General features: G+C 40.2%; 10 protein-coding genes across 13 annotated transcripts in view; 6 read left to right on the top strand and 4 right to left on the bottom strand.

Annotated features, from left to right (window-relative positions):
* Positions 1–46,455: 46,455 nt before the first annotated feature.
* Positions 46,456–54,282, bottom strand: hnf4g (hepatocyte nuclear factor 4, gamma; the record flags this gene model as incomplete). Its single annotated transcript, XM_079233926.1, has 11 exons — positions 46,456–46,577; positions 47,117–47,236; positions 48,269–48,455; positions 48,632–48,681; positions 49,423–49,575; positions 50,536–50,623; positions 51,061–51,210; positions 51,331–51,437; positions 52,195–52,289; positions 52,578–52,746; positions 54,153–54,282. 11 exons carry the CDS (start codon positions 54,280–54,282, stop codon positions 46,456–46,458), a joined length of 1,371 nt encoding a protein of 456 aa, XP_079090052.1.
* Positions 54,283–59,066: 4,784 nt separating this feature from the next.
* Positions 59,067–60,020, bottom strand: gpr141 (G protein-coupled receptor 141; the record flags this gene model as incomplete). The annotated part of the gene is made up of 1 exon (XM_079234274.1): positions 59,067–60,020. The coding sequence occupies one exon, from the start codon at positions 60,018–60,020 to the stop codon at positions 59,067–59,069; it is 954 nt and encodes a 317-aa protein (XP_079090400.1).
* Positions 60,021–62,481: 2,461 nt separating this feature from the next.
* On the bottom strand, positions 62,482–72,628 carry pign (phosphatidylinositol glycan anchor biosynthesis, class N; the record flags this gene model as incomplete). Its single annotated transcript, XM_079233974.1, has 28 exons — positions 62,482–63,541; positions 63,738–63,790; positions 63,901–63,943; positions 64,317–64,390; positions 64,535–64,610; positions 64,886–64,941; positions 65,119–65,205; positions 65,632–65,734; positions 65,867–65,969; positions 66,312–66,420; positions 66,503–66,608; positions 67,088–67,179; positions 67,545–67,637; positions 67,834–67,933; positions 68,304–68,443; positions 68,568–68,750; positions 69,083–69,161; positions 69,419–69,474; positions 69,734–69,826; positions 70,034–70,093; positions 70,239–70,279; positions 70,480–70,599; positions 70,702–70,832; positions 70,958–71,082; positions 71,420–71,526; positions 71,755–71,853; positions 72,061–72,182; positions 72,402–72,628. 28 exons carry the CDS (start codon positions 72,626–72,628, stop codon positions 63,421–63,423), a joined length of 2,799 nt encoding a protein of 932 aa, XP_079090100.1. The 3' UTR covers positions 62,482–63,420.
* A 1,111-nt stretch (positions 72,629–73,739) lies between these two features.
* Positions 73,740–104,283, top strand: relch (RAB11 binding and LisH domain, coiled-coil and HEAT repeat containing; the record flags this gene model as incomplete). 3 transcript variants are annotated; one of them, XM_079234555.1, is made up of 31 exons in its annotated part: positions 73,740–74,193; positions 78,886–78,975; positions 81,755–81,826; positions 81,973–82,028; positions 82,166–82,279; positions 82,587–82,775; positions 83,293–83,387; positions 83,976–84,102; positions 84,264–84,415; positions 85,600–85,675; positions 85,752–85,847; positions 86,689–86,712; positions 90,113–90,225; positions 90,367–90,457; positions 90,995–91,066; positions 91,159–91,299; positions 91,493–91,657; positions 92,051–92,198; positions 92,292–92,448; positions 92,560–92,683; positions 93,167–93,215; positions 93,858–93,937; positions 94,444–94,550; positions 95,185–95,284; positions 96,832–96,914; positions 99,234–99,297; positions 99,419–99,557; positions 99,680–99,796; positions 101,275–101,363; positions 101,985–102,055; positions 103,393–104,283. In XM_079234555.1, the coding sequence occupies 31 exons, from the start codon at positions 73,740–73,742 to the stop codon at positions 103,511–103,513; spliced, it is 3,576 nt and encodes a 1,191-aa protein (XP_079090681.1). In that variant the 3' UTR covers positions 103,514–104,283. The 3 variants fall into 3 exon arrangements, with proteins under 3 accessions (XP_079090681.1, XP_079090679.1, XP_079090680.1); XM_079234553.1 differs by having other exon boundaries at positions 83,976–84,108; XM_079234554.1 differs by lacking the exon at positions 86,689–86,712 and having other exon boundaries at positions 83,976–84,108.
* Positions 104,284–107,805: 3,522 nt separating this feature from the next.
* Positions 107,806–119,507, top strand: tnfrsf11a (tumor necrosis factor receptor superfamily, member 11a, NFKB activator; the record flags this gene model as incomplete). Its single annotated transcript, XM_079234569.1, has 10 exons — positions 107,806–107,880; positions 112,250–112,328; positions 112,758–112,883; positions 113,395–113,541; positions 113,633–113,723; positions 114,134–114,210; positions 114,331–114,438; positions 114,739–114,788; positions 115,023–115,971; positions 119,078–119,507. 10 exons carry the CDS (start codon positions 107,806–107,808, stop codon positions 119,359–119,361), a joined length of 1,986 nt encoding a protein of 661 aa, XP_079090695.1. The 3' UTR covers positions 119,362–119,507.
* Positions 119,508–122,855: 3,348 nt separating this feature from the next.
* On the top strand, positions 122,856–126,710 carry LOC306750463 (retinol dehydrogenase 12). The gene is made up of 7 exons (XM_079233888.1): positions 122,856–122,931; positions 123,339–123,454; positions 123,855–124,010; positions 124,107–124,211; positions 124,736–124,945; positions 125,489–125,681; positions 126,395–126,710. The coding sequence occupies exons 1-7, from the start codon at positions 122,918–122,920 to the stop codon at positions 126,495–126,497; spliced, it is 897 nt and encodes a 298-aa protein (XP_079090014.1). The 5' UTR covers positions 122,856–122,917; the 3' UTR covers positions 126,498–126,710.
* Positions 126,711–127,526: 816 nt separating this feature from the next.
* LOC306750799 (retinol dehydrogenase 12) lies at positions 127,527–134,591 on the top strand (the record flags this gene model as incomplete). The annotated part of the gene is made up of 7 exons (XM_079234273.1): positions 127,527–127,537; positions 128,127–128,242; positions 130,522–130,677; positions 130,955–131,059; positions 133,316–133,525; positions 134,109–134,301; positions 134,492–134,591. The coding sequence occupies 7 exons, from the start codon at positions 127,527–127,529 to the stop codon at positions 134,589–134,591; spliced, it is 891 nt and encodes a 296-aa protein (XP_079090399.1).
* A 2,670-nt stretch (positions 134,592–137,261) lies between these two features.
* Positions 137,262–139,145, top strand: sec61g (SEC61 translocon subunit gamma; the record flags this gene model as incomplete). 2 transcript variants are annotated; one of them, XM_079234595.1, is made up of 3 exons in its annotated part: positions 137,262–137,357; positions 137,749–137,851; positions 138,022–138,128. In XM_079234595.1, exons 2-3 carry the CDS (start codon positions 137,758–137,760, stop codon positions 138,126–138,128), a joined length of 201 nt encoding a protein of 66 aa, XP_079090721.1. In that variant the 5' UTR covers positions 137,262–137,357; positions 137,749–137,757. The 2 variants fall into 2 exon arrangements, 1 of the variants encoding a protein (XP_079090721.1); XR_013771207.1 differs by lacking the exon at positions 137,262–137,357 and adding an exon at positions 139,002–139,145 and having other exon boundaries at positions 137,812–137,851; positions 138,022–138,124.
* A 458-nt stretch (positions 139,146–139,603) lies between these two features.
* On the bottom strand, positions 139,604–196,371 carry tpk1 (thiamin pyrophosphokinase 1). Its single transcript, XM_079234596.1, has 8 exons — positions 196,314–196,371; positions 190,903–190,977; positions 183,169–183,238; positions 173,173–173,245; positions 170,540–170,635; positions 165,821–165,967; positions 161,156–161,264; positions 139,604–139,779 (listed from the first exon to the last, which is right to left on the bottom strand). The coding sequence occupies exons 1-8, from the start codon at positions 196,354–196,356 to the stop codon at positions 139,637–139,639; spliced, it is 756 nt and encodes a 251-aa protein (XP_079090722.1). The 5' UTR covers positions 196,357–196,371; the 3' UTR covers positions 139,604–139,636.
* Positions 196,372–252,531: 56,160 nt separating this feature from the next.
* cntnap2a (contactin associated protein 2a) overlaps positions 252,532–288,358 on the top strand; it is a gene marked incomplete at both ends in the record, with an annotated part of 347,422 nt that continues 311,595 nt past the window's right edge. The window contains one exon of the mRNA XM_079234339.1: positions 252,532–252,634. Coding sequence (XP_079090465.1) covers positions 252,532–252,634 — 103 coding nt within the window. The remainder of the gene's footprint in view (positions 252,635–288,358) is intronic.

The raw sequence follows: 288,358 nt of genomic DNA, 5'->3' as shown, positions 1-288,358 counted from the left end.
AGTAAATAGGGTGCAATTTGAATAATAAACACATCAAATGCATGTAAAAGCGATAATATATGATCCAGACATGGCTCCGAGTACCACAGACCGCTTTTCTAAATGCCATGTTAAACTTTGATTTGTACTGCTTATTGACGATGGTGTTTGTAGAAATAATGTTGATTGGTAAATAACAACAGAAGCAAAGCTGTGCCTTGAAAAGAAAAATTGCCAAAACATTCTTTAATAATATGAATCGTTCTATGAGATGTGCATGTGCTCCGAGAGTGGAAATAATATTTTTTTCTTATCTCTCTATTCATTCTCATTGCCTAAAGAAATGACTCTTAAAACCATACATGTAGCTCATAAATGGACAGGATCATAAATGTATTGCCGATTAAAGTAGTTTTTAAAATAAATTATGAATATAGCATTTCTATTGACGGATTGTACACCACTAGCACATTTTTATAGTTACTGTCAGTGGTCTTACTCAGGGTAAAGGTAATACCTTCAATCATAAATAGTGTGTATCTTTAAGATTTATGGAGCTTGGAAGCAAACAGGGGACATATGACAGATTTTGGTGTCTTTTCCCTTCTCTTAATCGGTAAACTGGCCATCAGTCCAATTTTTCAACAAAAAGTGGAAGTGTTCCCTCAAGGAGTAAAGAAAGAGGAAATGGGGAAAATGGAACAGTTAAAGACAGTAGGAAACCTAGAGGGGAAAAAGAGATTACTAGACAATTTCAGGGAGAGGAAAAGAGTTGAGCACAATAGAGAAAGAGGAAAGGAAGTTGTGAAAGAGGGATGCATGGGGTAAGAGGCTGAAAGAACTTTACTGGGGATTTAGGGAGTAAGTTTGGGAACGAAGGGGGGGAGCAGAGTGAAAGATGGATGCACAGGGAGGCCAACAAAGGAATGAAGGGAAGGAGGTGCTGTGTGTGATTTAGAGAGTAGAGAGGTTAAGATGGGAAAAGAGGAGGGAGAGAGTAATGGGACGTTTAGGGAAAGGTGGTGAGATGCGAAGAGAAGTGAAAGGTGAGAGAAGCATGTGAAGGGGAGAATAGGAGAAGGAGGAATGAGGAAGACACTGGAGATTTAGCGAGGGGAAAGATGGGAAAAGAGTAGAATGAGAGAGTAGTGGGAGATTTAAGGTATATATGGAAGAGAGAGTGCCAAAGAAGAGCATATTGTCCTTATCGGTCTGCTCCAGAAAGCCTGCTCCCTAATGGGGCCGGTGTGAAGGGGAAATGAGGACTAGGCCTGATGCTACCTGATTAGCCATCGACTCAAACACACATCAAAGGCAGGTAGGGAGTGCAAGGTGTGTGTGTGTGTGTGTGTGTGTGTGTGTTTGTGTCTGTGGGCTGAAGGTGAGTCACCATCGCCTCATTCAGTGGGACCTCGAATAAAAATCACTCTCACTGTCCCCGCACACACATACACAGACACATGGCCATTTTCTTCAACCTTGAAAGGGAAAGCTGCTCTGAATAAGGAGATCCTCTGAATGGGGGTACGGAGGAGGAGGAGAAAGAGGAGGAGGAGGAGGAGGAGGAGGAGGAAGGGGAGGAGAGAGGAAGGCGGGGTAAATAGACAAAAAGGAGGTGAGAGGCAGGGATACGGTGGAAAGGGGAGGGAGCGGGGAGGAGGAAGAGAAGGAGAGGGAGACATCAAAAAGAGTCATCTTGCGACATATTAGCAAAATAATGAAATTTGCCTTTTAGCTAATGACATCTCGGGACAGCTCTGTTAGTTTTCACATAAATTACAGCGGACCGAACTGCATCTCTCACTTGCTACCTCGGCACAAAGCACACACACACACATACACACACACACACACACACACACCCACAGCGATCAGTGGCAGTGGCGACCGGTCGGTGTCCCTGTTTGAAATTCAACACTCTCAAAGACCTATATCCCTTTCCTGTTCCACACCCTGAATTCATTACTGTCACACACACTTACACACCTATAATCATATTCATCATACTCGCCGGAGCCTCGCCTATACCTCTCTACCTAAATTTCTATCCAAGGGAGCCCCATGATGGCTGCTGATGACCTTCATTAGTCTCCCCCTTTCTCGTCCACGTTCTACCTACTGTATTAATTTTTCATCTCTCACATGTTCAGAGACATTTGTTTTTTTGTTCTCTTTCTCTTATTTCCCTCTGTCACACACATTCAAGCGCTTTGTTTCATGTCGCTCTTTTCCACACGTATTCTTTCATGCACTGTTTCCCGTGCCTCTCCTTTCCTGTCCTGTTTCTCTTTTCTCCCTTACTCTTTTTTTTTCTTCTTCTTTTTTTTGTAATCCCGTCAATCTTTTCTCATTACTCCCTCTCTCTGTTTCATTAGCATACAGAGTAAGAAGATGGCGCTGGGGGTAATCTGCGCGAGTCGGCGGTGACAAAATGGAGGGCGTCATCAGAGGTCGCGGCGCTGTCATCAAGCGCCAAAACCTTCCGCTGATGTCTGCCTGTCACACGCTCACACCCGCGCACGCATCACATATATTTGCAGCGCACGGGGGGAGAAAGAAGGGAACATGTATCCGTAATCAGGTGTGACACATCACAGCGTAAATGCTGCAATCTCACCTGACAGCCACGTACACACGGACACACACACGGCGTTCGCGGCGTGGACCACCGCGACAGAAACAGACATTGACAGGTATCTGAGTAAATTGTGAAATGCACATAACAGCAGCTTTAATAAATACAGCCGCTTTGTTTTCTTTTTTTTCTTTTTTCCGTTGTTGAATTTATTAGGGTTTTTAAAGGACGTAGACGTGGGAGATGTGCAGAGGGAGACGGACTGTGATTTCTTTTAAGCCATTTTTTTCTATCTTCAAGTGACACATCGTTTACAGAGGGTATTTTTTATGGTCGAGACATCTTTTGTGATCAACAATCTATCTTCCTTTAAATGCACATATTTACAAATGCTTTCCTCCTGGCCGCGGAACACGCTGGCAGGTGCATATTAACCTACACTGTAGGTGTGGTATGGCATTTGTATTTGCCTCATAGTTGTAGAGAACTGTGCATCAAATTATCATAACATTAGCGAACAAAAACTCTCTTCTTCGGTCGTCTGGGAATTCTTGCTACTTCAGCTTTGATATTAAACATGAAAGTTAACTTCTGTAGCTTTTGCTGAATAACAGCCACTGCGGAGACACATGACAATAATGGGATAATAATACAAAATGTTAAAATGGTGTGTTACATTGGCACAAGTATGAACGAGTCAGAAAGACAGGAAACTGCGATGTCACACACAGACAAATCTGTCTCAAGTTAGCTACCATGAGCTACGTGCCATACCAGACCAAGTACACTAGCAAGTATCACATTAAGAAATGGTTCAATGTATTGCTTATGAATTCAACTTTTATTTTGCAAGACAAAGACAGTTATTTAACTTTCAGAAGTTACCGCGTCACTTCGAACTTCAGGATTCTCAAAAGCATTAAACAGGCCAACGTAAATGGAACATCATGTCAAAAAATATCTAATATATAAAGTCTGTTTTTCTTTTCTTTTTCTAACAAAACTGATCATTTGTAGCAATGCACTAGTATATCGTATATAGATTTCCACATGGTATTACTTTCAGGATCAGCTTTTACTGTGGATGGGTACCTGTGTGTAGCATGTATTGATAACATTTTATAATAACTACACACTATTTAGCATTAGTTAAGCATGAGTGAACACTTAATTCATCATTTATAAAGCATTGTTCCAACATTAACACTCATTAGTATGTAATTCATAAACACAGTTATACTTGTTTTATTCTTGATTAATAACCCATGTATTACTTGTGTTTGCAAACGATTCCCAAACAACAGTACAGTGAGCAGGAGAAGTGAGGAATTTCTGCATTTCTGTCGTTGACCTGTGTTTGAACTTCAGCACTGCAGAGGTTAAACAAAGACCCATACGATTTTAAGCAGAATAATACACATCCGACTCATTTCCAGTTTTACTGAAAAGCTAATCGATGCATACTTTACATTTTTAACTGATCAAAGCCATCAGAAAGTTAGAGTAAGTAGAAAAAATAGCTAAATTTACCTTCTGACCTTCACTGAATCTTTGATTTTCATTTGCAAATCCTGTCATGTTTTTTTCCATATTTCTTCCTCACCAAGGGAGATACTGCAATGCAATATGACAGCGTAGCAGACCTAAACTCATGGGTGTGTGTTGATCAGTTGATGGCCTCCTACTTGCTTCTTGATTAGGTATTGTACATTACCAATATCTGCGCGTGCTTGACAAGCCAACTGTGTCTCAACAAAGTAAATCGCGAGGGGCTTAGAGAATAAAAGTGTCGGTGTAAAAATAGGATGGAAGAAAAAAGAGGAAAGAGACACTGTGAAAGTGGGGGAATGGTTATAAGTAGTGGTAGCCGAGGAGAGAGAGAAATGGGAAACAAGAGGGGAAAGAGGACAAACAGAGTGAAGTATGAATTCCCAGGAGGCAGAGTTAAGTTGTATTGGTGTGTGAGCTTGTCACTAATAGTGTCCCTGCCATGGTTATGAGAGCTAGAAATACTTTGGTGCTAATAGACAGATTATGGAAAGAAACGAAGCATGTCCTGAAATCCTCTTAGCAAGACTTCACCTTTTTATTTATTTATTTCCTGCCATATTCCTTTCTTTCTCTCTCTCTTCCTCTCTCTACCTCGGTGGCCTTGGCATTGTCTCGCTGAGCGTGTTTCATGTTTTGTCTGACGCTTGGCGGGTAGTGTTGTCTCTCTCTCCCTCTCTATCTATCTTTTTCTGTCTCACACGTTTTCAAAAGGCACTTTATTTATTGTCCCGGGGGAGCACTACATTATGCATTAACCTGTTCAATTATGCATTCATTTATGCAGCCGTTGCCTTATGTAAATGCACTTTATGATTAAACAAATTGTTTCGCTGTTTGGCCGTGTGTTCCCCACATTGAGTGTTTGCCAGTGACATCATGCAGCAGTAGCAAGAGACTCCATGCCTGTAGTGTGTGTGTGTGTGAGTCCTATTTGTGCCCTATTAAACTGGTGAAGGGGCCTCAGAGATTGCAAGAACACTCTGTGGGCTTCTCAAACTGATACCGAACAAGGAAAAAGGCAAGGGTGGCCTCAACTGCTTTGTTTGATGCCCCCTAATCCAGAAGGCCACTTAAGAGGCCAATAGAAAAAAGGGCATCTTTTTGTAAAGTATTTTTTTTCTCCATGAAACTGCATTTGAGTTTGCAGTCACTATCAACATTACGTCAGATTAATGTATGACTTTTGTTTTCTGTAATTGCGAGCACACCTAATCATAAAAACACATCTGAGTTGCTGTGCAGCACTTGCAGCAAAAGTGTCAGAAGTTTTACTTTTCTTGGCTACAGTTTTATGAGAAAGCAAACAGTGAAATCACCATGGGTAGCTCAGCCTGCCAGTATTTGTACTTTCATGAGATCAACTAAGTGGATGTGTGCCAAATAATGAAGTTGTAAACCACAGCGATGTCACTGTCAGAAACATGCACTCTTTTAAGAGTGTAGAGCTCTGAAACAACCGCTAATTTTAAACAAATACCCATAATAGGCAGTGGTATAATGTCTGCAGAGGCCTTGGAAGTCTCCTATTGACTAAAGACTCCGAGAGTTGCTCCAGACATCTTAATCACAGCTATATATAGCCTCGCCCACTATCTGACAAGAGAAATGAGCAGCCATTTAAGACAGATGAACTGTGTCTGGATGGCAGGTAGACTTATCTAAACCGCAGCCACACCTTTGATCTACTCCAGAATCTCACTCTGGTTTCCATCTGATACAGGCTATCTGATTTCCACACGCCACTGACGAATGAGAGGAGAAAAGATGAATGGAATATGCATTAAGACACCTTGACTATGCAGTTACTCTATTATTCCGCCTTGCTTTCCCCCTTTTTTTTACTCCCCATATGCAGCCATTCCTCAATCATGTCGTTGTAACACCGACTGTAACCCCTCCTCCACCACTTTCTTCCTCTTTCTCTCTCTCTTCACCTATATCTCTCTTTCCCTGGGTGCGCCTCGCTCTCGCTCCGTCTCCCGTCTCTGGCGGGGTGTGAGTGAGTGATGGCGTTTTAGTGGACCCTGCAAGCGGTCCTGTTTTTTTTTTTTAGTGCCACACATCAGAGGCAGAGCATTAGCCCTCTGCATGCTTCGGGAGTTTGGCTTGGCAGAGCACCAGGCCCTAACTACCTCCTCCCCAGCACACGCTGCTGCCAGCGCGGGCCAGACAAACTACCTGAGCCCCATTTGCAGTATACATGAAATTAAGCCGATGTGCCACTGTTTATATTTATATCCATTAACCTTTATAAGGACATATGTGTGTTTTTATTACATTAATTTTCGGAGTGTACCCTGACACAGAATGAGTTCAAACAAGTTTATATTGGCTGTTTTGAAGGGAAGTGGGTCCCGATCTGCATAATACACAGTAAATCTTCATTATCCTAACCTAAGAAAGGCTGGCCACTCTGAATGGTTGAAGGAACAAGCATAATGAAAAGAATGTGCATAGCAATGGGAAGTTATAGTCTGATCATTTTGTACATTAATAAAAAAAGCTACGTGGGACTTGTATCTTAGAGCTATAAAATGACATGAGCTTTATGAAAAACCAGGTTCTGGTGGAGACGCTAGACCGAAGAAAGCGTGAGAAGTATAGAGAAAGGATAACGTTCATGTTGGTGTGTGTTTCATGTAGTTTTACGTGTGTGTGTGTGTGTGTGAGAAAGAGAGAAAACTTTTTCCAACCGCCTGCAGCCCCTTGTGCAGTACTTGCAATTTCACGTACAGTCGCTAAAATTAAAGCCGCTGTTGTCATGTGGCTTTTATCTAGCAATTTTTTTGGTAACTTTTCTGGCTGTGGACAAGAGGGCATTTATTCTTGCCCTTGGACCCTCGTTCATTAAAACAAGCTAAAAATCTTCTCACTAGGGGCCCCACACGAAACAAGTCCCTGACATTTTTTTTTGTCCTGAGACACATTTTAGAGCAGCTTTATTGTGAGTGGCGGTCTGACGGTAGTAGGAGGGCGCCGAGAGTCACTACGGTAGACAGATCGCCTCAGGCTGTGCCACACACTGCCTCCCTGTGCCTGTGTGAGTGTGTGTCCGTGTATGTGCATAGCTTTGTGTGGGATTTCACGGATGTACATCATATGCACGTGTCAATACAAAACACATCTTTAAAGCTTGGATTTTAATTATGCTGCTTTATTAAATAGTAATCAGTGAAATGCTACGTTGGCATAATTTATTACATTGCTAATGAAGGACAGAGACATGTGCACATTCCACACATCATGTTCCTGCTAATTCCTGGACATTACATTTGGCTAATACACATTTGAAACAGCTCTCTGGTGGTGTTGCAACAGAATAATTTATCAAAACAAATGCTCCATTTTATTCTGTCCCTGAATTGAATGTGACCAGCACTAAAAGATGCAATACTTTGGCATGCAATATGCATGAAATTATGCTAATGCACAACACTTGCATTCATTTATATCTACACATGGACATATGTGTAATTTTATTACTTAAATCTGGTAAGTGTAGACTGATATTCACAATATATAGAGATATAAGAGCAGACTCCACAACTACCTTTTCTGATTACATTTCACTGCAAGACTAAAAGCGTATTGAAGTGAAAGACTTGTATAAAAGAAACACAAATACATTAGAACTCCAGCAATCCAAATGTGCTGAACGTTTCATATGAGTTGTGTGGTTTAAGAAGGAAGCATATCATTAAAACATACAGCAATGCAAAAGCATATTCAGGAATTATGTGGATTTATTTGCTGCTGCATGATATTGGAACCCCTTAAACTTAAACACGAACTTCACAGAACGATTGAGAATATGTCTGTGTTATTCTTTTGCTGTGTGAATCAATTAAGTAGTGTTTAATATGCAACTGTTCATGTGTAGTGTTCTTATTATTTTATGGCCTCAATCACCTCTGGCAAGATCTTTTGGCAATGACCCTCAAGGTAATTTAAATATTCATAACCATGTACTTGAATCAATCATTTAGGACTGATGCCTCACACTCGTTTTATAATAACAGAAAAATATATATCTGAATAGTAGCACTGATTATTTTTTTCAGGAAAGTTCAGCTCAAGTCAGAGGCTTTAGCTTTGTGCTACTAAATGCTGCCTAAATGGATGTTTAGGGGTCCACACACTCTCCCCACACACACACACACACACACACACACACACATATATATATATATATATATATATTTACAAACATTCAGTATGCTGGGGACACCTCAGTAGTCACATGCTTGGCTATATATCTCTGATAATGGTTACTATGCTGATGATCAAAGCTATTTACTTTAAATGGGTCATTATGAGTGGAAGACTCTACCTTAGGATGGTGATGAGGGCTTTGACAGATATATTGCCAAGCGGGAATAGCTGGTGATGATGAACCACAGAAGTGCCCTACTATTCGGGGCTTTCATTCTCTCCCTGTGTCTTTACACCTCATCGTCGCTTCACCTCTTTGTCCTTTGGTTCAATTTTCGAATCACAAGTCAGGAGCAGTCAAGTGCTGCCATTCCGCCGCACGACGGCGTGTCTCGGAATACTAAAAGAAGGCAGTGGAAATGTATTAGTTACACAAAGTCTGTGCTGTGTTTTTATTGAATTATGAAGAATTTATGACAGCAATTTGATCTGGTGTATCACTTTCAGCAATGCTCTTGTTCTGCATGTTTAAGATATAGTGCAGCACTTGAGTATCTGTCTCTTTGGGGAGTTGGCAGGGAGCAAAGCATGCCGTGTGATGCTCCGCTCATCCCAATCACAGCTTTGAGTCTTCAAAGAAAATATGATGTCTCAAGTTCATATTTGACACGGTAATAATAAAACTGCTTAAAACTATAAAGTCTATCCCAATTCCCCCATTTTCATAAGCCAGTGTTTATCTCCCCATTTTAATTAGTAAGTGGCATTAATTTCTGCTGTTGCTTTTATCGCCAATCATTTACAAGCACAAGGATGATCATGTTAATATTACCGAATTATGGAATACATTCCCTAGGTTAATTAGGTTGTTCTTTTTAATTAGAATGTAATTATGTGAATTGGTGTCTTTTCAAGGGGAAGTACAGGCCATCAGACAGGCGGTGCAGTTTCAATGTGGCTGAGACTGTAGGCAACAGTGCCCTCTATGTGTAGAAAGGATAACTGCATTATTGTTTCTGTGTGCTAAAACTGGCCTTTTCTGGTCTTCGCAGGAGGGTTTGTGTGTGAGGACCCACTGTGTGTGTGTATCCCTGTGTTCGTGCTCAAGTTGAGCTTTTAATAAAGTCTGTTTTTGAGTCATAGGCCAATATGAAAAAACGATATCCTTTGAAAAAGGATCAATGACAGAATGATTCATCAGTGAGTCACAAGTTTATACCGACTCTGATCATTTTTGTTACTAGGATATGCTTATGATGTGTTGAAATCTGCTGAAACACATGTTTGGAATCACAATCGGCATTCCCATCAAACTGAAAGCAGATTTGTTTCATTAATTAAATTAATTTGATCAAAATAAATATGATATCTGCTCTCCATCACAATTAGGTGCCTGTCAGTGCAGAGGGGCTTTGAAAAAATATTTAGATCACAATGTGCGGTATTTAACAAACTAGTGGTAGTTCAGGCAAGCACACAAGTAATTGTGTAGTCATGTTCCATACACTATTTCTCCGCGACCTATCTCTAACAATAGGTGGTCCATACACATATTTGGCACTCATTCAGCCTGCGTTCAACAAGGCTGAGGTCTCTATCCTCGCTGCTATAGTACACTGCTGCCATCTCTCAGAAACACAACCCTCCCCAGCCTCCTCATGTATTAGTTTCACGTGAACTCTGTGTTTCTTTAATATTCGTTGACGTAGTTGTGTATCTCAGGCTCTGCTGTGAGCTCAGGGACAGTGTGTGTCAAGCTGGCTCTGGCATCAGATGAGCAGAAAATAACCGCCAAAGTAAAACACGTATTCTTTTCAGTAAATGGAAATATAATTATAGCGTTAAATGAATACATTAAAGTGAAGTTTTAAAGAGTTTCCGATGGCTCGTCTAAAATATGTTATGTGGGCAGGATTGTGTTGGGAAACTCACAGTCTCAGTACTTCTAAAAATCTGGCTACCACCATGAGTTTATGTGCGTTGACAAGAAAAGGTCATTAATGTTGTCAACCGGAGGCCCTCACAAGTATAATGCCTACCCATGTGTGGACATTATTCTGCACTAGTCTGTATAACTATGGATGCTTGCCCACGACTTACACACATCAACCTCCAACATAATCATTCAGTGCAGTCCCTCTCCCTCCATCACACTCACAAACAGCAAGCATAGCAGGCCAGGTAAACAGCCCTATCTCTAGGCCAATCCTTCACATGGGGTAAGGCAATTACAAACTCTGCATGTCACCCCACCATGCCACATACGTTACACAAACTTACACGCACACACACATCAATGCACACGCTCTGAGACACACCTCTTAGTCTCGAACCACCCTGCACACTTTCTCACTATTTCATCTCTCTCTAGGTCCCTCTCCCTCCCGCTCTACATGTCATTCTCTGTCACTCGCCTTGTGCAAAATTGCAGTGAGGCGAGCTGCCACAGTATTGAGGAATAGTGTCATATACTGGCAATTTCCTCCCTAGGTGTCAGGCATACTTTACCTTAATATGTCTGCAGCGACTCTTAATAAAACAGTCTTGTCTATATACATATCTCTACCGCAGCCCGGCCTGCGCCACACTGCACACGGCACTCAATAGCATGCTGTTAAATATTTACCTCCGCTGAATGTCAATGGAAGAGGAGTAGGTGGAGAGGAGGAGAGGAGACGGAGGAGAGAAATGGAAAAATGTGTCCCCGGTTGGTGTTTTAGCTGTCTGGATCTGTTCCAAAGCAGTCTGGGAGAAATTCCATATCAGCCAGCGGAATGTTTTAGGATATCGTGACGCCATATCAATGTAGTCTGCCTGCTTGAGTGGAAAAAAAAAGAGAAAAAGATGGCGAGAATTGGAAATTGAAAAATAGTTGGGTATTTGTGACTCAGACAGAGAAAAGGGAAGTATTTGGATACACAGAAATGTACAGTCTGCCTTTCGTTCATAATCTTCAAGCCTTGCCCACTGTGTCAGACCGCAATGTACTGACAAGCCTTGGTCCCCTGCAGAGAGTCTGGGCAAACTTTATCGACGATAACCAAGACAGACTATTGTGGGTTAGGATTAAGCCATGCATTGCATGATTTCACTGCTAACCATGCTTCCTCTGGTATGCTTTTTTGGTTTTATTGGTCCATTTCATATTTGCGGAGCTGTATGTTTGTGTGTGTGTATTTTCAGCTGCTATGGATTTGGACATGTTTAGTACTGTAGGGATGGGGAACACAATTTTGACATTTGACACTTGACCTTAACTTTCGAGGTTCTGGCAGGCTCAGACTGGTCTTGGTGTTTTTGCTTGTTTTAGGTTGACTTTTAGGATGCTGTCACATAGACAACTGATAACAATGCAGTGGTATTACTACGCAGGTAGTGATAACACTGGTATGTGTCTTAGCTTTTAGAGCCCCCGGTTAACTGAAATAATCCTGATGTAAATGCAGTAGTTACCCCTACATAATGCTAATATTATATATGAATGATCAACCCATTCAAGTAGAGTATTTACCCTGGGTAGCTACACATTGCAAGCCAACATCTTCTGTCCAGCCCTGCAAACGTTGTCCTTTAGCAGTGGTATTATTTTGAGTGAAAGTTGGAAAAGTATCTGGATGTTAACTATGTGGCAGGTGATCCTGATAATAATCATGAGCTTGAAGGAAGGAAAGCTAAGATCTCCTTTAAGTGCAGATTCTCCAGCTCAGACTTGGAGGCAGAAATATTCTCAGCGAGGGGAAACAGGGAAAGAAGCAAGAAAAAACGACGGCTGGGTTTTTAATGACTTTCTGCACATTAGAATAATCTGTCATTTCAATTAGCGGGATTGTCATCTATGAGATGTCTCCCGCTGCATCCACACATAGACACACCCACGCTTGTGCACGCACACACACACATACCACACATACCTATACCTTGAGGTTGTCATCTGTACCCCTCATGGGAGAGAAGCAGGGTTGTCAAAGCAACCCCCCCCCCCCCACCCCGCACCCACTCACCACCACCACGACACACGCACACACACCACCAACACCAAGCAGCACCACAACTACACACACACACTCCCTAAAAAACAAAGCGAGGTTTCAAGGGAAATTGCTTGACAGCAGCTTAAAAGCCAGTCAGGAATAACTTATCAGGCGAGGGCTGCCATCGTGCCTCGCGGGGTCATTTCATTACGATTACCTTACCCTCCTTAACTCAAAGAGAGTGAAGCAAGAGAATGAGTAAGAGAGAGAGAGGAGGTGGAGGGGGGGTGTGCAGGTGATGGTGGAGGTGGTGGTGGTGATGATGATGATGATGATGATGATGATGATGGCAGGGAGGGGGTAAACTCTTTTCGAGAAAGATAGATAGAAAGGAAGCCGAAGTCTCAGAAAGTGCTTAACTTAACTTTTTAACTTTTCTTCTTTCTCACTCTCTGGTTTTTAAACTTGTCTCAGTAATGAGCTTACATCTTTTTTTTGTCTTTTTCTTTTTTTGGGCTGCTCCCCACCATATATAGTATGTCATTGCTGTTTCCTCTATCCTGCAAGTATTATGGAATGTTTCAAGCTGTATGATAAAAAAAAAAAGAAAAGAATAACATTGTGAACAGTTTATTTGTTTCCTTGTATTGTCTCAGTTTTTTAAGGTCAACATTTATATACAGTGGAACATATTTGACCCAAAACCTTATTTCCCTGGGGGGCTTTTGCTGTTGTGTGTGCAACAACAGGGATTTCAACCAGAGGAACAATAACTTGCCCTCATGTCCAGTGCAGTAACTTCATTAAACTTTTTTTGTTTATTGAGGATTACTTGACCCACTTTCAAGCTGTTATTACTTCTATCTAATTATGTTTTCTAGGGTAAGGAAGCTTGTATTTCTTTTTCTTCTTTTTTCTTTTGTACCTCAAGGCAATTAAGTGGCTTCAAGAAAATAAGACAGTATGGCATGTCGGGATGATGTTATGATTGCTAATTATGCTCTGAGAAATGCTCTGCGCTCTGGCTTTTGTCCGGCCGGCTTTGCCAGCCCAGATAATATTTATGAAATGTAGACATTCTTGGGGCTAAAGCAGAGTCTTTATAATGGGAGACAGATGCGGTCTGCTTCGGATTAAGAACATCGACTCCCCTATCTGTGGGAACACCTTCTCTCCACGTGTGTGTGCACTTAAATGTGTGCACACGTTTGGCTGAGCGCGTTTTGCATTTGTGTGTATGTGCACCTAAATGCTCGCTCATGTGTGTGTGTGTGTGAACGCAATTGTTCTGACAGCCGCAGTGTAGTTATTTTTTAATGCATTTCTGAGTTCTGATAGCCATCGCGCAGTCTGCCCCTTCCAATGGCTTAATATATCTGACAGTGGAAATGGGAATAATTGTACAAAAACGCTTCTCAGTAACAACAAAAAAAAAACCTTACAATTACATAGCTGGAGTTCATTTGGGCCAGAACTTTGTTATTGCCAAAGCTATATTTCCGAGTAAATGTTTCTCCAGTCCTGATTCATCAAAACCAATGAACCTCCAGTGCCTTGTTGAGATGAGGAGATATGCAATACAAAGGCAAATTGCAGACAATATTCCCATGACAATCAACACTATACACTATGGTATATTGTTTACACTGCTAACATGCCATCCTAATAACACACTAATGATAGCGTGATAATTCCAAAAGCACAAATGATCTTCAGGCCGTTTCAGCACGCAACACGCTGCTCTGCCTGTCTATCGTCTGCAGTGATGCAGATTGATTTATGTCGATTAATGCCATTTCCAGAAAGGGTGAGAGCAATTGAAGGCGTCACCATGGTACAAGTGTAGTGTGTGCATTTGATTCCGGAGTAACCTTAGAATCAGATGATGTCTCAGGATTCATAGAGGTGGTTCCTTCTGGCACTGATGTTAATGACACCACGATATCAGCTGCACGACTGCTTTTCACTCTTTCTCCTTCTTTATCTCTCATACCGTCTCTGTCGTTTTTTCAGCTGTTTCCCTCTTTTGCCTGCAGGTTTCCCTCTTTATCGCCTCTCTCTCTCTTTTCTTCTCTTTCTCTTTCCCTTACCGCTACCCCTCTTTCTTCTTATTAGTTCCCTCTTTCTATCTCTCCTTCACAAACACCCCCCCTCCCTCTGGAGCAGGGGTTGACAGGATAAGTAACATGTTTCAATAAGAAAGTCCAGGAAAGGAAGGATTGATAGTGAGACAAAGGGAGGCTTTACTGCAGTGTATGAGCACATGTGTGTATGTGTGCACGTATATGCGTGGCTTTAAGTATTCTGACATGCATGCGATCCTGTCTGAGCTGGATGCTCGGGTCCTTCAGCAGGAAGAGACAGAAATGTAGTAAAACTTGAATGATTGCATTACCATTGAACGAGGGTCAGATTCAACCAGCAAAACACTGCTTCCATGAAATATGTTGGATGGAATTCATAAAGACACTAACACCCCAGACCTGAGCAAAGGGAATCAATATTTAAAAAAAATATTTTCTCCAGTTTGAAGTACTTAGGAGTGCTGGACTTCACTTTTCTCACATTGCAGGATCCTTACATTTTAAAACCTTCTCAGCTAATTTAAATTTAAAACCTTTGTGCTATTTCTTTCAAAGACAGTGTGTCCAATGTCTCTGCTGCAAAGTGCTGTAATATGCATTTTTATGACACAAATCTCCAGCTGACAGTTTCAAAGACAAGAGAAACAAGGTTGAAGTCAAGCCTATTTTGCCCCATATTAATATTTATCCTCTGCCAAATTGAGCAGATGGAAATTAAGTGAATCTATTGAGGCCATATTAGTCCCATTTGGGTAAGTGTCATTGAAAAGATAGTGAACAGAGCTAAGTCGAATGACACTTTCAGCTCAATGAATTAGGCACAGTTAAGGATTAGCCCACAATGGAGGTCAATTGATTAACAGTGTTAAATGCTGTATTAAATGTTGAAGTTTGAATAAAGGAAACACAGGGAAAAGATAATAGGAGGCTTCACATGAAACTTGGAAGCGATCTTATTTGTTTTTCCTCATCTTCCTCAGGTCAGCTTTGCATAATCGTATTTTACCAACTATGTTTTCCCCCCTGTTGAGATTCTGTTTCTGGAGTATCAAAGACATGGATCTTCCTTCTTTCATCCCTCCTTTCCTTCTCTCCTTTCAGCCTTTTATTTATTTCCCCCTCCACCATATATTTCCTGTCACATCCCATCTTTTGTTGTTTGCCTGGTCCCAGCGCCCAACAATGGGGGTGAAAATTACATTTTAGCGAGAACGTTTCATGTTGCAAAGCGCCAGCTGGTGTAATCTTTTTTGCAAAGGTGAAAACATCAGGCTGCATTTGCTGCACTTCATGTATGTAAATCAGAACATTGGCGCACACCTTCTGAGGCCGGCTAGACGATGTGTTTAGACTGCTTAGAGAGACTGATACAATGTAAGCTCTCGGTGTGTGTTTGTGAGTGTGTGGTTTTGACTGTGCATGAGTGACTGTGTGTGTAGGCCTATATTTATACCCTTTAGTGACAGCCTCAACATAATCTGGGCTTGCTCTACAGGCATGGTGGGATGATACTTCAAAGTAAGTACCTGCTAACAGACATTAGTCCATGTAAACAGGGCATACTCTACCTAAGCTGCGTGTGTAGGAGCATGTGTGTGTTTGTATGTGTGTGCACATATATATTGTGTGTGTGTGCACATGTAGGTGCTGTGGCATATTAAGGTAATTACACACTTGTGTGGCATAGTTTTATGTCTGTGTGTGCAGTTGTAATATTATGTCATGCCGTGCCGGACAATTCAGAATGCACGCACAAGTGTGTGTTTGATTGGATGTAGGAGTGTGTGTGTGTGTGTGTGTGTGTGTGTGTGTGTGTGTGTGTGTGTGTGTGTGTGTGTGTGTGTGTGTGCATGAGCGTGTGTGTGGTCTGTTTGCATGTCATATTACCTCTGCGGTGGCAGGTGAGAGAGTCAAACGTAATGAGGCTGTCTCCCTTATGGTTTAAACATGAGCGTGGAAAGATGGAGACAGAAGAGAGCGACTCAGTTTAGCTTCTTGAGGCGCAGAAATAAAGAGGGACTGAGCCTTCAGCTGCGGAACAGTTTGCCACAGCAAGGAAAACGCTGTGGGGGAAAGGAAGCATTTTTATGTCATTGCATGGACTCATGTTACAGATTTTCTTTCATATCGCGTGTGTTGGAGTGCATAAGGCAGAAAATCAATCAGAAAATCAACATTTCAAATTGCATTTTTTTAATTGTGCTGTTAGGATTTGGGTGCTTTTGTGAAGGTTTCAAAACTGTTCCGTTCAGAAGGCATTGCAGAAGCCTGATGACCACACCATATGTCACATTATGCCGTTGTCTCCTGCGTTCCATCGTCAACCGTATCTCCAAAATATATTTAATATCTTACATATTTTCTCTGCCAGGTGCGTTTTGAAGGAAATTCAGTTGCTGGATGACGATCACTGGCAGCATTTTTTTTCCCAATCCAGGAAGTGTGACATTATTATACTGCATATAATTCAAACACATGAGGTTGCTTCGGTGAACAAAGCACAGGATGTTGATGTGAGAGACAGTTGCTTGCATCCTGCAACCCACCGTGGTGTGGAGTGTAGCCTGCTAAAACACTTGGTTACGGTTCTGGAAAGATTGTGGTTTTGGTTAAATATTTAAAAAAGTAATTCTTTAGGTCTGAGTCGGCTTTTAAACAAGACCATGCACTTTCCCCAAACCTGAACCGAGTGCTTTCGGATGGCCATGCACGACCCCTTAAAGGTTGATCACGCTTTAGCGGAGTGGATATTTTAGAGGAAAAAGATTTGTCATCAATGAATATTTTGTAGATGCATCCAGAGAAACATTTTTATAAGTGATTATGCAGTACCTTTGAAACATATTAAAAAAACATAGCCCAGTTGGCATTTTGTTTCTTTTGAAATATATTTGATTGTGAATAAACTTAGCGTTTTAGGAGACTGGGTTTTCAGAACCCAACTGTCCAATGTAGTGCCCAGTCCTGAGAACAATGTTCAAGATTTAAGTAAAACAAGAAACACAATCCTGAAACAAGAGAAGTAATCAAGTGAAACTGGATCGCAGACAAATCAAATGATCTCATGCCTCTGTCATCTATTTTCACTTTTGGTAAGAGAAAATTAGATTTAAAGGACTCAATATGATTCACTGACTTGGATTATCTGTTAAGACAGATAACCCCCAAGTCCATCACCTTTACCCTATACTTCCCAGTGCTGCTGACGGGATATATATCAAGTGCACTTATCAAACACCATTATCGCACCTCTAGATGCATTGATGGTCACCCAACCTGCCTAAACCAGCCAGTTCATCCCTCACCACATCGCCACAGCATATGTTTCTTTTACCACTGATAGAAATGAGAGAGCAGATGAGAAAAAGGTGTAAAAAAAAATCCCCCATGTACACTGTAGATCTTTTTTCTTTATGATTGGCCTTTGTGTGTGTCTTCCATCCAACATACTTTTGCACTTTGAATTGCTCTTCTCTTCTGTCACTTACGTCGCTTCCCTCCATGTCCGGGCTCGTCCCTTATCACTTCATGTTCAACACGGGCTGAGGGACTTCTCTCCCTTTCCCTGTCCTTGCGGCCTCTTTTTCCTCCTCTTTTCTGCCAAGACAATAGGCGGGCAGGATAACCCCTTACTCTAGAATTAATTATCTGGCCCTTTAATTCTGGGCCACGCTGATTAGCTCTGTATGTAAAATGGAGTCCATATTAACATAATATTTGGCTATCTCCTCTAAGCTGAGGTCCCTTGACCTTTTCAGCCTCCTAAGTCTCTCTCTCTCTGCCTCACTCTCTCTCTGTCATCTTTTACTCTCAGGAGATACCTGACAGTCCCAGCCTATGAATGTGATTTGAAGGGGTAAATTAGATTTTGCTTCTCTCTCTCTCTCTTCCGCTCACGTTTCCCATCCCTCCCTCCCCTGTATGTGTATGAAGCTAACGACAGTTCATTTCGAGGCCTGGTAATAATTATGTGTGCTTTTTTTCCTCTATCATTGACTGCTCTGATGGCGAGGCTGATATGCTGTGTTAATATAAACGTTTAGCTGGGTTATTATGAGCCCTGAGAGGCGTAAAGGACAGCCAACCTGTGCGCTGATTGTCTCCCATACAGGACGTCCAACCTTCACTCTCTGCTGCTATTCTTCCCTTTATCTCTGTCCCCCATCACTACTTTGGGGTTTTTTCTGTCTTTGTCTATGCTCAATGTAATGGTCTCTGGCCGAATTACAGAGTGCTTTCAAATCAACTTTCCTGAATGGCCATAACTGGTTCACACACTTAAGATGGCTGCTGTTGGACTTTAGCGTTGGTGTGGTGCCTGAGATCAGGAAAGCTGACATGGCATCGCCATCATAGCAGAATCCTCACATGTATGAGCAATGCAGCCCATGCTGGTAATAAGAAAATCCGAACATCTTCAACTATTAGACAATAATGCATTATGTTAAATGTAAGGCCATAATTATTCTATTAAATCTGGTGATTGCTTTTATATTGAATGGACCAATCATTTCATCTATAACATATCGGAAAATAATGAAAAATGGCAATCACAAGTTCCCACAATAATGACATCAGAAAAGAAATGTGAGACGTTTGCGTCACTGGAAACAGCAAATTATGGGTATTTGGCTTGATAGATAACTTTAAAAATAAATTGATGATGAAAATGACTGTCAACAAATTGTTTCAGCAGCAGTTCAGTAAAGTTTGTTACATTTTGTTGTTGTTTAGGACTTGACCACATCACATGCTGCACAAAGTCACACGTTTTTAGGTTTGGCCTTCAGATAAAGATCTGGATTAGAGAATGGTATGTCAGTATATCATGACGTTTGCTGCTTTGACTTTATTGTAAACGTTATAACATATTAGCTTGTTGAGCTGACAATTCACTCAAGATCCATTCACTCAGTATTAGCTTACCTTTAATACGTTTTTTGAGACAATTTAACATCCCACTAACTGTTGATGCCAAGGCCCACTTTTATCACGTGGGATATGTATGTTACATATCTGAAAATATATTGTTTTTAAACATCATTAATACTTTTGGTAATCCTTTTTCATCATAATACAACAGGTGAATCAGTTTGTCTTAAGTCTACTCCTATGTGTTATTATTATTCTTTTTTTCAGGATTCAACACTCAATGTGGACTTATGTTGTGCTGGATAATAGTTTTTCATTACAGTTGTAAATGGGTAGTCTTAATGGCTCTTTCATCAAAGTGTGCTACACAAATAAACCTCAGGCTTTTCCCACCACCACTCTGTCACACACTCACACAGCAGGAGCAAAGTGTAGAATTAGCAAGATCCACAATATCAGCTTAGGAAAAAGGCCTTTAACTGCCCAGTAATGTGTGTGTGTGTGTGTGTGTGTGTGTGTGTGTGTGTGTGTGTGTGTGTGTGTGTGTGTGTGTGTGTGTGTGTGTGTGTGCGTGTGTGTGTGTGGCTGCACTGTCTTCCTCCACTTCCTCAGGCCATTAGATATGTTGTTTCAGCTCTCAGCAGGTAAACAGCTAGGAGGACCTTCCAATCAGCTAGAAGTTTAATTAATTTCAATCCATAGGGCATGCAGTGCATGGAAAGTCTGCATTCCTAATGTGTGTTTGTTTGTATGTGTCCACTTCCATTTAGCCTCCCTTATAACCCTTTCACGGTCAGGGTGTCTAAAACTGCTTAAAAAGGTCACCACTCTCTTTAGCCTGCCTCACATTTTAATTGACTATCGCCCACGCGCTCCACCCACACACATGTACTGTACATACACACACACACACTCCCCCATCATTACTGCGGGTATGGATCCCAGTATGAATTGATGATCTCCTATCTAAAGCCTAATCACTCTGCAGGACCTTAGAGAGGCTCAGTGATCCGTTTCTCTCTACTACTCCACAGGAAACTCACACTCACATGCTGAGCCTGTTGATGAGTAGAAAATGAGCATTCTACCTGGTTTAATATTGTAGTTCATCACAAAGTCCTGGGTAAAATTGAAACAGACATAAAATGGCACTGGGAGACAGGCATCAAGATTGGTGAGATTGGTGGAAGTGAAGGATTAATAGTAGCATGCAGAGGCAAATTTAGATCAAAACGTCCATGATGATTTCCCATTTATCAGAAAGTAATCACATCCAATGCATATAGAGATCACATCTGTGAAGTGATAGAAAGACAGACGGACGGACAGATATGTAGATAATGAGTTGGCTCTGATCCCTGGTGTCCCTGTTGAAGTACCCGCAAAGGATAGAAGAAGAAAAACATGGTTTTAGACCAATAAATACATTCTATACCAGTTTGCCAACTGCTGCTGTTTAAAATTGTGACTTATGTGGCCAGTGCAGTGTTGGCTGGTTAGGGACTCAAACATGGACCATCGTCATTATACTTTACTGGCAGACGAGAGAGACAATTAGGACAAAAAATAGACAAAAGACACAACAGCAAATGCAAAAACATTTGAGTGTGTATGTGGGCTTTTCAGAAGCACTCTGGATTGACAAAGGACTTTTGAATGACACCAAACTTGCTTGTTTGCTCTTGATAAAATAAATTAATCTTTAACTAGAAAATTAATAATTTCATTACATGCAGTAATCATTAATCTGATAAGGGTCACTAAAACCCAAGAACAGTGTCATATATGTTGGTTATAGAGCAAGAGAGGAAGAAGGAAAGTTAATGTTTAAACTTCTAACAATAACATTATATTCTGTAGCTCTGTTGTGGTCATCGCCAGTTAGTTTGTGAAATAGAATAGTTGTGAATAGTTGTTAGGATAGTCTGAGAGACAGACAGGCACATGTAGAATTATGGAGACCCAGTTATACAGGCAGACCCTGGGTGGCAGCTATTCAAACATCTACATAATGCCCATTGATTCACCAATTCCTGAAGGAGCAAGCCTGGACCTCTACATACACGTATAATCACACAAACATGATGGCAATGACACAGGCCGACTTTTGTCTCAGCCTTTTGTAAGTGGAGAAAAGGGGAGTGTGAAAATGAGTGAGCGAGAGAAAAGAAGCCCAGGATGAGGTGTGTTATTCAGCCTCGCCACAGGGAGTTAGGACGACTAGGAGACTAGGAGAGTCTGCCTATTGTCCACACATGCCACGCACAAACACACATACACACACGCCAGGCAGATAGCAGGCTCTGGCGCAGCAAAACCCAATATGTTGCAACATTTGCCAAAGAAAAGTGTAAATGAGTGTAAATTGAGGTTATTTTCTCCACCTCTCCCTCTCACTTGTTATCCAGTCACCCTCGGCTGTGATGGGAGTTCATTCATTCTCCACCCCTGTCTGTGTCTGGGGTTCAGCCCAGCCGCCATATGCAGGTGCCACCAGAAATGTAAGGAACAGAGAGCTGGAATTACTTTTTGCTCAACCTACTTTTTTTTTTTTTTGAGACAGATTTCTCAAATGAACAAAGGTGATCAACAGCTTTATATCATCCATTTGCATTAGTATGAATCAAAATGTCTGAGGCCTTGTAGACTGCTTTCTGTGACCGCTAGGCAGCACCTCTGCTATGGCACAATACCATTACTTAACTCAACAAGAAAGAAAACAGCACTTATACTGTCAGAGTCTTTTTATCTGTGAGGATGCAACTTTGAAAATCTCAACAAAATAAAATAGAGGCAAGAATTTAAAAACAAATTGCTTTTATTCATCCAGTATAGTCCCAGTGTATTTAAAATCTCTTTTTCATGGGAGGCCGAGCCAAAACAGCAGCATAACTGTTTCACACATAAAAACACAAATAACATTTTACATAAATAAAGACAAATAAGAGACTTAAAACAGCAAATTGTACAATCAAGTCTCATCTTTGAGATTCACTTTCTTTCTTTCTTTCTTTCTTTCTTTCTTTCTTTTTATACTTCTTTATTTATACTGCAGCCCTTAACATCACAGTTACATTAACATCAATCTTCATGTTCAGGAATCATGTACAGTGAACATTTGCATTGCATCTGTACAAGTTAAATAAAAGGCCTCAAACGCTCAGCTTGTCAGCTTGGTGTTAAGTTTGATATCAAACTTGAGACAGTGGAAGAAAAGCCCTCTTGGCAACATACTTCATCATTAAAATGTAGACCAAAATGCAGACCAAATTATATATAGAATAGATTGATTTGTTATGGACAGTGTCCCTGATAATTATTGAAATTCAATGCATTGGTAGTTGCTCAGAAAAATAAAAAGATTAAGGGTTGTTGTCAATTCCTAAACATTATCAAATCTGATAAATGAAGGAAGTACAAATTCCAAGAAAAATATTGTTTTCACATCCTGCTACAGTCACAATTTCATATCTCACTTTTCCTCCCATGGGAACCCAACATTACAACCAAAATATTGCACCTGTTAGTTATGGCAACAAGCAACCACAGCATGACTCATTACAACATTGATCCGTTCTCAAAGTTTTGGTGTACTGTATATATTCCTTTCACACATGTCGTTATGTGATAGCACCACAATAGACAAGCAAGCAACTGTGAATGAGGCCCTTAATGATGAGGATGAGAGTATTGAACTGGAAGAGAGGACCGAATAGGAAGTTTGCTGGACAATATGAAATTATGATACAGATAAGTGTTCAGTGTTCATGCAGAAACAAATGTATGAAAACTGTATTGTCAAACATCTCTAGCCATCAAAGAGTGCATTTCTTCATTATCCAAAAACATGTGAACACTGAGTGGAACTAAACAAAAAGACATCATCACCGTGTGAGAAGCAAAGATGCTGTCTGGTGTTTTGAGAGCAATAAAAATCAACAAATTCCAGTTAATAGATAGGGATATTTATTGTGTCCTGATCTGGCTTCACCAGTAGAAATAGAATAATGCTGCGCTCCATCGCCACTTGAAATCCTGTTTTGCACCTCCAAATAACGATTATTTATATTTTTTTTTTTTTTTGTGCAGAGGTCAGAAAGAATCCAGGCGTAGTTGAAACATAGTTGTTTATGATACGTGGCTATCACATACAGTATATCTAGGATATTCAATAATGTATTAGATGTACTGATTTTTGTGTCATTGATAGTCATATTTTAAGACAGTCTTTAAAACATCCTTTTTGCTCTGCCTTGTCAAAATTGAGTCCAAACTAAGTGTGCAAAATATTGGGAAAATGTTTTGTCACAGAGACGGGCTGATCAAGGGATGATCCACATGAAAAGCTTCGATCTTTCATTGATTTCACCTTTTTAAACTGTGTCTCTCTTGAGGGTGAGCGATTCAGGTTATGAGAAAGACACGGGTTAAAAAAGGATTTGCAAATTGACAGATGGATTGTGAAAAAACAAATGGAACTCATTATTAAAATGCCATTCCTAATATTTTGTAAACTCAGTGTTTATTAGTGATGCTGAGGTCCTAATTTGAACTGTCTTCATGCACACATCATATTACAAGACACAAGCTCACGTTTCCTTTTGGTGTGAGATACCCAGTACAAAGTGGGGACGTGTAACACATCTAGCTGCTTTGAACAAAAAGTTGATAAGGGTTGATAATGATACGGAGCACTACAGTAGAAACTGTCATCATTTGTTCTTTTTTGTAGCACCTTCCAGTCTCACAAATCAAAACTCCAAACCAGAGGCTCTCCATTTGTCTCCAAGCATTTTGATCATCTTGCTTTATCAGTTTCAAAGACAATATTGAAAAAAGAAGAAGAAAAAAAAAGTGTCACAGGAGCTAGGCAATAGTGACACTTGGGAGAGAAAAGATAGAGCTTCGATGAAGGTGTTCATTGTTGTTAAGCACCAAACATGTCTGTTTGTGTTCTCATTCTGTGCTTTGCTGATGCTGTATTCCATCTGGTCCACTGCTTTAAATAGGTGAATGCAATTTGTAAATGTTGACTTCTGTCAGGTAAGTTTTTGTGTGCTTTCACCAAGTAAGGAAAAGAAGCATCTTTGAGTTGTGGCTATGCAAATGCACACCACAAAACAACAATACATTTAGGAGTCTCCCATAGATTATGGAAGTGCAGCAAAGGAAATGTTGCGATTGTTGCACATGACATACTGACAATTATTGTTATTTTACAGTGCACATTAATATAAACTGCATACTTGTGCTATGTTGTCAAATGAATGGATGGGTTATTTTTCATCTATTATTGGATTTAAACAAACAGTTTGTTGGAGAAACACAAAATGGCTCCTGGAGGATAGTCAGACTGGTGAGCTGTGACGTTAAAGGGGGAAAAGAATTGACCACTCTAACCCAAGTCCTCCTCATTTCACATTACGACCATCACTTAAATTGATGCACAGCCATTGACTGGGAAAATGTTCCATAATGTGCTAACCGCCGTGTGTCCATTACAGGTGGATTTGTGAGAGATGGAAATGAAGAGTTCGGACCAAGCAGAGATGCTAAGGAGGAGAAAAAAAGGAAACATGATGACGTCAATCTTTTGTTTAATTGTTATGTATATATACACTCACCTAAAGGAGTATTAGGAACACCATGCTAATACTGTGTTTGACCCCCTTTCGCCTTCAGAACTGCCTTAATTCTACGTGGCATTGATTCAACAAGGTGCTGAAAGCATTCTTTAGAAATGTTGGCACATATTGATAGGATAGCTTCTTGCAGTTGATGGACATTTGTGGGATGCACATCCAGGGCACGAAGCTCCCGTTCCACCACATCCCAAAGATGCTCTATTGGGTTGAGATCTGGTGACTGGGGGGGCCATTTTAGTACAGTGAACTCATCGTCATGTTCAAGAAACCAATTAGAAATGATTGGAGCTTTGTGACATGGTGCATTATCCTGCTGGAAGTAGCGATCAGAGGATGGGTACATGGTGGCCATAAAGGGATGGACATGGTCAGAAACAATGCTCAGGTAGGCCGTGGGATTTAAACGATGCCCAATTGGCACTAAGGGGCCTAAAGTGTGCCAAGAAAACATCCCCCACACCATTACACCACACCACCAGCCTGCACAGTGGTAACAAGGCATGATGGATCCATGTTCTCATTCCGTTTACGCCAAATTCTGACTCTACCATCTGAATGTCTCAACAGAAATCGAGACTCATCAGACCAGGCAACATTTTTCCAGTCTTCAACTGTCCATTTGCTCTTGCAAATTGTAGCCTCTTGTTCCTATTTGTAGTGGAGATGAGTGGTACCCGGTGGGGTCTTCTGCTGTTGTAGCCCATCCGCCTCAAGGTTGTGCGTGTTGTGGCTTCACAAATGCTTTGCTGCATACCTCGGTTGTAACGAGTGGTTATTTCAGTCAAAGTTGCTCTTCTATCAGCTTGAATCAGTCGGCCCATTCTCCTCTGACCTCTAGCATCAACAAGGCATTTTCGCCCACAGGACTGCCGCATACTGGATGTTTTTCCCTTTTCACACCATTCTTTGTAAACCCTAGAAATGGTTGTGCGTGAAAATCCCAGTAACTGAGCAGATTGTGAAATACTCAGACCGGCCCGTCTGGCACCAACAACCATGCCACGCTCAAAATTGCTTAAATCACCTTTCTTTCCCATTCTGACATTCAGTTTGGAGTTCAGGAGATTGTCTTGACCAGGACCACACCCCTAAATGCATTGAAGCAACTGCCATGTGATTGGTTGATTAGATAATTGCATTAATGAAAAATTGAACAGGTGTTCCTAATAATCCTTTAGGTGAGTATATATATATATATATATATATATATATATATATATATATATATATATATATATATATATATATATATATATATATATATAGACATACTCCACCACACAAGGACTATGTGCTGGTATGTTTATGAGCGTAGTATAATGATAGATTCACAAGCTGCTCCCGTTGGACCGTAGCGCCTCTGACCTTTGACCTTGAAATCTCCAGTCAGGTTTAATGATCCAATCCTCTCACACCCCGGAATATGTTACCATGGAAACATAGCCTTTCCCCCCCCCCCCCAACTCATAATGCAGGAGAGTTCTCCATCCGTGTCTAATTCAGTCCCAAGCCAAGTCGGTGACCTCTGAAGAGATGTTTGCAGTCTCATCAGTATATCCACAGATATACTGTTTGTCTCCCTGAGGCTGATGTTAGGATTTCTTCAGGTTAAATTTCTGCAGTTAATATAATTCATAGAGACTGTTACCCCATGCAAAACAGTGTTTTCATTACATGATTTAAAAAAACAATAACGGGCACAGAATAACAATCTTCTGAGTCTATTGTGTAAATGATAGTAAACTGTTGTTTTACTCTTTACACTAAAAGGTTGTTTTACCTTATTGTATATTTATATATTTATGGTTAAATTATTCTAGGCCATATTCTATAAGACGAGATGTAATGTGAGTGAAGTGTTGGCACATTGTTGTTCATACATAGTTAATCAAGTTTGATTAAGTATTTGAGAACATAGCTAATTTGATCATAATCATTAATACTAATGTCCTTTTGCACATGGCTGCACCATGACAAAAAAATCTGCATATTACAAATTCATATTACGTTCAACATAAAATTTGAAGCAATACAAGTCATGGCCAGCTAAATGTTAACCAGATAAAGTTAACGTCGCATGGATTCGGCTGTCCAGCTATTGCAAGGGAAGAAGGAATGGTCCCTTTTAATCAATGTGAGTAATATTTGTGTCTGTGAGCGGGGGACCGGCCACATTATCATGTCAAGTTACAAATTAAAATGCCAAGCTGCAAACAGACTGGGGGATATATCGTGGCCATCTAAGTGTTCTAATGACATTCTTTGCCTGCCGGACAATTAATTCTATCAATCTGCATAACCTTTCCCAAAGCTCAGAAAACAATGGCATTTTCATGGGTCAAAATGAATGGAGTCCAACTGAAAAGTATGCTTAGGCAATCATTACATTATTTAACAAATGTACTTAATTGGATTTTGATGCCTGGGTGTCTGTTTCTGGAGCGTCTGGGCCAATGCGCTGACTCCAGCTTTGGCTAATTCAATAGGCTAAATGGAATCACTGGAAACACTCTGCAATCATCACTGCATTAGGACGCTCATTCCCATCATGTAAACATTGCTTTGAGCTCTTGCCATTTATCTTCTGGTCTCTCTGTCTCTATTTCCCCTTTATTTCCATCACTTCTCAAGACATTCTTTCATCCTCCGTTTAATGAAAGTTGAGGTTGAGTTCCGTTTTGGACTCAAGTGAATTCACAAAAAGCAATTTACCAAAAAGCTAGCACTTCTAGACGCATGAACTGCTTAGCTCCTCACTTTTCATAAATTAGGGGTGGAAGGCTTCCATCAGACAGGGTCTCAAAGGGATTGAGAAGGTGCTAAGCACGTCTGCCTTTAACGGAGGTGAAAAACAGACTAATTCATTAAGCATTGATCACTCCAAATGACAGCAAAGTGCTTCGACATTTAGCGGGCAAATAACTGACAAATTGGCACACAATTTTTGTACATTTCCAACTGTTTAATGGGTAAAGTATGGAGCAAAAAGGCAATAAAAATGTTAGCAGACAACCCGATGAACCCACACCCAGCCCATTACGCTCACCACTCCTTACGGCTAAATGCTCTTAATGTCTTAAACTGTGGGCAAGGGCTGCCCTAATGATGCATTTTGGTGAGTGTTTCTTACTTTTTGATCAAAATTACATGTTTTATTTGATTCTTTTGAATGCAGTTTGTAACAGGAGCCCCATTATGCAGTGGACGAATGGACCCATTATGAAGGGTTAGGCTGAAAGTACCTGAGTATGTATTTGAGTAAATATGCTTAATCTTGGATGGCCTAATATAATTTTGATCAACACCCTGTTCCAGCCAGTGAGACGATCGCTGATATGACCTCATTATTGTGTTATCATCGGTTGGACTGCCCGCCTCGCAGACACACTCATGCACTCCCATTTCCAACTGCAGACTTACAAAGAAAAACACAGACAATTCATGTCTATCAAATGTATTAAATGTATGAAATGTGTTCGTACACACACTGTATGCCTACACATCAACGATCACAGACATTTAACTACTACCGATTCTGTATTTTTAACAGATTTAACCTTTGGCACACCTTCCGCTCAAGGACAATTAAAAGGGGTGAGGCCATGTCAGGCAACACAGGAAGGCTGGCTGCCAGCGCTGAAGCTTTGTGAATGTGTTTGTGAGCGCGTGTGAGGCTGGAGTGCAGCGAGATGAGCAGCGAGCTGACCTGAGCCTCTGCTCGACTTTATTAATCAAGGCAGGAAACGTGTACAACCTCTCAAGCTTGGCCTGAAGACTTTGCTCGGTGTCTTCCTGTGATGTCTGCTTCTCCGTCTCAATGTTCTTTCTCTGTTTGTGTTGTTGGCCTTTTTTTCCTCCTCAGTTCCCTCTCTGCCTACCGTACAATAACTGTCTCTCTCTCGCTCTCTCTGCCTCACATGCTCTGCTTATAAATGTGGTCTCTGAGAAGATCAGATAGCAGCACAGGGATTTCAAAACAATACCTCTTCAAGCAGGGACTCTGAAGGGTGGTAATGATTTACAGCATTGTACCTGTGGAGACCCAAGAACTCCTGTGTCTTCATGATTCATCTCTTTCATCTTTTCATTACATTGCCACAGATGGATTGATGCCTGGTACTGCTACCCTTAAAACCTTGTTGTTGCTGTTAAGCTAAGTTGCGCTCATTTGCAGTATTTTGTGGTTAGTCGTGATTACGTGTTTTCGGCTTCCTGTGGCTGTTTTATTGTTTGGTGCTTATTAGGCTTTCTTTGTGGTATTTTACAACCGTTGTGGTTGTATGTTACATGCTGGCTGCATGTGGTAAAGGCCATGTTTTCCATAAACCTTTGCTTCCCATAACAATTAACTAATTCAACAATTACCTTATCCTAGCATTGCTTTGTGTCTGTGGTGCACAGTAGCAGCATTCATCGTGTTAGGAGGATGTTTCCAGTTAATTTTCTGCAAACTAGTTGCACACAGATTCAGACGAAAAACTAAAGATTGTTGTAGTTCCTTCCAACAGTGGTTTTATTTTGATATCCCGATTATTGTAATTGTCTAGAAATCAATGTATGTATGTATTTCAAGTACAGTTTTACACATGAAACCTTTGAGCTGAAATGTTACCCCTGCTGCTTAGTGCTGGATCCTCAACTATTCCAACTCCTTTTGTTCACAAATAACCTAATTGATAGCCTCAGTAAAGTAGATGAATATAGCCTTGAAAAGTTGCTTTGTTTGAAACTTATGTGGCAGTTATCAATGACTATTGCTCCTGCTGAATATTGCGGACATGATTTGAAAAGTATGCTGTCAAAAAAATATGCAGAACTAGATTTATCTGTGAAGTACATTTCACTTGGGGTCTCCACATTCTTCTACCAAATGACGCAAATAAGGCAGAGAAGAATGATTAATGTGATTGCATGAGTGATTGCAGGACTGATTGATGGTTGGCCTCTTTTAGTACAAAGTTTGTGACAAATAATGTATTTTTCCGTCAAAAGGAAAGGAGCCGAAGTACAGCAGAGTTGGGAGGAAAGTACCCAGACAAGTTGGTGCAATATTGACTGCGCCATCTGTGATGTGTGTGACTTCAAAGCTACAATTACTTTGAGCGGTTTTAAGACTGATACCTGCTCATGTTAAGAAGCAGACTCTCACCTCCGGAGAGCTGCCTGCCAGACGAGAAATAATTCATTTTTAAGAAACTGAGGCAAGGGCAAATTCTGCCGCGCAGCTCTCTTCACATCCATCTTCAAAGAGAACCAAGTTCCTATATGAAACAATGGAATATTTGGCTTCTTATTCATGTCATGGGGCTTTTTGCCAGTGCAGGGTCCTTTAATTCCTCTATTGTTACTGACAGGCCCTACTGGGAAGGCCTAAGAGGCTTTTTGGACCCCACTGGACACTCTTAAACATAGACCAATCAGAATGCACAATAACAAGTTGAACATTCATTCCAGAACTGCAGGGATTTTGGTATCAGGATGATCTCCATCTTTAGAGAGACAATAAAAAGTCCCAAAGACATCCGCGGTGTTTCCACAAGAGGCCATTTTGTTCGCTGCAGCTGTTTCCTCATGTCTCCTAAATGACAGCTTTGCTGCAGCCATTAACATGCATGCCACTGAAACAAGTATTATAGTTTAATTCCTACCATGAAAAGCTTCCAGGGGCATAAAAACGGAGCCACGATATGGAGGGGGGGTGCAAAGACAGACAAGCTCCAGAGGCCTCATTGCTTGTGTGTTGCGTTGACTTAATGGCAAATGGATGTCATTGGAATTTCGAGCGAGGCAGCAAGATCTTATCGCCCAGATAAATGAATTAATATTTTACACTTCAGCTGGATTTTTTTTTCTGCGACAAGAAGGCGAGAGTTGAGGGGGGAGTCAAGTAAATTAAGAAAAAAGAAAAGAGAATGAGAAAGAATAGGAGAGAAATAAGAGCTTGGGATGTGAACTCTTCTAATGTTATTCAGAGGCAGTGAGTCATGTAAGAGAAAAGGATCTTTTCTTGTACCAGTCAAGGACATTATCTGCTCCTGCTAGCAGTTATTAGCATTAGCATTTATATATTCAATGCAATTTTGAGGTCTGGTGATACTCTGAGGGGTCAGGAGAGAAAAACGAAATGAGGGAGTAAGGATAAAAAAGGTCTTTTCTCTGTGTGCAATTGGCGCTAACCAGGACAGAATAACCAATGAGGTAAGACACAAGGACATTTCATGCTGGAATTCAATCTGTGATCAGAGCTCAAATTCTCTCCATCAACAGGAGGAGGCCACACAGAGGAACAAAGCAGAACGAATAATGACAATTTCAGTATGGTCAAGGAATGAATGCAGTAGCCCCGGTATCTCAGATCATCATTTTAAATTTAAGCAATACATTATGCACTTATTTAGTAAAAAATATTCATATTTTATCCATAGTGAGATAACCCATTTAAGATCCACATTCTAGAGATGATACAGCTGTATTTCGAAGGAAATGGTTTGAGTAATTCAGAATTGACCGCTAAATTGTTTTTCCCATGAAAGTAAAGTGGGGGAGGGATGGATAAACACACGCAAAGTGTCTGGACCCCCCCCTGAGAGCTAAAGCACTCAGGATGGTTTGACGCAGTTAAATGCATCATCTGTTCAATCTAAAGACAATAAAGGGCAATCAAAATGGTCTCTACCTCGCAGCATAATTAGGACATTTAAGCCATAATGACGGGGAGGACTTTAAGATTCGTCTTTTGAGAGAAAGCCTTCTTTTTAACTGATTTAACACTCTTTAACATAATATAAAGTTGGATGTATATTAATAATTATACAGAGAATACCAAAAATAAGTATATAGACGTACTATTCTTGTATTCACCCTTCACTTTTTAGCCTTCTGAATTATTCTTCAAAAATACACATTCATTTGTATGATTGGCATTGTTATTTTAGGCAGGCATTGTTTTCTTTAATTAACCCAAGGTAAAATGCTACGCACTTGAACATGCCATTTCAAATGTCTAAGCACCACCATCCTTTGATTTGAAAGACAATAGCTAATCCCACTTCAGCGATAGCTGTGCATTTCATACCCCTATATCATTTTGAATTTGAATTTTCACGGGCAATGTGTATTAAGGAAGCTCTGAAGACAAAATGAGCTTTTTCTGAAGAGACAACAGAGCCGAAAAGAAAGCTTTGTTACTAAACATCGTCCGTTCCTCATTTTTATTGGAGCAGAGACAGCAAGAAAGAGAATAAAGCTTTATATGCTACTATGTGAAATATCCTCGTTACAGTGCATGAATTCATCCCTTAGTGTGCCCACAAAAGTCATCTAATCTCGGATATTATGACTCTCTTTATTCATATCATCTTTGTGTTTGTTCCATGCGTAATTTTGGGGGCCCTAAGTGTCATAATTTGCCCCCCACCCTCCTAACACACACCCACAGCCCACCTTGTCCTAGACAGTCATTGTGCAGTTGTATTAAGTGGTAGGGGGCAGAAGAGGAGGGGATGGGGCAGAGTGTGGGGGGCGGGGGGAGGCACATTCTCTTCTGAGGCTGACTTCGAGATTGTTATTATCATTTTCAAAGCATCAAAGCTTTCTCTCTCGCTTTCTCTCACTCTCTCTCCATCCAAGCTTAAAGAGATGAAAGTTTGCCTTTGTTCCATCCCCTGCTACATTACCTCTATGCATTAGGCCTCCTCTTTATCCGTGAAATTACCTTTTAGCTTTCTCATTCAGCGCAGGCAGTCTGCATGCGACGAGATGGCTCACACTTTTTCACCACATCATATCCCCCCTGCACACCTCTCTCTCTCTCTCTCTCTCTCTCTCTCTCTCTCTCTCGCTCTCTCTCTCTCTCCTTCTTCTAAAAAGGTTGTTGCATTTGCAGTTTGATTTTGTCTACACCTCTCTCTCACTCCCTCCACTTCATATAAGGTCCATCTGTCCCTTCATTATATGGTTAGTGTTGTTCTTTGATCGTTCTGTCTCCAAAGCAAACACAGGGGTCTGTGTTGTTCCCCCATCACGCAGATGGCTCGGATATGATGGCTGAGATACTTCTATTCCCGCTGTTGTTCCGAGAGCCACTTCCACAGCCTCTTAAAGCGCTCTTTGAAGCTGACAGGAAGCTTGATCGTCATGCACCCCTCCCCCCCCCAACACACACACACACACACACACGCACATACACACACACACACACACACACACACACACACACACACACACACACACATTTTTGGTAATGAATGTTTTATCTATCGATCTGTCTATCTATCTATCTATATATCTATCCACCTATCTATTCACTTCGCAATGTATTTAAGCGACACACTCTAAAATCTTGGGACCAGGGGTAATTACTCTATACAGTGATTGTATTTTCTAAAGCCACAATAAAATATAACTCCTAGCTAACATCATTACAAGCAATGGGAGGAAGTATTAGGGTCAACTAAATTAAGTCAATAGATTTAATAAATGCTCTCCTGTCCTTAAAATGCTCACAGGAGTTTTTGCATAGCAAAGCAATACACGTGACTAAAAGTATTCTCCACACTCATGAACTCATCTACAGAATAGCACTTACTGGGCATTGTTTGCCCGCAAGACTTAATATATACAAATGAGCAAAAGTGTAAGGATGGGGAGATACACACACACAGACAGAGATACACACATATATTCTACACAGCTGGAATGACTCTTCGCAGACTAATGTAATTAATAGCTTTTTATCCATGTAGAATTTGAAATGAAGATGTAAATTGTTCGTTTAACATAGCCATAGGACATGGAGGCTTCTGCTGTCAAAGTCAATTACAGACTCAGCATAGTCCCAGACTTTATGAAAACCTAATCAAGATGTGGTCCGTGTGTGTGCGTGTGTGTGTGAGCGAGCGTGCATGTGAGAGAGTGTGTGAGTGTGTCTGGACACAAGATGAGACATGGAGTGTGAGCTTGTACACATGCATTTGTGTGTAGCTTCTGTCTTTGAGAAAGTAGAATGTTTTACACTGATTCAGTTATGCTGATATAAAAATATCTACAAACCAAATCTTATCGACAGAGATAGAAGCTAGTTCTGTTTTAGACACTTTGGTGGAGGAGTGTTATTATCGTATAAAAGTTGCTTTGGTCTGTTTAATGTCAAATATAACTGAAGTGATAGTATTTGTAGTTGTGAATTCACCATATAGTTTTATTAAAATCGACAAAATATGACATCAACAAATGCTTGGACAATTATTACATCTCTGGTAAAAAAAGTTGAAATATACATATTAGTGCATACAATGGTATATGCACGAGTACACTTTCTACAGAACTATGATTAACTCAATGTAACTGATTAGTCAATTAACTGATAGTAAAGCGAATTAATTGGTAACAAGTCATTCATTAAGGAAAAATTAAGAAAGCTTCTCAAATGCGAATATTTGCAAATGTTATAGTCTCCTAGGATAGTAACAATGTATTTGGGTTGGAGACTTGAACTCACAATGCCATTTGAATTCGTAACCTCAGGCTTGGACATTCTGTGATGGACATTTTGAGATATTTTTGTACAGTTCATAGACCAAGCCGTTGATTGGTTTTATCGAGGGAATAACTGATAATGAAAACTATTGTTAGTTGCAGCCTTTGCTGTAGCCTTGTGCCCACCAGGGTCAGTTTTACTAAATGACTTACATTCATCAGTGCATATAGCATAACTTATATATATAACTTATTTTGTTTTTCACCTACTGGTCCTCAACTCTCAACCAATACAACACTATGTATCTCTCAAAAAGTCAAAAACAGTCGTGAAAAATCTTGTCAAACTTTCTAATGCAACTTGTCGTGCCAATGGACAACTGACACAAATTCTGTTGACAGAACTCAAATACCCAAATGAGCTCAGTGGAGTAAGACGTGCAGACGGAGGTTTGTTTGTGTGGAAAGTCATTTATAAACGCCAAGGGTAGCCATTCATGCTCAATGATTTAGGACTTTCAAAACACATTTCTAGCTCATTTGAATAATAATGGTCATAAAAAACATTGCCTGAGGCGCAGCATGCATACATCAAGCAACAACAAATGCCTTCTGAAGTTGTCGAAAGGCCCACATACACGCAAAACAATTAGGACACACAACTTAATTTGCGAAGGCTATGTTTCTGTGTTATGCCGTGCTCATTTTAATGAGTTTGAAGGCAGTAGTGTTCTGTAGTTTGTGCTCCTGATTGATTGACTGTTGCAGGTGTATACAGATACCTATATTAAACCTCACTATGTGTTTGTAGTTGTACACATGTATGTATACTTGCACATGCACACACAAAAACACATTTTCCTTCCTTCGGTTTCTTATGCTGGACTTAATCGCACCAGGTAGATGATGATAAGACATTCAAACACCCACGTGCAGGCACTCACACAAAGCTGGATCAAACAAACCTATCCACTTCAAACAGATGACCTCATGATTGCCTTAGATCAAAACTAGCATGCAATTAAGTCTGAGTAGCGTTCATCAGCCTAGCCTCGCTTTGTCCAGAGGCTTTTCATTGTCCAGCACACTTAGCAGCAAACATCAGTGTAGAGAATCAAAAGATGAGTACAATTACATTGCCAGTCTGTGGGAAAGAAAAACCTCAACCTTTAACTTCTGAATAAAAATAAAATTTGATTTAGCCATAAATTCTTGCCTTGCAGCTGGCTTGACCCAAAAGACATAAAACATGGGAAATAATATCAGAGGGAACTGCAAAAAATAAACTCGTAATGTGATTGAGTGTGATTGAACAGTTCCTTAACACACTGTAAATGCCTTATAATTGCACTTATATAATATAATATTATAATACTATAATGGTACATTTTAATCATTACTTATGTTATACACAATTTACATTGGTACATCTGCCATTTGATGTATTGCTGGAAATATAACACACCTTAACACACTATGTTTTCAAATGAATATACTGCGAGCATCACATATACTATACTATAGTCAACAAGCTCTTTCAAGGATCACCAGTACTAGATGGATTTGGTTGACCTGGCCAGTGTGAATACTGTTGAGTTGGCTTCAAATATTGGATACTTCATCGCAGTATTGCTGAGCTGTTTTCTTCGTGGTAAACCACTTCCATCTGGTCCTGCAAGTGGTTCCAGTAAATGTAACTACAAGTTCAACTCGACTCCCTTTTCCCTTAAGAAAAACGTAGAGTTTTGTCGGGAAACATTGCATTAATCTAAATAGAATAGCCAACTGAGAAAAGTTTATTTTCCTTATAATGAGAAAAGGATTTTTTTTCACCAAGCAAGTCATCTGTTTTACATTGCTTTCATGGAATATACAATTAGGCCTTTGCAGCATTTTACAGCATTGTTAACCAAACCTCGATAGTCCTTATCAACATCTCTGAATAGCAGTCTACAAAGAGCATCTCGAAGAATGTTAAATATGTTAATAACATTTACAAGAGCAATGTTTAATGTATTATTAATACATGCTAAATGTGTATTATGTTTGTGCTACGTGGAATAAAAGCAATGTAACATAATGTGAATAGATCGGGGGAACAAGACCACACAATTGCAACAAGAATCCAGTTTCCACAAGAAAACATGGTAACTTGTTAGCCGGGTGGATGCTGCACATGTTCATAAGGGTTGAGCTTGAAACACAAACAATATGTTCCTCTTCCATAGCTTGTCTTACTCAGTGGCCTCACTGATTAGCTTTTACTGTTTGTGTAACAATGAGAGCCACACATTGTCTGTCTCCGCTGGAGACCATGAACACCAAACACTAGCCGACATGCATGCACACATGAAACAACTTGCAGAGACACACGTACACTCTTTACGCACAGAGGACAATACCCACCGCAGCCTAGGTGGAACTGACACAAACAAACACGCACAGCTCACTGACTAAAAAAGCTCCCAGCAAACAATGCAAAGTGAAAGATATTAATATTTAAATAGATCATTTGCAAGATTGGTATAATTAGCAGCTCATATTCATGTATTCACTTCAGGGATATCACATTGAGACATGTCTACTTATTCAAATAAGATGCAACATGTCACAGGGTGCATATATGCAAATGCACATATGCCGCTAATTACACATTGCCTGTCACAAAAGGAGAAAGGCTTTCAGCAAAAATGTTCAAAGTTTTCTATGAACTGTTCAACCAGGCTGCTCAGGCTGCTCAGGTCTAATTAAAACATGCATGTCCCCAAGGCCTTATCAAACGCTGTAGAAATATGTACATCTCAAATAGAGTAGAATTAGCTAAATAAAGGACCTCCCTGGTGCTTTTGTCCTCACATCCAAGGCTCTGCACTAACAAACTTTATTTCTGATTGATACTGATAGTCCACCGCAGGGATTTGAGAATATTTTGACCTGAGGCGGGAGACTTTTATTTTGACATCTCCTCCCCTGGCACAATTCCAGATTTGATAATGCACTTGACACTTGCTGCATTGAAGGCTATTGTGACGGAGATTGTTATTTCAATGAGGTGGGAGTGAGAGGTAAACCTTCCAGGAAGTGTTTTCTAATTAACCAAAATGATTTGGCCTTAAGGATTGGCTACTGACAAATTGTGCATTTTGGGAGCAGTGTTTTTATTTTTAGGCATCAAAGATAATCAAAACTATTTGACTTTTTACAATTGTCCCATAACTTTTGCCTGATTCTCACTAAGAATATAATTGCATTATAGTTTAATTTGATGTAAAAACTATTGGGAATCATTCATGAAGTAAATATTTAAAGGTGCTAAATACAAGATTGAGAGCATTTCTAGTTCCTCCACATAGCTCTCAACATGGCGACGGCTGAGCCTGGTGGCTCGCAGCTAACAGTGCTAACAGAGTTAATGGTGCTAACAGAGCTAACGGTGCTAACAGAGACAGTTCTAACAGTGCTAATGGGGATAACAGAGACAGTGCTAACGGTGCTAACAGTGCTGACAGAGCTAACCGTGTTAGGGGGGAACTGGATGGTGAGGCTACGCTTCCGTGGCAACGCCGTCGTTCAGGCTGACCATTGCCAGATCACGGTTGTGAGCGAGGCAAGTTCACGTGCAGTAACATGCACTTAAAGGCATGCACTCAGGCAGAAGCGTCGATCACTACACACACAGACGGAGAGTGACTTCATTCTCTGCTCAGGACAACATTACTTTATCAGGGCTCAGGTAAGAGTGACATATCCTCCTCCTCATCCCAACCCCCTCGGCCGCGCCTCCGTGCTTGAGGCGTGCTTGATTCCTCCATGGTGAGGGCAGCGCGACCAGGTAATGTTTGTGCGCTGCGGCACATTCAATAGCCTAGAGTTTTTTTTCAGCGTGAGAAATACGATGTGTGGCGGGAGGGCGTGACTTAAGACCGAAATGCGTGACAGTCACGCTCAATGGGTGACACTTGAGAGCCCTGCTTTATCTTTACAAAGCAAATATATGTTTGTTTGATGTTGCATTAACACTTTTCAAATAAAATTTAGCACCTTTAAGATGATCAGAAGTTATTTTTCTGTTGAAATATTGACAACTACACTTTCCCTTAAACAGCAGCAGTAAGGATGAAGCCCATTTACTTGTCAAAACAGCTACTTAAGCGTTAATTCATGTGCACAAAAGCATGGTTGACGTGGTTATTTCTGAACCAACTGTGGTGAAAACAGCGTCAAATTCTCACCGTTTCTTAACTAACCATTCTGTTTGATCGACATGCACATGAGGCTTTAAAAGGCTTTTTCACATTTTGTGGATAAACGGACAGTTTCAAATTTGCTTTGCTAGCCAATGGAGAAAAAAATGTTGAAAAAAAAAAAGGTATAACAAATGCAATCCGTCAAAAAATATCATTGAAAAGGACATTTAGTGTCTCACTCTCTTGCTTTCAAATACATATGCATACATGTTGACACACATTTGCATGTGCACACACAAACTCAAAGGCTAAAGCACCCATTCTGGAGAGCTCAGAGTGCAAAGCTGTCCAGAAGCATGTCTGTGTGAGGAAAATATATGCAGCTCAAATCAAAGTGATGTTGCCCACAGTAATCTTTCTCTATTAAGGATGTCACATTTTGCAATCTTTTCGCAATTGCGGCCTAATATCCTTTACCACTCCACTGCTGGGCTGGTGAGCTTCTGCAAGCACGCATACACACATACACTCACTGTCTCATCACACACATCCACGGTGCGTAGGCATCCCGTTGAAGGAGTCAGTCATGTGTGTCTTTCAGATAGGAGTTGAGAAAGCCCTTGATTAGGACGGGAAGTCATGTGTGTAAAATTCACACTTTTTTACCACCACTGTCTCCCCGTACATAGCGAAGGTAGTGTGTTTCTGCATGTAGCACACACATCTATAGAGATCATAATTAACTGACGTAAATAGTAATATAAAATTAATCACACGCTAACAGTGATTTCCTTTGTACCTTTTAAAGTGAGCTCAGTTCTAATTTTGGGGTAAAATAATTATATCCGGAGCTGTTTTTGAAATGAAAGGCCTTGCCTCTGTATGAAAGGGAAATTATTTACACTTGGTTTGTTTCTGATCATATAATCCAAAAAGGAGACCCAACAGTCTTGTGAACAGGAGATAAAAGTCTCTATTGTCTAATTCTACTGATCTTCCTCAGGTGAATTTAGATTTTTTTCTTTCTGTTTTATGATTAAAATCCATTAACTCAGCAATGCCCTGATTCCCATTACAAATTCCCTATAGCATGCTAATGTTGACCAGTGGCCACCTCCGCTGAAGCAAGACATTTAGCCTACACATTTTTATATATTCATATATTTTATACATTATTTTGTAATTGCGTTGGGTAGGAAATAAATTAACTTCAAATTAAGAAACGCCCAGACAATCTTCTTCAACTTCTTCCATACAGCTTGAAAGTTGGGTGGAAGGAGCGATGAAAATGGAAAGATCAAGGAAGCTTTTCCAGTTGAGAAAAAGTGAGGGTCACCAATTACTCAAGACACAACATGTCGTGTGACTGCATTATCACATTATGGACTATTGATGTGACTGTCACTGGGGAAATTGCCATCTCTGCCTCTTCTGTGATGGATTGCTCCCTGATTGCTAACATGAAAATGGTCAAAAGCCCTTCCTCCTTGATTCACAGGGATTGAAAACAAACACCTAAGATTTGAAGATGATGTTTTAGATAAAGAGTATTACTCAGCTATCAGCATGATTTAGCCTGCTGGGGACGTCTTTGCGTATCATTATAATATATAATTTCCTTTTTGTTATCTACAGGAATACTAGATGGAATACCAACTCTTTGCTAATGGCCGAATGCAAGGTAGGGTGGTTTTGTTTCCCACATAAACCTCATTTTTACCAATGCTAGTAGCATGACTCTATTGATAGCAATGTTGGTTGAATCAAGATGAATCCCACTGACTTTGGCAAATCATTGACTTGTCCCCAAGTGCCAACATGAGGTTGATATGTTTTTATGACATGTCTCAATAACTATTAATAATATGGGTAACCTCCTGACTTTTCCCGTAGCATCACCAGCAGGTCAAAGTTATATACTGTCTAACAAATGGAGTGGCAGCAAATGTTGTACAATGCCATCATGAAGTTTTGTGGAAAATGTCTAAACAACTATTCTATAAATGTATTTCAATCAGGAGCGACATTGTCAGATGAATAAAAGACTTGGTTATCGTTAACTGATGCTATGTGTCTATGAGTCTATGAGTCTATAAGTCTTTAAGACTTTAAGTATTTGGCGCTTGGACTCTCCAGGGAGATTTGTAATCGAGGGGCGTCTGACCTAAGCAGCAGCAAGATAAATCCTCCCACGGAGTCCAGACACTGGTGGTGGTGGTGGTGGTGGATGATAGAATGATGAGCTGAGGAAGCTGAGGAAGCTGCGAAGACTGGGCAGAGATGGGGAGGTGGAGGGGCACATAACAGCAGCATTAACATACTGAAAGTAGAGAGACAATCATATTTGTAATACACAGCAGCAGGATGATAGGTCAGCAACAATACTCAGGTAGGCCGTGGCGTTTAAATGATGCTCAATTGGTACTAAGGGGCCCAAACTGTGCCAAGAAAATATCCCCCACAGCATTACACCACCACCTAGCCTAAACCGTTGGATCCATGCTTTCATGTTGTTTACGCCAAATTCTGACCCTACCATCTGAATGTTGCAGCTTAAATCGAGACTCATCAGACAAGGCAACGCTTTTATGATCTTTTATTGTCCAATTTCCGTGAGCCTGTGCGAATTGTAGCCTCAGTTTCCTGTTCTTAGCTGACAGGAGTGGCACACGGTGTGGTCTTCTGCTGCTGTAGCCCGTCTGCTCCAATGTTCCACGTGTTGTGCGTTCAGAGATGGTATTCTGCATACCTTGGTTGCAACGCGTGGTTATTTGAGTTAGAAAGTTGCCTTTCTATCATCTCCAAGCAATCTGCCCATCCTCTTCTGCCCTCTGACATCAACAAGGCATTTTCGTCCACACAACTGCCCCTCACTGGATATTTTCTCTTTTTCGGGCCATCTCTGTAAACCCTAGAGATGGTGAAAATCCCAGTAGATCAGATTTAAATACTCACCAGCCCGACTGGCACCAACATCAGTTTCAGCTGTATTTTGTGTTCAGTGAAAAGTATTACATGTTATCATGCTAACACGCAAAAATAAGAATCATTAAAAAATGATACCTGCAAAACATCAACATGTTAGCATTGTCATTAGCATTCATCTCAAAGCACCACAGTGCAGTATGGTGTCGCAGTGCAGCTAGCATGGCTGTATGTTGTTATTTATATGAAGATGTGACCTAACCTGAAGGTCATAGGTTAGCTCGTTTATACAATCTCATCAAACTGAAGCTATTTGGTCTGCAACATGCTCTTATGCAGGGATTCATTTTGAGTAGAAAGGTTGTCATTTAAACCAAACACTTTAGCATTTAATTTAACTGAAAAACACACCTTTAACCAGAAAAGTTGCTTGTTTGGAAAAAGGAAAATCTGCAGACTCGTTGGCCTTCATGTCACATAGTTAAAAACAACTAGAGTGAAGTCATTTCCAAAGAGAGGTATCCACTCAGCTTTGATTCTATGTTGCTTAGTGTATAAATAAGGGCAGCATTCATGCACCCTTATTACTATTTGATATCACCTCTTATGGTGCAGAACATAGCCCACCTACACGCTACAATTTGCAATACATTTAGGGTTATTGACCAAGGTCTATAGGCGCCCTATAATTTAAGGAACCAAGCAAATACTTTTACTACGCATCACGACAGGGTTTCTAATATCCTTTGGATTGAAGGTGATTTTGTTTATGCTGCAATCCTGTGAAACCATTAAAGGGAGGGAAAAGGAAAGCATTTCCTCAATGCAGATGGAGTCATCTGAACTCATGGCTCCAGTATTTAGTCCCTTCTCTCTCTCCTTTTCCCCTCTCTCCTTCTTTACTCTCTGGCCCCTTCTTTCTCAATTGTGTCCCTCGCCTCTAGCAAATGGGAGTCATTTGTTTGTGTGAACTTCCCATAACCCGCAGCGCGTGAGACACTTATCATTCAGAATGGTGCTGCTTCGTCCAGAGTTGTAATACCTCTTCTCTTCTTCCCTTCCTCTCCTCCATTTTTTTCCTTTCACACCAGTACCATGTATGTTCCAGCTGATTCTCTCCATGGTTCATCATCTTTCTCCATTCTTTCACTCACTATGTAATCTCGAGGTACACAGGACCATTTTCATTACGGCACTACTCATCTTATCATCCACCCTGTCATCTCCTCTGTCTGCTGTCTTTTTTATATTCCTTTATTCTAACAAGTCTGCATCTCAGAAGCCATCAGTGGTCCACCCCTCTTCATTTCCCTAATGTACCCCAAACACACACACACACACACACACACACACACACACACACACACACACACACACACACGCAACCACACACACACACACACACACGCAACAACACACACCCTTGCCTGGCCGTAACCCCTAGTTTCATTGCCTTAACCTGGTTCCCATCATCATGATGTAGCGCACACCCCAGACCCGTGCAATTGTGTAAATCACTGTGTGTAGTCAACAGTATAGTGTGCGTTTCTTTAACATTTTTATCTGTACGTGTATTGTCTCTGCAGGCAAAATGAGCAGGAGCAAGACAAAACAGATGACTTAAACATGGAATGTGACAATAAAAGAGGAAGAAAGATTGACACAAAGATGGTTACAAACAGAGGGCTGAGACTGAAAGGGTCAAACAGAGAGAGGAAGAGAGTGATTTTAAGGAGGAGAGCTGTTATTGAAGGCCGAGGTGAGCCTTAACCCTCTTGCTTGCTTTAATCCCTCATTTATGTGAACTCAGCTTTGGAAATGAAGCTGTCACTGTATTTTCCTTCCCTTCACCCATGCTGTGGTATAATCAGAAACCTAGCATGCAACACGCACACGCACACACACACACACACACACACACACACACACACACACACACACACACACACACACACACACACACACACACACACACACAGTTGCAGGACGGGGACACAGAAAATCACTCAGGAGAGGTCTTAAATTCATTCCAGAGTTGGAGGCAGAGATTCAGCCTCACCTTGTCTCCTAGAGGAGGAATCATCGGATATGTTCAAGACAGAGGGGAATTATGGGTAAATGCACTGGTGAGGAATGATAGCCTGCAATCTCCGACTCTAATCTGGGATCGCTGACACATGCCATTCATTTCAGACTTGCCAGTATTTCCCTGCATGGTGTAGACTTGAGCATACGTGTGTGACTTTGCAATCTTTTATGCCTATTTTTGAGACAAAAATCTATTCAAACCGTTTGCAAATGGCAATGTAAAACTAAATTACAAATTGTGGTAACAGACTCATTAAAATCATCTTTGCTAAGAAAACTTAATAAAACATATTTAATAGATTTGGAACTACACTATATTTTTAGAATGTAAAGCTCATTAAAATATGTTTTTTGATTACATATATTTTTTCTATTTGTTATCATTTTTGACATAGTATGACAGAGGAAGGGCAAAGTACATTGATAACAGCCATTAAAGGGCAAATTGTCTATTGTGAAACTACAGACCTGTACTGCCATCTAGTGGTTATGAGACAAAAAGAATGGATGGAGTGATGGATGGATGGATCATTTAATTGATGATTTGATGACCAGAGAAGACGAAATAGCTTTCTTCAATACAGGCCAATTTTTTTTAACTCTCTCTATAATGGTAAATACATATATTGTCTTTTATTTATTTGAAATGTTTTGCACTAAATCAAAAATTCAAAACAAATGTGTGAGAAAAGTACACGATACACGTAATCACCCCGTAGCCTACAGGTGCATTTAGAAAAATAGCCTTGATTATCATGTCAAACATAGATGCAACTATGTAATACAATTTATATTTCATATTCCTGTCCATCTTTTGCTCCCTCTATCTCTTCAGCCCTCTATTTCTCCCTCTCGCTGCCCTCCTCAGGTGGAGCGAGCGTCAGACTGGTGTGTAATAGCCTGCTGTCAGTGTGGGCAGCGGCGAGGTGTGGGGAGGAGAGCGGTGTGTCTCAGATGAGATATGTGACTGGCATGCTAACACACAGTTTTATCTGAGGAAAAAGAAAGAGACCGGGCCCCCACATTTCCTCACTAGAGCCCTTTGATTAAAGCTCCCTGGGTACACACAGATGCACACACTTCCAAAAACACACATACAGTGTACACACATGCACCCGCACAGATTATAAATAAATTGCAGGTAGGAGCATACACACATACAGTATATATGCATGCACACATCCTCCCATTGTGGGTGGTGTTGTTTTGACCTAAGCCCGGTAGCTTGTCCATTATGAAGTTGATAGGAGGATTTGGTCATGTTGATTCTAGACAGCATCATCTCCTCCACCATAAATAACCTGAGTGTTCTCTCTGAGTCACACAACAATATACAGAGAATAAGAGCTCTCAGCTTTATCCCCTGGTCTCATCCACTGCACATAAACGCTCACACATACACAACACAACCCCAAGAAAATGAATGCGCGTGGACGGACGTAAAGAAAATAACAGATTTAAAAGTACAGTTGGTCCCGGCTCAGTTTCAGCTTATATTGTCCCTTTACAATCTAGTTTGGCTTTAGGGTTTGTCTCAAAGTGTGTTTTCTCAGATGGACGGTGGGGGAATATAGTTTGATTTTAGATGAGCAGCATCATCCGGCAGTGCGGTCTCAATAGCTGGCCAATAAAGCTTTGGATACACACTGTATACCCTTAACCAATGGAAATGTTGGGGAGCATGATGACTTCCATGACGGAAGTAATGGACAGGTACGCTCAGTTTTCTTGCATCTGGAGAAACCGTATTGAAATACACCCTGTAAATGTATCATCGTCGGTCTGTCTCTATTGTTTTCCTTTTCCTTTCCATTGAAACAGTTTGCTCTGGCTGTAGTAACGTAAGTATCTCGTTTTTCATCTCACATTTGTCTTTTTCCTTTATAAAAACTAAACAGAACATTTGGTGTACCCTGTTGAATTACCTCTCTGGACCGCTAGAAGGTGCTAATGTGTCATGCAATACTGTGGCTCTCACTAAAAAATGCTCATTCAATCAAATCAATTCAAATAAATAATTTCAAATTGCATTTTAATCAATATGCAGCATAAATTAAGAAATGTGCACAAACCAAAGATGGTCCAAAAATGTAATATAGAAAGACACTTTGATGATCTGATTATTTCTTATCATCATAGTCCCCCATTATATTACGTTTCATAAGGACATACATGTATATTCAGAATATATTGAATCTACTTTTTTTTCTCCACAAACTGTTAAAATAGTTTCTTCCTGTTCATGTGTTTTTAGGTAGCACATCTACATCCTTACAACCAGCATCCTTTTAGAACACAATAACTGATCTCAGACCAGTTTACAGATGTAATAGGTCTCACTGATGCATAATGCATAAACAAAACAGAGCATTCAATTTCTATTTGATGGCCAGCTGTCATTTGTTGACGATAAGCCACAATTTGTTTTGCATTTCTGTTGCCTTTGCCATTTATGATTATATAGTATTTCATGCATTTACACATTATCAGGATTATCACAGTAAAGAAGCATAAGGACAGAGGGAATTTTCTGCACTTCTATGTCCAACAAATAAACTTTTAAACGGACTAATATCTAGTTTACCATTTTCCCTGCCATCATTTCTATGAGTATGTGTCTTACTGACATAACAATGTTGTAAAATCTAGAAACTGCATTGAAAAACAGTACATTGGCTTTAGGTGACCCCAAAAATGCACATGGTGTTTCATTAGTTCACTGACTTTGAAAGTGACAAATTGAAGTTTAAAAGTGCCGCACACAGCAGCTTTAATTACGTCTCCGTTATTGTTGCAACACCACCAGGAGTCACGCGGAGAAGGAGCAGGGTAAAGTCTAACCACAGACCATGAGCTGGGATTGCTTTCATAATCTTATGACTGGGATGATGGATAGGGGACAAGGGAACTGTGCCCGTGTCTGCTTCTTTGACAGAGTGCAGGGAGAAGTCAGAGATCTGTCTGTGTGGAAGGCAAGGGGCTGGCTGGAGGACAAAGAGGATGGGGAAAGTGTTTGTACTTCTCTGGGGCAGGACCCTGAGGGGGCGATGGGATGGGAGTGTCTGGAGAGGCTGCAGAAAGAGAGGGAGAGAGAGAGAGAGAGAGAGAGAGAGAGAGAGAGAGAGAGAGAGAGAGAGGGGGAGGGACAGAGAGACTTTGTTTATTTTTGCAAATTGAAAAGCTTTTGTGTGAATAAAAGCGATGTTGTTTCTATCAAGTCTGTGAAGTGTATCCACTGTCGCCTTTGGGAAACGTTACATCTACAGCTGCTACTTTACAGACACAGACTCCATCAATCCTGCGTGGCCATTAGGTGGTGTAATATTGCCAAATGTATTTTTTATTTTTAAAGGAAATCATACAATAGGGCCAAGACTCATCAATTATTGTAATTGTTACATTTGTATGGAATTTCTTCACATTTATGGTGCCTATTTATTTGTTTCAACTAAGTTAATGGAAACACATCTGGCACACACTTTTGTGAAATTGAATGTGAAGAGATAAATATACATCATTGTCGCTTTGATATTTCCTGTATGTGACAGAAGGTTTGCACTTTGTGTGACTGTGTTGCAAGTCTCAGGGTTGCCGAGTATCTGGCACTTACCTATCGGTGTAGTGTGAGCTACAGACATGGTGCTGATGACCAGTGTGTGTCCAGTTAGAGGGTCCTGGGCCAGCTGGGTGTGTGCTGGGTGGTGCAGGTGTGTGGGCTCTGACGTAAGGCCTGAACACACGACACAATACGTATCAATAATCAATCATCAACGTCAACAGACAGTGCTAGAGTTGTAACCAAGTTTCTGTTATACAGTTATTGATGATGTTTTGCATCTCATTTACAACTATGTTTTATCAGGTGACATTTAAGGGCTGACATACCTAGTGAAATGCTTCAAAACACATGTTTCTTCTTGCACATGGTGGCATGTCACCAAATAAAGTAGTGTAAGTGCTAGAATAAATATCAGTTAAGTTTTTTTCCAAATCGATATAGAGTTTATTTATTTTCTTTCAAAAGTGTTTTGCCATGTGTGCATGTTTTACGTAGTAATCAAGTCAGGCCTAAATATTGTCATATACAAATCTGATTAATCTTTGTACTGTAGAACTGTTGTTGTCGTAGAACATTGCTATGTTTTATCAATTTCACATTACTAAATATAACATTAGCTAAACAACATTTTAATAGCAGTTTTTTTTGTTATGGAAGTTCCATATTCCGACTGGATGCTGGAAAAAACACACACAGCTCTTTCTTTTCACAGTCTTCTAAGTCAGGTTGTCATACTCTGGAGTTGTTTTTAGCATGTATGGAGAAAAAATACATTTTTGGAGATGACTTAGTACTTTATTCCACGCCTCATCTTGTGCTTGAGTTGTCTGTCGTGGCCCTGTTTAGAATATGTTTGATGCATTCTACTTTAACTACAGACTTCCTTATACATAGACATTGTGGTTGCAGATGACACCCAGAGGCACCTCATGTCGCAAGATGTCTTGCAAGATACAGTATGTGTGGATTATATAAAAAGTATACCAACTCTCTGCAAAACTCCTTACTTTTTACCCATTCTATATATCCGGGAAAACTTTGCAGAGTTTGTATGCTTTTCTTTTTCCACATTGCTTCATGTTTGTCCAGTTCTACACATGTATCATTGAATAGCTCCACTCGAGCACATTTGGTGGTCTTGCTGAAGGTCACCCTATTTTTCTTTCTGAAGGTTTACAAGTGCAGACATAGGCCTGGTCTCACCTCCCAGCAGCATCTCATGCAGCAGGTTGTCTATCTTGGCCAAACCACAGAGCTTAATGAACTGAAGCTGTTCGATCATCTGCCAGGTGATGCTCTGCAGGGTGGGCAGCAGGAGTAACAGCTCTCCAAAACGACCCCTGGAGTCATACTGACGGTCATTAATGTAGTCTTCCAGACTCATCTGGACCTGCAGACACACAAGGCCGAGTGTCCATCAGCTTAAGCAACCTGCCCTTGTAGGTTGATCGGTACATTATTTAAGAATGTGTAAAAATGAATAATCAACATATAATTCTGTAAATTCTAAGTATAATCCACGATGGTAATAAACTCTAAACTACAATAGTCAAATGCTCGACCAACCTGCAGACGAATGGCCTTAATCTTTGATGGGTCCCGCAAAGACTTTGCATCTGCAGATTGGGAGGCAACGCGTAGGGGGAGGGGAGGCAGGGGGCAGAAGGGTGAAGAAAAAAACAGAAAGATCAGGAATGGGATTGAGGATATGAGTGGAATTGATGGAATGATTCTGGTCAAACTGGGGATTAAAGGTAAAACAAGGGGATTTAGTGAAGGGGAGATAAAGGGAGACAGGTAACACACGGTGGAGGCATGGATTGTGGTCACACTATGCCAAGGGGAGTTTTTAAAAAAGGGATAGAGGGATTGGGATCTAACTTTGAGGGGAAATGTAACCAGATGGAAGGGATTGGTTGGGAAAAGAGGGATTGGTAAGAAATGGCAATGGGCAATCTCTACCCTTGAAAATAGTTTAGCTATTTTCCATCTTTGACTATTTATGCTATTGTTTTTTCACCTTTTAATTTCTTGTTCCTTGATTTTCTGGCTTTCATGTTCTATTTTTTCTTGTAATATGCCTACTTAGAAACAAACTTCTTTTTTTTTTTCAAATAATGATGAATCTGAAATCTAGCCCAAGTAGTTTCCATAAATTAAAGCAGTATTCAATTGTCCCTTCCTGTAAAAAACAGACAAACATTTACTTTACACATACTGAGAAGCACGGGTGAGCTGGGAAAACAGAGAAACCAGTCATCCAATGGGAGAGTAACTGGTTCCCAGCATGTATTATTAGTGTACCTCACATATCTTCTGATGGCTTGAAGTACTAAATGTTCCTTTTTTTTAATTACCCGGGTCAAAGAAAACAATAGCCTTGAGCGCTGCATACTCGTTGTTGTCTATTTGAATATCCTGGAAGGGCTGGACCAGCTCATCCAGCACTCGGTTGGCTACCTTGAACATCTCTTGTTCCGGACTGTTCCTGTGGATCACACAGCCATTGCCTGAAGACACAGCGAGCACAGGTTAGTGCCAGTGTTGAGGTATGTGGTCGCGTATGGGGCAGAGTGCTGGTGTGTGCTTGTGTGGAAGGCTGAGGGCAATACGTTTAGCTGTGAGAGAAAGAAACGTTAAATCTGACTTGTGTCAAGCCTATTTAAGGGTTCCAGTCAAGGGTCCTAAAACACAGCAATGTGTGTGTCTGGGTGCTTGAGTGTATGGAGTGGACCGGCCTACAGTATGATGTTGGTACACGTCTAGGTAATGAGTAATGCCATTTACGAATACACTTTTGAAGTCACAAAGAAATAGAAACCTTTAGTTAATCATTATCAGCAAACACAACATTTGATCTGTGACACTTTACAATACAGTACACAAAATGTTTATAGTTACTGAGACAGGAGTGAGGAACGACCTGATGATTCATAAACTGTTAAGAAGTAGTTTCTGAATAACTCTGATTATTATTATTATTATTATCTGATAGTAGATAATAATACGTCCGAAACCAGACTTGGAAATTCTTCATTAATGAATCATTAGTTTGATTAGTTCAATAATATTTCTTTATGAGTTGTTCCTCATCAGCCACTGAGCAACACCTCATTCATTATGAATTACTTAATCATTATTTGTTGTGCCTACAAAGTGGTTCATCATACTGAATAGTTGGGAAGTTGTCGCTCATTACTTCATGATTGTCTCATCGTTACGACTCAAACAGTGGTGGTTCATCATGATCTACTATACATATACATATAGTCCTCCTCAGAGTGACTCCACAATACTCATTAAGATGCATTCATTAGCACGTCATTCCTGATTCATTCCTCACTTGTTCTTCAGTAACTACTCAGTAACTTTTATTGTAAAATGTTACCCATTTGATTAGTCTTCACATTGCTGAGCCACCTGATCGCACCACTTATACATAAGATGCCATTCTTCTGGTGTGTCCATACCTAAAAGCAGGAAGTCCTTGAATGGTGTTGACCTTTTGGCGACACCAAGCAAAAGGTGCTCACCTGCATGAGCCCTGAGCAAACTCACCTTGAAAAAAACACACGCATACACAGTTAGACAAAGAACAAAAACAATGTAATAATGCCTCCCCTTTAATCCTCAAATGCCTCCCAGAGGGAACGTACTTTTACCGCAGGATATTAAGTAGTCCGATCTAGAACACTCTACTTAATTATTATTGCTTTTAATGTTCTTTTATCGAAAAGTGCATTTGGTTGATTAAAGATAACCTTTCTTTCATCCCAACTGAAAGTGCTATGACATAATAAGCCATTTGTTCGAGCAGTAAGTACACTCACACAAGCTAAACACGACCAACATAAAAAGACAGCGCTTCAGAATGTTAAACTAAAGTACTGAAGTCTGAGAGGTCTTGGTTTAAACTCTAGGCATGGGATTAAAACTTATTCCAGTGAGCAATAGCATCATTCAAGTTGATCCATCATGCACCAAAGCCCTGTTACCTGGTCATCCAGTGGCAGTTCTCCAAATGCAGGAATGTACTTGGCCCATTCCACCAACACCAATAACTGTTGTCTCATAGAATCACATGCATCTCCGACAGTGGCTGACTTCTGCTCTGCAATGTCTGTTATTCCAAGAGGAGCAATGATCTAGAAGAGGGAGAAAACAATGCTTCCTGAGTCACAATCCCTTGATTTCCATGCACACATAATTTAATCATGCACATGATGTGCTACCTTTATAAAAAGATCATACAAATAAATGATCACCTGTTGGGACAGTGATTCAGCTTGGGCCAAAATAGTAATGGGTGGCATGTCTTGGGTGTCAGGGATACTTCTTCGGGAGCTGATCCGATCCCGCTCGTTCTGGACAGCTAAAATGTAGCAGACAGCTAAAGTTACTGTGTGTGTGAAACAGAAAGAGCAAAGAAACAGCACCTCCTGTACTTTCTTATTCGTAAAAAAAAAAAAAAACTTTCAAACTGGAATATGCTTCTATCTTGGTTTAGGGTTTGTAAGATTTTGCTTAAGTGGCTATTTCTCAGTTTAATTGACGATGACAGCAGCCCTCATGGGGTAAGTTAGTGTTTAGAAAAATAGTCACATAGGCTGGCCTTAGCCATAGGGGTCAAACGTTAACCAGTTGCAATCCAGAACAACATGTTTGAATAACACATGATTAGGTGTCATAAAACTCCTTGCCAAGGTTATACCCCTCATAAATACACACACACACACACACACACACACACACACACACACACACACACACACACACACACACACACACACACACACACACACACACACACACACACACACACTAAGTAATCACTTATTTTATGGCTGAGCCAATTTCCACCATCTTGAAGCAGCTCTGAGATTCTGTGAAGACAGCCTCTCCTTTAGTGCCACTAGTTTATACCAGTCTATACTTTGTCTTCGTGGAAAAAAACAACAAGAAAAAATGTAACTAAACTAAACGCAAATAAACCACATGTAAAATACATTCTAATACTACAGACAATACACCATGAAAATCAGCTGGTGGTTCTAGAAAAACTAACAAGGTTTAATTTAGACTTTGTATTCTGTATCTCTTTGTGTAAACTTTTAGTTTGGATTCCCTACCTTCTTTCTTCATGCCAGCCCTGAAGCATTTGTTGAGTCTGCAGAAACGACATTGGTTTCTCTTGTCTTTATCCACAATGCATTGTCTGCTGAACCTGCATCCAACGATCATGACAAAGTTTACCGTAAGTCAATGTGACATGTCATGACATGTCACATTGACACACGTGAAAAAAAGTTAGCAATGGTTTGAAAGTAATCTTTAGATCTGCACTTGATCATAAGGGTACTCATGTGGTATATCATGTTTATGTATGCACTTTTGAATGCTCATAGTGTTATATTTTCAAATTATATAATACGCATGTAACTGTGGCTGGATTTTAAGTGTGTGGTGTTTTTTACATGTGTGTTTTGGCTCACAACGTTGTTGCACTCTGTACCTGCAGGTGTAGACATGGCTCTTGCGTATGGAGCGTCTGAAGAAGCCTTTACAGCCATCACAGCTGGAGGCTCCATAGTGCTTTCCTGTGGCTTTGTCTCCACAGATGGCACAGTTACTGCTGACCCCGTCTGGACCGATTGACATGCCTGGCTCTATTGGCATGCTGTCTAAAACACACACAAAGACATCACACAGGTAAATACACAGACACATGCTCGTACATTTGTATATTACACACATTGGCATAGACACAAGTAAACTTACAAACATAATCAAAGTATTGCAGTACACATCCAGGAATACTGTAGTTCAGTATGGTCTAATACTGGGATCACAGACAATACACTGCACTATTTCATCCAATCAAAGTGACCGTATATAAAATTTAAAGCACTTTACTACTCTAGCAAATGTATTCAATGTAGTTTCCATAATTGCAGAGGTTATTCAGGGTTCCTATAACTGCATGGACATTTGTTTGGTGTTTGATTTGTACATCAAAATAAACATAAATCAGGGAAAATAATAAATGGCGGTTCAATTGCCAGGCCTTACATTACTGTCGACGTCTTTATTGTTACTGTCACCTTCTCATTACCATCAGCATTGTCATAATCATCATGGCAGTTATTATTATCAGCAGCAGCAGCAGCATCGTCATCATTATGAAAACCATAATCATCATCATTGTCTGCATATTTATCATTCAGTCAAAGAATACCGCATAAAGCACAACACGATCATAGCATATGAGGGTAAAAACTGGAGATGCATCAACACAGACACGCTCGCATCCCCCCACACACTTCTCTCAGTCCCACACCAGGCAGTGCCAAGGCGAGATTAGTCAATGTTCGACTAACTCTGTGTTCACGCACTGAGATGACATCAGTGTATCACTGAGATGCGTGCTCGCTCTTCAATAAAACATCTTTATGACACATGCTAGAATTCCTGCCAACACACTATTATTAACATTCTGATTTCCTACTTTTACAACCCGTACCGAGGCCTTTTTCTGTCCTTCACTACCAGAGATATCCACTCACACACCCATATTTGAGCAACACAGTGGAATTGATTTCTTACAATCAGTGTTAACACACAAGCTGGACAGATGCACTATTAGCTAACATTAAAATGTCATGACTTCCCACGTCGCTTAATTTGTTTGACGTCAAAACCCTTCCTTTTGTGTAAACAGCAACAAGTCTGCCTTCTGCTGGTCCCACTTCACTTCATCATTTACGTTCTTAACTAACAAACTAACACAGTAGTTTAGTCTACCTCTTCACCCAGTTCTGAGGTAGATGGCCCATCCCTTACAACCCCCATTACAAGATGCATTGCGTTAAACAAGGCTACAGATTTATCAGATACAAAAGGCTCCTCTCATTGCTCTGTCCATAATAAGACATGTTGCAGGCCCCACTTCATTCAAACAAAAGTGTGCTATCTGTACACTGTCATACTGTAAGGAGCATGTCCAACTTAACATGCATGCTAAAAATCAGATGTCTTGAGCTTCAATGAGTGTTTGCATATGCATGTGTGGGTAGCTACACACACTTACCTCCTCCTCCACAGAGCACCTCTGCATTCTCAAAGCCCAGTGTGCTGTATGAGGGATCCAGGCCTTCACAATAGTTTGCTACTTCCATATCTAACAGAGATTTACTCTGAGGAGCAGAAGGATACTTCATTCCTGTTTCAACTTGGTCTTCCCCAAACTTCTTCTTCCTCTCTTTGTGTCTCTCCTCTTCTCAGTTCACTCTATAGTCTCTATTTCTCCTTTTCTCTACCTGCTGTTCTGTTCTGTGTTCAGGTAGAAGAGGGGAGGAGCTGTGGCTCAAGACTTCTCACCTTATTGCACATTACTTATCTGTCTTTCTCTCTTACACTTATCACAGGGATGGATAGATAGAGGTGAAGGAGATATTTTACTCCCACTCTGCCTCTTTTTTTTTCACCATAAGAAAGATTTCATCACTTTATGTGCATGTTGGTAAGCTTCTGTGTTTGTGTATTTGCAATGCGTTTACGGGGGGATTTCTTTTTGCAGTCACATATATTTATGAATGTGTGTGTATATGTGTGTTTGTGCATGTGTGTGTGTGTGTGTGTGTGTGTGTGTGTGTGTGTGTGTGTGTGTGAGTGTGTGTGTGTGTGTGTGTGTGTGTGTGTGTGTGTGTGTGTGTGTGTGTGTGTCTGTGTCATTCCCAAGCATTCTAATCTAATCAATAGTGGAGTAATAGCACCACCACCTCAGCAGATATAATCTATACAGACACAAAGTGAAGTGGAAAATACTGATAACTTCCATTAACTTTTCAACCAACACACTCCTTCGTCTTCTTTCTTTTTTACATTCAACCCTCATTCATTAAGTTTATAAAACTTTCTGCTAAATAATTCTGAATGTACTGGTCAGACATAATGACCTTTTATCTCGAATGACATTAACTTCACTGACCAAACTCCCGTTGAAACATTGTTTCATAATGTTTAATGAATATTTAAATTGCCCAGTGGTTAATTTTTTGTGGGTTCGATTTTATTATTATTTATTGCAATTTTGCCGTCTTTATTTATGACTTCATATCAGAAAATATAAACACTTGTGTTTTCAGACTAGGTGATACACTTATAGTGTTTTTGGTCTTTTTCTTTAAGAATTATGAGCCAATCTGCTGTGTAAAAGTATTGAATACTCCCTGAAGAGCCGTATGTAATATTTACACAACTGTATAGTTCTCACACTGCATTTAGCTCTCTTATTGTACAAACAGATCACGTTTACCAAGAACTGCATGTTGAAGAGAGGACATATGAAGTGGACATTAACAATACAAGTGAAACAGTTGCCTCCTCTTTCAGTGAGGAATGCTGTAAAAACACTGTCATTTACTACCATAAACCAGTTAAAATGTCTCAACCCACCCATTTTACATTGAGAGTTTTATTGCACTAAATCTTATTGTGTGGCCTAAAGGTAATCTGTTTGTGACATTGTGCTAGAAAGAGCTGTAAATGATAAGAGACATTATTATGGGAGATTTGATGCCCTACATCAGTAATGAGTGGGCCAGTCAGCAAAGTACCTCCAGTATATGAGCAAGCATGGTGGTTATATAGTGGCAGAGCAATCTGGCCACAGGGTAATAACATACATCTTAGTTAATTAGTTAATACTCACCGCTAAAATAAAGGGGTTGAGAGAGAGAGAGAGAGAGAGAGAGAGAGAGAGAGAGAGAGAGAGAGAGAGAGAGAGAGAGAGAGATTACATTTTAACCAGGTGGTGAGGTCAGGCCTCCTGACTCATTCATTTTGTGGAGAGAGAAGAATAATTGACTCTTTACGTTCACGTTCCCAATCACATTAACAGACAATAGGACCGGCAGAGAGCACTGCAGTGTGTTGGATTTAATTTGTCATCACATCCAATACAAATAACTATGTCCGCATTAAACTAGGATTAGAAGTATAAACCTGTGCTTTGAAGCTTTAAAGGAGAGATACACTATCATATAAAATTGATTGAAAATTAACGAGGTCCTCCTAACGAGGTCCTTCTTGGCAAATCAGACTCTCTTCTTTCTTTGCATCAAGATACAATATCTCAAACATTATAGCTAGTCAGCTGTTTAATACAGCTCGTGTTACTTGGAACGTTAACTTTGTTCACCACACTAATATACTGAAAACTGATTCAGCTTTGGTACAAATATGCATTCCAGTAGATTCAACAACCCACAGGTAGGATCTCCAGCTTACTGATTGGGAAATGTTGTATGTGAATGTAGGTTAAAAACATATCACGCATTCATAACTACTTAAAATCATAAAAACTGTTATGACTTCTTCAGCTGAAAACCAAGCAAGAAACATTGCATCCGCCTAGCAACCAAAAGCTCGTTGAAGCCATAAAACCAAGTGCTAAGAGGCTATCTCTGTGTGAACTGGCCATAATACTGTCGCTTCTATTTAGATTAGAGGTTTTAATATTTAGTGATGATGATCCGCCACCCAACCGACTCTAGTAAACCACTACTTCCTGATACCTGGGCAATAGTAAAAAATACACAGTACAGAAGAATATTGTTCATCAGCTTTTAGTTTGACGAAGTAAACATAACACCTGCTTTTAATTGGTTTGTCATGTTGTTTAGTTCTTAAGCCACTGCTATGATACTGGATTTGTGCAAATGAATAGAAACATGTGAATTAAAGTATCAGTCAACACTTTTACTTACGTGCAACATTTCCTCACATATTTTCTGTAAACTCAGGGTGCCTGAGGCCCTTAAATGAGCATTCCTCTTGTTTGTTCTTCCTACTAATATCACCACTTAGTGACAAGTCTGAAGGCTAGTTTGGTCAATAACATTCACGACCAAAAGTGGATTTTGTTTGTGATAAACGATTTATAAAGCTTAAGTAAAGCCCACGTGTCTTTAGGCTGTAGACAGTATGCATAGGGTGAATGCAATCAGCTGCACTATTTAAGGCAGATCAATACAACTACAGCCTCAAGAATCAATCCACAACTCTGACATAGTCTCAACAAATGTCACCATTGCAACCTTCACCAAGGTAGGTTTCCTGATACATTATAATATTACTGTCATGGTGTCCTGTGCTTATCCCAGGCTTTGACAGATGCTTTCGTCAAACAACTAGATGCCAATTGGATTTATATTTCCAATAACAGTGGCTTACCAAAATACATCTTTTAAAATATTTTAGAAATATGTAAGTTTTGTTTTATTAGACACCAAGTTATTTCTTTGTAGAAAGTGTGGAAGTATCATGTTTGTAGTGCATCACAAAAGAAAGAAAAACAATGTGACTGCATCTTGCTGACAGTAGCAACCTTTTGCTCTGTAACACTGCTCTTGTTCAGGTCCCGTCCTCGTACAGGTGAGATGTGTTATCACATGATCTTTACAGCAAAGCATGCGTGACAAAATTAGTCTATCTTATCTGTTTGGACACAAAATGCTGTCCGCGGACAGAGAGGCGAGAACACTACTCTCATTAAATACAAAGAAATTCAGCAGATTTAAACAACCTCAAACTGTATACTGCAATTCAAAAGTATGCCAGCTTTTGTTCCAGGACACAACAAAGCAATTGAAGTGTGTGTGTGTGAACAGGGAGAATAACCAGTACCATTAAAGTAAAAACCACGTGATTTATCAGAACATGTTACCAAACTTCCTTGAAAAACTGCTAAATGTAAGCTTCACTTCCTCAACAAACGAAACAGCATTGCTCATACCATACCACAGCCGACGTAGATATTTTGAATTTAAATGACAATTTACTCAGCAGGAGGACTTTGACTTACCTGTCTTTCTGTGTCTGCCCGGGATGTGCATTTATCCGGGTGTACTGTTGGACTCTGTAGTGCGCAGTCCTTTCAGCGTGACATTAATCTAAGTGACACTGAGAATAAGAAAATGGTAAAGCTGTTTGACAACATTAAAAAGGAAGGTTTGTAGAGCTGAGCGGTCTATAATTCAAGGAGCAACACGTTGGATGGCGCCACCATAGCCCTGTCATTAGATCGATTTACTAAACAAACTCAAAGCAGGGTGGGGATGTTAAACAGTAACCCAAAGCCATAAAAACCAAAAGGAAAGGATCACCATGGGTGTGTGTTTGTGTGCATGTCAGCCAGGGCCTCTAACACCACCTACGAGGGCAGAAGGTAAGAGATCCAAGAGGTTTGAGGTAATGTTTCACACACTAATGGTAAAAAAGTAACAATTATATTTATTCCACTCCAGCTATGTACACAGGCGTTAAGGGTTAGCAAATAAGGCGTGATATATTTATTTTTCCTTTCCACTCACATGCCTTTCACATGAAGTCACAATTTGGATAAATAAACGAGGGAATTTATAGACCATTGTTATAATCTAGCATTACAAATGTCAAGCTCGAAGCCTTTGTAGTATATGTAATGACCAGCAGATGGCAAGAGATCATTCATTTTGAGTGAAAAGCAAAGCACAGTTTCCAGCCATGACAATTCTTTCAATATAGTCACAGTATGGTAGCCTACTGGTTAAGATACCACAACCGTTGCTGCATGTCATACGTTTTGTTTCTCTCATTGCACTTTCTATGATCAAATAATTGCAAATAATAGTAACAAAAAAAGTTTAATAAGTCACATCACAAAAAGCTGCAGTTGACAAAACAGTCGTCTGTCTGGTTTTGAAGATCATCAACATTAAATAAATGGTGGTGACCAGTTTCAAAGGGGCGATTTAGTGAATATTATTTTTGTATACGTTTCATACATTTAAAATGCACTTTTGAATAAGTTGTAAACCATGCTTTTATTGAGATGCACATACGCAATAAAATACAAATAACAATTGATGTGGCAATAAATAACAGTGAAGTAAAACAAAGTTAGAAAATAAAGCCGCTAAAACATCATGACCCCCTATAACACACATCCAACCAACAGTTGTCAAATAGCCTTTCCCGGTAAGCACATGTAGCAGGTTCTCCGCCCCAGGAAGGTGAGCATGTCCAAACAGTTAAAAGTGGTCAGACTCAGAAACACCTCATTGACATTCTGCAGATAGAGTTGTTCTAAGTAATTCAGCCGGAACATGTGGTAGGGAATGAAGCAGACAACCATGATGAGAGCAAAGCACAGACTCTTCAGCTGAGCCCCAAAGTCCTGCTGAGAGGTGCATCCCTGGTGATGCTTCCTATATAAAACCCTCAGGGCATTGGCTTGGAGGGCTGTCAGCACTGTGGCCACCACTATGATGACTGTGCTTATGATGTAGTTAAGCACCTTGGTAGCAGACAATATGTTTTTGCCGAACTTGAAGCAGTGTGTCACAGTACTGTTGCCCGGGCTCAGAACTTCTGGGTTTTTCCCGTAGGAAAAGTGGATTATGCAAGGGACCACGATAAGCACCACCATCCACACCACAGCACTGGCAAAGAGTGCATGACTCCTCTGGAAGGAGGCCACCTGCTCAGCTTTGTGGTAGAACATCATCAGGCGTGTGATGAGGATGATCACGTAGAAGAGAAAAGACATGTACATGTGGATGTGAATCATGCCGCTGACCACTTTACACCACCCAAGGCCCAGGCTCCAGTCATTAGTGGCGTAGTAGTAAATCCTGAAGGGCACAGTGAGAAGGAAGACGAAGTGGGTGAAGATGAGGTTGAGTACAGCAATGGAGGTGATGGATGTCGTGCTGGACTTCATGATGTGCATCATGAAGCTGAGGCTGATGGTCCCGATGAGCAGAACCACAGAGTAAATGACCACGAGGACTGTGTGGTACTCATCAGGTTTGTTATCGCCATCGGGCGGCTTTGAAGTTCTGAATGAGGAGCTTGTGGTCGTCATCATGCTCATGGCGGTGGACAGAGGGCTTTGGGTCTCCATGGAAGCCATCTTAAGTAGAGAAAGAAAGGAAAGAAGAGAGAGAGGGGACGTATCAGATACGGGAGTATAGTGGAGGAATACATTAGGAAATGGTTGACTTTTTTCCCACTGTTAAATGTTTTTTTTGGAGGGAGTTATTTCCGAATTGAGATTCCATAGATAGAATGTATCGTATGCTACTCTTGTTTTGTGATATTTAACTTTAGAGGCAACATTGACGTGGCTGTTAAAAACAGTAACAGAAATAAGAAAAGACAGAAAAAGAGAAAAGTCATGTCAGTAAAATGTGGTTGTCTGAAATTATTTATGACTGACACAGCAGAATATATTACACTTAGTTTGTAATATAATGTGTTAGCCTACATTTAAACATCTCAATCAACACATAGACCATAGTATTATTTTAGTCCTCCATGTAAGTGGTAAGAACATATCAGTTTACATGAAACGGGACTAAAAGCAATCTAAACTGAAAATATATTTAAACATCATGAGGTTTAGAAACAAATATATTGTTCAGAGTATAGGCTACGCATTACCGAATTTGAAATTGCATTATGCATTAACTTTACAGTAAACAAAGCCGGACTCACATACCTTTTGGTTCCAAGACGAACTGCCTGCTGAGTGCTCTTGTGTGAAAATAAGGAAGTGTTACATTTTCACAAAGTGTGAGCGAGCATGGGAACAGCTTAACGTCGGCGAAAGTACGTTCGTGTTAGGTGTGAGTCTTTGTTTCTGCTTGATTGCATGTGCGGATATGCATGTGTGTGTGCCAACTTATGTGGAAGTTCAGTTTGTGAAAATGAACTGTCTGTGTGGCTGTTGTCAGAAACCATCAGTTTTGCATATTGTGTGTGTGTGTGTGTGTGTGTGTGTGTGTGTGTTTTCTGTCAAAAATAGGAGGTGATTGCACACACACGTTATCACAACCAAAGAGCTGGCTGCTTCCTCCTTCTGTTCACCCCTCTATCTACGTCTGCTATTTTGTGTCTGCAATATTCACTTAAGTACAAACTATTACGGTAGAATGTGATGGAGAACTGTACAGTGATTGGCTTATCTGTCGATTTACAGGCGGAAAGGGAAGAAGTGATTTGGTGCATGGTTGTATATACCTATGCAAAGATAATACGAGAGTACTAAACAGCATAATAAAGAACATCTGCCTGTGGTTTAGAGACAAATAGTTAAACTTACTGTAATTTCTGCAGTGTCTGCCTGGCAAAAAAACAAAACCAAAACCCCTAAACATGGATTTCACAGATGTAAATGCACTGTTCACGCCCAACGCTTCTTCTGCATTTTGTTTTGAAATCCCAAACAGGAGTTCAACTTTTATAACCAAGTTCATTTACTTATGTGCCTATATCTCTTATGTCAATATGTCTATTGTTAGGATCTCATTTAGTATGTATTCCTTAGAAGCATACGTATGTCATAAAACATCATGGTACAGTATGCCATAAAAAATGCATTGTATAGTATGTCATACAAATAGTATATTAAGCAATATAATACAACATATATTCAACCCACATTTGTAGGTGTGCCATCGATTTATGTGTGAGGTTGTATGTACTATATTGTTTTTGTACCACTTTAAAAAAATCTGATGAATAAGCAAATTGGTCTTACAATAAAGTAGTTCAGTACACTGCTAGTCTTGCTGAAGTTTTGACCTCTTCAGACTTTTCTCCTTCTCAATGCACAGCAGGTGAATGTTGTGCCAGAAAGCCCAACTCTGTTTCCACATAAAAAATGTCACATTATAGGAAGTCAGAAATAAGTCATAGCATAAAAATGTACAGAACGTTTACAAAAAATAATCAGGCACATCCGGTCTCCATGCATGTCTTACTTCTTGACTTAGATTATTGCAACCCCTTATTATCAAGCTTCTCCAATAACTCAAGTAAGACTATCTAGTTGATCCATAGTGAAGCAGTTGTACTAATAAGAACTAGGAAAAGAGATCATATTCCACTCGTATTAGCTTCAGATGCCAATCAAATCTTACTTAAATGCCACTCCTAAATGATTGCCTTAACATTAGTGACATCATGTTGCACTACGGAGTCAAAGTATTGAGAGAAGATGTGGTAGCTATGATGTTAACGCATGCACAATGAAGCTGGTATTTATGAATCTATTATTTATAACCATATTCAGAACGCACCAAATGCATTTCCCAACAGAGAAAAGTAGAGGGAAGGCCTTTGCAATTACTCTGACCACAAAGCAAGGTGCAACTTTTCCTCAGTAATAGTTTGGGAATGCATATGTGAGTTTAGTCAGTACATGATAATAATAATAATAATAAATTTAATTTATATAGCACTTTTCAAAATGCTCAAAGACGCTTAACATAGGACAGACATAAACAGAACAAAAAATAAATAAATAAATGCAGCTAATGTTATATTTGTTATCCTCAGTAATGTAAGAAACAAGGTTTTATTTTTATTTATTTTTTTATTAAAACACACTACATTTTGCACCACATCCCAATGTTCTTATTTACAATACAGGCATTTACAAGTTGTACAACCACAATCCCAGTGCTGGCCACTGGCTTCTCCAGCGCTGCTGGCGGCTAAAAGAGTGCATCCGGACTGCAGTGGTTTAAGAACATTAAAAGAGCGTTTTACTTTTTACTTTCCCACCTTAAGTTGCTCTGTACGCTGATGTACAAATAAGGAGCGCATACGTTATACTGCCACCATGTTTACTCCTGTTAATGGTTGCAGTGAATACAACACACAGGTCACCTTATGAAAATTCCAGTTTCCATTCCACTTCCTCAGTTTGCCAAAAATACAGTAATCACAATAAATTAAAATAACTCACTATTCCTTCTCAACAAGGATATGTTATAGGCAGCTTCACTGGAAATAATGTTAATAGTATCAAGTTACCTATCTTTAGTGGGTCATAATTCGGCACCCATGGCAAAGGTTTAATAAATAGTTACATATTCAAGTGGCCTTAGTCAACTCATCAATCATTAATGTAAAAACAATGATGTTGGAACAGGGACTGAGTGTACAAGACAATGCAGTGCAAACAAGTAGTGTGCAAAAGTCTGAGACCACAAGTATTTATTCTATATTAATAGACTTCTGAAATAACTTCTGAAAAGAAGAAGTCAGTATTTCCTCTGAAAATGAAAATCTGAAGTAAAGATCTATGTCATGTAATTATCACAAGTGAGAGGATGTTTTAAAGTGGTGTGGGGCTTTTGCACAGTATTGAGGACTAAAACAATATCCTCTATTTTATACAAACAAACTCTGGCTTAATAGGCAAATGCTACATATAAAAAATCTATACAAATATAAAAATCAAATAAGTAGAATAAATAGTTGGTTTATCCAGAATGTGTGCATGCACACACAAGCACGTCTATTTAGGGGAAGTGCATCTTGGGTCGCCACAGAAAGAGTCTTTGTGAGGTGAGAATGTGTGTGACCACACTGAGCAACATCAGGAAGATGGTCATCGACATCACTATCACATAATGGCTAATGCTGAAAGAGACGGAGAAATAAGTTTAACGTGTTTACGTGGAACTGTATGCATCACAGGTGGCATGAAAGAGATGATGATGATAGAAGGCACAAAGAAGGAAGATTCTAAGTCTTAATTCCTTACTGTGTACATGAGTCTAGTTAATAATTAGTAATGAATTAAGACTTAGAATCGTGTATTTCCAAGTTAACCTACCTTGTGCCAATATCCAACCAGCTGCCGTAGTCCTGCACTAGGAAGAAAAAGTGCTGAGGAGAGACGAGGGAGTTAGACATTATTATACTGTACTTTACAGAAAAAGACCATCCCAGTGCATCTTTCCCCCAACATTCAACTTGAACCTTTCACACAGCCTTACCAGAGCCATCAAGTCGGAGATGACCAGGACAATGAGGAACAAACTGGAAAGGAAGAATAGGAGACAGAACAAAAGGAAAGCATTACACACAATATTTGTCATACTAAAAACATACACAACAGCAAACATACTTCATAGACAGTAGATTGGCATCTTCTTCACACACTACAGAAAAAACTAACACACACATTAAGTTATCCGACTCATGGTTTTAGCTTTCTGAAAACCGCATATAGTGTGGCAAGAGGAAATGCTTCTTTCTGTTGGTAAGTGTTTGAGAGGGTTAGGGTTAGTATTGATATGTATTTGACACCAAGAGCAGATGTGGTTTGTGTACACTGGGTGTCATGTATGTCACCCCCCATCAACCCAAGCAGATCAGATCAATGACAAGTGGAGTATAGTTAAGACGCTACCTTCTCGATGAGAGCTGCGTTGCAACTTGGATGGTCTCAAATGTGCACATTACTATTATGAATGGAATGATAACCTAGAAGAACAAAAGGACAAAAGGACAAAGAGAAATATAATGAATTGAGGTTAAAACATATTTAAGCATATTTTCCAGGCATATACTATATCTAGATTATGACTGATGTGGTTATAATACCATAGAAACAAAGTTTTATGGTACCTTCCACATCATCAGCCCTCCCATGATGAATGGGTTGAAGACGGTGAGGAAACAATAAACAGACGCTGGGTCAAAACTAGAAAAAAAAAGGAGAAATAAATGGAGCAAGTGAGTGCAGATTAAAAAGTAAAAGACTAATATATTCAGAGTACAAATCCGTTTCAGGAATACAGCTGAAAAAATGTAAGTATGATTTTTTACAAATCACATATTTCCTTCCTGTATTCAAATGATGCATTTTTGATACCTAAAAATATCATCAAAACCATGAACCATGTACAACCCCCATTAACACAACTTCCTGCTATTTACCATACACAAATTACATATAAATAAAAAAACAGTACATACCTGTTAATGGAAGCTATGTTCCCTGTGCCGAAAAAAGCTGTTATTATAAAAAATACCTGAAGAAAATATATAGTCAAGGAAAGATTGCACACTTCACACATTAAACAATTTAATTTTAACTTTTCTGCTGACTACTTTGAGACAAAATCACTACTTCCAAATACAATAGTGCCAGAAAGGTATGTTCTTTTTTTTCAGCGCTTGAGCTAAAGTTACTGTTGCAATACGGATACAAAAAAATAAGATCTCCTGATGTCATCCAACTTCAGTTGTCGGATCTTGGTGATGTCAATATTTGCGGAGAAATCAATTGTGGAGAGCTGAAAGAAAATACACACACAAAAGCATGCACATACACATGTGAATACACACAGTCACACACATTCATAGACACACCCAAACATATGTTAACATCGGTCAGTGTACATTGTAGAGATTTATGCATGCTTACTTTACAGATTACATAATGTTATCATGAGTAGGAATGTCCTTGTTTCTTTGATTAAGAAAATGCCAATAAAGTGAGTAAATACTAAGTGTTACCAGAATGCTTCAGACCAGATAAGTAGAGGCTCCAGAATACATATTTGAATAAAATATAGGTGAACATATGTCTATATGGGATCAAACAGACTATTACAGTACATGCCAACAGGAAATGTGGTTGTCGGTGTTGTAAACAGCTGATAACATGTGATGCTAATCTTCAAAATCTAAGTATGGAAGCATACACTTCATGGTTTTACCTCTTGTCTGCCAGAGACACCTTGAGCAAGCATCGCTTCTTGTTCAATGTTGATCCACACAAACATCAACCAAGATAACACAGGAGGGAACAAAGCCTCTGACCTGGGAGGGAGAAAACACACATTAGAAATTGTATAATATTGTAGCTTGGCTGCGATTATAAAACTCTACACGCGGCGTGATTTGACGTGTCAGTGCGGCTGCAGGACGTGTGTGTGGAGTTGCTCGTCTTACCCCGTGCTGAGCAGTAGGTATGTGGCCGTGAGAGAGAGGAATATGCTGAGGAGTCGATGGAAGAGACGCGTTGAGCTCAACAGTGGAACGAGCATTGAAGATGCTGAGGAAAAGACAAGAGACAGGAGAGATGTGTTGGGTGTTACAGCTTGAGGGGCATGTAATACTGCAGATAACCTGTTTGTGTTATAAAGATATTTTTTTGTCCTTTTGTCTTTATTGGTTATTGGTTTATTATTGGGGTTGAGGGGACGAGATACAGTGATGGTGGGCGGGTTGAAATCAAACCTGGATCTAGCCAGGACTAAAATACTTTGAATTGTATCTGATCACCCTTTAAAAAATTTAAATAAAAACAAAATAAACAGGATTTTAATCTCACCATGAAATTCTATGGTGTAAAAAAATGGTTGTAAGTATCCTCTGCTCACTCACACCCACCTACCTAATGTGGTCCAGCTGATGATCTGATTAAAAAGTGGCAGGCCCTGTTTCTGCTGCAGGCTGGAGTGTGTGAGGGATGGAACGTACGCACACACGGCCACAAGGAGCATCTGGGTAGTATAGTTTGACACATAATAGTAATTTTTGGAAAAAGCAATGATACAAACACGACATGATATGGATTGAAGTTACCTGGGTGCCAAACTGCTGCCTGTCACTCAGGTGCAGTGTTGTTCTCCGTCGTGATGACCAGAGGTAACAGGCTGAAGTGAAGAGGGTGAGTACACCTGCACAGGTACTGAGCAAACAAACATCACATATGAAGTTATTATCACAGAAAAATTTTGCACATGGATGTTGAATGTAAATGCTGCTTTTATTTAGCAGTCAATTTGATTGAGATTGTCTGACTCCTCTATTTTACATATCATATTCAGTTTGTATGTAATGGACAGGCCTACTAAGCTTGTGAAAGTAGTTGTATGTCTTGTAGTTATAAGGCTCTTGATGAAGTTTTGTCATCTACTACATTTCTATATACGTATATTGATAAATATTGTGGTATTGATTCAAACTACGTTGCCCATCTTTATAGGATTTCTAGCAAACAAATGTCAACCCTATGTGATGATGTTTAAGTTTTTTAGGTATGAAGGTACACTCTTTTTTTTTTGTTATTTGTAACTGACTGACCTTAATCTGTTTTTTTAATTTAGCCATGGAGCAGCATTGTGGTAAACCTTCTGATAAATGTAAGCAAATAGAGGAAGCACTCACACCAGATGTATATTAGGCTCTCTGCCCACAACAGGCATCAGGGGGAAAGCAGCCACACACAGACAACCCAGACACCAGCTCACCGAACGGAACTACACAGGAAGAGACACAAAGTTCATATAGTTAGAAACTGTATGTGAGCTCATACATTATCAAACTATCTACTATAATTATCTGATAGTAGACTGATGATAATTAAGTGAGACATACATTTTGGATTTCTTAATAAAACACTGATTTATCCATTTGGTAGCTAATACATTCAATAGTCAATACTTCTGGAAGCAGGAAATGCTGCTACTGTGTTCACGCTCCGTTTCTAAGAAGCTGGACTTTGTATTCCCCAAACAGAACACATCCTTTTCTATACCTGTTCAAGTGTGAAATTAGTCAAATACCATGCATTTTTCTTGCATTTAGTACTGTAACTGCTGGAGCGGTGATAGAGCATAGTTACCTTGGCCTTGCCAAAAAGTCCCGACAGGAAGGGCCAGACAGAGAGGACAGCCAGGCCCACAGTGAGCATGGCGCGATGGAAGAAACTCACCACCTGGGGGCAGAAAAGTTAAACTGTGGTCCACGTTACAGAGCAACTTCTACTGTTCACAATGAGCCCAACACATTGTAACCAATTTGTAGTAAGTACTGTATGTGGTGGTCAACTCAAGGCTTATAATAACACAGCACCAGAGTGCTGTGGAAGAAATATGACTGACTATACAGTAGAAGACATTTAAGGTTCCTACCAGCAGCTCGATCCCAAACGACACCAGCACAAAATAGCCAAAACATTTCCACAGCGGCAGAGAGGGAGCTGAGCGAATTAAATCTGTCAGAGTTCCAAACCTAAAATGGATCAGTAATCTGATTATTTTTTCTGTGGTAGAAGGGAGAAAAGAAAGAAAACTGCACGGACTGTGCTTTCATCCCTTTACAGAGGAGAATCATGAATGGATACAACACCACTTCAAAGGATCACATTAACACCTCACTAAAGCTGTGCCAGACATGCACCAACGTGTGTGTGTGTGTGAGGTAAATTACATCCAAGCTGCTATATTTGTTGATTGCTGAGATCTCCATTGATGCGTCTTGTGATTTGCTGACATCCTGTGTTCTCTCAGAGAACAGCATGCAAGGACTTTACACATTTGTTTGATGTGTTAATGCTTCTTTTTTTTTCTAATTTACATTCTCTCAAATGTGCGTTACTCACTCTTTAAGGACAGAGTACCATAAAGGGACCGGCAGCAGGCAGTAAATGTAGTAGGTAGCGGGGCTCCTTTGGATAAGCAGGAACACAGTGATCACCACCGTCACACACACACACAGCCTTACCAAGGCATGGCCGGGAATCTTCACACATAAACAGGAGAAACACCAGGAATGTCATTTCACAAGACATTCACGTTTCAGAAACCTGTCGTGGTGGAAGGAGAGGAGGAGGCAAAGAGAGAGGGATTATAGCATATGCCCTGACCGGTTTGAGGAGACTGGGGCGTCTGTTGAGATTGGCGTGAGTCTTCAGTATGACAAGGACTACATACGAGGTCCAGCCTACAAATCCCAGCACCACACTGCAACCCAGGAAGAACCGATCATAGGTGTGGTAGTAGACGAGGCCCTCCAGAGCATGGGCTATCAGAGACCGGCACAGGGACATCTGACAAGATGAGGGGAAATGAAGGGGAGAACTAAATCAAATATGTCCTGTAGAAGATTATTAGCAAGGAATGTAAAGTAACAAAAAAGAAACTCTGGATGACAAAAATCACAAAAGGTTTACCACACTTTCAACTACAATATCAGCAGCTGAGTATTATTCAACAACATTGGTCACGACATAGTCCTCGAACGCACCATAAGCGTTAAATGTTGTATACGTGAACATTGTGTTACAACACCAGCTTCATGTATTGAAGTAGTTCACTTTGATTCACTTGTGCAAATGTTACACTACCTACAAGCTGAATACTGTCCTTTCCAAATACTCACAGTATCTTCATACTTCTCCAGCTGCTTCAGTATTCTAGCCTTGTGGAAGAATTCAGATTGTTTTGACTCAGTGAGAAGTCTGGAAAACAGTGAGACAAAGCAATAAAGAGTGTGTGGAATTGCATTTAATTGTGGTCTGAAATATGTTGACCGGATAAAGCGTGCTTCATAGACCAGCAATGGAGTACCTCAACATTTGAAAGCTAGTTAATGTTCTTACTGAAAATATTACCAAGCCTTTCACACTGTAAAAAAAAAAAAAAAACTGTTTTTCAAACTTAACACACTAATTAATTCACAGATATTATACATAATTAACTCACTAATTCTACTTACTGGTATGGGGTGAAGAGAAAAGACAAAGTGGTCTCCTTTTTCTGTGTCATTTTTATCTACAAAAAACACAATTATCACAATTTAAACCTTAAAAAGTACATGTTCAAAGCTATCATTTTGAAGTTATTGTTATAAATTAAATTAATAGTAGTGGAGATGTCTAGTAATACCAAGATAGTAGTACAATTTCAACTGATAATATTTGTGTTACTTGAATATCTATTTAAGTTCAACAGTGAAGTGATTGTTTTCTTGGCCTCTGTAACATACCAATGACCCACGTGTCAGTAATAGAAAAGCTGGATGCTTTCATACCTTGTACTGCTCTAGTACTTGAACAGCATTAGTGTACATGCTTTCCGCCTTGAAGTGGTCACTGTTGTTAAGGTAGAGAAGAGGTAACACACCCTGAAGAGACACAAACACATAAAAGGTGAAGATAAAGATGTGTGGACATATCCTTTCAGTTACATCACTGATTGTCACAGGTACTGGAGTGTACTTTCAAAATCAATGTGCGCCAACTTTAATGATTCTGTGAGCACTTACATACAACTTTCTAAGATAATAATCACAAAACTATTTCCCTTGTCCCTAGTTTCTCTCTGCACTTACAACTGAGTTAACAGGAAACGGGACACCAATGAGAGAAGCCATGAGGGGAGCGATGTCTGCCTGCAGAAAACAATTAAAAAATATATATAGTTTACTACCTGTTGTTGTGTTATATCACCATATATATATATATATATATATATATATATATATATATATATATATATATATATATATCTTATCAAAAAGTGTCCATGGGCCTAACCTGATTGACGTCAACTCTACGAAGATGCTCCAGTTTCCAATCTGAGAAAAACAGCAGGCATAAAAACAAGGAAAACAATGTCAATAAAACATATATCGTAGACACTTTACAACATTACTGTTTTTTATATTTATTCAAAAGAAGAAATTCCACCCTGCCTGAAAATAATACTAATTGTTCCTGGTTCCTAAATGTAAGTTAAAAAACACCTGCATGAGTTCCTAGTGCATGAGTTCCGCACCTTGTAGGAAGCCATCCTTGTATGGTTGGGCTACAGTGACTTTGTGGGCATTGTTAACTCCGGCTCCCCACACCACTAAAGGGGTGAGTGTCTCAGAGGGATGACCTGCACCGTGTGACCCTAGAGACACATGCACACACATCGACAGATGATATCACAGACTTGAGTATTTTTCATTGTATACAGTAAAAAGGCCCACACACACAGAAACAATAATCTTACCCCAGTTTGTCATGCCATGATCGGAGGTGAACACATACGCCGTTCTTCCATCATGACCAAAGAAGTCTTCTACCATGGAGACCAGTTCAGCAACACCAGTATCTACGAGGCCAATATTTTCAAGGTACTCCCTAGACAAAAGACAAATAAAATACAAAGATACCACAACTTAAATGAATACTACTTTGTTCATTCAATTTTATGTCATGCAGAGTGAAATCAAAACAACAAGAAATCGTATCAACGTGTCTCTTACTGTGACATGGGTCGGTGAGCATGTCCGTTTGTGTCGATGCCCAGCAGATGCAGGAAGAAGACGTTCTCATCCTGGAGCAGATTGGCCCTCAGGCTGGAGTTAGACTTTGCTGACTGAAAGAATGACTAGAGCAGAAAGAAAAATAAACGCAGTTAGATGTATTCAAGATGGCAATGTGCAATCCTCACAAAAACTATTTTCTAAGAAAGCTCATCGCAGTCTTGCTACAATCCATTGTCATGACTCAACGTGGCATTGCATTTTGCGACATTAAAATGCATTTTGTTTCCACAAATGACATAAACACCTTTCTGCGTTAAGTGACCATTAATACAAAAGTGGAAAATATAAGCTTTACACAAGCAAATTATAAAAAATAAAAAAACATGACTTATTTAGTAGTTATTGTCAACAGATTTATCACGACATGCATCGTTACAGTTAGTAATTCCACTACAATACTTTGACTTGTGTGAACACCCAGGTGTCCAGCCTGGAGGCATCTGTGGAGGCAAAGTCCTCCTCCTCCGCTGGGTATGTGTGAGTATACACATGGTCTCCACTGGCACCTGGAAAAACCACAGCACGGAACAAAATGAGCTTCAATACGAGGAATTTAAAAAAGGCTGTTCAAAAATTATTCAAAACATGCAAGCAGTAATGATGAGGAATAACAGAGATTAGTTGCTTTTCAATTTCAGATCTAAATCCGTGACCTTTTGCTTTTATGCCGATTAGGTTGGTGGTCCTGCTTGAGTAAATTGTTTGCATGTGTGTATGTATGCATGTATGTGTACCTTTAGCAAACATTGGCAGGATATCAGGGCTGCCCCAGCACCAGGTGTTACGGGTCTCATTAAACACAGAGTCAAACTCTACAGGATTCTCCTTCCACCCTGAAGACACACGCACGCACGCATGCACGCACACGCGCGCGCAGACACACACACACACACACACACACACACACACACACACACACACACACACACACACACACACACACACACACACACACTTCAATGACCTTGCAGTCACAAACAGACACAACAGTAGTAGTTAATCTTTCACGCAGCCTTTTCTGCATCAACATAGACACCTACCTTTAGCAATAGCACTAACATCCTCATAGAAGCCAGCGATGAGAGCAACATGACCGGGACGGGACTCAGTGGGCACGCGTGTGTGCGACACACCCCAGGTACCCTTCTCTTCAATCACACTCCTGATATTGGGAAACACACAGAGAAGTGCACAAAGAAACATCACTTACTCAGGAGTTAAAAACAAAGAATGAAAAGAAAAGACCAAGAATTACACACACAAATAAACAAAACAAAAAAACTCACTGCAGATATACACACACTGTTTCCTGTTCTGGACAACATTATACACACAAACACACACCACATCGAAGCTCACTGCTCCATTTCAGTTTCCAAACCTCAAGTACGGGGCCCTGGACGAACCGTTGGGGAGGAGTGTGAAGAAACTGTCTGCTCGGAGACCATCGGCCACCACTAACACGAGCCTGGACGCAGGGGGTGCCAGGGGCGTGGCCTGGGGTGTCATGCCGTGGACCAGGGGAGAGGTGAAGTAGATGTCAAAGATAGAGACGAAGAAGACCACATGGACTATTAGTCCAACCAGGAGGAAGGTGATCATCCTCATTTTTCTCAGCACCGAGCTGAATCAGCAGAGGGAGGGAAAGAAGGTGAAAAAAACAAAAACAAAACATACATATTATATTAGAGTTTAGGATTAAAAGGTTAGTTAAAATGGAGAAGGAGGTATTAGAAAGGTTCACTAGCCGGGTTGAGCCATAGTTTGTGTCATGTAAAGATTGCTTAATGGCTTGAGTAATCCTTTTGTCACCATCTGCTATTAGCCAACGAGCAGAAAGTATGACTAATAGTAACTCTAGTTCATTCCAATAGTAAGTTACCCACTGGGCCAGCAGTTGTTTTTACAACAGTGACTTTAAAAAAGCACTTACATCTTTGGCCATGCAAAGACTATTACCTACTTATGTAACGTCACTGGAATCTGCCCACAAAGACGAGGGACGCTGGCTGAATGAATGAATAGGAGAACTATCTAAACTAAGTAACTACAGCCCATTCACCGGATGTAGAGTCCATTGTATCTTTCGTAGATGTCTGGAGAACGCGACAGACTTGTTGTGCGAAACAAGATCAACGTAATCTTTAAATGCGTCCCAGTACAAAACCAACCGTCCTTCTTTCTAAGAAGATTAGTACAAGCATTTCAGGCACCATGAGCATTCACTTCCTTGTTGTGACTATGACGTTTTACGTTGAAGTGTGTGCGTCGCAGCTTCTTCTTCTTCTTCTCTTTAGGTAGGGTTTATACTTTGCAACTGAATTGTGGGTACTGTAGTGAAATATTTTTCCAGCGAGCTTTCTTTTGTTTAGAAAAAATACGTTGAGTTTATTTATCAAACTAAATGTGTTACAGTGCAGTTTCACTGTAAACATGCTATTATCACAGCGTGTGGTTCTTTGATGACACATTAGCTAGCATAGGCTATCAGCTGTCAAATGTGCCCTGCCCAGTTTTCCTTTCTGTCTCGCCATTGTCCAATCATGTTCCACTATCCCATAAAAGAGGCGGGCTTTGGGTGAAATTTGGCTAATCACAGCGTCGCATTTTTCCCTCTTGTCAAAGCCACCTATGATCGCTAGCCCGATGTCCATTCAGGAAGAAGCGGGGCTGATTAGCTTAGCTAGCTTAGGTTGCTAAAAAACCTTATAGTGCAAAAATGGCGTCGGTCAACCCGTTCAATCTCAGCGACTCCGAGGAAGAGGCTGAACGGCGACCCAATGAAACAGTTGACACAGAGAGAAGTCCCAGTGACGGTGCGCCAGAGCCGTCGCCAGGTAACCCTTTCTCTCCACCTGCGGACGCCGAGCCCCCGACACTCCTGCTGTCCAGCAACCGGACGAGCCCCAGTGGCGGTGAGGGCTCGGTCTCGATCGCGGCCACCTCCGCTATGGCAGGCGCCACCGAGTCACGGATATCTGTGGACGGCATTGCTGCTCAGCTACTACGGGACCAGTACATCATAACGGCCCTGGAGTTTCACACAGAACTGTTGGAAGCAGGCAGAGAGCTGCCGAGGCTGAGGGATTATTTCTCTAACCCGGGCAACTTCGAGCGTCAGAGCGGCACTCCGCCTGCCAAAGATCAGGTACTTGGACCTGGAGGACCACTGAGTAAGTAACGTCGATTGCTCCCGGTGCTCGTAACGTAGCTGTCGGTTGGCTCTGTCTTTAATGCAGTGTTATGCTAACTCGCGTTATCTTAAAAACGCTAGAGTCGGAAGCCCCATAGATCACGAGATATCGCCATCCGCTTGCTGCACCTGTCCTCCTCCTGGTCGAGGGCCCGCGCGCAACAACACCAACAAGCGGGTTTCGAGGGTCAGCTGTGCTGCCTGACATTCAGACTACATCATCACAGCAATGCTATTATGCTCTATCACACTATCCAGCCGGACGAGATGGATGAGTGATGCAATGGCAGTCCTATAATAATGATGAGGAGGCATTGAGCTCTGCAGGGAAATGCCTCGTTCCCTTGTTATTTATGCCAGAGCGATGTCAGAGGTCACAGGGGAGGAAAACAGGCAACTGAAGAAGTGAAAGCTTGTACAACTTGCTTTTGCAATACTGTGTTGCACTATGCCAGTAAAGCACTTCATAATTTGAATTTAAGGCTGCAGCCAGTAGACATTTGGTGTCTCACAGGGCATGTTGGGCTCCATCCTGAACTTAGTTTGAACCTAAATCTTATTGCTTCAAGGAGAAGTGTTTATTTGTGGATGTGTTGCTTTGTAGCAGTTCTATCCTGCCAGGGACATCCTATTGATCAAGGGTGTATATCTGTAGCACCCTCATCCACTTACAGGTCTTCTGTATGGGAATAACCTGCAGTCTTATTTGGTGACAGAAGACTCTGGACACATTAACAAACATGCTATGCAAATTGTAACCATGGTGACAGCCCCAGCCACAAATAGATAAAGCCTGCCGTAAAGCAGCAGGAGTAGTATTACCGTGAACGTCAAGTGTTATTGACTGTTGCGCATGCTATCAGAGTCTATATGCAAAGTGAATTGAAAATGTTGTGTTTCCTGTCACAGTTTTAATATCCATGGTCTTTTTGGTAATTTATTTTGAGGATTTCTTCATCAATTCTAAGATTAAAATCAGGGTTTTAGATTCCGAATGGCTCACAATATTTACATGACACAGTACTGTATTTGTAATTTTTACTCTTTTGGTTCAGGATTAGCAACAAGGCCAGCTGATGCATTTCATTGTATAAACATTTGGCAGTTTTCCAGCAAAGGGAACCACAGCATATAAATAAATGCTGAAAGAGGGGGATCTGGTTTTGTAACTTGAAGATGTATTTTCTTTCATTTAGATGCAATAGCTATGCACTGCTGGTTTCTCAGGAGGCTGTTGTATAGTCCTGAGGTTAGCTTTAGCAGTTGCCAGTGGAAATTTATACTTGAATAGACTGACTTTTACTTTTTTAGAGACCACAGTATCAATCAAATTGTTTGTATGTTAGTTGCAACGGTCTGGTAGTTGTTTTACCATACAAACCATCCAAAAGTTTGGAGAGAAAAAAGTTGGATGATTATGCATGACAGGACTTGACGGCACCCCTGTTGTGTAGACAGAAAAAAAATAAGCAGCTGATGGAAGTTGTTGAGGGAGAAAGTGATGTCACTTTTCTTTCCAGCATAATCTGATATCCAAAGGCCTCACGTGATCACTGGAATGATAATGTTCCTCGTTATTGAAGGATGAGAGGGAGAGTTGTTGAGAAGGGAGGGATACTGATCGAATGCTTTCTGTTGTTGTTCGGCAGCCAATTTCCAATAGGATTTTTCCAACAGTAGCAACACATAGAATGCCTTGACGCCCTGCAAAAGAAACAACTTCTACCTTATATGCACTTATTTTGTCGGAATAAATTTGGCCTGCAGAATGTTCTGCTTTCAGAGGGCGTTGAATGGATGATTTGGGTTGCATATTATTGAATGGACCGTGTAACTCATTGTAAAATAGCATGGCATAATAACCTCACAATTAGGGGTTGAGAGCATGGTACAGAAATGAAGATAGTTTGCTTGGCTTGTTTATGCTTAGCCTGTAGTTCTCAGTGCATTGATAGCATTGTTCCGGTATTTGGTAAGGGTTCCGAGTCTTCTGCTAATCTGAAAGAATCCACACACTCGGGCACGGTTGGCTGTTGTTCATTGCAGTAAGCATGTGAACAAGCAGCATCATATCTGCAACTGTTGCTCTGAGGCACATGACACCGCAAGGCATCTCTCCCCACCTTGCTAATTTGCAAGCAAAGGAGCATGAATGGTTCTCTCTCCGCCCCTCATTGGCTAGTCAGCTCGTTGTTTGCTCTTTTGATACGAGGAGCTTTTGAGCAGGCAAGTCATTTAAATTGCCACGTGCAAGGTTGACGGTAAACTGTCACATTTTAAAAAGTTGGTGATGTTTGTCACGTAAGACAAACATCACCTAGTATGGGATCCCAGAAAGTGGCATGTCAGAACATGCATCCAAAAGTAAAGTAGTAGTTGCAGGCACCTACTATCTGCTACTTCAAAAAGGTAATATTGTAGCTTCACATAAGATGTTCCAGGCGAGGTTGTTTGTAACCACTATTCATGTGTTCTCGCCTGTTGCAAATCTGTGAAGTTGGAACAAAGGCAATCCAGGTCAAACACACCACCGTCAGCCTGTTGACACAATGCACCTCTTCCTTACTAGCACTGCCTATTAGCTCGCCCAATCTGAAATGCACTATTGGTCTGGGGGGGGTGAGAGAAGGCGAATAATGATATTTTTGGAGTGTTCACTTAGCTTCATTCTGGGCCAGCACAGATTGGCTGTCTGCCTTTTTATTAAACTGGTTTTGTGCATGTGAATGCAAGTGTTGTACGTGCATATTTCTTAGCAGGGGAGCAAATCACAATCTGGGTTTATTGTTGTTTGGTGCCTCTTTCATTGGGAATTGGCACAGCCTTCCAAATATTCCACGGAAACTATGTCACTGTGTAGTCACACCAATTTATCACCTGGTCTACTAACTATGGAATTAATATATGTGCAAACTATAGTCCAGTTCATCTACACGTAGGATTAGCTTGGTTTTAAACTAGAACTTTGCTCCAGGTGACAATCATGCCCAGTTTATACACAGGCTTAAACGTCCATATAGGTTTCTGTGGCTGGCTGCCTGTCCATCCTTTCAAATAAAATCCCATTGTTTCCCCCTCATTATATTTTCGAAATAGCTGACAGTCTTTCCAAAACATCCTTTCCATTAAAGGAGCTTGTTGGCCACCCTGTGACCATCCATCTTCTCTTTTTTTAAATGTATCTCTTTGTTCTCAAACTAAACTTTCCCTGCCACCAATTTATCTGCTTATTTATATACTTGCAAAAGTAGAAAAACAATCCTTCATCATGTTTGTATTTTCTCGTCCTTAAGCTGCAGTTAGCCCCCCAATTGTTTTTGTAAGATTAGTATTTTCTGGCTTTTGCCGGTTTAATTGCTGTGGCGATTTATATTCACACTCGTCCTATGAAGCAGCACAACAACAGCTGCAGGGGGAGGAGGTGTTTAGCAAAGCGACACACAGGCCCAGTGGTTAACACTGAGGCCTCACAGTTTCTACCTGCGTCGACGTGGTTTACTCCGGGTACTCCGGTATTCCCACTGTCACCTCACAGTAAGAGAGGCCCAGGTTTGATGCCTGATCCCGGGTTGGGCAGTCCTTCTGTGTGGAGTTTGCACGTTCTCCCCGTGGTATTGTGGGTTCACCTACTTAGGTTGTAGGTGTGAATGTGAGCGTGAATGGTTGTCTGTCTCTATATGTGCCCTGTGAAAAACTGGTGACCTGTCCTGGGTGAACCCTGCCTTTTTTTTTTTTTTTTTACAATTACAAGCCTACTATCTAAAATCAACAAACAATCGTGCGTGTGTGTCCTTCACTTTGAGCATTGTAGGCATGTTTCTCTCACACAGAGACATGCATACAAACACTCTATTATCCACTAATTTACAGTAATGAAAAGTGTGACATACATTTGAACATGTGACACACACACACACACACACACACACACACACACACACACATACACACACACACACACACACACACACACACACACACACACACACACACACACACACAGTGACCTTCCACTGTATCAGAGGTATCGGAGAACAAACAGTCCAATGATGCACTTGTTTCGAGGTGGAGGAAAACTAACACCATTGGCTGAGCTACCAGGCCAGCCTACCTCAGTGAAATAGGAGCACGAGTATGCTTATGCATCAGCTTCATCTGCTCTCCAAGTGAACAATACCTACTCAGGTTGGAGGTGGAATTGGGTGTTTCCATAAAGTAAAGGTCTTTGCAGAGTTAACGTTCCGTGATTGATTTGTTTCCCCACATGTGCAGTGACTCATATGTTTCTTGGCTAAAGTATAACCATCCTACATAGTCTTTGAAAGGTCTCTGCTTTTTGCTGAATTTAACGAAGTTTCCATCTGTTTGGTCGAAGAGTGGCCTATTGGTTAGTCACCATCACTTAACTAGAGCCAAGTGTTAGCATGCTTCCAGCCTGGTGGAGAGTCCTTAAGCAAAATGCTGGATCCCTACCGCAGTGTGGCTACTGTTGTGTAACTGACCCCTGACAGATACACAACAGAGGAGCACATATAAAGGAACATTTCTTCAGCATCAGTGCATTCTTGTCATATGTTTGAGCTCTGCGAGCTGCTTAACCATTGGGCTCGTCTAGTTGTGTGGATTGTATACTTGTCTCACTTATTGTCTCCGTCTATGTGTCTCCGTTCAGATCGAGCAGGCAGCATCAGCACCTTGGACTCTCTGGACTTTGCTCGTTACTCAGATGACGGCAACCGAGAGTCGGACGAGCGAGTGGCAGGTAAGATGAACCGTAGTGACAGAGCTCAGAGCAAGAAACCTGGCTTAACCACAAGGCATACAACAACAACAAAATCCGGAGAATAGGCATTGACAGAATGGGAGGGTGGTGTAGAAACAAAGACCTGCTGCATCAAAGCCTGTATAACGGTGATATCCGGGTAATCCAAGCCACCACACAATTGGAATATGGATTAATTGTGGTGTTGTCACAATGACACGGCTGTATAGGAGCTGCTTTCCCAGTGATAACCAAATAATGAGCACATGTGCTTTAAAACTTTTGATGTTCAAGTCCACATTAAACAAGAGTGTCTGTTTTTAGGGAGACTTAAATTAATTAACGGGCAGTGTTTTTCAAAACCGTAAGTCTTTGTCAACATGTCCCACTTCCAAAGCGCTGCATGTTTTTCTTTCTTGAACTAGGTTGAGGTGTTTCTGCCTCTGCGTCAGCTCACACCATTGAGTCAGCCTGTGGTATTTTTGGTACAGGACCTGTCTCAGAATTGTTTGAAATCACACCCCTCTTTCCCCCCTGCAGCTCTGTCGTGACACACCACTACACAGTTTTTTGCCATATACATTAACAGCTGAGTCTGATGCCGATGGCGCCTCATCACAAAGCGCTGGTTTTAAGAGCAGCTGCTTAGTTACGAGCAGCTTGTAACTTTTAACGTTAATGCAGGGGACACCGCGGTTTTACAGGGACTATTAGTATTCTGTTAACTTAATCCGCCTCCTGTTTCCATCTTTTCTATTATATAATCGGCAACATGAAAACATTACTTTTTTGCCCCCCAACATTATGCCATAGTCCAGGTGGTTAGTAATAATAACATCCTTTACCAGGTTTTTGTAGTCATCCACCCATTTGTTCAATAAGTGGTAGTCAATTAGTCCCGAACAGCCCCAATCCATAACTGCAGTATGGAATTGTGAAAAACTGTGGCATTTTTTATTATTAATGTTTTATTTTCTATTTGTTTTTTTTCCTTCTGTACTGTACATCAGTGCTAAGCATGAACATTAAACTGTCTTCCTGTATTGTAAAATGTTTTTTTTTACTTGTCTATGAATTATAGATGTCAGTAAATGTTATTTAATATGTATTGCATTATTAGAGTAGAAAAAAGGATAACATTTCATTAACAAGTTTATTAGGTGGATACACTTTAACTGTAAATGGGGAACTAGTTTGCTTGTGGTTTGGGGCTTTTAGCAGTCTATGAGAAGATACTGACATACGGTACATTAATGCATACAAAGGGCACATTTAAGACCATGCAGCAGAGATATTGGTTCCATGCTCCCAACTACATAATATGCATCTTTAAAAAAAAGACTATTATTCACCAAATTGGCACCTTCCCCTTCCTCTCGTCCCTCCTCACGACCCCCACTCTAATCCCTTCAAACTGTTCTTCCTGCCAAGATGCCTCCCCCCAGCTGTCTGACTCTGGGTTTTCTGGCTTTCTCCTGACGTTGATCAAACCCCAGTGACCGATACTGGACAAGTCACTCCATCCAGACTAGCTTTTTGCTTCTTTTTTTTTTTTTAAACCTTCTCCCCGTTATTCAGTTCTTGGTTTTCCATTTGTTGCGCTTGCATCCTGTGCACTCTTGATCTGCTGGACAGGTTAGGGATGATGGATTCAGAGTGGGTGAATTTGGCCATAAAAATCCAAATAATGTGTTGCTGGCATTTGTCTTTGCAAAAATATAATATTCTTAAAGTTATGGAAACTTAAAGTTGACTGGCATTAGAGAAAATTACTATTGTTGAGCATTCTTGCCTGCCTTTTGCACTTTTCATTCTGGTATGTTGAGTATGAAACCTGCAATACCTGTTGAGCCGCAATCCTGGACACTAGAGAGAGATTTGGGGACAGGATCACATGAGATGGCAGATTTTCAGTGCACAGCTATGCAACATAGTTTTCCTGCTCCATCGCTTCTTACTTTTTGCGTGTGTTTTTTTTAATCTAACGTGTCTCAGAATATTGTGTGTTCTCTTTCTTTCTTTAGTGTTAGTTTAAGTCCTTTTTTAAATTTCAATGTACAAATCAACAACGTTTTCCAAGTGCTGCCTCTGATTGTATAAGATGTCAGAAACAACTTGCTCAGGTTATTATGAATATGGTTGTTGTTGTTTTTTCTATTTTTATTTATTTATTTAGTATGGAAAACAAGTCTACAACGGTAACATCCCATGTTCTAAATGCCATTTTTATTATTTGGTTTTATACCTTAGATTGTTCATAGTTTGATAGCCTATTTGTAACAACCTGAGCAATGGCTGTCATTCGAGTGGCTTGAAACCAAATTATGAATTACTTGTTAGTAAGGTATTTGCCTGGAAAACATCCTTTGTCAGACAGCTCCTAGATTATCAAGGCTACATTTAAGTAGCTTGACTCGATTTGTTCACCTCAGCTACAATTGAAGTAACTTTGAACTCCCATTTTTGAAGTCGGTCACATCAATGCTGTTAACGGGAGGCAAACAAGGGCAGGAAACCTTCCCATTGAGATGTGTCTCAATGCATTACACACACTTGTTAAACAGACCATCATCGAGCCGGCTTTACCATGATCCTCTGCTGCATGCGTTCCTTAGACCCATGATTTGCATGTACCCTTTTTTGGTTGTTTTGTTTTATGACTCTTACAATCTTTTGTGTGGTTGTTTTGTTTTTCATGCCCATCTTTGTTTTATTTCTTTGTTCCCTGTCTTTGGTTGGATGCATTTCCTGTGTGTGTGTGTTGTCACTTCCTGTCCAGTGCTGGAGTTTGAACTACGGAAAGCAAAGGAGACCATTCAGGCTCTGCGCGCCAACTTGACTTACGCAGCAGGTGTGGCGTACTTTTAACTTCTTCTCCACCTGAACCCTCTTTTGTTACAGCTTTCCCTCTTTTATTTTTTTTTCTAAGAGAATTCCACTAGATGAATAACGCTCAGCATCCTTTCAAACTCATCTAAAATCTTCTCAATTTCTCAGAGAGCGAAGGTCCCTCTCAGGAGAGAAAAAACTTCAAGTCAAGTCCTGAAATCCAGGTGGGAAATCTTTAAGTGTTGAAAATTATGAGATTTATGAATTCCTTTCCTTTTCAAATGAATCAAGAGATGAAATGTGTTCCTTCAAACCCTTTGAGCGAGTCATTTTTACAGCTTCTCTTTCCTCTCTACCTCAGGAGCCTATACGCCCACTGGAGAAAAGAGCCTTAAACTTCCTTGTAAATGAATATTTATTAAAAAATGAACACAAACTCTCATCTATCACCTTCTCTGATGAAAATGATGATCAGGTAAAGATTCTTCTGGCTGAATGACAAATGTCTGAATGGAATAACAATGTTTTCTTGTAATTTATATGTCATTTATTTCTGACTGCTCTTAATACAAAGTATTTGTATGCCTATGGCAACATATGCGGTATCAGACTTGTGAGCATGTGGGCACTGGTCTATGAGCCGTGGTAGGGTCATGTGACCATAAATATATTCAACAACTGGGATCAGCTGTCTGCATGAATTCCTGCTTTGTCCGATGCAGAGGACACACACCCGTCCACCACACATTGTTTAATCATTTAGGTTTTTTATTTATTTGCAGGACTTTGAGTTGTGGGATGATGTCGGACTCAACATCCCAAAACCCCCCGACCTGTTACAACTCTACAGGAACTGTGGTACCCCTCTCCCTCCTCCTCGGGTCGATGTGTCAGTAGGGGTGGATTTTGGCGATCTTCCAGGAAACTGCATCACCCAAGATCCCCCAAAAAAGCCTGACCTCTCCCATCAGGTTGGTGTGTTTGTACATGTATGAGTCTAATTCAGGTGCATACAGTTCTTCATGAGTTGTCCCATCCGGCCATCAATGTAGGATGTTTGGCTTTTCTACAAAGAGTGAATCAGTCAGGTATTTTACCCTTTGGCTGCATCAAGAGCTCTGTGATCACAAAACTGTTGCTCTTCCAAAGCAGAGATAGGCACTTCCATTATCATGGACACACAGCCCTTTTTGTTCTCGTTCTTTAACTGAATATTGGCATGTCTTTGAGAGACATTGGCAGTTTCCCCGAAAGTTCAATTGCTTTGACTCGTAACAGCAAAGTACTGGAGGCTTGAATGATGATGATGATGATGATGATGAGGATGAAAAATGTAATTGTCCCTTCTACATTCACCTTTTTTCAGTAAAAGGATGTGGAACTAAATGAAAAAGTATTTGAATAACGTCTGAGCTATTACCAATTCATGAAGAGTTTTGACTAACTATAGAATGCAATGTCTGTAAAAATCTTGTTTTCCTTCTATAGCAGCAGACCGAAGTTGTCCAAGAGTTGGAATACCAGATAAGCCTCCTCAACAATGAGAAGCAGAGCCTAGCTGAGCAGATCAAGAAACTGCAGAGGTGTGTGCCTCAGTGCATGTTTGTGCTAATAATGTGCTTATATTATATAAAAGTGAATCAGTCAGAATGTAAAAATAAGACCAGGACACTGCAGAGAGTTGTGCTAAATGTCTTATATGTTCAGTGTTAGTATGCTGACACAGTTTCCTCTATATATAACAGTCATATGCTATTACAAGAGGAACATGTACCAATACCACGGTGAAACCACAACAACACCACAGGTGAAAAAAAGCATCCATGAAAATTTGGATATGTATTCAGCACTTCAGTACACATTATTACCGTAACTGTGACCAACACCGGCCATGAGGTAGAACCAGTATGGAAATTTCCCCGAAGCGTTGTACTGAATTACAGAGGAAACACTGTTCTGTTACATTAGTGGAATCTATTTTCATTCCATGTGGAATAAATACGATTCAGAAAGATTTGCTTTACCACAATCCCAAATTGTTGAGGTAACTGTTCTACCACTACTTTTGGATGGAAGACTTTTGTCTTGTTGACTCCCTTCTTCACTTATAAGAGTGATGTGGTGTTTTCTGACTGTCTCCTTTCACGTCTCCTTTCACCTAACCCGCACAGTGAGATTCAGACACTGAAGAGGACTGTCTCCTCCCCGCCTTCGGCCACTCTGGACCTGGGCTCCCAGAATACATCTCACCCTTCCTCGTCATCCACCACCACCACCACATCCTCCACTGACCCTCTCTCTGTGGTAGGTGGTTAATTTGAATATGTTATGAACAGACTTATGTTAATAGTACCAGTGTCCTGGAATGAAATACGTTTTTTTTTTTTTTGTTGCTGTAGTTTGACAGAGGCCCGATTATTTGACCCATTAATTCCAATTTATCCTCGTCTTACCCTCAGCCTCCTACAGATAACGGCCAGTATCTGGACATGCGGGGGGTTTCACAGCCTGAAACTAAACCGGACCTCTCCTCTACTCCTTCACAGCCTCACACACAGTCCCTTAACACGCTTAAGAAGCGGCCTCCTGTCCAGTTTGCTCAACCTAACCGGTGAGTCCTGAAAATCCTGTATATCGACAGATAGACACTAGAAGAACTGACAATTCTTGTGTAATGATGTATTTGTCGGTGTTGCTTGCACCAAAGTAAGAAAGTTAAATTACTTCCTCGAACTCAATCCATACAGGTTTTTCAGGTGGTACTTGAAATAGACTACAGAAAAAGATATTCAGTAGACTCTGCATCTACATGTCGGCTACGGCCTCACGCCCCTTCTCAGTGTAGTTACCCAATGTAACCACTAGACGGAGGTAGTGCTCAGTTTATGCAGCCACAATGGACAATTACAACAGATTGGCAGCCCTCTTGAGCACAAAGCAGCCCTGGTGGGGATTTCACTTTTGACTTTTGGTCAGGTACAAACTGTCCTTACCATAATCCCACCCATGCTGTAGTATATTAAGAGCACCGACATCTAGTGAATCATCTGGTGAATGGACTACTGTGGGGTTTTTTTTTTTATGTACCTTTTTTATATTTTCATATATTTCCCCTTTATCAGATCAATGTAGAGTCCTAAAAACTTAGCAGCAAAATACAGGTCACAGTGTTAACAAATCAATCGCTAAAAACGCCTTAATGTTTAAAGCTCCCACTGATCGGAATAATCTACCGGTAAATATTCGATCCATAGCATCTTTCCGCCTGTTTAAAAAGAAGAAAAAAAATGCTTCTTCCTATTATAGGATCAGTTGTGCATATCCATTACATCTGTATAATGATGTCTTATGGCTTCATTACTTAACGCTATCACTGACAGTAATGCTTTTCTATAACCTGAAAGAATGATCCAGATTGTGTATGTCTTATTATTTCATATTTATAATTATACTTTTTTTTGTTTAATTATCTTGTTGTTATTTAAGTTTTTGTGAAATGTTTTGTCTAATTGTGCTTGTATTGTATAATTGTCATTGAGGACCTCATGAAAACGAGATGGCACATCTCAAGGGGTTATTCCTAATAAAGAATGTCCACACTAATGTCTTCTAGCCAAACTCCATCTATCTTTAGGTTGTATTTGTTTTATTCCACTAAAAAACACAGCAGTGACATGGGAGAGTGGCCCCGCTAAGCTCTCTGGCTGGACGGCCCAGCACTCAATCATTCAGTGGTCAGGCCAGTCTCCATAGCTCAGTGACTGTTTTTTGCTCTTTTTGTTTGTGGTGTCGCAGAAAGTTATCCCCGGCCTTCCAGCAAGCCCTGCTGTCCTTCTGCAGAATGTGCTCCGACAGCCGCCTGGGAGCAGAGGTCAGCCCATTTTCATGCAGAAGAGTAATTGTATGACCTCGTACAGTACAGTACATAATGCCCCTCTCATTTCCAGGTGTCTCGTATAGCAGACAGCGAGGAGAGTGTGATGTTAATGCTGGGCCGCTGCCTCCCTCACATCGTCCCGAACGTCCTCCTTGCTAAACGAGAGGTAACCCAACTTCTGCCGCTGCTCTTCCTCTCCTGCACACCCTTCATTATTGTCATCATATCACAGGCTTCTGCACGATCCAATAGATACACATACTGCAGCAGGGCTAAGTAAGGTGGGAATTTAAGTGAAAGCTGTAGAGAGGACAGTCACCTTCAGCCTGTAAATAAATCCCATTCAAACTATGTCTTCATAGACGAGCAGCAAATCAATTCTTCGTCTTCAGTCAAACACCCTGAGCTTTGGGGATGAACACGGTGAAAGTTATTTTTCCCCCATTTTACCATCTGCTATTGAGAGGAAAATGTAGTGCTGTTTGCTTTGAAAGAACACCACCCTCTCCCTGGTTTGTGCCACAAGGCATTCCCAAAATCCAACTAACAATTGATGTAGTGTTTCAGACCATGGAGAGGCTTCCAGTGTTCTTGGCAGCGGCCTAGAAAGTGTGATTTCTGATTTGTTTATGCCGGTCATACTGAAGTATCAAATTGTATGTGCTAATGCTGCATTGAGCATCTTTCTGCTTGCTAACCCCGGATCTTTCTGTGTCTTTTGCCTGCCAGCTGTATGAATAAAGAGCTCATTCAGACATGTGCAGTGCCAATCATAGACTTTCATAACCTGCAACTACCCAGCTGACTTGTGTCTATCTATTGATTGGGAAATCAATCACCTCCGTTTATGATGGCGTTTGTTTTCACCAGTGTCGTCATCGTTTCTCCTCTGCTGTATTTGTCCCCCACTCATGTTTGCTGTCCTTTTTGCCTTCAATGGTTTTTATTTTTACTCTTCTCTTTTCGTCTCACTCATTCTCTCACTCTCATGCATGCCTCTCTTCTAGAGAATGGTTGCACATCTTTGCCAGGTGAGTCTTTCACGCACTCATCTGCATGGTTCCCACATGACCTATGGATCTAAAACATGTAATTTATGCACCTGCTCCTGTTGGCTACGTCTGCTGCTGCATTAATCTGGCCTGCCATAATATTTTTATTTATAAGCATTGTGCTTGCACTTGTTGTTATGCAGTCTTGCATTGTCTTAAAAAGGTATATGACAATGTAAATATACATTTAAAATATGAACTGATTTGCAAAGATGGCTTAAGGTATGCAGTTGTAGCCTAACAGTGGGCGGGTCAACTGTATGTGTCTTTGCTCCTTTTCTTATTGGTTCCCTGTCTGATTTATTTTGCTGTGGTGTTTGAGATTTTGGAGTGATTTTAATTAATCTTGCAACAATACATAGAACCTTATTAAAAGTAGCTTAATTATTGTGATGTATTTGTTTTCCTTACTAAATGTGAAACATAACTTGTTTTAAATACCTGTCAGGGAACATTTTAGCTTTGTCTGTCAAGAGCAAAATGTGAGTTATTATTTGTTTATGCCGTTAGAAGGAAAGGAGGTTTTAAAATGGATTACTCCCTCCAAGCTGTGATGCAGACACCTGCACAGGTGTTTCATCAAAAAAAAAAAAAAACTGCTTGCATGCAATCTGTGTCTGTGTGTTTCCACGTGTATACAAATGCTATGTGCTTGACTTTTGTGCAGTGTATTGAACCTAGATAAGACACAAAATAGAGTGTTTTGAAAGAGGTAAATCTGGTTGGATTAGTTTCCAGTCGGGCTGCTTTGCATATCACAGTGGTTATGTTGCTTTAGTCAAACTCTGACAGTTGGGGATAACTTAATCTCTTTGCAAAATCAGGATAAACAAACGGGGGGAGAGGATGACAAAGATTAAAACACAGAGCATTTAAGCCTCTGGGTCTGAGTGGTGTGGACTTTGTTCTATATCCGTTAAATTCAGCGACCGTGACATTGAACACACACACACACACACACACACACACACACACACACACACACACACACACACACACACACACACACACACACAGCTGCACACTTCCATCGTGTAACTTGAAGCTTTCCTACCACCACAAGCCTGGAGTGGAGGCACACCTTTAGTCTGAATGTGACACCCACTTAAGAACAAAAGGTGTTTGAGTTGAAACGGTGGAACGATGCATTAAAACTCTGCCTGCCACCTGGCTGTAATATCAGACACTGTAAATCATTAAACATTGTTTTTTCTTCAACATACTGTGTTGTACTGTAGACTAATGCAATATGATTGTATTTTCCTTTCCTTATGGTGGCAAAGGCTTGATTTGGGGTAATTCTTTACAGCACGGCTTTCTTTATCCAATTTAATATACAGTAACGGGTGTGTGTGGTGGTGAAGAGAGTAACTGTATCCTGTCAGGATTGACTTCCTTTTTCTACTGGCCAGATTACGTGTGATCTTTAACAAACTACTGGAAAGACAAAGAACATTGACAGTTTTATCAGGGCTGTTACGAGAATAAACATTAGGAGTTACGTTATAACTCGTGTCTTTGTACTCCAGCTAGGGTTTGTCTGATGATGCGGTAGAAGGTTAGAATGGATCATTGAAAAGAAAAGGCACCTGGAGGGCAGAAGCCGATGTAGGAGGTCACAAATAAAATATTAACGGCGCAACCTGCACAAACATCAGCTTACAATAGTGCATCAACTATCACTCACGAGTGCAATTAGATTGTAGGACTGTTGCAGCTCCAAAGGCTACTCATATAATCGTAATAAGCCCTTCGTGAAGCATACATGGTACAGAAATTGTGTCACCAAAAGGTACAGGCCGTCTTCCTCCTGGCGTTTTTTTAGATTTTTCTGTCGAGTCCTTTCACATAAATCTGTGCATTAAAACAGCAGTGATTGTAAGGCATAGTGATACTGCATATGTATGGACATTTACAAAGAGATGGTTTTCACTGTTTTTGGAAATTTCCTTTATATATATATATATATATTTATATTTTAATGTCAGGTGTTTTTTTTTTATTTGAATGGGAAAATTAATTACATTTTTGTAAGATTTAGAATGTGGAAATGAACAACATTTTGTTGCAGCACATAGTGGTCCTTGGACTGGAATGTGCAGTCGCTCTGCTTTTTGAAGTAAAGCATCAGGCCCCCTGGCCTCAGGGTCCTCTACCTGCCCACAATGTTTATCCAGGACCGGTCAGATGTTTGTCCCCGTGAAGGAGTCTTAACATCAGAAATACAGGAGTTCAAACAGAAATAGAACAGGATCAGCGTGTGCTGAATTTCTTTATTTATTTCTTTTATCAGGCCATGCTGTTAAGTCCTCAAAAATGTCTCTTGTGAAGATGTATGGTATTTTTTTAGAGGCCAGGCCAGGGTATTATTGAACGTGACAGTTCCATTTCTTACTTAGCTGGTTTTTGCCGCTTGAACGGATTTCACCCATATTGAACTTATCATGTAACCACTTAAAATGACCCACTGATACTTTAATGTCATATTTTTACTTTTTAAAAGATAGCCAACATGGCACAGACTTCCGAGGGCTGGTCCTCTATTTAGGGAGTGACTCATCACAGCCTGTCTTTACCCAAGCGTCTCTGTCAGGTCCATATGCCGGTCCAGCCTTGGGGTTTTACTCGTTCTTCTAAAAAATTGAAGTTTGTTGGAAAGAAAATAACGAAAAAAAACATATTTTTAACTCTGTGTGCACTCTCTAATTTGGGTATGTGTGGCTGGAATGTAGGGCTGACCACAATTTTGCCATGGAGGCCCTCTATGAAGGGCAGCTGAGCTCTCTCCCCTCTGGCAAGAAGGTCCTTAAACTCTATCTGAACTCTGGCATAGAACTGTGTTGTAGTGGGGGCAACTCGTGCAATATGTAGAGACCTTTTCATTACCATGCTGTTGCGAGGACAGCTTTGGTCCAAGATTACTTCCTCTCAGCTACTGCATTTAACATTTAACTAGTTTGAAACAGTCTATTTGTGTGTCTGTCTAAATGCAGCTCTGTCTGGGTGTGTGCATGCTCTATTTACGTTTCTACAGTTAATGGCTCTCATTGTACGTACGTGACTCCAAAGCCAAATGAGTCACGGTATAACACCAACAAGGTATTGAAGGTAAGCATGTATTCACTGGTGTTAACGGACTCCTGTTGGTTTCAAAGATGCCCCCCCGTGTTTCTCCCTGTGCCTTTCCCATATTCTCTCCTCTCTTTAATAAATACTGTCTCACCCTTTTCTACTCCCCGTCCTCCATGGACTTCCAGGCCCGCTTGACTGCTATCGACACTCCTTTCACTTTGTGTTTCAGCCGTGCCCTCCCATCAGGAAAGTAATCTAAACTGATGCCACTTCTCTTTCTGTGTCTTTCTCATCTCTTCTCCTTCAGGAGTTGATCCCGCTCATCTTATGTACCGCCTGCCTTCACCCAGAGTCTAAAGAGAGGGACCAGCTCCTCCACATCCTCTTCAACCTAATCAAGAGGCCAGATGATGAGCAGAGGTGCGTACGTTTGTGTTTGTAGACGAAGCAATATGGTCAGTTTATCATGATGGATGATCAACCTCTTACCAATGTACCATTGTTAAGCTCCACGATCGTGAGGCACTACATGACCATATCCTGTTGTTGTGTTCCCAAAAGACAAATGATCTTGACGGGGTGTGTTGCCTTTGCGAGGCACGTGGGTCCCACGCGTGTTGAGGCTGAACTACTTCCTCAGTGCTGGGAACAGGTACAGGACACACACTGCAGGTGGTCTTTGTTATTGAGTGTGCTGTCTCTGGTTTTCTGCAATGTTCTTACAAGAAGCGCTTATCCTCCACCTGTGACACTTAAATGGCACTTTATAAGGGTTTTTTTTCTCTGTTCATGTAAATGTTGTAGTGCAAGTTATTAGAAACAATTCTCAGTTGTGTCTTGTATTTAGTGAGATTACCATTCATTGTTGTTGTAATTGCATATTCTGACTCTGACCACTATCACTACCTCCATGGTGTCCCTGACTTATGTGATAGCTGTCTTGTTTTCATTGCCACCTGTGTCACCTCATGCAACACATTTATGGGAAAAACAGCTTCCAGAAGTTTGGAGGCTGAGAATTTGCCCAGAAAGACCAATAGCGGTTTCCACAGGGTCAGCATGTTGATGATACTCCAGTTGTTTCCATTCCACGGTGGCTGCCCTCCAGTCTACTTCTCTCCCCTTTTCAACTTCTGTTCCTGTATTTCTTTTAAAACATTTTCCTCTAAGTCTGTCTGTTCTTCTGCAGATTAACCACAAATATCCAGAGAGGAGATTGTTGGTGGCTGAGTCCTGTGGAGCCTTAGCACCATACCTGCCCGTAAGAAAACATTGTGCACACAGCAATTATTAATTTTTATATATGTATATATAGGTGAATACAATATGAATGAATTATCTCTGTCTCTGCAGAAGGAGATCCGTAGCTCCTTGGTGCTGTCCATGTTGCAGCAGATGCTCGCTGAGGATAAGGCTGACATGGTCAGAGAGGCTGTGGTCAAGAGTCTGGGTATCATCATGGGTTACATAGATGACTCTGACAAGTACTCCCAGGTAGGTGTGTTACGATAGGAAAGCGTGTCAGAACTTAATATAAAGGGTTCTACTTTCTTTTGGTCATAAAACAGTTATTTTAACATTAATGTGAAAAAAACTAAATGTTAAAACAGCCCTAAAGATTGATTTAGCTGTTTCTGTTAATGTTTGTGGGTAAATCCTTATGCACATCAATGTGTGTGTCCTTCAGGGTGTTGAGCTGATGCTGCTGTCACTTGGGGACCCATCAGAGCGGGTCGTCAGTGCAGTCCACCAGGTCTTCATTCCTGCATTTGCTGCCTGGACCACAGAGCTGGGCACCCTGCAAACTGCCCTCATCCCTTCTCTATTGGCGCGTATAGAGAAACTACTTATGGTAAGTGCCTGTGCGTTTAAAACCTGAGAGCCTTTCTCACCCCCTCGTGAGTTTGTTGAGTCAAAGACATACAAATGATACACACAAATACGGTTTGTTCAAGATGTGTAATGTGCAGTAAACTAGAGGAAAAGCAAATGTTTCAGAGTATAGCAATATGCTGTAAATATGTACAAGAAAATCATCATTAACATTGAAAGGAACTATCCAATACTACAGATATGTGCATTTTGAATATGTGTACTGTTGTAGCCTACCCTATAGGGAAATTTAAATGGAAACATCATATGGATAGCCTCCATGATTCTTCTCATCGCTGCACAGAAAGATAATACATTGCACTTCAGCCCTCTTGCTTTCTCTTTTCTCTTCTGTACCTCCCTCTTTCTGTAGCAAGGAGAACATGGTCTGGATGAACACAAGCTACACATGTTCCTGTCGGCCCTGCAGTCTCTCATCCCTCCTCTGTTTGCTGTGGTGCTGCAGAACGCACCCTTCACCAGCAGAGCCAAACTCACCGGAGACATACCTGCAATAGAGGGTAGGACAACTACACAAACACACACAGGGCAGATGTAGAAGTATTCTTGAAGCAGTTAATTTCCATTCTGTTCCTGTGCCTTTGGTCTTGTAGTGACACGGTTCCCAAGGCCAGCTTCTCCCCTCCAGGACGTGGCAACCATCATCGGCAGTAGAGAGATGCTGAGTGCCCTGCTGCTACTCTACGACTACCAGCTAGAGCAGGAAGGAACCACTGGCTGGGACAGCCTGCTCTGGGTGGTCAACCAACTGTGAGACACACACACACACACACACACACACGTAAAGTCTTTGTACATGGTATCACCAAAGCGTACACAAACGATCCCGCACACTGATTTCCATTTGTCTGCTGTCTCCAGCCTTCCGCAGCTCATAGAGATCGTTGGTCGCATCAATGTGACGTCATCGACCTGCGTACATGAGTTCTCTCGCTTCTTCTGGAGGCTTTGTCGCACCTTCGGCAAGATTTTTACCAACACTAAGGTAAAACCTAGGGAAGTTTGAGTAGTCTCCTTCAATTCACCTTATCTCAACTCTGCCTCTCCACTTAAAAATCCCAAAAGAGCCCACAAATGTTCAATTCCTTCATACATTGACTATATATTTATTCTCAGCCATTTCGAGTGTCTAAATTCTAAGTTTTAAATGTATGCACTAGTAAGAAATCTAGTGTCCTAGCATTCACATGAGGTATCTACAATATGTGTTTACTACACCATCTATTCATCTGGAGAATAATGAATGAGCATCTGATTTAGAACACAGCTGTAGTGAGCTGCATTTAGGAGCGGATAGTGAACATGTTATTTATCAGGGGTTGACTATGAGTCACTGTTAGTCCAGTAGTTGTACCTGTTAAGTCTTTCTCTGAACTCTGTGAGGTAATGAGAACCGTACAACTGTGAAATAGTACTGAAAAGTAAATGTCAATTATATTTATGAATGGCATTTTGTTTCCACGTTCAGGTCAAACCACAGTTTCAAGAGATCCTCCGACTATCTGAAGAGAATGTTGGTGAGTGCAGATTAGACCTACACAAACATTTGTTGTAAGATTTCCTCAGCTCTCTCAAGAGACTGTTTGTAGGTGGAGTTCGGGCGCAGACACTGTTGATGTAAACAAGCTATTTGGGGCCCGTTATGGGTGTTCCCCTCTTTCTTTTTTTCAATTCCGGACATGTTTCTGTAGTTATGAGGTGCTTGGTCTCAGTTGTCTGCCAAGTGATTTAGCTTTGGTATTGTGGCCATTTATGAAATGTGTTTTGGACTGGGTCCCAGTTTGCGTTTAGGCCATTGTGACCCTTACATTGCAACTGTCCTTTTCAGTAGTTTTTTTTATTTATTTTTTTAAACCCAAAACAATGTAATGCATGCTGTAGACACATTGTGACACAAACAGTCATGTTACCAAATGCCATTTAGTAACATGACTGTTTATGACTGTTTATGTCACAATGTGACAGACTGTAACTGACTGCTATCATATTAGAATGTACTGCGTATTTTTAATTTCCCCTGATTAATTGGGCAAAAACAGATGATGAATAGCTGTTTGAGTAAATATGTGTCAAACTTGATTCACAATTGTGTACACGGGGAAATGTCTATCTCTGGATTATTTTTCCTACTTCATTCTATTTTGTTTTCCTCTTGTCAGAATCTTCAGCCGGGAACGATATTCTCACCAAAGCCACAGTCCCCATCTATGCCACTGGAGTGCTGACTTGTTATAACCAGGTATGCAAATAGCAGACCACAGCCGAATAGCAGGCGACTTGAAGTCCATTCATTTCAGGAGTCACCTTGTGGTGTTGCAATATAAATCAGTCAATACGTCAATAATTTTTTCCTGGTAGTCAGTTGACATGTGGAGTATTTTAGCCCCTATTCTTTTTGTGTATGTTATTTTATATTATGTGAACCACGTTACATTTTGGGTAATTATTCTTTTGTTACAAGGGAAAATCCACACATCAAGCCGCCATTTTAGGGATTTTAGGTTCACTAAATTATGCAGCATTTGCAAATCCCTGTGGACAACACTTTCTCTACAACACATCAATAAAACCTGTTCAGAAGCCCTTTTCAACTTGTGTTGAAAGTGTCAAAAGATCTTTGCTGTGCCAAAATACTCTTACTGATCTGGAGAACTTTGCACACATGTGTGCATATTAAAAGGTAGAGGTTAATATTTGTGTTGCCTCCATGATGCAACTGATAAACATTCTATTATTTCTGTGAAGGACGAAGATCGCAAGTTGTTGGTGGGTTTCCTGGAGGATGTTATGACGACGCTATCTCTGTCCCAGGCACCTCTCGACAGCCTGAAGGCCTCCTTTGTAGAGCTGGGGTGAGACACACACACACACACACACACACACACACACACACACACACACACACACACACACACACACACACACACACACACACACACACACACACACACACACACACACTGGACCACTGTTTCTGCTCATCGAGAACATAAAAATGTAAATGAAAAATAACAATTTTATTTTAAGGTCCCCTTTTATAATGTAATATTACCACACAAATATGTGTACGACATCATCGCAATATAAACAATGCTGACCCTCATAAAAGTTGGTTAATTCTAGTGGCTGATACGTTAACTCTGTCAGCGAAGGAAGTTTCAAAAAGAGCATTGATTTAATGAAAACTATCACATGCTGGAGTACTGTAACTGCTCTTCAAATCTGAATTAATGCAGTATGAGGGAGAAAGAAACTTGATTTAATTCCAAACTTTCACAATGGTCCAGGTAATGAAAATGTCATCACATCAGCAGATTCACTCGGTTGCATTTGTATTTACTTTGCTTGTGTTTCTTTCTTTTCATAAAACAGAAATCTCTTGCATCGACACACTTTCTTCTGTATATAATCTAATTGATTTGCAGCGCAGTTGTTCAGCGTGTGTAAAAATTATTACCCAGTATTTATCTCATTTTCTCTTTTCAGTGCCAACCCGGTATACCATGAATTGCTGCTCACTGTTCTGTGGTATGGGGTAGTCCATACCTCTGCACTGGTCCGTTGTACTGCAGCACGGATGTTTGAGGTAGAAAAGACACACACACATACACACACCACATAATGTCAGATTTTTGGATTTTTTATATATATTATATATATATGATAACTCTACTACAAATCGTATACCAGTAGATTAAAACATGGCTTCACAATTATGGATAAAATGGTCATTCACATTAATTTGTTGACTGTATGTTATTATCCTGTTAAAGTTTTGTTTTTTTCTATTATAATAAACAATACATTTTAAATTAAATCATAAGTACTGTATTATTAAGCTAAAATTCAGTCATAAACAAATTTTGCAGTGCTACATTATATATATATATATATATATATATATATATAATGTGTCTGCTTATATTTTTGCTGTACATGTGCTAGCTCTGCTTGCTGTTGCTGCTGTTTAACATGCTTTTAATATTTAGCTACCCTATCTTATGAGTGTGAACTATGACTTCTCTAACTTATAAGCGCCCTGGTTCCAACTGTATACCTCGACCCTCCCAGAGTTAACAGACCCGTCACTGTGCACTGGTCTCACAACAGACTACAAAAATATCTGCTGCATGTCAGAGAAGAAGTCAGCAACCTGAAAGTAAAGTCGAAAGAGTTCAAGGTCTGTTCCTTTTCAATGTTGTTGGAAAGAGTAATTTAATCAGAAATGTTTTCTCATGAATATTTTTGTACTTCTTTGGTATTTCAAGTCTTATTGAAATATAATACTTTGACTATGTTTTAGGGAAGTCGATTGTTTCCCTGTTTTTGACCTGGCCAGGTTCCCAAGGCAAATGTCCAGGCCTGAACAACCATAACAAATCACATCTCCCAGTCCTTTGAGATCTGTGCACACTTTAGGTCAAATATTGGAATGAGGGTCTAGGTATGGCAGTAGATCCGGCCTGTGTTGATTCTAAACGTGGGGAGGAGGAGTGGGAGGCTGTATTCATGTCCCCCCCCCCCCCCCCCCCAACCCCCCCTCTTGCTGTTTTGTGAGTTACTTGCCCTTTCCCAACACACCCTACTGTCACCATTCCATAGTGACTAGCTGTCCACCATTGCCAAAACTATGGGTTGCTATTTGGACCTTTACCACAGATCCCAGATCAGATTAGTTTACTTTCATCTGTTTTATCAATTTGAACTGAATTAAATAACAATCTGACCTGGAGTCTGTGAAAAATGCCCACAGCTTTATGCTCACCATACTGTAAAAGTATTTGTGCAGTTTAGTTATGTTGGCTTTGCCATTCCTTCTGCATACATGCGTGTGCATGTATGTATGTATGTATGTGTGAGTGTCTGTGTGTGTGTGTGTTTGCGTATGTGTGATTGTGTGCTTGATATATGCAGTGCCGTTCCGTGCCTCGCAGCTATGGTTCTTGTCATAGTATATCACTTTCTTCCTATCTTTTTGTGTTTCTTTTACTTTTTCCCTCCCCTTTTCTGTTTTGCTTCTTTTTTTCTTTCTTTTTTTTTTCCTCTCTATCTATTGGCGGTGTTGCTCGCTCTTGTCCCAATGCCCCCGCCCACCTCTGTGACATCACGGCTGGTTCTATCCAATCCGATCAGCTGCTGGTGAAGGGGGTGAATGAGACGCTGGTAGCTCAGAGAGTGGTGCCGGCTCTCATCACACTGTCCTCCGACCCTGAAATGTAAGTGGAACAACAACAACAATAAACCGCGCCGCGTCTCTCCCCCCTTCTCTTTGCCGCCTGAGAACTATCGCACTGAAACAAGTCTGTACCTGCCAGGAGCAAATCCAGTACACAAACAATTTCTCGAGACACCTCATTTAATAAATACTTTACTCCATTCGATGTAAATTTTACAATTTCAGATTCCACTGGTCCCTATTTTTAATTTTCCTTTTGAATGGCATATTTTTGTTGTTGTGTGGAGTTTCTCCTGTGTTGGTTCAGGCTCAGACCAACCGCTGTTTACACTAACACTGCATGTGCACATCATTAATCTGCAACTCGTACCCACGGCAGCTCTCACCAAGTCATCAGTCTGCAACGCTAACCTGTCCAGATGTGAGTGCACATTGTCTGCATGCGGCAATAGCACAGTTCCAGCATGCTCATCTGTAACCCCCCCCATCTTCCTCCCCACCGTACTCCGTTTAAGCAGGGCCCCTCCTCCCGACCAATCTGCCAGCTACTGGTTGGTTATCTTCGCCCCGTCTTTTGCAGTTTTATTCTCTCTCTCTCTCTCTCTATCTATCTATCTCTCTCTCTCTATATCTCTCTCTCTATCTCTCTCTCTCTATATCTCTCTCTCTATATATTCAATATCATCCCTTCTATCTTTCCTTTACCTCTCTCCTCCTACCCTCTATCTTTCCCTCCCTCCCTCCCTCCTGTCTCTGTCTCCTCCCACCCTGCCTCTCCCTCTCTCATCATGCTGTGTGGTGGGTTTGCAGTTGGTTCTCCGAGGCATGAGTGAAGCATTAGTAGATCGTCGTGCGGCTCCGGCCCTTATAACTCTGTGCAGTGGGCCTGAATTGTGAGTCAATCGACACAAGAAAACCTCTCTGTAAACGTTGTCATTTTGTGGGCTGCATCCTTACAGTGTAGCAGTGTCCTCCCTTTGTTTTCGCTGAGCTTGAATGGGCACTTAAAAAAAAAAAAGAACCCTTCAGGACATCTGAAGTACACTAGTGGCATATTATTTAACCACCACAAACATTCAATGGAAGAGGATGTTGAAGCCTGAAGTAAATTGTTTCTCTTCCTGCATCCCGTCTTCAATGATCGCCTGATCTAGAGTCACAATGATTACTTAAATCTCTCCAAGTTCAATCTTGTGGCACATATGTGTCCTTGTCATTGCTGTGTAAGCATGCCATGCCTTGACAGTTATTCAAAGATCAGCTCTCCTACAAGCAAAACATTTTTTTGGGGCTGCCAGCGTGTCTTTAGCTCACATGTTTGTGATTATCCAAGATAATGGAATTAGTGGCGACACTGTTGGAATGCAGCCCATCTCATCATTCTCTGTATTGAAATGCACATGCTAATGGGTGCACACTTGACCCAACTTGTAGATTTAACATATATTTATTTTTAAAATCTTCATATTTTTGGCACAATGTCTTTCTCATATCTTCCGAGTCCAAGATGGCTCAAGTGTATCTCTTTCCAGCTCCTGCTGACAGTGGTATGATTATCTAACATCACCCTAACAGCACCCCATTAATCTTGCTTTTCACAGTCCATTATAATCATTGAATATTTTCAGATATTATTATTCTGCATTATGTTTTCTCATATTTGTTTAATTGTTTTGAATTGAATGATGCCCTAAAAAAAAAGTAGCTGCATATTTTCCTGATGTATTTAATCTAGTGTTCATAGGGGTCAAATATTATAAGCAATGTTTAGCAAGTTTCATGTTATTCAATACAAGGAAGGTTTTTAAACATGTATAAAGAAAATAACTTATCTCAATAGTAGCAGATGGTCATCGTTAAAACTGCCCAGTCAAATACAGACTTACTAGATCAACAAAGCTTTTAGCTGTTAAACTGGCAATCAACTCCGTGAGCAAACACCTGAGCTTACTAGCGAGCTACTCGTGGTCATTACTAAGTAATCACTATAGTTGCATAATCCTAGAATATGTCAAAACTAAAGCAGTCACACTTCTTTGTGGTTTTAGAACAAATTCCTACTGGGCCAAATATGCAGAGAAATAATAATTCCAGTACATTTAACTCCATTAGTAGCATTATTTGGAAAATCACAAAATAGCTACAAATGACATGACCTGAGGCCGTCTAAGTTGTGGTTAATGTGGTTAAAACCCAATGATCTGATGATTTAAATGTTGTTTCATGAATGTGCAAACTATTGGCACGAAATATTGGATTCATGCTAAAAAGCGTGTTGAGAAATGGGAGAATACCTAAAACAGTGATTCCAGTGACTATGAATGGTAAAACCATTGTCTTGCCCTCCTGGTGCTTTTAGCTCAGTGAGGATATCAACTATACCTGCCTTTGGTACCATCATGGAGACCGTCACACAAAAAGAGGTAGGAAACTAGCTGCACATTTTCTAATAAGCTGACTATGAATCTGATTGAATAATAATCATAATGAATGCGCAAATCATTATGAAACATGTTTAAACATAGTTTCTGTGCATGCGTGTAGCTGCTGGAGCGTGTAAAAATGCAGCTGGCGTCATTCCTGGAAGACCCTCAGTACCAAGATCAGCACTCTTTGCACATGGAGATCATCAGGACGTTTGGAAGAGTTGGACCGAACGCAGAGCCGCGCTTTAGAGACGAGTGTACGTGAAAGACACAAATACATAACATTTCCAATCGTGAACAATGTCTAATTTGTTTGTTTTGCTTTGACGTTGCGGCTGCTTTTCAAGTGCACTCACTTTATGTCTGTAAATTCCTCTAGTCGTGTTGCCACATCTTCACAAGCTGGCGCTGGCTAACAACAGCCAGACGGCGGAGAGCAAGAGGATCGACATTGCCACCCAGCTGTTTGAGGCCTACAGCGCCCTCTCCTGCTGCTGTATCCTTCCAGAGGTCATACTAGATGGGCCATACACTGGTCCGCTTGGATTTACTTTCATTTATAGTTCTGATAACAGCTATATACTCTACTGAAAAGCGTAACAGCCAGATAACTTGTGAATCTTAAGGGGAACAATGTGCAATTCAGTTCACGTCTTACAAAAGGTCAGCTCACTGCCCTGTATGTATTTCCAAAGGATTTACTCAAAGTCTGTGTCAAGGTTGGCTTGGGTTCAGGGTTCGCTATCGTAACAGTGAGTCAGAGGGAAGGTCGTTAGAATACCGGGCCAAGCGCTAGCTGCACTGTTTAGGTGTGCTCCTAGATGTGCCGGCTGAACTGTGTGGCACTTTTTTGCGTGTGTGTGTGTGTGTGTGTGTGTGTGTGTGTGTGTGTGTGTGTGTTGGCAGAGTCTGCCTGTCATTTGGCAGAAGGAGAAAGGGAAAATAAGCTGCCTCCATTTTGGGGCTCGAGTAATTACAGGGTTGGTTAAGCAAAGGAAAGGATGAGAGAGTGAGAACGCGCGTGAGATGAAGGAAGGGCTGAGCATCAACTCCAATCGTTAGTAACAGTTCCCAGGATAGGACTCACGTTTACTCTACCTCTGCTTAGTCTGTCGCCTTTCTCTTCTGTGATTGTTTCCTCTCTCACTATTTCTCCTTTCATACTCTTTTTTTTTTTCCTTTCTATTTCTCTACTCTACTTTTTCTGTCAACCACACCCTATGCACACACACACACACACACACACACACACACACACACACACACACACACACACACACACACACACACACAGACAGAGTGCAGCTGGTCTGCGGTTCATTCCTGTGGATCTTTGTCAGGCTGTTATTGTGCAGTGCAGTAGTGTCCAGGAGGTATAGCCCTAACCTCTGAGGCTTTACCTCCCACTGCACTTCTTTCTCGTGTAATCAATCTGACGGCTCTGAAATTGTTCATTCCCATCTCTAAAAATATATAAATCTGTTCACTCTGCGTCCCATACAGCTAAACTGGCAATGACAGGTGGCATAACGCACACACACTCCTGGACAAAGTAGTATTGTGCTTAAATCTAGGTTTGTGTCAACATAATGTGGTATAGCAATACATATATTTGTACAATCAAAGGAATATGAATAGTCCTAAGTAAACTCCACACATCTGGAAATGCCTGGAAGCACTATCCAAACAGTGTTTTTAACATCTTGGCTCTGAAAACACTAGCTTTTAAATGTCTATGCCTCTACATGTAGTGAGAAAAACAAGAATGTCTGGACAGGTAAGGGTTGTTTTTGCTGTCCTTTTTTTTTTTTTTCATTCTTTCATTCCCAGATTACTCAATTTTAAAGTGAACACCCACATTTCTGAAACCTGCATGGCCGCCCCGATGTGATTTCTACTGTATGAATAGTAATGCACTCATATATGGTGCCGCAAGGTGCTTTGGATCATTCCCGTCCTTAACTTCCTGTGCAGTCATTTCTGAGGAGGTGATGGTCAACCACTTCCTGCCTGGCCTCAGGTGTCTCCGCGCCGACATGGAGCAGCTCTCTCCTGAGCATGAGGTTAGGAGGCACTCCTGTGGGGTGGGGGTGAGGGGGAGATTTGCATACACATATTCAGACACCGGCTCTTCCACTCACAATGCATGCATGTGTTTAGCAGCTCGTCCCAGTGGACCAGAGAGTCTCCTTCTTTATGTGTGTTTTTCTCAGAACTTCTTACATAGTCTTGGTGAAGACAGACAGTCTGACTCTCCACCTCTTTCTCAGACACACTCATACACACACGTCTGCCATTTTTATTTGTGTCTCAGAATCTCAAGCGTACCATTTCATGTGAGCATTTTCCCAAGGTGACTAATGATCAGCTGATTACATTTTTTTCCTCCATACACATCCGCTCTGTCTGTCAGGTCTGCATACCAGATTCCAGAACAAGAATTATTTTCCAAAGTGGAACTTCCACGCATTAAAACATACAAATGCATAAAAGCTTTTTATTCAGTGATGTTGGAACATAATTAGACTATGCCACCTGTCTTGTACCACTCCAGTGGTTAACAGCATGATGTTTGCAAGTATTGTATCCATGGCGTTGCAAAAATAAATCTTTGATTAAATCATTCCGTTTTTTTCATGACAAAGGTAGTAACATTTCATGTGTCTCTGTTGTGTCGTCCACAGGTTATTCTAAGTTCTATGATCAAAGAGTGTGAAATCAAGGTGGAAAACAGAGGAATGGCTGACGCACAAGGGTGAGAACAAACAATCAGTCCCATTCCCACTATCACTTCTTCTGAAATCATTTGCAAAATATTGGATTTTATTGCCAGCGAGGCAGCAACCGCAACAAGGGATGGCTTTAAAGGGGTAATTAAAAGGTATTTGGAGTGGGAAGAAGTAGTCCAACTGTGAGGGGAGGGGTCACTTAATAGTGTTGGATCTGGGCCTGAATTGCTGGTTTATTACTCAAGAGAGAGAGAACATTTAAGAGTGTTGAACCACACTCATTATGTGGGTATCTTCACACAGAGAGAGAGGGAGCAGACAAATACGAGGAGTTGTTTGGGGAAAGCTAGGAGAGCTGGGAAACCGGCCAAACTGTGGGTGTCTTTTTAAATGATGTTTCCCCCATCTTGTTAACATGTGTTTGGGGCTCATTAAGAGCAGTGTGTGCATATATGGATGAAAGAAGTGTGTATATGTCTGCTTCTCTCTGTGCACATATGCTCAGTTTTGGGTGTGTTCCCCAAAACCCTCTGAGGTTAAAATCTCTATGTCCGTGCCAAGAGATTTTTGCTCCTCTTTCATTTTGGTCTGACAAGTCTTTCTTCGACTTTTCACACTATAATTGATCATTTGGATTCTTGTTTGTGCAGCTTGTGTCTTTCGAGTAGTTTTGACCTTGTAGAACTTCCCTCTCCCCATTTACTTCCTGCTATGAAATATTCCTGATATGTTGGGGCTGTCGCAGCTTAGTGAGCATTCTGTCAAAATTACTTTTTGAAGTGGCATCCCATAACAATGGTTTAATATTCCAGTTTACTACATTTTACATGCTTATGCACATTTATTCTGAAAGGTATATTCAATGTATAAAATATCCAATAAATACGGTATGTAAGACAAGTGAAGTGATGCATCTAACAGTAAACTAACAGTTTGCAGGGAAGTTGAGGCCCTGAGATACGAGCCATTTTGATAACGACTTGTTTAGTTGTTATCTAGAAGTTATGAGGTGGTGTTCACCAGTCAACAGACACCTTACAGTAATTAACTTAAGTTTGGTGCTGGTGTTAAGATATGATGTTTGCCAAGCTGCTGCATTGCTCAACAGAAGGGCAGAGTGTTGTAACTGCTCAATTGTCTGAATCCCAGATAACTCAAAAGAGGAACTTATGGAGCCGTTAGACTGTAAAAATCAGGAGGGGCTGTATTGGCACACCGCATTTCCCGTTTAAAAGTAAATGTTTTTCGGTCCGTATTGTGAAGGCCTCACGGTTGGCGCTGCCTTGTCCAAGCTTGTCACAATATATGTAAATCAATTCCAAATGCCAAATTCAACCTGTATGCCCTTTTTTTCCCCCCATAGCTCCATGTCCATCGCCTCCAGTTTGGTGGGTGAAGATGCTAAGACCAAGTTCCTAAGCAAGATGGGTCAGCTAACCACCTCTGGCGCCATGCTGGCAAACGTCTTCCAGAGAAAGAAGTGATCGAGGACCCATCAATGACTGCAACTCACTGACAATCCCCTGCTGTCTTTTGGAGCGTTTCATTCTACTGGAAAAAGCGATGGTTCAGCTTAAAGTAGAACAAAACCATGTGTAATGTAATTCAGTTTCAAGATATGAAGTTTTGCTGAAAGTCCTATTGATTTAAAGTCTCCAGTGCAGCAGGACTCCATGCTCTTTTAAGGCGAAAAGCAATGTTTTTTTTGCAGTGAAAGCTGAGGTTTTCAAAAGCATTGTCGAGGACAAGGGATTTGCTTTTGTGAATCGGTGTTGTCAACATTGTCATTTGAGAAAGAGGGGAGAGAAGACGACACTGAACGGTGTTGAGATGCACACAAAGTGATAACAAGGGACTTGTTTCTGGACTTAAAAGTATCACAAAATTTCATTTGATTTCAGTGCTGTACTTCTTGTATGAGAAGAGCTTCACTCGTCATTAGGAAACAACACTCTGAGCAGGCCTGCTGGATTTCATTTAGAATTTCAAAACCCACCTTGGAGCAAAGGGTTGAACGTGCATTTATTATAGAATAATTGTACTGAAAGACAACAAACGTCTCTGTTAAGAATGCCTTGTACAGTGTGTCTGTACGGCTCTCAGATGTATTGCATACTTGAAGCTATGATAAAAATGTCTTGCCTTTCTTTAAAGTCTGTCACTGGTTTTTGTTTTGACAGCTTGTATTTTATAACTTATTTATGTCTTAACGAAAAAGAAAAAAATACTATTCCAACTTCCAAAGAAATTTGCACTTCACCTTTCTATTTTGTTCTTTGATAATATATATATATATATATATATATATATATATATATATATATATATATATATATATATATATATATATATATATATATATATATATATATATATCATTTGTTTCTAATTCAGAGTCCTATACATGATAAACATTATCACTACTGGTTTCTTTTTTGTTTATCCGTTTTGGCAATGTGAAGTCGAAGAGAACACTGCTCATAATTATTCCCTCTGTCCGTTGCATCTTGTCTCTGTGTTGCAGTGTCTCAGATAATCTTACTTTTCTTTTTCTAAAGTGGATATTTGTTTCTATTTTTGTTGTTCTTTTTAGATCTGCTCTGAGAAATGACCGTATCATACACTGAACTGAAGAGGATGGTACTCATTATGTATATTTGAAATCGGTGTCATGGTGTAATAAAAGATGGAGAACAGTTGTGTACTTAAATATGCCTCTGGAGACTTCACTGAATGTCGGCATGCTTTTACACTTGTTGGTGTCCTAAGTTTTGATTATGGCTCATGGCTCTGAGTGTCGACAGGTGTTGGAGGCTGTAAAACAAAGTAATTCCACAGACAAACACACACTCCTGCTGTCCCTGCACCTCACATCCAACCCTTTGATGTGGTCTATTGTCTGCTTAGTACAACAAACCAAAGTCCATCTTACGGGACATTCCCAACAACTTACTGCAAATAAGAACAGAAATAAAAGCTCAGATCTGCCGTCTAGATTGCACTATCTCTCAAAAATAACGTGGTTAACTTTGGCCTAGATCATCAAAAACATGCGACTGATCTCAGTCAAAGATGTGTGGACCTCAGAAGGTCGCCATAGGAATTCAACAGGGCCATTAAAGCACAATCCATCTTTTTTTTTTAAAGATTTTTATTAAAATGACATTAAGTAGCAGAAAATGTGGCTGTCATGTCAATGACATTGTTGATAAAGAACACATTTTGGACACTTCTGATTGACAGTGGAAAGTGAAGTGCAGTGCATTATAAATGTTGAAAAAATAAGGTGGGTCAAGCAGGGCATTGTGAAGCAGCACTCATTTAGTGGTTGAACATTACGTGAGTGAATGATAAAGAACAGAATTTGCATTTTCAGGCTAATATTCAACCATCGTCACTGATAAGGTGCCAGGTGGACAAATAATCGATGCACGACAGGGTGGAACTAGAGTGCATGGCATCGTGTGTGTGTGTGTGTGTGTGTGTGTGTGTGTGTGTGTGTGTGTGTGTGTGTGTGCGCGTGCGCGTGCGCGTGCGCGTGCATGCGCTCCCACTTTTTTGTGCGCGTGCCTGTGTGTGTGTCTCTGTCTGTCTGTGTCTGCAGATATGTGAGTGCAGAGTGGTGTGTGATTTGAATTTCTAGTGAGCACCTTTTGTTCTTTGTGTCAAAACAACCCTCCCTGCTTGTCAAGACCCTCTGCTTGGCTTTATCAACGTGGCTATGTGTCGCCATGCAATATGTGTTGTTCTGTGTGTGCATGTGTGCGTCCATGAAAGTTCTCCTGGCACTTTGTTGCTGTAGAAATGGACGTCAGCAGGCAGCTCTTACTCACATTGGTGACTTGGGTGACTCACTGATCACATCTGTTTCCAAAGCAGATCCAACCCAGAACCCACCGGAACATGGTGGCGAAGCCTTCATGTTATTATTCCACTCCGTGCTGTGTGGATGTGAGGGCCACATGCGTGCTTTTTAGCCCTGTGTGCTTCTCAATGCGTTCAAGGGAGACCGTGCCGAACCCTTGAAGCTCCCTCCAATACCATGGTACCAAATCAGGCTGCGGCTGCTTTCTTCTATGGAACAAGTGTGTGTTACTTCCATGGAAACCATTCGACCGGCCCATGGCGTGCATTCATTTTTGTGTATATGAGCTTTCTGGAATATGCATGACCTTTTGACTTGTTGTAAGTGATGCTAAGCAACACAACCCACATACTTGCAGACATAAAGAGTTGCACAGGCTCTGATCCAGGTCATCTGAAGTGTGATGATTATAAACCAGCATGGTGTTTGCCTGCAGTGGATCTACATTTTTATACATCAAAACAACCTAAATTGTAACTTTTATGTTTGAAGTGGAGCCTAACAGCGACTTCTTAATGTTTTTCAGTTTTGATGTTGGGGGTTGACTTTGGTGTGAATGTTTGGGGTGCGTTCAGAGTCAAGCTGAGGTTTCTGATTGCTATGAGAGTCTAATCTGGCTCTTAATTGCTACCGTGCGAGCTGCAGAGGCTCCACCACAAAACAGCTTCACTCAGCATGTTTTGACAGGAAGTGGGGGAGAGGGAGGACAGAGCCCTTTGCCTCCACTGGCTCAGCGTAAAACCCTCATTATTCTTCCTCTTTCTCCCTCAATTTAACTTCTTATGGATTCAACTGTTTGCCTATCTACACACCTCAATTTGACATGAGTCATTGTACCTTTTTATTCATCATTTGTGAAACTTCTGGAAATTCACTTTAACACAGATAACTGATTGATTATTTTAAAATATAAACTTTTTTTCTTCTTCTCTTCTCTCTCCAGTTCCATAACTCTTATCGAGGAATGTAGATTGCTTCATTTCTTTACAGCTCTTTTGTGTTGTTGTTTACCTCTCTTTTCCTCGCGTGTCGATCAACCCTGTCTGATCCATTCAGGGCCTTCACTGCAATTTTAATATTTGCATAACTGTCAACTTGAAGAGAACATTTTCTCCACTCTCTCAAACCTCCCCCTTTTGACTTGCCAAGGTAGGCTTGCCATGCAAATACGTTGCGTTTTCCCTTTTTCTTCCCTGGGGGTTGTGCTTTTGCTTTTCAGACTGTAGAAATGTCCATGGCTGTTCCAGGACCCCTGCTGCCGTGACTATGCTGCCCACTCACCTCTAGAATGACCACATGCCTTTGCTCAAGTGTGTGTGTGTGTGTGTGGTCATCTGTATTGATCTCTTCCATGAGGTCATAATAACATAACTTGTTTGGCCAATCACATGAGAAGTGCTCCTTGGGAAACTTTCAAAATAAGTTGTGCATTTAACATTCAAATTGGTCCTCACAGCAACATGCAGTGACAGTATCTCTAATACCAGTGTGTATGGGTCCAATGATAATCTCCTACATCAGAGAACAATCAGGCACACTTACTTTACCTCCCACATATACGTTCATTCAGAGAAATAGATCTGTGCTCAGAGGTAGAAAAGAAAAGTGGGAGTGAACTTTTTTTGACATACAGTATGGCAACGTGGGAGGAGTTCCCTCCCTCCCTCCCTCAGTCAGCCAGTCCGTTGCTACAAGCTGTTGCATGCAGCTTACTCCACAACGCGTGGGTGATAGCAGAAGGATGAGAAGAAAGGTGGTGACTGCAGCTGCCTAATGAATGAAGGCGCAATAATGCCCTGTGAGATCCCGCGCACAAGAAAAAGAGATTTACTGCGAGTTCATCTGAAGAAGAATTGGATCTTGGCGTTAAGAGTCGTTTGTCTCAAAAGTAGTCTCAATTAACCAGCAGAGATGAGATCGAAAACTTCTACAAGTTGGATAGTCCGAAGCTGGATAACGTGCGTCCTCGTCACCTTTTACGCACAGGTAATAACACACCTATTATATTAAATAGAAGGTTTACAGTTACTTGATAGCACAATTAGGAGTGCATGTAATAGGCAAGAGAGTTGAACATTACTTTATTGTATACTCTGTCTCCTATGCAATACGTTTTAGGACATGGCAATTGACTAAATGCTGAAACTCTTGCGTGAGTAGATGGAGAAGGAGGTGTGGAACAGTAAACCAGAATATGTGTCATCGCATCATATAATTCGTATTAACTGGTCAAAGGGAGAAGGAAGGTGGGGGTGAATTTTGTTACACTGACTGGAAACAGTTGTGTTTGGGTTGAGTCCACCTCGCCTGTTCTGACCGCAAAAACGCCGCTGGCAACTGAGTGCTCTTTCCCCTGAACCAAGCATCCTCTCGCGCGGGCCAAATGGACCATCATGAATCTCATCTCTTCCAGAGGGGAGACTTTCAAAGTGAGAGAAGGGGTGCCACGTTTAACACAGAAATAGCCCTAGGTTTAACAGTCACTGTCGTAAAAGGCTGCAGGCAGTTTACTTTAATACATCATGCAACGCATCATTTTCTTGTTTCCATGTATCTTGACATCATAAGCGCTGCGTAAAGAACCAGCTGTGTCACTGCCACAGTTTAATTTAAGTTTTTTTTTAAGTGAATGGCATGTTGTTGTCTATGCTGTTGTTTAGTCCGGAGCTAACTCTGTCCAGGTGGAAGTAGTTTATAAGATGCGGTCGTAGTGGTGGGACTGCCGGGCACCAGCGACCTGCCACTGCCTGCTGGCCTGTTACCGTAAGTCCGCGTCGCTCCGACTCTGACTGGAACAGACGCTCTTTCTTCCCTGTTTTTCTTCTCTGCTTTTCTCCTCTGCTTCACCGAAATGTATTGCTTGCAAGAGATAGCGGTTCGACAGGGCACTGCTTCTTGTCCATAAATCCAGAGAGGCAAGAAAAATGGTGTCAAATTCAAGCCTCATTTGTTCGAGTAGTGGCAACAAGAGTTTAATAGCTGGAAAAACGAGTCAGTGTGTGGAAGGGAAGACATGTTTTTCATCTATGTTTGAAGGTGACACTGCAAACCTTTGGCTTTGGTTTGTTCTCACCATGGTCTTGCCATTACTGACTCACAGCATCCCCAAAGAATTCCCCTTCATTTTTTGGGTTTTCAACCACTTTATCCAGTCCAAATTCATGTCCAACTGTCTGTGTAACATTAAGCAATCCAAGATTACTTCAAGATGTCGAGAGCTTTAAAAGTCAATGCACTATGAATAAACTGAGGTTTGGTGGATTCATTTATTTGCCTAACCACATGGCTCCTTTACTATTTTTATTAGCAATTCATGCATCTGAGCCTCTTCCATTTGATTATCCAATGGCAATCTCTCACTACCTCTTTCTCAACTCTCCCCATCGAATAGTCAACCAGCAACCCTTCTTCTTTGTAATCATTTAATTGATCAAGAGCTTTTTTCCTAACCCGCTGTAGCTCCATCCATACATCCACCGTCACGTCAGTAATCAGGCTTGAGCAATAACACAACATTGCCTCAGGCGTGCAGATCCAAACTTGGTTTAACTATGCAAACAACAGACACATCCAATTAATGAGGAAAGAAAAGCATTCAGTAGTGTGGGACAGTAGAGCTTTGTGTGGAGACATCGTTAGATTTGAATAGTTTTAACACTTTTAGTATGGAGCTAACACAACCCGTTTGAGCTCTGTCTTCAATCAAAACAATTAGCAGACACTATAGTTTTTGGCGGCATGTTTTGGCCGGCTGTAGTTCAGGGGGATGAGTGGTCGTCCCGCAACCACAAGGTAGCCGGCTCGATCCCCAGTGCCCCCATAGCTTACGTGTCAAAGTGTCCCTGAGCAAGACACTGAACCCCCGGGCGCCTCACAGGGCTGCCCACTGCCCCCCATCCAGGGATGGGTCAAATGCGGAGAAGAATTTCCCCAAGGGGATTAATAAAGTGCATGTTTCTTTTTCCTTTTTCTTTCTAGTTGGGCAGGGACTTATTTTCCAACTGTTTGCAATAGCTGTTCTTCCTTAGAGATTGGGCTGCCTTTGCTGTGCCACTTGATATCCAGCTTTTATTGAAAATCCCAATCAGCCTTCAAGATAAGACATTGCAAACATGTGTTTGATTATTACTCCTGATTTTGCAAGTATGGGAATTCCAAGAATTTGTTTCAATGCCTTTTAATTAGAATGAATCACATTTGCAAATATCGTACTCAGATTCAATCGTGTATCTCACTTTTACATCACCTCGTCATGGATAAGGTGATACGGGATAAAACCACGCTCTGCTTCTCTTGGCTCGATGCCAACGGCTGCCGTGGCCGTTATGCAAATTCTCTTGTATTCTGACTGCTGGTGGAATGCACTCTGCATCACACCCGAGTGTATGTTTGAATCCCAGCAGATAAAGTTAGCTTTGAGGTTGGATATTCTATCTTGACTGTCATCATAACCTATAATCATATAGGGTGGATCAGCTCTTTTCCTCTTACATATATATTTAGTGAGTCGAAACATACTGCCTTGCATAAATGACACCCAATATTTAGATGTGGCGGTACCAAAAATACAATTCCCAGCATTCTTTTGGCTTCCTGTGCACTGTGTTCCAGTTGTATGGATTGACCAACACTGGCGTTTGTGTCTCCACGTCTGTGTCTATCTATTCACCCACCTATAGTACACAAACATGAACCTCTTAGCACAGGAACCGTTCCTACTTGTGTCACTTGTGTCTGCTGCAGCACATGGTCCTTGTTAGCGCTGCAGTCTGAGCTGTGAGCGCTGAGCATCATGATCCCTCTGGTTAGATTTTAAAACGATGACTGGCTGATGTGTGAGAGAATGGAGGTAATTAAATGCCTCTGTGTTCTTGGTGTGCTGTTGAAGCCCGGGGCCGGACAGACAGACACTGAGGCTAAACAGAGTTTAATATGGAGGTGTGAGAAAGAGAGGGAAATAAATAACAACAGAAAGAGGAGGACAATGTTAGAGTCCGATCACATTCGCTTATCTAATCTCATATTATTTTGTCTCTTAAGATTTTAACATGAAACTATTTTTCTTGTAAACTAAGAATGTCATTATTTTGAGGAAGGTTAACATTTGAGTCCAGACAGATGCACTGTTGGAAATAAAAGATAGCCTTTGATGATGAGTATGATGACAGACTGAGTTATGTCGGTCGCCTCTAGAAAAGAGCAGGTTGATCCCATTTCACTTAACTGAACCGCTGCGGCATCAGCATTTCTTTAAAGTACAAATTACAGAATGAATGACTGAATTAGTGTATAATTTCATGGGAAAAATAAGCTTTCAGAAGGGCTGAGTAAGGGAGAAGTAGAAGGTTGATCCAAGGTCAGAGTGCAGTCAGGCATATATGTTGTATTTGTTTTACATTTAAATATAGACACTGTGGCTTTGGCATAGTTGCTGTCATAACAGCCAGATTCTCTAATTCAGCAATGTGGCTCGGAGTTAACCGGCCCCTAATTTAGGTTGGCTGGAGGATGTGTCCAGTATGTGAGAGCCTGCACGGCTTACCTTTGTGGCCTTTCTTTAAATCAGAGTTCCCATTCCCACTGTTAACTTCCATGTTCCTTGCAACTAAAGCGCTGGCACGCCATAGTAATAATATCAAGTATTATCTCAAGTTTGAATAGAATTAATTCACCATTTAGCTTAACTGCTGCCTTAAGATTTGGTTTTGTTCTTACCATTTACTGAATGGGCAAGTTGACCAATTCTGCCAATAACATGGTGAGGGTCTTTTAGCTGCTCACTAGTGGGGATCAGGATAATATATATATATATATATATATATATATATATATATATATATATATATATATATATATATATATATATATATATATATAACTGGAGTGGATTGGATTAAGTTCCAGTTAGTTCTCCTTATGCGACTGGTTGCTATTGGCTTTGGTTTGCTGCTTTGGAGGGTGTGCTGTGCTGTGGTCAGGTGCTTCTGAGAGCATGGAAATAATTCCTGGGCATGTCTTAGAGATATTTAACCATCCTCTTCCTCTCATTACTCACCGCCATCTGAAAATATCACATGTGGATTTGAAAGATGAACTAAAGAAGGAGAAGAATTGGAGTAGAAAAGTGTGGCATGCCTTTAAAAAAAAGCACTGAAGAAAGATCTATGTTTTTGCTCATCTTTAGAAGGAATGATAGTTGAATGAAAAAGAAGATATTGTCTGTCTATTTATATATGTTCTCCAAATAGGTCTTGTTATGTGTTGGTAAAGGATGTACGACTGCTTTGTTTCCTGTGAAAAGCTAAACTTAATCAAAATAACAGAAAACTAATTTTATGTCCTGTTATTTTTTTAGAACGCTGTTTCCAAATCTGTCCAGTGTAATGAAACACATTATTTAAGAGGCTCCAGGTGCTGCAAGAAGTGTCAACCAGGTAATAACACACACACACACACACACACACACACACACACACACACACACACACACACACACACACACACACGGACACAGAAGTAAAACACAAGAAAGTAGCTGGTTTACACAAGGGAAGTAGCATACAATAAAAATAGATTTCCATTCACAAAAATCAAAAGAGGAAGAATGTTTAAAAAAGGAACATCTTGGCCAAAAATGGCTCTGACGTACCATGTGTTTTCACAACCACACACTTTTTGCGTTGACATTTGGTCCACTAGAAGTACTCATTCATTCTAATTTTCTAATTTAATTCCTCTTTTCTCTTCTTCCATTAGGGTTTTTAGTGGTTATGTGATTAAGCATGGGTTGTTAACTCCATCTGTCTTTCTTTATCCCTCTCTCTCATTCTCGCTCACTTTTTTTCCTTCTTCTTTTTGGTTAGGCTTCCGTGTGTTTTCCGACTGCACTGATTCCCAACAGACCATATGTAATAAATGTAATCTGGGTGAATACCAGCCTGGCTGGACTGAAGAGCACCGCTGTCTTCAGCAGAAGCGCTGTGACCCCGGTTAGTACCAGCATCTTAATGAAACATGAAAAGGGTTTTGCTACTAATGCCTTAACAATACAAATGTTAAAATATGATATTCTAGTTTGTATATATTATATCCACTCCTGTTTATTTACATTAGAGAACAAAAACCAAACACCTTTTAATCTAAAGCTCTCCAGTACAACAAAGCCTCATATATTACCACAAGGTTAACACCTCACTCTCCTAACAAAGTTAGGATTAAGTGTTTATTAAAGTATGTATTTATTGTAGTACTATTGTATTGATTCCAGGGTTAAAAACTTTTCTGAACACTAGAGAGAATGTATTTTGATGAACTCCAGCAGTGTCTCTGCGGCTGAGAATGTAAAATTACCAATTTGTGTCTTCATCATTCTTTGTAACAAAGCCAATTCCAAGCTACACAGATAAATAGATCAGCCTGCGGAGTGGAGTTTTAGATGTAACACACATGCTCATTTCTTTCAAGGATTTGCACTAATACACTCTTACCATTGACTAACAGTTAAGGGTTTTACGGAGAGGCCTGAAAACCTTGTGGCAGAGGAGCCGTGCCGCTGCCTCTCCGGCCTCCAATGCTACCCCATCAACTGTGAGTACTGTGAGAAGATACCCACCTGCAGTGCTGGATATGGACTCGAGGTGGACCTCGGTGAGACACGTGAACACAACACACACCTCAAACAATTACAGCAGCTGAGAGTGTCACTGAGAGCAATGCTACAATGTGTTATTCATTCCAGAGTCTACTAATGGAAGGAAGACATGTGCTGCATGTAAGAAGGGCTTCTTCTCGGCTGACAACACTGCAGAACATTGCAAACAATGGACTAAGTGAGTTTAAATGTACACAAACACACACACACACACACACACACACACACAGACAGACACAGGTTTTAGCATGGATTCATGAAGGGAAAATGCAATTGGGTAGTTATCGTATGCCTCACCACCGACCAGCTGTTATGAGTAATACTCACACCACTTCCCCTGGAACCCTGGACCAAATACTAGCTTCCACTGCCGGCCGGATCCGTGATGATGATGATGGTGGAGAGAGGGAGGGCAAATTTTGTTTTTCTCCCCATCTGTTCCTTTTTCTGTAACACTGCAGATTCATCTGTAAAGGCTTTCAGGTTGGCCTGTCAAATGTAGAGGGAAAGAAAAAACAACAACTAGTAAATCCAGTTGTATAAATACTCCCCCTAACTGTGTTTTGGTGATTTCATCCTCTCTTCTAGTTGTAAGGCTGAAGGCCGGAGTGAAACACAGCCGGGCAGCGCTCAGGCTGATGCAGTGTGTGGACCACTTGTCTCTGGTAAGACAGGGAAGACATTGACACATTCACTGCTATTTGTATCAGATATGTATGACTTGTTGTACCTTTTGGCAGACATTATGTAGAGTGGAAAAGCAAGCTCTGAACTCTATCTTGCAGGCGCAGCCCCATCCTGGGTTATAGTGTCCGTGCTGTCAGTCATCACTGTTCTCTGTCTCCTCATCCTGCTCCTCTTCTGCTACAAGGACAAGCTGAAATTACTCTCTGGTAAGTTACAGTCATATTCATCTTGAAGTTCATCTCTAGCTATGATGTTTCAATATTGTTATTTACATGAATTTATGTTTTCAAGGTGTAATACATTGCAGACATCGGTTCAAAAACAGAAATGCATTTACCTACTCAAGTAGTGTGTAAAAGTGACTATGTAACGTCAGACCACATTAAGAATGATCATTTCAGGTGTTCATTAACCTCTTTGCAGTACATCTTCACCAGAAATGACTAAGATGTCTGCCACTGCATTATATTCAGTATTAAGGTAGAATGTGTTGTTTCTTTGTCTAGTAAATCTGCGATCCTGTGTCCAGAATCTGAAGAGGACTAGGATACAACAGGTAAAGTGGAGTTTCATTTTGAACACGATGGAAATACACTGAAGCCAATGTTTTTGCAAGTAATCATAGCTACTTATTAGATTAGATATGATTAAAAGAAACAATCAGGAATAAATCCAGCTCTTATGTCTATTATTACATGGTGTAGGGTCTGGGAAATCACACACTTCTTACTACTCGTGCACAAAATAACAGTAACATACAATGCTCCTTTCTTTGTTTCTGCTGTTCCAGGAGACCTTGGCCCCTCTTTACCACAGTGGAGGAGGATTAGGTGGCCCCAAATACACACCATGTGAGACGACCAAACTCATCTGCCAAGCACCCCACAGCCCCGCCGATGAGCACCCATGCACCTTCCCAACATCCGTTCCCGATGTCAAGGTCTCACTGCCCTTCATGGGGGAAAGGACGGAGGAAGAAGGGACCAAGGGGAAGACAGTGATGGAGGATCAGAGTGAAGGGCCCGGAGAACCGGAGGAAGTGTCAGAAGAAGAGGAGGTTGTGAGTGTGTCTCCTCTTTGGGCAGGTTCTTGTGTGTGTGTCATTCCTGTCCGTGAGCCATTGGAAGTAGGGGAGAATGAGGACTGTAGCCAGGCTGTCAGTGCCGGGACTCCAGGAACCTGCTCATGCAGAGGGTTGGTGGATGGAGATGAAAGTGGGAAAGAAGAGAAAAGTGGGAGTGTAAAGGCAGACGGTAATGGAGAAAATGGTGATGGAAACCCAGAAAAGATAGTTTTGTCCAATAGTCAGACAGGCGTTGCATCTATTGCCCCGCTTTCTCCTCCACTCCTCCACATCTCCTCCGTCATCCCTCCATCCAGTCCACTTCCTGAACTCTGCCTGCCGCTGTCTCAAACTCAGATGAGACCAGAGTTCAAACCTCACTTGACTGACAGGTCACTGGTAAAGCAGGAGGAATTGTACAGACTGGCAAGCACAGACTCCACCTCTACGGAGAACGGTACAACCTCTGCGATGACCTCGGTCAGCCCCTTGACGACTTCCTCATCTGTTGGAGATCTCTACCTGGACAAGCGCCCTGAGGCCTCGAGCCCGGAGCACGGCCAGGCACTTTCCTGGAGGGATAGCAAGGGAATCAAACTCTCTTCTGGAGAGTTAGATCTTGAGTGTTCACCTGAGAGCCTCCACAGTCAGCTGACTGAACCAACTCTTACCTCCGGTAAGTAAAAATGTAACACTTGCATGGTTTAGAATGCTTTCAAAAAGTCACAGTATAGTATGCCATCAAAGGGTATTAGTGTAGCATGTCTTAAGAAAATCATGAAAAGATGTAGTATAAAATATCAATGTATTATGTTTCAAAAACGTCATAGTACGCCATGAACAAATAATACTAAGCGATAACAAGTATTTATATGACATGCCCTAAAAAGTCATACTATAGTTTAAAAATAGTATGATATGAAAACAGTCATAAAGTCATAGTACAGTATGTCATACAAATTCATCCAATAATAAGTCTTTAAAAAGTCATGAGTCATAGTGTAGTATGTCATAAAAAGGAATACAAAATGAATAGTACATTATTACATAAAGAATGCATCATATATTATGCCATTAAAAAGCCATACAAACTACTAGTCATAAACAAGTCATACTTTAGTATGCCATACAATTGAATAGTATAGTGTCATAAAAAGTATAGTGTCATAAAAAGTCAAAATATCAAAATATCGACTTATTATTGCATAATTATGCAAAGTCAATCTCATAATTAGAAAATTGTGATTTAGTAGCTCATAATCTTGACTTTTATTATCACCGAATTTTTCCCAATTTCTTTCTGTGGTAGAAATGGGCTTTTATACGTCTGTTGATTCCCAGAAAGTCAAGCTATTTTTTATTTTTTTACTCTCCTGGGGCATAAAAAAGATGCTGTAGAAATAGATATATTTCCTGAATATTTTAGCTATGACCACTCAACAATGTCAATGCAAAGTGAATGCACCATGGTTGTGTGCTCGATATTGGCTCATTACAAAGACTGCTGGACCACAGTTGTGTTTGCCAGGTGGATTCTTAGTTCTTTGTTTATGTAAGCAGTCGCCACCGCTGTATGGCCACAGTGTCATTCCCATACGTGATTTGAAATGCTACCCAGAAGGCGACCAAGAACAACACAAAGAAATTCATGTTGGTTTTAATGGAAAGTTTTACCGTCACGTGGTTGAACTTGTATTGTTCTCGTAGAGACCTTTACACACTGCCAAAAAGAAAAATCTCTGGAAAACATATTTATGTATTGTGCCTCAAACACTGAGTGGTTATGGTTAGATCTAAAAGTCGTATCATCAAAACGGTCTGATCAGTTCTGGGGTATTATTAGGCGAACATTTTGGTTTCAGCATTTGAATACAGAATTTGTGTGATTGTTTCCAAGAAATACATCTTATGAAAGACAGTATTGATAGCTTGACCCCGGATTTAGAAGGACCACACAGAAAGTAGGAATGAGATATCTGTGTTTGATGAGCTAGTGAACCACCAGAACCACACTCTAACATACTGTGTGTGTGTGTGTGTGTGTGTGTGTGTGTGTGTGTGTGTGTGTGTGTGTGTCAGTCTGAACTATGCCATCTACAAAGCTCCTGTTTACCCAGAGTTCCATAGGGTTGCGCAAAGTGACCACAGCTTTAATTGAAGCAAGATGTGCGCAGCTTGAGTAATACTTTTATAACTCTGCCCACCCAACAAAAAAACACACACAGACACACAAAAAGTTTTTTTGACTCTCACTGATGACTTGGTTCTTTAATTACACCCTGGCTGGCCAGAACACCATTTCCCATAATGCAGTAATCACAGGTGAATAAATGGGTTCCCTGCATGCAATCTATTTCTAAGTGTGAGGCATTTTTTCCCATTTTAGTTGTCTTATATCGTTCACACATAGATGCTAAACAGTATACAACATCAGTCATGTGTTGGACTCTCAGCAGCTTAATGTTTGGGGTTTAAATGCATTTGTTTAAGGAGATATTAACAGTAGTAATGACCCAGATATATTTCACTGCTAGAGGAATTAAACTGGCAGCTGTCCAGGTAAAATGAGCAAGATTTGGCAGAGAACTGTGTACAATTGTGGTTTTCGTTGAGAATGAGCTGGAGAGGGGTACACAAGTTCAACTTTAGTCTTTGGTTTAAAAACCCTGTCAGCACACAATTGTTGGGCATCCAGAAAAAATCCGCTTGACAGAAGAACTCAAGCAGATTCCACAGAGCTTTGTTTTCAAAGTTGTGGTGAATTGACATAGTTTTGAGCTCGACCTCTCAGACTGATATTCCAGGAAAGGCTCTCAGATGGGAAACACGGAGACACACTTACTGTGATTGGGTTTGTCTGCCTTTGCAATGTGTGTGTGTGTGTGTGTGTGTGTGTGTGTGTGTGTGTGTGTGTGTGTGTGTGTGTGTGCACATGTGTGAACTGGCATGAGCTGTGAGTCAGTGAGGGTCGGCTTGTCTTGTCGGCTGGAAACTCAGACAGGAGGCTGGATAAAATAGGAACCAGAGGCTTATTGTGGCGAAAGATGGCTTACAAAACAAAAACGTGCATTTTATTTCCTTATTCACCTGGTTGGCTGAAATCCATATATAAACAGTACATGAACAATAGTAGATCAGTGTAAGTTTGTACGTTTCTTCTTGAAAAACGTGCACAGTACTGGATGAAATAAAGGTTAGAAAGAGTTGAACATCATTATTTTTGCATTTATTCAGCCATGTCTGTAAAACCTTAAACCCAAAAGAGTTGTTTTCAGAGGTCTGGAGCTTCTCACGCTAACAACTGCTGAAACAAATAAGGCAGAAAGGATATGATATGGCGGTATACGTAGCTGTGGCCTCTCTGTGGTCATCCTGCATGGTCATTACGCCCACTGTCCATTTGTCATCTGAGGTTAGCCAAGATATAGTCCCTTCTTCACTGACATCACGCATAGGGAAAGCTCTATCTGAATGTGTGTGGGGGCGAAATTGGAAGGCCATGTCTTGCACAAGTGTACCCTATATACACACAATTTCCCAATAAGGTGTCAATCTACCCATCATTTTTCTGAGTGGGAGATGTTGATTTATTTGTCATGAAACCATGGCTTTTGTCACACCAGCCCACACTAGAAAAAATGTATGTACCAGGCCAATTTGATCCATAAATAGTGTCCCATCTCTTATCCCTTCATCACTCTTATGCCTATATGTTTTCTACTTCTATATGTTTTCTACTCACAATCCCTTCTTTTTCTCCTTCCCACGTTTTTCCCGTACAGGTCAGGTGTCTGGGAGCCACAACACCACCTTCATCTCCAGCGGTCAGGTGATGAACTTCAGCGGCGATGTCATAGTCGTCTATGTTAGCCAGACGTCTCTCGGTAGTGAAGGGGCGGGTCAGGATGATGCCTTCGGGAGCCCTGTTCAGGAAGAGGCCAATGAGACGGCCCCGTTTTTCCAGAGCAGAATGAGGCAGCAAGGGGACTCCATCAGTCAAAGCACCTTGCAAGACGAGACACTGCCAATGCAGGAAGTGATGGAGGAGCGGCCGCCGGGGAAGTGAAAAGGGACTACTGGCTGTTTGTTTGTCAGAAGACGAAGTCTAAGAACATTATTGATCTCCTATACAGCCAAGTACCCACAGACTGTGCTACATCTTTCCATCAGGACAGTACAGTGATCATCTCAGTGACAATCAGTTAGACAATGTAAAAATTACCTCCGATCATTTCTGTTGGTTACTTCACCTTAAATGTCTCCGCTCCCAATTACATGAAAGAAAGCCTGAATAAATATGTTAACCATCCCTTCTTTCTGTCCAAGAAGAAAGAAAGAAAAGGCTTTTATTTCAAATGGAGCGGAGCAGAGAGCAACTTTTAGGGACGTGGAGCTATCGATCTATTCCTACATCATTGATTCGGACACATTTCACACATTAGTCACTGAATCTTGCCTCAGGCATCTCCAAAGTGCCTTTATTCATTTTCCATTGGAAGGCTTCATGCTTTTTCAAATGGAAACTCCCTCCTTTCCAGACAAAGATGGGGAATTTTGTTGGGAATAAGTTGCGGAACTGAGGCTCCGACTGGAAGAACATCATGCTTTTATTGTTGTATGGAAATTGCAGCTGGGTCCTGCTATAACAGCGTTTGTGCATTTTATCATTTCCCACCTTCCACCATTGGCTGACCCAGGTTGAAGTCTGTGCACTCCTGTTTTTAATGGTTTTAAATTTGATATTTGCATGATTTCAAGAGTGTCCTTGCAAAACAAAATATCCACCATGTGGAAATAATTGTGTTTGCTCTCACAAAATCAAGCCATTAAAGTAAATATTTTTATGTGAGAAATTCAATCTACAAGCTACATTACTATCTGGCATTTCACTGAGTGAATGTTCCTTTTTTAGGGTTACAAGGTTTGACAAAAGCTAATTTACAGTAAAGAGACACATCCAGTTTTGGTACGATGCTTATTTATCCCATATTTAGATTTTTTTTTTAATTCTCTACTTATTGCACCACAAGTGCAGTGTGTGTCTAAGAAAAAAAAATGCTATGCATTTGATAAGCTATTTTATTACATGGTTTGTTTTGTTTCATTATGTTTTTAATGCGCAAGCCTTCATGAAGAAAAGTAAAATGTCAGCCTGTTTATATTTTAATTAATTTGACAAAGTAGATTGTTTATGTATTATTTCAGGAGATATGTGATCAATGTCTGTATATATTTCAAAAGAAAAGGATGTATATGTGAATCAAGAATGAACATTCTCTTTGTGCTTATTCTCATTTGATTTGAGATGTGGATGTGTTAAGTGGCGCCATTAACAGCAGGCCAAACGCACACGTCGGAGTTATACGGGACTGTTTGATTACAACCTCGCCATGTGTTTTCAGCCATACGATTATTATGTACATATCAATCAAACCTTTTGCAATGAATGACTGAAAGAATATTTTGATTGAAATTAAATACGTCTGCATCTAATCCTCCCAGGGTTGGCTGCTTTCCTACATTCTGTGGTTTCTCTCTGTCAACTTTCCTATCCTGGTTTTGACAAATTACAATGAACGAGTCATTCCTCCCCTCAAGACGATCTACAATCTTTGCGAAGCAATGCTAATTAGACATGTGGCGAGGCCTCTGTGTCTTTGTGCCCGTGTGGACAGACAGGCAGGCAGACAGGCAGGCAGACAGACAGGCAGAAGACAGACAGGCAGACAGACAGACAGACAGACAGACAGGAAGGCAGACAGACAGACAGACAGGCAGGCAGGCAGACAGACATGCAGACAGACAGACAGGCAGGCAGACAGGCAGGCAGGCAGGAAGGCAGGCAAACAGGAAGACAGACAGGCAGGCAGACAGACAGACAGACAGGCAGACAGACAGACAGACAGGAAGACAGACAGGCAGGCAGACAGACAGGCAGACAGGCAGACAGGCAGGCAGACAGACAGGCAGACAGACAGACAGACAGACAGACAGGCAGGCAGACAGACAGGCAGACAGACAGACAGACAGACAGAAGACAGACAGGCAGGCAGACAGACAGACAGGCAGACAGACAGACAGACAGGCAGAAGACAGACAGACAGACAGGCAGGCAGGCAGGAAGGCAGGCAAACAGGAAGACAGGCAGACAGGCAGGCAGGCAGACAGACAGACAGACAGACAGGCAGAAGACAGACAGACAGACAGACAGACAGGCAGGCAGGCAGGCAGGCAGGCAGGCAGACAGGCAGACAGGCAGCCTTTCATCAGGCCTGTGGATGGCGAGCAGCTGTGAGGGGAAACCAAGACCAGCCAGCGTCACAGAGAGACCACATGAGAGGAACTGGCAGCACTCATTTAGGCCTGGTTTGGGTCAGCAGGAGTATGTTTATATGTGTGTGTAAGTGTGTGTAAGTGTGCATCTCGTCTCGGCCTATTTTATGGTTGTTTGCGAAAACAGGAAATTATGACTAGCTTTCACATGGTTTACATGAGACTCGGCGGCCGGGCAAACACAGAACCTGACTAGATTTAAATGATTTTTTCTTCTTTTTCTCAGCCTTCCATGTGTGAGAAAACAGTCCCTCTTTTGACTGAAGACGTGTAGGAAGTCCTTAACCACTGTTTGTTGCTACAGTCTGCCCCCTAGTGGTGACTGGAAGTCAGAATGACAAAAAGACAAGAAATCATCAATCAAGTATACAAAAAAATCGTGACTTTGAAAAGAAGGGCGAGGCAAGCAATGGCTTTGTTTATCACATTTTATGAAGCATTTCCTACATTGATAAGATATGGTCTCTGGTGTTATTAATGCATTACCAATACAAACCATTTATTACACACACACACACACACACACACACACACACACACACACACACACACACACACACACACACACACACACACACACACAACATTTCATTCATTTTGAAATGCTAATTAAAATATCAGCACCTGAAGAAGGGGGAAATCAAGGATCACATAAGCTGTCATGGTCACCTCAATCAGCAGTTAGAATAACATGCTCACATTCAGGTGATAATGTAGACCTTCCTGTGGAAAGCACCAGAAAATCCACAGTGGTCTAATGCTGACAGGATCACGTGTATGTCCAGGTTTTCAATTTCACCTGAAATGACTTACTTAGGATTTATTTCACCAATGGTCATTTGTCATTCAGCGGATGCAGTTTTTTGTTACCTCACAGGTCATGATTGTGCATGCAGGACATATGAGGAGCTTAAAAGGTCGACTCAAATCAGACCACCAGAAAGAATTTGCAAGATTTTATGCAAGATTTTATGCTGTAACTAAATACACAATAGTTCTCTGTGACTCAGGCTTCTTGAAATATAGCAGCACAGCCCATGTGATTGCTCACCAGGAACCCCATTAAAGGTTCTGACGAATTGATTTGTCAAACTTTTAAAAAGTCATAAGACTTTTGTGTACTTACCCAATGCACTCCTAATTATATGAAACAAGGCTGCCATTTACCCTCTGTGTCATTTATCTGTCGCACTATCATTCACATCTCTGGAGTCTTGGGACAACATCGTCGGAAAGGAAACGTTTTCATTTTGGAGGTATAACACCATTTTGTGTCACCAACTACAGAAATGCAAGCAATCAGGTAAGAAACTTCTCATATCAGAAGATAAACAGGATTCACAAAAAATATATTTTTGCTAATTAAATCAATTTAACCCAATTGAAATGGGTGGAGATGTTGCTTCAGGTCAGTCCAGACAGACACTGGACATGAAGTTGCCAAATCTGCTCAAAGTCTCTGACTTTTAACTTAATTTTGTCAGATGATCGATGTTTATGGCATTCGTTTTGCCTTAGTTGGTAAACCACCTTGTAATTTGATCACTGTAAGTATAAACAATGTGTCACATAAACAATCATTTATACCCTCTATGTGTCTTACAATTTTTTGTATTATTATCTTGATTGTAAAAATTGGTTATAACTGTACTGTTTGGTATCAGGATCTTCCTTAATTTATCATTAATACTTTCATGCCCAACTCCTCAGGTCTCTAATTATTCCCGAGTGGTCCTCAGATGTGCGACTGGAAGGGAAGACCGCTATAATAACGGGGGCCAATGTTGGAATAGGAAAAGAGACAGCGAAAGACCTGGCAGGCAGAGGCAAGCAAGCAGAACCGCACATTTAAAGACAGACAAATGAGTACCATGATGACTGCAGGCTTTTTCTATTATTCTCTCTTGCTGTGTGACTGAGAGTGCCTGTGTGGAAAATGTTTACAGTTTAACAAGCATGCAAGTATAACAAATCTAACGAGGGGGCTCAAGCATTAAACTGCCAAATTACATGAAATAAATAATGCTCACAAACAATTAAATACAGTTCAAAACATGTGAGGCCGGAGCAGAGAACTGGAATCACAACTTGTGGTTGCCATTTATAGATCTATCAACGCTGAGACATGTTTCAAAGAAAGCTCAATGTCACCCTACTTTGTTCAAATTTCGACATGAACGTACGGGCCAGCACACAGTCACCATTAAGATGTGTCAATCTCCGTAGGTGTTCGGGTGATTTTGGCGTGCAGAGACATGGCAAAAGGGGAGCAAGCTGCTCGTGACATCATGAGGGAGGTAAAGGGAGCCAAAGTAGTCGCCAGGCAACTGGATCTGGCCGACACCAAATCTATCTGCCAGTTTGCTGAGAATTTCTACAACAGTGGGTGGCACGCACGCATGCACGCACGCACACACACAACTGGAACACAGTTTTTCATAGACTGTAATGATTGTAACATATATTTTGTTTTTCCAGATGAGAAGGCTCTTCACTTTCTGATCAACAATGCAGGTGTGGCTATGTGCCCTTACGACACCACGGTGGACGGATATGAGATGCAGTTTGGAGTCAATCACTTGGGTATTTTTTTAAGTATATATATTTAAGTATATATATCTTGTCGCAAACATTGTCTGTATTTTATGTCTGTATTTTAGTCTTTAGAAATGTGTTTTTTTGGATCTATTTGCACTTTATTATCTGCATTCACTTCATTTGTTGGACAAGAGAGAAACGTTTTTTCAATTCCTCTGTATGTTTGGTACATGTCGAGAAATTTACTTTGAAACAAAAGGTGCTAAAGCAAATGAGATTAAAACGTAGAGGAAATACACCAGTTTTGGGGAAATTGTCTGTGTGTTGGTAGGCAGGTTTGTTGAAATCTACAAACTTTTTTGTTAAGCAATGAAGTATCATCAACCAGTTCATTTCGTTGCTCGGTTTCCATTACTCAATTGATGACCAGAGAGCCAATCTCTAAATCATTTGTGTATTGTTTTCTATCTCCCCAACTTTCTTTTCTCGCTCATTCTGCGTCTGATTTCCCTCCCGCTGCAAACTCCTCTTTTTGTCTCTCTACTTCCACCCGATTGTTCCCTCTTCAGGTCATTTCTTCTTGACCTTTCTGTTACTGGACTTGCTGAAGCACTCGGCCCCATCCCGGGTCATCAACTTGTCCTCGATAGCTCACACTATGGGAAAGATCCAGTTTGATGACCTGAGCAGTGAGAAAGACTACCACCCCGTCAGGGCCTACGCACAGAGCAAGCTGGCCAACATCCTGTTTACCAGAGAGCTGTCCAAAAGGATTGAGGGTAGGGTGTGTGCGTGCGTGTGTGACAGAGAGAGAGGGCAACATTAAGCACCATGTATGTTTGTCGATCTATCTGTGGCTGTCTGTCTCTTAACCGTGCGGAAAAAATGGATCTCCATCTCACGCCAGTGTGAGAGTCTCATGCCTCAACCACAGCTGCTCTGGGCAAGAAACAGAGCTGGAGAAACTTGTTTATAAGAACACACTGGTCTAAGGGAATGAATTACTGCACCGACCACACCTTGTTTGTGAAGAATGACTTTGTAAATGCATTAGCGTTATTATAATGATGAATGTCTTTTGTCCATATGTAAAGCTTAGAGTTAACATAGCAAGATTCTGATATCAAGCTCACGTGTTTATCATTACGTCCTTGCACCATGTCATTTGTGTCTGACTACGATTAGGTTGTTTTTTAAGGTAATCTTCATTTTAGGTTGACCAAAATACTACAGTGGGATAGAAAGTGGGTTTTGGAAAGGGTTCATCCACATCAACCCATTTGAAATAAATTCTGTCCCTAAATGCATCCCTTCGGTAACAGCTCAAGGCGTGATGGCTTACTCTGTGGACCCCGGCATGGTGAACACTGAGATCACGAGGCACCTGGGGAGCCCTCTCGTGAGCATATCCAAGACGATATCTTTCATGCTCAAGACCCCAGCAGAGGGAGCCTACACCACCATCTACTGTGCCGTCACTCCTGAGCACGAGATGGTCACCGGAGGCTATTACAAGTCAGTGTGAAATTGTGTTACTATCAAGCTATACTTGAGATAGATCAATTCAGCCTAAACAAGCCACTTATTACGACTCCTAAGAGGTGAAAGCAGACATCAGGCAGCCTCACAACTCACAAACACATTCGTTGATGATGCATAATGTTCAATATTGTAGTTGTCATTAACATATTTAGTCAAAACTTTAACAGTGTTTCCTGGATTTGTGGGTCAGCAGGAACCTTTGCAGAACTACTGCACACACCACCGAAAGCCTTATTAAAAGTATGTCAATCAGCTCTATGACAGCTAGCTAAAAGCAATCACAGCCACCAATAGGCCATACGCTGAACGTACAAAATGTAGTTTTCTCATAGGATTTCCCTCCTTAATTATGTAACAGTTACAATGGGCCCTTTTCACAGCAGCCAATTTGAAAAGCCATACTGGAGGAAACACAGGTGTAATTGATCCAATTAATTCGGGTGCCATTCGATTTAGTGTCACAGCCATCCCAGTGATCCAGCAGGCACTATACCAGGACCCCAGCCATCCTAAATGAAACAGGGCTGTCATTAATGTAATTAATTACACGCGTGTTTACCCTGCAATGGCATGTCAAAATGGTTGCCATGTGAAAAGGAGGATTAGATGAAGAGAAGGGTGTTTAAACAGGTATTTTAAAACTTCAAGCGCTGAAAGATGTCCTGACTGTCTTTCCTTTTCTGCAGGGACTGTGCCAGTGCAGAGACCTCCAGGGCCGGTCAGGACGATGGCACTGCCTTAAAGCTGTGGGCTGTGAGCTGCCAACTGCTCGGCATCCGCTGGAGATGAAGCTCCATCTAAACATGCTCTCCTTCATGCTATAAGCCTCTATACACGAGCACATAGTGTTACACTTAAATATCATGCTGAGGCCAGATTTACTGAGCAGAGACACTCATACAAGCCTAATCTGTTTGATTGGTAAAACTCAAGTAATGAAGGCTGAGAATGCTAATAGATTGGAGAAAGCAATGTTCATAATAAAAAATGATCACTGGTATTCAAAACTGACAATTGTTCTTGTGTGTTTTGTTTGAATCATCAAGCTATAGCAGTGGTTCTCAACCTTTTTTCAGTGGAAATATTTTTTCAGGCAAGTAACCCCTAACCAGTGCAAATACTTTTGGGTTGAAAGAAATATGTAATACACAGCACTGTGTCATCAGTGCCTGATTAAATATGGAATATATACAAGTCAGTCTATGAACATACATTCATATTTCATTGAATATTTATGAAATAACTATAACTGTAAATAACGATTTTTTTAATGGATGCAGATTTTTTTTTTTTTACAAATCTCACGTACCATCATTTGAGAACCAGCACTAAGCTATATAATGTCAGCATGCAGCTGAAGCTTATTCTCAAGCTTCACTGTTGCTTCGGGAACTCCTCTTCTTCTGAGTGAGCTATTAAATATCTAACACGATTATACGTGGGTCGTTTTGGGGTGGGGACTGTTTTTTGTTTTGCACTTTCTCGAAGCTTGCTGGTGTCACGTACAGCAGTGGTGGGAAGAAGAAAAAGAAGAGAAAAAACGACTAAATCTTTTGACAGAATATATTCCCTCCCGCTCTCTCGTGACAGCGCAGTCGGTAACCCGAGTCCCTCTGTCAGCGGCCGGCTGTTTCCACAGCCCACTACTTGCTCGTCAATTACGCGTCAGCTCGCTCCTGATTGGTGCAGCCGTGTTATTGTCACGAAGAAACGCGGCGGGGTGGGGAAAGATGACACGATGGGAGGACTGGATTCGGGAGGTAAATTCATTTCTTGCTGAAGTGGTTCACTGGTCCTGAGGTGGGAAGCTGTTGCAGAATGTACTGCAGGTAGGAAAAAGAAACGCATGTTTGGTTGGTGGCTTTGTTAATAGCAGGGACGTTAAGGTCATTAGATTTCACCGTGCCCGCAGGTTTTTATGATTAAACATCTGTTAAATGTGTAATGTGTGTCGATCCAGACCGTATACGTCTTTGCCTGTACGTTATTAGTATTCATTAGCCATTAGTAAATGAAAAAACAGTTGAAGGAAGCAGTCTGGTTGTGTTTTGCTCCTGTGAAACTGTTAGTGAGTTTACACTGAATGTCTTTCTTTTATTCTTATGGGAGTATACAAGCCAGGTGTTTTGATATCATAATCATAATCAGGGGATGTAAATACAGATGGCCTAAACAGGATTTAGAAAAACATACATGTGTTTTTAATCCTCAGTTTATGGACCATGTTTAGCATGCATGATTTTCCTGTGAACAGTCACTTCACTTCCCTCCACTTCACTTTTATGGAAAATTCCACAAAGGATCAAGTTTCTGAATGACTGTGTGACAAAGTAGATTACAGACAGCCATAGCAGCAGCGGGGGTAGGAAATAGTATGTATTATCCTGAAGGTTTCTGTGATTGCTGTGTGTTGTTCAGGAGTGTGTGCTGTTACCGCTGGTCATCTGAGGAGAGGTTAGATGGGAAAACAGTCATCATCACCGGCGCCAACACTGGTATTGGAAAAGAAACGGCCAGGGACCTGGCAAGAAGAGGTAGCCTACAACTCAGTCGTGTCTGTCTCTCCCCATCTGCTTCAGTCTATTTCTGGCTTGCTCACATTAATGTGTACCTGCTTCTCTGGATGTTATCTTCCATTTTCACTGACTACCAAACTGTGATTTACACATTCCACTCTTTCCCCTGGAATTAAGTACCTCTAATGCTTTGGGTTGTTTAAAGCTATACAGCGTGATCTTTGACTGGTGCCCTCGGTCCTCCGACCTCCACCATAGAATCAGGTTTAATCCTACTTGTGTGAATATCCAAAGTGCTTGTGCTGTTTATGTGTTGGTGGGACTATAAGGCTGTATCAAGTGATTTTGTGACCTTAGAATACCCTTACTATTTGCATATTCCAAGACCGAAATGAGGAGCAGATGGAAAAGAGGTTTCCAAATTGAACTTCTTGCTTAACACTTCACCAATCCAAATGAATGAGAAATAGCAGTGATGGAAGACAGACGATGCATTAAGGGGACAGAGGGAGCATTGTGAGGGTCTGCTCCCCTCCGGAGCCAGACAGGAAACAAAGAGAGATTGGAGTGTGCACCCAGCAGTGCACACACACACGCACACACGCACACACATTGAGTAATTAAAAAGTGGTTCTGCATATGTGATTTTGTTTCTTACATTTGTTTGCACTTGGAAGACTCTGCATGGCATCTCCCTCTTTTTTGTTGTTTAAATCTCCGCTGTGCATTCATGTGAATTCATCTGACTGTTTTATTTCTAACCAATAATCTTATTTTTGTACATTAATGCATGTTTATATATTTTTGAAGTGGAATGAAATGAAGATGAACACTGAGTGTGAGAAAAAAACTGAATGACAAAAGAAAGATTGGACAAAAAGAATCATGAGTGCCAGAGGAAAATAATAATACTGTGGTCTTTGCTTTTGGAGAATTCCCTGTCAAATTACTGGATAATTCTTCAGTAAATTGGATTATACAATGACAGTATGACAACATGATTAGATTTGTGAGGATTCATAACAAAAGGTGGGTCCTTGGGGTACTCTATCAGGGCAAGCAGACCACATCCCAACCTTTCTAATCCGTTATGTATTATTCATTCATCATGTAGACAAAGTCAATGTATATATTATTGAATCTGAATATAAAGCATATGATCAGGTTTGACTTAAGTCATTCCTTATTACATATACTGGACATTATTAAGCCTCAATAACCCGTAGTATCATCTGCTGGGTGATCTTTAACTTGACTCAGCATAACCTTCCATTCTCACATTTGTTTACTATTTAATTTAATTGAGTGAACTTGGCTACCAGGGAAACTAGGGAACAATTGGGTTCTCCGACATGGGAACAGCAAGGGGGAACAAAGACGTTGTGATGGGATACAGACGCTACGCTCCAACTGATTAATGGCTCTCCTCTTCCATAATTGGTGGGCACAGCAGCTATTTTGTGTGTGATTGTGTGGTGGGGGAGTTGTCTTTCTATTTGTTAGTTTGTGTGGGCATACATGCATGCATGTTTGTGGGTGACAGTATGTGAGTGTGTGTGTGTGTGTGTGTGTGCCCTCAAAGCTCCTTTTCTCTGCTCATTAAGAGGAATGCCACGTCATTTGCGTCAGAGGCGAATGAGAATGACACAGTTGAGAGGGTCTTGTGTTCATGTGAGTGGAGCACCTGGCTAAATGAGATGCTGAATGAGAGGTTGGAAAACCTTCGAGGATAATCTCAAAGTACAGATTCCCGTACTTCTCCCTCGATTGACGTAGTTATCTTTGTGTGCATGCAAATGAGTAATGCTTTTGTAGATTGGAAACTTTTCAGCATTTAAGCCAGATGTGTGTAGAATATTTGCCTTAATATAACAAGTCAAGTTTATATTGAGGCATTAGTTTATATTGAGGCAACACAGTCCTGCCATGGCCCCTGGCCACATGACATCTATTGCTTCTGTCCATCCGGGGAGAGGGATCCTCCTCTGTTGCTCTCCCTCAGGTTCCTTCCCCTTTTTTCCCTGTGAAAGGGTTTTTACTATCTTTTATTAGGGGAGTTTTTCCTGTTCCGATGTGAGGTCCCGGGACAGGGATGTTATGTGTAGAGATTGTAAAGCCCTCCGAGGCAAACTTGTATTTGTGATGTTGGGCTATATAAAATAAACTGAATTGAACAGTGTGCTGTAAAAATGACAGTGATTTTTTTCATTTTCAGACTGCGGAGCTACAGTCGTGTGGAATGGGGAGAACATTATGCTCATAAGTTGAATAAGTGACCTTGGCCCTTGTTTCATCAGGCGCACGCATCATCATGGCGTGCAGAGACCTGGAGAGGGCAGAGGAGGCCCGAACGGACATTTTGGAAGACACAGGAAATGAGAATGTGGTTATCAGGAAACTGGATCTCTCTGACACCAAGTCCATTAGAGTGTTTGCTGCACTCATCTACAAAGGTAGGAAACTGACCACAGATATATTCACAAATGGCATGGTTTTCTTCCTGTCCACATGTCTGTGAGCAAGAGAGAGACTTTGAATAACACTTGATTGTGCTTTGCATAGCAGCTTAAGAGTCATTGATGCACGTGGGTTAGCAAGAGGCAAACTGTACAAGTGCTAAATGCAGTCCACCAAATATCACTTGTATCTATGCCACTTATATGGTACTCATGGGAAACTATGACTAACTCTCTCCCTTTTCCTTTTGTGTTTGTGCTCGGATCTATTCAGAGGAGAAACAAGTGAATATCCTGATAAACAATGCAGGCGTCATGATGTGTCCCTACTCCAAGACTGTTGACGGGTTTGAATTGCAGTTGGGTGTCAATCATTTGGGTAAGTCATAGTGGAAGGCATCAAATTCAGGCAAGTGGTTTAGTTGGCGGTGGTGTCTAACAGCGAGATAAAAAAGCAAGCGACGGCTCAGTCTTGTTAATTATAAACAAGTTGACAGTCAAATCTTTGAGTCAGAGGGATAGGAGGGCTTTTCCTGCTGAAGAAGGTTACAACTATTTTAACCCATATTAGGTTGTATTAGCAAAGTCCTTGAACACAACCAAGGTGGCAAAGGTCAGCCACGAAAATTAATCAGAGTTGCTGTTTTTCTCAAGCTGTCAGTGTTTTCCCTGTATTGAATCATGCCTTCCTTCCAAATTATCTTTGCCTCGCTGGTATTTTTGTCACAGGCTGACAGCGAGAAGAACAGTCTGTGCTCGAACATGGCCACCCACATGCATATGCCAACACATATGAAGAGACACACGCATATGTATGTGCACATATATAAATACATACCTTAGCATCCACATTCAACATCCTTTACATGTGTACTTTAGTTATCAATAAACTCTGGTTAGGTCAACAGGAAAAAAACAGGAAAAAGAGAACAATAGTAAGGAAAGCAAACATTCTTCGGGCAGTGGCATTGTGTATGTGTACCCTGAACAGAATTCAGCTTTTGCAAACTTTTCCCAGTTTTAGTATGTATACAGAACAAGAGCATACATTTTTTTTATTTCAACATTTGTGAGGACATAGTTCTGAGGAGGATTTTTTAATCAATCACTTCCATTTGAATCATTTCCTTACGTTCTGGTGGAATATGCATCAATTTATGTTGGAAATGTCTTTATTTATGTGAAGGAAAACAAAAGTCAGGCGACTAGTGACAATCCAAAATGTGAGAATATAATGGAATATAATGCAGTAATACTCTCAGGCATTCTGCATTGCTTTCAGATATTTATTGTCATGTATCAACTATTTGCAATTACTGTTATCCCTGATGTTTAACACATGTAGGCATGATTTACTCTCCCATTTTCCTTTGTGTCTTTTGTTTGGGGAATTAACCTCTTTAATGTGCATATGACTTCTATTCACGTCAATGATGAATTAATTCAGTGGTCCCCAAACAGTTTCAGCTTTTGTTGATAAGAATATAGTCAAGAACCATAATGACTATGGTATGCCATTCAATGACATATCATACAAATACTTTATTATGGCACACTGAACTATGATTCTTTGATTGCATACTATACTATGACTTTTTAATACAATACTACACTTTTAATTATAGCGGTTCTCCATAAATAGAAGTCCTCTGCTACTTTTTTATGTTTCAAACAAATTCCCATGTTCTAAATATTTAAAGGGCGTGTGCTCTGTTTCCTGCCCAAGATCCGTGCTCATGATAAAGTAAATCGTTGACCACATACAACTTTCCTGAGATTACCTGAACTTCTGACTTGCAAAACATGGTAATTTCCATTCTTACAGTTTACGATGAGGCTGCAAGAATAACAAATGTAGGCTAAACGTTAACTAGAAGGCAAAGAGATGAAGTGTTTACACTTATTGTACATGACGAGCGTCACTATACACGTTGTTTACGTCAGGGTAGCTATTAAGCTTATTATCAACAACATACGAGCTGCTGTATGTTGATAATGCAAAACAACCAATTGTGATTGCGGCATCACATGGAATCACAAGAACATCACATAGTAAAGTTTCAGCAATAAAAAAAAAAATACAATGTCCGCCCGTAAACTGGAATAGTGAGTGAGTGAGCTCATGGCAAGTGGCTGCAAGAAAGAGAGTCTTACAAGGAGGGACAAAGACCACCCTGCAGGGGAAAGAGACCGGGAGACACCCGGGCTCTTCGTGTCATGATAGCAACAGCACTGTGGAAATAAAATCCCGTCAGTGTTAGTGATAAAGAATATTGCTTCCATTTAAAAGATGTGTTTAAAATACACTTCACATTAAAGGGCACTTCAAAATCACAACACAAGCCAAAAAAAACAGAGAAACACAAGAAAGCCACCAACAGTATGAGGAGTCCAGATAGCATCTAGTTAGCACAGTCAGTGGTGGTAGAGTTATATTACCGCTAGAGCAGCTCCAACTTTCTCTTTAAAGCCTTTCTTAATTAAAAAAAAGGGGATGTTTAGGGTGTTTTATGATTTTCCAAATCGTTGTGATTTTGTCTGGCAGTGCGAGAAGAAAAATCCACCACACACAGTGTGGTGTGGTCTGTTTGGGTATAGCAGAGGAAAATAGTGTGCGTCTCATGACTTTTTGCAGGTCATTTCCTGTTGACTTACCTGCTGCTGGACCTCATCAAGCGCTCTGCTCCCTCCCGTATTGTCGTTGTGGCATCGGTGGCCCACACTTGGACTGGAATTCGACTCGATGACATCAACAGTGAGAGGAGCTACGATACCATGAAGGCCTACGGGCAGAGCAAACTGGCGAACGTCCTCTTTGCGCGCTCACTTGCCAAACGGTTACGAGGTGAGGTGGTGCAAGCATATAAGCACACATCACAAGGGCTGGAAGAAAGAAATAATGAGTTAATTACACATTTGGTTTGACATTTGATTGACAGAGTTCTGTTGTAGCCATGATATATACTTGTACACAATTATGCTAACACATGAGCATTCACATGTGTACGGTCTTGCTGAGAGACTTAAAAAGACTCATGAAGTTTTACTTGGAAAAACTACTTTCTATTTTGTAGTGGGTGGAGAGCGGAATAGCCGTCACAGTTGTTGCTGAGAAAGGTGAATCAGAAAGTAGCATTGTATCTAGCTTTACATAAGAACAGACTGACATAAGCAAGTCCAAACTTGCCATCACTTGCACAGTAATTGTTTTTTCTCATTCGGAGGAAGTGCAGCAATGACATATGATTTTAATCAACATAAAAAAAAATAACATTTTAAAAAGTAGAAAGAAGCATATTTTGCAAAGAAATTGTATGCAAAATCATATGAGTGTGCAAATGACAATAACGTTGACATAATTGTTTGCATGTGTAAACATGGCATTATGCGTGTAGGTGAGTGTGACTGTGTCTGTGTACGTGTTGCAGGCACAGGGGTGAGCGTGTTCTCTCTGCACCCGGGGGTGGTGCAGTCTGACCTGTGGAGACACCAGCACCAATGTATCCAGGTGGCAGTGAAGATCTTCAGGATTTTCACCAAGACAACACTGGAGGGAGCACAGACCACCATCTACTGTGCTGTGGAGCCAGGCCTGGACAGCCAGAGTGGAGGGTACTTCAGGTACACTCAGCACTTCAACAAACCTACAATTGATTATACAAGAGCTTTCAGAGTTCAGACGTAATGTTGCACAGTATTACTACCTGCTGACTAACAAAAGGGTATTATGTTTGTAGCTGGGGTTTAACATGTTGTATTCTTGTATGAGAAACAAACACAGTGTGTAATGGTCATTCTCTGGTCTGGGCAGTGACTGCGCTCCTGCAAGGTGCTCAAGGGCGGCTTCTGATGAAGACTTGGATCAAAAACTGTGGGAGATCAGCTGTACTATGCTGGGCATCACCTGGTAGTGAACAGTTTTAAATGAACGGCGCAGTGAAAGGACATTGTATGCTATGTCACCTGTTAAAGAGCACTTTTACACACTTTTATAGGCATTACTGTTACTGATGTAAAACCGGTTCTTTTTATAACTCAAAGTACAGAACAGTTCAAAAGTCGGAGTTCTTTTATTTTGGATAAATATCAAAAAGACAATTTTTGTCAAATTGTATTCATCAAATGCATGACAAAACTGTCTTTTTACTGTACTTTCACTGACCCATGTGGGCATTTTTTGTTTCGACAGTGTTGTATCTTGAGTGCAGTTGCTGCTTTATCCTGTTAGTTTGTAAAGATGTTAAAAGGTGTTAGCCAGCATGGTCTTGATTTGGATGAAATGTATTCTATACATCCCATTCCACTGTGGTGGCATGATAGTTTTAGGCACTGATGAAAACAATTTAGCTCAAATTTTCTCCCAAATCCCTTTTTTTCAAAGTAACATTTGAAAGAAATACTGTACATCGGCGCACACATTCTGTATATTGGTTGATAGTTAAAGCCCTTGACAGGTGACAGATATGAAGTGGGTTTTGTAGCAATATACATACATATATATATTATACATTTATTGATTGGTGAAACCTAAACCATTGGTCTAAACGTATGCCCTTTTCCGACAGCCTTGTATCATCCGCCTTCCTGTTAACTGAAGAAGGAAAAAACCTAAAATTCTGTTAATGTGACAATATTATTACGGTACATAAAATATGTCACAATCAGAATATTAGAAGTACGACGGACAAATGGCAGTTTTGTGCAAAAACATCATCAATACCGTACGGATCAGAAAACACAGTTCTTCACATCAAACTGGCAGACTATCGTGTGTACAATACTGTATGTAAAAATTAAACTAGACTGGCAAACATATTGCAAAGTAATGCTTGTTTGTGACTTTTACGTAAAGTTGCTGAGTGTGTTGAGTTAGCTGTTAGGTTGATCTTTTCAGGTGCAGTAATGTGACACTGGGATTTAACCTTTGAGAGTTAACAGCGATTAGGTAAGTAGTGTATTAACAATGAGAGAATTAAGGGTCTTAAAGTCTGAGTCATGCCACCCAAACAGATGAAGGAATTTCAATGTGACTCACGCCATGCTCGATTCAATAAACTGACAAATGTACAAAAGTAATGTTGAAATCCTGCTGCCTATTATGCCACTTGATTGACACCCCGGTAATGTACATGTGCATATAAAGCAGTGGACTGCAGCACATCAACTTTTCTATAATATAGTATTACTGTGAGAAAGAGACTTGTTACACTGTAGAATTAGTAGATTAAGAAACAAAGATCAAGAAAAAATACCAGAATTATATTCAGAAAGAGTGTCATAATCCAAATCACATGATGGAGTGTTTAGGACAAAAGGAATTTGGTAGGAGCCAGAGGAGTAGTATCAAGGAGTCAAGGACAAATGCTCCCTCAAAGCAATGTGTGTAGCTTGAAATGGTTTAGATACATAATCACACTCACCAAACAACACTATCCCATACGTCAGCTGCCCAAATACTGTTAATAAAAACATGTCTTACTTTTATTCCAGTAAACTGACAGTAAAATATTCCCACATACCTGACTACAGTATATGGAATTACTGTCCATAGTTTGTTCGTAAAACAGATCCCACAGCTGACCTGCTGTGAGACAAACATACAGCATGAAGTTGCATATGTAGCCTAGGATTGAACAAGAAAATGAAACATATTGTCATCAAATTAAATTATCACAGTTATTAAATTATAAAGTTGACACAGATAAACCACAGTAAATAGTGCTGCGTGTTAACATTCAACAGAAATATAATGTTGGAAAAGATTTGTTGTATCTCTTTGATCTTTTAAGTCTTAAAATAATTCAGGTCTCAAAAGTATTTTATTGTTGGAATAAATCCTGATATCATTGACATAGGCTGTAAGAAAGCGAGTGCCTCTGCTTTAGAGGATGTTCTTCCTGAGGCAGCTGAAGAAGTTCAACCTGCCAAAGACCACAATGGTGCACTTCTACACCATAATTGAGTCCATCCTCTGCTCTTCCATCAGTGTCTGGTAGAGGGTGATTGGTTGCAATCTGCCTTCCCTCAATGATTTGTTCGCCTCCAGGACCCTGAAGCGGGCAGGTAAGATTGAAGCCGACCCCCTCACCCTGGACACAAACTGTTTAAGTCCCTTCCCTCTGGCAGGAGGCTGCGGTGCATCAGGACTAAGACCTCACGCCACAGGAAGTTTCTTTCCAGCCGCAGTCGTCAACAAAGCTTGGGACCCCCACAGACTGACTCTCACATCCCCAGGACATTTCAAACACCCTTGCACATCTTTTCTTAATACAATACACATGACACTTTTATTTTATAATATATACTTGTTCTAAAGTACTGTTAGCTGTTTCTTGTTTACCATTTGTACCTATTATTGGACAATGTTGATTGTTTTTATTATATTTTTATTTGATTGTTTTATTCTATATATGTATATTTATTGTTATGCATCTGTCACAGTCAAATTCCTTGTATGTGCAACATACTTGGCTAATAAATGATTCTAAATTAAACCCTCCGAGCCTGTAGGTGGCAGTGTGGAAAATAACTCGAGCTGAAATAAAAAAGAGAATGAAGACCAGTGCGCATGCGCTTGTGAAGGATACGTCAGCTCTTCTCTATTGCCGAGCAGCCCAAGCGCTACGTGTCCCTCATTTTTCTGACTGTCTTGTCGTCCCATACGACCTCAGAAACAGGTAAGATAACGCCGATTCAATGTTTTTGTGTTTTACATCAAGCTAATCCACTTACTGTTTGGATATTTTTGACTATTTCTGATATTATTGATTAGATTTCCCAGCTAACCGAATGTTACGTCGACTTGATAGCATTTTCTCACGATAACGTTAGCTTACAAAGATGAGTTAACAGCTAACGAAAACAACTAACTTCAAAATACGGTTTTCAGTGAGAAGGGCACTCATCTTAAAACGTACTGGTGAATATTTGATAACGGGAGAGAGAACATAGTGTATATTAACGATTTTAGTGTTATGGGAATCGTGAAAGGGCCAGATTGCTTAAGTCAACGTCAGCAGTCAAACCAGAGCTAGCTTTTACATGGATGTGTCTTTATTCCGTCTGCAGCTTAACACCATGGACCAGGTGATGCAGTTCGTTGAGCCCAGCCGGCAGTTCGTCAAAGACTCCATAAGGCTCGTGAAGAGATGCACTAAACCCGACAGAAAAGGTAGGTTTATATTGATGTGTTGGCAGCAGCGTCCACGTTTACAGTAAGAGACCAATCTGCTCTGATACAAGATTGAGTGATCCAAGGAGCAATAAGTGTTGTTTTTCTTTTCTTAATGAGGTCATTTCATTTTTGTTGTATTTTGACATTGATTTTTTTTCCTCTTTCAGAATTCCAGAAGATTGCCATGGCCACAGCAATTGGGTTTGCCATCATGGGTTTCATCGGTTTCTTCGTCAAGCTCATTCACATCCCCATCAACAACATCATTGTGTAAGTAGCAGTAAAACCCCACTTACCTGCATGGTGATTGTATCGTACACTAGGTTATTATTTTTTATACAGTTGAGAGGTTAATAGAGAGGTGGTGGTCTTGGTAGAGGTTGTGTATGTCGCTGCTCTGGCCAGGGACACACTTTTTATTACACTCCCTTTTCGCAAACAAATGCTGAATCGTCTCGATCTACTCACTGCAAAGCAGTTTTAAATATGTCAAATTGGGTATGCAACACGGTATACAGTATTGCATGTTTAATTAGGATTTAACTCTCCATTTAAAATTCACAATCTGAAGTGTTTGTAGTCTGATACAATTCTGAAAAATGAATCCTTAAATAATTGAAATACCACTTATTTACCAGAGCTGGAGCAGACTCACATCATTGAACCCATTTGAATACCTACATTTTGTTTCACACACACATACACATGATTCCAAAATGGCATTATTCATCATTTAATTTTGTGTATTGTTATACAACCAGCATGGATACTATATGGACTAAACTAAAGCAGGTCTTGGTCTCAACAACAGTCAAGCAGTCACACTGGTAGCATTCATGATTTTATTTTTGGACACAGTAGGATAGAACATAAAAATACTATTAATTTAGGCCGGTATCTTAACAGTCAGAATATACTGTTTACTAGAGTGTGAAGTTGGATTGTCTGTTTTTGGAAGAAAGTTGTGGTACAATGCTAAATGTTAGTGGTAACTGACACATGCATGATAATTGTTTCGGGACTAGTTTTCCTCAGCAGTGATCCAGCCGATTTCTTGGTCACATAACTGGAATATTACAGTAATGTTCATGTCCTGTTTAGTTTTCTCTAATCTTTAACTCTGCCTTTTTGTTTTTCTGTTTTTTAGTGGCGGTTAAGTCCTGGTCAAGAAGAAAAACATGAACTTCAATACCCGGGTGCAGGAGACAGTGGTGCAAAGTGTTATGGGGATTTTTACATTTTGGGCACAACATTTATATTTCGATGTGTAAATAAAACAAATGGAAACACACAGACTAAATTTCTCTCGTCTCTCCAAATAGCTTTTCTATCACTATAGCATGTTTTAAACAGTTTAAAAAATATTGTACAACTGTCATCAAAAGGCACAAATAATTTGAAGCTGGATGTACAATATTTCCTCTCGTACTTGGCAGACGCCCTGACTTCAAAAGGCACATGGTGTATGTAGGCTGTTGTACAAAGCCGATACCTGCACACATTTAAAGGAAGATGTACTTTCAAGTTTAGGGATCGCAATGTCTCTATCTGATGTACTGTCATCTCAGTCCTTCTCAAAAGTTCCCTGCTATCAACATGTTTTAAAGAGAACCAGATTTCTGGTGGTATATATATATTTCTGGTGCTTTCAGCTTCCTCCTTTTACCTCATGCTGTACAAAACATCTAAAACGTGTATGTTTGCCGTAGCCCAGCTGTAGCAAAGTAGTTGCACGTTCTTATTCGTCAAATGTGGCTCGAGAAGAAGGGTACTTCTGTGTCATTACCCATCCTCACAGATGGCCATGCTCCAGAGCAGGGGCTGGTCTGTTGTCACGGTTACAGGCTTTTTGGGGTTTCCAGGTGCCACGGGTTCATAGGCGTTGGAGGTGCTGACCAGCTTCCCAAACTGCAGGACTTGGTTATCTGGACAAGAGGAGACAGACATGTGATTAAATGCAGAAGTAATGAGGTTCTACTGAATGATACTGCACCTAATGGCTACTTTAAATAGTGTAGTTAAATTATTCAATGGGGGAAAGTAGATAATTGTTATTTTCTGTGTGACTAGTTATCTTCTAATCATGCACACTGCAGTCTGTATTTCCTGTTATTTGACTATTAATAATGCAGCTATATGTTAAGGCCTTGTCTGGAGCACCAAGGCGAGGTGCTCCACCTGACTTCGCTTTACGTCTGAGCAAAGACATTTGGGTAGAGAAAAGCGGCCCGAGGCCAAAAGGTTAACAGCCAAAACCGCACACGTTCACAAAGGCTATTATTCTGAGGCCACTGAGCATACTTTATCGTGACTGAAGTGCCAACCAGTCCCCTCACAGAGAATCCCTCAGCTGCCTCTAACAGGAAAGGTGACCACTGAGTCAAATCAGGCTTTTTGTTTGGCATCCTGTGCCAGCAGAGAGTAAAAGAGAGTGAACTCAACTTTCATGTGGAACATTTTTAAACAAAGATGATGAACTATTTGTATACATCTTTCAACCACATGATGAGCACATAAGTAATTTACCAGAATATCTTCCCCTAGAGAATCTCACTGTCAAGACATAATGCTTTAAAGGTTAAACCGTAAAAGTAGTTGATGAGATGTTCTTTAATTTCGTAGTTACATTTTCTGTGTGTTCCATTGGTGCTAAGTGGTGTTTTACTTTATATAAAGCGACAACAACAGCGTGAATGTTCTAAAAGGTGAACTGAAAGATTTTCCTGAACGGACACCGAGCCAACACTGACATCAAGTGGTCAAACCAGGAGGCTCAGTAGCATCTGGAGTGAGGGGATCACAATCACTCAAGAGTTTACCCAAATAAATAAGTAATTATCTTTCACCCTGACACCCTGTGCTTTTAAACTGGTAAAGAAAACTCTCCTAACAACTTAACAAACGAATAGCTCTAACTCACACGTTGTGTACGTGACATTTATTTTGCGAGGAATTTATTCATGCAAAATAATGACTCCTTAAGGAAAGTAACGAAACCATTAAGCCGTGCTTCAACAGGCCCAAATGGCAGAAATAGAAATTTGCGTGTCACTTTTCCCATTAAAAGTTACATCTATTCAGGCTACATTGGCTCTGAATAAGCTGAGCTGACAAACACCCTGAGAGTGGAGCTGTTGGATCGTGGCTAATGTGAAAAGGGCAAACTCCCCTCAGGAGATTCATACCTGGGGCACTCTATTATTCATTCAGTATAATCTGTCACTGTGTTCTTACAATCTGCAGCAAATTAAACAGTGAAATATTCCTACCATACAGGTCAGAAAATTCTGCTTTTATTGTGTTGGCGTTTTGTTTGTGATACAAAAAAAGGTTCTGCTGTGGCTTTTAGTTTCAAGTCAAACAGTGTTTTTTGTTGGAAAATGCTATCTATCACCTGTCTCAGCACGGTCATAAACCAAGAAAACACTGTGGCTTTTTAAATTTTTGGGTCTCTAAAGCACTCAATTGCACAGCTCTCTCAAATTTGACTGCTAAAAGCTTTGACCTTACTTTTTTTTTAAAACAATTTAGAGCACATAGAGCACTTGGTTTCACTGCTTTATGAGCAGAGTGAGTAGCACAAACCACAGCTGGGGAGGGAGGGGAGGGAAGTTTTGTTTCTACCTGTCAATCATCTCCGCGCCATTAATAACTCAATTTTATTTCCATTTAAGGGGCTAGCATTGCCATCTGCACGTATGAATAATTTGTGCCTGGACAAATTACCTTAAAAAGTCACCAATTTGTGACTTCATTAACATTCCAACTATATCAGAGATGACAGAGCATGCATTTATTGTCATATCTGTGGAGTTATTGAATCTGACTGTTGTTGCTGTGCAGTTAAAACTGACCAGGTAATATATCACATATTATTCAGCAAAGTCACATCATATAACAACAGCAATAATAACAATGCAGATTTAATCGGATTTCACCACACCAAAAAGGCGTTGCTTTACTCAGGTGAATGCAGTGCAGTGCAGTGCTACAGGAGTCTGTAGTTTTCGGTAGTAGAGCTAGCTTTCATAAACTTTGACTCATCTCAAAGGCATTACTGCAGTAAAAGTGTAAATCATAAATCTTCAAGTCTAACGACATTAGTTGCCAATGCAACTGTGGCATCAACGTTTTTTGTGGGCCCTGTATATTTCAATTCTGTGTTTTACAGCTTTTACATGTACAATTTAAATCCCATTCTCTTGTGTAGAATAACAAAACTAATTAAGCATACAACCTCAAAAACGCTATGCCTCAAACATCATACTGTACAGTAAATTGCACACTATTAACCCAAACCAATACTCGATGATTGCATTGTTTCAACATCTTTTAGAAGAAACAAAAGAAGGACAAAATAAAGAATTTTATAAATATGCAAAAATAGTTTCGGTGCAATCACTTCATGCAAAGTCAAAAATGTACACAAAGGAACAAAAACTGGAGAGAATGAAGCGAATCATTTGTCCACAGGCGCCTGCACACACATCAAACAGGGACAAAAAAAAAGTAATTCTGCTTCAAAAGACTGCCACACAAGCATGGTATTAGACCAGCTTGACTCAGAATGAAGAGTAAAATAAGCTGTATGTGAAGTTAGGGTACTTAATAATTGAGTGAACACAGAGCCACAGTGTGTAAAAGAATAATTTCCGACTGTGTTAAAGTGCCAGTCTGAAGTTTTCACTCTGCAGGGGAATTTGTTTTCACCAGCATTATACCAGCTCAGCCACAAAGGTTGCCAAATAGCTGCGAAAAACACAGTATAGTCGAGGCAGATATTGTAGTATTCTTTATCATGTGTGTATCATGGTTCTACACAAACATGTGATTTCTGCATTTGATTTTCAGTTGGAACCGTTTTGGTTATTTTTCCCAAACAGATTACTCCATTTATGTTTTTTTCCGTGATCTTCTGGTTCGAAGTGTGCTGGGCTCAGTTGGAAAAGGGTGCTGTTACATACATCTGTGCACCAATTAGATATTAGCAATACTAAGTATAAAAGGTGATAACAGTAGGTTGGTAGATTGTTTATGCTGCCGGGCCCTTATCATATAAATAATAAAAACAACAAACACCACCACAACAAATAATAATAATAATAAGTAAAGACTTAACCAAACTTAGATTTTTGTTTATTTAGCCATGGACATTACACGTCAAAGTTACTATTAGAGGCTTCAAGGTCATTGTGTAAGGTTTGGGATAGGCCTACAATAAATCTTCAGTAAGTCAATGAATTAAATAATAAATTAGTAATGATGTTAATGTAAAACAATAGTTGAAAAAAACAACTATAATGTAGCTAGAAATAGCATCAGTGTGCCATAAATAAGCCTACTAGGTTCCTCAGCAGGCTGCCACGGCTCGATGGCTATAACATTATCAGAAGGTTTCCCCCACAGCACACTGTGATTATATTACAATCAGAAAGGAGAAAACATAAAACACAAAAATGAGGATGTTTTCAGGCGTAAAAAGGGATGGCTGGTGTAAATACCCAGACTACCACCAGGGACAGCAGAGCACTACAATAAGGGAGCATTTGTATTAATGCCCAACAGAATGACACTGTGGCACCTACATTATCCCCTCTGGCTGTCTCTCATTCACACATCCTTTTAAAAATGCACACACACACACATATGTGCGTGCAAACTCTTTACCACACAAAAAGCTTTCAGATGGCTTCATTAGTAATCCCCTCCTCAATGCTGATACCGATCAATAACGGCCCCCGTTGCAAGGGGGACCGAAATGAGCGTCGCACCCTCCAGTGATAACAATGGAGATGTTTGCTGCCTGTAATTGCATTTCCAGCGCCACAGCTGAAAGGGCCCGTCAGCTATAAGTAGACCGTATTTACACAACAAATTACCCAGGAGAGAGGGCAGGAGAGGAGAGACTCACAGACACTTAGACTGCAGTGGACAGGTAGAGAGGGGAATTATGGGCATTTTTGCAATGGAGGGAAGACTCTCACTGCTTTATTTTTTGGCTCTCAATGTTGTATTACAAACAGGTTCTCAAAAGTCATGTTAAATTACCTGGGATATGTTCGTCAACTGGTCTCCTTCTAAAGCTTCTATTTAAGTTAGTGTATTAAGAAATTACCACCGTATTTTTGAATGAAACTCAATTCATTTCTTTTCGCAAAGCTAATGCTGATGTCTTCTCTTTGCTTACTGTACAAGTTGCACCTGTTAGAAGGGATTTTTTATTTATCATTTAGCCGCTATCGTTCTGAGCTGTAAGGCCATCGCTGTAACCGTTTTATCCCATGAAGATGCAGATCCACATGGAGACGACTAAAAGCTGCCCATCATATATTTTCTAATTCTAATTTTACTAATCACTCGTAATGGAGAGGACAGGACAGGAAAATGTGACACATCACACCTTTAAAATAACACTAAGTGAGCCACTGTGATCCCCGCTACTCCAACTTACAACGAGGAGACAATTTTCTCTCCCCATTACATCTGAATGTGTTTAGCATCAAACGCGTGTCCCCTTTTAACGCGACTTGTCATCGAGAGGCAAATTGAACGCATTCAGTCAGATCCTCCACTCCTTTAGACCGGTGTGCTATCCAATTTCATCACGCTTCACAGTTTGAAAGAGAAAATCATTTTCTATAAATCATGTTTGTTCAATGCTGAGCTGTCCAATTACTAAAATGAGGTGAATGTATGACTGTGAATCCTGCCCTTCTCTTGCCACCTTCGGAAAGACGCCGTACATCATTGCAATAAATAGACTGTACGTAATCTATAGTTATTCAAGGTAGACCAAGAGCAATGAGATAAAGTTGAGGCAGCGTTTGATCTAAGGCCTGTTTCACCTCAACAATCCCGGAGAGTATAATGTGTTTATGAAAAAAGACATGAAGTGAATGAATTATGAACAAACAGTTGTCTGTAGTTTGCAGATGGGTGAGGACGAGACGTGTGTCAATGCACAATATTCAGCCAGGTTATATCGAACTTTAATGGAACACAAGAAAAAACTGTGTTTCCTGGTTGAACCATTAAGATGCTAATCTTTATGAGAGCCTAAGGGTTGTTTGTTCAGTTGATTCAAATCCTGTGGAAAACAAGTGGAAGACAATGACCATACTATAGTATAGTAATATAATAAAACAAAAATACATTTTATTATAGTATTGTATATTATAACAATAAAATGAGATTTTGAATATCACTGATCTGAAAAATATGGCTTTTCTATTCAAGAAATCATGCACGGTTCATATTATATCAGCATGTCATTTCAATACGGTGTCCTTCATTTGCTCCACCTGACAGTCTCCTCATATGCGAGGCTATTTATTGGCCCTGACATGTGCCAAGACTTGCACTAGCACTGTTAGCACCATCTGCTGTGCAATGATAGCCACTTCCATTAAATGTTTATGACGGGTTTGTCTAAGAGTGAGGTGACAGACGCTGTTCTGGCTTCAGTTGACCTTCAGATAAGAAAACTCGTCTCCGCCGGGAATGTGGCATCAGTCAGCTGAGCGGCACCAATGCGAACAGACAGCAGAGCAAATTATACATTTTGATGGTCAGGGGTTAATGTGGAGATATGTTTTTTGTTGATAGAGCGGTTAAGTAGATGAGTTGATGTGTTTGTGCAAATTAATATCCTGTTAGGAATACTTGCGTGTATCGTTTACTTGTCTATACATTAGGCCGTAGCTAACTCATGTTCAGTCCAATATATGTGAATGCGTGCACTTCTCCTCTGCCTCCCTGCCAGTCTGCAGCTCCACTGGGGGTACTAGCAATGCTTTGCATCAGGCGGCTCTTCATCCCCCCTCTGCCCCTGTGTGTGATGTGCACAGCGCTAGAAATCTACAGATCCATAAATAAAACCATAAAGCAGCAGTTTCCCCTCCCGCTGCCACACAGCACCGCTACAGAATACATGCTTTTCATTTCCCCTCGCTAGGACCTTGGTGAGCGGGGGCGAAGGAGGGAGGGAGGAAATGAGAGGGGAGAGAAAGAGAGAGAGAGTAAGGAGGAGGAAGAGGGGGGTAAAAGGGCAGAGAGTGGCGTCGTCATTATGCAGAACGGTGTAGCAGAGGAAGAGAGCGAGAGTGAACATGTGTAGAAAGTGATATGAAAGAAAGAGCAAGACAGAGAGATAAAAGGAACAACAGATTCATCCCTTTAGCCTAAATCCCTAAAAAAATTATAGGAGAACACTAAGCGAGGGTGCAGACGGAAAAACACCAGAGAGAAAAGAGAAAGGAGATATGAAAATAATTGGAGAAGGTCAGGGTGTCTGCTTCTGGAGAAACAGACAGAAAAGGAGAGATTTTACAGTGGAGATGTCTGCCTTTGGCAGGGATAAGGGTTAAGACCTCACTGAACCAAGTTTTGTCAGACATTATCTGTTTGACTACAAGATAAAGTACAAAGCTTTACCTTTGAAAACAATCTTTTCCGATCTTTAGAATGCCCTCTGAATGCTGACATCTCAAGCTGCACACACTGCTAACGGCTCGGGACGCGACTCGAAACTTAAAAAAGGTCCCATCAACGTGCCTTGCTTATTTTTCCTTAAAAAAAGGTGACCAAGCATAATTGCACGTGACCAAATCTGTTCAGACAATGAGTAGAGGCGACATGTAACTCACCTACATTTTCAAAATACGGTACATGCGTATCCTCTCAGAGGGTCTTCATGTGCAACAACAAAATATGGAGCATGCCGTGAAGTCCTTATTAAAAATCTATCTCATTTGCATGCCAATGTGTTTGTGAAGGCTTACGTTTCATAAACAGCATGTCCTCATCGTCAGTGAGGGCAAGCTTTCTAATCTTGCCCAAAGTTTACTTTTAATTAAGATTTCTCAATTGCTTCGGCTCTCTATGAGACTCCGCTGCCGAAATCCATCTGTGTTCACGTGTTTGTATTCTATCAAACCCGGCACCTGTTTGTGTTGGACTCGTGCGCGTGTCTATGTGTCTAATGTCCGACTAGTTTGCGTGTGTGTTTCCAGGTGCGGGTGCTTGGAAATATCTTGGGAGAATGAGTTTAGAAATCTCATCTAGTGAGATTTCTCTCTCTTTTTTTTTTTTTTGTGAAGGTCTTTTACCATCCTCATGACATTTTAAGCACTGCGTTTGGAACAGCTTGTGTGTGAGAGGAGCTTGATCTATGCATTCAGTGTAGCATTTGGAAGGGCTGGAGACGGAGCAATGGAGAAGGACAGACGATGCATGTGGTACATTAATGCATGGATGGAAATGTGCACATGCACGTTTGTGTGTTTCTGCCTGCATGTGTCAGACTGTATGTATCAGGAGTGGTACAAACCTATATCATATAGTATGCCATTTTAGATCATGATATAGTTCCTCTGAAAATGATTAGCTGTGATATGGACAAACTCAAATAGTGTAGCATTTCAAATGATATTCATCTCAAAACTTTCAATCTCAACTTTCAAGTCTTTAAAGTGCTCGGGATAAAAAATATATTTTGTATAATTGACGAGTAAACACAACCGTAAGCATATGCTCAATATTCAACTCTATTTTTACATGTGTTTCTACAGTGATTATTAATTGGGCTGTAAGTGCCGCCAAAACACAGAGGGCCTACACTCAAAACTGTGCCTGAACGCATCCTGTGTAGACACAAATGGTAGCCTACAGCTGCTGCGCTGCTTTAACAACACAGGGTGCATAGACATTGTGTAATTCAGAAGTCAGCGTTTGATCAAGAGTCCAGTGTTACCGTGTCATTGACTGGCCTTTGTATTAAAACAACATGACGGGATGAATCCTCTCAGCCTATAGATACAAAGATGCACTTGATCTTCTGGAGCCTTTATGTGATTTGGCATTTCCGTGAGCAATGCCATTGTCATACTTGCAAATCATGCTCTGACATATTCACTTTATTCCAAAATGTCACCCAGTTGCCCCTCTAGGCATGTTTGCGGCCCCAAGTGTATTCAATAGACATGCTATTTGGAAGAGAACTCTGTATTTGTGTTATAAAAACTAATCAATCAGGACCAAAGTCTTATTGATTAAAACTTCAAAAACCTGGAAAAGACAACATGTACGATTTTGTAAGATATAACTTGATATTGCAAAAACAGCCTCAACTCAACCACATGTAATGTCACAATATCAATATTATATTGATTTATTGCCAAACTGTAAAGTACATGTGTGAATGTTTCAGTTTGTGCTTTTGTGTGTGTGTGTGTGTGTGTGTGTGTGTGTGTGTGTGTGTGTGTGTGTGTGTGTGTGTGTGTCTGGAGCTCGTTAGAGCATGGATGTATGAGCCTGATGATACTGAAGTTATGAGGAACAGGCTTGTAACCAGTGTTGTGGAGTACGAGCAGCTTATTTGCATATTAAACTGAATGGAAACCTGAGAGAGGAACGCTTCATCAGCCTTTCTGTCATCAGTGGGCTGACAGCCATTGTTCATGGTCCACAGAAGTCTCTCTTGCCGTTTGTCACATGGATAAAACACATGCGCACGCACGCGCACAAAGAAACTAAGAAGCAATAAAATAATAACAAAGAGCACAATGAAACAAGTGCACACGCACACATGCGTGCCCGCTAATACAAATCGCTAGCATATAAAAGAATAGATTCACACACACACACACACACACACACACACACACACACACACACACACACACACACACGCTATGCAGAGTTGGTTTGTGGATGACAGCTATTCAAATTTGTTGGTCATTATGATCCACGGTAAGCCGAAAACATCATGACGAAGCAGGTTCTAACGCACACAACCACAATCGCCGTGCCGGAGGCCATAACTCTGACTGTGTTGCTGCAGGATGAAGGCTTTTTAATATTAAGCTGTCGTTTGGGAGAAGGCTGAGTCACAAAAATATGACTAAGGAGGTTTTTCCTGCATGCCAGCACATCACACACACACACACACACACACACACACACACACTCACACACTCACACACGCACGCACGCACACGCAGACACACACACACACACACACACACACACACACACACACACACACACACACACACACACACACACACACACACACACACACACACACACACACACAGGATAGTGGTTCTGTCAGTCACAGATGGACCCCAATGGTCTCACTGACCTTCATAACCATAATCATCCATTGAATTTACTTGGTGGAATAAAGTTAAGTGGTGATTTAAGAGTCCTCGAAAAGCACACTTGGAGGAATTTCATCTGCTGACAATAGCTCTTGACGCACATTTACTTCTTAAGGAACGTAACAGATGGCAGCCAATGACAGGCATTATGGGAAATGAGTGTTTTAAGACAAAACATTAAGCCTGAGGCATGTGTTGGTCATTTACACTGTGGCTGCCATGACTTTGACTGTGCTGCACATTATATTACAAAACAAATGGAGTGTTGTGTGGGAGAGTTCAGATTACATTTTTATATTTATTTCAAAGTCCCCAGATTTGATATCAGGTATAATGTAATGCATCATCAGTGGATGAGCTCCAAGTTTAGGTCACAATCAAAATTAAGATAACCGGTTATCCCTAAAATATCAGAAAGTCCTAATAACAAACATTACCATGAAGTCTCATAACAGCTGAAAAAGTGCAAAACATTCAATATGATTCTGAACTTGATCGACTTTGGTCGTTTTGATATTGATTAGAGACATGTGTCTTTTCAATAGTGTCTTGATGACTGCAGTTTTAACTTTATTTGTTTTACAGGCTGTTGGCAAAATATCAAGGCAGGAGAAGCAGATGTTGCATAATGCCCTCCAGGTTTGTATGGCTGATTGGATAACATGTGTTCTGGTGTTTTAATTGATTTTCAGTGGACACAGGAACACATATCATGTCCCTGTTACGGAGGCACTGAGTGCTTGTCTGATATTCTGAAGTTTGTCATTAAAGGAGGAACTCAGACATTTTAGCCCCCTGAACTCAGATGTTGACATTCAGTCTTTCTTAATCTTACCAGTGACATTTCTCCATGGAGATATTTTCTTAGCAGAGACAACCTTCATCTTCGTGGGTGCAATATTATGAATACCGTTTGTAGTATTAGAATCTAAATCATCTACAAGCTTATTGACTAAGAGATGGTGGACGTGGAAGGAAAACCTGAATACACATTTCACTGGTGTTTTCCGCTACATACAGTTTTGTGAACATCTGTTTGCACAGAGATAGTGCTCTCAAAGAAAACATACTACACTTGACACCTAGACACTTGGAGATAATCAAGCCCCGAATTGTTGCCAATTAACGTGCATGAGCTCCTTCACATGCTGAGTCAGTTATCAAGAACACAACACAGTTCAGTAGTTAACAACGCAGATGTTCAAATCATCAACAAGAACTACTCAGTCAAAGTCGATATAGATTAGCAGTTATCTGAAGTCATCAAAAAAAGGTTGCACTGTACTTTAGTGAAGCAAAATATCCATAAGATACATGCTTGCAGAGGGAACACTCCACCTCCCTTATTTCATACTCAAGCCTCAATCATGGAAAGGAACCTTTTTTTTTGTCTGAGATTTTATTTGCCGAAAAAGCAGAATATGTTGTTTAAGCCCGAATGAAGAAGTAACCTCTAATTTTGTAATTAAAGAAAGCGTATTGGAATGTGTTTCCACTGCAGCTGTATTTTTGGGGTCTTATGGTCAGTCACATTATGTGCATGACAGTTATTTTGGTCGGACCAAGTTTCAGTGAAAAACAGAAAATCCAGATTGTGCTCTATAATAAAATAATGTATTACAAATGTTTTCCTGTCCAAGACTAGACGTTTAATGAAGATAGTGTTATTGTGTTAAAAGTTGTTTTTTTGCAACATGCTGTGGATGAAAAGGAATGGATGCTAAATTTGATATCGGTTGAGTGCTTTTTGTTTCTTAGCAGATTCCCCATTCTCTTTCCTATTACTTATCACGACAGAAATTGAGGAATCTATCAGCACACGGGGCCCCGGCTTGCCATGTGCAATGCTAATTCTATAAATTAGGGGAGGAATAAAGTAATGGAAAGCAGCAAAACCATAGTGCCTGGTGCACAGACAAATCTTAGGGTGCTGCTGTGCTGAGACAAAACAAACAACGCTATGTGCAGCGCACCTGTTGCACGTCCTGACATGGCAATGGAGAAAAGCAAACACAAAATATAATTGACCATACTCATTTCAGCGCACAGAACAAATGTCCATTAGCTGTTGGGCTTACACTAATATAGTACAGTAAACTCTGGGCTATTAGGGCTGGACCCAAATATTAGACTACAGCACAGTCCTGAAATATGAATGGCTTTAATTAAACCGAAAGACGCGTGTTGCAGCGACCTGCCGTCCATCTCAGTTTAGAACGCGGAAACCTCTGGCTGTGAGACCTTTCCGAGTCCTGTCATGGAGACGAGCAAAATCATAGCTCTCGCTGCCATTGCCTGTGTTGGAGCAACCCATGTGGGCACAGGGCTGACATGGATGAATGAAACCCCCATATGCTACTTTACAGCTGTTCCAGCTGTGGTGATTATGTCAAAACTGTTGGAGATTGGATGTGAAGGGAGGTGGAGATTCCTTCTCTCTGGTCTGATGTCTCCCATGATCAAAGCTCTCCCAGGTTGGGGGCTGAGGTGGTTCTCCTATAGTGTTTCCACCACGCTGTGTTATGTCTTCCTCCGGTTTTGATTGAGACACAGACTCATTGTTGCAGCTGTTCAATGGTTAAAAATAAAAATAATCATGGAGCCCTCATCCCGCCAGTAAAGGGCTCCAGAATGGGACTTGTGGTTGCCGGTATTGTTCCTCCAAAATAACTGACTACCTCCTTGCTCTTTGTCCCGGAGAGAGCAATTATATTTTGCTTGCTTGGTCTAATTATAGATTTCCATGAAGTAAAAAAAAAAAAATACACAGTTCAGGGCAGAATAGAAGCTTCTCTTTTGTTGTAATGGATGAAGTTATTATTATCTACTTAAAATACTCCTATATGGTTTGGCATTTCCAAATGCAATTAAACAAGCTGCCCTCATGTAAATCACATTTCATACATAAATCGGGTGTATTAGGGTTCATGCGGTGAAATAAAACTGGTGTAATTTCTTTAGTGAGATCTAAACACCAAGTAAGCCTTGTTTGGTCACCGGCCTCATGATGGCTGAGGGTTGACTTTTCTAATGTGTTAAGATTTGGCAGACCTCGAGATATTTTTATCTTTCATACAAAGTTATGTTCCTTAGTTGGAAGTACTTTAAAAAAAAAAAGAGTGCAAAAATTATTTTATCTAAGGCTTTGCACCAAGAGAGTTCCAGGGAGGACTTGACCGTCATGACCTCACAAATGTAATGTTCAGTTGAAATAGACACAGGCCTTGAATAGAAGACAGTTGTACCCAAAGACATCGCCTGTAGCCAGACACAACAGATTCCATTAAAACAATGCGTTGGATATATAAGTCAGTCACCTATTCAAAGTCAGAGTCTCTTTCAAAACCTCTTCTCACAGTGGATGTGTCTGTTTAGCGGGAGCTCTTTTGTACACGGACATTTAATTGTTTTAACAAATCCTTTTCAAGACCATTGTATCTCCCAAAAGTAGCTTCATATTACTAATTAATGGACTGAACAACTCTACAAAAGCAATAGTCATGAAAGCAAAAGATAGGAGAGAAAATTTAAAAAAAACTCTGGATTTTAAAATGTTTGGGAATTTTAAAAGTCCATCAATAGAAAGTTATAACTTGTATTACAATGAAATGCATGTGCAGGCTGTTGCAAACCTGACAACATGTTCTAGATGCAAGTATAATACATACACACAAGCATAATAAATGCGATACCCTTATCAGTCACTGACACCAGCTTCTCTGCTAGACACTGGAGCATCGTCACACAGGGGGAAATGGTCCCGTGTGACAAAATAAATCAGTCATGCTGAGTGACTATATTTCCTCCAAATGCACCCCTCCAAACCCCCTTCCTATATAAAATATTAATAATAGTACAACAAATTTGATCCTGAATACATTGTTTTATTTATTGTGCGACTACCTTCAACATATGCAGGCAAAATAGTGTCTATGGATCCATATTTTCGAGCCGGAACATTATCAAGGCCTAAACCTACATGGAACCCCTTACCTCTCAATCATCCACACACACTTGCTATCTTTTCCTAAAATACAACTTCAGCAGAAAGGCTCACGTTCTATTCATGTCAAGGGATAATGCTAGCTTAATACTTTCACAGGAAATATCATTATGCCTTCTGGGGAGTTTCACAATCTTACACTCTGCATAAACATACAACAATCAGTTTAACCTCTAACAAATTGATCAAGCTCTTAGTGGGTTGAAAACAAGGTCACTTTATGATTCATTTAAATATGTTGTATTATAAATAACAAATAACAAAAGGACTTTAGGGGACTAAATATATAGCGATGTACACGGCAGGCTTTGAATAGTTTTCCCTACAATGCATCTGTGTGTATGTGTGTGCTTGATGTGAGGATAAGGTGTCAATAGTGCAATAGAGGAGCTTCGCTACGTGTTTACTGCACCTATGAATTCTTGCGTCTGGTCTGAAAAACACCCAAAATAATACAGATCATTAACGTCCCAACTACAGTACTTAGTGACTTCAATATGTAATATTTCAACTTCAATAATGTGTTGCTGTGTCAGCACAGTTGGTAGAACATTTCCCTTAGTGCAGCTACTGTGTGTGCGAGGCTGGCAGAGCTGAATATAAAACACCAGCTCTGCGAGATTTAATGACAAACTCTGCTAAACAGTATAATCAGTGCTGTGTAAATAAATCCATAATGCCAGAGAGATTGCAGAGCAAACCCCAACTTCTAAATAAACAGTAATGTGGTTGAAAATGCACATGCATACATAAGCACAGTGTGATCAGAAGGTTGCTGTGCTATGGAGCCGAGCATGCCGATGGTTTCCAGTGGTAACTCCTTTCCCGCTTTCATGACTGTGGAGCCTCAATGACATCCCTTTACGCAAGATTAATGTTACAGTGGTTATTTGCTGTGGGTGGTCCACTGCCACTTATTTTCTGCAGGGTAGAGCGAGGGCGATGGAATGCACAACAGCAAAGAAAATGAGCAAGGGAAAAATAGAGGTTAGGGCTACTTAATGCAAATAAATTGGCAGGGGTCTGAAAGTGCGACTGCTGGCAACACCAATCAACAATCGGAGCCTGGCCGACAAGAGCTTGGTCAGGGTTTATGTTCCCGGGCATGACCAATCAACAGCGCAAAGAACTCACCCTTATTTTGCATAATCATTGGTATCAACGACCCAGTTAGAGCTCCTACAGTAAAGGAAATGAGAAAAAAACAACCTTAGCTGAGTCTGCCATTACTTATGCTAAAACGATTTAAGCTTGCAAAAATGTATTAACGGACCAAATAGGGACCATGTTTATTATGAGATCCAAAATCATGCTCACCATTACTTACCCTGCTTCCCTTGGCATTTTATCTTCATCCCGTCTTAATCCCCAGACTAAAGCAATAATGAACTGCACTTCCACCTTTGCAATTACAACTAAAAACATTGGAAACAGCCTGAGGTAGAAGCCTCAGGGTAAATGAAAAGACCTACACACCTCTAAGGGCTTTTCCACCTCTCATGAAAACTAAACAGTCAGGTTTTCATATGCTTGATCAAGCCAAACAAAGTCTGAGCTCTCTAAAGCAAACCAAACTCACAGCGGTGCTCATTTTGGGGTTTGACTTGGAGTGGGGTACTCTTCATGTTTTTGCATTTACAGTCATACAGATTGAGCCTTAATTCTATGCAGGTGGAACAAGGACACAAAGCTTAAAACAAACACCAGAAAAAGCTTCCTGTATTATTTGGTCCAAGAACGGAACAGATGTACTGCCTGACATTTAGAATCAGGCAAATTTGAACGAATTAAACTTGAGATTTCTGGTGGAAAGAACAATATGGCAACAGATCAGTAGTCTTAAACTGAACAGAGAGAGAATAATTTAAAGAAAACCTATAAATTCCTATTTTTATCAAATGATGGCTCCTGAGAAGTGAACAGAGAAGAAGAATCAGCCACCTCTCGTAAAATAGTAATAATAGAAGAGCCTGCTCAATTGACATGAGTACAAAAGCAAGAAAATGAGAAACTTTATCACGACATTATCACAATACACATTCCCACAGCCACCAGTTACCAAGCCATCAAGTAAGCCGACTAGGAGAGAGGTGGAGAATAAATACAATTTTGCTAATTAAGACTGTGTGGTGTGTACTTAAACTTGAACTATGATTTGCATATTTCCTATTTGAGAAACACACTAGAAGAGAACAATCACTTCTCCAGCAGAGAAGCATCCATCAGAAGAAGAGCACAATCCCCACCTCTAGGCTGACATTATTGGATCAGGGCTCCAAACCATAGCAGAGTCGGTGGAGCCAGAAACAGAAACCCTGAAGCATGTCCCACTCTCAGACAGATGTCACAAGCCGCGAAAAAACTGCTGTCAAAGTTAGACCAGGGCAGGAAGAGCAGCATCAGAGAGAAGCCATCCTCAACCGCGAGTAATCGTCTCATTTGTCTTAATCGTCCCATTCAAAAGAAGGTGAATGCCTGGTTTTGGCAAAGCACGATGACGGTGCAGGGGAAGTAAGGTTTCTCCCAGAATTCTGTTTTGTAATCGTGTCACACTGCAAACACTTAAAGGTACCCTGTGGAGTTTTCTGTTTACAGTGGTTCTCTCCAAAACACATTGTGTGTACCACTGAGGTCTCACAAATGTGTTAAATGCATTTCCTTTTAAATTTGCAAAGCTGATTTGAAACCTGCATTGTTTACTACATCGCAGGCTTCTTTCCCCCCGTTTTTGTTGGCACATTAGTGCGTTTCTTGATAAGTCACTTGTTTGTCACTGGAATAGGATGAAACCATTGGCTGGAATGTGTATTGCATTACCCATGTGTGCTTGCATGTGCCTACTTGTGTGCGTCCACACACACACAAAAACATTTCTCGGTAGCGTTAATAGTGGATAAAAACTCCACAGGGAACCGTTAAATGAGTAGTTTTGGGAAATACACGTATACGCTATCACAGTACAAAAACAAATGCAGTGTAAAAATGGTATATTGTGGTAATACATGGGGTTATGTGCTGGACTATCTCTGGAACTCTCTGGAAACTGACTACATTACAGCCAAGTGTAAATTGTGTGTGTGTGTGTGTGTGTGTGTGTGTGTGTGTGTGTGTGTGTGTGTGTGTGTGTGTGTGTGTGTGTGTGTGTGTGTGTGTGTGTGTGTGTGTGTGTGTGTGTGTGTGTGTGTGTGTGTGTGTGCATGCATACAAGCTCCTGCTAAAAGCTCCCACACAGATATTCTGGACACAACCCTGTCTACTTATTGTGATAAGTAGACAGGTGGGGTAGGTGGGGTGTAATGGCATGTGTGCATGTAACATTAACCTCATTGAAAAACATTCAAATGATGGGAAATTATACCATTATTAGATATTGCTCTGAGCTACTGTCCAAATCCCACAACTCATCTGGAAATACACATATGCATGCATGCATGCAAGCTCACTCATGAATGGACACTTAGACCCAGGACAAGCAATATGTGACTATATTTACTGGCAGTTTCCTCAGGGGACTTTAGAACTGATGATTGAGAATTGATGGAACATACAGAAGGTGATATGGAACTCAGCTGACAGTATCTAATAATGAGAGGGAGGGTAGCAAGAGTGTCAGGCAGAGACTAGATTAGAATGAGAGCAAATTGGAAGATACAAGGGAAGAATAAAGTGAAAAAGGGAAATGACAGAAGCGAAAGAAAGAGTAAATTATTACAGGTTAGCCAGATTCATACCAGCTCAGGAGTCCATCAGTCTTCAACCGGCACAGCTCATCAAATTACATTCAGGGTACTATACACAACATGCACCGCCGTCCAGCATGGATATTAGCACATAGCAGTCACTTCATTGAGCACTTCCCTCCTACATTGTTACCTTTACTACACTGCAGTCACTTCATTATTTAGTAGTACACTCCCTTCCTTTAGTATCATTACCGCAGTGCAGTCCTTTCATTAGACAGCAGTCTCAACAAAGACTCTCTTGAGCCACGGCCATCCTCGGCTTTCTCCACTGCCTTATGATGTTGCAGATTGCTCTTCCTAGTCCCTTTTCTCCCTTCCTGCCCAACAGGCAGAAAGCTCTGAAGGAAGTCCTGGTGCACAAATGTGCACCAGGACTTCCTGGTTAAAATAAAGGCAAAATATATTTATAAAATATATATAAAAACAGTGTAGGCTTGCATTTAAAATCTGCTATAATAATCAGATTTTAAGTATGCTAAATTATTCGGGCATTAGTGCATCAACCTCAAACGCGCCTTTGTTATTAAGATGCAGAATTAATACAAAAAGAGGCATAAACTGAAACTGAAGTGCGGTTAGGGTGATGCGGTTTTATTTATAGGGACAGCAGTGGAAAACATCAACTTACTAGACACACCAATATGAGCAAATCAAGGCTAGTTAGTTAACTCCTCATGTCAGTTTCAAGTCTACTGGTAAACACTTTGTTTTCCAACATTCACTAACTATCCCCTCTTACTTACTTTTCTTTCAAATGTCTGATTAGAATGTATAGTACATGTCACTTGATCTGATTGACAATTACCTGCTAACAGGCTGCAGAAGATTCTGAGCAGATTGCTTCTTCAACGACCTGGTACTGTACCAATAGGCATCAACCCAAATGCTCCAAGGTTCCTGTATAACTGTCACTCTATGCAAACAGCTTCCTAGTACAAAGAGAAGCTCCTAGTGATGGGGAGTCTTAGAATTTTGACGTTACCGAAGAATTTCCCCTTCCAGTTAAGATAAGATCCTTGTAAGGTGGATTTTATAGAGGTTTAGAGTTTCTTAAATGGTGGAAAGACAGAGAGGTAGGAGAAATATTCTTAAAACGCCGAACAACCCATCCAACACAATAACACTATATAATAGCAGAAATGAAAGTGATCACAACACTGCTGGTTTATAGATTTACATGCAGGCCAATGACTAGACTGGCTAGCAGTCAGATACACTGATGTAAGCCGAGCCATTTTTCCTCCATTCGTTTCAAATAGATTAGGCACTAAAATGACCAGCATGGTCAATAAACAGAAGCAACGAAGTAAGTAAATTAACGAATAGCATGTCAACAGACAACTGCGCAAGTAGGCCTGTGTTTTTTAAATATGTTGTAGTCTACTTTTAAAGTCGGCCTATGGCTTAGAATGCATTTCCCCGCTGATGGACTAATTAAGGATTATCTTATATCCAACAGCGATGTTCCTTAAATAAGACAGCATTCCTAAATCACTTTTTCTTTTTGCCCATTATTACTAAGAGTGCAGTTTTCTTTTTTGGATCAACCAATTACATCTTTTTTAAAGAATGCGTCATACCGAGCAACGGGGTGAAGCACTCACAGGAAGGTCAAAATGTCTGTCCCGTGTTTGCGCAGAGTTGCTTTGAGGAGTTTTATAAATCCACTCCTTGCTAAAGGCTAAATTAGGAACCGTCTGAAAGTATTCTCAGAATGTTGGTGAATACCACCTTTGGTGTATCTGCCTTTGCCTTGTGTCTTAAAGGATCAATCAAACAAGCACATTTCCCCAACTGGTATTCACTAAAGTATTTTCTTGAGGTTATGAGATATCCACGGCTAAACCTCTGCCTTTACTATAATACAAGGGAAGTGAATGGAGTTTTGCTCATGGTGTTGGTGGGATATTTTCCCCATTGTTTTTTGTCTAATGCATTTAAGTTATTTTGCTTGCCCCAACTGTGTGCATTGTGTGATACTGTAAATGAGGATCTTATTTGAATGCTTTCATGTTATTGCCAAACCAAGCATGTCTCACTGACTGTTGCAGAGAAAATATAAATGATCGATACTCAAGACAAACTTTGACGAGATAAAATATTGTATCCTCTTCACTGCGAGCTCAAGGGCAGCCTTATCAGCGTACATGTGTCTGAACTAATTTTACAGCAACGGACATAAAAAAAAAAGAATACAATATAATTAACTTAGGCCAAGGGTAGTTCAGCTCATCCTGTACACTCCCTTTGAGTAGAACAAGCAGAAGAAAAAGTTTTCGCAATACGCTTTTGGATAAAAAAAACATGAATCATTGCAGAATTTTGTTCTTTAAAGCAAAAGTTAAAACAAGCTCTGGATGTAAGCAAAAAGCCCCCTTTGGGGGCACCAAGACTGTAATGGCTGACAGCCCAAAACTCTTTCTTCATAGAAAGATCATATATTTTTCATCACAGAAAGGCTTTGAACCCATGTGTGGGGGATCATTTCAATGGACTTCTAAAGAGGCTTAGTGTCACCAGAGAGGGACACAGAGCTGATTTGGGCCCCTGAGCAAGTTGCAGTAAAAACCATGCACAGACACACATTTTAAAAGTTTTTAAAAATGCAGACGAAAGATGGTAGCACAATATGCACTGTTGCTATATGAAGTCGCATACATACTGTCAGATATGTGAGGGAAAAAATACATATTCCTAATTTGTGTTTCATATTCTGGTCCTTCATCCCAACCCCAATGGGAAATCATTAGTTCCAGCCTTCTAAATATGCATATGATTAATTATGCACCTTGTTATCACTGGCTAATCTGCATAGGACTCTCATGTATAAAGTGCCTCTCATTACCACTCAGAAGGCCATCTCACAGGTGTGCTGAGTAAATATACACACACGCACACAAAAACAAGTTAATAAACGGGGCTTGAGGTGCCCACACAAACACACACATAGGCTTGTTGCAACAAGCACGGAGACAACAGCATGCTCCCTCAAGTGTATAGAGTCCCAGAAGCATACGCACAAGCACACACAGACACAGAGTGGACACCGACCAAGAAGCAGACAAACCCACTGACAGAAGGTCCAGGTTTCCTTCGCACTGATGACAGGTTGGTCTGTGCCAACTCATTAACAGCACAGCTGGCCATAAGGCTTAGAGTGGGGTAAGACCACAGCGGTCGTCAGACGGGTGTCTGATTGGATTTCCATACAATGTTCAAGAACATAAAAAGCTCACTGTGGCATGCGTCTCCAATTCATGAAACTTGTCCAAACAACTGGATCGTGTTAATGCGTGTTGAAAATCCAGTGGAAGTCGTTTCCCACTGTGAGCGCAAATGTAAGTTTGCAGTGTTGGCAGCTAGCGGTTATGTGGAGACACTTGATGTTAAAATCCCTCGGTGACGTCCGCAGTGGTCTTCCAATCTTTGCAAGAATGTCTTCTCTTTCAACTATAGACATGAAACACTTATTTTTCAGGCTACATGCCGCCGCCAAGCTTTCTAAAGTATCTTGGCTATTCTGGACCAATTTAACCAGCGGAGGAGGAGGAGAGACAGTGGGTCTAATGAAAGAACCACTAATGCGAACAGAATGGTTCATAAGGGCCACGTAGCATTTAAAACTAAATGTTCTCTGAAGTAGAAACAATATTCCCCAGTGGTTTAGCCTTGTCATTCAGGTCATGTACATAGTTTCTCTCCACAGGTGAAAAACACTTTGACTTAAGAATCATAAAAACTTTCATCTGAATTATTTTAAATATGATATACAAATGAGCTAAATGAAATATGTGAAGATAGAAACTTAATGCAAAATTGAAATTATGTTCACCATACCATCACTATCATTGCTTAAGAGAGTTTTTTTTTAGATTTTATGTCGAAGGAAATCCTTCTTTTTAATCTTTAGCAACAATTTTGTGAATGACACTTGACAACAAACTGAGCGGAACATGCAAACCTATAATATATAGCAATTACAGGGGCATTGATTATTCTGCCGATGGTGAAAACAGGTAGAATTAGTCAGGCCAAAATGAACAATTAACAATATGTTTGTCTGGTAAAGACGGTTTGGTGAATATGATTTAGAAAACCCATTTGAGCAAGTGAAAGAGTTTTCATCGTAGCAATACAAAGACATTCCTGCATGAGGACCATTGTGTTCCTTCTTTCTCATCACACGTCTGTTTTTTCTAGACATGTGCAGGATAATTGTATTAATCAGAGTGAAGAATGAAGTAGTGTGTTTTTTAAGTTTTGCACTTAATATGTCTGTGGAGATCTTCTTTACTGAGCCTACGAACAAAGTAAAGTAACAAAGGAAGTTGGAGACTAATTATTGGCTTGAGAGCATTAATCAAATGCTAAAAATTAAAAGAAAGAGACTCACCCAGGTTCCATTTCAGTCCAATCGTGGTTGTTTGGCAGGGTCCACCCACTGGGATGAGGCTGCACCAGTCCCCCTCCAGGCCCGTGTTCACCTCTAGTCTGTGTCTGCCCTGCTGACACACAGGAAATGAATGAGTGCTTTTCTGTGCATGTGTGCCAGCGCTGATGACAGGTGGAAACAATGAGATAGGGAGAAAAAGAGAAAACAAATGTGGAGCAAGACTTCTTAGACTTTTCCAGCCCCAAATGAGAAACTGAGCTTCTCCGCCCAGGGACCAAGACTCATTAAAATAAATGATTGCTCTTGTCAGTGCTGCAACCCATTTTCAGTTCCTGCTCACACTTAAAAAAGAAACCTTGCCATTTTGAGTTTTAGTCCATTTACTGTGTATCACAGGGAGTCAACGTATTTTTAAAACCGTTAGCCTGTACAAAGAACTAGTTTCTCACTCGAAAAACAGTTAGTTTGTACAGTTATGAATACTTCACTTCAAGTTGACGGGCAGCGTATTCTACAGTAAATTGCGTCGTTGTAGCTCATGAAGAAAAGTATATACTGATGATGGGGAGGTGGTTGACTTTGTTCAGAAGTCTTTGCTAATGATGTCTGAGGAACAGATAAAACAATGTTTTTGGAGGTACATTGAAGTCTTTATTATAAAGTGCTCGACAAAGAAAATAAATATGATTTTTTTTTCAAAAAGTCACAGTATCCCTTTGAAAAACTACCTTGCACCTCGTGTAGGTGCAAGGTAGTGTCAGACTCTTCAAGCTGAATAATGATTTTGCTTTGAATATACTAGTTATAATAAAGCCTGGCGCTGGAATGTAAAAAGGTCAAAACGAAGTTCCTCTCATTCCCAGTGTACAAAAAAAGATTCAAAGAAACACCTCAATCTCATTACAGCACATACACATGCATTTGGTAAGTCAATGCTGCATCCGCTGGACACTGCCTGAAATATTAAAAACCTGTTCAATATCTGCACGCTACAAGGGCCATGTATGCTCAAGTGGCCAAACACCCAAACACCCAAGCATAAACAAAAAAAGCATTGATAGCTAGAAATGACTGTGGATCAGTCATCTAAAACAGAGGTTCTCAAATGGGGGTACGTGAAGGCACTCCAGGGGGTACGTGAGATTTGTTAAAAATACATTAGCATCCATTCAAAAATCCTTTAAAAATTGTTATTTCATAAATATTCAATAACATATACTGTAAGTGTAAATTCATGAATTTTATATATTCAATATTAAATCAGACACTGATGGCACAGCGCTGTGTATTACATCTATTTCTGAACCAAAAATGCTTTGCACTAGTTAGGGTAATTATTTCACAGTGGGTACATCACTGAAAGAAGGTTGAAAACCACTGATCTAAAAGAATCAGACACACAGACAAAGAGAGCAGAGACAGGCACACTCAATTAGGACTAGGAGTTTGAAATATTGAAAGTGTGTTTAAAGCACAGTTCCCTTTGCTTGGCTTCCTAGAGTTGCGAAGCCGTAGGGAAGGAAAACATTGAAAAAATGCTAAGCGTTGGCACGTTGGGTCTTGAGGAAACATCCCTGAGGTTGTTTTCTAAACATACACACAGTCTCTTTGTGTAAGTGTGTCAGGGTGAGAGTGTGTGAGGAACAAAGAGAACGGCAAACCTGCATATGAGCACACACGACACAGGATAAGAATGCTCCTTTCTAGTTGTGGAGCTAGCCGCTAACTGCAATAGCAACTTCTTAGCCAGAACACAGAAACGCAGAGGGATGAGGATTGTGTCTATAAATTCAGTTTGAAAAAATTGCCTCGTTACCTTTTAGACAAATCTAATGTTTTGAACTTAAAACAATAGATGTATGAGAAAAACCATGTGATGAACTTCACAGTATACATTGTTGAACATCTTTTGTTTTAATTTCTTTATATTTTCTTTGTGTTAAGACTATAGCACTTGGATGCTAGATTTGAGTTCCAATTTAAATTATTGTTGTAAAATATTAAAAAAACGGCATAAAAAAACAAACAAAAAGCAGGCATTTTTGTAATGCTATCAAAACAAATTAATTGGTTTGTGTCACTTGCAGGTTTATGAGCACAGTAATAACTGAGAACTAGGAATAAGAAGCATAAAACAACTGTGAGTCTTTGGCAAAGTGGCAAAAGACTCTATGAGGCTGTACCTAAACTCAGGGGCTTTGAGCCCAAAGCTAATGCTAACATGCTCACAATGACAATGCTAACACTTAATTTTTAAGGCATACAAGATGTTTCCATGTATATCAACTTATCTATTTTAGTGAGACATACAATGTATTTTTAAGACAATTAAACATAACCATGTACAAGTGTTGTAATGGCTTTCCCTAAAATGTTACATCAATAAGTCATTTTAAATTAAAACCATTACCCACAAGTCATTTGGTCCTGTGTGTAAAGGTTATCTCTCCTGACACTTGTCTACATGGATGCTGTTCTTTAGCTGACCTTTACTGTCTTGGAGCAGCACAAGAAATCAGGCAACTATTAGGTTAGAATATTAAATGAAAGGTCAATACAAAAATAGTTTTAATATTTAAGATTTGATTTCTATAAACAAAGTTGAGATTTTGATCTTTGTTGTCTTGCATTTATTACCCTAAATTATTAATCCAAGTACAGATCAGACAATCCTGGATCAGTTCTTTAGCTCATATATATATATATATACACATTGTATTTTAATACCACATGGTTGCTTTCTTGGGATGCGTTAACATACCTCAGGTAACACACTATGTCATTTAAATCAGCTCTTGCACTGACAAGTTTCACTCCTCAAAAGGGCATCAGGTAAACAAGCTCATACAGTTGACCTGGAGTGTGTGTGCGATTATAGAGTGATTTATAGCACGGATTGGGCTGACACAGCGCTGTGCATTGTTTGTCCCACAGAACTGAGAATGATCTCTCAAGGATCTTCAGGGGATGGGACACCATTTGAGTAAATGTGGCTATGCTTGCACCTCGCGACAAAGACTCAAAAGAAAAACCAACAAAACAGATGAACTTTCTTCCTTCCTTCAAATCGAGTAAATGTAGCGTCACCTTGAGACCTAGACTGATTAAAACATCTCCTTGTTGTGTAGGGACTGAGAATAAACAAAACTGAAACCTCGCCGTGTCCCTAGCCATAATTTAATAAAAGACGAGAGACTTATGTCATGCCCTGAACCAGCTATAGAAAACACAACATTTTGGCATATTCCCAAAAATAGCATAATCCCATTTAAACAACTCATCTGGGAAACAAAAGCGAAAACAAACAGACACAATCCTGATTAAATCATACCATGTCTGTGACTTGGACATCTCTGATTAACTCAGGAATGAAGAAACATGCCTCACTAATTATCTAAAATGTGCATGTTTGAAACTATAAAGTAGCTTTAGGGTTATATCAGCAATATTTTCAGGTGACATAGTCCCACTTGTCAAATTAGTAAAATGGACATAAGTGGTAATTTACCTCTGGTCTTGATTTGTTTTGTGTGTGTTCGTGTTCAACTGCCTATCGAACATGAACAACTGTGTCTGAATGATTGTACCGCCGTATCCCCAAAGCTAAGCACGTAGCGAGGCTGTGATTGCATGGAATACGGGTGGTGAGGATATTTGGCAAAAGTTGTAAACACTTAAATTACAGATGTAACTGGAACAAATAGTACGGGGTCTCTCGAAGGTTGCGTTCACCTTCATGTACAGGCGTCTGCGTTCATCAGTCGCTGGCGAATTGGCCCTGCGTTGACAAACGAGCTTAATTTACCCTCACTGAAGTAAGATTAATTGGAGGTGTCGAGGTATGAAGCGGCAAATGACAACGCGCCTTTTGAATAATGACAAGAAGTAGGGAGGGAGTGCATGATAGAAGGGTTTACTTAGCGTATTACAAGGTGTCATCAGGAAGTGTGACAGTTAGTTGTTTGTCCTGAAGATTCTGCAAATAAACAACATAGGGGAAGAAAAAAAAAACAGTGTGTGTCCCAAATGGCGTCAGCTCGGCCCACTTGTAAACTCAATCAAGTGAGGAGCATGAGAAAGTGGCTGGCATAGAGGAAAAACAATTTGGGAGCATCAAAAGAAAATCACTCTCTCTCTCTCCATGCACAACAGAAAATTGGGGCATCATAAGCGCAGAGAAGAGAGTGTGTGTTTGTGGTAGCGGGGGTGCTTGAAGTGATTATTTAACAAAGAATCAAAGTGTTCAACACTCCAATCAAGGTGGAAGCAGGGAAGCAAAGCAGGGAAAAGAAAGGTTTTGAGAGAGAACAGAAAATAAAGACAAGGACTGAGGGGGGGAGGATTCAAAGGGGTAGGAGATGTTGGAGCAGGAGAGCAGAATGTTTGTGTTATAGAGTGTATATACATATGTATATAAAGATGGATCTATGGTTAGTCTAGTGCAAAGAATACATACTTTGGGTCTGCCTGTGAGTGTACTTTCAATACGCAACTTCAAATACAGATACAGCCATAATAGGCAGCATGAAAAGTGAAATACTGGGAGAAAAATTCAAGGATAGATGATGCAGCGACAAGTTTATGAGTGCAACAACTTCACTTTTTCAGTTGGATTTCACTACACCTATGGGGAAAAAAATGGTTGTGTGTTTATAATACACTCACGGGTCGGAGAAGGCATATTAGGCTAGTCCCCTGTATCATCAACAGGGGGAGTCGTGTCATGGACAGAGCGTGGTGGAGGGTCTCAACAGATGCCATGGTCTGGTCAAATCTGCCAGACAGACCGCCCAGTGTCACTATAGCATCCACCTGGAAAGACACACATAATTTAATAAGACACAGAAAAACGCCATAGTTTGATCTACTGGACTGGTTCTCTGGCAGAATGCTGCTGTTTGTTTCAATAAAGACAAAATAAGTGGTTGCAGAAAAAGAAAAAAAAGGAAACTTTTTTAAAAGTAAAAAAAAAAATGCATATATACGTGAAAAGCCACAATATGTTTTGCTCTGAGAAAGTGTGTAAAATAGACCCACCAATACAAATGTGGCAACTAATTGTGGGAAAGGAGTATGATATATACAATCTAGAATAACTGCCTCTTGTTGTCCATCAACCATATCTGTCCAAAATGTCCCCACTTCATAATATTATCCTAATAGATATTTGTGTGATAATGATTAGCCTAGTAAGTATTGACTTAGGGCTGAAAATGTGCTTTTTAAATCACGTCAACTTTGTGTCCAAGTGGGAGTTTGTGTCAAATTTGGACATAATTCTCTCAAGGTATTCCTGAGACATCGGCTCCACGAGAATGGAACCAGACAGACAAATGTGTTGACAATAATACATAGAATATGTCTGGCCTTTTCATTCAACAACAAAAAAAACAAGTATGCCATTGGGACACGTAAACATTCAAAGAAAGAAGCCAGCAAGGACACAGAGCATTGAGAGAGACCTGAGAAGGAGGACAGATAAACAATCAGTGGTAGATCATGAAGTGGATTTGGACCATTACAATGAGGATCAACAACATCAGTCCTTTGAATTAAGAGGCGGACATGTAAACAGCAGATCAGGTAAGGTGACGACTTAAACGAATTCCATTTCCTGCAACCTCACAGCTAAAATGAGGTTCTTCTTAACTTTGAGCCAGCAGTTTCCTTACATACAATATTTACATCTCCCAGCAGTTATATCCTCATAAAAGTCCCCGAGCAGTCAGGCACCAGTGCTGACAGCCCTTAAACCCAACAGAGTCTAAAGGGCAGAGGCGCTGTCAGAGGCTGACGGCTGACACACCAGCACGGAAAACGCACCCAATACAGTACCATCAATCACACTTTACGTCAGTGTTTTCACTTCAACCACATACTGCAAATAAATGAATAAGTAAACAGAATGTAAGAGGTAAATACACTTTCTATTACGGTTTCTAATGCTGGGCTGCAGCTAAACATTAGGCGGGTACAGTACAAATGAGCAGACATTGCACATGCTTCCTTCTGTGGGTTCTAACTTTGAGAATGTACAACTCTTATCTTGAGAGAGATGTGTGAGCGTTTTCTTTCTGGGTGTAAGTGTATGTGCATGCATTAGCCCACTTGATGCATTACAGCACAGGAAATAGTATCAGCTGCAAATCCATCTAAACATATTTTCTATTTCCTCTTTGCTACTTCAAGAACCCGCCAATATCTCAATGTATTCAACATCATCCGAAAGGTGAACGAGCTCCGATCAAACGTGTGCTGTAGCTCCTTACTGTACATGATGGGAACTCACTATTTCCCCAACGGGATCTGTTGTTACTGACTTCCTGCCTCAGACGATGAGGTAAAAACAAGTGCGAGGAGATTGAGGTTATTTCCACATCTGGCTGACGCCCCCACATGCAGAGGCATCACCTAAACTGTAAACAACAACACTAGGTAAACAAACGAGAGAGAGAGGGGGCAAACAAGAGAGATGGATAGAGAGGTTATGAAGTAGAACAAATGTCCCTGTGATTTAAGAAAAATTACAAAATGATTAAAACAAATCTGAAATTCACTCCAATAATCTATACAGGGAACTTTCATTCAACACTCAAAACCAAATCCAACCATGCATTAAACTCTGTACCGTCCGTACAGCTCAATTATTCCTAAAGAGGTATCTTTAAAAACAGCTCACAAATACACGCACACGCACACACACACACACACACACACACACACACACACACACACACACACACACACTTTTCATTACTCAGACAGATTTGGTGTCCTAGTAAGTATTTACAGCACCAATGTGTCACCCAGGTGTGGCTCACCGAAACGGCCGATGGCACAGAAATATAAAGCCATATCAGACTTTGGCAAATAAGGCGATACATAGGTTTTTACCTTTTCATAAGATTTATAAACTTTATTTGTAAATAAAGGGAAAATTAAGGGAATTTCCAAATGTATCTTTTCATCCACTAAACCATCTCTCCCAAATACATTGATGATGTCCTTCCCACCTTTGTTATTGCTTAGTAATAAAATAAATGACACAAAAGAATGCCCTGAAAGGACCGACAGAACTAAGAGTGAACAGTATCAGTGAAGGGTATCACCAGTCGCCATAGCCAGAAGACCTCAGCGAGCAAAGCTGAAAGAGAAAAAAGGAGCAATGACAAGAAAAAAAAGATGTTCAGTGTTTCAGCGTCTGATGACACACTAGCTTGCTCAATCTCTCGCTTCCCATCACACTTTTTGTTGTCCGCTACGCATATTAAACTCCATACAATAGTTTGAATTTGTATGTGTTCCTATTTCATGTTTGTTTAATAAAAACAAAACAAATAAAACAAAACAAAGCAGGGAAAGGAGAATCTCACGACTGAATGAAGAGAATCTAACAAGCTGGCTCAACAGATCTTTCCATACCGTCTCCTGATTGGCTGGGGTAGCCAGAGCGAGCAATGCTGAAGATGAAAAAAAAAAAAAATCATATCCACTTATTGGAGATGATGTGAACTGATAACCAGAGAAAAAGAGAGAGAAATGAGAGCAGTAGTGCTGCTTACGCCTGAAACGGTGAAGCAAGGGGAGCGAAGCTAACTAGGACATAGCTCTGAGAAGACACACACACACACACACACACACACACACACACACACACACACACACACACACACACACACACACACAGACCTGCCTTTCACAAACACATGCACAATGTAGATATGCACATAGACACGCATTGAGACATAAACACACACATAGATATATTCTCACACACACACACACACACTCATCCACCCACCATAATCCTCCGATACCATTCTTTGGGATGTCAACCAACACAATACAAGATAAATTCTATAAATCAAGCGCTAAGCTGTGCAAAGGAAAACATTCGGGGGCTAATATGTGGAATCTTAAACAGGAGCACGACGCCCTGTAACCTGCAAATCAGCCTGTTATTATTTCATCTATGTGATCATTTCAATTAAACAGGCTAAGCAGATGGAAAAAGTAGTGAAAGTAAGCAAAATGGAGAAAGACAAGGCATGATATTATACGATTAGAAAGGTTATGCTTGTATACAACCATACACTAAATTGTTAACAAAAAGGTCAAATAAGAGTCATAGTGAGTAAAGAAAAGAGGAAAAAGCCAGGTAAACAAAGCAAAAAAGTCATCATCAGCAATTCTTCTTATAGAACATCAAAAACTGATTGCCAGGCTCCTATCTCTCGCAGGCAGACGGACGGACAAACACTCAGCGTCAGTTTAAAAGGCAGAGCAAATATTAGCCGGGCCACGGAAAAAATGCTCATGGAAGGACAAAAGTGTATCCTCTCTTTAATCCAAACACCTAAAAAAGAAAGCGAAAATGCACAGCGTGACAACACGCGTGCATTTTCTTGTGGGTGCAAACACATTTTCTCCATGGTCTTTCATCAGCTCCGAGAGGTGAAGTGATTGTGGCACTCGCCAGTGATTGGAGCAACACTCAGTGTGCTGCTTAAAGATTCTGACAGCGGAGGAAATCGAGATGGAGAAAGAGCATAAGAGAGTGTGAAGAGACAGACACAGATAAACAGACAGATGTAGATAGACAAAACACTTGATTTTAAAACTGATCCTTGTTGAAATTATGACAATTCCAGGTATACCGTTCGCTATATTAGCCTGTGCAAATTTTCCTCATTATATGTACATCTGTGCAAAACTCGGCTGACGTTTTTTAATGTCAAAATGGAAATCGATTCCATCTCTGGATCCGATCTCTGAGTCTGGCTCTGAAGCAGCTGGCTGGGCACGAGGTTTTGCAATGGCTGGCAGCTTTTTTCTGAGTTTTTGGATATCCGTTTGTTTGGAAATGTTGAAAATATTACAACAAAAGTATTTAATTTTAAATCTGGCAAACCTTGATTACCCGTTGCATTTCACGTGTAGGTGTAAATGTGGCTCATATTATTCCAATGATATTTTTCCAACACTCATTTCTTTGGGGAATGTTGTGTGAGTGTGCATGTTCTCTCCCAGCAGCAGGCTGTTTTATATTCATACACCCACACACACCACAGATCTGCCCCGAGTCAACCACATTCCAACACTATTGACCTCTGAGCCGCTCATCTTAAGTAACTGAGGACTGAATGCGTTGCTGAAGGCACTAAGCTACCAGAGGCTGAGTGGAGGAGAGCTTTACTTACTTATTTAACACAGTGGAGAAAATACTGGGAGTCCTTTTAATAATAGCAACAATGCCCTTTATAAAACAAAATTCTTCCCAGGCCAAGAAATAGTCCTTGTTAACTTTTTGTTAACCTTCAGTAAAAATACATAGATTTTTTTTTTTCCCTTTAAAAACAGTGTGTGTGTGTGGTGGATGTTTACTTGTAACTGTCGTCTCTGAATTTCCTCCACCATGATCGCAAAGCACTTGGTAAAGTCTGTTAGATCCTGGTCAGCTGTTTCTATCAGATTGCACCCCTAGGAAAAGGAACAAGGGAAACACACGCAGGCAACACAGGCATAATCAGATGGATGTACACATTCCCAGATAGCAAAACAAAAAACCCAGGCCGAGATAAGGGACAGGCGATAACAAAGCACAGCAAAACCGAACGAGATAGAGAGAGGTATAAATCAGTGTTTTAGTCTTGTCTGGCTGTCTGTGGGCTGTGTTGCTGAATAATGTAGAGGTTCCAGTCAGTGGCCCTAAACTACAGCATCCAGGTAAACAACCAAACTCTGGCGTTCTCTCCCTATGTCTCCTTCTCTTTCCATACACTGCACAACTTTGCCACTGCACATGCACGCACACACAGTTCACACAAACTTGTTCGCTGTGCTCTGTTTGATCCCATCCATCCTCGCTCCCCACCTCTTCCCTCCATCCCTTGTCTCGCCCCCTCCCTTTGCGGATGCTTTTCTGCTCTCTCCTTTCCATTTATGCAGAATTATTCACCGTTTCCGACAAATCTCTGAAGGAACGCCTCAAACTTTCCCCATTGTTCTGCTGCTTAAGCATTACTATGAAAGTCTGTTCTCTCTCAGGGAGAAGCAAGTATTGCGCTTTTATTTTTATTTTTTCAGGCAACCTGTGTGATATTTGTGAAACGTGACTAATATTACAGACAGCTATAGAGCGAGGGGAAAAGAGTGAAAGCAATAAGGAGGGGGTCAACCTATATCGTTGTGTGTGTGAGTGTGTATGCGTGGGATGGTTGTGTGTGCAGATTGTGAAGTCTTGGATCTGCATTTCAAACTATACACAGTGCATCAGAGAGTTGATCACAGAAACACCGCACAAAGACAGTCCTTTCCTCGAAGGGGTTGTGTCTAAGTGATACCTTGTATGTATCACTTATTGAACCGAGCCTCGCATCTCTTCGCAGATTCCGGTTTGACATTTTGCTTGTTTTAAATTACGGAGAGTCCACTTCATGGAATAATTAGCATTTTATCTTCATAACCTTGGATAGTTTAGTGTAAATATGTACACGTCTCCTGCACATCAGAGGACTCTTAAACCAGGACTGTGTTTATATATAATAGAAGTAGAATACATCCACATCTTATGTAAAAACATAGTTTTATTGTAGTCTTTTTTGTGCATTAAGTAAAGCAAACTCAATAGATATATAATAGTGATTCCCAGTCTTTTTTGCTTGAAACCCATTAATATAAATAAATATCTCCTCGCAACTCCTCATCATAGGTTTCATGTTTTTAAGTTTTAAAGGAGCACATCAATCAAAGAGTGCTTTGACCCTCTCAGATAATTTGATTAAATTACAGTATTTTCACGAGAAGGAAGCAAAGACGTTTGATATCAGATAATATATATATATATTTTGTTATTTCTACAGGGGCACTCCTCTTGCGCAACGCAATTGTGTTGATTATATTATATAATATATGGTGTTAAAAGAGTGTTAACACTCCCAACAAGCTACACCATTATATCTTTTATATTACAGACGATTACATGACCAATAGAGCCAGAAAAGGTGTTCAAGCTGAGAGGTTCAACTGGTCATGATGGAATATATCCCCTGGAAACCCTTGCATGTTCCCGAGTTAGCAGGAAGTGAACTATCCCTATAAAATGTGATTTCGACAACAGCCAGAGGTAGTTTTTGATGACTGGGTCCGTATGCACTGACAGTTGAAACCTTGTCAGTCTGCACATTTACACCCACTTTGATAATTCAGTCTGCATGTTCTTGCCACTGCAGGTGGAACTCCTGGAGAGGCTCGAGGATACGAGCTACTAAACCCCAGACTCTCACAGTAGTCACTTATCCACTTGCCTGATGTCAACTCTGTAACCATGCCACCCACACACACACACACACACACACACACACACACACACACACACACGCACACACACATGCACACACACACACACGCACACACACATGCACACACATGTTTTCCAAGCTCAAGCTGTTGATAGTGTGTGTCATGTAGAGATGCTGAGGGTTTAGTCTACTGAAGAGTCATTTGGGGAGAACGTGTGCCTATTTTCAGGATCAAATTTATTTGCACTGCATCCTTGAAAATACTTCACAATGTGCAGCTAAACTGATCCATCAGCAACTACTTGTTTTGTAATTGTGGACTTTAAGGCAGCACAATAAAAACTAAATCATGCTCCGGGTACATTCAACTGCTGTCAAACACTGCTCTGCAAGAAGAAGATGTCTTTATAGTCGGTGTCCCTTCGGACCAGATGCAGAAAGATGATTTATTGGGAAACAGAGAAGTCCCTGCTTGTGTGGACAAAAGTGCAAATCCACAATCAATGTTGGAAAAGTAAACTTCCAAATAAAGTTGTCGACATGTCAAGGAGTCACGATGTACATTTTAGGCTAAAGGAGTTTTATCCGTTCATGTCTGCAGAAAGTCCTATTGCTTTTTGTTCATGTTTTAGTGTGTGTGTGTGTGTGTGTGTGTGTGTGTGTGTGTGTGTGCACACCTGTAGATCTGAGAGTGTGTGCAAGTTGTGTTCCACTCACCTTGTCTCCATAGAATGCTTTGACCTCGGCAGTAATGGAATCAAAATCCCCACTGATATAGTCGGGGAGAAAGCTGGATGTGAGGATAGAAAGAGAGTGTGAGTGACAGAAGGAGAGGGTTACGATCGCAAGAAAGACAGAGAGTGTAAGGCAGAGATAGAAGAGAGAAGGGGAGAGAGGACATCGGGGCATGTGTCAGCTCTTTGATCTGTGCAGCGAGGGAGTGACGCCGCCGGGGGAAGACGAAGAGACACGGAGAGTGACAGGGTGATTCTCTGTGGCAGTGAGCCTGTCTCTCTCTCTCTCTCTCCCTCCCTCACACACACACACACACACACACACACACACACACACACGGCTGACTGCCGAGATCGATGTGAAAGCACACGCACATACACAACCAATTTCTCTAGCTCGCACACACACAAATAAACAGAGCATGATGTACCTGGTGTTTGTCAGATATTGGCCGGTTCCATTACACTGAGTGACTACTTTCTCCATTAGAGCCGAGAATCGGTTTGATTACGACAGGTCACAGTGCAATTTTATTTGATGTGAAACATGTGCTCAATCAACGCAACATACCGTAGGAGTAAATGGTGAAGTAAGTTAATACAAAAAGTCCACGTGTCTGTTTTTAGGAATAGGTCTATTTATATGGACTGCTGATATGTGTTCGAGGACAAAGGAGTAAAAACACTACAGACATGTGTGCTGCAGAATACTTCAGGTTTTGAAGCAACAGTGACAGTCAACAGTACTAATAACCACATTACTATAAGCCAATATCATATTAAGTCCGGTTCTATGATGTTTCTGGTTTGAAAAATACATTTTTGTCAAGGGTCAAATGAGTTAAAAGCTGATTTTCGTATAGACTTTATGTCTCTATAGATCTTCTGTCTATCTTCCTGATTATGCACCGGTATCTCTATATCAACATTTAAGAGTTAAGCTTTGTTTATTAGTGCATGTTTCTGCGATTTTAAATTACTAGAAAATACATTAGTAATAAGTAATGAGCCGAAAGAGTACAGCATATTAATATTGACAATTATTTCACAGTTAGTATACATGACACAAATGTAATTTAACTTTCATGGTGGTAGGAACACTGAACTGCTCGGTTTGAATAATTGTTGCTTGCTCATGTAAGGCCACTGTAGATGCACATTTTTTGTACAACCGATTATAAAAAAATTACATTTATTGGCATGAAAATGAATTCACACAGCCCTACTTCCCCATGGTTTATGACCAGAAATGCCTCTCAGAAAACAGGCACTATGATCCCAAAATGAAGTCAGACAGAATATTAGTTGTTGACTTCATAAACCTGGCAGAAATTCTATGTTAATACATGCAATTAAGAGGATTACAACAGAAAACTAAACTGGGCTGGAGGTTTGGGAATATACGTGCATGCGGGTGTTGCATTCTGAAAACAAATAACACACTGTATTTTATTCATACAAATACAACTGTCTTTTGAGGCAGCCTGCATTCCCAAGGTGTAGAATTAACAAGGTCTCTAGCAGATATCAATGAAAACAACCAAAAATCATATAGCCACTACTGAGTGGAACCTTCCTGTCAGAAAGAGACAGATAGCTCTCTGTTTATTCCATTTATGTGTGTGTGTGTGTTTATGTGTAAGAAGCAGGACCACGAAGGGATGCGGTTGCCGCTATCTAGAGGCATTAACAGGTCTGACATTACGATTTCATGGTTGGTTGGGTGGTGCATTTGTTTGTGTGTGCGTGTGTGTGCGTGTGTGTGTGCTCCTCAGCAAGAGGCGAGAGCGATGTTCCGGTCGGTTGAAGAAAGAGATACAGAGGGATTATTCCCTCCCTCCCTACTCAGTGTTCCCATTCACACCAAAACGATACAGCAAGACAAACAGAACAACAATTGTATCCAATCTCCAGTCTCTCTCTCACACTCACACACACACACACACACACACACACACACACACACACAAAATCAATCAAGCACAACTCACTCTGGACAACAAAATGCGATCCAGGTAAAAACTTCCCTTGTCCAAATAAATACATTCACATGTACTAAAGTGTACACATGCACACACTTTGCACAAACATCTGCAAATAAGAAAGTACACACAGGCACATGCACACTTGTTATAATGCAGGAAGTCACAATTGCATCTCTATTTAAAAATAACCTTCATGTGACAGATGGGACGAGACGTGGCACTGCGCCTGATCAGGGCTTTACACACGCACACACACACACACACACACACACACACACACACACACACACACACACACACACACACACACACACACGCACGCACAAACACATCCTGTTGTGACCTGTGTGTGTGACTCCATCGGCTGATAGTAATTGACCAGACGAGGTTCTAAATTCTGTATTTGTGTGCGTGTGCGTGCAGCGTAAATGCTGTGTGTGTGTGTGTGTGTGTTTGTGTGTCTGCGCGCTGTGTCTGACAGTCTTCACTTCCACATTAATATTAACTGACACTTTAATTTGGATAGGAAATAGAGCATTTTACCGCCAGTTTGTCTGAGTACCGGGTGGCTGTGTGACCTTTGCCTGTGTTTACGTGTGCCCCTCTCTCTGCTTCCTCTTTGCCTGCCTCCTCCTTTCCAAGCTGCCTTGGGAACCGTCTCGTGATCTCGTCTCATTTTTGCTCCGCAATACTTACTTTTCTATGTAACCGAGGTAATTTCCGTCATCCGAACCACTTCATTTAGATTAAAAACAATCGCTTCCACTCTCTTATACATCCTGTATTGGTTTCCATCAAATTAAGCCTGACCATTCTATCATATGACCACTTAACTACAACAGAATGTTTAATTTGTATTATCTTGCTCCCTTATATCTTTAAACATCTCCTGAATCACAGCCATGGACACTCTTCTCCCTTCTCTCATCTTTCAGTACTTAAGGAGATACAGCTCTGATTACTCCTCTCATCTCCCAATCAGAAGAACAAGCCCAGTGAAAGGGTTGCAGGGATTATTTTGGGTGACATAATTAACGACAATAACAAGCTGAAAGCAAGGCACTTTGACACGTTCTGCTCTCTGACTAATGGGACTACTGATAAACTAAGGCACAGACACAAAGTGACAAATTCCCAAATGAACTCTGGACAAATGACAAGTAAATTTGACAGTCCTCTGTCAGAAGAAAAAGTTAGAAGTAGCACAAAACCTCTCGGGGAAGGTTGCGGTTGGATGGAAGATGTTTGCCCGACAGCATTATGTCTCTCCCAATGTCAGAATTAAGTTTAGAAACCATCAGGATATATTTTAAAAGAAACAAAAAACAGTAGTTTAAGTTGTATCAACTTGATTTAAGTTAACTTCATTATGTTTGTTATGGTCATGAGATACTAACAGATGACCTACTTAAACGAGGAATTGTTGGTGTGTAGATGTGAGGTGTACTTGCTGGAGATAATGATGAAGCAGGACAGACAGTTTATTATCTCCCTGCAACAAAGACTAATTAGAAAGACCTCAAGGCACATGTGAGCTCGCCTGCATGCTGGTATATGTTTACCATGCTTATGTTAATTTGAAACACTTAAAAAAAGGCTATTAAATTGCCAATGGTTGGATGCATATATGAATGTGGAAACATGTAGGTCGTGTGTGTTTGTAGTAGCTTGTTCAAGCAACAATGATCCTGGGATTTTGGATTAATCCCAAAGTTAATCACCTTGACGGCCATAGGCTGTCAGACTAATAAGCAGACATTTTCATAACTCCTTATGCCCTAAACACACACACACACACACACACACACACACACACACACACACACACACACACACACACACACACACACACACACACACACACACACACACACACTTTTTTAACTCTCAGAATGACTCATCGGACTCGAGATGATGGGGGGGTAATTGTAATTAATCTTAATTGTTACAAGACAGACTTATTCAAGATCAAAAGTGCAAAGCCTTCACTTTGAAACGGAAGGCCCAGTTCCCCATGCTCATCAGCTCTTCTCAGCAGGTCTATTTCCAACACAGAGCAATAAACACAGGGGGGACTTTTCAATCAGTCTAGAATAGACAAACCTCACTTGGAGCAGAAAAACATATCAAGTGTAGAGGGAGAATATTTGGGCTTAGAAAACTGAAGAAAACTAGCTTGGCTGTGAGCTTCTTGACAAAAGATGAAATGATTATGAAGAACAAAAAAAAAATAATAGCAGTTAATTACAGAAGATTAAGAATTGGAGCATTGCTAACAGAAAAGACTGCAGGTGACATTTCATACAAAACCTACTGAAGGTGCAACAAAGACATCATAAATTAAACAAGGTACCCATTTGTAAAATGACAGCATATTGACTGATTCATGCTAAGTGTGAAATGAAAAAATAAATATAAAATTGTAACAGCACTGAGAGCAATTAGGAGAATGAAGTCCTTTCTTAACAGTCATCAGCTGATCCCCGAGTCTCTCAAACCCCCTGCCCGGGTTTCATTTGCAATGTAATCCTCTTAATTGCTGGACTGTGCCCCTGTTTTTAAGTCCAGCAGTTAGACATGCAATTATTTGACTACAGCATATTTGTAGGGAGCTTTGAATGGATTATAAAATGAGTTGGATACATGTAAAACCCTATTAAATCTATGCTAAACAGATATAAACATATCAGCCTCAGACATCTTTGCTAACCCATATGCATATTAAGTCAACCCACACTGGGTCCGAACCACTGACCTAATTAAAATACCATCATCACCCACAGAGCCATTGGTCTGTCTGGTGAGCATAGAGAATAGAAGGCGTGAGATGGGAATGAGGAAAGATGAAATGACAGACAAATAGAGAGCGACTGCCGGATATATCTCTGCCATAAAGTCTTCTAAAATAAGTAGTCCTGCGCTTGACAATTTCATTTGCTTAGCAACAGCATTATCTTCTCTGAACCAAAACGCAAACACAATCATATGCCGACACAACAATGCTCTGAAAATCTCTTCCACATATACACATGCTGAGGCAAACACTCTTAGATCCGTGCACGCACGCACACGCGCACACACACACACACACACACACACACACACACACACACACACACACACACACACACACACACACACAACACTCTGCTTGTGGACAATTGCCTCGTCCCACACACCCCTCCCCGTTCACCCATCTCGACTTCTTATCCTCTCAAGAGGATTTGATTAGATGCACAAATTAGACCAAATGCTATTTCCATTTAGAAATAAGGAAGATCAGGATACATGAGCACCAGGCGGTCTCAACGCCAAGGAAAAAGCCCCAATGAAAGCTATATTAGTGCATTCCTTTGACTGATGACAGTTATATTGATGGAATGAAATCCCTTCCTGATAATATGCATAGAGCACAAGTTATAGTATGAGCAGCTATTCAACCACTACCTGTAGAGAGGGCCGTGTCCTTGTGCGAGGCTAATGACAAAAAAGGGAGAAACCATGACGTAATGTCACATAACATTAATGTCCAAACTAAACACATAATAGAAAAGCTAAACAAAACTTTACTTTAGATCAGTGCAGTCTTCAAATTCCCCAAAACCTTGTCGAGACCCACATTCACCTGAACCCCAGCTACTCCTGGTACCTAGGAGTCCTAGCCTATACTAAATGATCTTTTGATCTAAATGGCTTTTGTTGGATTTGGATTTTTGGTTCGCTGATTGTGCCTGTTTGCCAACCTCAAACTAGAGAGGTCTGTGATTAAAAGTGCAAAACATGTGAATATATGCATGCATGTCAATGCTTCTTGTCTGGTGCTAACAATACAAAAATGAAGGATAATAAAGGAAGAGGGAAAGGCAAAGTAAAAGCCATTAAATCTAGAGAGACAAAGCATGATTGGATGAGCAACCCTTATTCAGGAACAATAATGGGACTTTGAGCAATTTCATGCAAGTATGTAATAGTAGTACTTTAGAATCAGTACTGGGAAAAGAACAAATTAATGACAATAATTTATAATAACTGAGCAACTTGAACAGAGAGAGCAGGTGCACACACATCAGCCATGTACTGTGTATCATCAAAGAACACATTACAGAGTAAAGAAACAGTGGGAAACAGGAGCATACATAAAAGTCAACAGAGATGAGAAGAAAATGTGAGAATAACAAAATCATATGGGGTGTGTGTGTGTGTCTGTGAGAGAGATCACTGATCTAAAAAAAGATGCATAGCGATTTGATACAATTCAAGTTTCATCTTGACTTTGAATGAAAATGTAAATATGCTTCATTTGTCTTCGACCGCCCCACAAAGGGAAGTTGAATCCTTGACGTCACTCATCACGAGAGACAGAAAGCCTTAGCCTGACGTGCCCCCTCCTCTCTCCATCCTTAACGGCTTAATGACTACCATTAAGCCTATTTTGACAGAAAATGACTTGTCTTCTAACAGTGGGAGGCCGTCCACCCACTTTGTTCCTGCGGCAGAGCAGGACGCTGTCGAGGCTGACCGGAAACTTTGTCAACGCCATTCATTTGTTGTCCGCGTTCAGATTATTTATTTTCTCACGGAAACACACATTCACGGGTCATTGAAAGGCTATCACTTTTGTCAGGGGGGTTTGCCATCATTTACGTTTCAAAAGAAAATCTTTAAAAAGATTGTAATGCTACAAATTTCAATTTTGGTTTGTCCTCCAAAAAAGCCAACGTCAGGCACAGTTTCCCTAAAGGCAAATGAAATGTCTTGATTTTCCTCCACAAATCAGACATAATTTAAATCTCCACTAGCATAATGTCAGCACGCACACTGTGAAGCACTTTAGCTGGGTTCTCTTTTTAAAATTGGATCTCCAAAGCCGACGTGTTAACCTGCAGTGAGGAAGCACAATGTGTCAGCATAAACTTGCAGATGTTTTTTTGGGGAGGGGGGGACTGATCCTTTCATGAGTCTGTTGATGTGTCAGCTCCAGCTCAGACGTGGGACTGCTCTACACACTGCTCTGCATGTATCCGACAAACAAAATATCCCACTTATGATTTTTTTTTTAACTGAAGTTTTCAACTGTGATATCTGTGGAGGAAAAATAAAATGTCCCAGTACTGGTTTCATTTGGAAACCCACACACACACACAATAACACAAATAGACACAGGCACAACTCTGTTCCATTACATCTTTACCTTGGTTTCAATATATTATGTATCGAGCAATCTCATTGTAATTTTTGATAATCTTTAGTATCCTTGTTCTTCTACTGCATCTCTCTTATACCTCTATTATATTGCATGCTGCTGTTGTCTGTGTTGCTGCTGGTACTCATAACGCCTGGCTTTGATTGATCACTTGCATCTCCTCCTTTCTGTAGTCCATTACTTATGGTAATGTGGGTTAAACACATCTAAACATGCTGGTGATTGATTTACGCATCACCTCCATAAACATCCGCTTATTTTTTTTCCCTCCTCCCCTTCCTCCGGTATCCAAACCCTCCCTGTATAACGTATAACTTTTCCGTACAGCTGCAGTTTGTGTTGGGAGCAATGGGGCTATAAGGGAGGCCTGGCTGTCAACTCCACTGCACAGGCTGCTGACAGCACTCAGAACTGGAGGGTAAGAAAATGAATACGCTGTGTAACAAGCAGACTCTGCCAGCAGGCCAAACAAGCTCACACTCTCAGACTGAGAAACATGACTGGTTTTATTTTGAAAATAAATAAATACATGTACATGCTCGCAGACACACAACACACATACAGGTTTGTTGTAATGTACTAGTGAGGACCTTGTCTCCAACAAAAACCTTAACTCAGGGGTGTCAAACATACGACCCGCGGGCCATATCCGGCCCGCGGGATTATTGTTAAAATTGCAGAAAAAATGAAAGAAAGCTGAGCTGGGTCTCAAACCACTGATTGAAATACGGGCACCCTAGGGCTGTGCAACCGGTATACCAGTCTCAGTTGTGCATACGGTATGAATTGTTCACATACCGTCATACCGGTCGCCACTGTTTGGCAGCAGCAACATTTAATGTTCACAGGTTGAAGCTGAAGGAGCAGCGGACCGAGCTACTTATGTCTCATGTTAACTCCTTTGACTCAGGGTGTGCAAAAAATGACATCGCCAAAAGGCATGCTGGGTAAATGGCACCGCCCACACAGGAAGACTTTTCTTGTGAAGGAAGAAGTCTTTTCCTGTGCAGCACAGTGGGCGGGCTTTACCCATCATGCCTTTTGGCGATGTCATGTCTTGCACACCCTGAGTCAACTTATATCCGTGAGACGTAAGTAGCTCAGACCGCTGTAAACGTATCTGTGACTGTAAACATTAAATGTTGCTGCCGGCTGAAGAATGACAATAGTCGTTACGGCCGCGCATGCGCCACTAGTATCAAGGTATTCCCCTGGGTCCTAAATCCCTCCAGATTAGCACCCTATGTACCAATCAAAACAGCTGCTGGCCAGTTGCGAGCGAGTGGTGAATAACGATGGCGGTGACGGTCCTTTTCGACGTCAATAAATTAATGTGTTTATTTGGAAAAAAAAATGCCGTGATATACAGTGAAACCGCTAGAATCTTACAAAATACCGTGATATGAATTTTTGGCCATACCGCCCAGCCCTAGGGCACGCTATACATGACCCAGAGTCAGAATTCATTAGACCACTGACATTACTATAAATATTGCTCAACTGCGAGGGAATCTGCAGAGGAGAGCCCAGGCAGGTAAACAGAGGGCTGATGTCTGAATTTTTGGTCTTTATGTTTCTAGTTTATTGTAAAAATACCTTAAAATAGGGTTTATCATCCAAAAACCTTCACCAATGATTTAAACATAGAGAAATATTGTCATTATGTATGCGTTAATATGCTGTGATTTTACTGGTCCGGCCCACTTGAGATCAAATTGGGCAGCATGCGGCCCCTTCACTAACATGAGTTTGACACTCCTGCCTTAACTCTTCGTACGTGCAGAGTTAAATCTAATCTTACATTTAATTATAACATTAACTGTGCAAATTATTTTCCATCTCAAAGCATCAGTTCCTTTTGGAGACCAATTGCTGTTGATTGAGCATCCTATATTGTTGTATAAAGCAGTTGTTGGTATGCAGTAAATCCGATAAAGTGAGCATCATTGTGCCATTTCCTCAAGTGGTGGTGTTCCAATAAATGGTTTTGACTTTAACAACATGGCCCGTTTGACTCGGCAAACATGTGTGATTGATAGCAAATCATGCAGAGCCTCTGAACACAGTAAATGTACTGTTTTTAGTAGATCTGCACAGCTGACATACACACTCACTTTATGAGACTAAATCAGCTGTAAAACATAAAGGAGTTCAGCTTTAAACTGACAAGGAGAAGTTGGCCCACTAAATAGGTGTGAATGAGCCTAAATGACACCCCTTTGCAAATGTGTCCTCACCTCAGATGTCGACAACCTAAAATGGTTGTTACCACGATCTATTTGCAACAGGAGGCACGTAGGGAAACAAACACAGACACACATGGCATCGCATTCACACCCTGACAAAATACACACCCATGCTCACACTCGGCGTGTTAATGTGAAAGCCTCAACACTTCCGGGACACAGTGAACCCCAGATCCATCTCTGTCCTGACAGCAGTCCTCCATTAGCCACACACACGCGCATACACGCGCACACACGCGCACACACGCGCACACACGCACGCACACACGGTTGCAGAACATACAGTACTTTATCAGAAACAGACACACAATGTTATTACACAAGCAGGCTGCATTTTCTCACCTGAAACACACACACGAAAAAATGCATCCAGACACAGAGTTGCTGAATGCACAAACACAATGCTATTGAATAGTTTTTACTCAATAGCATTGTCAATGTAATCCTCTTTCTCCCAAACGTGACCAATCAGATGCATGCACAGAGGAAGACATAAATGAAAACACAAATTAAGAAATGCAAATGTGAACACAAGGCAGACTCACCCGTCTCTGTCTCCAGCGGTGGTGTTGTAAAGGTGATTGGCAGCTCCATCAGCACATGCCCTCAAGAGAGCTGCAGAAAGATAGACGGGGAGATACTTCAGCCTGTGTAACTGAAGGTAATTTGTTGTAGATAAATAGTACACCTTACATTCACTGGAGACACATTCCTGCCCTTATATGACTAAGTTACTGTGACCCAGTTCCAACTGGTGTAGTAGTACCACAGTAGAGGTGAGCTCACGGTGGATGAACAGAGGTATGAGGAAATGTGACCGGCCATCTATGAGTGCAAGTTGCACAGGGTGTAAGCATTTTCAAAGGAATTATCAAGAAAAGCTCTTGTTTTCCTTATCTTCGGCCAAAGAAAATAAAAGGTCTGATCCGAGCAATGAATCAGAATCGAGTTCGTAGGCTTGAAGTGTGAACATAACCAAAGATGAATGTTCTGTTTCTTTATACGTCTGACATCAGAGCGCTGAATGCACAAGAACCAATTTACAAAAAAGGGAAAAATATAACAACAATGTGCAATTTAAACACAGCACGAGATTGGACACCAGCATCAGTAATACCAAGGCTTTTGTTAAACACAAACCTTGGTATTACATCTACCACTGCAGGTCCAAATTAGTTTTTAAAAGAAAACTACTTTTCTGCCATATAAAATATAACAAATGACACACGACACAGACAAGTAAATTGGATTTGACCCTTTAAAGGCAAAGTAAGTGAAAGAGCACTTATCTTTTCTGATTTTAAAAACAGTCAAATTAGGTGGTTATTTCCCATTCTTAAAATGGTATTCAAGTTGCACTAAATTAGATGCAAACTATTTGCAAATGTATGCTCTTTCATGGCCACTATTCTATTTAAATTGAACAGGCGGCCTATTTCTTTTAAGAGTTCGGGGCTCTCGTGTTGCACACAGGCGAAAAACGTCAAAGTATCAGCTGTCGTTTTCTACTTGAATCGAGTTCAAAACTAACTAAAGTCTGCACAAAAGAGGCGATGGGCAACTGTTGTACACAAAATTTCTGTCTCATCGGCTTTCTTTCCTCAAACCCATCTTTTAGTGTGCATATACCTTCACGCATGTCATTTGTTTGGTTGAACAAAAACCGTAGAGTAATACAATAGGATATACTATAAATCATTTTCGACTTGTAAACTGATTGCTGCACATCACAGACATTAATTAAATATTAAAGTTTACAATTCTGTTCTCCAGGGTGTACACTGTAAAAACGAGAAACCGCAGTACTAAAAATATAGGCTCACCTACATACTGTAAATCCACATTCTCAATCTGACTTCCTTTGTCTGGAGTGCTTAAAAAGTGGGAGAATGAAGACAAATTTGCATTGATGTAAAAAAGACACTCAAGGCAGTGCTTTATTCACAACCCTCACCACCTGCTGTCGACGTCTCACGTCAAGAAATGATTGGAATGTAAATGACTCATTATCTCTGACAGAGTGCAAAGGCTGAGAAACTTTTCAAACAGAGAAACTCTTTTTTAAGGCGGCTGGTGCCAGACTGTGAAGATATCAGTCATTATCTGTGTACACACACACACACACACTTTCAGACTTATGGTTCTAGTACAGTTACTTCTATCTGTCAATCATTTACTCAGCTCTGTTTGCACGGCATGCGATTAAAAGACACACACACACACACACACACACACACACACACACACACACACACACACACACACACACACACACACACACACACACACACACACACAGTACATTGAAGAGGTTTGAAGAGATTCTACAAAGTGCGGCTTTCAAGTACCAACATCATAACAACCTTTCAAATACTATCTGACATTTGTATCATTTCCCATTATATGCATTTTATCACCATATTGTTGCCATATATTCATTCAGAATCTACAGCTGCTTTCAAACTGTGGTGTAATAAAAAAAAGAGGCATCGGGCAAACCACAATCTGCATTTCATCATAAGGAGACGTCGGCTTGCTATGATAAGCAAGGTCCCTTCGAGTATGAAAGCAGATCTCATAAATATCAATGAGGGATCGTTTTTCAATATCTTGTTTACATCAAAACGTCTTTTGAAATAATTTCACACTGTTAATTTATCATTACATTTACTTGATGCCAGGATTTCCCACAGCATTTACAGTCATGACATACAAACTGCCTCTGCTAATGTCGGCATTACTACACTTGTACACTTGGTTTACACCAGCTGTCAATCGGTGGAACAGCATGACACTCATGCAGGTGTGCAATACAAACAAAAAGGGCACATAGGGTAAGTACAAATATTTCTCCATAGCACGACCAGTAGTAATTCACCAGACTGACATTAGTTTGTTCATCACTACTTGGACACGTGTTTTATCCAATACAGTTTAATCGTAATAAGTAATTGTCTATAAGTTGTATATCCCAATAGGTTAAACTGTCACAGTAAAGCATGCTGCCTTGTGTCTAGCTTCAGTTGTTATTGTGCTTGCGTGTCAAATAGTCAAGAAGTGTGCTTCTTCTACCGCTTTAAGATTGCCATTTCTGACACAATTTTCAACAATCGAAATTCACACAAAACACTTCTTCAAAAGATAATCTTCATTGTAAAGAAAATGCCTGTGGGAGCCTCCGTCTTTCTCGATCTCTCAACATTAAAGTTGTCTTCATCACAGTAGGCCTAAATGGCAAAAAAGTGGGTGAAATGAACTTGAGGAAGATTATCTCCATCTGCACTTCATTCACGCAGACAAATACAACTACTGTCATTCTCCCACTGAAAACTATGAATTGCTGGCTGTATGAAGTGAGCCGCAATTGTGGAGTCAACAGCTGAACTAACGCTTTCTCCTCAGAGCATATGAGTCTAACAAACAAGCTCAACAGAAAAACCACATAAAGGCCCAAAGCTGACTTATGAATTCTGACTGTGATATTGTGAGCTCAGGGGGGACAGCAGGAGCAGTAAGTGGCGATGACCTTGTAAATTAACTAGCCATAATAATCCCTCCCTGCAGAACCAACTCCTCCTGCCACTCATTCTGCTGGATGACAGATATGGTGGGCAGGAAATAATGCACTTCCACACACACAGTACTAAACCTGTCATTTCAGTGATTTTTGCTCTGGAGTTTGATGCAGGAAAGATGCATGTTCTTGCAGAAACAGAAACACACACACACACACACACACACACACACACACACACACACACACACACACACACACATACGTATATTCTATAGCAGGCCAGTATTGATGAGGTTAGTGGTGAGGATTAATACCTGTCAGGTTGGGGCTTTAGCGCTGTACAGGAGAGGGCAAACGGTCACAGAGGGCGGTGAAAAGATTATTATCCTTATTATGATGCCTTGATGCCCTCCCTTCATCTATCAGTCCACCTCTCCCCATCCACTTGTCTTCCTGTCTCCAGATCCAGCCTGCTCTCTACAACAATTTAATTCATTTCCTGCACATATACAGTACATATATTTTTTTCTTTTTCTCGAGCTCCACTCGGTTAGTCTTTATTCTTACGCTCTGTCCCACTCTTTGTTATTCCTCGGGGCAACATTTCCCTGGTTCTTTCACTCATTTTTTGTTTTCACAAACAGCCTGACGACCTTTATCCTTTAATCCTCGCGGACGACTTTCTCTCTTTGAATTCTCGACGCACCTTTACGCTGTCTGACATGTGTGCTTAAATGCTAAAGTTCGGGAAGTGCGTTTGTGCACGTCAACGCACTGCTGATAAATCACCCAACCGGACTTGATTGCAAGGCTGATACTCGACTGGCTGATGGGTGATCTTCATAATCCTGAACTTCAGAAAGCTGCTCCACGTCAACAAATGATGAAATCAGGCACAGGTATGTGTTTTTTCTTCTTCCTCCTGCAGATAGACACATTCACTGATTGCTTTATTGATTTGCTTGTTTGTGTTGTTACACGGAAGTAAGTGAAGGATCTGTAAGTAGGTAAATGAGTGACTGATTGACTGAATGAACAGGTGAGTGGGTGACTGACTAGATGAGCAAGTGGGTGACTGATGGACTAAATGAGTGAGAGGGTGCGTGAGTGAGATAAGCAGCTTGATCCCAGTGCACAACATCACACTCGGCACGTGTAAATGAGCATTCCCTTTGATCAGTGTTGCGCTCTCCCAGCTGGTATGGCTCCTTTGCTCCCTGCTGCTCTACCTCTCCCACAGGTGATGACGGGGCCCAAGGGCAGCACATCAGAGAACCTGAGAGTCTGTGTGTGTGTGTGTGTGTGTGTGTGTGTGTGTGTGTGTGTGTGTGTGTGTGTGTGTGTGTGTGTGTGTGTGTGTGTGTGTGTGTGTGTGTGTGTGTGTGTGCGAGTTGTCTGAGGGTGGAGACCTGGCTACGATGCCTCCAGGTGAACAACCATCTGGAGAGTGACACACGCTGAGACACGCTCATGCGCACACTCACAAATCCCATAAACAACATTAAAAATACATGGCCTATCAAGTGAGGAATGATAAACTTGCTAAAAGTGTGTTTACCAACACACTGCAAGAGATCTTAGATCGGCCATTCATGCATCCTCATCATCATCATCATCCTGTCAAAACTTCTTCAAGTCCCGTGTGCAAAACTACCAAGAGCAAAACTGATCAAGGAAGCTTCCCAATTTCGGAAATCCACACCACAGCATTGCTTGTGGCGCTTAAGAAACCACCAAACATCTCTCTGAAACTTTATTAAATAGCCTTATATAAGAAGGAGCAAATGTCATATGACGTTAACAAGCTGCATCACCCTGTCAGAGAACACGGACATGTCTCTCTACCTCACAGCGGTGACAAAATGGTGCAGGTGGATGGTTTGATGCAATGCTTTACTTATGATTCTTGTTCCTGAACTACAGGCAAGTATTGACTGGGATGAGAAAAATAAATAAAATAAAATATCAGCAACGAAATTGTATTCGCTCCCCAATGTAAAATGTAATCACTGGAGTATAACCACATCAGTTAAACTTTGCTGGTCTGGTCACATTGTGGATATGAAAACAAGGAAATTAAATGAAAAATATCAATCTCCAAACACTGTTGAGGGTGAATTATAATCAACAGGGCGTGAAGACTCTATTACCAGTCTAATATCTCTACATATAAAAACAAACACATAATTTAAGTTGGATATTGTTTGCACTGTCAAATTGGTGTTGGAATACAGTTCAAATAATATAACTGCAATTTTCTGAAAAGCAATTGTACTGTGCAGATCTACAGAATACTGGCCTTTACTCTAGAAGCACACTGTAGGACTTTGATCAGTGGCATGGTCAACGAACCGTTTCCATTTTAATTTAACATTAACCAATATAGTCTTCAGGAACTGTCTAAGTTTTTCTTCCTTTAAATTCAATATGTTTGATTGTTCTCACTTAATTAACAATCCAAAGGATCTTTATCTTGGGGTAACAGGCAACCCTTGGTGTGAAATCAGATGAGGAAACTGCGTTGTCGAATGCCGTCAAACATGTTTCTAGAGGTCCTTAAGTACAAAAGCAAAGATCTCAGGCGCCTCTTGGGGTTATTTCTAAATTGATAAGAATATCAAAAACTGTAGTAATTGAAATTCAATCTGATAATCTAATCTGATATAATCACACATTTGCCTTCAAAGTTACTTTGTGTCTTTACTTTTCCTGATTGCATAACTCCATGTATAACATTTGTCATGATTTAGTTTGCCGACAGGTTTTGTTGTTGTTGTTGCTTCACAGTCTCAGCATCAAAACGGTTGCGACTCAGTGATCCAGGCCACTTCTCTCCACTACGTCTTTGATAAAACAACTATGTGCCTAACAAAATCAGCATTTTGGCTTAAGTTATTCTTGTTCATTTCGCTCCGTTTCTGATCAGTCCACCAGATTTAAAAGACAAACACAGTTGTAGGATACAGATTCAGATGACAATGTCTGGTTTAAAGGCTCAAAGTCAGCTTTGCATATTTAATACATCACAGCCAAGTAACACAACCAGTATGCACCAATGTGTCTCATGAGCAACACATCAGGGAGTCTGGAGCTTCCCTTTCCTTCAAAAAACTTTCTTATTTCATCTTTTAACAATGAGCCTTTGGAGCATGCATTTATGTTTGTCTTTTACTCTGTTAAAAAAAAGACCTTGGAGTATTCAAGAAGCAGAAGTAAATCAAATGGTTATTTACATCCTCTAGTTACTACAAAAAAAAAATGGTTGGAATCTAAGGGACTTCCTTGTTTGATCAATTGTGACCAGCAGGTTGCTGACGTGAAAGAGAGTGAACACAGTCCTCCCTGCCGTCGACAATAAACATCAAAATGCCCCAGGTCATGAATGTTACTACAAAGCTGCCGTTTGTATTATGCAACGGGTGATGAGCGTTTGAATATGAATGTACGACTCCTGTCCTGCTTGAAATGTTCTCCCCTTTTTCACAGAAAAGGACAATAGAGTATGCCCTATGTGTTCATACCACTAACTAGATCCGGCCCGCGGGATAATTGTTAAAATTGCAGGAAAAAAATAAATAAATAGCTGCGCCTGGGCTCAACCCACTGATCCTCTGGTCGTAAGACGGGCATGCTAACCATTGACCCACAATCGCAATTAATTGGACCACTGACATTACTAAACATATTGCCCAACTGCTAGGGAATCTGCAGAAAAGAGTCCAGGCAGATGATGTCTGAATTTGTGGTCTTTATGTTTCTAGTTTGTTGTAGAAAGACCTTAAAATAGGGGTTATAATCCAAAAAGCTTCACCAATGATTCAAACACAGTGAAATATTGTCGCTATGTATGCGTTATTATGCTATGATTTTACTGGTCCGGCCCACTTGAGATCAAAATGGGCAGTATGTGACCCCTTAACTAGATCATTTCCACTCTGATGCAGTGTAAGGGTCTTGGGTCCACTGGGTTTGTTTATATCGACCTTGTCACTCCCCCGCTGAGTGGAGTGGACACTCACCACCACTGCCTGTGTTCACATTACTTACCAACCAATTATCTGTAATGAATGTACACACACTTGAATGAATCCGAATGGATGTGCTATCCTTGTTATCTTGAGACCTTACAAAAAGAGTGCTTTCAGCGATTTTTGAAGGAATAAAAATGTGTAGTGTAAAGCAAAGGGTTCAGTGCTGTGAAAGAATGACCTTTGGAAATAATAAAAAATAAAGTAACTTTTAAGTAGCAATATAGCTCCTATTTGATCACATATATTTCAGGTTTATCTGTTAAATGACGCTGTTTCAACTGACATTTCAGCTTCAAAACTCATTATGCCATTTATTCATGATAATAAAAACTCAGTGTCTCAGGGGCAACAAAATCATGCTGACTAGTCAAGCTGTGAATGCAATGAAAATGTTACAAATGTTCTACAGTATTATAATTGTTTTTCAATTGTATCAATTGCCCGGGTCCTACAGCCACAGGAGTTACGAATGAAACATGAAGGAAAGTTTTCTGCAATAGAATTGTGTCATCTTTAACTTAATTAAAACACTTCTCACAGGAAATGAGGGCAAAGAGGGGGCATTTTCAATGACATGGCAGTAATCATGATATTGCACAGTGAAGGCTACACAGTCCAGAGAGCACAGTCCCACAAAAAAGCAACAGGGGAATAAATGCCAAGTGCAACTCTATGCAGATGAGATCTAGGTGATTTTAAAGAGGCTTGTGTCGGGGATGTGTGAGCTATACCTTTACTCCAGAGAATATGCAGGTGGTCTTTATTTAGAGGCTGGTTCAGAATAATCAGACAGATCCTCTGCATGCCTGCACAAGAGGGGGAAAAGGGAGACGTATGAATCAAAACCAATCAGGTAGAGACACTTCAGACGATGGAACATAATATCCACATTGCAAAAACACAGCACATCATTATAATGCCTGTTTAAAAAAAAAAGCCTATTTCATACAGAATGGCGGCTGCTGTTTATGGCACAGAATCTGCTAAATAAAGAACAAAACTAAAACAATGCCGTGATAATGAGCTCATTATCACGTAGACAGGAAAACAATCAAAACAGAAACCATTCCAAACAAGTCAGGATGTTGAACGTTGGTTGAAAGTTCAAAATGTTTCCCCACTCACACATCAAATGAGTGGTTTGTTTGCCGCAGAAAATAACACAACATAAGTAGTAGAGAGACTACAGGCGATGTCTATCTAAATTATGCAATCATTCATGGACAAGGGCCAAGAGTCAAAGTCCTTCATAGGAGTTGTTGTTGGGTGTCTTTAAAGGAGAACTGCACACACACACACATCTCACCAATGCTCATTTGAATAGTTTGACCTTGATGACACGCCAGCGGTACCTACATGGCAACACAGGGAAGCCCATTCAAAAACCACACAACCAAACACAACTTGACATTCCACAGCTTATAATTTTCCTCTCAGTGTACCTCCATGCGTCTTTGTCAAAGTTTCTCTCCCAAGGTGCATCGTTTCACAAATCCATTTCCTTTCTCAACCCCCCATCCCTCTTTTCTTTCGCTCTGCTTCTCACGCAGATCCCCGGACACGTTAGAATTGTCTTTCTTCTGTCTGCAGGAGATGAAAAGAATATATGATGGAAAACTCTGCATTCATTGACAAAATAAAAACAGAGCTGCTAGAAAAGCCTTAATGGAGCACAGACTGAAGCACAAGCTGCCTTTCCCTCGCCTTAACACTTAGCCATTCCACTGCATGCTCATTTATCTTTCACTCATGTCTGCCCTCATGACTGATTTCTCATCCATTTTTAAAGTACTTGCCCTTTGTAGCGAAGCCAAAATGCCATATGGAAGCTTAAGCAACACTGTGATTACAATGCCCTCTTCCCTCACTGCTAAACTGTATTTATGTAAATTCCTCTCAACTGGAGACCAGTTTCGGAACAGCACTGCATGGCATATCTATTAAAGCTTTGTATCTTTCCCAATACACATTTCAAAATACATCAGCAATGCAGTGGGAGGCCAGAGAAAGCAATGGTTAAGCTGGAAGAAGAACAATATCTTGAGGTTTCATGAAATTCTCATTGCAACATGTGCATCACCTTGTGTCCTATGAAGCTCCCTTTGTGGTGTTAAACCCTCAAGTGTAAAGAGTGCATTTTGACGATGCTGAGGAAGTGTGGAGGAACAAATTGTCTTTGGGTTTGTGACTTTGTTGCAGCAGCGCGCTTGATGTTGTTAAAAAGTTCACATCCGTGGAAGGTCATTTCCAATAAGAAAGTCAACCCCAGTAGAGTATGGTAAAGGCAGGAGGAAAGAAAGAGAGGGTGAAGAGGAGGAGGAAACGAAAGGAGGACACAAGGAAGGGTAGGTGAGGAGGAGAAAAATGAGTAGATTTGTCAGTCTTGTCTCTTAATTGGCTGGAGGTGTACAGAGAACAAAAGACAAACCCAACCAGCCGTGACTTTTCAGATAACCCCTCGTCACACAAACACACACAAGGAGGGGTGCAGCCTTTTGTGCACTCTGTTCAAAGAAATGTCACCTTGGAAGTGCCAGACAGCATAATGACAACAAACCCACACACAAACAAAAAGAATCCAAGCGCATAACCGAGCACGCAGATCTTCCAGGAATAGGCATTTATAATTCAAATTATGAAATTTAAAAAAGCCTAACTTTGCACACTCGGGATTTGAAAAAGCCGACACCCAGGGGCTGTTTTTATATCCTCCACCGCGTCGAGATAAGCATTTCCTGTAAGATATTAAACTAAAGCAACAATAGACATTTTTCAAAATGTATCTAATGGAGGAAAAAGTGTGTACGTGAATGACACGGGGAATCTTGAACAAATGTTACCTCGGATCAGAAAGTGACGGATTCATCAAGAAATTGTATCATCAGGCGTGTGCTCTGATCTGGTTCTGATCTGCATCCATTATTTGCACTCCCTGAGAAATCTCTAGAATACATCTTGGATTTGCACAGAGAGCAAACTCAGGTGCGTGGCCTGTAATGCTTAGCTAGCGCGTTTGAGTAAACATCTGTTTCAATGCATGCTTCAAAACTGCTGATAGCATCCTATCAGCAGTGAGTGTCTCTTGACTGATGTTGGCCTTTGAGTGTTATTGATTTTTTTTAGCTGTGTAAGGTAACGCCACTCCTGGTGTTCTTGTTCTGTGCAAATTACAGACGTGTGCGAGAATGTCAAGTTTATACAAACATATGTACGGCACAATTACAGCGGCCCTTAGTAGTCTAACAGCAGGATTATAACCTTCAAACAGCAATCAATAGGAGACAGAGAGGGAGAGAGAAACAAAGGACGCAACGCACCAGAATACAACCTACGCTTCTTCAATAAATGATGCAGGGCGCAGTACTAGGCTCTTTTCCTCCAGTGGTACTCATTCATTCACTCATTTTATCAAAATGGGACAAATGATGTACTGGGGCTGCAGTTAACGATTATTGAATTACCGATTAATCTGCACATTGTTTTTTTGTTTTTATTCATTTTTCAGGGAAAACTGTCCATTACAAGTGAAAATAGTCTTCTCATTGTTGTTTTGTCTGACCAGCAGTCCACAATCTGAAAATATTGAGTTTACAATTGTATAAAACAATGTTTTTAAAAAGAGAAATTCAGACAATCTTTGTACTGGAGAAGCTGGTACCAGAGAATGTTTGGCGTTTTTAATTGAAAAAAGGAACTAAACTTTCTGAAGCCCACAAAAAGGTTTTCCTAATAAAATATGAAATACATTATCATAGGCAGAAACTGTAAAAACAGAACTTTGTGTCAGGGAAGACAACACAATCCAAGGGTAAAATAGTCATATTTAATCAAAAGCACTGTATTATACATCTTTTTTTCCTCACTTTTTGGGGATGGCCTGCAGGTCATTGTCGTGGGTGTGAAGTTCATGTCTCATATAAAATGTTGCCAGATTTCCAGAACTCGGGTACGCTTATACTTGTATGTGGATCCAATCCAAATGAGAAAACGTCCACAATGTCCAAAATGATTATTGATTATATTTTTCCCCAATTTTTATAAAAGAAATTATCAAAGAAATTACATGTTTCCTTCTTCATTATTATATATGTATTATAAACTGCATTATATTTGGAGGCTATTTTTATCTTTTTATTTTTGAGAATGTAATGCTCATCAAATCACCTGAACATTTCTAAAACAAGTTGTTGGCCCATTTTCTGGTTTGGTGGTGTATTTCTTTTCACATTCCCCTCTGTGAATGGGCAGACAGAAACGACAAGAGGTCCAGGCAGGATATTTCATTTTCAAGTAGAGCAAAGCTCGATATAAGATTATTCAGCTGTCTCAAACGTTACAGGTAAAACGAAAGCGGTTCCATCAAATTACTGGAGTATAATTAGGAATGAAAGCCCACAAATTACAGAGGGCTTACTGCATGTCTATGAAAAAGGTTGATCGGTGCCCGTATGCTGAATCCAAGAAACACGACGGAGGCAAAAGCTCAGACCCTGCTGAGCCTTTTGGGGACAGAACGTTGTTTTTTCACTCCCATATTCTCTATCTATATCTTTCTGTGGGTGGACAATATTTCAGGCCAGTGTCAAAACCCTGCAAAACTAATTTTATTTGGACAGAGTGCCGCTGCTCAACCAATGGCAGCCTCCTTTATTATAATGTACATGCATGTAAGGCAGGAATGTATTTTGTGTAAGTCACAAAATTATCTCTATATAAAATGCATCTCAAAAAGCGACACGTACATAACGAATAACAGGAGCTGTAACACAATAAAGAAGTAAGAGATGGATATAACTCATGTGCCTGCCGTCTCCTACACAGCGGGGGTTCTCAATCTTTGCTACTTTGCGGCACATTATCTGATTATTATTAAACGCCAGAGGATCATCGTACTAAATAAATGAGAAAAGAAAACATAGCATGACAAATAAGGAGAAAAATAAACTGGACTGTAAATATTTGTTATTCCACTGTCAGCTTGAACTACCAAAACAATTTATGAATTCAAATTGAATGCATTCAGAGTCATATCTCCTCACTACTAGGGAGCATTTACTGGTGCAGGGTTGCCTTCCACATCACTTTCTCGTTTAAAAAAAAGAAGATACATTTCATGTCACTGCATCCGAGGGAACGTGAGCTAGCTGTCTCTACCCGATGATGATATGAGTTCTTGAGCACATTTAGGCTGGACATTGGAAAAAAATAGCTTGCGTTGTAAATTACCAAAACATGTTAATGTAACCTTACCAATTGGCAGTATACTCCACGACCCACAGAGCGCCATGCTCTGAGGGTTGCAAAAAGCGTCTCTACAAGCCAAACTGCTGTACGATCCCCTTGACCTTTATAGCTCCGGGTAAAACCTGCCCGTGGGCAGCTTTCCCTCCTACACACTCACACACCACCAGGGAGCTCACATAAACCTTGACCTTAGCGCAGTGGTTAAAGGCAGCTACAACCAGCTTCTTCTTAAGGTCTCCAGGGAGGCTGGTTCAGACCGTATGGATAGTTTCTTCTGAGAGCATCAACATATACAGAAAACATTTAGGGAAATTAATCTTGCCACAGAAATGTACCTACGTGCGTTTGGAAAAGAGAAATTAGTATTACTGAAAAGATGTCAGTCAATTGCTACACTAAACATGTTTTTTCTAAGGTTGTGTTTGAACAAAGTGAATTCATATGATCACAGAGATTGTATTCAGGAGCAAGATCATTTATTTTTAGAAATGTTTCAATAATCACTATGCCCCCTCAAACAGCAAACATTACAAGCAAACACATCCGACACTCTTTCAATAAACATTCATTATTCACGCAGCCAAACAAAAAAGACACACGGAAGTGCATCTCATACATATACACATTGTTGTCATGAAAGTACCAGTGATTTGTTTTGGAGTTTGAATTCCCCCAAGTGTGTGTGTGTCAGAGTGTCTGAGAGAAGCAGAGAGAGGAAGACAAGTGTGACAGTGATGTGAGTAAGTTTGTGTTTTGATCAGACGCATACAGATCTGTGTTTGGGCCCTGGTTTGTGGCTTGTGGGTGAACACGCCATGTGTGCATGGACACTGTGCATTTGATTGACTGCGTGCATGTGTGTTTGCGCCAAGGGAACGTGTGTTTGAAAAGGCAGTACCTGAGGGCAGCAGGCAGTCCAGAGGCGTCAACTCTTCATCCATGACTAGGATCCACAGGAGCTCGTCTTCAATCAGTCGACTCACCTGGAACTGAGAAGAGGAGGACAGACACTGTTGCTATTTCTTTTGCTTTTTTCTGCCAGATTGATTTTTTTTTTCATTCTCTGCAGACCGAGTTTAACAGTAATCTTGAAATCACAAATTGTTATGTATAATAATATCTGAAATGATCCTTAAAAAATTCTATATTGGAGAAAATTCTAAATTCTAATACATGTTTCTTTGAAACATACATGAACAAAAGAAAAGCAATTAGAGTCAGCACCCCCTTGCTCACCTTTCAGCTTCACAATCTAGTTAGCAGAGAAGAGAAGAAAAAAGTACTGTGTGTAGATACTAGTCACACCTCCTTTTACCTCTCCTCAGTAATAGCAATGCTTCCTCCTGCCTACCCCCACACATGGCCATGACCAGTTGAAGAAACAGGACTAAATCAATTATTAACGTAAGTGCATCAGCTACTACACTGGACTATATCAATTGTGTTTGTTTCAGTTTTCTGGCTATGTTTCAATTAATTTGGCTGACATAAAGTAGAATTATGTCATCATTATATTGCCTCAACCAAATTCCACAACCCTGCTTAACGTGAAAGTAAAACCTTTCTAAGCTGGTTTTATAAACCTGGCTCTAAAGATGTTGTGTTTTAGACAAAAACTGTCCACACAATGACATATATTGAATTTAGTCCTATAATACAAAATAAAAAAAGGAAATTCATAATATTATTTATTTTCATATTTTATTTGGCTGTAAGTGGTAATTTCCTGCAATGGTTATCAATAGACATACAGCTTTTCTCTAATGTTGTGTTTTACAGAGACCAAAATATACTTTTAAATAAATAAACACGTTTTAATTGTTACAGCCATTGCAAAGTATTATACAATATTCAAAGTAAAACCGTTAGACTTTAAATATGTTATACACAAATTCATGTTTTACTGCCACACACATCAACCACCAATAAACCATTGCTGCTCTGCCTCCAGCCTTTCCTCAGTGACATCATTGAGTCTGCGTTCATGCATAACTGGGCTGCATGTAAAACTAATGCTGCAGAAGCTCTAACCAGCACTGTTGCACCTTTCGCGTTAATATACTAACACACTTGCAGAGAGACCTCACTAAACTTTGACCACCTTGCTGTGTGCACATGTATGTAGAGACAGTGTAGCAACGAGCCTCGGTGCTTCCCGTTGTTCACAGATAAAACCGTGCAACACCAACACAAACAACACACGTGGCCGACACTACACTCCACAACTAATGAAGCGACTTCACATTTTACACTTGACAATGCTTTGCTTTGTAAATATTCAATAAAACTCACAGAATGCAGCGACTTCCGTTATAGAAGCTATAAAAGGTAAACAGTCAAGGAGAGCGCAGAGAGATGACGGCAGCACCGAAGAGGGGTGGAGATTTGTTACGGCGACACCTAGAGGCCAAAAATGGAAACTCGTTTTCTGTGTCCGTTCCTCTGAAAGCAGAGGGTTTAAAAAGCGAGACTCTAGGGTTCTCCAGCTAATTAAGTCGTAATTTCCCTTTTCCCCCCCAGTGGAAGCTATTCCAATAAGAAACTGACTCTTTCAATCGCTTCTTTCACTCTTCACTGTAACTGTCATTATGTGCCCATTTCCTAATGGTGGGCCTGCTGAACAGATGTCCAACTTAATATTAAATAAGAAAAACAGAAACTAAAGGACTAATGTGTTTAAAATTAGATGGGTGTGCGAAGCTTAAACATGTCTAGAACCCTTAAAAGATATCTGCATTAACACCACTGACCCATACATGATGAAACTTTTATTAAAGGCGACTATTTTAATGTTTAATTCTAATTGAGTTTAATGGAGAATTAACAGTCAGACAATTAGTTGCTCCATTGATCCGCCTCCACAGGGAGAACTACCGTGTATATAGTCTTTGCTGCAGCTTAAAAAAATGACTGCAAGGTGGATGAACCAGGGTCCTCCAAACTATCTATGATGTCATCCATGCTGTCTAAACGTGGAGTGATAAATACAGGGGAGAGATTGTAAACGGACACCAACATCACACATGCATTTCTTTCTTATCATCTGACTGGAACAACATGGTGATTTGGCTGAGGAGTCTTTGCAAACCAGTGATATCATATTGTATTCTGGCAATGTGTGAGTATAGACCTGGGAGGTGTAACATATACATTGTAGGTATTGTATAAGCTGATTCTACTGTTTTAAAACATGATATTTCTAACTAAATTTGGCTACTTTTAGTGATATTTAAATATATATTTTCAGATATTTACTTTTGGCAAGATGTTTGTCCTCAGATGATATCTGTTCCAAAAAACATTTACCAAAGCTGAAATGATCACTAAATGTGAGTGATTATTTTTTAATTAGCGTCTATAAGTTTATGAATATAGCCAAAGAAAATATTATAATTCATATATGAATGAATATGCTATTTAGGACATGAGTGAAATAAATGGCAATTGCAAAGACAAAAAAAGACCAAAACCTAAAATGGTCCACAATCAATAATTTATAGCACACACACAAACACACCCTCCCTCACACGTACTTACAAACAGCATGTAGTCAGACTACACAATAACACACAGGTGCACCGAAAATGCAGACACATCAGAAAACTCACACATGCTGCACAAATATACAGGAGCAAAACACACACAGGTAAACAAACACCACGAGAACACACACACACACACACACACACACACACACACACACACACACACACACACACACACACACACACACACACACACACACACACACACACACACACACAGTGGACTGATGGTGCATGCTTCAGATATCTTCAGACAGCAGTAGAAGCAGTGTAAACCGAGAAATCAAATCTCTCTCAAGGTGAATCCACTCCGGAGGCTCGTTAAAACAAACGTTCTCTCATCAATCAGCACTTGTCTTGTCTCCGAGACAGACTGCACATGGGGGGGAAATGATACACACACTTAACGCACAGTTTTGCACAGACATGTATGGGCTGGGCACACACACACACACACACATGCTTTGCTAAGATGCATGGGAAGTAATTCATTCTGTGGGCATGCATTATAAATACATCTATGAATAAATTCCAGGCTGAGTGCATTCTTCATTGGCAGGGATTTTTATTTTTTACAAGGCCACACCACCTGAATGTTTGAACGGATCTCTCTCTTCTCTCAGCATCTGTGTAAGCTAGCTCACCGTTCCTTGTCCATCAACCTTTCTAATATTTAACCCTTTTTGCTTCTTCCCATTTCTTGTCATGTTTTTTCACTCACTCTGCCATAACTTCTTCTGTTTGTAATTCCCAAATATGATATTTTTTTGCGACTCTAGGGAAGGGCATGGGTGAGATAGAAGAAGTGGATCAGTGATTGTAAACAAAGAGGCTAAAGATTACAATGCAGCCACATCCTTCTGGGAGGAAGTTGGTTTATTTGACCAGCGGGCCAGTCATTACACACTCTGTGTGGACTGCTGTTCCTTCCAAACACTCTTTTTAATTCTAATACCAATTATACCAAATGCACCTGGCTGAATTTTGAGGAAACATGTATAAAGTGAAACACACAACATTAAGAAAATGTTAGTTTGATGGAAGAATGCAGCCACAAAAGAGATTTATCTCACACAGCTAAACATCCTAACGCTTCAATGAACAGTTGGAACCGGCAGACACATCTGCCATAAATGGAATTAGATGTTGTTGTTTTTTCATCCGTAAAGCTACTTAAAAGAATAGTTTGATTTTGGAAAAATAACCTTAATTGCTTTCTGGATCTAGAAACTTTGCCCCTTTCAGATCTGTTTGTTACATTTAAAGCTACAGTAATTTAGCTTTGCTTAGCATTAAGAACGGACAGCATAGCTCTGTCCAAATTGAAGAAACTGCATACCAGCAGCTAAAAAACTCACTAATTGGCAAATGATTTCCTTTTTTTCTTCTTCGTTTGTTGTCATTGTTGTTTTGTATTTCAACAGAGCCAGGCTATCTGTATATCCCTATTTTCAGTTGCTATGCCACGCTAAGCAACCTTTTCTCCTGGCTATAATGAGCATATTTCCCAAAATATTCCTCTATTAAGTAGCTAAGATAATGTAGCTAAAATAAAAACCATAAAAAAAGACAACTGAAAAAGGCCATAGCTGTGGAAATGTGGATTAGTAACTTTCTATGTTTTACATATCTCTCTACATGATTTCTGTCTTTCATCAAAATAAAGAGACGCCTGAGTCACATTCAATGCGCAGCAGGAACATCATCACAGCTGGCAGATGATTGTACCACAGAAAAAGCCCATTCTCAAGAAGTGAACCTCTGCCAGGCGCGGTCTTTCTTTCTACTGTGCAAGGTAATAAAATAAGTTCATCAATATCTCTTGCCAATTGCTTTTTTATTCTCCCTCTCTCTTTGGATAACATTGTGGGAGGGCTCCAGGTTTTGTCTCTCTATCTTTTGCACCTAATTACCTTCATTATTTGGCACATCAGATCCAGCAGGGCTGTTGCCAATTTATCACCTGGAATAACAGTGAGGTCACAAACACAATGTTAGTTGCTGAAGCTGAGATACCATACTTTTTTCTTAAATTGCCTCAGGTTTACAGAGAAGCTTATACTGAGAAGCATTGCTGTGGACATTTTTATTTCATTTTATTTTTCTCCTCAAGGTCATATCATAGTGAAGAGAGTGTGTTTGTCTTGAGTTTAATTTAATGTCTCCTATCAGCAAATACACAGGTCACATTACAGTATTACCCCACGTACCCCTGGCAGAATACACCTATTATAGTGACAGATAGTAAACAAATAAATGGAGATAACTAACATGCAAATTCAGACTCTCTCCCTCCCTTTCATAAAATCTTTCTCCCTTTAACATTTCCATTAGTTTAACTCCTTTCTCTCCTTTTTCTTTTACCTGTTCTTTTTTCCTCACTAATGCATTTTAGTACTTTTTATCTGCCTTTCCTTTTTCCTATCCCAACTCCTTTTTGTTACTTCCTTTGTTTTCAGCTTTACCTCACCTCACTGTACGCCTGTTCTTTTCCGTCATGCTCTTGGGTTTTGTATCCGACTAACATTTTTATTTCACTAAATAATGATTTTTGTGATGTCTGATGAAGGTGGATAGCCGCTCAAACAAGTCGGTTCAGATTACTCGGGGGATCTTGCAGCTCTGCTCAGTTCGACAACTGTTTAGGAAGTATAGTTGCATGGGGTAAGTTCAGCTGAATTAGGGCTAAGTAGGCCATTTTTCTTTTTCATCTGCCAGTGATGATGACCCATTTTAGTTAGAAGGGAACAAGACACAAGAGCAATGGAGGACAGCCTCTTTTTCGGTTGTTTTGAGAGTCTCCTGCTGCCATGGTCATCTGCCGCTTAGAGGGGGATTTCTCTCACAGCTAAGAAATGTCATTCAGTGGAAAGAGGCATGGGTCACCAAGAACAAGGAGGACGCATTACAGGTGATTGTGACCCAGGATGTTGAAGTGGAGGCGTCCGGTCTTTTAACTTCAATACATGGGCAGGGTGGTGATTATCTGCAACTTGGCAGCTTCTTTCCTTTGGCATTGCCTTTTCTGTACTGTACTTAATACCCCCACAGGCTTCCTGTCACATATCCAGAGGACGCTGGTGGATTTCCTTGTGTTCCTGATATTACTGCCTGAGGGCTGGTGTCCCTCACCTGCCTCTCCAGAAGCAGGGCTAAAGACCGACCTTGAGTACGCGGTGGCACCATTCCAGCTCGTATAAACTCATATCTGTTGAGGAGGCCAACGGATGTGCTCTTAGAGAGGACTGCAGCTGGCAGCTTAATGCTAGACAGTAATTTCTTGTTCCCAAAATTAAGCCAAAAATGAGCTCAATAGGCTATTAATCACTCATGCTTCTGATTCTGCACATCTGTCCTGATGGCCTGCACCCTCTGGGGAATACGTTAGTGGATGGTTATAGGGTTTTAAGTGTATGGGAAGTTGTGTGGTGGAAGTCTATGATCCGAAAAATGAATATTTTTACTACAACCCTGAGGCAGGATTCAGTGAAGGCCGGCATCACAAAGTTAGAGCACAACCTCTCTTACTTAGGGGTTCGAGAAAAAGTAGATGGACTGAACTGGCCTCCCAAAAATGGCTGGAGGGGTTCATTGGGGAGCTGCTGTGGGCCCTGCCAGGGCACTGTGAGGGATGATACAGATGGTGCCTGGTGATGCCACAGGGGAGGACATTTTTGAGCTCCCTGTGGAGCAGATATCAGCAGAAACTGGGGCTTGGCACGGGGAACGGAAGCTAACTTTCAGTGCTGTGTGAGAGGGTTGTTTTAGACAAACACAGGGAGAGGGCTTGTACACGGCATGTGTTAAGGTCAGACAGCCTGGCAAACACAACCTGTGACAACAGTGAATGCCTGTTAAAAATGCACTGCCAATACGAATAGTGTGACAGAATAGTTCAAGATTTAAATACCGTGTGCTCTCGGAATATCAAAGTTTCTTTTCCACAACTGAAAATGTGTTGCATATTTGCCAAAGCTTGAACAGCTTGCTAAGACCACCAGTGGCAGGAGGACACTGGCACTCCTTTAGAGGTCAACAGACCTGCAGATGGCTTTTGACAAATCACCTAAAAAGTGATGCGTATATAGTTTCACATTGTGGCTTTATTGCCCACAGGCTTCAAGCATTTTAACAGGCTCAGTGCTCAGTGCAATGGAGGGAAACGTGTGGGCGTCATCAGGCATATGTGTGTGCTTCATGTAAAAAAAAAAGGTGTTTTGCTGAATTCTTTGTTTTGAGGCCAAGTGAGCTACTTGGGTGATGCACATGATAAGGATGAGTGGTTAGGTCGCAGGCAATGCTAAAAGAGATGGTCTCAGCATACCTTAGGGTGAGGGAAATGTCCTCTTTTTTTTCTCTCAAAATAATATTGTCAAGGGGGAAAAATGTTTAGGGCATGTGAAATGCAACTGTGAAAAAGAGGTCCAACTCAGTTCTCAGTGATGCTTGTGTGCTTCTGCTGACAATGTCGGAAATACAAAATCAAATAAATAATATTTTGATTCAATACTTGACTCGCATTGGGTATGGTAATGAGGTAACATCTCAATATATTATTGAGACATTGTCTCATGATGACTAAAAATCACAATCAAGTAACAAAACAAAAACATCGTATTGTCTCACAACATGAAGATTGATATTAAATTGAAATGTGACAAAAGAAGAATGAGATATATATTACATATCTTGGTATTTGGGAGTCAATAAGTTTCACTGTCTTGTTCAGATTTATTATAATAAAAGCCATCAGTTTGAATTGTCTGTGTGCCCCCACCCCATCTCCCTCCCTCACACAGACTCTATCTGTATCACTTTTCCTGGTGCTCTCCTTTCTGCCTTCCTACTTCATTCTTTCATTAAAACACCATTGATCTTTCTCCCCCTCTCCGGCCCAGTCTCTTGGGTTCTGTGTTGTCTAAACACACAGACCAACAGAAACTCTGACAATGAATCAATCAGTTTAATGAATGAAGTGCCTTCTGATTCTCCTATACCATTCCTCTAAAGGACTATTAGCAGATCTCCTTCCGTCAGAATGTTTTGTCTTTCTTTTCTACTCTATATTTCAAACTGCACTTATGAATCCTCCAAATTAACTACGAGAAATTACAATGTCTTGCATTTTTTTCAATTAAGACTTCCCCTGTATGACTGAGTTATCTTTCTTTCAGAATTCCTTGCTCCTTCCTTGGAATCTCCCATTCGTAATTGGCTGAAGGACTAGGGTCACTAGGCATGTGTGACAGAAATATGTTGATGATGAAAGTCAATAAATGGCAGCAACAATGTAAAAAAGTCAAATAATTTTCATATTGTAAATGAGTAAATGTGACATATAGATATTCTGTGAGTTATTTGATTATAATGTGTATTTAAATATTTGGATTCTTTCACAATTTAGTTCATGAGGAGGAGACATTTTCTGACCTGAGCAAAGTTTTTTCTACATTTTGTGCTTATTACTTCTTATTACGGGTTTTAAAACAGCCAGTTTGTATTGCAATGTTTAGTATGCAGTTCTTTTACAGTTATGCAGCATTTTAATATTGCTTAATGTTGATTATGATGTACAAAAAACTACTTGTGCAACAGTATGAGTCTCCAGGAGCACATTTTGACTTGATGACCCACACACAGACTCACAATACCAGCGTTGCTGTTCCAGCTTAAACACAAACTACAAACTATGCCCTGTCTATAACTCATGTCTCATAGGGTGAGTAAGATCCACTTTACGAGATACAGTGATTTGAGAGGATGAGCCCCAAAGCTCGTGTGTACCTTTAACAAAGAATCAAGGGAGAGCACAGAAACCAATACAATGACGCCGTTATAGGACGGTGCAGTTGACACACGAGCACATAAAGGTGCACCCTGAGAATAGAGGATACCGACTGTGGCAGTAACTCAACAGTCATTACAGTTATCAACTCACAGACATGTCCAAAGTCCAAAGACGTGGTTATTAGTTCAGAATGTCTAATTTGTCATTATCTTTCTCAGGTGTAACTCTTGGTGCCCACATGGATACTAAATAAATCTTGATGTTGCCTGTCTGTTTATGAGTAGCACTCAACATTTCTTACTGTAGCTCCTACAAAACCTTAAGTGACATGGAATTGCCCAGGAGTGAGTAAAACTGGCTGCCGCATTATCAACAATTCAACTTCACGAATCAAACGAAACTCTGGCAACAAGTCTCCCGACATAGAGCTGATGGCCTCCAGGGAGTGCTATTTGTGATTCCCATGTTTCTCCTTTTCTGCTCTCTTTCATTGGTGAAAAAAACACAAAAGAAGCTTATTCATCTTCTTCTTTATTTTTGTCACACTGAATGGAGAAGTGTAATCTCAAGAGAGGGTGTTTCTGGGGTTCGTTGTGTGTTTGTGTGTCTGTGTGTAAGTGTGTGAGCACTCTCTGTGGGATGTTCTTCCAGTGGCGGGCCGTGGATTTTCTACTTTCAGTGGAGCAGCTGTTCAACAGGCACTGTGTTCTTCATACAGCAAGTGTAACAGCAAGAAAAATACCAGAGTGTTACATGTAGTGTTCCTTTCAGATATCACAACAGATTTACTGGTAAGAAAGACAGTCCACTTTTTGATCTATTGTGTTTTTAATGGAATTCAGACCTGATAAGAAAAGGGAGACACACAACACACAATATGGACTTGATCCATCAACTTGTATGTACAGTGTTATGTTATGTTCCTTTATGAAGGAAATATTATATTCTGTGCCCTTTTGATTACCCTAAATGTGAGTCAACATTGCACTTGACTCCGATAAGCCTGAAGGAAACGCAATGGAAAGATTTTCCAAGGGTGCAGGTTTGGATTATAATTCAGAACATGGGATAGACACATGTCAGTGAGTCTGAGATTCAGAAAATCCTACTTTGTGAAGGGCCTCTTATTAACTGATAGAGGGTTTTCAGAGCGTATACTCCTTTGCAACTATGTCCTGCTGCACACTCACACTTTCTATCCAGTCATACAAAGAGGCTGCTTAGTCCAAATACCGAACAGACTTTTACAATTGGAGCTTGAGTGGAGGGTCAAGTGCTTTGCCCAGGGCCACTCTTTAAATGTTACTTTTTCACGTGGGATGAAGAAATACTTCCCCTATTCCCCTGTCCTGATTTTCACCGCTTGTCCAGGGAATTCAAACTGGTAATCTTTTGGTCCCAAGCTCGGGTCTCTAATCTTCTGGTTAGTATTGCCCAAATTTATGTGGAAAAAGTATCGGGTAAAGAGCAGGGACCTGTGAAATCCTCTGGCTTCAGCAGCAGGGAGAACTTGTGACAGAACAGCAATGTAATAACTTTGCTCTTCATAAAATATGTCCTTTGGCCATGGCTTTAATCTTCCATCAGTATGTGCTCGCACAGATTGAGCTTTAAACTCGGCAAGGTATGAGTTGGAGACTTTTTAGCTTATTTTGGGAGGTGCCTGGGTTTGAGTGTTGGCTTCAATATGCTGCCTTAAGTCTGCATCCTCTTCAAATTACTTTTCACCTACACTTCAACTCTGTCTGAAAAATACATTATACCAAAAATATACTAGATCTTCACTGCAAAATACAAAATAGTACCCCTCAGAGAAAGAAACTAAGAGCAAAAGAGCAATAGAGACCCTTTTTGTGCCTTAAGACTGTTCAGAACAAGGTGCTCAAGATGCAGACAATAAGCAGCTGTTTTTCTTTCTTTTTGCATGAAATGCATTTGTTTTATCCGACATCAACACATTTTTTTTCAGCAAGCAAGTCACTCACAGAATAACTGTGTGTCTGTCACTCACTAACACACACACACACATACAAAGTCACAATGACAGAATTAACACCATGAAACATACATCTATGGAAACAGTTTCTATGACGCCCATGTCTATAACACTTTATAAACATGAAAGGCATTATAATATGCATATGGCACTGTTTATCATAGTTAAACATTAAAACATTGTAAAATGCATTTTCACTTTTTATTGTACCGTTCTTTAAGCAAATTATAACGCATTATGAGTTTGTTTATAATGCATTATAGACATGGGCGCCATCGAAGGTCAATGGAACAAAACAGTTGTCTGCCCACGCTCTCTCTTTTATACACACTCACACCAACACTTGAATAATAATTCTGCAGTTGTTTAAGTAGGATAATACGGTTGTTGCTTCTTCCACTTCATAAATAGGAGCTCTGAATTAAGTCAGCGCTCATTGATGACATCATTACAAAGAGCGAGGGATTATTTGGGTTTAGTACGTGTGTTCGTGATGTTTGTTCAACGTGTGGCTTACCTCGAGGGTCTCTTGTCTCCATCAGTTGGGGAAAGTAATTCAAATTTGCTTTTAGTTTAGTTTAATTTGTCTCTGACTGGCTGTCCATTTCAAATGTGTTGATGAAGCGCATTGTGAGGTACATCAGTAAGGAAACAACAGGTGTGTGGAGGAGAAAAGGTCTTTGAATGCGGGCTTCAGGTGATACTCCTTGTGCATGTACTGTAATATACATTTAGAATTTTTGCCACATCAGTGTAGGTAATCATCTGAGATTTTGTTGCCAGTACCATTTACTTATGTGTTTATCACCTAATCTAAGTGAATGAATTCAATTTAGTTTGGAACCAGGCATTTTTATAGAAACACAGCTGGGGTAATTTATTGAAGTTCCTGTCGTACACTTTTGATTGTACTCAACTATAACGGTCAAATCTGTGATTTTTAGTTAGCTTCTATGAGTGTTTCATGTTTTATTAATGAATTCACTTGAAAACAGTTATTCGGTGCAGCTACTGTAATTTATTTTTTACAGTATATTGCCGTGTGCTGGATTACAGTATGTGATAGTAGAATAACTGGTTTTCCGGTAATTCTCCAGTATATACCAGCATGTTACCATTTATTTTAAAAAGGGTACAAAGGGTAAACAACAACGAAAGTAGAAAACACAATAATTCATAGACAATACAATATTGGGGAAGTGTATTACTTGTCCTCAATCATTTATAAATCTGACTTTGTAAAACAGATAATATTAGGAACATTTGTATTCCAAAACTGAAGACTGCATGTTGAGAAGAAAATGTAAATGTGACTTGCATGACGGTGTAAAGGAGAAAGAGAAGAGAAGGGAAGAGAGAGAGTGAGAGAGGATTGGACTGCCTCACTTCTTCATCGTCTTACAGATACTCCACTCTTCACTACCTTTTAAACATTGTCCCGTTCTTTCTGGTTTGCAGTTCTACAGTTGGCTATATAAAAGCACAAATAAACATAGTTAGGTAACCAACATTACATCTTCACACTGTACTTGGCGATTAACTCTACTGAAGTTAACTTGGCTGACTGTGGTTTAAGCTAGCCAACATTATTACAGCTACTTGAGCTCGAGCTAGCTTACGTTACAGAGCTTGCTTCTCCAATTTTAACAACCTGATGTAACAAAATAGACCAAATTAAATATTATCTGAGATGCTAATGGTTCAATAATCATGAAGACAAAACAGTTAATGGTGATAAGCGTTAATTCACCTCGACTCATGATCTCCACATGGACTGCGCTCAGAAGGATGACTACCAAAGCTCTGCGGTCCAAAGTCACGTTCGGAAACAGCGGGTCACATCTTGTCACTTAAGAAATTATTAGTGGGCTACGAGCAGTTTGATTAATAGAAATGTGCTATCATCATCATCATCATCATCATCGCAGAAACATAAGTCTATAATCAACAGTACAATGCTGGTGGATAATGACTCACTCAATTTAGGGAAGCATATTTCCATCACTTCACAGAAAATACTGGATAATGGGATTAAATTACGGTCATCTGTTGCTACGGTTAACCGACAACATTAACGGTTAATTTACATGCGAAGGATGACTATTTAACTATATGTTACAATTATGAAATACTGTAGGACACCATTGTAAATCCACAATTAATTTACAGCAATTAATTACTGTGCTGTTGTGTAGCAAGTAAAAGCAAGGGAGGAGATTATTAACAGGAGTTTATTACAGCTCTATTGGTTGTCCAAAATATACACTAATGATAATTGGTGATTACAATTTGCACCAGAGCCTGGAGGCTTTGACCGGACCATGGCAGGGAGATTAGCCTCGTTTAAACAGTGTTAGTCACTTTTACGATCTTTTAGCTGATCGTCTCAAAGTGTATTGTCCATTTTATAGGGTTCTCTTTTATAATACGAATGCTTTCTGTTTTTAATGAAATAGTAAAACATAGTTTATCTTAAAAAAAACAAAGAGTCAGATGGGGCTAAGAGAAGGAAAGCAACAGGCAGAAAATACAAATGAAATTGAGAAAGGGACAAAGGAAGGAAAGGAAGGGGGGGGAAGAATAAATATGTCTTTTGTCAGAAACAGAGTAGAATAGATTACCCTGCAAAAGCTGTTGTCGGGTCGAGATTTAACCTACACACAATCTTCCTGTAGAGTGTCTGCAAGTGTATAGGTGTGTGTGTTACTCTGCTCTGCAGTCTCTTGGAGCAGCTCTTTTATCCCTCAGGACAACTTACTTCACAGTCTCTGCTCTCCATCTAATTCCTTTTTTCTCTCGCATGCTTTCTCTCTCATAAATGTAAAAACATACTCTTACGCACACATTCACTTTCCCTCTTAAGTTCTCCTGTTGCATTTGTCACACATAAGCTGTTTCTCTCACACAGACACAGCACATTTGGGGGAATAAGACCTCAAGGGTCATGTATTGTATTCAGTTTTTTTTAATATGTAAATTGCCTTATTTCACTTTGTAGATTGGGAGAATAGTTAGAGAATTGAATTACCGTCCATCTGAAAATGTTTTGTGACACACAGTTGAAGAAATTTGCGGAAATACTTTGGATTAACCAAAAACATGCTTTTGAACCAGTATTATGTCTTTACCTATTTTTCTGGCCAGTAGACTTTGCATGGTTTTGGTTCTTATCATTTCTCCAACACAGGATAGTGCAGAATCGGCACTTTTGTCAGGCCTGGACTAAAAGGAGGACCCAGATGCAGGGGATATCCGTATAGGCGCACTTTGTTTCCTTAGATCCTCTTTGACGAGTGAAAAAACATTAGGCTGTGAAAACAACTTTCTCACTAAAACTTCAAACATAAAACGCTCCCGAAGGAGGGAAGAATCTAACTACGACTGTGGACGCGGGCTCTGGCGCATGGACAAGGAAAAACACTTTGGCACAGGACAGAGGACAGAGGGAAGACGCAGACTATAAGCACATGAGGGTAATGGGGAACAGGTGGAACCAATCAGGGGAGACAATCAGACCGGTGACACATGAGGAAGGGCAAGTGACCTGAAACGAGAGGAGAGTCAGGCTTCAAAATAAAACAGGACGTTACGAGACAAAAACCCAAGACAAGACAACCCTCACAATGTGTGTGACAATTTTGAATATTCTAGTGAAAGGTTGATAGAAAATAATACAAAAAGATATGAAAATTTGATTTTTAAAATCTAGTTACAGTGCTAGTACTCAGTAGTTTCATTGTTAAAGAAAGAAAAATAGAAATAAGGGACTATGTAAATAAGTGACTATGTAAAATGTAAATGTGTATAACATATATATATATATACACATATATATATATATACACATATACATATATATATATATATACATATACGTATATATATATATATACACATATACATATATATATACGTATATATATATACATATACGTATATATATACGTATATATATACATATATGTATATATATATATACGTATACGTATATATATATATATACATATACATATATATATATATATATATATATATATATATATATATATATATATATATATACACAGAGAATCTCTGTAAATAATTAAAATAAGTAATGAGAAATATAAGAAAGATGTGCATCTTGGTGATTGAGTCCTGCACTGACATAATCTTGAATAACAACAATGCTAACCTATGTATTAATTCCCCCATTGTGCTTCAGGTTATCTGGGTGTGGTATCTGGGTATTTGTTGTTAACAGATTTATTCAAATTAGCTTCCATTTCACTTTTTTTCTGACATTCTCTCTCCGCCTCTTGAAGTATAATCTTTCATTCCTATCGCTCCACTTGGATGACAGAAACAAGTGACAGTGTGAAATCCCCTTTATTGTAGAAATCTAAGAGAGCTAAGGATAAAGTTCACAAGTTGTTCGAGTATACTATATCAAACTGTGTCAAAAGTGTTTTCTAGCTCTTTCTTCTTGCGTATAAGAAAAACTGCCATGTTAGTGTTTAAATGTGGAAAACTCTGCAATACAATTACTTGTTTCGTATGTTCAATAACAATTCAATGCTTGTTTCATGTTTTTGCCCTGAAGGTATTTAGAACAACATCATACACACAGATGCACAAATAATCACTCAGTGTTTTCTCTCCGGTAGTACACCAGATGCTTTTGTTTATGTCTCTGATATGATATTAATTAGGAAAACAATGATGCAAGAAAATGTTCGCCTGACTGGCTGTTTGGCTTTCTAATTCCAAAGATACTGTAGCTGCTTACTGGCTTGCAGGGCGGAAGCTTTGTTGGCTGGCAGATTGGCTGTTTTGATTGACATATTACTGATTGTCCGACTGCTGAGGAAAGACAATGCCCTACAACAGGAGAGGATGTGTAAATAAAAAGCAGCTTGAAGATTTCACAAGTATGGATTGCTTTTTCTCTCAAGCCATGTTGTACCTACAATTCTAATTAAACCAAATACTTTCAAGGGGTTATATGAAATGTTGATTGAAAAGAGGCAGCATGAGACAGATCATATGCTAGACTGTGAGCTCAAGCAGAAAAAGCAATCGTGCTACCAACAAAAACATTCTTTAGCACATTTTCTAGTAGCTATAGGCTATGTTCGACATATGTCTTGGAGGGCTTGGTCTCTATCAATGTATTACAGTATACCAGGATATTTACAAATTCCGAATACAAGATTTTGACAACCCAATCGCATGGGAAGGCTTATGAAAAGCATGACATTTCCCGATATTTCTGCGTGTCACTAATACCCCTTTTGGAGTTTTGGAGTCACAGGGTTACTTACCATCGTGAAGTGACTTAAAGTTGTGTCGTTATTTTTAAACGGTCGTGGTTCAGGTTATGCAACAAAACCACCAGGTTTAGGAAAAACATAATGGTTGGACTTAAAATAATTACGTGAACTAAATAAAATATTTACAATGTGTCATAAATTCGAAAACCCTCAAAACAACACTTTTCCGGCCACCTTGTTGAAATTCCTGTGTTTATTTGAGCCCTCCCACCATCCATGCACACACCATAAGTTACATCATTGAATTACAGTCACTACAGAGTAAGTGGGGTACAAATGACACGCAAAAAGCATTTCTCATGCATAATTCCTTACAAATGATCATGTCATTGATATGACATTTGATGAGAGCTGGCTGTATTTTCTATAGTAATTAATAAAGTTGCAATTCAAATGGGTCAGTTAGGTGTCAGATGACATTCTGTCCTTTTTCTTCTACCAGCTGTAAAAAGAGGCTCTGGTTGATGTGCTTTTTTCTGACAGTGGGCTGCTGGACCTTCAACAGTGATAACGCTTTAAGATAAGAGGTCATAGTTTGCAGCATTTAATGATGAGAAATATTTTTTACAAATTGATTTAGTTCCCAAATGGCTGGTTATGTAGCATATTCTGGAATGCAGATAAAAAAAACAATGCAGTCTAAATCAGCTTTACGTTTTCAGCCTATTTTCACTTTTTTGTTGTGTTGTCATACATTTGAAAATAAATAGGTATCGGGTGAGGTGGTAGAGACCTCATTGTGGTAGTATCATTGCCAGTATTTATGGAGGAAGGTGTGTGTTTATTTTGTCCTCCATCACAGCTGCTGTAACTTTGGAATGAAATGGAGGCCATGGTCATGTTTGCTAGTCACCAGTGAAAATATTTGACAGTGACCTGTGGAGAGTACAACATTCATTGATCTGACTGACCCTTTCCAACAACTCCTTTTCTGACCTTGAGATGGATCATCAACACGGGTCACTGGACATGAGTCAACTCTTCGACAAACTGACCAGACGCGGGTCAAGAGGTAGGTGTAAACCCTCGAATAGAATTTTTTTTCGGAACTGCCATTCTGGCTGAATGATTATCTGGCTGGTTTGCAAGCTGACTAGCTGGCAGTCCTGATACTTCATTATAAGAAGCAACATATTGAACAAATGAGGTAGTCAGAAAAGCAGTTTCTTTCCTCCTGGATGCCAAGAGTCAGAAACTTCATGCAACCTCTCCCTCCGGTGGATGGGTTTCTAACAAGATGACAGCATTCTCACAAACATGTCTTATAGAAGAAGACCGTTTCAAAAAATAATTTTATGGGAAAAAAGGAGGTGATGAAAGTGGTTTTGCAGGATGACCATGCCAAGTCATAGCTGTCTTGCTCTCATGTGGTCAATAAGGATTATTGAAGACTTCTGGAGTGGAACATTTTGGCTTCATCATCCAGAATTTCTTAGCCTGTAAGTCTGCCTGCCAGCCATTATTGATTCTTTCCAGTTAAGGAGCAAGGCCGCACAGACTGATACGAGTAAGTGACAGAGTGATTGTTTATGTGTTTGTTTTAGCGTGCACACAAACCAGTGTAGAGAGGGGGAGGATTATACAGAAAAGGAGACAGTTATATTCCATGGGTTTAATCTCAAAAGAGAAATACCTCTGAGGCTACATCAATTTAGTCTCTGCAATTGTATAGTTTGCTCATTGCCGACTGCTGAGATATTGACTCCCCACAGACTCACATGCAAAATGATATTTTCTATGGTGCTGTATAATTTATTTGGGGTTTTTCCCATCTCTGCAAGTCAGACTTCATATGCATCATCCTTATTGCCCATGCGGGAAAGAAGGGTAAGATCATTAGAATATTGGGAAGATGAAAGATAAAAACACAGAATGATTGCTCTCTCCTGACTCCTGACATATTGAGACAAAATATGCAATATGCAAGTATGGAGAAAAAAAAATACAATATGCAAGTATAGAGGAAACAATATGCAATATGCAAGTATTATTTGTTCAAATTGTGAAGCATTGCTACTGCCAGAAAGTGCTATATTTATATCATGCTACAGTTGGGTATTATGCAGAGAAGAAAACAAATATAAATTAAAAAAAAAAAATATATATATATATATATATATATATATATATATATACACATATATATATTTATATACAGTATATGACATTGACAACAGTTATTGAAGACCTTTTCCGCACAGTCTCACAAGTTTGTTTCATACACCGTGAAAGATTTCACTCACATATCTGAAAATTGGCCCTGTAACACCCGCACGGCATATTGAGAGCGCTCAGGAGATAACAGGTGCCAGATCTGCATTTATCAGATGCAAAAGAGAGAAATGAAAGACAGAAAGTAAAGCTGGAAAGTATGCAAGTGGGGAAAAAACTGAGGCGACAAGTCTTGATATGGGGATATTCAGCAGACCGTGTGTATGTGATGTGTGTGTATGTGATCCCAGGGATAATGCTATCGGCTTATGTGGGAAGCCTCCCTCGGAGTGCACGGTTCCTTCCCCCTGGAAACAAATCATGTCACAGGAAACCTCTAATGTCAATCTTAATGAGATCTCCCATCCTGGAAAATGCCATATACAGTATATAAACCAGTGCCCCTTTACCTAGTATGGAAGGAGTCAGAGGGTCTTTTCTCTTAGTAGAAGAAATATTACTTTCTGTTGGTGTCACGAAAAAGAATACTGACCGGTGGCATGGATGCTTATTTTCATCTACATCTTAGTCCGTCCATTGGACTGAAACACCTCACCCCCATGCAGACATAAGTATTAATTCTGTAGTCCACTAAAATAATGTTTTTTGTTTCTGAAAGATGTGGAACTTGTTTGCCAGTTTCCATATCCTGTTCGTACAGCAACATACTTTTTCAGGTCAATCACAACAATTATTGAGCTGAGAGTTCAACTAACAACTAACTGTACACTGTCTGTTACTCATCTCAGTGTGTGTAAGCCTCCTTTGACCTCTTTCATTAAGGGGCCATTTTTGACCACAGTCCTGCAGTGAGCCACATGTCCTTTGGGAGGTGGACCAATCTAGATACACACAGGACAGCGCAGAGCTTAAAAAAAAACAGCAGTGTTGCAGTTTCTTACACACTCACACAAACCAGCCTGGCAATTTCTATCATGCCCTGTTCAAAGGCACATGAATCATATTTGGTTCATTCTCTCACCCGCACAATCGAGATTCGTAAAACTTCAAAATCCTTATCTAATTTATCTCCGTGCCTGTATCAAAACTGACTTAGGTGGATTTAAGAGACACAATTAAATGGGGGATTGCAGCCTTCACTGGGATTCACCTGATCAGTCTGTTTCAGGAAAAGAAATCATTCAATTGTTGTCATATTTTGTACAATCAAATTTGAACATGCAATACAATAAATGCCATTCCGAACTGCCAAGAACCTGTTTATATAAATATGCTGTAAAGGTTGCATAACCCAGATCTTTGTAAATAACCTCAGATTGGGCATCCCATTTTGGAATTTAGGGTTTTAGGAGTTTAGTAAAAAACACATCTTCCCTTCATGTCAATATGTCATATATATATATATATATATATATACAGTCATTTTCAAAACTAGGCACACAAGCTTCCAGTTATTCAACTTCAACAAAACCTATTGAAATACTTGATTTAATGATTGTTCAATTTCAGTGAAGTTTTTTTCATCTTTTCAACAACAGCCAGGAGGCTCATTTTACATCCTTGAATACTGCAGCTGCTCCACTATAGGGACTGTTTAATATAATATAATGCAATGAAAGATGGCATATGGACAGAGACAAGCTACCATGTTGGCCTTAACAGCCAATTTTCTTAAGTCAACAGATGTGAGAAGAGGATGTACATGAGACAGAGGCATGTTTTAGACTCGGTTTGTTACAGTCTAATCCATATGGAGAGTTCCAAGTTGAAAGCGATCCCTTCACACTACTCAGGCATGAATTTGCAAACCAATATGGCGGATCTAAGTATGCCCCCTGATGTGACAACCCAGCCAGTGAAAGTGTGCTCAAATTATTACATCACATGCACAATTCCATAGGCACACAGGTACTGTAAACCCTATTTAACCAGAAACGCCAATAATTCCCTTTCATAAACACACAGTTAGGGCAAAGCCCGCAGAGTGCAGTAAAAAGACGTGGACCTACTGTGATAACGGCTTTGTCAAAATAACCTCCAGACACACTCACAAACCACACACATATTGCTCATACAACAACAAACACAATCCTCAAAAAATACATCTGAAACATTACAGCCATGATCTGCAGGCTAGACCGGTAATAACAGTGTTTTGCAGATTTAAAGTTCCTACTTTAAACACTTTAAATCCCTTGTAACAGCAAAACACAATTTCTCTTTTCAACTCAAGCTTATAACTCACTTAAATTGCACTGCTAGGGGGCATTCAATGACAGTGCAGCAACATGACATCAATCACAGTAAAGAACAGAAAAACAAATACATATTTAACATATTTGCTTATACCTATATGTTCTACAGGAGTGAGTCATCGATGCTTTTATACCCTCTACACATTTAGAACATGTAGTGCATGGCTCATGATTCATATTAATTTCCATATTACCTCATGGATTGAACTCTTTGGGGAATTTGGGGTTTAAAGTGGAACAATAGATTGGTTTAAACACTGAGGGGAAGCACACGCGTTTTACAAAGTGTTAAATCACAAACAGAACGGACAGTTTAAGTTGAAGCTCACAGACAACCGCATACAGACACACACACACACGCACGCACACGCACACACACACACACACACACACACACACACACACACACACACACACACACACACCGAAGTGCATGCACAAGGAGCCTGTGGATGGGCGGGTTAAACAGAAAGAAATTAGAAAGAGGCTGGGTACTTTTAAAATCCCATCTGGGACTCAGTGAAGCAGTCATGACACCAAATTAGCATTTACGGCGAGGAGCAATTACCGAGAGAAAAGCTAACTGCGCTCAGCGTTCTGCAACTCTACCTGCCTTTAATACCTGGGACATCGTCTCTTTCTGTCACACACAAAGACCCTACGCACACACATGCTGACTCTCTCACACACACATTACTCTTTGACTCCTCCCTTATCAGATCCACACAATTTCTAATTTATCACCACTTCCGTCTTATATGCACACATGCACATTCCCATGATCGTGCTTTGACATCAATTTTATGAGCCGTACGACCAAAAGCAAAGGGAACAAGAGCGAGATATGGAAGGAGGGCTTGGAGGCGGGGTGGAAGGAATTAGAGTGAATAAGTGGCAAACGAGTAGACGTGGTTGAGAAATTCATTTTATGCATTACGCGCTAAGCCATGGCTCCTCATCCATGGGTTTTCTTTTTGGTCCCTTATGCATTTGGAACAATATAGGGTCACCCTCCCATAGACACTAAGCCCCTGAATCTCTCTCCATGTCCCTTTCTGCTTTTGTCTGTCCGCTGCTGAGACAGCATGTAGCCCTCCACTAGGAAATGGCAGGGTATTACAAAGTATTAAGAAAGAGTCAGAGTGGGAATTGGAAGCGATAAGAAATGAAAGTTTACATACAGCAGCACAGCTATCTTTGAGGTTTTCCACTTAGAAAGGGATTAGTGAAAGTGGGGGTGGCATCACGGTGGTGGACACGTATCCAAATAGTTGAGAAGATAACATTGACTAATACAGATACATATGGTGATCTAAAATAAAGCTAATCAGGATTTCATTTGGTGATTTTCAAATTCATGAAAGACTTAAAATTGGTCTCTAAATGTTTTTTTCCATCAAACTGTCACAACTTTAAGTGAACGTCAAGTTGGATTTAGAGCTTCCTATCATTTCCAAGCAGGAGAGACAGCGAGTGCAGCAGCCACCGAGGTCCATCATAAACGTACCATTACAGAAAGAGTGTGTGCTGCAGAGTCATATCTTGATGCTGCATGCCATATTTAAACAAACTCATCTACACATAGATTATTCTCACGAACACGTATGGTAAAACGATAATTTTTGCATTCAATAATCAATTCTAAGTGTTTCTAATCAGGGGCAGATAGCATGAGCGGAGCTGTGATTAGCACCTGTTCAGCCGCCGGTCGCCTCCTCCTCCTCCCAAGCTGACCACAGACTCTCTCTATTAGCAATCACCTGTATCTGCTGTGTTTACAAGGTGCAAAATCTGATGCATTTGGTCATTTACCAGTTATTCACACCTCTAACTTTTGCATATATATGAGTCAATTTTCTTGCAAGGCCCTCAATGAGTCCTCTTAGGCAGAGTTATGACTCGCCTCAATGAATGGGCAATTGGCACGCCTAAAATCTTAAATCAGGAGTTGGTGTGGCGGAAGTGGAGGCGCTGTAGAAGTTTTCCTGGCAAAGTTTAGATAGAAGGGCTCAAGTGTGTTTGTGAATGGATTTAGAGTAGGCTATTTATCATAAAAGTAAATATTAGGTTTAATGATAGTTTTAGAATAGTGGAATACATTTTTTTATTGATAATGAGACGCTGACAAAAGTCTCTAATAATATATATATATATATATATATATATATATATATATATGCATATACAAAGTATTTCTCCTGGTTAAAAATGTACTTCCTTTTGGTTTCTTTTTGGTTTGGTTTTACTCAAAGGCCTTGTTTGCCTGAACTGCAATTGTAGGCTTGTAGTGAGTGGTCACAGCAGTGTTGGCACATGAAATCCGATGTGAAAAGTGTCTTCTCATTTTTTTGTCTGGATCGTAGAAAAGCGGGGGCCAATCCTATAAACCGTTCAGTGACTGAGTGATTGAGTGAGTGATGAAGTTACACCATTAGTCGGTCAAGTTGACACATACCTTTGGCAGGTGCTCTTTCAAAATTAATAGGTGTGACAGTGTTTCCACTGGTTACATCTTTGCCACCACAGCAATAGAAAATACAAAAATAAATGAAAAAGGCTCATTACATAAATGGTTGTTGCTGCTCCACGACCTAAGTGTCAACCACAAAGCTCAAAGCTTCAGTCCACTTTAAGAGCAAATATCACTTGGACCGCCACAGAATTTCAGATGAACATTTAAAATCCAGAAATTGACATTATAGATCCAAGTGTAACCTAGTCTGGTTTTTGTTGGGTTTTTGTTTTATTTATTGCAGTGCTTGTGTATTTTTCTTGTGGAATCAGTAAGCCTTTTGCCAAACAAACCCCTTTATTTGAGGGTGTTTTGGACTGTGGGGGGAAATTACATCACACATAAACTTCACAATGAAAGAAATAGGGGCTATTAGTTACAGACAACAGTGCTGTCCACACTGCCTCTGCTGTTGTGGTTATACGGATCCATCAAGGAACAAAGGAGTTTCAGTGTTTGTGTCCTCTTAGTTTGTTTTGACGTATACACACACACACACACGCACACACACGCACACACACGCACACTCAGAAGGAATGCCGTGATCTAGACTAAACCGTGTAGACTAAACAGATGATGAAACTCTTAAAACATATCCGTTTGTTCCAAAAAGTTTAGTATATTTTCACAGGCAGAAATCTGGCAGAGACAGATGCATTATCAACTTTGTGCAGCAAACAGATGCTCATCAGTGAAAACAATTACGAAGAGCTGCACCCTAAATCCAGACCAAAATCCATTCTTTCAGAACTCAAGGTCTCCATTACCTTCAAAGGTGCTTCACAAGCGTACATGTATTCATAGTGAATTCCCACTGGGTTATAGATGAAGACAGTCTTTTTAAACCTTATGAATGCTATTACCCTTTGGTATAATGAAATGTTACTCGGTCATCCAATCTACAGATTGGAATTTATTTTTCTTTTAGCTGTTAATGCTCTTAAAGGCGAAGAGTTTCTCTATCGTCAGTCAGTTTTTCGGCTCCTCTTTTGCTTATAGTCTCTCCTGTGTGTCACTTAATTTCTATACATTTTTTGGTTAACCTTCAGACTCTGATGTCATTTTCTCGATTTTACATAATTTCTTAAATTCACCTTTTAAGGCACTTGCATATAAGATACATACCCATGTTTTACATCAAAAATTGCAGAACAATCTCAGCTTTCTATATAATGAGTTGTCATTGACCATTGTCATAAGGCACAAGTGTAAAGAGAAAATATGACTAAAAATGGAATCTTGATTTTTGGAAATTCTTCATATCTCTTGTGAAAACATAACTTTACTCAGGTAGAACGGTTTTGGTGCTTGACACTGGTTTACCAAAGATATTAGGTTCACAAAAGCAGTGAAATATATGAATAAAATGGTAGATACATGTAAATAAATGTTTAAAACCCATGCTCTATGGTTTGGTTAAACACATGCTTTGTGGCCTGCTTTTTATCTGTTTTTATTTTATTTTTTTCCTTATTTATTTTATTGTGTTTTTTACTGCACCATCTTTTAATGTGTATTTTACTGTGCTCTCGTAAATGTTGAAATGTTTTGACCCCTGTTATTGTCAATCTGGTTTAATTGACTTGTTTTCCTTGACTCCTGTACAGCACTTTGTGACCTTTGTCTGTGATAAGTAAAATATAAATACACTTTACTTACTTACATACTTATAAAATCCTGTGTAGTTCTAGCACTTTTTTGTTTTGCTCGCTTTTTTTTCTGCTGCAAATCCTGGCCTCTGCAAGAGCTCAACAATCTCAGTAATAACTCTCCTGACCCCAGTCCCTCACTGCTGAGGATCCCAGTGAGACCACCAGCAACCTTTTAAACCTCCCTTTGCCACGAGGCGATTCAGAAGATTTATAACATCTGTGATATCTGGCCTTTTCCCACCAGGGATTCGGCTCAAGTCCTTGTCCAAGCCTGAGTCATTCCTTGACGAGACCCCCTGTTGGCTCAGCTCCCTGTGCACTTCTGTACCGTGCAATTCAGCCATTACACCTTTCTAAATTCCTCCAAGTCACCTCAGCGCTGACAACAATATAAAGGATCCGACAGGAACTGTACCCCCTACCTCCAGGCAATGGCCAACCTTATATTCCAGCTTTGCACTCAGTAGTTAATAGGTGCTCAGCATTCTCTTCCCTGTGGCGACCCGGCTATCACTGCTCTCTGTCTGGACTATTTGCCCTCCTGGGTCCTCAGTGGTGAAATGATCCATCCTGTCAGCTGCAAGACAGGAGAATCACTCCTTATCTAATGGATAATGAAAACTGCAGGCTACACCCCACCCCAGACTTTGTCCAGCATTTGCTTTACTATCTCCCCCCTCCTTTTACACTTATAATTAAAACTGAGCTAAATAAACCATTAGCACTGTTTAACTTTTTTACTTTTTTAACTGTTTATAAACCATAATATTGTCCTTTTTGTTGCTCTTCGACATCTTTCCATTGCCAGGCTACTTAAGTTTTTTTCTAAATTCTGTCAGTACTGTTCATGTTGAATTTTTTCAACACATACACACACCATGCTCCACCACCTCTTGCTCTCTCTGTTTATGAATGTATAAGTTGGCACATGACATGTCAGATAAAAAAAGGCTCTCTTATCAGCTCGAGCATATGCATAAAATATGTATGTCTTTATTTTATGCACGGTTCATGTCGTCCGTATGATGTACTATGTATACTATGTATTATGTATATTTCTATACATCATATTATGTCAGTCAAATTTCAGGATATCCAAGCAAAAAACTTGGTAAGTCATGACAGCACTGTTTGAAAATCCCAAATTTAAAATGTTGGGCTGACGAATTAAAAATATTTATCTTCTTCACTTCATGGACAGTTTATTTTCCAAATGTTGACCTGGATTGGTTAAGAACTCCCTTGTCAGTGTCAAATCAAAACGTATGTATTTGTGTGGTTGAGTGGTTGTGAGTGTGAGTGTGAGTGTGAGTGTGTGTGAATGTGTGTGTGTGTGTGTGTGTAGCTACTCATGCCACAGGAGAGTCAGACAGAGTTAAATAAGAGAAGACATTACCATCCATCCCAGTCTCTTCCCATCGCTGGAGATGACAGGCAAAATGCTGACACCGCCCTCCTTTCAAATTGAATTTGAGATATAATATATTCCTGTTTTAATACGAGTGGTAAATCATGTGGGAATAACCCATGCTCACTCACTTTTGTGCTCTCTCTGTTTCTCTGGATCGGTGGGGGGGTGCATGGATGGATGAATGGAGAGGTTAAATGTGATTTGATACAAATCTTGCTTTCTTTGTAGCATGTAGACAGGCAAACGTCAGTACATAGAGAGAAACACAACAAATGATGCATACATTACAGCTTGTTTAGTACCCATAGACTGTATGTAGGAAGTAGTCACCGTGACATCATTGGTTTGTGGACTACGGTTATTCAGCCTCGAGTTCGGCCTGTTGCCCGTGCTCAATAAATCAATTGAGAAGTAGGATAATCTTCTCATAGACTTCTATACAATCTGACCACACCTTCTGATAGCTAGAGAGAATGCAAGTTTAATACACATCCGCATTGGCTTCACTTTTCAGACCAGGAGGAAGATTTGTACCTCCCTGGCTTCACTTGTCTACAACCCATTTAGACCTTTAAAAAAGCAAAGCTTTGCATTCTGTTAATAGTTTTTCTTTTCTTCAACACATCACAAAGACTACAGCTGATAGCCAGCTGCACTGATAGGACAATTAATTGCTTCTTTGGCAGGACCTAGACGAGAGAAGACCCATGCCCGTTCACTGTCTATCAGTGGTGGGCCGTTTGTACTTGTACTTAAATACACATGTAGTGTATTTGTGAAAAACAATTAAATTATGAATTTTCGACTTAGGCCTTCAGTGCCGTCTGATATTGTTTACATAAATACGTGCATAACGGAATGCTGCGTCTGACAATGCATATTGTTCACATCAACAAGAACAAGTCACATTTAGTTATGTAGCCAAGGGTTTATCTTGCACCTATACTTCACTTTATTAATAAAACAACAATACAATGCTGCTTAGTTTGCACACGACCGCAACCACTTTTATTCTCGTTCCACACTTCACTAGAACATTTCCTCTCCTCTCCTTCCGTTTTTCACAATAAAAGCCCCAGAAACATACATCAGAACACTGCTTCCTAGACAACTGTTTAAGTACTCAATATAATAGCTTAGAGTTATAACAAAACATGACAAAACAATACAACAAAACCACAGCACAAAAAAAAAAACTTCTCTGCAGCAGCAGAAGCAGCCCAACTCCCGGCTGTTCTCCCCTCGCTGTCTCTCAGCCAGCCACCCCGCCGACACCCACCGACGATGCCACCACGCTCACCCGAGGTGGCTTGATGGAAAACAGGTCTAGCAGCGAGCACTCTCCCACCACTAACTGGCGAGCTAGCGGCGCCAGCGAAGCTAGCCTCTGTGGAGGTGGGAACCAGTCGAGAGCCAAACGAGGGGGAAAAAGCAAACACAAAAAGCAGAAAAAGCAATTTACTCAACAGATGCCGTTCACTTAATGAAGACAAAGTCCATCCGTCTCTCTTTGTTAACACAGTTCAATGATGTGGTTGTTCAGTTCATCTGTGTGCTTCAGTGAGGATGTCAATGCCAAACATGCACAACCCTCCATGAGAAAGGCATAAAGTAAATCCGTCACAAAGTCCGTTTCTCCTCCTCCTTCAGCCATTGAGTTAAAACAAGCAAAACACTAATCATGTCATAACTTCTCTTATGTTTCAGCCTGAACTCTTCTAGCTCCTATTGAGCTCTGCTGCAAGGTTGACACCCCAAGGTTGACACCCCTGTTGTGACACACTGACCAATCACAGCGCATGTTAATGGTCACGCTGGGCCACTGACCAATCACATGTCTACGCCATTTCGCGGGTGCTGCACGTCAAAGAATACACCCAGCTTGTCAAACTAAAGATCTGATTTGTTGAAGTCCATGACAATCAACGACAACGTCCACTCACTGTGTACTTCAATCTGCAAAGGTTAAACTGCTTAGCCTCCATAGAGACACAGGAGGAAAAATATGATTGAATGAAAACCTGCTGCACTGAAAGCAGTGCTGCAGGCTGAAGGCAGAGCAACAGAGGAAGACAGGAGCTGTGCAATGAGAAAATAAGCTGAACATATACCACCATGACCCCCAATTTGAGTTTAATTCATTGTCTCTGTGACAGGAAATTTGTTTATGGTTTTGCTTTGCAGAAAGACCAAAAGTGCCATCACTGATTAGCATATCAGGGCAAAATTCGATCCAACCTGTACCAACAGTGCCAGACAAAATACAAAAACTTGGCCAATGACAATGGCCCAACATCACTCAATGGCCAACTGTGAGCACGGTGTGTGAGCTAACAGCTTAACAGCCCTTAGGTGATAATACCGTGTCTGCTGTGCCATCAGTCATAGTGACACCATTTAGTTTAAACTTGTTTGAATTTGTTATTTGTTCAGAATTGGGCCATTTATCAAAATTCCCATCAGCCACAAAAAGCCATAAATAATTGAGAGAAAAAAGAAAAGAAAAAAGGAAACAATAAAATGCATGACACAAATGAGGCGTTTCCATTCAGCTTTTATCCTTTATGTACTTTTCATGTTCAACAGGAAAATCGGTAAACCCTGGGAGCCAAATGGCAGCATTATGCGTTAAAATTCTAAAATCAATTCATTTGACAGCAGATATAAATGTTCTCTACTCCGAAGTCACACTCAGGATGTGTCGGATTTAGATTTTGCCCTCTTGGCAATTGTTTTTCTTTCCTTTTATATTGACACTAAATCTAGAATAACTCAATCATATACATGAATACTGTACACACACACACACACACACACACACACACACACACACACACACACGCACATAAAGTGCAGAGATGAATTTGAATAATCACACTCGCTCCTACACAAAAGCCCTCAAGCTAATGCCCCATACACACATTGGTGCTGACTTTCTCCTCTTTGTTGTGATAATTACTGTAGGCAGACTGTGTATTTTAGCAGAGAGGCAGAAATGTGATGTGGCCTGCATTCTTACCTGCCATTCATTGCTCTCAATAGAGCTCATGGAGACATTAGGCAAAAGTCATTAACTACAGCAGAGACAAGGAGAGATGGGGGGAGAGAACCAAACTCACTTATTGAGCTCAGTACGCACAATAAAAAGGCCCTGGTGCACGAGGGTGTGTGTGTGTGTGTGTGTGTGTGTGCAAACGTCCGTGTATATGCATATACAGTAGCCTATGTGTACGTGAGTGTATTTGTGCATTAAAGAGAAACAGTGCCTGCATTAGTAATTTGCATCCAAGACTCAAACCGGAAACCGCGTGAGCTTTGTTTTGTTTATGCTGTCAGTGGTATCATCCACTGATTGATGTCAGATCTATTCATCTGTGGGCGAAGCACCTAGGCTTGCAAGACCTCCTGTAGGATTCAGATGGAAAGAAAACCCGCCTGCCCTCGTACACACTGACGGCACTTTATACTTCAACATTCTACATTCAGTCTCAGATTAAAAATAGAGATGGTAACGTCTCTGCAAATGTCAACAAATGCCAAAACCCTCCCCAAAAAAACATTGGCATTTGTTTTCATATTCAATTCTCCCATGATATGCGGTTAAAGGAGAAAAACAGCTGCGTAAACAACATCTTGCAGAATATAACCTCGAGATCCTTCCCTGTGTTCACTGTAGCCTCTGTTTTGATGCATGTATTTCATTACATCCACATGTACCCATCAGTGATTTGCAGTATTACCAACAATTTATATCTAAAAGGAAGGGATAAAAACACCCAGTGGTGCCATATTTCAAAACTCGTTTTCAGTTTCCGTCCCTTCTTTGAACACTTTTTTTTTATATATATATTTTAAGCTTGACTTGGGTTTATTTGAAATAAGGTGAAATAAAATGGTTTTGTATGTCTGTGTGAGCATGACTGTGTGTGTGTGTCAACCAGTACAAAATGAACAGGACTTAAGAAGCATTTATCATGATTAGTCTTTCATCAGTGGACCAGAAGAGGCCTTTAATATCATTGACAGTCATTCCCTGCTTTTTCCATCTTCATTTTACCCCACCCGTCCCAGATTCACTCAGTGCTGCTTTCCACTGGCTGTTTTCATCAAATAAGCTCAATAATCAGCAACCTCTCCACTCATCACCTCAGGCCTATAAACACAGTCATTAGCTTGACCTTGCCTGCTGTTTGGGCTATAGGGTGAAGGGGTTGTTATCCATATTCTGGCATCGCAGACTCATCTGTGCAAGCTAACGTGATACGACGATCGACTTTCTCTCTCAAGCATCAAGATGGAAAAAAATAAGACTGCACTGAAGTCTGCATATTAAAACGTCACCATCTTTGCCTTGTTTTCTATAAATAACAGTAAGCAGTGCAAAACCGATCTAAGTGACGGCAACAGTACCTGAAATCACAGGTGCTGCGAAAAACATCACATTCTTACTTTTACTAGCTCACATTGTTTCTATATCTTACACAAGATAAAAAGCATAAACTGAAATATGCACTTGTATCCATTAGTGATCATGAAATGCAGTAGATCACGGATGCATTCTTTTTCTTTCACCATCATAGATTCTTAAAATTGTTTAGTATGTCAGATTGTCTTTTGAAATAATTTTAGTTGATTAACTCCATTACATACTGGTTCAGCATTACCACATCAAGAAATGGACTCAAACTGTGCATATGTTCTTGGGTCAAGCAATATATTTATATAAAATATGTTCTACATATATTATTTCATCATTGTGGTATTGAGATAATCAGATCAAAGTTGTTGAGTGCAGACTTTTACCCACCTGACAAAAAGAAAAACTGGGAAATCTTAAAGTGACCTCCTCCAGGGCATTAAAGTAAACCCACCTGCTAATAATCACCACATCACCCGTTGAGAAATAGCTCAAGTGGCAGGACAGAGCCCCATAAAGCCTGGGTCCATGTTCTCTCTCTGCATCGTTGTCAAGAACAGTAGTAGCTACCAGCACTCAGCTCTTTATGTGTCTTTTAACTACACAGTATCTGTCTAGTTCACTTTTGATCTCCAGCGAGACAAAGGGTGGCTGAGAAATGCTAGACAATCATTTCTTACCTTTCTTGGAGGGCTGAGAAAATCAAGTGCGGTGTTAAATCTGATCCTGTCAGTGCAGTTGACGGCTAAAGGGGACTCTGAAAGAGGCTTTTCTGCTGTGTGTCTGTAGGATTGTTCTTTAAAAGCTAAAGGAAAGAAAGAGAAAGTCTTTGGGAGCTCGCAGTCAGAACAAGAAAGTAATTTTATTCTGTCTGACAGAAGAAAAGAACATCAAGTCTTATTTGACTCTTTGGATTATGACAACAAAAGGTACTTGTACACCTGTTGCATACAGTATGTATGGGATGAACAAGCAATGCATATGTGACAGGGTCTTAGAGGAAGAGGGAATGGAAGGGAACCTACAACGCCACCTGGGGACTTGCACCCCAAGAAATATCCGTTTAACAACCCTAAGAGTCAGTTTAGGATTCGCTAAGGACACAGATTCACTACCGATATTGGGCCGGAGACGTGTTTCATACAATTTATTTCAGGAATTAAAAGAATATATACTCTACCGTAAAAGCCACAACATGCAAAATCAAATTACAGCAAAACCAGAACAGCAAAATAAACTTAACAAAACAGATAAAATGGATGAAGCAAAACAACTAAAGCCAAACAAAAACAGAGCAACACAAAACAAAACAGATCCAAAACAAAACAAATGCACAACAAAACAGCAGCAGGAGAACCTACAAATGATAAACAAAAGGTTAAAAGGGTAACAACCTGCTGCAACATACAATTTAAGATTCCAATTACTTAAAATAACTGAACGTAAACTCACAGGACCAAGAGTGAATGAGGCCATGCCAACAGGTGCCTTTATAGTGGCATTGATTGGGCTGGCTCCTCCCCAAAGGCTGCGTTCACAAACCCTTCTCTGGGGAGTGTTCCCCACTACACATACACATGTATTTAAACTCTCAAAACACACACACACACACACACACGCACACACGCACACACGCACACACACACACACACACACACACACACACACACACATCAATATGGTATCTTTTTGGTCCACTTTGTTTATCCTTTGTTTGGTGAAAAACTATCAATACACAGTAGAATGTGGCAAACGCTATTTTTATTTTCACATTAGTTAATAGTTAATAATCGGAAATAGTATATCAAAACCTAGTGCACCTTTTAAAGTCAACATGTCATGCTCATTTTCATGTTCATACTAGTATTTTGGGTTTTTACAAGAACATGTTCAGGCTACATGCTTTAATGTTAAAAAAAAAACACATTTTTATCATCTTGTCTCAACATGCCTGCTGTCTGAAATACTCCATTTTAGTGCCTGTATCTGTAAGCCCTGCGCCTGAAAAAGCCTTAGTCTTCTCTAATCGGCTTTTGAGAAAAATATAGTTCATCTTTGTAGTTGTCAAGCTGTGGGTTGAGATCATAGATTTTATATAAGAAGTAGATGTAGTCACCGTGACCCAATGTGGACTGCGGTTTTGAAGCCTTGAGTTTGACATTTCGGCTGTTGCCGTCTTGGCTTTTTTGCAACTAGAAGTAAGAGGAGAGGGTGAGGCTATGTACAAACAAACGCTGAATAAGACATGTTTAGGCGAGCGAAAATATTACAATTGACTCTCATGAACTAAAAACTCACTGCGAAAGGGTTAAAAAACACGGACAACAACCAGACAACTCTGTGGTAGTGACCTGTCAATCACAAGGTAACTACGCCCTAAAGCACGGCCTGCTTTGTCGTCTATTTTACTCTAAATCAGACCGTAATTTAATAAATAAACATAATCCTGTTTTGAAGAGACTCATTTTACTGCAGCAAGCAACACATGCACCCCATCTACCACATCAGGTTAGGCTATGAATATAACTAGCCTGCTGTTTAGTGGAGGCTTGGTGGTCGCATGTATGTCTGTGTTTGTCTCTGTGAGTGTGTGTGTGTGTGTGTGTGTGTGTGTGTGTGTGTGTGTGTGTGTGTGTGTGTGTGTGTGTGTGTGTGTGTGTGCATCACTAGCCTCACAAGGGGAGCCGCTACAGGCCGGGTGACAGATTGTCCAAACAATTGCTTTTAACAAGCTGGAGGGAAAGTAGGGCAAAAATACTAATGTTTCGCCTCACCGATCCATTCCACTTCAATATATATTTTCTTTCGCTCTCTATAATTTATAAGGGGACGCATCTTCCCTGCACATCTCACACAGGTATACACTCGCTAAATATGAACGTACATGTGCGCACCAACGTGCACAGAGGAGAGCGCAGCCACTGGCACACACACACACAGAGAAGCAGTAGATTGGGAGAAAATGGCTACTTTATCCATTTTTGTTTTGTCAGTCTCTAGGTTTTTGTTTTGGGAAAGTAAATACAGAGAGCCCAAGGGAGAAGCACCTTGATTTAGAAATGATGTGTTTGTGCATGTAAGTGTGTGTCTGTTTATTTGCATTCTATTAAACCCTAGGCCACTGTGGCCGTCTAAAGTCTTAGCAGAGTGTGGTAAGTGCAAGATAGCCAGTGTAGGACAACTAATCAATTAGAAACTAAATGGATTTATTGTTAGCTCCCAGCTGCATGCAATATGGTCAGGGAGAGGGGTATGTCAGTCAAATAATGGAATATGGTGTGTTTGTTTGTATGAGAGTAGAGAAAATAGAAGGGAAAGAAGGAAGAAATGCAGCTTCCTGTAACAGGTAGACTGTGGGGAAGGTGGGAGTGTATGCTCTCTCTAGTTTGTTCTACCTGGCAAAACAGGAAAATTAGATATTGACCGCAGAATACGTTTTTTTTTTCATTTCAACCAAAGGCTATGAATAAGCTGCTGCATGACTGAAACACCCATATATGCTACACACACACACACACACACACACACACACACACCAGCAAATACAGTACAGAACATTTGGATATTAGATTAGCCTTTGGATTCATGTAATTATTGCCATCTACGTATTTTAGAATCCAGAGTTGTCTCAATTAGTACTTAACAGGTAAAAGGCATTTACAGTTACATGTATCCTTGCAATAAATGAACATTGTTCTTTGACCAGTGCATACTTTTCCAGTATGATATTGTATTTTTTCATTGAGTGCATAATACCTACTGCCTTGCTCAATATAAATTCTTATAAAATCACATCATGCAATCATTCATCTGTTTTCTGAGCTTTTCATTGTCCTGCAGCCAATTGATAATGAGAAGGCTGCTGATGAACACAATCACACAATCATAGCAGAGCAGTGGCTTCAGTGGCAGCAATGGAGGGTATTCAAACTAGCAGTGGGGGTGTGGGGACGGCATTAAAGTAGCTTTCATTAGGGTGCCAATGGAAACTGAAACCCATGGTGGAGCTCATTTGGAGCATTATTAAAAGGCATAATTTGACCCATAATTATCCTTTCGTGCTTTTTGCTGAGCACTTGACAATCTGCTCACAGAACTTGTTCACTGTGGAGGCAATTATCAAGACGATATTCTTAGTGTGAAGAAAGGGCAAAATTCAATCTGTTGTTGCTAGGAGATTTACGGTAAAAGAGGTGCTCCAGTAGCCAAATGCAAAATTAATTCATTTGAACACATGATTTATAGATGGAGCAAGTGGCATGTTATCTTTGAACTATCAAACATGGGATAATTTGTCAAAATTTCTGGAGTTGTGTTGTTGACCGTCAAGTAATTCAAACTGCACGTGTTACTTGGGGGAAATAAAGTGCTTAATTGTTGCTACAAGCGCTAAGTGAGTTTCTTTATAGGAAAAGAGGAACATGAGGTTTTGGTAACAATCAGCAACATAGACAAATGCTGCTGAGTTCTGGACCACCGACAGCCCCCACGGGCCAGTTCATGTGGAGAATATTTGCAACATCTCACTCGTTTTTTTTTTTAAATCAATCATAATATACCATCATATTGTATTGAGCAATTACTTTTTCACTTACAAATGTTGACTTCTTACTTGCATTCACCAACTTTATTAACAAACAGTGGCCGTACACTGGGAGAGTTTTAGGCAATTGCTTTCTTTCACAATTAGTTTATATGAAAAATGAAAGCTACAAATGCAAAGTCTAAGTGAAAAAGACCTGAGATGCTATGAAACATGTATATAATATTATATTGTTTATATAAATATAATTATTTTCTAACCCCGAAGACTCTTCAGTTCTTATCTGTCACAGCCTTGCATCTGTCTGCTACCTTCCTCTTTCTCTCTGTCCCTGGTGTGCTCTGTTTCAGCTGAGGCAAAGTATCAATCCATGCATAAATGATTAGAGAATTCTGTTACAAAAGGATTATCATTTCTATCCCTCCTGCACAAGTACCTTTGATCGTGTCGCGCACAACAACACACCCACAGACGCACGGGCACACATTCACACTCTTGAGTTGCATAGTGCAGGGTGTGAACATGCATTGATCCAAGTTCCTCTGCTTGGGTGTCAACATAAGTGCCATTGCTGGTCAAGTGTGTGTGTGTGTGTGTGTGTGTGTGTGTGCACGCGTGTGTGTGTGTGTGTGTGTGTGTGTGTGTGTGTGTGTGTGTGTGTGTGCACGCGCGCGCGTGTGTGTGAGACTGAATCAAAGGTACTTGTGCAGAGGGGATGGAACTAATAATCCTATGGTAACAAATCTCTCAACATGTATGCATGGATTAAAACGTTTCTTCTCCTCTAATGTTGCATCCCAGAGAAAGAGACAGAGAGACAGAACTCTGACATCATTAATATATGGATTAATTTTAAGCACAATAGCTACCACAGCTGCAAACGCTGCTGAGAAGATAACCAACTTCAAAGACCAAAGAAAATGCCAAATAAGGACAAAATTAAATTTGAGGTTGCCAACTATATGGAGCTTTAAGATTGTAATAAACACATGCAATTTGGTTGAAGAGCTTTAATTCAAAGTACTTTACTGCATTAAAGAGCATAGAGGTTTTGATTCATGGTCAGTCAAACTGTTGACTCTACTTTTTCACTCATATGTTAGCTTAACATGAAAAGAAACAATCATATTTTTTTTTTCAAAAACACATTTGCAGACCTTTTCAGACTTGTTGCAAACAAATCTACTTATTATCATGTTGTCTCTGCTCAAATTCTCACCCCCACTGTTATTTGGCTTTATTGTAAATTGGCAGGCATAAGAGACAGGAGCTGTAATTTCCTATAACCTGATTTCAGCTGATCTATAATGGGAGAAAGTAGCAGTCCATAAGCACGACTGTCCGCCTTGCAGAAGTCAACGATTACTAGAGTCTGTGTAAGTGTGTCTGTGCATCTTTATTCCACTAAAAGGAACATGTCTGTCTGGCATTAGTTTGAGAGGCAAAATATTGGCAGTTTGAAATGCATATTTGCATGCCTGTTCATACTGTAAACATCCATACACATTAGTGTCTTGTCTGGACTAATTTCCTTACATCCCATTTGAGAAAAAATGCCCATTTGATAATTGCACCAAGGACCAGTTTGGACCATTTCATTCCATTGTGGAAGCTATTATAAAGTTTTGTTTCAGTTCATTAACAGCATAGGCTAACAGATACAGTATCTTACTGTGGCTGAAAATATGTTACATTATCAACCAAAGATCCACACAGTGTGGACCTGATCGTGCATAGCTGTTGATAGTGTTTGCTGCGTTAATGTAATGCATTGTTAAAATCCCTGCTCATCAGATGATGAATCAGTTTAGGTGACTTCTTCAACTGCAAGGTGTTTGTTGCTTTCAGAGTGCAAGTCAGAACAGCTTTGAAACAAGAGTTTACAGCAACGGTAGCAGCTCGGTGAGAAAAGTGAATTTACGTATTTAAAATGAAATATTATGTTTTTACCTCATGCTGGTGTTAGAGGAAAAGTAAAGGGATCATCAAAGTTATGTTCATCCTGACATGGACGTTAATGCCTACCAAAGGCTTTATTGTCTCGGCATAATTAATATCTGGATCAGATTCACAATTTATCAAATAGTTCAGTAGCCAACAAACAATCACAGAGCCACATGCAGCTAGCTTGGTTTCCATGGCATCTACGCCAATCTTAAATTGTTTAAAGGTGTGCAATGTTGGGAGCACAATAGCCATTCAGTTTTAGATTGTGTGGTGTCTAGTTGTTTTTTTATGTGTTTTATCAATCTGATGATAAAAACTGGAATGATCATTACATGAAAATATTTCCCTTTTTTTCTCTTTGAGAGCACTACAAACTTGAATTGACTGAGAACATTTTTCTTTGGTGTATCTACCAGTAGAAAAGAGGAGCATTATTTAAGAAAGAAAGAAACAAAACAAGGGGAGCCGCAGAGTTGAAACAAGAGATTGAATTTGAATATTAGAGGGAAGAGTTCAGAGTGTAGGATGGGCTGCACCGGATAACGGAGGTGTGTACGGATGATAACAGAGATGCAGGGTTGAGAGTGTGTGGAGGGAAGAGAGAGGAAAATGCTGAATAGAGGCCCAAAAATACTGAAGTGCTGACTCAGCTACTTGACTTAACAGCCAAAAGTGCTCAGTCCCAAACTCAGAAACATGTACATACCTACACTTGAGCACACAGAGTTGTTATGATCCCTGTCCTTGCATGCTCAGATCCAGAAACAATCTGAAAGTGAACTGAAGAACAATGAAAATAATTTGTGTTGGACCTCAGTACTGGAAAAATATACCAATGAAAACAAAACACCCTTTCTCTATCAATGAGTAATAGACACTGTTGTCATATATCACTGACTGATGTGCACACAAGTTACTCTTAATTGTTCCAGCAGAAATTGAAATATTCTGACATGCAATTGAGATTTAATTGAGACGAAATGACAAAGCCAGATGGGATATCATAGCAAAACCTTTAAGGAGGGGACAAAATTATGGTGCTGTACCTGTGTTGGGTTTCCAGTGCTGTTTGTCTGGAGCATGAGATAAGTGAAATGATGGGGGTGTGACAAATGGCAGACATGTTGCACTCCTGATACTTGCTGTTGCTTACAATCCAACTGTGTCATTAAACCTCTTTTTGGAGCTTCCTTCAAATCAAATGGTATGTAGTTAGTAGAGAAGACATGTATTATTTAAGCAGTAATAACATAAATGAAAAACATTTATTTTATTACTGCTCTGTGGTTTAAGAATACAACTGCACTTATAGTGAGAGTTGCTTATAGCTACTGTTGGGAAGTTAAACTCCCTCTCTAATATGTATTATTAATATTTTATATTGCTTTATATTGATACAACTTAATAATGCAACCCCTGTCTATTTAGCCAAGCAGACAACCTGTCTCACTTCTAACTTGTAAAATAGCGACGCTTGGTCAATGCCCCTCGGCTACTTGTCATAGCAGGAAAAGCACAGGTGAGACAAATTCCATTATCGAAGGCTCAGATCAATTAAGTGTTCCAGTAACTCACACTAGTGAGTCAGCATGCCGATTAACGGCCATAATAAAACTTCCACAAACATCATTAATAGAATAACATGTAAATATCATTCACCGAGTTGAATTATCATTTTCATACTGAAGTGAAAAAAAACTGAGGGTGAAGACAAATCCATTTAAAAAAGCATTACAAAGCCACACTGATAACATTCTTTTCATGCTATCCCATAGATACTGTGGGTCTGATAAAATAAAGAAATCTACCCAAAATCAGCAACAAAATTCTGGAACCAAGCTTTCCTTACAATAAACATGCAAGTCAATACACAAAACTATTACCTGGCCGTCTCCCATGGTCTTGGATACTCTTAGGGGGTATTTGGAAACTGGCCTCTGCCTTTATGTGATGGATTTACTTTATACTGGTTTGTTTCCATGTGTAGTAGATCAGTTAGGAAGGTTTTTTTTTATGCTGCTAATATTTCTTAGCACAGATACCATGCGTAGCCATGGAGCTATTTCTTGTTTTTTAATTTGGCCATGTACTGACCCGGTTTAGCCAATGATAAGTTTATAATTATCTGGGAAAAAGCTGCAACACCAGCATCCGCAAATTGGAGCAGGAAGGATTTAACTTTGGGCTTTCAAGGTGGAATTTTCATTGAACCTTATCAACGTTTGAGAAAACATAACTAAATGTGTCCCAGAGCAAGAATGAAGTGAAGCTTCCCCAAAACATAGTTTGTTTTTCTTTGATGGAATGCGTATTTGAGGTTTGACATGAAGAGATTTTTGTACAAGCTCCACGTGTTTCAGTCAATCTGAGCTCAGTGATAATGGAGCAATTTCAGGTTTAAATTGACTTGTCATTGCACTTTGCTTGTTAGTGCTTTCTTACATCCTAAAGGTAATCATGTTATATTTTTCAAAAAATCACTGCTGAATTTGAAAGGTGGGATTTATATGATTTTGGATGAAATCTAATGGCTCCAACAGCACGATTGTGTACATACATATCATTCATGAAACCTGTAGGTGCTATATATGAGTAAAATAGGACAATTTAATATTCCAAATTACAAGTTAATTTCCCACGGTCCCTTGTACTTTGAAATTTGGAAAGTTGCACCATTCTTCATTTAAATGTGACATCTGTGTATTTGTTTTTTTTGTACATATGTGTATGAACTCAGTTTATTTGTGTGTGTGTGTGAGCAGATCTGCATGCGTCTTGAGAGGGGTTCCCTATGGCTGTGAGGTTTAAATAGAAAACAGATGTCTCCAGTTGGAGAGAGAATGAGGAACGTACAGGCTGTCAAACACAATTAATAATAACAAGACAACTCTCTCACACACACACACACACACACACACACACACACACACACACACACACACACACACACACACACACACATACACACACATACGTAATACAATGCTTACACGTACTACACACACGTACTCCATGATTCAGTGTTACCTAGTTAATTTGATAACATTGTCATGCTGACTTGAATGAGTGTATATGGTTAAGCTCTACAAATGTACCAGAATCACTTCATTATATGTGTAAAAAGCTTCTGGAGAAGATAATTTGGAGGAACGCCGCAGGTGGAGGAAGTCGCTCCAAGAGCAAACCAAGGAGAGTCCCTCTCTGTGTCGCTCTCTTTCATACTGTTCCTTTGTGACTTTTGTGGCTGATGAGAATTTCACTGCCTCCATCTGCCCAATCATCCAATGTTTGTGCTGCCTTGCAAACAGCTAATTGTAATTTGAATAAATTATGACATCTATCAATTAATCTGCTCAACTCAAAAATAAACACCAAAATAAACCAAATCACGGCCATTAAATTAATGAGAGCAGTGTCTGCGCCCACGTTTACAACATTTGCTTTTGGTGGATTTGATGTTAGTTTGGATGTGTGTTGCACAATTGATCTTGTTGCTTGATGAAACATTGGAAGGATTCCTAAGACAAACCGAGGTCTGGACTCGTGTGTTCACTACTAGTCACTCAGTCTACTTTTGGCCATGGGTCAAGTGGCATAGGTTGTTTCATTCTTGAGCTGATGGCTAAAGGTTATCATTGAGCCATCAGCAGTGGGTGATACAGTGGGTGATAGACTTAGCCATTGGCATCCAGCATTGGTAAGCCAAGAAACTGAGTTACTATGCTGCAATGAGTTTCCCCATTAACTGTTTTTGTCAAGACGCCAGGAGAGAGAGGGTCAACGTGTGTAACAGAGGGACTTGGAATTTATTCGCCGAAGAAACAACCACTTCAACTATGAACACATTAAAAGAGCCTATCATCAAACAGTAGATCGCATGACTACTTTTGTGTGAAAGGGGTCTCTTGTAATGACAAACCCTCAGAGAATTATCACTTAGATTCCCTCCACTGTTTCAGCGTCTTTTGTCTTGTTGTTTTGCTGGTCCGGCCCACAACGGAAAAAAGTTCTAAAAAACCCACTGCATGCTACCTGCCTTTCAACAAAAGACAGACACAATTACCATCTAGCTTGTACACATAATTATGCATTTAGCTGCTAAAAATCCTAACATTTCTACCAGAAATTGGTGGAGACTGAAAACAGAGTTAAGAGGAAGTGCATGTTGGACTTGAATTCATCAGGGCGTGATAAAGACAACTCCAAATGAATGCAAATGTTGCCACAAATCAGCCGGATGTGTAAATAGCCCATTGCATGCAAGAATGCATATAGCAACTGATCATATGCCAGTGTTGTGTTAAATGATGTTTCCACACAAGTAGCCAAACAACTCAGTAAAGGCAAGTTGATCAATATGTGCTGATCCACCAGGAGCTGATGGTAGCTTGTTAACATGCTAATGTCTATTGGATCAGCTGTAAACAAACAAAATCCATTGTTTCGATCGATTTGATGATATATTTGTTTATCTGTTTTGATCTAAATGAATAATAAGTTATTCTTGTAAGTTTGGCTAACATTTAAGATTGAATTAGTGATGAAATGGTAAATGTTTATTTATGCCTCTTCAAGCGGCTGCCACACAGTGTCACAAATCCTCTGCCAGCAACCGAGACAAATACTTTTCTGCTTAGCCAGGGACGATTTATTTTAGCTAGCACGACACATTTCACCCCGGCACGCTGTTGAGAAACAAGATCTACCAGCAGTACATAATCTCTCCCTTTCTATTTTCTCTCATGCATTTTTACCCTTTCATTTTTACATTTCTCAACTTTTTTTGCTCTCTCCATGTTTCCCTTATTCCCATTTCTCCAGCACAAACCCAAATGCAGCTGAGATACGGGAGGAATAAGCAGGTGAGCTTTTATGAAGAATATTTATCTTCCCTGGTATTCCTCTGCATGATCTTTATATAATGCATACTTAGCCTTTTTCTCTTGTGTTCAATAGGCTGCTTTTAAGATCTGGCACCGGATCAAGTTGTTTTAAGAGGAAAACAATACTATGTGTGTCTGTGTCTGCGCGTCTGTGTGTGTCTCAATTTCTTTGTGCGCGTGGTGTATAAACATGCACACCTGCCTCTGGGTAATGCTGTGTGTGTGTGTGTGTGTGTGTGTGTGTGTGTGTGTGTGTGTGTATGTGTGTGTGTGTGTGTGTGTGTGTGTGTGTGTGTGTGTGTGTGTGTGTGTGTGTGTGTGTGTCTCAGTAGTCCTGCTATGTGTGCTTCTTTCTGATAGGGTTTTCAGTCGCCTGTAACGGCTGAAATTGTATTTGCTAATGGATCCATTTTGGGACAAGCAGGCTCAGACAGAAACAGAGCTATCTGACCCAAGATAATACCTTTGTTTGGTGGCATTTCTTCCCATTGCTGCACCTCATTCATCAGGCATTTGGCCTGTACTATTTATTCACTATTAAACTCACATAGCATAGACATTCAGTTCAGCAACAGTATATCTTGGTGTGTTTCTGAGATCAACTTCATCAGTCATAACCTGAGATCCCTTGATCAAGGCACTTAATGCTCCCATTCCTCCAGCAGGGCTGTTCAGTCACTGACGATAAAAAACAGATTTTGCACTAAGTTTCAATGTGAGTGACTGTGTGAACGTAAAACAGGGTGATGCTGAGCAATAGCATCTTCACCAATATCATTAAAACATTTTGTGGATGAATATGGGTTAACAGAAGCAAATTGATACATGTTGGGTCCAAAATACTAATGCCAATCTCAGTAAACAGATATTGGTAATTATTCTCATGGGAGGTAATGATGGATTATTGGTTCATCAGTTCAGTGCAGTTGCCATAACACAACTATTACCACCCACCATTAAATTGCTAGCGTGTGACATCTGCAGGCACATCTGGAGACAAAAAGCAGTTGGCTATCCTCACAACATCATATAGCATTACGCAACAGTGAGCTACCACCTACACTGAGTCCAATTGGATGAATTTGTTCTAAAATGAGAAGTCAACAGCCTGAAAAAGTAACACCTGCACGGTAATTGATGGTAAAAATGTAAAACAAAATTGTGTTTTGTTGACTAATACACTGCTGGTCTAATGTCCTTGTTATATGGCATTATATTTGTAAATCTGATTTTAGATATGCACGTGACAGATACTGAATGATGACCATTGGCTGCAGACTTTTTTAACTATGTTTTTACAAATCAATTGTTCAAGTAAACTTTCAGTACAAACACACCACTTTGGATGGAACATATGAGATGGTTGTTTATACAAGAAGCTAAGCAAAACATTGCAAAAACTTTAAAATGCCCAAACACATTATTACATAACATGATTATACGTATTGTATTATTGTAGACTCGTCTGCAGTCGATGATTTAATCCATCCGGTTTCACCTCTTTATGGCAAAAGACCCCTGGAATTTGTTTAAATAAAAAATAGTAGAACATGACTGTGAAATTATCTTGGGCTTCAGCCTCCTGATTATTATGGTGTTATTGCCAATTATTGCCAATCATATATATATATGTATATATATATATATAAATATATATATATATATGTAAAATGGGTCATCCTAAAGTAATTGAAAAGGTCTCTATCTTTCTTGAGCCCTGGTCACTTTTCCATTAGCCCCACACTTTGCACTGAAATGAGTCGTCAGGCTTCCCAATTGGAATTACCTGGGACAAGACATTACCATCCTTGGTGAAAATATATTACATCGTCATAGTTTTAATAATAAAAGGATCTGAGGGCAAGGTGCTGGTGGTGGTGAGAGGGTGATAATGAAATTGAAAGGTATGGTATGAGGTGAGTTTGAGTTCATGGTTTAAATAATGAGGGTGTTAGGTGAATTTTTATGTTTGAGTCGGGCTGTGAATACATGAATGTGAAAGGTAGCTCTTATAAATTCCTATCTACCAAATATATGCATATTTTAAAAAGTGAGATGGCTTGGTTAAAGCTCTGAGGAAAATATTGCTGTAATATTGAAAAGATTCTGGCGACCATTATGTTTTTTATGCTGTTGAGTAATGTGGCTATCATTAAAGTTTAAGTTCAAGGGGCCGAGTATTATATTTTGAAAAGGGAAAATGTTATACTGTAAAAAATACACGGATCATCGGATCATTTTGCTGTTTTGTTTTTTGTGTGTGAACTTGATACTTGCAGTATCTTACCATGAAAAAGAGCAGCCAGAAGCAGTATTGACTTTTCATCTCTTGAGCATATTTTCTTCATTTTGCACTCTTTCTCAGTCAAGGTAAGACACATCAATGAATACATACCTTCGTGTGTTCAAACCTGCTTAGGATGAACTCAAAACTACAGTTAAAGCAAAAAGGATAATACATTATTAAATTATTCATCCATATTGTTGTTGAAATAGTCTTGTCGGGTCAATACAATGTTAAAAAGTTGGAACAATACTGTAGTGTATGTTTTATTTATTCAATGGTAAATTGTATTGGCTGCACTGGAAATATTTGGCAGGAGGATGGAAGAGGAGAGAAGAGTGTGTGTGCTCGGAGGTAGGGGTGGTGGGGTCCAGGAAGACATGGGAGCAGGGTGTGAGATTTTAGACTTAGGACTGCAGCAGCACAAGGGCAAAAGGGCAGCTGTCCATATTTGGAGGGAGCCAGCAGCCAGCCAATCATCATGGATTAGGAGGCATCACGACCTTCTGCCTCCAACGAGAAGTAAAATCCGGGAGCAAATAGTGCATACGTGCACACACACACCCTCACATACACATACACAGAGACTTCCTCACACACACACACACACACACACACACACACACACACACACACACACACACACACACACACACACACACACACACACACACACACACACACACACACACACATTAGTTGAGAGTAAGGACAAGCCGGTAAAGAAAGCCTTAGATTTGCTACTATAAATCCAGTTTATGGACGAATGGCCACCACAAACAGAAAAAATGCCTTCACAGCAAAATCACAAACGCTGAGTGTTTGCAAGAGCAGGAGAGTCTGTTTCGGACTTTGTGGGTGAGAGTGATAAAGACTGGAGCGATGACAAAAGAGGGTGGGCATTTCAAGTAAGAAAAAAAGATAAAGCATTTGGGTGCATGAGAGAGATAAGGATTTTCCCTGTCTGCCTTATTTTGGCCAACATAGTTTGGAATCATGCCATGGCCTCTCCACCTTTGTTGATGTTAATGAAATGAGCTATGTTGACTGGGGCATCAGCTCCTTGTAGGGTCTCCCAAGGCAAACAGGTCTCAGGGGAGAGCCCAGACTAAGAGCGGTTCAAATAACCCTGATGTATAGCGGCCCACGGATTTTAACCACCTCGCCCGAACCAGGGAAACCGGGGAACCATCCCGGAGCCAGACCCAGGAGGGGAGCTCGCTGGAGAGCGTCTATTGGCTGGGCCTTCGCACATGGGGCCCGGTTGGGCTCAGGATAAGCGGATAAAAATGGATGGATGGATGGATGTTTACCGTGTTCATCATTTTGGTTTAGCATGTCAGCATGCTGGCATTTGCTAATTGTCACTAATAGAGCTAAGGCTGATTGGTATCGTAGGCATTTGGTCATAAACCAACGTATTGGGAGGCGCTACATAAAAAGCTAAGGTATCACCGAAGTTTTTACAATTCCTCCTGTCTGGGACATATTTGTCTGGACGAGATGTCATAGTATTCCACACAATAGTTGTCAAGACACTTCACTCAAAACCACAAACATGAAAGTCATGGTGGTGCTACAGGAAAAGTGAGGGACCACTTAAGTGATTTCGATACATCATCTGAAACTACTGAACTGCAGTTATCTTATAGTTGACGTAACGTCATGAATTTGCTTCCTCTTCATTTGAATGAGGGACATCCTCATTCAAATATGATGGCGATCAGCCCGCTAATTCCATCTTGATTAGCCATCTCGTAGTGCCACACCTGCTCGGACACGCGCCACCGCCCCACCCCCTCGTTAGGGGGGAGTGTTCCATCATTAACGAGGCGCCCAATAACCACAGTGACCTGGCAACACATTCCCAAAACATTCCATCAGTCAGTAGAGCATGTGCATAAGATCGTTAATGGAACACTCATTAATTACAAGGCGATGGGATTGGCTGGGTTTGGGGTCGCTGTGGCACTTGAGATGATAAAGGATATGGCTAATGTGATGAGTCATTAGCATTTAACAGTAGACTACTGAGATGAAAACATGCTTTATAATCATCTCATCGCAAGAGAAGGATGAAGTGAGAAGGATGAAGCGACGCAAAGATGTAAAGTTGTATTTTAAAGGAGAAGGATGTGAGTGAGAGAGCATGAAATAAAAAATCTGAAGAGATCACACAGAGAAAACCAAAAGCAAGGCAGGAAAGGAGGCGAAGGGGGGAAGGGGAGTTAATGAGCTCAACAGCTTTTTATTATTCCAGCTCCTTTGCAGACTTTAATGTTCTTTACAGGTCTCTGGCTCAAGCAGTTGTCCCTTTTTATCACACGCTGAAAATGCAATTAGTATTTTCAATTTTCCAGGCCCTTCTTCTCCCCTCAGTCATAAAGCGAGACCAGGTAATGTCCAAAGATGTTACTTCATAAATGTAATTGGACAAATGCTTTCACATATTATTTTTTTTTTAAATACTAATGTGCTTGACCTTAATGTAAACTGTTAGAAATTAAAATCTCAACCTGTGAGGTGAATTAAAATAAGGAAATGATACAGCATGCTGTAATGGGCATGTTCAGAATGAGACACCACTTTTGACAGACCACCAAACCACAAAATCATACAACCAGTTATTGTCTTAAATCAACTTTGGTATTCAAGGACAATTTAGTTACTCATACACAACCTACACGTCAATTAGCAACTCCCTTCTTCAATCTGTCTGTTTCCAGAAGTTTTCTCTGCTTCCAAGAGCACCTTCCGAAGTAGAAGTTGAATTCAACTATAACTTTTGTTTTGTTATGTCTGCATAATGTAGTCTGTCATTGTCAGTTCAGCATATCAAAGGTGTACTGAAATATGATTGGCATGGGGAAAAGATAAATGATTCATGCGATGGAGGAAATTGCAACCTCGCCACACACATGTGGAGCCACCCGGCCAGTCAGTGTGAAAACTCCGAGGCCATGACCCCATCTGTTGATGCTTTTTTGTTTTTGTCGTCTTTTGTTTTTCCGCCTGAGGGTCTGTGGTTGGTCTCCTTGTAGCCTTCAGTATGATTGCCTGCACCTGTAAAAGAGAATATAAAGCTCACTTACGGCCTTGTTTCTGTCTAAAAGGGTGAGCATCTAGGCCATTTTGGGCTTTGTTTTGTTTCTTTTACTTGCTGGATACACTCACCACTGCACACATGCCTGTCCTACCAAATGGGAAGTTTAAAGCAGCTGCTTAGGGTTAAAGGAAAGATGTTCTGTAACTTCTAGATGAGGTGACAATGCAATCAGAGGTGTGACTCTAGGCTGAAGATGTTTTTAGGCCCAAATGCTTGAAACAGACCTAAGTCCTCTCGTGAGAAATACATGTTGGCATTGTACATACACTTCAGCATTATCTGCTTGAGGATGTAACTGTTAAAGTTTTAATTTCAGAAATGTTAAAACAAATTCTAGTCATGTTGAGCATAAATATGTAGTGAAAACACTTTTTTCATAATGTATTTTCTAGGCCAAGAACCAAGTTTGCACAAGTCAACTTCTTGTAAGTAACCAATACATACTTACTGTATAGTTTCCACCGATGCTAATGTATTTTACACAACACCATCATAGGCATTAGCACTATTCTATAACTGTACAACAGCATCTACTTAACAATATGTTAATGTTCTGTGCTGTAGAGTATACAGTATACTCATATGAAAGGATTCAGCCCACAAGTCATCATAATCATTCCTGTAATGAGATAAAACATCAACTTGATTGGACCGAAATGTCATTCAGTCTGCCAGCCCAGAGCCCAGTTAATCCGGTTTTTCTTTCTTTCTTTAATGTACTTCCTTTGCACACATATTGCAAAAATGCACATGAGTACTAACACCCAAATAAGGAGAATCAGTCAGTAAATAAGAAGCTTAAAAACAAATCTTCCTTGGAACATAAAAACAGCCAAATCTCCTAAAACTTCCATTCATATGCAACCATTTTAATTATTTTCTAGGGGTAAGCAGGAGAAATCCCCCTAATGTTCTCAGCAATCATGTTTTACTGCTAAAATATCTATGCATGGCTATTTAAGTAATGGTTAGGGTTGGGCTTTGAGTCACCACATGTGTTTGTTTTGTCTTGTGCATCTGTTTTTATGAGTTTTTTTTTTTTTTAAAGAAAAGGAAAAACAGGAAACTGGTGAAAATTGGTGCAGTTGTTTCCTTCTATTTTAACTCAAATGTAATCACTAATGCCAAATAGCTACATATAAACGTAATTTTTAGGAGACCAAGATGTTACAAAACTAATGGAAATCAGCCCTGGAGGTCGAAACTCTGGCAATCCATTTGAGAAATGAAAAATGCCATCGTCTCCACTTGATACTCTTTTTAGAGTGTTCAGTGCTCCCACGAAAATTCAGCCCATCGTCAGCTGCTTATTTTTATCCAGTGTGTGCCGGAGACAGCCTGTGAATGTGAAGTCGATTCATTTGAGCTGAGAGAAGGAAACCTTTTGAGAGTGAGGGTGAGAGGACCAGGAATGAATAGCAGACTTGTGAACTTATGAGATAAGGTATCTGATCTCAATCGCTTGTATTACTCCTTGCTCTGCCTCTCTCTCTCCCCTTCCTCTTCTCTTCCCCTGCCCCTCACTGATTCCTTTAGGCCCATTTAGTTAATTAAGGCCATGAAATGTTTCAGAAACCAATTATGCTGTGACATTATTAAAAGACCACCCTGCTTTGTAAGTGTAGATTGCGTCTGTCTCTTGTCTTCCAACAGAAAGGAAACTTGCCTGACCTGAGCGGCCATTGAAATAGGGTTTGGATTCATACAGTGAAATGTAACATCAGCAACTTTCAATTTCCTTTGTCTGTTTTCTTTTTCACTTCACTTGTGGGTCCACATTTACTTTTATTACTATATTACTAGAGAGCTCGACATTCTTTGTAAGTGGCTTTTCTATTATGGATAAGGGCCTGACATCAGATTACAGACCATGCTTGGGCAGATAGGATCCCTTATTAATTATGGGGGAGTGTGGTGGGAGAGGACCAGTAGCTGGAGATTTTTAAGAAATCCTCTAAAACACTGCCAAGACTAAAAGGGGAATCAATCTGACTCAAACCATCAACTGTTACAGTCATCAATGTATCTACTGCTGCTTATAGATACATTCCTATGCAAAGCACTGAAATAGCCTACCTCTGTATTTAAGAGAATAACATCATATCTTACCATGATAGAATTGAACATGGACAGTGCTGTATGTGCATACCCGTGGGAAATACATAAAAATACATAATTCATGTTAATTATGAGCTCCAAATTCCAAGAACATCCATGTTTCTTCTTTTATACAATGAGCCCGCTGGTTCATGATGCGTACTTTAACAAAAACAAATGTATCAAGATTTACTAAGGTACATTGCCCATGCTAATTAACACAATACATAAGTTACAGTGATTTGTACAAAATGACAGTGATTAGTATTTCAATGCTATTGTGTGTTTGAAGAGGGAGTAGCAAGGAGACATTCACAGAAGTACAGATGTTGATTTTCCTACTTCTTGTGCTATTTTGAGAATATGCAAATATTCTGTGGAACGATTGACACCAAAGGTCGTTAATTAACATAAGTCAATTCCAGCGAGCTTCTTTTTGGAGTGAAATGTAGCAGCATTCTACAGCAACTCTTCTCCCTGTACACATACAATGCAAATGAAAGAGAGATGAAATGTGTCCTTATTTTTCAAATCTCAAATGCTATATGCTACATTATGTCAAGTGTACATTTGATGATAGTCTATTCATCCATTACATTTCTCAATTGATCATTCTGTTTAGGGTCATGGAGACTGTCCCAGTGGCGTGAGAGGAGGGAAGAACCCTGTCCACCACAAAATGCTGTAAGTGTATACAAGGACTCTTGTGGCTGAGTAGGTAAAACACAACTCTATCTACAGTGGGCTCTCACTTAATTTTTATAAATTCAAGCTGTGAAGTAATTGGTCTGAATGTCACATGATACAGCACAATATTGCTGACATTCAGAAATTACATCTTGTGTTCTTTAATTAGTATTTGTTTGTTTGGCTTCAACATAAAAAAATGTGAAACCGTCAAATGTAAAATTCCCACACACAAAAAAAGAGTAGAAAACAAAAGAAAACAAATCCAGCACCTGCAAAGGGGGAAAGGTGTGTGTGTGTGAGACCACAGTAATATTGTAATGCATTTCAAGAATATCACAGAAAAATGATATCACAAAGCGTATTGCACGTGGGACGCTTGTCGTTGTTGTTGTGTGTGTGCACGGGGGAACTCAAAAAAGACATGGAAAATAAATAACAATACAGGTAAATTGATGTCTTATGTCAACTCTATTGTTTTAAAGTAAGAGAAGTTAACGCAAATGTTGACTGAGCAAGTGAACACATCCGTTAAAGATAAAGCTTAGCTGAAGTGCTGACTGCCCTCCACAGTCTAACTTTACTGCAAAAATATGTTTTTCATGATTTATTACTGGTTTTCAACTCTCTAAGAAGACACTACAGGTAACTTGGAGTTTACCACCGGGGAGTAGGCTATTTGTGTGTTATGTAAAGCTTAACTATATCATTTGAGTGTATTAACGTCAGCCCAAGAGCTCTCCAAGCACAATATGTTGGGCAGCTAATGTTAGCGAATGCATGACATTGGTAACGTTAATGTTTCTCACGGTTTACGCTGATAGTTGTCAAACACAGGTGTAGCTAATTGCAACTAATCACGTTATAGCTGCATTCAGGTGTGCCAATTAGGCCTCTGGCAGTGGGAACGCTGGCATGGCTGATACGCACATCTAAATGGAAACGAGCCAGCATTAATGCTATTAGTTAAGGTTACACCTGTGCTTTTACTGACATGACAAGTCAAAACCTTTCCTGTGAGAAACTGTTCCAGCAAACAGACATGATATCAAAGTGTTCTTGATGGTTTCTCATAATGCAATGGACTGGATATATCTAGTACGTATGGATACATACACTACTACACTTACAGCTCAAGATATACAATCTACCTTACGCTCAAAGCACCTCGGTCTGCCACACAAAAGTTATTTTAATGTCATATTTTAGCTGTACTAAGCTGTACCTATTTTATTAAGATACTGTCTTGCATATATATAAAAAGGAATAAGGAGGAGAGCAGCCCCCTGTTGACATTTTATATATTTTTAATTCTATGAACTATACATTTTTCGTTTCAAAAACTTAAACTTAAAAAAGTATCAGACTGACTACTAATTGCTTTTACTTTGATCAGAGTGCAGGATGTGAAGTCCATCGAGACACTTTAATGATCCAGAAATGCAGTGCCTACATTCTATAGAGAGTTCCAGATGATCTCTGTCCAGCCCCTTTCAGGGTGTTTGATGACATGATGAATTGGTGTTGCTTTCCACTAATTTGAGCCCAATTCTCCCTCCTCTCTTTGTCCTCTTCCCTTATCCTCTCTCATTCTCCTGTCTATCTTCTCCTCCTTTCTCCCCCACCTTCCATGCCCACATCTTCCCCTCTTTTCCTTTCTCTTTGATCTTCCTTTTTCCTTCTCCACCTACCATGTCTTGTCTCATTTCTACACCTCTTTTTCAATCTCTCGCATCAGGCTTTTGCTATGTTTGTTCAGGCTCCAACCCCTTTTATGTGTTTCGAGGTGCTGATCCTGGAGGGAATGTCTAGCAAGTGTCATTTGCATGCAGGATGTATTACTGTAACACAGCCGTTATCTGGAAATAACACAATTAACAACATTGCAAGATTTCTTTGAGAAAATGGCGATGTTATTTCATATGTGAAAACACTGCTATTACTTTATGAAATTATTATGTGGCCATGTAAACAGTTTTTAAGTGTTTGTGTTGTGTTTAGAGGAAAACAGATCTAGTTTGTAACTTGAATGAAATCAATGACAATATGTGTACAATCACTTTGTAGCATCTGGCTGTGTAAAAGCATAACTTAACTTGGGAAATGTGGTATTTTTGTTTTTAATTGTCTTTTCAGAACTTCCGAGCTCCCCCTAAAAAGTGCCAGTTTATCTGGGACATACCTGTTAAGATTAATAACTTCTAAGTATGTGTATTTGTGCAAGTGAAGAACATCTTCAACAACAGTGAATTCACCAAGACATCAACTCTACAGTACATCCTGCTGCCTGGCTGAGTTCGTCTAACAAGGTAAGGACAAGGTTAGCTCGGGTAAAAAACCTGCTCAGGTAATTAAAACAGATTTCACACAAGCAGGACTTCACAACTTTGCTATTCCCAGTCCAATTCATTAAACCACCAATTCACATTATCGTACTGAATCAGGGTCCATGCATGGCTTGTGTATGGGTGAACATTAATAAGATTCAGTCATCGTTTATTAACAGGTTAGAGGTGAAAGAAAAAAAAGTTGAAGATATTTTCTCTATATTAGCAATTATGTGAGGTATGTGTAGAAATGTTATGAGAATCAGCAACTGTTTGAAGTTACAGTTGTCATTGTCCATAACATTGATTGAAATATGGCATTAATGAAATTATATCACCATGTCTGATATAACATACTGTATGAAAATATGCAGTTATAATCCAATCCAACGAATACTTTAGTATTGAGAGTTAATTGTGACATGTTGTACGCAAAATCTGTTGAAACCCTGAAACACTGTTTTAAAACCCATATCTGCTCGCTCCTGAGTGTTTGAGATATTGCTAAAGTTATTAAATGTTTTAAGTGTGAGCTTTCTCTGACCTAAAGTGAGTGCTTTTTTTCTCGAGGACTGCTATGTTTGCATCATTTGACTTGACTCTGGGCCATTCCCTTTGTTTTAAACACAGCAGGATGTGTTGTCCACAGTTTTTTGTTTGTGTTGGCCAGTAAAGGAACCACTTTTTCTCATCACATGCACATCAGAAACGTAGAATCATATATGAGAAACCTTCTTTCCCCTTTAATTTTCAAGAGGATTTTTTTTTTTCCTTTTACTTGAAATTTCTAACACTCTATAGACCACTCCTGTCTTCCTCCCTGGGGTAAAATTTGGTCACATCGTTCTCCAACCCTCACATTTTATTGGGTATTTCAAAAATGAATTCATCTGAGACTGCATTGTGTATCCAATCATTTCTCTCCATTGTATATTGAATACAGTGCAGTGTTTTTACTTTTGTGAGAGTCCACCGTGCTGAGTCAGGCGCCGTATTAATGCTCGTTATCACCACAGTAATTTCCTCTCATAAAACAGACCAGAGATTCTAATCTAAAGCTTATTCATGTTTCTCGAGAGAAACTCTTCTTAAGAAAACTGTTTAGCCCAACAGGCATTTCCTCATATTGTTTGGGAGAAATTATGAAATTACCTTTTATAATGATCCCACTAACACTAAGTGGCATCACCTCAGAAGGCCTTATTTGTTTTTCTCTCTCTCTCTCTCTCTCTCTCTCTTCTCTCTCTCTCTCTCTCTCTCTCTCTCTCTCTCTCTCTCTCTCTCTCTCTCTCTCTCTCTTCTACAGTGGGTAGATAACAGCAGTGAGTCAGCCAGGATAGCAGACGACTGTAAAAATCGCTCCTTTCTCAGAAGTGTTTTACCTAACAAAACAGTCTTCATCTGGAGATTTATCACTGCTGTCATCAACTTTTTTGTTCAAAATCTATGGGCCATCAGTCATCACTGTTTTTTTATGATATGAGTGATGGCTGTAAATTACCATGCATGACATATTGACAAACCCATTTGCAGTCCTTGTGGAGAAAGACCACTGTCATACAGCAAACGGCACAGTGGTGGTGGAGAGGGGTGGGAGGAGGGGGGGGGGGGGGGGGGGGGGGGGGGGGTATAGTAATCAACAAGCAGGGGAGGAAGACACAGGGAAATGATGGAAACAGACAACAACAAAAAGAGAGGAAAAGGAAGAGGAAAAGGATATATCGAGGCGTATTGCTTGACATATCACTGGCTGCAGATAAGAAGTCATACTTGATATCGTGGCTCTATGGATGACAGTTTCAGCCGGTCAGTCGCCCGCTTCACTACTTTCTCCAGATTGAAATATCTCAACCACCATTTGGTACACACATTGTGGTCACCACAGGATGAACAGGGATGGCTGTGGCTCAGGAGTTGGTTGTTCACTCATCGAAAGATCGTCCAGTCCACATGCATTATTGGGTGATCTGCTGCTGCCTTATGAACCATCCCGACCCCTCAGGTCTTCTGGGACGGGTCTACTTCTGTTCCAAGAGTCAGAACTAAACATGGAGAAGCAGCGTTCAGCTTTTCTGCTCCACATATCTGGAACAAGGTTCCTGAAAGCTGCAGGTCTGCTGAGACCCTCAGCTCCTTTAAATCCAGATTGAAGACTTTTCTGTTTGCTGTTGCCTTTAATTGATCCAGATTCAACTGCTGCATCTCACTACTGCATTTTATGTCTTAAACTGCACTGCAACTTTTATTCAATTTTTATTTTGTATTTTGCTTTTTGACTGTTTTCTTAATTGTTTTTAAATCTTGTTTTCTTTGCATTATGTTTTGATGCTTTTAATGGTTTTATGTGAAGCACTTTAAATTGCCTTGTTGTTGAAATGTGCGATACAATTAAACTTGCCTTGCCTAAGATACTGAAGCCCAAATTGCTATCGGTGTATGAGTGTGCACCTTGTTTGGCGGTCTCTACCATCAATGTGTGTGTAAATGGGGCAATGTTGACATGTAGTGTAATGGCACAATATAAATGCAAGTCCATTTTGCATTTACCATGAAAGACGTTACTTCCAGCATCCATGATAATAACATGTTGCTTTCATAATTAATTCTTCATTTGAATAAATAAGTGAGACATTACCATGAATCCGTTTCCATTCCATTTCAACTCACCATTTTCTTCATTTTGAAAAATGCTCTCTGCAGTAGTGATAATCACGTATTATCTTCCTGACAGATGACAGTGACTCAGACAGACATGATAGTGACAAATGCGGACGGACAGATATGGAAAGCAATTACTCATTATGGAAACATGTTCTATCTTCTGAAGGATGTTTCTGTATTTTGGAAAGCAGATGTGTACAGTTCATTATTTCTCATATACTGTCTATACAGTTCAGGGGAAGCATACACAACTATTAATAAAGAACAATAATGATTACACCAATGTGTAATGATGGCAGAAATGTTACACAGCCAAATTGTGTTCAATACTTAAAGATTTCCTATCTTGCAAACATCGGATGCCTGTCACATTTAACACTGATAGAGCTAAATAACAAGTGTGATGTATTTTGCTGAGTCAAATCCAGCCCTGAATCCTTCCATTTTCAATAAAACTGATGTGCCTACTCAAGTAAAATAAAAGTTTATAATCGCCAACAGATGTCTCTTGTGGCTAGACTTTTCAATAAATATGTAATAATTTCTCCTTTATAGTTATATTTTTGTGTTGTGTACAATAACTATACACCCTGTTCTCTGCTACCCTGGAACAAGCCAGGACATTAAGTAATGTAACTAATATGATCCTATTTATACCTAGCATACCACTGACACATTGCCAAAGTTATGTGGGAATTGCAACTACCTACTACAATTGGCAAGGACTGTTTGTTAATAAATCCACCTGTCATTACTTATCCTACTCGCCCAAAAAAGCATTTTGATAACTAAAGCCGGTAAATAAGAGAAGGAAATAAGGAGAGACCTATGTCTGCAGGCTGTGTGCATTTGTGTTAGAGCTTTTGTTGCACAAGGCTACCACCATCCAGAGAAGGAGGGGGGCACTGTCTGGCTATAAAAAACGGAAAGACATTAGAGAGGGAGACAGCCACGAGCCAGTAAGACTGAGATAAGTTCAGTTCAGCACCGCGGACAGCGCACCGGAGCGTTAGAGAGCCGAAATCAGTTCAGTGGATTTGAGTTGCGCACAGTCATGCCTCCTTGAACTGCCGGAGCCATACTGTACACTATAGTCGTACTTAGTCAGTGCTCGCCCTGTGCTTGTGGACAAGGCTGTTGTTTGTTTTTCGGGAATCGCTAAATAAGGAGGCAAGAGAGCTTCAGAGAGAAGTGCGTTGCATGCGCTTGCAAGCACAGGCCAGCCTGTTAGTCGGCGCGATCCTTACATCATCTCTTTATTGGAGAGAGAGAGAGAGAGAGAGAGAGAGAGAGAGAGAGAGAGAGAGAGAGAGAGAGAGAGAAAGAGAGAGAGAGGGATGAGAGTGAGAGAGGGATGAGAGTGAGAGAGTGTGAGAGAGTCAGTGCAGCTAGGCTCCTCTTCGCCAGTCCTCAACTACCAAGCGAGTCTGACGGACCGACTGGCGTCACCACCACCCTGCTGCTTGTGCTGAGTGTTTCCTCTCCCTCTCCCACACTGCTGCGTCCGCACCGGCCGTGAAGATGCACCGGCACCGTCCTGTCCAGGGATTGACGTTGCTACTGTCGGTGGCTTTGTGGATTTTCAGCCACGTCAAATGTGTGCACGGAGCTTTGCCAACAACCCGTAAGTTGTTATTCTTTATTGTTTGGGGGGATGTGTCTCCCAGCACCGAACGGGTGAGTCTGGATATGGGTGGGAAGCAGACTCACTGGTCTAGCCGGTCTCTGGAGCAGACCAGCAGAGGCGGGAAGGAGCGCTCACCGGCGGGGCTGCAGGTGTATCCCCACGGTGCTGTCAGCCGGGGCACCCTGGAGCTAACGAGCCAGGGCTGCACCGGGGAAAGGGCGAGGGAGCGGGCTTACCTTCTGACTTTAGATCTACACGTGTTAAGTCATGGGGATTTCTCCTCTATTGATTTTAGCGCCCGGGATTTTATGACCGACGGGTGATTTTTGACCACGGGTTCATTTCAAGTGTGCCAGTTAAAGGTTTGCTGTCTTTTTTGTGCCGGCTCAACCCTGGGGCATGAGTGCATTTGAGCGAACAGTTTGAAACCATTTCACAAATGGCTATTTGTTCGGCCAACCCTGTTAGAGTTTTACTGGATTAACATTACGTCACTGTATTTGCTTTCAGACTATTACATTGGATTTGGCTCAAATCAATCCAAATGAATCTCCAAATGTGTCGGATGGAGTTGGTCTCGGGCTTTATGGAAGATGATCTTTACTGTCAGTGACACCGCGGCACATTGGAGATGTCTAACTTCAAGCCTTCATGCTTGTGTCTAAATCAGGTTGTTCATGAAGTTTCAGTGCAATTTTAATTTTGATTAGTCTCTCCACTATTAGCAGGTCTGGGTCTACTTGAGCCAAGTTTATTTTTCAGCAAATGGTCACTGGAAAAGTTATCCTACTTTAAATACAAAGGATGGATCTCTTTTGCATGGTTAATGTTTGCGTATCAATCATTAACAACCTGTAATTTTAGTATCGAGAGTTTGTATAGAAATCCGACGACCTGAAATTGCACAATATTTGCACAATAAATTGCACACGATTTTTTCATTGACATCTTCCTCAGGAATTTACTGCCTTTAGGTGTGTAGCCTATGCTTTATTATGCACACCTATTGGTATGGTATTCCCAGAGGTATGTTTGTGAACTTATCGTGTGTTATCTTTGGTCGTGTTCATCTTAAAATAACCAATTATGTTTGGTTCTGTAATTTCCAATCGTTCGGTGTCATTCCGATGTCGCTGACGGTGACTGAGTCGGTGTGACTGTGTGACTGATTCCCCCGGTGATCGCCAGGGCTTCTCGGGTCCCGGATGAATGTATCCGGGGACGCGCCTCATTAATCATCCCGTCAGACAGACAACAGCGGTGAGACTGTTTGCGCGTGCCTGCACATATGTCTGCGTGTGCGCGTCAGCGAATGTTACCGAGGAGAAAAGAGAGACGTAGAGTTAGAGGAGATGGGCTGTGCGTTTTTATTTCTCAAAGCGGTTGCGACCTCACAGTGAATATGAGTCACAGCAACAACACTTTATTTATAAAACTGGATTGATCCCTTTATGGAAATCCTCCATCATCTTGCTCACGTCAATCGGCGGGTCTGACCGGGTCAGCGGCAGTGTCCCCGGAGAAAGAGATCCAGGGTCTTTCTAAAGAAAATAAAAAGCTGTGGGCTTGAACAAGCTTAAGTTCACGATGAATGGCATATAAAGTATTTGGACCTGTGGAATCGTTCAAAAAAAAAGTCTACACAAATGATTTCTTATCATATGCACATTGTATACACCCATAAATAGCCTGTGCTTTGTTTTTAATAATCAAGCTACTAGACAAAATTATGAGCTGACAAGTGAAGATACACAAATAATTAAGAAAAAGTCACTTTAAACTTAGCATGATGTACATTATCCTATACATAGTATGCATATACCACATCCACATGTTTTTTTTGTAAATATAATACCTTCAAACACGTCAGCATCTTGCATATTGATATATGTGGCATTGCACAATATAAGACAAAAGTACAAGACAACAGGAATATCAAAGTGCGGAGAAGGATCAGGGTAGGATTTGCAAGATTCAAGCGGGTGTGATGAGAGAGAGCGACAGAGAGAGAGCGACAGAGAGAAAGTCATACGAACAGCAAGTTAAATCGGACCAGCAGTTCCACCGCTGAGCTTAAATCTGAGTGCTGACTTTATCCCTCCTCAGGGACTAGATGTGCAACACTTGGGGGAATAGACAATGTCATTGTGACCAATGGTCTGAGGCATGGACTAAAACAGATTAACATTGCCATCCTATCGAGGCAAACACACTCAGACTAAAAGTCAATGGGCTGGTTGAATCACTGACTGTGTGAAGTTTACCACGTGCACACTAAAAATCTGCTTCTATGAGGTATTTTCCCTAAAAGTTTTAAAAGAAAGAGATCAATCAGGAGATATTTATTTTATTTGTCTGTGGATGTATGTATGTTAATGAATATGTTTTTCTGCATTTCTGGTTTCCCAATTGATTGTTCAATAATAATCGAGGAATTTTCTCCTATGCAAACTTCGCCTCAAGCGTCTGTCAGTTTTATGTTGCATTCCATTATCACTTAATTGACTAGCACAGCGCTATCAACTCTCACATCTATTGCACAGACACATTCAGGCAGAAATACAAACTCGCATTATGCACAGAGGTGCATACACAATCACAGGCACTCACATAACGGAACAAAAGCAAATTGCGTTTGTCCTTGCTGTGCTTCAGCTGTATGTTCTAATTATGCATGTGCAATATACTTCAAGTATACAGTCACACGGTATTACACATATATTTGGTCCAGTCGTTCAGTATTCATCAATGTTAAGTTTACTTTAAATATATCATCTAATCAGCCTTGAACCCTTCTGCCCATTGCAGCATTGCTATTCATCATTCCCCGCATAAAGGACGGGGTTTACGTTGTAAACACTGTCAGCACCAGTGTGAAAAGTCAAGGAGTTGGTGACACTGTGGGTGGCTTAATGGGATGCCCCGAGAGCCTGTCTGTTATAGAATCAGATTAGCCTTTTCTCATTTCATTAAGCATGCCAGGCCATTTGACATAAACATCAGTCTGGCTGCACCTCCAGGGCCACACAGGGCAAGACAAGACAAGGGTTTATTGTTATTCAATATAATTCATTATAAAACAAAAAGTATTCAATTAGATTATGTTGTAAACACAAATGTTCTTGTTTGAGTTTGAAGCATTAATAGTTCATTCCATTATATTTGACTAAGGCCCTGGCTAAGTGGTGCACATTTAGTCTCTGTATCAAAGTGGCTAATTTTAACATGTGACTGGTTGTCCAGAGCAAACAAAAGAATAATATGGCATGTCCTCACACTCCTTCCACAGTAACTTTGGTGAAAGAAGCTTTCTACTGTCAACAAATGAGTCACTGTGACCAGCACACTAGTAAACCTGATGCCAGTTGTGCAGCCCTGCATCTTGTCTGTGTGCGTGTGTGTGTGTGTGTGTGTGTGTGTGTGTGTGTGTGTGTGTGTGTGTGTGTGTGTGTGTGTGTGTGTGTGTGTGTGTGTGTGTGTGTGTGTTAGTGATGGCTCCCAGTAGGAGGTGGTAATAATAAGATTAGAGCTGGAGGAAACAGACTGGTTTGTCTCAGATTAGATCATCTCAATACTTGGTGTTTAGCTTTGTGTAGCCTTGTGCATTTATGTGTGCACACCTGCCTGTGTTTTGGGTGTGTGTGTGTTTGTCCACATTGGTATGTTTATAATAAATTGTATGAAACAAGGTTGAGTTTTCAATTGCCATTGTTCTCATCTGCCCTCTGTCTGTATTGCCCTCCTCCTACTTTTTTTAATTCATTACTCCTTTGTACTCCCTCTATTTTCCTGCCATTTTGTCTTATCCCTAACTATCCCTGATGATTCATTCAGTTATTTCCCCCTCTCGCCACCTGCCCTTTTGCTTGCCCCCAACTATCTCTAGCTCTCTATCTCTACTTGGCTCTCATCAAAGGTTTTATCATCCGGCCATAATCACAATGTTTTCATCCACCCAGTCTCTCGCCTCACAATCTGTCCGCTTCTCGTTCCCGTCCTGATTATTAATATGATTGATAAAAAGTCCCCACTAGCCACTTTTCAAGGGAGTAGTGTGACGCATCTGCTTGTGCATGCTCATGCAAACTCTCAAAACAGCACCAACTCTGTGTCCACAGCACCAACCAGACTGACATGGATTTCAGCCAAACACACACAGAGACACTGTGTTCTCTTCTTTCAGTCTCATCAGCTCTCAAACTTTTCTGGCCCTATCAAAGTATGAATATTTGATCACACTTAAACATTAATTCATGACAATGCTTTTGAGACACAAATGCTTGACCTATCATCCACCGCTTTCCAAAAAGCACTTTATTTTCTTAATATAATGAATCAGAATTGCTTCATTTCCCAGCAGTCCATAATATATGAATATGAATTTTGTCAATTTTGTCTTGTCAAGGATATCTTAACAACTTCCATACACATCATGATGTTATACACAAGTTTACTGATAAGCCTTCATTTCAAAATATGTATTTAAACATGTTCAATGTCAATATATCGCTAAAACATTCTCCCATGTACATAGAGGCTGTTTGCTGATTTTCTGTATAATTTCATACATCACAAGCATAGCAAACATCTAATAGTAAGAAACAATTGTCAGAGCCAGAGAACCATGACTGTTTTCTTTTTGTCTATTCCCTGTCAGCTTTATAAGTGGACTGATGTATCGGTCCCCTTGAAGAATTGAAATTTCTCCCATGAAAGTGAATGCTTCTGCGGGGCTATCTATGTTTCATCATGGGAGCAAGGCCACAGTGATTCAAATGCGCACTGACAGGTCATGTGGCATAATTCCCTGAACAATGTCAGTAACGTAACATGCACACTCCCCCACACACAGAGGCCCACACCACACCACACCATGCACGGTAAGTGTGTGTGATCATGTGCAAATACGCAGGATGTGAAAGTTATTCTGGTGGAATGTGTTCTCATTAGAACCTACCGGGATATGTTCACCTTGTGCGACCAAGGGTCTCTGAGATGGAGAGTATAGGCTGGCAGGATATGGGGAGGAAGAGAGAAGGACAAGAAAAGAGGCAGCATTTATTAGAAAAGATGTAAGGATGAGGCGAGACAGCTTGAGGAAGGATGGCCAGGAGCCGAGGATTTTCTCTGACATCTTGTCGTTCAATATTACCGTTGTTATTAGCTGCATCAGAGCCTTGCATTAGCTAGAAAATGGACCGGGCTCTGTCACCGACAGTAATCCTGCACCTCACTTTGTGATAGCTGCTTTTTACAACATGAGTGATCATATAACAGCCTTCATAACTGCTTGTTCAGTTGATGTGAATATCCACTAAAAATCTCCATCATCATTATCATCATCATTATCCTCATCCTCATCATCATTTTAAATGTGTTTCTATAGGTACAGTATGAACACAAATTGTCAGTAAAATATATATAATAAAATAAGATAAAAAAAAATATTTAGATGATAATGTGACTTTTCAGCCTTTGAAACTTCTGAACCATATTAACAATTACTGTGGACGTTGCAGGTGTAAAATGAAGCAAGATTCTGCAAACACAATGTCTAATGATTTGCTTCAACCTGAGTTACCCTTTGTATTTAGAGGGTAACTCACTTTACAGCCTGGTTTGCTGTAAGCTTAACATGAACCAAGATGTTTCCCAAACTGTACAGAATGGAGTTGAAATGTTGTTTGTTTTAGCCTTAAATGTACCAGCTATATCACTAAGAGGACACACATATTTGGGGAATGCCAGAATTGAGTTGCACCAGGTACTGGAGGTGTGAGAAAGAGCTGTTAAAAGTAGAGTAAGTGAACCTGACCAAAAAAATCAGTGTCAAAACAACAGTGTCAAAACCATCATGAAGTAAAATTGGGCAGTCACCTCTGTCAGTGGCAGAGAGAAGCTTTAGACACACTGACTAGAGTAGTGTGTTATAACTGCTGTCCACACTCTTGAAGTAAATCCAATGCTAGGGAGGGCATGGTATAAATAAATACAGTTGCTAATGCAACAATGAGGACATGACCCCCTCACTGGCATCCCACCCGATTGTGTTGGTTGTAGCTGGCTGCAGACAGGGACTGAATCCCAGGGGCTGTCATGGTGCAAGCATTTCCAGTCAGGTGTTTTAATAGTCTCCGCCACATTCAGGAGTGTCTATTTTACTTTTGAGTGTTTATTTTGCCAGAATAATATCATCAATGTATTATAGTTTTTGTTCTTCGTCACTGATAATAATGTAGCATATATAGAACATTTGCTGCATGTTTTAATTACAGTGGCATGTTGTTGTTTTACTACATATTGCTGTTTTAAAACTCGGCCTCTCACTGAATGTTTTTTTGTTTGAACTTCCTGGTTTGGTGACGAGACGCAATTTGACTTGACTTTGAGTTTGGGTTCCTTTGCCACACAGAGGCAGTAAACTCCTCAGTGGTCAGTTTGTGCTTTGTGTTTGCTTCAAATCCAAGCTGATTGTTCCCCAGCTACCATCCTCTTAACGTTCTGCCGTCCCGCGGGCGTCCTTTACTGTACATTCTAGTGTACACTGTACCCCCGGTACGAGTGCCATATGTTTCTGGAAACCTACGATTCTTGTGATTCCAGCTGTGTAACCCTTTTCAAGATCAGACCACCACAGCAGCTACAAACAAGACTTTTGTCAGACAACAACAAACAAACTAACGATAGCAAAATCCAGGCAACTCACCAATGATGCGTCACGTCGTACAGCTCAGATGACAGGCGTTTCGTACAGCCAATGAAATTGCCTAAAAAACGGGTCTAAACAAGAGGGGGTGGAGATGATCCCAACAGGCTTCAGCTTCACCAGAACAGACTTCTGCTCATAGATCCTCAGTCTGTCATTGAATTAGCATAGAAATGCATTTATACTTAATTTTCTCTGTATCAGCAATACTGGTAGTACATTTGAATAGTACCTCTATAAGTTTGCAAGACTATAAGCCTTTTTAATAGGTATATAGTGTATATATCATGCATATTTTCAGTCTCAAAATGAAAAAACGCCTAGACATTTCATTAGAAAAACAAGTGTAAAATATTCATTTTCTGTGATTTTGTTATCTGCTTTTTACTTAGACTAGAAAAGGCTTCAGGCTATGGTTCCATTGTGTTTTCCAGTCCATAAGTCCCATTTATAGTCATCTACAGACATCTATTTACAAAGAAATGTTCAGGCGGAAATAAAAAACTTATACTTTAGTGTGTTCAAACTCATATAACTCAGTATCAGCAGCACATACAGTGATTCTGACTATTGAGGGAAAACAGCTTCAGATTGTTACCTTTTAAAAGAGACCAAAACCATGCATTTACTCCAAATAAGTACAAGTAAAGTACAGCTTCCAATTTACTATGGGTATACCTGGATAGGCGTTTTTCGTCAAATTTTACAGGAATGTTAATAGATTAACTCATGCACTAAGAAAATATACAATTATTTTGTAATATTTTGATTTCTGAGCTTATCTAGCATGACTGATGGGGTCCCTGACTTGGAATGCATGTGTGATCCACAGTGACAGGCAAAATTACATCAGGGGTCGTTAAAAATGTTGATAATGATGATAATGATAATCATACTGTGTCCTAACACTTAGTACCTCTGTACTATTCAGTATGCCCACTGGTCTGTGTAAACATTATCTTCAAATTATGTCAAAGGTTTAGTAATCGAGAAAAAACTAATTTTCCTTTGACATGAGTGTGATATTATATATCAATTTGCCACATGACATGAAAACATTACATGATTTAGTCAGAGAGTATAATACATAGTGAGTACAGTGATTTAATGGGACTTTGAGACCATCACATTAATTAATTAGTTATTTCTCATGTAAAAATCATCAGCATTCATTTCTAAGTCATTAGCCAAGCATTTACCAGTGTTCAAGCAATATAAAGCTGTGATCCTTGAATTATAAAGGGTTGCATAGAGCGTTTTGTCAGTGGATAATTTAGCTGTTGCTTATGCATGCCTCCCCTCTTTGAGTTTAACCTATATTCTGGAACATTAACCCTTTGATCTGCACATGCCTGATGGGTAACATGATGAATCGGGGGATTACACATAAAAAACTGCAGCACATCTGTCCAGTTGTCTCATTTACACATGCACACACAAACGTACCCAGCCAGACTCTTAACTCATTGATATTGAGTCTCACCATGTCTTTCCCTCTCCATCTCCTTCTTTCAACCATTCCATACATACATACCGTAGGTAGCATAGTCAAAATGTCTGTATATGTGTGTGAGAGGGAGAGCTGGTGTGTTAGTCAGACCGTGCATGTACCTACACGTGCGTATGCACAAGTCCCTTACTGTCATAATGGATGTTGGAAATCTGGCCACCAGCTAATGTGGAAGAGTCTGGGGGAAAAGGCCATTGTGCCACAGCTAAGACAAATGTTGTTATTACTCTCAGCCTTTGCATTCAATTTGTTTTTTAAGCCGCTTGAATACCCCATTTACAGCCCAAGATTAAGTGAATTAATCTTTGGGCTAGTTCCATTGAAGAAGCACTCCTTATTCTCTTGACTCGGAGGAAAAGCGGCTGAATGGTAGCGTACTGTAGCCAGCCAGTCACTTGGAAAAAATAACCTGTGTATTTCTGTGTGTGTATCTCTATTTCAGTATTGTGAAGCTACAGTGTGCGCGTGTGCATGTCTTGACTGTGTGCATAACTTGGTCCGTGTGTGTGTGTCATACTGTGGTGCACGTGGAAATAAAGAGGGAGAAAAATAAACAGGAGAAGAAAGGTAAATTGAGTTGTTTAAGACCACACCACTTTCAATAGCCTTAGCTTAGTGATGAATAGAGCTTTTTCTCTCTCTCTCTCTCTCTCTCTCTCTCTCTCTCTCTCTCTCTCTCTCTCTCTCTCTCTCTCTCTTCTCTCTCTCTTTCTCTCTCTCACTGTGCATGCACATGTATGTTTTGGTCTCTTGGTCTGTGCTATACATTGAAAAATTTTCATTGTGTTCCTTGGGTGTGCTTAAATTAACATGTATATGTTTCTTTTAGTGGGGTTGCATGCATTATGCACACATTCTGTAGATAGTGTGTGTGTGCGTGTGTGTGTGTGTGTGTGTGTGTGTGTGTGTGTGTGTGTGTGTGTGTGTGTGTGTGTGTGTGTGTGTGCGTGTGTGTGTGTGTGTGTGTGTGTGTACTTGTAAAGCTGTCTTTGCAAGGACACACTTGAGTTTCAGACTTTTAGAGTGAGGACATTTCTGGAATGTGAGGACAGACCTTCAAAAGGCCTGCTTGAGGGTTCAGACTTGATTTTAAGTTTTGGGATTTTAGTTAGATGTGAATACTTGGACGAATGCGACTTCAAACACTGATAAGACAGAGGGGATATTACTTGGCAGTCGTTTGTCATTTAAATTGATGAAAGTGATGGTCTGCACCAGCTAAAAATGAGAAGCTGCTACCATAATGTTTTGTAAACAGCATATTGCTAATGAGAAAGGAAATATAACAGAGTTCAGGAAATCCATGTATTTCGGTCAATGACCGGTGCAACCAAATCATTTTTCAAATTCACTCTAATTGTTCTCACATATGCAGTGAAATGCTGCACTGTAGGCTGCCATCAAGGATAGTATTGTTGCAGCACTAGCCGCCAGATGACAGTAAATAAAGGATCTGATTTTGATCAGCTTGGTTTTAGCCTACACCAATCCATGATCAGCTCAGACACTGATCCTCACAATCAGCTTGGGACGTCCTTTGTAATTTGCTTATATGTACACTACATATGCAGGGAATCTGGTTCTACACAGTCTGTACTGCAAATGACCTGCCCTGGCATTAACACATCTGGATGTGTGTGTGTGTGTGTGTGTGTGTGTGTGTGTGTGTGTGTGTGTGTGTGTGTGTGTGTGTGTGTGTGTGTGTGTGTGTGTGCAGGTGACCACGGACTTCAATGTCAATACTGTTGATGTGAATTAAATGTGAGTGTATAGCAAAACGTAGGTATGTGTTGGTGTGGACAGCTGTGTGATACAAAAAATAATAGCTTTGTTGAGGCAAGATGTGGATGTGGTCCATTAGCTCAGGTTGAAGTAGCTGTTACAGTGTAAGCTAAGATTAGTCAGACAGGGGTCACTGCTTCCTCTTTATAACTTTCTTTCACCTTTCTGCTCTCTGCCTTCCTCTATATTTTTCTTTCACTGTGGCTTTCTTTGTCTTTTTCTCCCTCTCTTGGTCCCCATCTGTCTTTGTCTATGTGAATTAATGTAAATCAATTAATTGCAGCGTGTGAATGCTGCTTCTGCTTGGTTGTCAGACTCACACAGCAGAAGTCCTGCTTTCAGTGTCCAGATAGCTTTTTTTTTGGCAGAAAGCTCTGGAATGGGCTTCATTCACAGTGACCACCACTGGCTCTCTGAAAAGTTCAGCTACAAACGAGACTTTTGTCAGACAACAACAAACAAACTAACGATAGCAAAATCCAGGCAACTCACCAATGACGCGTCACGTCGTACAGCTTAGATGACAGGCGTTTCGTACAGCCAATGAAATTGCCTAAAAAACGGGTCTAAACAAGAGGGGGGGGAGATGATCCCAACAGGCTTCAGCTTCACCAGAACAGACTTGTGCTCATAGATCCTCAGTCTGTCATTGAATTAGCATAGAAATGCATTCATACTTCATTTTCTCTGTATCAGCAATACTGGTAGTACATATGAATAGTACCTCTATAAGTTTGCAAGACTATAAGCCTTTTTAATAGGTATATAGTGTATATATCATGCATATTTTCAGTCTCAAAATGAAAAAATGCCTAGACATTTCATTAGAAAAACAAGTGTAAAATATTCATTTTCTGTGATATTGTTATCTGCTTTTTACTTAGACTAGAAAAGGCTTCAGGCTATGGTTCCATTGTGTTTTCCAGTCCATAAGTCCCATTTATAGTCATCTACAGACATCTATTTACAAAGAAATGTTCAGGCGGAAATAAAAACCTTATACTTTAGTGTGTTTAAACTCATATAACTCAGTGTCAGCAGCACATAAAGTGATTCTGACTATTGAGGGAAAATAGCTTCAGATTGTTACCTTTCAAAAGAGACCAAAACCATGCATTTACTCCAAATAGTTCAAGTACAGCTTCCAATTTACTATGGGTATACCTGGATAGGCGTTTTTCGTCAAATTTTACAGGAATGTTAATAGATTCTGAAAAGTTCAGAGACCTTCAACTTGAAGCGCTCAGCAGCCGTTGGAGGCTCGGACGCTGGCACTTAGAATTCAGATAACAGTTCAATATATCTAATTTTCAATGGACTTGGGAGGGCTTTTGCTTCATATATTATGCATCCAGATAATGGGAACCTGTTTTTCCATCCATCCATCCATCCATTATCAGCCGCTTATCCGGGGTCGGGTCGCGGTGGCAGCAGGTTCAGCAGGCCGACCCAGGCTTCCCTCTCACCCGCAACACTTTCCAGCTCATTCTGGGGGATCCCGAGGCGTTCCAAGGCCAGCCGGGAGATATAATCCCTCCAGCGTGTCCTCGGTCTTCCCCGGGGTCTCCTACCAGTTTTTAAGATTCCTTATTTTATGAATATGAAAACATGTTATGGGAACAATATATGGTAAAACCGGGTATTACCTAGATGGCTGAATGTCATCGGGCAGCTTATTTATTTTATTTTTACAACACAAAGGGACAAATATTACAGCAGCTAAAAAAATAAGTAAAAAAGGACTTTTGATGCAACTGATTTACTGATTGAAAACGTAATCTTTGCAGTAGTCACACAAACCAGGGGTGCACACACACACACACACACACACACACACACACACACACACACACACACACACACACACACACATACACACACAAACACACTCAGATACTGACCTCAGCCTCCTGCCCCAGATGGTCAGGCTTAGCCCTATAGACCTTGTCAACTTGTAGAAAGGGCCCTGCTCTTATCCACGTCATTCTTCTTTCTGTTTAATGCCACCGTGTTCCTGTGTCTTGTCACATTACTTCCCCACACATCTTGGTCATCTGACTTTCCTGAACCATTTTGTCTCTCCTTATCTTGTTCTCTGTACCCATCTCCTCTTTATGTAGATTTCACCTCTATCTCAAGCTGTCTAGATTGCCGGGTCTGAACAACAATGACACAACAATTACATTTACCTGATAAAAGCAGAAAGCCTTGGTTTGGTGACCATGAAACCGATGTTGGTACCACAGCTTCTCTCACGTCAGTTTTGCAGCATTAAGATAAACTAACAGACACACCATATTTGTGTTTTTTTCAGTCCTTTCTGGAATGCCTTTACTGGCATCTTGAGCTTAATTGTATGTATTTAACTATTTTCATAACGGAAGGAGTGAAATACCTCTGCAAGAAATCAATAACAGTTATAAACCCATCAGCTTGTGAAATGGCACAGTAAGACAGCAGGCTGCTTCAAGTCATGGTGGGTTGATATGTAGAGGCATCAGAAATATGTCGGAGGTTTGTGGTTTAAAAATACCTCAGTATATATTTATCTGTCAATAAATGTCACAAGTTATGACAACTATCTTGTATGTTGATGTCAATCCATAGACCTATTATACACTTTCAGAAACCGAGCTGTCCTCAATTCCTAATACTTGCACATTTTGCTCTTTATCAATCAACCAGTTCTACTTAGAAAGAGCTGTTTCCTGAAGTAGATGCTTGTACAGCAAGCATTTGATTAGTCAGTGATTTCAATTACTGCCAACTCTACCTCTGCACTTACTGACGCAAGGAAATGTGCGTCAGCTGCTTGGACTCTTTTTGGGTAGAAACTGTGGCCAGTAAACTAAAGCATGAATCAGATCCTGCTTGTGAGAAATATAATAAAGTTCTAAATTCTTGAAGGGGTTTTGGTTACTGGGAAATGTTTCTGTATTGGAATGTGTGTCTTTTCTTCCACCACCCCTCCTCCCAGACAGGGCAGTCTATTAATAGGCTCTCCAGCAATCATTCTGGTTAATCCTGACCTTTGTGCTCAGAGGTCAAATTACTAATTAATAAATGCTGTGTGAGTTTATTAAGAATGAGCTCAATTTAGAGCTGCTGAAAGTGCCACAAAGACAATATTAAAGACAGCAGCACAGCTGTAGATTGAGTTAGGTCAATCCTTTAGCAGCTCAGTTGATTAATTTGGAGATTCATTAATTCCTCATTAAACTGTTGGTTAATGAGTGTAGAACATTGAAATTCACTGTGTGCTTCACATTTCCAAATAGCGATTCCAATTGGAAATATTTGGGATTTTTTTTTTATATCATTACTTAATAAATGCTCATCCAGTCTGCTGGCATCTCTATCAGTTGTCTAGAGATGAAATGATGGTGGCCAAATGGAGGCGATTACAGCATGGCTGATCACAGATCAGTTTCAGCTCTTTAATCTGTGTCTGGGATGACCAGAGAAGCAGACTACATGGAGTACATGGCAGAGTGAAGCACACACACACACACACACACACACACACACACACACACACACACACACACACACACACACACACACACACACACACACACACACACACACACATAGACAGGCAGGCTGACATGAAACATAACAAACAACAAAGTAACAGATATAATATGTAAGCCTTCTGATTTATATGTGCACATCTTAGTATGAATGTACTGTATGTGCTTGTATTCGCTCGTATGTAAGTTTGACTGCACAGGTTGTCCCTTGTTTTTTGGGAAATAGACAATCAGATATGACATTGACTTGTGAGTGTGTGTGTGTGTGTCTCTCTCTCTCTCACACACACACACACACACACACACACACACACACACACACACACACACACACACACACACACCCTTACGTAGTGCAGCAGACATCTTCTTTGCTTTTTACTAAGGAGGCAGAAAAGTGTCCTATCGATTGACTATGAGAGCAGAGGAGAGGTGAATGCTCTTTGGGATTCTTTGAAGGACACTGTGCAAAGTGCCCTAAAAGCTCAGTGTGAGGTCTGATTCTTCGGCTGGATGTGAAGCTACTGTAGTCTTGTACATCAGGGTGTGTAGTCAAGTCTTCAAAATTCCCTGCTGGATAATGATATAGGCTGTCAGCTTTGCTTAGATAGCACTGACCAGCAGAGTGAAATTCTCTTTATTTTGTGTTTTGATGGTTAGTTCCCTCCCTCGCATGATGCTCATCCCATCAGCTCTTTAAATGAATGATCTTGGGTTATATGCTTGCATTGTCTTTTCCATTGATATTATTATATATTTACACTCATTCAACTCACCAAAGTAAAACTTTTTTTTAACTATACTTTGGCAATATTTTAATAATCACAAGATGATGAGTTGCTTAGTCTAGTTTGTTGGTTAGCAGCGTAATTGTTGAATTAATTTATTGTTTGTGTTAGATTTCTTGAGTCTGTATTATTCAGTTCGTATTCAGTGTTAAAAAAATAAATAATCAGCTAACAGTGTTGATTATCAAATGTATAGACTGTAAATAGTGTAGACACTATAATGTCACGTTACTTGGAAAAGGAAATAAACTTAAATTGCCAATTGTCAGCCATAAACCTGAAACAGAACTGGAAAGGCAGTTAGTTTAAAAAGCACTGCAGTCCTCCCACAAATGTTAGACTTGATCAAGAGAATGTAACAACATTACCCACTTTGAAAGAGAGTGACATTTTTGCCCTGATGGCTACCACATTTAATGGGCATTAGTTCAATATAGATGAAGTAAATTGGCAATTAATGAGTTTAAGTGCACTGTTTGATTTGCTAAACTGCAAGATACTTTGGATAAAAGCATCCATTACATGGCTCACACTTGGATGAGACCACAAATGCACAAATTAACTACAAATGTTTTATTCATTTGGCTATTTGAAAATAATCAAAGTCTGTACTCATCCAATAAATTACCCAAATCAAATGGTAAAGTTGAATGGCAAATAGTTTTGTCCTCTGCCCTGCTCCACATTGCTCTTGTGAATTGCTCAAACAAAAGCAGGCAATTGCATTTACACCTGTTCTCTATATATGCAGACATAGAAAAAAAGCAAACACAGAGACACAGAAACACACACAACCAGTGCTACTTTCATCTCCTAGATGAAGGGGCCATGGTGGAGGGGAACAGAGGACAAGGGCACTGGAAGTGTTGTGTTTAGTCAGCAGAGTGTGTCAGCTAATGGACAGACAGGCCACACACTCTCCCTGAATGGGATCCAAAACCATTAGCAACTCACACATTTCAAAGGGTGGTAATGGGTGATCTTGTGAAACCATCCTAATGTGGAGTATATGTGCGTGTGTGTGTGTGTGTGTGTGTGTGTGTGTGTGTGTGTGTGTGTGTGTGTGTGTGTGTGTGTGTGTGTGTGCGCGTGTGTGTCTTATTTACCTCTTTGCATGGCTGCATTGCGGTGGCGGGCCGGGGGTTTTGTACTTAGCTGTTCAGCGTTGAGGTTATATGTAGATAATAAGAACTAAATGAAGCATCATATATAGATGGATTATGGTAAGGACATATTTTGTAAATTAAGTTGTATATACGAGAGTGGTGACATGCATTGACCAAACAACTGAGTAATGACCTGTAATACCTGAGATCAATGTAGCCTTTGTTTTATTTTTCAGCGGCATGCAGACTATCTTGACATTTATTAATTGGATTGCCATGACAGCGTGTACAGACATTCATGGTTTCCAGGGGATGAATCTTACGGACTTTGGTGATCCCTTGACCATTCTTTCTATGCTTAACTCAGTCCAGCTGTCTTCTAGCTGTCTATTCAGACATGCAAAGCACACTACATGCAACATGCCGGTGACCTACAATCAAGACTGTGTCACATCCTGTGTAGACACAGATGGAGCACAGACGTGCTTGTGTTACAACATGTCTCAACAGGAAGCGGTTCAGCTACGCTTCTCAGGTTCTGCTCAGACTGGTTAACGCAACCCGAAGCAAATTGTTGTGCTTAAAGTCTATTTTCTTCTGTATTGACCTACACTCAATACATTGCCTGAACGCTTCCTGTGTAGACACAGACGGAGGACTAAGGCTGCTGCTGCGCTACTAAAAGGGTTCTTATGCTACACCTGCTGTGAAGATGTGGTGTGAGTTTTTTCAAGAAAAAAATGATGTTGTGAAGCAACATCAAATCCCATTTATCATTTATCAAAATCCCGGCCTACTACGTTGACGTATCTGATGTTCGATCCAGAATTACTTACAAGTACAACACAGATGTTTTGTTGTAGTGGGAATACAGCTTATTTGATTATTATTATTATTTATTTATCAGCTTTAGCATTAAAAATAGTCAATGTGTGCAGCATTATCAAGGTCACTGTTGTTCTCAATAGTATTACGTTTTTTTTGCAATAGAACATCAATGTATTTTGTTTCTGGGTCCCATTTATTAAAAAAGGCTTCAAATGAAATGCATCTCCTTTTTTGGATAGTGGTACTTGCCTTGATCTAGTTGAATGTGCTTCACCGTTAATCTGTTAAATGCATAACACACTGTACATTGTGTATAGTGTGTTATGCTTATGTTTAGCATTTAGTAATGAATGAAACTCATGCAAACAAAAATGTGTTGTTTAATGTTTTACAGAAACATTAATTATACTGTGTAATGAGTGCAAATGGTGGAGTTATTTATTTCACCTTTGAATTCACCTGAGGATGTATTTTCTGTATATTCCCTACGGAAACAACACAGGCATTACATTTATCTGAAAAGTAGGTATACCGTAGCATTATGCAAACATATATTTCAATCCAACAACAACATACACCTCTACTGTTGTGGCAAGTGAAAGAGAGAGTAAAGTAATTAATGTCCAGGCAGATACCCACTGTCATAGCCCATCCTGTATGCTCTCTGGTGGCATGACTGTAAGACGTGCACTAAGAATCTTAGCTTGCTACAATTTGACTTGCCTCAGGAACTGGAAAAGAAGCAGTAATGCTGTGTCACTTTAACTTAAATCAGTGAAGACTTTTCAAGCTCTGTCTAGCATTTTGTAATTTTCTCTGGAGAATCAGCTAGCATTATTGAAATTTGTCAAAACTTGGCTATATTACGCTCTGCAAGACTGAGCATCAGTTAGCCCTGTTATATCATCATATCATGTATGCACAACATACTGTAGGTCTCTAATTAAAGCTTCCTATCCCTGATCCATGGTTATTACTTCAAGGTGTGTTTCCAGGTAATAACTCTGGCCTTTGGTATTTATTTTCAAGTTGTATAGTATAACCATAAAGGTAAAAAGAAATAGGTTGTTTTGCTATTATGGCTTCTCTCCCCTAAGTTATACCCGCATTATTAAAAGCAACCTGCCAAGAGGAAAATATGAGTAATGGATCAAAACGCTTGGGAAAGAAGCATTCACATACAAATAGTGTACAATAATGTGCTTATAATAATAAAGTGGTATGCTTACAGTGTTCATTGTGGATCCTTTCATACATGATAACGTATGGGAAAACTAGTTTAGACCACAGTAATTATGTATTTTTCACTTTATTCCCATGTTTCTTAGCCTCGCCACCTGTCTGCTTCTGGCTGGCTACCTGAGGATGGTGCACATTGAAATCATGATGGGAATAAGAAAGTAATTTTCTCTAAATGAAAAACATCCATGTTCTATATATGGTTGCATCAAAGACTCCTATAGTGTATGTTATTGCATTTGTGAGATGTTATTGCATTTGAGAGGACATGCTGATGTTACTTTTCACTTTTGCTTCTTGGTAGCCCTTGAAGGTCTGTAAGTGCTTCTGTATGTAGCATGTAAATGTCTACATGGATATATTATCTGAATATTTGATGATTTACTATAACAATCGTGTAGTAGTAGTAATCGATGCTAATTACAAGCAAATTAGCATTTTTCAATTAACAGCAATGTTAAAATTAGCTTAGATGCTAACTTGTCAGACAAGCCTCATGATAACGGCTGCTCATTTTTCACCCGTAATAACTATATGCTAAATTGTTCATGTTTATGTATAAGGCCATATTTTTATGTTTCCACAGTTTTACAAAGAAAAGAGATTCTCACTAAAAGCTTCACACTCTACTACAGATTTCTGAGTCTCTATTTCACGGAGATAATGTTGGTTATCTACTCAGCTTACATATGCAAAGCAAGAGCAGAACATTTAATACATTTACACATATCGATGAACAGTAATCTGCAAGAAAACTATATATAAAAAAAGAAAAAATGGTTATAGTAAGCATTCATTATCGTGATCAATTTTACCCAGACAGACATGATGACTGCAAAAAGGTTTCCACTGTATTCCTTTAGTGAGAGCAGAGGAGACACAGGAGAGGAGAATCAATCTTTGGCCAGAGGATACATGTGATTCCAGAGGTAGAGCTGGGAACAACTACAACGTCTAATTTCGTTTTATATTGTTCAAAGTAATGTTTTGTCCAGAGCCAGGAATGCCCAGGGCCTTCTCCCCAACCCTGAGATATGTGGACCACATTTTATATGGCAGTAAATATTGATGCCGTGAGAACGACATAGGATAGCAACCTGCTGTCCTGAAGGAGGAGGATAATGTGAAGGAATGATCAAGGATGTTTGAAGCCCTGCAGAACTATGTGAGACTTTCTTTGTTATACGCAGAATGCTGTGTGTGCGTGTGTGTGTGTGTGTGTGTGTGTGTGTGTGTGTGTGTGTGTGTGTACTAGTACACACACACACACACACACACACACACACACACAACTAGTAGAAATATAGTTCTTCCAGACTTCCATCGATAGAAAATGTGTGGCTGCAGGTAGCACCTTTCCATTGAAGTTGTGTTTGTTAAATAATGTACCAAATTGGCAATTATTAATAATGTATCACTTCACCTCATTGTTCCCCTTACTTTTCTTCACCTTACAATGATTCAAATGCCCTCCACCCATCATCATCTTCCCTTTTTTTCCTTCACATTTTACGTCACACTTTCTTAAAACATTTCCTCCCCCTCTTTTTCAAACTGTCCTGGTTTCACTCCCTTTAGCACTGATTCAGAAAAAAAGTTTCTCTCCAGCTCACTCATAAGTAGTGTGGCCATAATACCTACCTGAGGCAAAGTTAAACGCTTTATAGTTAGAGTGCATCCTCTATTTACCATTATCTATGCAACCATGATTGTATTACCTGACCTTGTTACTGAGATACAAACCTCATGTTCCTCAGTCACTCTGGCTTTTTCCTCTTTAAATCCTCATCAAACTTTTCTTTTGTGAAAGCAACCCACTCACTGCAGCCTCTCTCCCACCACATGCAACTTCTTCTCTTTTTTCTAATTTCTCATTGATTCTTCTGCTCTGTTTTTCTTCTTTCAACCTCCACTTTTTTTTGTCACCTACCACAGTGAGAAGAACAAAACACATAAAAGCATTTGCCCATGATCTCCCACATTCACATCCACACAAACAAACACCCTCCCACAGACAGACACACAATCAACAGCAGGTTCTACTAGAGCATGTGGTGACAAGGACAAGGAAGGACCCCGGGAGAGGAGATGGGTGAAAATGAAGAAAATCTTCAGCTAGAATGGAGACGGTTCCGAATACGTTTCGGAAAAACGTACACACACATGAACTATTTTTGCCCAATTATTTATTTTGCAAATTTGTAATACCTTGTAACACATTTTACCCTATTTCGATAAAGAGAGGAACTGATAACATTGTATGTTTGGGTGGGAAAAGAGAGAGACAGAGAGACATATATATATATATATATATATATATATATATATATATATATATATATATATATATATATATATATACATATATATATATATATATATATATATATATATATATATAGAGAGAGAGAGAGAGAGAGAGAGAGCTAGAAAAAAAAGAGACTGACAAACAATTAAAGGATATATTGTTGCAGAGAGGAAACAACTGCAAAAACAGTTAGGAAAGAAAAAGACAGAGAAAAGGAGAAACTATTTGAGTGGGGAACGTTACCTGGATCCCAAAAGGCAGAAATATATATTGGCTGTCTTTGCTCTCTGTTTTCCCTGCTAAGCCCCATTGCACTCCCAGACTTCACTTCAAGGACCATAAATGGTTGAAGATAAAGTTCACTAGACTCATAGTCTTTGTTTTTGCTTCACAACAAAAGAAAGAACCAAATCAATTTAAACAGACTTTTAAACAGAAAAAATGTCCCCATGCTCCCAAAGGATGTGCCTCTTTCTGCAAAAAGATGCTGACTATCATGAACAAGGTACCTGTGTATTTAGATAAATCTAAAGTGAAGTGAAAAATGTGGAGATGACACAAATACATTATTTATAATACATCAAATGTCCTTTTAAAAGAGGAAGACATGGCTTAGTGGGTAAAGTTTTATTTATTTTTTACTTACCTGGATTTTTGTGTTACTGTTGGCAGACTTCCACTTTTTTGTTGATATTTGAAAAACACTTATATGGTTGTGTGTGACAAATACACCTTTTTAAGGACTGAGTAGGCTCGAAGGACAGGGTAACCCACATTCACATATCACACTCTTCCTGAACTATATATATCCATAAGGATCTTAAATGTATCAGAAATATAATCCTTCAATGTGTCTGCCATTGGAAGAAGAACCAGCACAAATTACATTATTGTCTTGTCTTGAGGATAGATGTGAAAGAAAACACATATATTGCATGAATAAAGCCTCCATATTTTCAACACTGCAGCAGGTGCTGTGTTTGGAGGCCCAATGCTATTAAACATTCCCTCTCCTTCTTTCTCTGCAGGCTGTCTAATGAGCCCATGTTTGAAGTGCCTTCTCTCTCTCTCTCTCTCTCTCTCTCTCTCTCTCTCTCTCTCTCTCTCTCTCTCTCTCTCTCTCTCTCTCTCTCTCTCTCTCTCTCTCTCTCTCTCTCTCTCTCTCTGGGTGTGTTTGTGTGTGTGGGGGTTATTGAGCTTTCAGGGATTTATGTGTTTTTCTGCCCACATCTATCTGCATCAGCGTATGTCTTCCTTTCTGTGTCAGTGTGCATGTGTATGTGAGGGGTATGCAATGTGCATTTGTTTGCATTTACGCACCCAGCATTGGGGTTTTGGGGTGAAACTATCATCGTATTGCTTGTCAGAACAAATTGAGGGTGTGACGCTGTCATGCATGGACACAATTTTCAGCAGCGTAATCAAGAGTAGATCGATTTTATTCAAATAAAGCCAGAGGTTGCTCTGAGCCAAATTCACGCCTGAAGGGCTTGGAAATAATGAAGCAGAGCACATGAGCAGAGAGGGAGGTGTTTTGGATAATCTAGTCTGACTATGGCTTCCTGTGGACAAAGCATCCAGGGGACAAACTATGTAGTGCGTCATATGGTTGAAGTGGTTTAGTTTGTAATCCTCGACAACTAGGTGTCACTTTGTATGATCGACTATGCCACACAGAAGTGTCTCTGTCATTTAATGGACCTTTATAAAGGTATAATTTGCAAGACCGCCCCCCCAAAAGTCGATAAGTCTAATCATCCCTCGCTGACCCCTCAGTCGACTTCTTCAAATCAAGCTATTGTTTTAGTTTTTTTTAAAGAAGCTAGATCTAAAGTCAACCTAGAGCTGGTTGTGGCCCATTGCCATGGAGGAAATACTCCCGGCCAGCGCCAGGGAGATATCCCAAAAGAGGATCCTCCCTCACCGACAGGCTGTCTTTGACCTGCCAAATTGAATCCGAGAGCAGACTGCAGGGACCCAACCCGTTGAGAAGTGTAAAGGATGTTCGGTTCATTTTGAAACTGTGCCACATTTGTCATGTTAATGTGGCCGAAGTCATCACTGAAACTCATTACAATGACTTTTTGGATAGTCAGATACAGTAATCTCTGTGGAAAAAACAAACAAATTAAAACAAGGAACAAATAGTCAAATCGTCGTGTTGTACAATCTATTTTTAATTTAAAAAAAATAGAATAGGTGTCCAGCCCTGAGTAATTGGCAACTTGCTAACCTGAACTGTAGAGTATACGATGTAGTCAGTTTTGTTCCACACAAAAGTTACACAAAATAACTTTGTAAAATACACAAAAGTTGTAATACTTTAGTCAGTGGAAAGTTATTGTTGCTAAAAACACATCTCCAATAGTGCTGGCATGTTGTTTGACCCAGGGGTCATTAGCAGTTTGCTACATCTCCTCTCATTATTTATGTCCCTACATGCTGATTTAAAGATCTACAAAGGGTTTCACAGAATGTATGTTTTTTCATCGTAAATTCTATTTCATTTGGTTTATTCTAATAAGCTTTTAGCTGGTTTCGCTTCAGATGTATCCAGTTATTGTGATAAACAAAGCATTGCTATAAATCATTTGGGTGGAATAACTCTTATGAAATAATTGAAAGTTCATAATTCCCAGAAGCAATAGTTGATGTATTCTGTTTCTTGGAATAACATGTATTATAACACGTAAACCCCGAGAACTGACTCATTTTTTCTTCTTGAAAATCACAATTATTTATATCCTGAGGGATTTTGACTCCACTCGTGTTTTGATAACAAGCTGTATCTACTAATTATGTTTTGCCTGACTGCTGTCTTTTTGTGCTGTATTTGGCAGGTTCATTTTTACCTGCAGCTGCACAACATACCTTTAAGCACTGTAGTGAGATAATCCTGGTTGTTATTATTACTCTACACTTTTCTACAGTGTTTTTACAGTTGATGGATGGGCAGTAGCAGGGGAAACACATGATGCCTCCAGTTGGCTCATCAGCAGTTTGTGCTGGACCAACCTGAACCTGCCTAATTCGCAACATCACCCATTAATTTCCAAACTCACTTCTGGTCTCGATGGGAGAGAATCTGACTTCAAACAGCACTCTGATGCCAACGTTTGCCACATGCAAAGGCGAAGGGTGTTAATCCCAAAAACTATGAAACAGGTGCTCTGGAAAGGACTCATTTACAAAAATCCTGTGAAGTCCAAATTGCTCAGTGCACACAGTAATTTTCTCTGGAAAACTATAATTTATTGTAGTAGCAGCTAACTTTTCTTTTAACGCTCTTCAATCTAATGGTTGTGTACCTAGCTTTTCAGTGGTGATCTTAATTTCACGCAACAAAATTATTGTGTTATTTATGTCAAAGCCAAAGTCTGGTGTGAAGCTTTCATTCCTGACTTTCAAAATGCATCTTCATTATTCAAAGATAAAACATGTGTGCAGCTCTTTTTTTCATCTTAATTCATCTTTGATGTGATCTTGTTTCCTTGATTTCTGGTATCTAATCATGTCTGTGTGCATAACTTTAATCAGATTTCCCTCTTTTTCCAGTCACTGTTGTCAGAGTTGTAAGCCCAAAATCTCCTCACAACTTCAAAGGATGTCTGTGTCTGTGAACCCATAAAGGCCTGTCTAAACCCAGGCTTTATCACTCTTCATGTCTGTCTACTCCCTCCCCGGTTCCTTCTGCCCTGCTCTTCCTGTATCTGTTCTCACTTTCTTCAAACACACTTTTCTCCTTCTGCCAGTTTGGCTGTGCAATGTGACCACCCCACCCGCCAACCAGCTATTTGCATTGCATTTCTGTGTGTGTATCTCATAGTCTATCAATTCATGCATTTATCCATTTCCAAAATCCACAAATCTTTTATGTCTTTTCCAGAGTTTTCTTTTCAAACCTCTGTGAACCGTTGCCATGGCACTCAGACTGTCAGGCCAAGGTTGATGGGCAGAAAGATACTTGGACTTGTGTGTCTGTGTGAGTGTGTTTGCTAAGATGATTGGGTGAGAGCAGAGCAGGGTGAGCACTGATTGAAGCTCTGAATAACATTAAGGCAAACCTTTCTTTTCCCTGTCTCTGTCTCCTTAGCTTTCCTCTACATCCTGTCACTCATCGGCTGCCTCATCTGTCTCATCACTTAGACCCTGTCTCTGAATCTGTGTCTCTATTCGTTCTATCTTCTTTCAAGCTGACTGGATTAAATTTTTCCCTGTATTTTTGCCTTTCCTACATCTTCAATTTTCTTTTCTCATAGAAATGTTTCAAATAAATGTGCACATAAGTAAGATAGATATGCAAATGCATATGCCTATAGTCACACACACACACTGTAAACCTCCATCATCAATCACTGTGCATGTTTCAAAGACTACATTAGCGACTATGCCTTTGATTATATCCACAGGTTTTGTATAGCGTCTGTATATTTGTCTGAGTCTCCTTGGTTAACTGTATCTATGACTGCATTGTGTGTATTAAAATGTGTGCGTATGGACCTCTTAGTATGAACAATTATTTAGTTTTGCTTGTGACAAATTGAAAGCAAATGCAGCGTTTTGCCAGTAGCTTTGGTGGTTTGTGCCTCCTTTGAATGCTCACCCTGTTATTAGCAGAGTCGTCTCTTGTTAGTCACTTTATTCATTTTGGAGGACTCTATAACTGAGGCAAATAATATTTCTTCATTCTCGTTTTCCTCATCATTATTTCACTTTAGGTTCCCAGCTTTGCTGGAGATTTGACTAGTGACCAACTTTAGTTGCAAGCCTTCAGTTACACTTACAATCATTGGTCATAACTATAAACTGTATAACATCCGGATGTAGTCTTCCTGATGTCACCAATAGGGTTCTGAAGAGGTGAAGCTCAAAGTGGGCGGCTCAGGCCTTTTCCATCTTTGCAGTGACGACACAGCCAAACTCCCAAAGAGAGAGCAGTGAACTGAGAAGGCATCCACTTGTCACTCAAAGCCTTAATTATGCAGAACTTTAAGGCTGAATATATTTTAAACTAGAAAGACACCGATTGCAGTTTTATTTTAGACTTCCCATTTTTCTGACCTTTCAAATCAGTTTTTTGTGGATTCCAGTTTTCTTTCCAAGAACCCTTTCCCATATTATCCCGTAAAATCATTTCAACCATCCCAAGTCAATAAAATAATGCATCTACAAAATCTGAACTTTGTTATTTTAATGTATAGTGGTTATTTGCATAAATCACACAATTCAAATAAATAGTGAGATATGATCTCACTATAGTGTTAGTATCTACTATGAGCATTCCTGTTGATTCCAAATACAAAAATGCAACAGGAGAACATGCATCCATGCAAATAAGTACAGAAGAAAACATAATTCATCAATGGCCTAATCTATCCTTCGAAGTATTATCATGTGGGCACATCCCGTTAACAGAACTAGGCCAGCAACACCTCATGAAAGGCTCAATAGTAAATTACAGCGCCGCAGCAGCATCTACCTCAGCACCAAAGCAGTCGTTACTGAGAGATAAAAGTGCATGCCAGCTTTGCCTTCTGCATTTTATCAGATGTATAGTATTTACAGATTGTCGGTGAACACAACTTGTGTTATATATTTAATTTTAGAAATTAAAATAACTACTAATAACTACTAATAATAACTGACATTATGTGATGTACAATGCCCCATTACAATTTCCACTGGAAGCATTTCATTGCCCACTATCAGTAATCTTGTCCCAGCTTTGACATCTTAAAGTTTCCTCTTCGGCTAACTCTCCTATGTTTCTGCTCGTCTCTCTTCTCACCTCTTCTTCTATTCTTCTGTCCTCTCTGGCTTGCATATTGTTCTCGTCTCATCACCAGTGTTGTTTCTTGGCCTTACAACTTCTCTTCATACACTGCACTGCTACAATTCTATTAAATGTTGTATTTTACTTAATTGGATGTATTCTATGTATTCTCTCATACACATGATGTATGACTTAAGGGTGTTAATATAAATGTTGACATAAGATTTGAGATAATAAGACAGTGGTTTGTTTATTAACCCCCACAGCACCACAGAGAGGTTGCATTTTTTCCCGGGGCAACTTTAGGTTGTGCCCGGCATTGACAAGGTTACACCATAGGAAATGCTTGTATATGGAGTTAAATAAATGCTTATTTTTGTTAATGACGGGTGGCGAGTCTGTGTAAATTAAGTAAAGTAAGTTCTGTTGTGTTTACACCGCCAGAGTCCTAGGCCCTGATTGGTATAGTTAACTCGAGGTAAATTACTTCCTTAACACTTTTAGCTAAATCTATTGTATGAAAGGAGTTATTCAAACAACGTCTATGATGATATTATTATATTTCCTTCCCGGTGACTCTTGCATGGCTCTCCATTTTGATACTCTCTCCTTGTGAAGTTTGCAATAAGAACTCAGCAGCAAAAGAAGACAAGACGTAGAGGGTGAACCCTTTTAGTAAAGGGTGCATATCCCTTTTTCTATCCATGTATTTGTTGTTTGCCTGTGCTTCTTTATTCTCCTCTGTGTGTAAATGTGTGTTTGTGTGTGTGTGTGTGTGTGTGTGTGTGTGTGTGTGTGTGTGTGTGTGTGTGTGTGTGTGTGTGTGTGTGTCTTATTTACCTCTGTGCACTGGGGTGTGCTTGCGTGCTCCTCTCCATACTGTGTGAAAATTCCTTTGTGACTAATGGACATGGTGGTGCAGAGTCCAGTTCTGAACCCCTACTATAGTCTCTCCAAGCCAAATGGACTCCTGTTGTTAACAGGTTTCTAGTGTTGTTGGGAGGCTCATATAACAGGGGTCAGACACAGAGCACACCACTTTTACTTTCTCTTTGTCTACATCTCTCTTGCTTTCTGCTACCCTTTCTGTTCCTTTTTTTTCTGTCTCTTTTTTTTCTCTATTTCTCCACCTTTCATTCTTTTTTTCTATCTGTACATACTTCAAATACATCATTTATGACAAGTTTACTTGTGCTTGTACATAGATTAGCAGATTAAACCTGTTTGTTAAGAGCAAGACATTTCATTTTTGTAATTGTGGCTGTATAGAAACATAGACACATGTGTATATGTGAATTGTGTGTCAGTACGACATGGTCAGCTTTATAACAGTAGCTATCCTCAGCATGACCTACTGAACGGCCGGATTAAGCCCATCATCTGCATTCGGTTGGGATTTAAATCCCTTTGCTCTCTCTCTCTCTCTCTCTCTCACACACACACACACACACACACACACACACACACACACACACACACACACACACACACAACACACTTACATATCCAAACAGAGCCAGCTGTCCTCCCCTCCCCCACATATCATCTATAGCCATAAAATCAAAATGGATAGACAGGGTTAAGCTGTGTTAAAATCACCATTCACGAGTGGTCATTTATTTATCATTTTAGCATAATATACATGTGTCAAAGGGTTAAATGTGGCTAAGGCATTATCTCCCACAAAATCATAGTGATACTGGCTGAGTCGTAATACAGTTAAATCAGTGCACGTTTAAGTATATTATGAAAACATGATATGCTCAGGCATTTTAATAATTAAATCAGTCTTGGTTTATGTACTAATTAAAACAACACATTTAGATATTTGATAATGTCTCCAATCATAGTCTCTTCATCCTGAGAATAGGAAACAGCACACTTGATGTATTCTTTTTGTTTTTGTTTTTATAAACATAAACTAATTTAGAGTATAATTTGGTCAAATAAAATCTTAATTCATTATATTATGGAAATAAAAAAGAACAGGACACAATTTAACCAGAACACTCTTTGGTATCATGGCATTGTTATGCTCATGGCTTGAATTTTGCCCCAAGCATAAAATCTGTGCATGAGAACCTTTTTAAGTGAGGCCAACTGTAGTCATTGGGAGCAGTAATTGGGGGTATGACACAGGCAAATTTCAAGTTTTTGCAAGACTTTGCAATCGGAAGAAACAGCTTTAGGAAGCTCATTCTCACGATGCAGCGTACATCAACGTGTGTGTTGGATATTCTGACAGAAACCATGGAAGTATCCACTCCAACTTTGTTTTTATTTTTATTTTGTAGTCATATATGGTGATGTGTATGTGTTTGTGTGTGTGTGTGTGTGTGTGTGTGTGTGTGTGTGTGTGTGTGTGTGTGTGTGTCTGAATATGTAACAACCATGTAAGCAAAGCAGCAGGCATATGACAGTGGCCTTCCTTTGAATGCTGTTCAGACACTAGTTTGTTTGGCGGTGCGGTGAAACCGCTCCTGATGTTTCATATCAAAGGGGCGGCTGGCACACATGCTGTTTCCTGTCACAAAGTAGTGCTGGCGTGGGAGCCAAGCCAACTGCAGAAAGAAACATTTAGAAAACCGGATTTAATGGCAGCAAACTGTTCATATAATGTCTTTGTGAATATTGAATGCCATTTCATTCAATATTAAATAAATATATAAATGAAAAGATCGAACCACCGCTGGTTGAATCAATACTGAAATAAATACATGATCCAATAGATGTATAAACAAATGTAAATAAAGATATGTAAATTTGTCAGCAGCGTTAAATAAATAGATACATTGTTTTGTTTTTATTTACAAAAGGACATGTATTTGTATTTATCCATGGGGGACTGTCATATCAGTCATATTCAAACGTACGGGGTATGTTCATCGAAATGATTCAGACAAAAGCACAATCATTTGCTGGGTAGATTATTACTTTCTTACCGGAGGGAGTCCCTGCTGCAAAGACACTGAGCCGAAAAGGTTGTTGACGTTTGTGGTCCTACTGAGGACAAATTGAGGTGCTTGGCTTTGGACCGGCTGAAATCGAGTTCCTACAGCGGATAACCATGTCCATACTAGTTAAATATAACAGATGGAAATAAAAAGAGCTGTGGAATAATTGTGGCATTAGGAAATAATAATCCACTGTATTTAATAAGTAGTCCTTTGAAAAATGTAATTAATTTATTTCACAGGCATATGTTTTCGTGTATTTATTTGATATTGATTGAAATCACATTCATATCTTGATCTGTGTATAGCCACAACAATTTAGGAATTAGTGTTTTTGTTTGCTTGTTGCTCTGCACCTTCATCTCCACCATTACAAGGAGATGTTTGGTGGAGGGACTAATTGTACACCCGTCGCCACTGGTTTGCTCTATGAACCTGCTACAGTGGAGTGGGATTAGCGTTGCATGATTGCTTTCTCTGTATACAAACACACTTATACACACACCTTAGTACACTTGCTCATTTCCATCATAATCCTATTTGAAAGTCCATTATGCACTGTCCATGTGTTGTATCTCAGAGTCCACTCTGCTGTCTTTGTCAATGGTAACCACATTATGATAACTGCACTTTCATAGCGTTGACTTACAATTTGAGCAGAACATTTTGTATTGACAATAAACAGAGTCATACAGGATGTGGGTCTACTGAATCCGAACATTTGAACCCATCCATATGAGATATCTGCCAAATGTAATTCTTCCATATACTCAAATCTCCAATTGTCTCCCCATACACACAACTGCCTGCAAGTAAGTAGCGAAGAAAGTTGAGTTGAAAAAAAAGTTGTGTCTTAACAAAAGCTAAGTAGTCTGTAACCTACGTTCCATCCGGGTCAAGGAGAAGGTTATGAAGTCAGTTTGGATGATGTGCATTGACCCATTGCTATCGACCGCCACCGCTGCTTTTACCCACATCCCTGAATGGGTATTATTCATTCTCACACCCTATTTCTAGCTGTCCACCCTTCTATGCCCTCCATCTTTTGAGCCACCCACAGCCACACTCTAATCCCCCAGCAGGCCCACTCTCCCTGGGACAGGATTAGAGACCTCTCCCCTACACTCAGCGAGGCTCTGGGCTATCTCTCTGCGTGTGTGCGCGCACGCCTGTCCTTGTGTCTGTGTGTTTGCAGGAGTATGTGTGTTGAGGCACACAGGAAAGAAATGGACAAGGAGCTTGAGCTACAAGGAGGTAGAAGTGAAGGGGACAGAAGACACAGAGGGGGAGAGAGAAAGAGAGAGGTAGAGGTGCAGGGGTATAAATCACTAGAGCGCAATGTGTCAGACGAAGGACAAAAACGTCTCCTGCAGCCCTCTGGGGTACAGACTGAAGGAGGCTCGTGAGAGGGATGCCAGGGTGGAGATAGCATGAGACAGAGGAGCAAAGAAGGTATAGTATAGTGTGATGTAAAATCATAGTGCGAAGTGAGCATGTTAAATATTAAGATGTGAAAGTTGAAAACCAATATCTGAAGGGTTACAACTATTGTTTGAACATCTTATTTCGACTACACCCTGAAGTGTGAAAAACAGCAGAGACTGGGCTAAACAAAATTTCCTTTCTGGTTTTCATTGAAGCAATTAGTTGTATCTCTGCCCATTAAACAAATGTCCCCTTGGGGATGAATAACGTATATAGCTGTCTATCTATCAATCAGAATGTGACGTATTAAACCTACTGTAGAGCACTGAGCCTAAATGGTACCAAGTCTGGCATGTGGAGTGACACGAGTCTCGGTTTTTCTTTTGTAAATATCCAAAAAGTACTACGAAAGTATAGCTGATTAGATCTACCAGAGATTGCTGTCAGCTCAGCCAATAAAAATCACCACCAACGTAAAGGTAAAAAAAAGCCTGTTATTGGTTTGTGACAAACACAAGGTAAGGGCTGTGTGAACTCATTGAAATTTGGGATGATAGAGTTTGGGTAATGGCTGTCTGTGACTTGCAGACAAGACAGGAGATGAGAGAGAGGCTGATGGAAAAGACATTCAATATGCAAGCAATTCTACAGAATAGATTGGCAGTGAAGCTATACTGTCTGTAATCCTGAGTTGATAAACAAAAGGTGCAATAACTCTGTCATGTTCTAAGCAATAGCTTTTCACTTCCCACGATGTCTGCACTGAGTTCAAAGGGTTTTTTGTTCTTTCGCTGTTAAGGCTGTGAGATGTTTATTTGTTGAATATTGAGTCGCTCAGCAAAATATCACTCTTATTTATTCAAAATCATCCACCGACGTTAGATCTTCGGAGATGTGTTCTTTTATACTTCTGCAGTAATATTTTACAATATTCAACATATCTGGAGTCAGAGTCACACTGGAAATACCAGTTTACAATCAGAATATGAGGTGAATAGCGTAAATGTGTTCCTGGTGAAGATGAGCAATGCAAATGTTTTTCATTTAACCAACTAATGCTGATGTTGTAACGTGTATTGAAAAAGGCAAAATGTAAACATAGATAGACTTTACATGTCCCACAGCCTTTTCCTTGAGTATCATGATGGAGGGCCAAGTCCTTCATTCAAACAGCAATGATCAGCATTGATATTTACCATTTGTAAATGAAGGGACGCCAGATATATACAGAGATGTCACTCCCTTTGATTTTAATAACCATTCTCTATAGTGAAAAAAAATCAACCTTTAGTGACTTGGAAACCTTACAAACAGATGCATACTATGACATATAATGCAGTTGTTCCTTGTAGATCAAGCTGTCTCTTGTGTTTTAAATATCCAGCACCAGGTCATCAATGGGATTGCCTGGCTTTATCTCAGCTACAGTTTGCATTTCATCTTAAGGGAAAGATAATGTATCCAAAGAAAACAAATAATAGCATCATTTGCAACAAGTTGTGTTTAGAGGGTGCTTGTCAAGTGTTTCTGAGGAGAACATTTTGAAACATGACTGACTGTGAAGTGCAGATTACATACAGTAAATCTGCTCCTGTGATCAGATTACCACATGCACACTGTTATTTATTCTCTGGACATGTGTAGGTATGGATGTGTTTTGTAGTCTTCCTCTGTCTCCATTACCTCATCAAACTATCTTCGTCCACTCACCCTCCTGTGTCTCTCCATCCCTTTACATTACTTATCACTGCACTACTTTCTTCCTTTCTCCTCCTCCCACTCTCCTCTCTCCTTCCTCCTACTGTATCTGAAGCCACGTGAGCTGAGTCAGCAGTCCTTGCTTCCTCTGAGTGGAACTCGCTTGCTCTCACGCTGATGTGTGTCATGCTGTTGGATCTGTTACAGGAAGTAAATCACGCTGGTCATTAAGTATGAGTTATCATATTTCATGATATTACACAGCCTACCCTTGGTACTATCTTGATTTATTCATCATTACAGAGTTTGTGCCTGTATTGAAAGTGCTTTTTTATCTCACTGACCTGCTGGTAGCCACAAAAGTAGATTTCCTCGAACCAAACATACCCTTTTGCATGAACACACACACACACACACACACACACACACACACACACACACACACACACACACACACACACACACACACACACACACACACACACACACATTCCCAGACTTCTGCATGTCCCATTGAGATCACAGGTGGCACGGTTGCTGTCCAACTGTGTGTTGTAATTGGTAGCCTCCTGTTCCACTTCACTAGCCAGAATCCTGATCAAGTCATTTCAGACAGTGGCACACATAATGTTAACAGTTGTGATCTGCAGCAAATATATATTATAAAGATTTAATTTGTGTGCCTTCGACAGGATTTCTCCAAATATAATTCTGCTGATACATCTGCTGCTCAGCCTTCCTGGATACTTTTTTTTTCTTCGTTTGCACACATGCAACAGCATAAAACCAGATAATAGAAATAAATCAGATTGACAGGAGAGTTCAACAAGCCAAAGGCTTATATATTAGGCCTCCACTCAACTCAATTTAACAAAAAGAAATAGAACAAACACATGAATGCAAAATGATTTGTAAAATACAAAGAACATGAATGCCAATATGAAAAGCACAAAATTAACTAAATAGCTCAAGCAGCAGACTTATTCAAATCAGGGGAGACTTAATTTTATGTGTACAGTAATGTACTATTTGGTGTACAATAAAATTGTACACCAAATTTTGTGTGGGTAGACCTGAACAGGTAAACCAGACAGTCGGTGAAGATCAATACGAGAACAGTCTATACAACACCTCTAGGGCTTAACTGAATGTTTATTGTCTGGCACCTCTCATTCACACCTACATAACACACACACACACACACACACACACACACACGCACGCACGCACGCACACAATGCACATATGTGTGTGCACACACATATGCACATAGCCCTCACATGAATAAAGCTGTATGTTTAGTAATCACCATTATAATGAAAACTGGAACAGACAATCTAGTATATACTGTCCAGAAAAGAGTGTGTGTGTGTATGTGTGCATGCACATATCCACGCTTGTGCATGTACTGTGCATTTTCTATATGAGTCTGCAATTTGTGTGTGTGTCTGTGGATAAAGCCCTATTATCTACCCACTAACAGAATGTTTAATTGGTCAAGGGGAGTGTCGAAATGACCCATTTGACCCGTCAGAGTTCAGATGTCAACTGTCTGGACTAGCAGCTTTGAGCCTCAGAGGCTAGTGAGTAAAAGGCCAAAAGTGTTTAACCTCAGAAAGGCAAATTGGCAGTTTGGAAATGTGCTGAATGCAAAAGAGGAGTCAAATTTGGAGAGAGAAATTAGACAGGGCAGCCGAGAGGGTAGCTGATCGAGAAAAGACTGTACACGTAGTTACACTTAAGAGAGGGTGAACGGACATGAGGGCGAGAGGAGAGAATGACCGAAATGATGGAAAATTATTGATATTCAATATTGTTTCGTTGTTATATTGTGGGAGATTTGACGATGACTGGCGGTCACATTAGGAGGGCTTTCATAATACACATGGTAAAGTTCAGTGTGAAATGAAATGTGAAGTATCTGCTAGGCTGCCAGGCTGAATAAACACCTTTTGGTATTAACAATATTCGCTGAACATTAATTAGTTACTCATCTGCACTTCTACACCCACAAACAAAACCAACAAGGTCAAACCGGTAGCAGAAGTGTACTGTGTCTGTATATTTTTTCAATAGACTTTAAAATAGCTCTGTCAGCTCATTAGCTAGTTGTTTGATTCATAAGAGCTTGTGGTGTATTACGCATCACCTCTTCTAATTCACATTTGACTCGTAATATCTTCTGCGTGTGCATTACATTTACATATTGTAGTTTAACGGATGAGCACCATTGAAACTAGCATAGGTGCTCAAGGAACGCAAGGTTGAATCCTCTGTCTCACTTTGTACTGCATAATAATAATGCATTTCATACATTTATTTGTATAATGCTTTAAAATGTATACTCCACAGAACTATACATGGTAAAGACAGAAACAATAAAAGCAATAACAACAATAACAAGACATGTACTTTTTCTTTCACATTCCGTTAAAGTCTTTCCACATTTACACAATCATTGCCTCTAACACACAAAGTGAACCAACAGGTCATGATGTTCGCCTATGGAAATAACATTAATAAATAATACAGCTCAAATCATGACGTGCAGGTCATAACAAGCTACAAAAAGAATAGATTTGTTCATGGCATTGGCCGCTCATAGCCTATAGCAGGTACAAAGAAAACCAACGCACATTGATATTTTAGCCCCACTTTTTTTTAGTCTAGCTCAACCGACTCTGCTGCTGTGAGTCAAGCTTTAGAGCTTTAGAGTCACTTCTGAGAAACCTTCAGCATGGAGTTTTGGAAACAGATGAGTGGAAGTGGCAGGGGATGGACACATGGAGCACATGGAAAACAGCATGAGAGAAGAAGGCAGGGAAAGATGTTTGTGGCATCATGTCAAGAAGTAAAATATTAGCAGTGGTGCCTTGAAGACATAGATTAGACATGAACTGATCTTCATCTGTAAACACTTCCGCACTGAGATTTGCCTTCAACTGGGACAGTCTGGCTGCGCAGGAGGTACTTTGTGGCTGTAACTGAACATCTTGTCGGCATGTTTGTATTCGTGGTTGTGCGTTCTCGTGTGTGAGCAGGACACACAGGGTATAATGTGTTGATGTGACCACAGTTTATTTGTTTAATTGATTGTATTTTATACTGTATATTTAAAATGACATTCTACTGTGCATGATAACACAAGCATTGTTGCAGTCATTATAAAAGGTTAACCGTGTTTGCTTTGTGCTTAATTGTTGCTCTATGTTGCAAAATAATTGATTCGCAAAATTTAAAATGTCCATAGTTACACGTTTGTAACTTTGCTTATTTAAGTACTTACTTTGCTGGCTTGCTGTCTTAACCTTGGAGCATAAGTGAGATGCGTTAGTGGGCTTGCAGAATAATTCACGGAGAAGGTGGATGGTAAATAAAAGTATGAGGTGAGGAAAAAGCCTGAAGGCAATCTAAAGGCAAGCAACATTTTACAGAACATTCACTTGAGCTACAATGACTTCAGCAGACATACGGATTTGCAGCATATGACACAAATCTATGTGGGTAGCAGAATGTCTGTGAAAAGCAAGAGGTGGAAAAATACTGCAGGTGATAATTGGTGGAAAATAAAACTGTCCATCGGTGAAAAGTTGGCGAAATCCAATGTCTTCATGACTAAATATGTATGTCAGTAAATAATTGAGACAGAAGGGAGAGGTGAAGACTCGACCAGTGGAAAGGCCTTTGAAGATGAACGATGAATTCCTTTTGACCTAAAGGTCCAGACCTAAACCATAGTTTTTGCAGGAGGCCTGTTTGCATGTAGCTTAAATCTGGAGCTGTCGACTCTCTGCCTCCGCTCCGTTTGGAACGGAGGCAGAGCTAAACTGTGTCGACGCCAAGCGGATCATCTCATTTGATGGCTCTCTGCAATGACACTGACACAGAAAAGAAAGACGGGGCGACATAGAAATAGAGGGAAGTAGAGAGAAGATGTGTGGGTGTTGAGAGAGAGACAACAGACAGACAGAAAGTGAGAGGAAAAACAGCAGGAGAAGGATAACAAAGTGAATGAATGAGGAGGTAAAAAATGCATGAGAGGAATGTATCTTGAATAAATCCCTCTAACCT

The sequence above is a fragment of the Taurulus bubalis genome (assembly GCF_910589615.1).
Source record: "Taurulus bubalis genome assembly, chromosome: 18".
Lineage (NCBI taxonomy): Eukaryota > Metazoa > Chordata > Actinopteri > Perciformes > Cottidae > Taurulus > Taurulus bubalis.
Note: the sequence above shows the minus strand (reverse complement) of the source record. Positions and strands in the feature narration are given on the sequence as shown.

Excerpts from the sequence above, each read along its gene's own strand:
- LOC306750463 (XM_079233888.1), top strand. Across the intron at positions 124,011-124,106 it reads TGCTGAGAATTTCTACAACA|ATGAGAAGGCTCTTCACTTT; the intron begins GTGGGTGGCACG and ends TTGTTTTTCCAG. Across the intron at positions 125,682-126,394 it reads GTCACCGGAGGCTATTACAA|GGACTGTGCCAGTGCAGAGA; the intron begins GTCAGTGTGAAA and ends CCTTTTCTGCAG.
- tpk1 (XM_079234596.1), bottom strand. The coding sequence starts at position 196,356 with ATGGATGAAGAGTTGACGCCTCTGGACTGCCTGCTGCCCTCAG. Across the intron at positions 173,246-183,168 it reads ACCGCTGGAGACAGAGACGG|CTTTCTCCCCGACTATATCA; the intron begins GTGAGTCTGCCT and ends CCTCACATCCAG. Across the intron at positions 161,265-165,820 it reads TAATATGCCTTCTCCGACCC|GGCAGACACAGACTAGAGGT; the intron begins GTGAGTGTATTA and ends GTGTGTCAGCAG.